At 44.0% G+C, this 263,220-nt stretch overlaps 5 protein-coding genes, 2 long non-coding RNA genes and 9 other non-coding genes across 27 annotated transcripts; 12 read left to right on the forward strand and 4 right to left on the reverse strand.

Annotated features, from left to right (window-relative positions):
• Window positions 1-17,261: 17,261 nt before the first annotated feature.
• Window positions 17,262-23,883, forward strand: svip (small VCP interacting protein). 7 transcript variants are annotated; one of them, XR_006761458.1, is made up of 5 exons: window positions 17,262-17,298; window positions 17,675-17,738; window positions 18,328-18,378; window positions 20,083-22,116; window positions 22,460-23,883. XR_006761458.1 is itself a non-coding variant. In XM_045705868.1 (5 exons), the coding sequence occupies exons 2-5, from the start codon at window positions 17,676-17,678 to the stop codon at window positions 22,472-22,474; spliced, it is 246 nt and encodes an 81-aa protein (XP_045561824.1). In that variant the 5' UTR covers window positions 17,280-17,298; window position 17,675; the 3' UTR covers window positions 22,475-23,883.
• A 1,698-nt stretch (window positions 23,884-25,581) lies between these two features.
• LOC106597812 (uncharacterized) lies at window positions 25,582-29,046 on the forward strand. 3 transcript variants are annotated; one of them, XR_006761577.1, is made up of 5 exons: window positions 25,582-25,970; window positions 26,531-26,609; window positions 26,999-27,079; window positions 27,436-27,511; window positions 27,755-29,046. It is a non-coding gene; the product is annotated as an uncharacterized lncRNA (long non-coding RNA). The 3 variants fall into 3 exon arrangements; XR_001327004.2 differs by having other exon boundaries at window positions 25,584-25,970; window positions 26,510-26,609; XR_006761576.1 differs by lacking the exon at window positions 25,582-25,970 and having other exon boundaries at window positions 25,995-26,609.
• Window positions 26,291-26,360, forward strand: LOC123729968 (small nucleolar RNA SNORD38). Its single transcript, XR_006761662.1, has one exon. It is a non-coding gene; the product is annotated as a small nucleolar RNA SNORD38 (small nucleolar RNA).
• Window positions 26,676-26,764, forward strand: LOC123729972 (small nucleolar RNA SNORD60). Its single transcript, XR_006761666.1, has one exon. It is a non-coding gene; the product is annotated as a small nucleolar RNA SNORD60 (small nucleolar RNA).
• Window positions 27,168-27,237, forward strand: LOC123729969 (small nucleolar RNA SNORD38). Its single transcript, XR_006761663.1, has one exon. It is a non-coding gene; the product is annotated as a small nucleolar RNA SNORD38 (small nucleolar RNA).
• LOC123729975 (small nucleolar RNA SNORD60) lies at window positions 27,574-27,662 on the forward strand. The gene has a single exon (XR_006761669.1). It is a non-coding gene; the product is annotated as a small nucleolar RNA SNORD60 (small nucleolar RNA).
• Window positions 29,047-36,788: 7,742 nt separating the features above from the next.
• On the forward strand, window positions 36,789-39,963 carry LOC106584772 (uncharacterized). Its single transcript, XR_001323820.2, has 5 exons — window positions 36,789-36,931; window positions 37,482-37,581; window positions 37,971-38,051; window positions 38,411-38,486; window positions 38,734-39,963. It is a non-coding gene; the product is annotated as an uncharacterized lncRNA (long non-coding RNA).
• LOC123729971 (small nucleolar RNA SNORD38) lies at window positions 37,263-37,332 on the forward strand. The gene has a single exon (XR_006761665.1). It is a non-coding gene; the product is annotated as a small nucleolar RNA SNORD38 (small nucleolar RNA).
• LOC123729973 (small nucleolar RNA SNORD60) lies at window positions 37,648-37,736 on the forward strand. The gene has a single exon (XR_006761667.1). It is a non-coding gene; the product is annotated as a small nucleolar RNA SNORD60 (small nucleolar RNA).
• LOC123729970 (small nucleolar RNA SNORD38) lies at window positions 38,143-38,212 on the forward strand. Its single transcript, XR_006761664.1, has one exon. It is a non-coding gene; the product is annotated as a small nucleolar RNA SNORD38 (small nucleolar RNA).
• On the forward strand, window positions 38,551-38,639 carry LOC123729974 (small nucleolar RNA SNORD60). The gene has a single exon (XR_006761668.1). It is a non-coding gene; the product is annotated as a small nucleolar RNA SNORD60 (small nucleolar RNA).
• Window positions 39,964-41,698: 1,735 nt separating the features above from the next.
• LOC106584757 (growth arrest-specific protein 2) lies at window positions 41,699-108,609 on the reverse strand. The gene is given in 9 exon segments (XM_045706300.1): window positions 41,699-44,236; window positions 53,675-53,782; window positions 55,688-55,826; window positions 55,828-55,923; window positions 58,582-58,645; window positions 62,272-62,413; window positions 79,484-79,626; window positions 102,537-102,705; window positions 107,955-108,609. Coding segments are annotated over 8 exon segments (1,014 nt in total). The 5' UTR covers window positions 102,682-102,705; window positions 107,955-108,609; the 3' UTR covers window positions 41,699-44,059.
• On the reverse strand, window positions 59,283-59,359 carry trnat-ugu (transfer RNA threonine (anticodon UGU)). Its single transcript has one exon. It is a non-coding gene; the product is annotated as a tRNA-Thr (tRNA).
• Window positions 108,609-110,982, forward strand: fancf (FA complementation group F). 3 transcript variants are annotated; one of them, XM_014170325.2, is made up of 2 exons: window positions 108,609-109,807; window positions 109,890-110,982. In XM_014170325.2, exons 1-2 carry the CDS (start codon window positions 108,787-108,789, stop codon window positions 109,934-109,936), a joined length of 1,068 nt encoding a protein of 355 aa, XP_014025800.1. In that variant the 5' UTR covers window positions 108,609-108,786; the 3' UTR covers window positions 109,937-110,982. The 3 variants fall into 3 exon arrangements, with proteins under 3 accessions (XP_014025800.1, XP_014025799.1, XP_014025798.1); XM_014170324.2 differs by having other exon boundaries at window positions 109,849-110,981; XM_014170323.2 differs by having other exon boundaries at window positions 108,609-110,979.
• Window positions 110,983-130,219: 19,237 nt separating this feature from the next.
• On the reverse strand, window positions 130,220-152,113 carry slc17a6a (solute carrier family 17 member 6a). The gene is made up of 11 exons (XM_014170322.2): window positions 151,337-152,113; window positions 149,251-149,506; window positions 148,553-148,671; window positions 147,205-147,319; window positions 139,112-139,286; window positions 138,610-138,752; window positions 138,367-138,516; window positions 137,099-137,231; window positions 134,042-134,152; window positions 132,965-133,092; window positions 130,220-132,697 (listed from the first exon to the last, which is right to left on the reverse strand). The coding sequence occupies exons 1-11, from the start codon at window positions 151,432-151,434 to the stop codon at window positions 132,371-132,373; spliced, it is 1,755 nt and encodes a 584-aa protein (XP_014025797.1). The 5' UTR covers window positions 151,435-152,113; the 3' UTR covers window positions 130,220-132,370.
• A 4,628-nt stretch (window positions 152,114-156,741) lies between these two features.
• ano5a (anoctamin 5a) lies at window positions 156,742-243,174 on the reverse strand. Of its 2 annotated transcripts, none has more exons than XM_045706231.1 (22): window positions 242,868-243,174; window positions 224,554-224,612; window positions 204,004-204,111; window positions 201,395-201,463; window positions 200,110-200,232; window positions 199,210-199,371; window positions 196,149-196,268; window positions 194,565-194,680; window positions 192,357-192,491; window positions 188,988-189,093; window positions 187,950-188,010; window positions 187,294-187,445; window positions 181,023-181,097; window positions 179,426-179,654; window positions 178,793-178,968; window positions 178,431-178,528; window positions 178,026-178,156; window positions 173,749-173,954; window positions 170,709-170,911; window positions 162,834-162,939; window positions 160,977-161,096; window positions 156,742-160,499 (listed from the first exon to the last, which is right to left on the reverse strand). In XM_045706231.1, the coding sequence occupies exons 1-22, from the start codon at window positions 242,944-242,946 to the stop codon at window positions 160,392-160,394; spliced, it is 2,742 nt and encodes a 913-aa protein (XP_045562187.1). In that variant the 5' UTR covers window positions 242,947-243,174; the 3' UTR covers window positions 156,742-160,391. The 2 variants fall into 2 exon arrangements, with proteins under 2 accessions (XP_045562187.1, XP_045562186.1); XM_045706230.1 differs by lacking the exon at window positions 181,023-181,097 and adding an exon at window positions 181,676-181,756.
• Window positions 243,175-263,220: the final 20,046 nt, after the last annotated feature.

Below are 263,220 nucleotides of genomic sequence, written 5' to 3' on the forward strand. Positions count from 1 at the left end.
ACACAAGCAGCACCTGAGCCAGTCGAGCCATTGCCAGTGCTGCAGACAGCCCAGTGCTACCCAGTGCTGCAGCCAGTCCAGCAAGTGCCAGAGCTGCTCCACCCTGCTCAACCTCAACCTGCAGACTGTAAGCCAGACCAGCAGCCACTGGTGCCTGAACCAGCAACCCAACCAACACTCCAGTTAGTGTCCCTCCTGCTAGCTTACCACTGTTGCCTATGCTAGTTGGCCCTGTATATAGTATGCTATACTGCTAGCCCCTGTACATAGTGTGACTATTGTGTGCCATGTTCTGCCTATTAGCCCAGTGCTATTAGCCACTATGTGCTACTGCTTAGCCATCACTGCTGTTATTCCGATGCTGCTTATATCGAATTTGTTTTATGGATAGCCTATAGCGCTGCTATTTTGCTACTGCTACTACTGATAGCCTGTATTGCTATACTTCTATTAAGCTCCCATTACACTGTGTACTACTGCTTTGTACTACTGCTAGCATAGCATTGTTAGAATTGTTATTGTTCATTAGCATGCTATTACTGCTGTGTACTACTGCTAGCATAGCATTGTTAGAATTATTATCGTTCATTAGCCTGCTATTACTGCTGTGTAATACATGATCTTAATTTCTCCCTGTTAACTACAGACAACCACTAACACGACTACTAGTCTCCCCTTCTTTGGTTGCTGTGTGTGTGTGTGTGTGTGTGTGTGCCTGTCTGTTTGTGTGTGTCTGTCTGTTTGCTGTGTGTGTGTGTGTGTGTGTGTGTGTGTGTGTGTGTGTGTGTGTGTGTGTGTGTGTGTGTGTGTGTGTGTGTGTGTGTGTGTGTGTGTGTGCCTGTCTGTTCGGTATGTGTGTGCCTATCTGTTTGCTGTGTGTGTGTGTGTCTGTCTGTCTGTTTGCTGTGTGTGTGTGTGTGTCTGTGTGTTTGCTGTGGTAATAAAGTGTATGCTGTATCCCTGTCTCCTGCGGGCCATTATCAGCCCTCTAACTGGGACTCTGGGACAGCTGCACCTAGAATCCAAACCCGGCACCTCTACCATTATCAGCCCTCTAACTGGGACTCTGGGACAGCTGCACCTAGAATCCAAACCCGGCACCTCTACCATTATCAGCCCTCTAACTGGGACTCTGGGACAGCTGCACCTAGAATCCAAACCCGGCACCTCTATCAGAGTCCACCACATGGTGGCGCTCTTTATCACCCTCAAAGTAGAAAATCATGAACACAGCATCACTCGTGACGAACACACATAGTATGATGAGGAGTTTTAAATACATTACTATCGACGCCCTACCTCTTCAGAAAGCACTCAGCAGCAGATAGAAACAGCAGCTATTTGCTGATATGGTAATTTTACCAGCAGCTTGGAGAAATAATTGAACAGGGCAGAAGCTTTCTCACTAAATGTCCTTGTAGACAGCTAGACCAAAACAGGAAGCTATTGAGGCAAGTCATCTCTGTCAGAGATTTGATTTGCTGCTGTCCAGATAGCTACCTCTGATGTGCTGATGATGGTGATGATGGGGGTGTTGTACACACACACACACACACACACACACACAAAAGGATAGTCTCACTGTCATCCACATCACAAAGTCATCATCATTAGGCTATCAGACAATATTATGTTTTGATGGTTGACCTGTATTCATTAACCTATAACAGTATTCATGTCTTGTGTTAACCTATGACCAGTATTCATGTCCTATATTAACCTATGACCAGTATTCATGTCCTATATTAACCTATGACCAGTATTCATGTCCTGTGTTAACCAATGACCAGGGGAGTGTTTCTTTGCATTTCAAATGAACAAAATGCAAATTAACTTCATTTTTTACATATTCTCAACGTTAACCCATACCTGACAATGCTTTGACAATGCTTAAACCTGGACTATATCTTTTTTATCTTTTTTTTTTATCTGGACTATACCTGGACTATACCTGGACTATGTCTGGACTATGTTTGGACTATACCTGGACTATATCTGGACTATACCTGGACTATATCTGTATTATGCTTTGGCTACAGAGGAAAACTTGTAGAACACTAATGATAAGAGACAAGTCCCACTGTGACAGTCAGATATCTATGAGAAACTCACCAGTCTTAGTCTCTGTACAATGATAACCAACATTTCCTGGACCAGCACAGAGAGAGGTTTATGCAAGAGATATGTTGTCAGAGGTTTAACGTGCAGCATGAGCGACTCACTCACCAGAGTCGTGATCTGTCTCAGCGTCTCCAGTGTGAAGGCTGCTAGCCAGGGAGGAACTCCAGGATGAGGAGTGGCTCAGACAGGGCCGTGGCTGGGGAAGGACACGTTGCCTGCCTCCCCTGGTCCTTATGGATTCTGGGCCTTCTTCCTGCAGCAGGGGCTGCCTGCCACTCCTGGTCCTTATGGAGCCTGGGCCTGAGTCTTCCTTCTCCTCCAGCAGAGGCTGCTGCCACTCCTGAAGACATGACCCTGGAAGGGAGGTATCACAGCATAAATAAACCAATCAACTTTTGAGCATTTAACAAAGGCAGATGGTTTGTTCTCTATTGTTTATACACACACACTCACACTGTTGTGCTTCCAAGAGCTCCAGTCCTTCAGGGTACTTAGGAATTGCTCTTTCTTTATTTAACCAGGCAAGTAAGTTAAGAACAAATTCTTATTTACAATGACGGCCTAGGAACAGTGGGTTAACTGTCTTTTTCAGGGGCAGAACGACAGATGTTTACCATGTCAGCTCGGGGATTCAATCTTACAATCTTTCGGTTACTGGCCCAACGCTCTAACCACTAGGCTACCTGTCGCCCCTGCCGCCTCTTGTTAGTTTAAACATTCCCAAACCTAACAAGGACATACTCTCCTTTAAATCTTATACATCTTAAAGAGAAGGGAGAGGGGGGGCACTTATCTTTGAGCCCTTTGTGGTTTGAAGTTTAAGTCTAATATTTTTGGAAAATCAAACCTTTAGTAGATCAGAATAATGCTACTCCGGTCTTTTCTCTCCCTCTCATGTTGCTGGCTTGCTGGGCTGGACCTCATGCATTTTTAACATCTATTAAAATCCCTCTGCACGCTGATAACAAGCTGATGATACTTGACACTAATGGTGGACAATGGGGACCTAGTTTTATCAGGGCACATATTCACAAAGTGTCTCAGAAGGTGGGAGAGCTGATCTAGGATCAGTTATGTCTTTTAGCTCATCATTATACGGACAGGGAGGGGGGGGACCTGATCCTAGATCAGCATTCCTACTGTGAAATGCTTTGTGAATACGAGTCCTGGTTTTTTAATCAGGCATTCAAAAGCAACTCTTTGTGGCATACATGAATAAATAAGTACTGCAATTTTTCCCACTGATCAAATATTTAGTAGGTTTACAATTAAATACATTAGCCACGATCACTTCTAATGACTACTTCCTTGACTGCCTGACTCAGCTAATCAAAGTAAGCGTTGTTGTTTGTCACAGGCGTTGTAAGGATTGGACCAAGGCGCAGCGGGTAAAGTGCTCATCTTCTTAATTTATTAGAAATAACACTAAACAAAAGACAAAACAGTCCCATAAGGTGCACAAACTTAAGGTGCCCAGACTATACAGGAAATAACCACCCACAAAACACAAGTGAAACAAACCTCAACTAAATATGGCCTCCAATTAGAGACAACGACAAGCAGCTGCCTCTAATTGGAGGTCCTACCAAAAACCCAACATAGAAATAGAAAACATAGAACCTAAACCAAAACAAACACCCCCTGCCACGCCCTGACCAAACTACAATGACAAATAACCCCTTTTACTGGTCAGGACGTGACATTGTTGCTGTTTTAAGGCATGCGATTGCAGACTAGCAAGTACAATTTCGAGACAAGATTTACAGTACACAAATAGATTTAGAAGTTTTACAGTACACTAATAGATTTAGACGCCTCATCATTATTAGGGGTTGGCCGGGGTTAGGCCGTCATTGTAAATAAGAATTTGTTCTTAACTGATTTGCCTAGTTAAATAAAGGTTAAATAAATAACATGATAGCTGGATGACAAACCAGGCCACCTCATAGACCATCCCTGGCAACATACCGTCTGTCTCCCAGCTCCAGCCACAGACCTAATGTCAAGTCTGATTTGACAGTATCTGAATGTATGGGATGGAATTGTTGCTTCCATCCCTCTCCTTGCCTCAACCTGGGCTCGAACCAGTGACCCTCTGAACACATCGAAAACTGTCACCCACGAAGCATTGTTTCCTGTCACTGCACAAAAGCTTTGCCAACAACACCAGGAAACCAGACAAGTGAACACAGAGCAGATTAAACACCCAGTCCTCTGTGAAAGGCCTGGTGGTGAGTGCAATATGATCTAAATGTGTAAAATACTACTATCCATGGTAGGGATGGAATAATGGAACACACAATACTATCCATGGTAGAGATTGTAATAAAAAACAGGAAAACAATAAAATACAACAATTGATTAAGAAATAACCCACAAATACACTCTACCATTCAAGAAAGGGAATGTTGTAAAATAATTAGTATTCGACTTTCTATTGATAGTGTTTATAAATAGATAAGAGACACAATTAAAAGAACGGATCATTATATAAATAATACATCTTTAAAATAGAAGGAACTGGAACACTAAAGTAAAACCCAAATTGGTCTACACGGACAAGTTCTGGCCTGGTTTAGATCTTATCTGCCGGAAAGATATCAGTTTGTCTCTGTGGATGGTTTGTCCTCTAACAAATCAACTGTAAATTTCGGTGTTCCTCAAGGTTCCGTTTTAGGACCACTATTGTTTTCACTATATATTTTACCTCTTGGGGATGTCATTCGAAAACATAATGTTACATTTCTATGTTATGCGGATGACACACAGCTGTACATTTCGAGGAAACATGGTGAAGCCCCAAAATTGCCCTCGCTGGAAGCCTGTGTTTCAGACATAAGGAAGTTGATGGCTGCAAATGTTTTACTTTTAAACTCGGACAAAACAGAGATGCTTGTTCTAGGCCCCAAGAAACAAAGAGATCTTCTGTTAAATCTGACAATTAATCTTGATGGTTGTACAGTCATCTCAAATAAAACTGTGAAGGACCTCGGCCTTACTCTGGACCATGATCTCTCTATTGATGAACATATCAAGACTGTTTAAAGGACAGCTTTTTTCCATCTACGTAACATTGCAAAAATCAGAAACTTTCTGTCCAAAAATGATGCAGAAAAATGAATCCATGTTTTTGTCACTTCTAGGTTCACTACCGCAATGCCCTACTTTCCAGCTAACCAGATAAAGCACTAAATAAACTTCAGTTAGTGCTAAACACGGCTGCTATAATCTTGACTAGAATCAAAAAATGTGATCATATTTCTCCAGTGCTAGCCTCTCTACACTGGCTTCCTGTTAAGGCACGGACTGATTTCAAGGTTTTACTGCTAACCTACAAAGCATTACATGGGCTTGCACCTACCTATCTTTCAGATTTGGTCCTGCCGTACATACCTACACGTACGCTACGGTCACAAGATGCAGGCCTCCTAATTGTCCCTAGAATTTCAAAGCAAACAGCTGGAGGCAGCGCTTTCTCCTATAGAGCTCCATTTTTATGGAATGGTCTGCCTACCCATGTGAGAGACGCAGACTCTGTGTCAACTTTTAAGTCTTTATTGAAGACTCATCTCTTCAGTAGGTCCTATGATTGAGTGTAGTCTGGCCCAGGAGTGTGAAGGTGAACGGAAAGGCACTGGAGCAATGAACCGCCCTTGCTGTCTCTGCCTGGCCGGTTCCCCTCTCTCCACTGCGATTCTCTGCCTCTAACCCTATTACAGGGGCTGAGTCACTGGCTTACTGGTGCTCTTCCATGCCGTCCCTTGGAGGGGTGCGTCACTTGAGTGGGTTGAGTCACTGACGTGATCTTCCTGTCTAGGTTGGAGCCTCCCCTTGGGTTGTGCCGTGGCGAAGATCTTTGTGGGCTATACTTGGCCTTGTCTCAGGATGGTAAGTTGGTGGTTGGAGATATCCCTCTAGTGGTGTGGGGGCTGTGCTTTGGCAAAGTGGGTGGGGTTATATCCTGCCAGTTTGGCCCTGTCCGGGGTATCGTTGGACGCGGGCACAGTGTCTCCCAACCCCTCCTTTCTCAGCCTCCAGTATTTATGCTGCAGTAGTTTATGTGTCGGGGGCTAGGGCCAGTCTGTTATATCTGGAGTATTTCTCCTGTCTTATCCGGTGTCCTGTGTGAATTTAGGTATGCTCTCTCTAATTCTCTCTCTCTTTCTCTCTTTCTTTCACTCTTTCTTTCTTTCTTTCTTTCTTTCTTTCTTTCTTTCTTTCTTTCTTTCTTTCTTTCTTTCTTTCTTTCTTTCTTTCTTTCTTTCTTTCTATCCTTCTCTCTCTCTGAGGACCTGAGCCCTAGGACAATGCCTCAGGACTGCCTGGCCTGATGACTCCTTGCTGTCCCCAGTCCACCTGGCCATGCTGCTGCTACAGTTTCAACTGTTCTGCCTGCGGCTATGGAACCCTGGCCTGTTCACCGGACGTGCTACCTGTCCCAGACCTGCTGTTTTCAACTCTCTAGAGACAGCAGGAACGGTAGAGATACTCTGAATGATCGGCTGTGAAAAGCCAACTGACATTTACTCCAGAGCTGCTGATCTGTTGCACCCTCGACAACCACTGTGATTATTATTATTTGACCCTGCTGGTCATCTATGAACATTTGAACATCTTGGCCATGTTCTGTTATAATCTCCACCCGGCACAGCCAGAAGAGGACTGGCCACCCCTCATAGTGTGGTTCCTCTCTAGGTTTCTTCCTAGGTTCTGGCCTTTCTAGGGAGTTTTTCCTAGCCACCGTGCTTCTACACCTGCATTGCTTGCTGTTTGGGGTTTTAGGCTGGGTTTCTGTACAGCACCTTGAGATATCAGCTGATGTAAGAAGGGCTTTATAAATAAATTTGATTTGATTTAAAGTACTCAAAAGCCTGAAATTAGGCAGGAATCAACATGGTAGAGATAAAAACACAGCAAACAGAGGACATAGAAGGCACAGTATGTGGGTATGTGAGGGTATATACAGTATGTGGGCATGTGAGGGTGTATACAGTATGTGGGTATGTGAGGGTGTACACAGTATGTGGGTATGTGAGGTGTATACAGTATGTGGGTATGTGAGGGTGTTCACAGTATGTGGGTATGTGAGGGTGTATACAGTATGTGGGTATGTGAGGGTGTATACAGTATGTGTGTATGTGAGGTGTATACAGTATGTGGGTATGTGAGGGTGTACACAGTATGTGGGTATGTGAGGGTGTATACAGTATGTGGGTATGTGTGGGTGTATACAGTATGTGGGTATGTGAGGGTGTACCCAGTATGTGGGTATGTGAGGGTGTATACAGTATGTGGGTATGTGAGGGTGTACACAGTATGTGGGTATGTGAGGGTGTATACAGTATGTGGGTATGTGAGGGTGTACACAGTATGTGGGTATGTGAGGGTGTATACAGTATGTGGGTATGTGAGGGTGTATACAGTATGTGGGTATGTGAGGGTGTATATGGGGGGGGGGGGGTTGTGCTGGAAGATGGGGTGTGTGTTTTGTGATTGTAGAAGTGTGGTGAGTTAAGTGAGTGAAAAAGAAAAATGGTTTGAGCCTGCCTGACAGGGTAGGTCCAACTTAGCCAAAGCCCCCGGGTGGGTGAGCATAATATACAAGGAATTTCTCAAAGCTGCTAATGAGAATCTTGACGACTTTGTACCTAGCCGGTGGGGATTCCAGTGGAGACCCCCTCCCAGGCAGTGGCAGTGCTGGCAACACTAGCTACAGTAACCCATGGAGAGGGGGGTCACACTCAGACAATCAGATAGGGGGCGAATTATTGTGGCCCTGGCGGCACAAAATAATCAAAAGGTGTGACTGCTCAGAGATGCTTGGGAAAATGGTCACAACGTGTTTCAGGGGAAAGGGGTGTATCTGAGCTCCATCAGCTAGGACATGATGTTGGTTAATCAAATCTCCCCATTCTTGCTCATGTTTCCATGCCTTCTCAAACAGCTACAACTGTATATTATCCTGGAAAATTGCAAGATTGTTATTATACTTTTATTGCATCAAATGGTTGTTTTATGCAACAAGAATAGAGTATTATGCAACAAGAATAGAGTATTAACTACTGTGTGTGTTCTACTGAGGATGGGCCTCTGAGAGATTTAACACTGACAGGTGATTTACGATGTCTTTTGGGTGATAAAACTTATAGAGCATTCCAGAGCATGAGTTAATGTTTCTGTTCTACACCGTACCAGGGAGACATGGTTCCAGTATGGAGTTGGGGGGCCAGACACTGGTCTCTATACAATGAAAACTGTTGACACAGCAGATACTGTCTGCTATGTATTATAGGTATCTTTCATACAAATCTTAACCTTGTGACCCATTCTATACATCTGTTGTTCGTCATGTAGGTTGAAAGAGGTGTATCATGGCTATAAAATACCTTTGTACTTTTGTCTCGGGGCTCTCAACAAATCATCTGGGCGTGAATCACCGACCAGCCATCATTATCTTAGAGCACTCAATCGATTCACTTTATATGTGTGCGTTGTATTGACCTGCTCCATTATTAACACGTGATTAAAGATTTAGTTTAAGCATAACTCTGACTTGTGTGATAAGTTTGTCTCTCCTCATTTGTTAGTAAAGAAATTAACCACCACAATATGCATTCACACATCATGTCTTCACTTCATCTGAGCTTGCAGTTGTTTGTGGGGGAAGGGTAGGGACAGTGTTTATTTATTCCTGTTGCTATGGGGTAATGATGTTAGGGACAGTATAAGATAGTTCACAATAATTGTTTCCCTAAATAATAATTGTAATGCCCGTCCTGGTTATAGGTAGCTAACAGAGATAATTTTGTCATTTTTGTGGCTTCTTCAATGTAAATGTCTGCATCATTTCCAATCCCCCATATTGGGTAAACGGGTAAATATATATATATATATATATATATATATATATATATATATATATATATATATATATATATATATATATATATATATATATATATATATATATATATATATATATGCAGATGTAGATGTAGAAGCACGGTGGCTAGGAAAAACTCCCTAGAAAAGGCAGGAACCTAGGAAGAAACCTAGAGAGGAACCAGGCTCTGAGGGGTGGCCAGTCCTCTTCTGGCTGTGCCGGGTGGAGATTATAAGAGTACATGGCCATTTAAGGCCAGATTGTTCTTCAACATGTTTCATAGTTTCGATGGAATTTTTATTTATTTTTGTAATCTTTATTTAACTAGGCAAGTCAGTTAATAATAACAAAAAGCTGGTTGAGAGAATGCCAAGAGTGTGCAAAGCTGTCATCAAGGCAAAGGGTGGCTACTTTGAAGAATCTCAAATATTAAATATATTTTGAATTGTTTAACACTTTTTTGGTTACTACATGATTCCATGTGTGTTATTTCATAGTTCTGATGTCTTCACTATTATTTTACGATGTAGAAAATAGTCAAAATAAAGAAAAACCCTTGAATGAGTAGGTGTATCCAAACTTTTTACTGGAACTATATATATATTTATTTATTTTGTCAGGGGAAATCCATTCAGACCAGGGTCTAATTTTTAAAGGGGCCCTGAGCACACAGTAATACAACAATACAACAGTACAAAATTATCACTCTAACAAAGATAACGAAATACATTTTTTTAAATTACAACTTTAAACATTACAACCACAATAATCTCTTCATTCAATCAAAACAACTGCAACTCTAATTCAACACATTTAATACTGGAGTGTTAAACTGTCCTGGCAGCACCAGGGGATCAAGATGAAAGCAGTTCTGCAGGTTTTTCCAACAATTGGGGCATTAAACCTGAAAGCGGATCTACTTAGATCGGTACGGACTAGTGGAACCTTGAGAGGGAATAGTGTGCCATTTAGGATGCAGGCCCAGAGCCAGAGTGTTGCGTAACACCTAGTTACAATATGAAGGAGAAGCGGAATTAATTGCAACATTCAGCAGTCTGTCAGCCTTCTGTCAGCGTTCTGTCAGCGTTCTGTCAGCGTTCTGTCAGTCTTCTGTCAGCGTTCTGTCAGCGTTCTGTCAGCGTTCTGTCAGCGTTCTGTCAGCGTTCTGTCAGCCTTCTGTCAGCGTTCTGTCAGCGTTCTGTCAGCGTTCTGTCAGCCTTCTGTCAGCCTTCTGTCAGCGTTCTGTCAGCGTTCTGTCAGCCTTCTGTCAGCCTTCTGTCAGCGTTCTGTCAGCGTTCTGTCAGCGTTCTGTCAGCGTTCTGTCAGCCTTCTGTCAGCGTTCTGTCAGCCTTCTGTCAGCCTTCTGTCAGCGTTCTGTCAGCGTTCTGTCAGCGTTCTGTCAGCCTTCTGTCAGCGTTCTGTCAGCCTTCTGTCAGCGTTCTGTCAGCGTTCTGTCAGCGTTCTGTCAGCCTTCTGTCAGCGTTCTGTCAGCGTTCTGTCAGCCTTCTGTCAGCCTTCTGTCAGCGTTCTGTCAGCGTTCTGTCAGCGTTCTGTCAGCGTTCTGTCAGCCTTCTGTCAGCGTTCTGTCAGCCTTCTGTCAGCGTTCTGTCAGCCTTCTGTCAGCATTCTGTCAGCCTTCTGTCAGCCTTCTGTCAGCGTTCTGTCAGCGTTCTGTCAGCGTTCTGTCAGCCTTCTGTCAGCGTTCTGTCAGCGTTCTGTCAGCGTTCTGTCAGCCTTCTGTCAGCGTTCTGTCAGCCTTCTGTCAGCGTTCTGTCAGCGTTCTGTCAGCGTTCTGTCAGCCTTCTTTCAGCCTTCTGTCAGCCTTCTGTCAGCCTTCTGTCAGCGTTCTGTCAGCGTTCTGTCAGCCTTCTGTCAGCCTTCTGTCAGCCTTCTGTCAGCGTTCTGTCAGCCTTCTGTCAGCGTTCTGTCAGCGTTCTGTCAGCGTTCTGTCAGCATTCTGTCAGCCTTCTGTCAGCATTCTGTCAGCGTTCTGTCAGCGTTCTGTCAGCGTTCTGTCAGCGTTCTGTCAGCCTTCTGTCAGCGTTCTGTCAGCCTTCTGTCAGCGTTCTGTCAGCGTTCTGTCAGCATTCTGTCAGCGTTCTGTCAGCCTTCTGTCAGCGTTCTGTCAGCCTTCTGTCAGCGTTCTGTCAGCGTTCTGTCAGTCTTCTGTCAGCGTTCTGTCAGCATTCTGTCAGCGTTCTGTCAGCCTTCTGTCAGCGTTCTGTCAGCGTTCTGTCAGCGTTCTGTCAGCGTTCTGTCAGCGTTCTGTCAGCGCTCTGTCAGCAGTCTGTCAGCATTCTGTCAGCATTCTGTCAGCGTTCTGTCAGCAGTCTGTCAGCGTTCTGTCAGCGTTCTGTCAGCCTTCTGTCAGCGTTCTGTCAGCGTTCTGTCAGCCTTCTGTCAGCGTTCTGTCAGCGTTCTGTCAGCGTTCTGTCAGCAGTCTGTCAGCGTTCTGTCAGCGTTCTGTCAGCAGTCTGTCAGCGTTCTGTCAGCATTCTGTCAGCCTTCTGTCAGCGTTCTGTCAGCGGTCTGTCAGTGTTCTGTAAGTGTTCTGTCAGCAGTCTGTCAGCGTTCTGTCAGCGTTCTGTCAGCAGTCTGTCAGCGTTCTGTCAGCAGTCTGTCAGCATTCTGTCAGCAGTCTGTCAGCGTTCTGTCAGCGTTCTGTCAGCGTTCTGTCAGCATTCTGTCAGCCTTCTGTCAGCGTTCTGTCAGCGTTCTGTCAGAGTTCTGTCAGTGTTCTGTCAGACTGTCAGTGTTCTGTCTGTGTTCAATCAGTGTTCTGTCTAACTGTCAGTGTTCTGTCTGACTGCCAGTATTCTGTCTGACTGCCAGTGTTATGTCTGACTGTCAGTGTTCTGTCTAACTGTCAGTATTCTGTCTGACTGTCAGTGTTATGTCTGACTGTCAGTGTTCTGTCTAACTGTCAGTATTCTGTCTGACTGCCAGTGTTCTGTCTAACTGTCAGTATTCTGTCTGACTGTCAGTGTTCTGTCTGACTTCCAGTTCTGTCAGTGTTCTGTCAGTGTTCTGTCTAACTGTCAGTATTCTGTCTGACTGTCAGTGTTCTGTCTGACTGTCAGTGTTCTGTCAGTGTTCTGTCTAACTGTCAGTGTTCTGTCTGACTGTCAGTGTTCTGTCTAACTGTCAGTGTTCTGTCTAACTGTCAGTATTCTGTCTGACTGTCAGTGTTTTGTCTGACTGCCAGTTCTGTCAGTGTTCTGTCTAACTGTCAGTATTCTGTCTGACTGTCAGTGTTCTGTCTGACTGTCAGTGTTCTGTCAGTGTTCTGTCTGACTGCCAGTGTTCTGTCAGTGTTCTGTCTGACTGCCAGTGTTCTGCCTGACTATCAGTGTTCTGTCTAACTGTCTGTGTTCTGTCTAACTGTCAGTGTTCTGTCTGACTGACAGTATTCTGTCTAACTGTCAGTGTTCTGTCTGACTGCCAGTGTTCTGTCTAACTGTCAGTATTCTGTCTGACTGTCAGTGTTCTGTCTGACTGTCAGTGTTCTGTCAGTGTTCTGTCTGACTGTCAGTGTTCTGTCTAACTGTCAGTGTTCTGTCTGACTGTCAGTATTCTGTCTGACTGCCAGTGTTCTGTCTAACTGTCAGTGTTCTGTCTGACTGTCAGTATTCTGTCTAACTGTCAGTGTTCTGTCTGACTGCCAGTGTTCTGTCTGACTGCCAGTATTCTGTCTAACTGTCAGTATTCTGTCTGACTGTCAGTATTCTGTCTAACTGTCAGTGTTCTGTCTGACTGCCAGTGTTCTGTCTAACTGTCAGTATTCTGTCTGACTGTCAGTGTTCTGTCTGACTGTCAGTGTTCTGTCCAACTGTCTGTGTTCTGTCTAACTGTCAGTGTTCTGTCTGACTGTCAGTATTCTGTCTGACTGTCAGTGTTCTGTCTGACTGCCAGTGTTCTGTCTGACTGTCAGTGTTCTGTCTGACTGTCAGTGTTCTGTCTGACTGTCAGTGTTCTGTCAGTGTTCTGTCTGACTGTCAGTGTTCTGTCTAACTGTCAGTGTTCTGTCTGACTGTCAGTATTCTGTCTAACTGTCAGTGTTCTGTCTGACTGTCAGTATTCTGTCTAACTGTCAGTGTTCTGTCTAACTGTCAGTATTCTGTCTGACTGTCAGTATTCTGTCTGACTGTCAGTGTTCTGTCTGACTGTCAGTGTTCTGTCCAACTGTCTGTGTTCTGTCTAACTGTCAGTGTTCTGTCTGACTGTCAGTATTCTGTCTGACTGTCAGTGTTCTGTCTGACTGCCAGTGTTCTGTCTGACTGTCAGTGTTCTGTCTGACTGTCAGTGTTCTGTCTGACTGTCAGTGTTCTGTCAGTGTTCTGTCTGACTGTCAGTGTTCTGTCTAACTGTCAGTGTTCTGTCTGACTGTCAGTATTCTGTCTAACTGTCAGTGTTCTGTCTGACTGTCAGTATTCTGTCTAACTGTCAGTGTTCTGTCTAACTGTCAGTATTCTGTCTGACTGTCAGTATTCTGTCTAACTGTCAGTGTTCTGTCTGACTGCCAGTGTTCTGTCTGACTGTCAGTATTCTGTCTGACTGTCAGTGTTCTGTCTGACTGTCAGTGCTCTGTCAGTGTTCTGTCTGTCTGTGATTCTAATGGGGATTTCTGTTACCTCAGTGTTCCTCTACCGAATATCAGTCAACAAAATGATGCCTTCAGGTGATAACAAGCTCCTGAGAGGAGTTAGATTATATAAAGACTTAGCCGTCAAAGTGAAGTAAGGTCATTGATGTGCCTTGTTATTGTGTTTATTGTTAATGTATCCAGGTAAAATGGGCTTCTAATCATCATGGCAATTAGGGCAGTCCAGATCCTTATCACAATATGGGCCCAATGGTAAATGTTGCAAATGGATGCATCAGAGAGACATTGAGCAGGTAGAGACAGTACATTAAACTGATTGATTGGTGAGCAGGTAGAGACAGTACATTAAGCTGCTTGATTGATGAGCAGGTAGAGACACTACACTAGGCTGATTGATTGATGAGCAGGTAGAGACAGTACATTAGGCTGATTGGCTGGTGAGCAGGTAGAGACAGTACTTTAGCCCAAAAACTATCAATATGTAGATAGACAGACGATACATTAATCTGATCGATTGGTGAGCACTACAGGTACTTCTCTCTGACTTCCTGGAACATTGATTATATATTAAAACAAAACAACAGACCTCTTGACTTTAAGAGACTTAATGGCTGCACTTAAACCATTCTGATCTTCTGCCCAATTATTGGTGATGTGACCAAGCACATCTGATGTTTTGCCAATAATTCGGTACAATATCATAATTAGGTTGTGTGTGTTTGTGACAACTGCTGATTTAAAAGGTGGTTTATTAATTAATTTGATTGATTTACATTTTTGTTTTCAAAACAACCACACCAGACTGAGAGGAAACAAACTTTATAGCTTCAAACTGAGTTAAGTTTGGAGCGTGTAAAAGTTTTAAGAAAGGCCTAATAAACAGACAAAACCAAATCAAACCAAGCATCATACGTTTCTACCCAGTTTATAATAAAGAATGACATTCTAAAGATCAGTGCCACACAGTAAAAATATCCCCTATAGTTACATACTATAGACGAAATAAGGAGGGGGATATAGTTGAGACGGTTTCATGTCTACGTTTCAGCACAGAGGCCTTTCTCAAGACCCGAATGAAGAAAGCACTGTAGCAAACAAATGAACACCTGAATTAACAAAAGCACTGTAGCAAACACAAGAAGGCACAATGACGGGTAACAAAAGTCCCTGGTGGAGACCAACTGATGAATGACGATGACACAATTCCACTGTTTTCAATATGGGACACAACCACTACCAACTCTGTAAGAAAAACATTAGGCTAACCATACAAGAAAAGTAGGCTAGTTATGATGACTTTAGTGTCCATGATGCAACAGATGCACGTTTTGGTCAAATTAACATCACCAGCAAGTGGTTCTGGAAGTAACCTATTCTTGACTATTATGTTGATTAAACATGATTATTGAGTATTAGTGTTATTATTGATTATTAGTGTTACTATTATTATTAGTCCGTCCGTCCCCTGCCTTCTTGCCCTCAGAACAGCCTCAATTCGTCGGGGCATGGACTCTATAAGGTGTCAAAAGCGTTCCGCAGGGATGCTGGCCCATGTTGACTCCAATACTTCCCACAGTTGTGTCAAGTTGGCCGAATGTCCTTTAGGTGGTGGACCATTCTTGATACACACGGGAAACTGTTGAAAGTGAAAAACCCAGCAGAGTTGCAGTTCTTGACATGCTCAAACCGGTGCACCTGGCACCTACTACCATACCCCTTTCAAAGGCACTGAAATATTTTGTCTTTCCCATTCACCCTCTGAATGGCACACATCCACAATCCATGTCTCAATTGTCTCAAGGCTTAAAAATCCTTCTTTAACCTGTCTCTTCCCTTCATCTACACTGATTGAAGTGGATTTAACAAGTGACATCAATAAGGGATCATAGCTTTCACCTGGTCAGTCTATGTGATGGAAAGCGCAGGTGTCCCTAATGTTTTGTACCCTCTTTGTGTAGGCTACTGGAAGTTATGTCAATAAAGTTATTCATATGAATATCATTTTAGTAACCTGTGTTACATTGTTTGATAGGCTATGCAATTCAATGCATTTAATGAATATCTCTGAGGGGGAGAAATATGATGAAAATATGTAGACAATTTCGTAATTACTGTTTTTATGGTCCCCCCCTAAAAAATGATGTGCAAATCTTTTTTTTCAATATTGGAAATATATTTTGACATTCATATTAGCCTAGTGCGTAAAATCCCAAATCTATTCCTATAGAGTTGCGCGCAGTTTCGCCTCAGGAATAACTGAAGTGCATCGACATTAAAGCGACTGTAAAGTTAACCTTTCATTCATGATTATGATTGAGATAGAAACGTGTTGATTCTATTGAGAGTCGCTTCGCTTTTGGGAGTTTTTTTTAATTTTTTTTATAAAAACGTAGGCCTAGACCATGTCAGAAAAGCAATTAGGCTATATCTAAAATATAATCCCAATGCCAATATAAACAAAAGATAAACCCTTAGGAAATGAATCCGCACAGAAACTATTTAAAGTGGAGTTGGTGTTAGCCCTACCATTCCCCGCTGAGGAAAGTTCGAGTCCGGGATCCACGGAATTAAACTGAACTTGAACTTCCATTGCGCGATTCCCGTTATCCTCCGTGCCTCGGATGCAACAATACTATTAAACTAACTGATAAACATGAAATTAAATATGCCTCCTTGAAGCGGAGTCGGACCATTGTCTTCTCTTCCAACAGACACACTGACTAACGCACTGGCTTTTGACACGTTAAGTTTAGCTGTATTCATGGGTGGGGTTTGAAATGCGATTGGTTATGGTTCTCACAGTATTGCTATAATAAAACGGCTATTGATTATATTGATTGGGAGAATGGCGAACTCTGTGTAGAAAATGCTATTCAAGCAGGGATAGACTGATCCAAGATGACCAAAAGGTGAGCCTATATTGCAAATAGTATAATTTTATGGACTATTTGGATACATTATACAAGAGTCGGAAACATATATCTAGATTGTATCTATATGTAAATGAATTACACACATTAAGACGGATAGCTGTGAATTTGATGATATCATATTTTCCAGGATATACTCTTGTAAAGAACATGTACAATAGTTCAGCAAAGTGTGTTTATTTTTATTTTTCTCAATTTTTATTGATTTGAAGGAAACACTTTACATGAATGGCACTCGGTGAGATCATATTCTAATTCCTAATTATATGGTGCATCCTCTCTAGCTCCCAAATAATGTAGCAAGGGAATGACATTCCATGAGCAACATTAGATCACATTATGGAAAACATGGTTATGGTTTGAAACTAGGACTACATAATTTCATTTGTTTACATATTAAATAAAGTCTCCTATGATAAAAACATAGAAAATTGGGTAGTTTGTTGGCTATGATAATGAAACCACTACTTATTCCATTAGTTTGAATTGATTTGCTGGACACCCGCCCCAATGGAAATGGTTGCGTTCCAGGCATATTTTAATTTTTGTTTTGCAGTATAACTGCGTAGATTAACAGATCTCACAACCGCTGCAAAGGTGCGACCTGTAACATAAAGGGGTAACGTCCACTCCTCACCACACGATGGCAGTCGTGTACACCACAGCTTCTATCACGCCTGGCGGACTAAAGGGGTTGTTTCAGATCGCAACGTCAGATAACGGTTTCTATGGGTGCAACCCAACGCAAACGCAAAGTTGAGGTCGGTCCCAGTTCTTGTATGTCCATGAACATAGCCCATATTCTGTGTTTACATTGGTTTACTAGGTCATCTTTTTTTTTCTCCGCTGTCTTTCAAGTGAATGTTTTACAAATGACGCGTCGTTTCAACAAAAGGTTAGCGTGGATAAATATTTAGCTAGCTAGCAATACAACTGCTTAGTTAGTAGCTAGTAGTTGGCTCGTAGATTTAGCACAAGCGGAATGGCTAGTTAGCGAGCTTCGTCGATGTGCATATAAGAGAAGCTAGGCAATTTTGCTAGCTGTATGTGAGATTTTTTAGTTGTTGTTATTCTAGTCAACTAGCGAGCAAACAAACATTCAAAACGGACACTAACAAATTGATTGCCTTGCTCAAGTATGGGGATGTGCTTGCCGTGCCTTGGTGGAGCTGGAGACGACGTGGTACCGACACCAGACCCAGTAAGTTAGCTAGCAAACTACAAACTATCCTTGTTAATTATAACATGTTCATTAGCTAGCTTAGTTGCTAGCTTAGTTGCTAGCTACTCTGGGTGTGCCGTTTTCTGTCCTTCGATCAACGTTGACCTAACTAGTTCTAGTGAAACGTTGTTTTGAACAAAATGCTATCTAGGTGTGCCGGAGTATTGGTTATTGACAGTAAACATAGCTAGCGAGCTAACTACACATTTTTTATTGTTCCATGTTTACCTTACCAAACTAGTTTCAGACCCGCCCCTATCTGGGTATAGCCTGGGTACCAGTCTGTTTGTGCCAGTATGCCCCTCCTTGTCATTCCTGTTACCAAACATAACCTGGTCCCAGATTTGTTTGTTCATGTCAACTTGGTTACATTATTCTTCTGAGATACATTATTTTGAAAACGTCTCTCCCCGTGTTATGGAAGTTATATGAATGATAATTGTAATGCTCATACCCTCTTCCAATAGATTGAAACCACAGAGATCCTATAAATAAATAGATAATAAATCCTTTATCTATGTAATTCTATGATTGAAACACTCAGCATCATGTTCTGCTTCCTTCACAGGAGACGAGAAGACGTCAGCTAGCAGAGGCAGCTGAGAAGAGACAGAAAGAGGTATGACTGGTTTGACAAGTGTTCACGACAACCATATAGCCTAGGCCTACACTGTTACACTAAGGGCTGGTTTCCTGGACACAGATTGAGCATAGCCCTGGACTGAAAAGCACTTTCAATGGATATTTTCCAGGACTAGGCTTAATTTGTGTTTGGGAAACCAGCCCTATATAGCCTACACATGGTGGTCCTTTGTGGCTCGATTGGATTAGAGTGTGGTGGGTTGTGGGTTCATTCCCCACAGGGATCCTGTACACATACCTTTGTATGCACTCACTGTACCATAAAACGTCACTTAGGATGAAAGTGTCTGCTAAGTATCATACTGGATACTGCCACTGGCCAGTCAGTCTCAGCAGCCAGCCACTCTCCCTGCCTTCTTATTAATGGAGTTTACTGAGACAGAGTGAAGCCTACTGGGAGAATCAAATCAAAGTTGATTTGTCACATACACAGGATACAGCAGGTATAAACGGTAGAGTGAAATGCCTACTTGCAAGCTCTCCTCAACAGTGCAGTACAGATATCAATAATAATCAAACGTCAAATCAAAAATAGAACAAGCAATGAAAAAGGAGTATCATAGAAATAAGAATAATAACTTGTTGTGGTAGAATGTGTAGACAATATGATATATTATGTACATTAGGACTGGGCTCCCGAGTGGTGCAGTGGTCTAAGGCACTGCATCTCAGTGCTTGAGGTGTCACTACAGACCCTGGTTCGATCCTGGGCTGTATCACAACCGGCCGTGATCAGGAATCCCATAGGGCGGCACACAATTGGCCCAGTGTTGTCCGGGTTTGGCCGGGGGGGTTTGGCCGGCGGGGTTAGGCCGTCATTGTAAAATAAGAATTTGTTCTTAACTGACTTGCCTAGTTAAATAAAGGTTAAATAAACAAAAAATGCATGTCAAGTATGACTTATTTACAAGTAATAAAGTGAATTGTGAGAAGGCAGAGAGAAGGTAAACCGGTGGACCTATCCTTTAAATCGTTTTCACACTATTGTTCTGACCCAAACCCTACTGTGCTGACTCCAATCTTTTTCAGCACAGTTCCAGCAGCTACGATAGATGTGCTGTGTGAGCGGGTCAGCACACTGCAGCTCGGCTCGATTCGGCTATATCGTGTGAAAAGGGTAGCCTATATAACTAGAGACTTTAACCAAGAAATCCAATCTTTGTTGTTTGTACCCTTGTTGCAAGGCTACTAAAGTCTCATCAATCAATGTCTAGACTGGTGGGCATTTTTTACTGTGACAGAAATTCTTCAGTCAAGCCAAATAAATAAAACACGTCAGCCTATTAAAGCACCCAGGTGAGTATGAGGAGAATGTATGAGCTCATCTCTTGGATTCTCTGGCATCTTCCACCCCCCCCCCCCCACCCCCACCCCCACAAACACCATCACCCACCACCACCCCCCTTCTCCCACACACCATCACCCACCACCACCCCCCTTCTCCCACACACCATCACCCACCACCCCCCCCCCTTCTCCCCCCACACACATCATCACCCACCCCCCTTCTCCTCCCCGACACACACCACCACCCCACTTCTCCCACACGCCACCATCCTCCCCACCACCACCCCCCTTCTCCCCCCACCACCAGCTCAGCATTATTTTTGCAACCCTTCCATTTGAGACACAACCAATGTCTTTACCCAGCTGCCATTCTGACTTCCCCATCTCCTCTTAGACAACCTACAGGGGCGTCAAAAACCCAGAAGCAGTTGAGAGAAAGAAAAAGAAACAGGAGGAGATGAACAAACAAGAGATGACCACGTCTCCGTCTGGAGGAGGAGGAGGGCTGAAGGTGGGTCCTTTCATCTAGAACACAGATTAGGTGATGTCTGGAGGAGGAGGAGGGCTGAAGGTGGGTCCTTTCATCTAGAACACAGATTAGGTGATGTCTGGAGGAGGAGGAGGGCTGAAGGTGGGTCCTTTCATCTAGAACACAGATTAGGTGATGTCTGGAGGAGGAGGAGGGCTGAAGGTGGGTCCTTTCATCTAGAACACAGATTAGGTGATGTCTGGAGGAGGAGGAGGGCTGAAGGTGGGTCCTTTCATCTAGAACACAGATTAGGTGATGTCTGGAGGAGGAGGAGGGCTGAAGGTGGGTCCTTTCATCTAGAACACAGATTAGGTGATGTCTGGAGGAGGAGGAGGAGGGCTGAAGGTGGGTCCTTTCATCTAGAACACAGATTAGGTGATGTCTGGAGGAGGAGGAGGGCTAAAGGTGGGTCCTTTCATCTAGAACACAGATTAGGTGATGTCTGGAGGAGGAGGAGGGCTAAAGGTGGGTCCTTTCATCTAGAACACAGATTAGGTGATGTCTGGAGGAGGAGGAGGGCTAAAGGTGGGTCCTTTCATCTAGAATACAGATTAGGTGATGTCTGGAGGAGGGCTGAAGGTGGGTCCTTTCATCTAGAACACAGATTAGGTGATGTCTGGAGGAGGAGGAGGGCTAAAGGTGGGTCCTTTCATCTAGAACACAGATTAGGTGATGTCTGGAGGAGGAGGAGGGCTAAAGGTGGGTCCTTTCATCTAGAACACAGATTAGGTGATGTCTGGAGGAGGAGGAGGGCTGAAGGTGGGTCCTTTCATCTAGAACACAGATTAGGTGATGTCTGGAGGAGGAGGAGGGCTAAAGGTGGGTCCTTTCATCTAGAACACAGATTAGGTGATGTCTGGAGGAGGAGGAGGGCTGAAGGTGGATCCTTTCATCTAGAACACAGATTAGGTGATGTCTGGAGGAGGAGGAGGGCTGAAGGTGGGTCCTTTCATCTAGAACACAGATTAGGTGATGTCTGGAGGAGGAGGAGGGCTGAAGGTGGGTCCTTTCATCTAGAACACAGATTAGGTGATGTCTGGAGGAGGAGGAGGGCTGAAGGTGGGTCCTTTCATCTAGAACACAGATTAGGTGATGTCTGGAGGAGGAGGAGGGCTAAAGGTGGGTCCTTTCATCTAGAACACAGATTAGGTGATGTCTGGAGGAGGAGGAGGGCTGAAGGTGGGTCCTTTCATCTAGAACACAGATTAGGTGATGTCTGGAGGAGGAGGAGGGCTAAAGGTGAGTCCTTTCATCTAGAACACAGATTAGGTGATGTCTGGAGGAGGAGGAGGGCTAAAGGTGGGTCCTTTCATCTAGAACACAGATTAGGTGATGTCTGGAGGAGGAGGAGGGCTGAAGGTGGATCCTTTCATCTAGAACACAGATTAGGTGATGTCTGGAGGAGGAGGAGGGCTGAAGGTGGATCCTTTCATCTAGAACACAGATTAGGTGATGTCTGGAGGAGGAGGAGGGCTGAAGGTGGGTCCTTTCATCTAGAACACAGATTAGGTGATGTCTGGAGGAGGAGGAGGGCTGAAGGTGGGTCCTTTCATCTAGAACACAGATTAGGTGATGTCTGGAGGAGGAGGAGGGCTGAAGGTGGGTCCTTTCATCTAGAACACAGATTAGGTGATGTCTGGAGGAGGAGGAGGGCTGAAGGTGGGTCCTTTCATCTAGAACACAGATTAGGTGATGTCTGGAGGAGGAGGAGGGCTGAAGGTGGGTCCTTTCATCTAGAACACAGATTAGGTGATGTCTGGAGGAGGAGGAGGGCTGAAGGTGGGTCCTTTCATCTAGAACACAGATTAGGTGATGTCTGGAGGGGGAGGAGGGCTGAAGGTTGGTCCTTTCATCTAGAACACAGATTAGGTGATGTCTGGAGGAGGAGGAGGGCTGAAGGTGGGTCCTTTCATCTAGAACACAGATTAGGTGATGTCTGGAGGAGGGCTGAAGGTGGGTTCTTTCATCTACAACACAGATTAGGTGATGTCTGGAGGAGGAGGAGGGCTGAAGGTGGGTCCTTTCATCTAGAATACAGATTAGGTGATGTCTGGAGGAGGGGTTACAGATGCATTGTAACTGCTGATGTATGCTCAGTTGGAGCCGTAGAAATGTTGTTGTCACAATATTTTACATATTTATGTCTACAAAATAGGAACTTCATACAGGCAATATACTGTTAATTGCTGTGGTCATTCCTATTCAATAGAAGAATTCACATTTTTTCCCCTTCTGTCTGTAGTGGCAGGTGGGCTAAAGATCGACGGACATGGAGAGATTATGAAAGTCTCAATCTACACTGAGGTTCAGCCAACAACATGAAGAGTATTGGTACCAGTTGACTTGAAAATGCCTTTTTGGGCTGTCTGTCCTTCTAAAAATGTTTTATTTTAAATACAAGCTTTTTCAGATGCAGTAGGATAGTTTGCCATGCTTCGCCTTGGTAGAAAGAAAGATTCTGCTGCTCGATGTTGGCCGTGTGCAGCGCAGTACATGCCTCTCCTAATGCCAAGATGTACACGAGATATGGATCTTTGGAACGGACAGGGTGACTATGACACAGCTATGAGTAGCATACAGTATACACACTCACAGTACATCTATAAACTGTACCAGGCGTCTTGCCAATCACTTTCTCTACTCTCTCCCCCCTTCTCTCTCTCTCCATCTACTAGTCCTCTGCTCTACTCTCTCCCCCCTTCTCTCTCTCTCCATCTACTAGTCCTCTGCTCTCTCTCTCCCCCCTTCTCTCTCTCTCCATCTACTAGTCCTCTGCTCTCTCTCTCCCCCGTTCTCTCTCTCTCTCGCTCTCTCCACCTTTTCTCTCTCTCTCTTTTTCTCTGCCATTTCAACTTTGCAGATTTTATACAATTTTGCTTACTGCTTTTGTAATTTTTTTCTGACATTTAAAACTTTTTACGGAATGTTCTCATTCTTGTGACAGTTTATATGATAGATTTCTCCTAAAAAAGGATATACGCTACAAAGTCCTTAATGTTCAACATAGGCCTAGATGATTCATAAAACATTTTCTATTGTATATCAGTGTGAAAATTAACTAAATTTTTATATAACTACTTATGAACCACATTTGAATGCTGTTTTAGAGTTCACGCACCAACACTATCTATCTATTCAGTTGACATTTTACTTTAGGTTTTGGTTTTCCTATTGTCTGTGCAATAGGAGTTATTTGCTCCACTTTAGTATTGGTTTGTAATGTACGAAGGATGTTTATCTTGATCTCTGCTTTATTTAATATAATAAAATTGTTGACGGATTGACGTGTTGTATGGGTAGTTGGCTGTATCTCGTAGATTTTGAGTATTCCCATTTCAACCTGTGCATGTACTGGAATATTGTCGACATGACACAATGTTTATGCATTCTGTCGGTACGATGGTAACATATAGGACTGAGTCGATTTTTGTCGACTGGCCTTACCTGTCGACCACAATGAGAACTTAACTGAAATGGAAGGAAAGAAGCATGCCTGAACTAGCAGGGCGCTAGTGTGTACTTGATGAAGTATTGATTTTTACCTGCCTTGCTTTGTACTCGAGTGCTTTTCCTCCCTATTCCCTTACTGCTTCAGGTGCTCTTGCCATTTTCAGGGGCATGAAGTCACGCCAATGTAATTTTGTAGAAATAAAAGACTCTTGTTGATGTTTTCTCTGTGGGTTTTTGGTAAAAAGGGATCAGTTACATTGCATCCATCTTGGAATGTGATAATCACTTATCAGGTTACAGTGCATTGTAACCTGATCACCACATTCTTATCAGCAGACTCAACAGCCTTGGTTTCTCAAATGACTGCCTCGCCTGGTTCACCAACTACTTCTCTGAGTTTAGTGTGTCAAATCAGAGGGCCTGTTGTCCGGACCTCTGGCAGTCTCTATGGGGGTGCCACATGGTTCAATTCTCAGGCCGACTCTTCTCTGTATACATCAATGATGTCGCTCTTGCTGCGGGTGATTCCCTGATCCACCTCTACGCAGACGACACCATTCTGTATACTTTTGGCACTTCTTTGGACACTGTGTTAACTAACCTCCAGACGAGCTTCAATGCCATACAACTCTCCTTCCGTGGCCTCCAACTGCTCTTAAATGCAAGTAAAACTTACTGCATGCTCTTCAACCGATCGCTGCCCGCACCTACCCATCCACTTAGAATATGTGGACAACTACAAATACCTAGGTGTCTGGTTAGACTGTAAACTCTCCTTCCAGACTCACATTAAGCATCTCCAATCCAAAATTAAATCCAGAATCGGCTTCCTATTTCGCAACAAAGCATCCTTCACTCATGCTGCCAAACATACCCTCGTAAAACTGACCAATCTACCGATCCTTGACTTCAGCGATGTCATTTACAAAATAGCCTCCAACACTCTACTCAACAAATTGGATGCAGTCTATCACAGTGCCATCCATTTTGTCACCAAAGCCCCATATACTGCCCGCCACTGCGACCTGTATGCTCTCGTTGGCTGGCCCTCGCTTCATACTTGTCGCCAAACCCACTGGCTCCAGGTCATCTACAAGTCTTTGCTAGGTAAAGCCCCGCCTTATCTCAGCTCACTGGTCACCATGGCAGCACCCACCCGTAGCACGCGCTCCAGCAGGTATATTTCATTGGTCACCCCCAAAGCCAATTCCTCCTTTGGCTGCCTTTCCTTCCAGTTCTCTGCTGTCAATGACCGGAACGAACTGCAAAAATCACTGAAGCTGGAGACTCATATCTCCCTAACTAACTTTAAGCACCAGCTGTCAGAGCAGCTCACAGATCACTGCACCTGTACATAGCCCATCTGTAAATAGCCCATCCAACTACCTCATCCCCATACTGTTATTTATTTATTTTGCTCCTTTGCACCCCAGTATCTTTACTTGCACATTAATCTTCTGCACAGTAATCTTCTGCACATCTATCACTCCAGTGTTTAATTGCAATTACTTTGCCACTACGGCCTATTTTTTGCCTACCTCCCTTGCCTCATTTGCACACACTGCATATAGACTTTTTCTTTTTCTATTGTATTATTGACTGTATTTTTGTTTATTCCACGTGTAACTCTGTGTTGTTGTTTGTGTCGCACTGCTTTGCTTTATCTTGGCCAGGTCGCAGTTGTAAATGAGAATTTGTTCTCAACTGGCCTACCTGGTTAAATAAAGGTGAAATAAATAAAATAAAATAAATTGTTTTTAGCAGTACTGCTAATAAGCTCTAGGGGTCAGTAATGGATCCCAATGTGTTTATGATGGACATCGTTAGGTAGGACTTTAGTAAGAATTCAGCATTATCATTAAAAACATATTTAATTCTTGACGTCCATTCGAATGGAATGTATCTCTTTGGTTTAAAAAAATAAAGCATAAGAAATGGTCAGGGACAAACCCTTCACTGTAAATACCGTCTGAACTAGACATGATGATGACAGTTTTTGAAGTTGCTCGCCAAAAAAATAAAGGGATTTGTAGTCCTTGAAGTACAGATCATTCTGTCTGACCTGCGGGATCCTCTGTAGCTCAGAACTACAGACGAATAATTGGCTGATGAGGCGGCGTACACGCCAGACCAGTAAAAAGCCCTATAAATAGTCTGCTCTTCCCTTATTCGCTCTTTCGCTGAGTCAAGACATTTAGAGAAGGGTGCCGGCAGTATTATGGCTATCATTATAAAACGAGGTTATATTTGGTATCCGGACAGAAAAGATTATACATCCGTCATAAAATGATAAACTACAATTGGTGAGTAATGATTTGCAGACTTATTGAGTTAGCATAGTTTGTAATTTATTTTCTCTGCACGTAGTTTGCTTCAAGATGGCTAACGTTAGCTATTTTGGTTTACGACTCTTCCAATTAATAATTTAGTGGAATAATACTTATGTTAACTAGCTAATGTTTAAAGTAAATTACATGCCAACCGGTGTAAACTAAACTTCGAAGCTAACTAAAGGTTTAACGCTAATTAACATTAACCTAGCTTGTGCCACGTGGGTCCATAGTGCGCTGATGTTAACTTTTTTTTTGTACACTGCACAACGTTTTAATTATAATATTGGGTCTTTCTGTGAAGATATCTTTGTCCAGTTCTGCTACTGAATGATAGTGATCGATATTAGTGACTCTGAGAAAGACCTGGGTTTTTACAAAGCATATTATTTCAAACTTGTTAGTTAGCTAGTCGCCCGGCCTTAATAGAACCGCGCCAAAGCCTTAATTACCGGTGATAAACAATTTATCATGTAGTTTAATTAAACGACCATTTGTCTCGTCGGTAACAGGGGTTCTGATTGCACCAGCAGGCTAAACTGGCTGATCTGTTCTGGTCTACAGAGGCGGGCATTAGGAAGTCCATGATAGAGGCTGCCATCACGTCGTCAGGTGAGTCTCATTAACCGATGTTAATCAATCTGTTTCCTGATAACACCTGGTCAGGTTGAGCAGCAGAGCCAGTGATGACACAACTCAAATAACTTTTCTGACACCTCGTATGAGAGCTGGTAACAGCCTCTGATTCTAACTCTACTCTGAGGCTCTGCTACTAACTATATATAGGTGTTACTGTAGTAGTCTGTCACTAGAGATCCTGGTTTGATTCTAGGTTTTATCACAACGGGAGTCCCATAGGGCTGTGCACAATTGTCCTGATAGGGTTTGATGGGGTTAGGCAGTGAATGTAAATAAGAACAAATGTAATTTACTTACCTTGTTAAATGTGACGGTTGCAGTGACTGAGGTATTCAGATTTTTTTAATCCTTAATCCCACCAGGAGTCAAGTGCCCAGTTCTGCAGTCTGGTGTCAGTCTGACCATGTGACCTGCAGTGAACGGTCCTCCACCCTGTTCCTCAGGTAAACCAGGCTCTCCACTTGCACACTAGGACTCTTGAGGCAGTGATGAAACTAACTTTTCTGGAGTCTTTGACTGTTGGTGCTGGTCTTTCTATGAAGATAACTTTGTCCAGTTCTGCTACTGAATGATAATGATCGATATTAGTGACTCTGAGAAAGACCCGTTTTTTTTTAAATGCTCCAATTAGTTGGCTGGATAACATAACTACCGACCTTTGATAGAAGCACTCTAAATATCTCACTATGTTGGTCTAGCTAAAAAGAATATATAAATATATTTCATGTTTCTGTGCTAATTGTCTTTTTGGACCCTTACCAGTTAGCATCCCTGATATGATTGGTCTTTCTCCCACCAGGCTCTCAAAGCTGCATTCTGGTTGGTCAATCTGAGACCATGTTATGTGCAGTGATCCACCATCCCTCTGTCCTCTGGTAAACAACCCTTCGTACTGCCTAGACACTGTCTTCTAGTGGTTGGTGTATAGTAGCAGCAGAGCCAGTGATGACAAAACTAAATTAACTTTTCTGACACCTCGTATGAGAGCTGGTAACAGCCTCTGATTCTAACTCCACTCTGAGGTTCTGCTATTAACTATATATGTTACTGTAGTACTGTCAAACTGTTGCCTAGGTGAGGTTTTGGATCTATGCTGACCTCGTGTTCCTCTGTTTCAGGTTCCATAGACGGGATGGGCAGCCCCTCCCGTGGTTTCTCTGGAGCGTTGTCTTTCAGAATCAGAAGGGTGCTGACCTACTTCCAACATGTTGAAGGGGTGGTTACTGCCCACAGCTGGTGTTATCCAATATATGCGCTCTGTATCAAACTAAGCATTGTATGTGGGCCAAATCATTAGCTAAATCTTGTAATGAATGTAGAGATTGGCCAAGTTCAAGATACTAGACTATTTTGTGTAACCCTGGATTGTACACTGAAATGGTACATTTAAAGATTCAACGGTAGCTGGGGGGGGGTGAGGTCTGATAACGCTGCTCTGGTTGCTTGATAATCAATTCGTACAGGCCCTAGTTTTAGCAGACCTGGGCTGCAGTCCAAACTACCCCTTCAGTCCTTATTAAGCATTGCATATGGGACAATTCAATTAACTTAACATGTTATCAATTTAGCAAGTTGTGAAAACATATTGCTGTAACGGTAGCTAAAATGGGGATGTCTGTGATAAAGCACTGCTTGTCGAGCCACAAAACAAATACTGTTTTCACACTACTGCCCAGTTATATGTTAAAGTGCCACAAAGGACAGGCAAATTAGTTGGCCCAGAACAGGGAAGTACTGCTGGCCCTTAAAGGAATACTTCAGTTTTTATTTTTATGCGGCCTTTTATTTACTTCCCCAGAGTCCAATGTCCTCATGGATATCCATTTGGTCTGCATCCAGTTTCAAAGGAAGTAGCCAGCTATTGCTAAATAGCATTAGCAAAATTAAGATGTTTTGTGGTATCTGCTAATGCTGACTTACAATTGCACCAGTTGGCTACTTCCTTCAAACTAGATGCAGAGACATAAATGGTATTGAGGTCATCTGACTCGGGAAGTAGACAAAAGAGCCTCGTTGTCAAAAGCCTAAAGTATCCCTTAAAATGTACTCGTCACCCCTCCCTCTGCTTGCCCTACCTATAAACTACTGAGTGACGCAGCGGTCTAAGGCGCTGCATCTCAGTACTGGAGACCTCACTAGACACCCTGGTTTGATTCTGGGCTGTATCACAACTGGCCGTGATTGGAAATCCCTTAGGGCATTGCGCAATTGGCCCAGCGTCGTCCGGGTTTGGCCTGTGTAGGCCGTCAATGTAAATAAGAATTGGTTCTTAACGGACTTGCCTACTACATTAACAAAATATGTATTTCAATGTACCCTACAGCTGGTGTCAGCAACAGTATGGTTGATCTCCAGTGTGAGGACTGGTGTTTTAGTTTGAATATTTTTGTCAATAAAGTTTTATACCGTGTTCTGGTATTTTGTGTGAATTAAATTGATACTGGGTTGGTTTATAGTTCTAATGCAACTCTGCCTGTATGACCCATCACTGCTATCCATGCAGTATCTGTAATAGTGGCCATTGGCAGTACTGATTTATCAGTAGGGATAAGTGAAGTACACTGCTCAAAAAAATAAAGGGAACACTTAAACAACACAATGTAACTCCAAGTCAATCACACATCTGTGAAATCAAACTGTCCACTTAGAAAGCAACACTGACAATAAATTTCACATGCTGTTGTGCAAATGGAATAGACAACAGGTGGAAATTATAGGCAATTAGCAAGACACCCCAATAAAGGAGTGGTTCTGCAGGTGGACACCACAGACCACTTCTCAGTTCCTATGCTTCCTGGCTGATGTTTTGGTCACTTTTGAATGCTGGCGGTGCTTTCACTCTAGTGGTAGCATGAGACGGAGTCTACAACCCACACAAGTGGCTCAGGTAGTGCAGCTCATCCAGGATGGCACATCAATGCGAGCTGTGGCAAGAAGGTTTGCTGTGTCTGTCAGCGTAGTGTCCAGAGCATGGAGGCGCTACCAGGAGACAGGCCAGTACATCAGGAGACGTGGAGGAGGGCAACAACCCAGCAGCAGGACCGCTACCTCCGCCTTTGTGCAAGGAGGAGCAGGAGAAGCACTGCCAGAGCCCTGCAAAATGACATCCAGCAGGCCACAAATGTGCATGTGTCTGCTCAAACGGTCAGAAACAGACTCCATGAGGGTGGTATGAGGGCCCGACGTCCACAGGTGGGGGTTGTGCTTACAGCCCAACACCGTGCAGGACGTTTGGCATTTGCCAGAGAACACCAAGATTGGCAAATTCGACACTGGCGCCCTGTGCTCTTCACAGATGAAAGCAGGTTCACACTGAGCACGTGACAGACGTGACAGAGTCTGGAGACGCCATGGAGAACGTTCTGCTGCCTGCAACATCCTCCAGCATGACCGGTTTGGCGGTGGGTCAGTCATGGTGTGGGGTGGCATTTATTTGGGGGGCCGCACAGCCCTCCATGTGCTCGCCAGAGGTAGCCTGACTGCCATTAGGTACCGAGATGAGATCCTCAGACCCCTTGTGAGACCATATGCTGGTGCGGTTGGCCCTGGGTTCCTCCTAATGCAAGACAATGCTAGACCTCATGTGGCTGGAGTGTGTCAGCAGTTCCTGCAAGAGGAAGGCATTGATGCTATGGACTGGCCCGCCCGTTCCCCAGACCTGAATCCAATTGAGCACATCTGGGACATCATGTCTCGCTCCATCCACCAACGCCACGTTGCACCACAGACTGTCCAGGAGTTGGCGGATGCTTTAGTCCAGGTCTGGGAGGAGATCCCTCAGGAGACCATCCGCCACCTCATCAGGAGCATGCCCAGGCATTGTAGGGAGGTCATACAGGCACTTGGAGGCCACACACACTACTGAGCCTCATTTGGACTTGTTTTAAGGACATTACATCAAAGTTGGATCAGCCTGTAGTGTGGTTTTCCACTTTAATTTTGAGTGTGACTCCAAATCCAGACCTCCATGGGTTGATAAATTGGATTTCCATTGATTATTTTTGTGTGATTTTGTTGTCAACACATTCAACTATGTAAAGAAAAAAGTATTTAATAAGATTATTTCTTTCATTCAGATCTAGGATGTGTTGTTTAAGTGTTCCCTTTATTTTTTGGAGCAGTATATCAACATCGTATGTCCAGCAGCCTGCTCCAGCAATTTGCCTGGGAATGTTAAATGGACACTTGTCAGTGGTTAAAATAAAGACTGACACAATGTTCTCAGAAGCAATCACAATGACATTCCCATCAAAGACAATGTTCTAAATTAGTCTAGTCCTTTAGTCTTCAAACAAGAATTGAGCTGAACTAATGGCTGGAAAGAACTGGTGCATTGTAGAAATTAATTTATTACGGAGGAATGTATAAACGCCATTATGTATAGCTGTTCATAACATTAAAACTTGTAATATGACAATGTAGCATTTAACTTAGTTGATTACCATTATGGTGTAGCTCTGGTCAAAGCAAAAGGATTTGTGGTTTTACCTAATTTGCTGTACTGGTCAACGATTATAACGGTGCTTCTGATCTAATCAATTCATACATTGTGGCCCTGGCCTGAGCGTATGGAAAGTCCAACTTGTAGCTAGATCTGGTATTCTATTGTACACTAGCTGGCCTGGTGTAAGTACTTTAGCCAAGTAGCCTAGGACAAGAAGTTGAAAACATGTACTGTTTGACAGAGTGATTGACCATTTAGGCAAAGGCAACATGAAAGAGCACAGCATTGGCATTTCACAGCAAGTAGGGTGAGTCAACAACGATGTTCTTTCTACTTGAACTAACACACAAACCTAACAGGTTAAAAAAAATCCCAATTCGTGGAATATATTACATGAAACAATACTCCAAGCCGCAGCTCAATACTACTTGTCAGACATAGAGAACGGATACTATATCCACGTTGGGATGGGATCAGTAGCAGTGCGTGGGTCAAACCACCGGGGAAGTCACTCCAGGAAAAAAAAAGACCATATTACGGCCTATTTGTTCTACCCTATATTAGCATTTTCACACTTTATAAGCAAATTGTAAACTAACTAAAAATGTGTGTAAATCCATGATGTTGCTTAGATTATTTGGATATGAGGTGTGAAAATGCTAATATACACTACCGGTCAAAAGTTTGGACACCGACTCATACAAGGGTTTTTATTTTTACTATGTTCTAGATTGTAGAATAATAGTGGACACATCAAAACTATGAAATAACACATGGAATCAGGTACTAACCAAAAAAGTGTTAAACAATTTGAAATATATTTTTATATTTTTTAGTCCATTACTTTGACACATGAAGGTCAGTCAATACGGAACATTTCAAGAACTTTTAAGGTTTCTTCAAGTGCAGTTGCAAAAACCATCAAGCGCTATGATGAAACTGGCTCTCATGAGGACCACCACAGGATAGGAAGGCCCAGAGTTACCACTGCTGCAGAGGACAAGTTCATTAGAGTTACCAGCCTCAGAAATTGCAGCCCAAATAAATGCTTCCCTGAGTTCAAGTAACAGACACATCTCAACATCAACTGTTCAGAGGAGACTGCGTGAATCAGGCATTCATGGTCGAATTGCTTCAAAGAAACCACTACTAAAGGACACCAATAAGAAGAAGAGACTTGCTTGGGCCAAGAAACACGAGCAATGGACATTAGACCGGTGGAAATCTGTCCTTTGGTCTGTAGTCCAAATTTGAGATTTTTTGTTCCAACAGCCATGTCTTTGTGAGATGCGGTGTTAGTAAACAGATCTCCCAATGTGTATTTCCCACCGTAAGGCATGGAGGAGGTGTTATGGTGTGGGGGTGCTTTGCTGGTGACACAGTCTGTGATTTATTTAGAATTCAATGCACACTTAACCAGCATGGCTACAACAGCATTCTGCAGCGATACACCATCCCATCTGGTTTGGGCTTAGTGGGACAATCATTTGTTTTTCAACAGGACAATGATCCAACACACCTCCAGGCTGTGTAAGGGCTGTTTGACCAAAAAGGAGAGTGATGGAGTGCTGCATCAGATGATCTGGCCTCTACAATCACTCCACCTCAACCCAATTAAGATATTTTGGGATGAGTTGGACCGCAGAGTGAAGGAAAAGCAGCTAGCAAGTGCTCAGCATATGATGGAACTCATTCAAGACTGTTGGAAAAGCATTCCAGGTGAAGCTGGTTGAGAGAATGCCAAGGCGTGTGCAAAGCTGTCATCAAGGCAAACGGTGGCTATTTGAAGAATCTCAAACAAAAAATACCTATTTGGTTCCTACATGATTCCATATGTGTGATTTCATAGTTTTGATGTCTTCACTATTATTCTATAATGTAGAACACTTTTAACTGGTAATGTAGGTATCATTGACTTGCATTGGATTTGTGCCACATATCCTAAAAAGTTAGCATTTGAATCAGTGGCCTACAAAACCAAAGCATGGGTTGCTGTCATACCTTGTCCATAGACAGCTTACAGGGTAAAGAAACAAATATGTAATTTGTTTTATTTGGGTGAGCTAACCCTTAAACTTTGAGGTGGGGGGGGGGTGGCTTCTTGAAAATAAAATCACCTAATAGCAGGAACAGCACCATCTGGTGGTCAGAACCTGGTAATATCAGGATGTAGGATGGACATGCTTAACTTCTCTGATTTCTGTTCTCTACCGAATATCAGTCAAACAAAATGATGCCTTCAGGTGATAACAAGCTCCTGAGAGGAGTTAGATTATATAAAGACTTAGCCGTCAAAGTGAAGTAAGGTCATTGATGTGCCTTGTTATTAATGTGTTTATTGTTAATGTATCCAGGTAAAAGGGGCTTCTAACCATCATGGCAATTAGGGCAGTCCAGATCCTTATCACAATATGGGCCCAATGGTAAATGTTGCAAATGGATGCATCAGAGAGACATTGAGCAGGTAGAGACACTACACTAGGCTGATTGATTGGTGAGCAGGTAGAGATGGTACATTAAAGTGATTGATTGGTGAGCAGGTAGAGACAGTACATTAAACTGAATGATTCGTGAGACAGTACATTAAATTGATTGATTGGTGAGCAATGTGGAAAATCATCAACGCACAGTATAATCAGGAGTTTTAAATGCATTACTATTGATCCTCTATCTCCTTCAGAGTGCAGCAGATGGCAACAGCAGCAATTTGCTTATATGGTAATTTTACCAGCAGCTTGGAGAAATAATGGAACAGGGCAGTTCCTTTCTCACTAAATGTCCTTGTAGACAGCTAGACCAAAACAGGAAGCTGTTGAAGCAACTCATCTCTGTCTCTCTAAAGGCTTCATCTCTCACAGAGATTTTATTTGCTGCTGTCCAGATACATTTTCGATTACCTTTTGTTACGTTTAACTGGTTAATTATCAGGTAGAACAGAAAATCTCAAAGCCAGTTCCATTATTATTTTTATTATTCCCCTCTAATCAAGGTCTGATTTAGACCTGGGACACCAAGTGAGTTCTATTAATTATCAGGTAGAACAGAAAATCAGCAGTACTGTAGACCTCCAGGATCTGATGGTGCGTGTGGGAGGAGGCTGGGAGACCTTTGAGAGCTACCTTCTGAAACATGACCCATGTCGGATGCTCCAGATCTCCAGACTGGAGGGGATCCTCCAACACCAAGGACCTCACCTCAGACAGCTACCTGGTGGTGGCCGCACACTACCGCCTGCAAGAGGTAAAGATGGCAGCACCCCACCGCAGCAAGAAGTAAAGATGGCTGCATCCCACCGCAACAAGAGGTAAAGATGGCAGCACCCCACCGCAGCAAGAAATAAAGATGGCCACACACCACCGCAGCAAGAAGTAAAGATGGCTGCACCCCACCGCAGCAAGAAGTAAAGATGGCTGCACACCACTGCAGCAAGAAGTAAAGATGGCAGCACCCCACCGCAGCAAGAAGTAAAGATGGCTGCACCCCACCGCAGCAAGAAATAAAGATGGCAGCACCCCACCGCAGCAAGAAGTAAAGATGGCAGCACCCCACCGCAGCAAGAAGTAAAGATGGCTGCACCCCACCGCAGCAAGAAGTAAAGATGGCTGCACACCACCGCAGCAAGAAGTAAAGATGGCTGCACACCACCACAGCAAGAAATAAAGATGGCAGCACCCCACCGCAGCAAGAAGTAAAGATGGCTGCATCCCACCGCAACAAGAAGTAAAGATGGCTGCATCCCACCGCATCAAGAAGTAAAGATGACTGCACACCACCGCAGCCAGAAGTAAAGATGGCCGCACTCCACTTCAGAAAGAAGTAAAGAGTGCAGCACACCACCGCAACAAGAAGTAAAGATGGCTGCACCCCACAGCAGCAAGAAGTAAAGATGGCTGCACCCCACAGCAGCAAGAAGTAAAGATGGCTGCACCCCACCGCAGCAAGAAGTAAAGATGGCTGCACCCCACAGCAGCAAGAAGTAAAGATGGCTGCACCCCACCGCAGCAAGAAGTAAAGATGGCTTTCTACCAGCGCGAAGCATGGCAAACCATCCTACTGCCTCTGTAAAAGCTTGCATTTAAAAATATATGTGACACACTTTTTTGGTTAGTACATGATTCCATATGTGTTATTTCATAGTTTTGATGTCTTCACTATTAGTCTACAATGTAGAAAATAGTAAAAATAAAGAAAAACCCATGTATGAGTTGGTGTCCAAACTTTTGACCAGCAGTGAAACCACAGATATCCTATAAATCCCTTATCTATGTAATTCTATGATTGAAACACTCAACATCATCTTCTGCTCCATTCGCAGGAGACGAGGAGACGCATGTTAGCAGAGGCAGCTGAGAAGAGACAGAAAGAGGTATGACTGGTTTTGACAAGTGTTCACGACAACCATATAGCCTAGGCCAACACTGTTACACTAAGGGCTGGTTTCCCGGACCCAGATTAAGCCTAGTCCTGGAGAATCTCCATTGAAAGTGCTTTTTAGTCCAGGACTAGGCTTAATTTGTGTTTGGGAAACCAGCCCTATATAGCCTACACATGGTGGTCCTTTGTGGCTCGATTGGATTAGATTGTGGTGGGGTTGTGGGTTCATTCCCCACAGGGATCCTGTACACATACCTTTGTATGCACTCACTGTACCATAAAACGTCACTTAGGATGAAAGTGTCTGCTAAGTATCATACTGGATACTGCCACTGGCCAGTCAGTCTCAGCAGCCAGCCACTCTCCCTGCCTTCTTATTAATGGAGTTTACTGAGACAGAGTGAAGCCTACTGGGAGAATCAAATCAAAGTTGATTTGTCACATACACAGGATACAGCAGGTATAAACGGTAGAGTGAAATGCCTACTTGCAAGCTCTCCTCAACAGTGCAGTACAGATATCAATAATAATCAAACGTCAAATCAAAAATAGAACAAGCAATGAAAAAGGAGTATCATAGAAATAAGAATAATAACTTGTTGTGGTAGAATGTGTAGACAATATGATATATTATATACATTAGGACTGGGCTATGTCAAGTATACATGAACAAAAATATAAATGCAACATGCAATGTGTTGGTCCCATGTTTCATGAGCTGAAATAAAACATCCCACAAATGTTGGACACAAATTCTCTCAAATGTCACTTTTTTTTTACCTGCCTTGGTTTGTACTTGAGTTATTTCCCTCTCTATACTCTTACTTGATTCACTCAGTTCTTTAAGTGCTCTTGCCATTTTGAGGGACAGACATTTTCTCTGTGGGTTTTTGGTAAAAAATGGATCAGTTACATTGCATCCATCTTGGAACATAATGTACTTCCTGTGATGATCACTTATCAGGTTACAGTGCTTTGTTTTCAGCAGTGCTGTGGTCAGTAATGGATCCCAATGTGTTTATAATGGAAATCGTTAGGTAAGACTTTAGTAGGAATTCATCATTATTTCGTCAATAAAACATAAGAAATGGTCAGGGACAAACCTTTCACTGTAAATACCGTCTGAACTAGACATGATGGTAACATAACAGTACTTGAAGTTGCTCACCATTAAAAAAATGTTCGTGGGATTTGTAGTTATTGAAGTACAGATAATGCTGTGTAACCTACGGGAGCCTGTGTAGCTCAGAACTACAGACGAATAATTGGCTGATTAGCCGGTGGGTCTACCCCCAGACAGGAAAAAGCCTTATAAATACCCTGCTCTTCGCTCATTCAGTCTTTCACTACCAAAGACACGGTTTGGCATCTTGAAATCTGTCGGGGAGAGTTATGGCTGTCGTTATAAAACTAAGTTGTATTTGGCAGCCGCACAACAAGTACAATGCATCCGTCATAAAATGACTATATACTTTCGGTGAGTAATCATTTGCAGACTTGTTGAGAGCTAGTTAGGTCTTAACGGACTTTATGCTGCACCTCGTTTGCTTTAGCTGTTCTGGGTTACGAAGTACTTGGCTAGCAATTTCTCGTTTATTTCAATGATTAATTTAGTGGAATAAGTATAGTTAGGTAGGTGGCTACCATAACTAGCTAATGTTTAAAGTAACTTAAACAGGTTGGCATGTAATTTAACGTTACTTCGAAGCTAGCTAAACGTTTAATCTTAACAGTAGCTAAATCACGTGGGTCGATAATGCGCCATTTTTCTTTTATGCCGCTTAACGTTTGAATTATAATATTGGGTCTTTCTGTGAAGATATCTTTGTCCAGTTCTGCTACTGAATGATGGTGATCGATATTAGTGACTCTGAGAAAGACCTGGGTTTTTACAAAGCATATTATTTCAAACTTGTTAGTTAGCTAGTCGCCCGGCCTTAATAGAACCGCGCCAAAGCCTTAATTACCGGTGATAAACAATTTATCATGTAGTTTAATTAAACGACCATTTGTCTCGTCGGTAACAGGGGTTCTGATTGCACCAGCAGGCTAAACTGGCTGATCTGTTCTGGTCTACAGAGGCGGGCATTAGGAAGTCCATGATAGAGGCTGCCATCACGTCGTCAGGTGAGTCTCATTAACCGATGTTAATCAATCTGTTTCCTGATAACACCTGGTCAGGTTGAGCAGCAGAGCCAGTGATGACACAACTCAAATAACTTTTCTGACACCTCGTATGAGAGCTGGTAACAGCCTCTGATTCTAACTCTACTCTGAGGCTCCGCTACTAACTATATATAGGTGTTACTGTAGTAGTCTGTCACTACAGATCCTGGTTTGATTCTAGGTTTTATCACAACGGGAGTCCCATAGGGCTGTGCACAATTGTCCTGATAGGGTTTGATGGGGTTAGGCAGTGAATGTAAATAAGAACAAATGTAATTTACTTACCTTGTTAAATGTGACGGTTGCAGTGACTGAGGTATTCAGATTTTTTTAATCCTTAATCCCACCAGGAGTCAAGTGCCCAGTTCTGCAGTCTGGTGTCAGTCTGACCATGTGACCTGCAGTGAACGGTCCTCCACCCTGTTCCTCAGGTAAACCAGGCTCTCCACTTGCACACTAGGACTCTTGAGGCAGTGATGAAACTAACTTTTCTGGGGTCTTTTATGACTGTTGGTGCTGGTCTTTCTATGAAGATAACTTTGTCCAGTTCTGCTACTGAATGATAATGATCGATATTAGTGACTCTGAGAAAGACCCGTTTTTTTTTAAATGCTCCAATTAGTTGGCTGGATAACATAACTACCGACCTTTGATAGAAGCACTCTAAATATCTCACTATGTTGGTCTAGCTAAAAAGAATATATAAATATATTTCATGTTTCTGTGCTAATTGTCTTTTTGGACCCTTACCAGTTAGCATCCCTGATATGATTGGTCTTTCTCCCACCAGGCTCTCAAAGCTGCATTCTGGTTGGTCAATCTGAGACCATGTTATGTGCAGTGATCCACCATCCCTCTGTCCTCTGGTAAACAACCCTTCGTTCTGCCTAGACACTTTGTCTTCTAGTGGTTGGTGTATAGTAGCAGCAGAGCCAGTGATGACACAACTCAAATAACTTTTCTGACACCTCGTATGAGAGCTGGTAACAGCCTCTGATTCTAACTCCACTCTGAGGTTCTGCTATTAACTATATAGGTGTTACTGTAGTACTGTCAAACTGTTGCCTAGGTGAGGTTTTGGATCTATGCTGACCTCGTGTTCCTCTGTTTCAGGTTCCATAGACGGGATGGGCAGCCCCTCCCGTGGTTTCTCTGGAGCGTTGTCTTTCAGAATCAGAAGGGTGCTGACCTACTTCCAACATGTTGAAGGGGTGGTTACTGCCCACAGCTGGTGTTATTTAATATATGCTCTGTATCAAACTAAGCATTGTATCTGGGCCAAATCATTAACTAAATCTTGTAATGAATGTGGAGATTGGCCAAGTTCAAGATACTTGACTGTTTGGTATAACCCTGGATTGTACACAGAAGTGGTACACTTAATGATTCAACGGTAGCTAGGGGCGTATGAGGTCTCTGTGATAACGCTGCTCTGGTTGCTTGATAATCAATTCGTACAGGCCCTAGTTTTAGCAGACCTGGGCTGCAGTCCAAACACTTAAGACGCACCCTACCCCTTCAGCCCTCATTAAGTGGACACTTCTTATAACCTGTAATGCTGCGTGATGAGTATACACTTGCAGGGCAAGGAAGGAATGATTATCAAATGGCCTTGCCTGGAAATTCATCACTCGTTCATCCTGCGATTTGTCTTGTTAGCCACCGGTAGCTTGTGTTTTTTTTTAATGGGCTCGTCAATTATGATTGCATGTCTAATTAAATTAAATGTATAATTACTAATTTACACCTACTGTATGTTAGCTAGCTAATTAGTTAACTACAGTTAGCCTGTCTAGCTGGAACTTCTGAAGAAATGTATTATAATTTCTGAAAGGTAACCAAATGACTACGAGTTGTGTGCATTAGTAGTATAATTTAGAACATATTTACATTCGTTTTTACTTATGCTTGTAAATTGACTACTAAAACCAGGGCTGAGGGTGTTATGTTGCAAGCTTCGCTTGTTTGGCTAATAATTTGCACCACCTGCCAAGAGGTGACAGTAAACCTCTAAAGGCATAAGGTGAGGGTTTTTCGCAGAGTCTTTTGTTTGAACTGCAGCCCTGTACTACTGTCCAGTTAAGTGCCACAAAGGACACGGGCAAATTAGTTGGCCCAGAACAGGGCAGCGCGACTGGCATTTAATGGGGACTTCAGGATTTTGGCACACAATAGTGTTTATTTATGTAGGCTGTAGTTTTATTACTTTAATTACTATTTTGTTTACATTTTCTTTTCTCACCCTGCCTGTAAATGGTCCCTACAGTCAGCAGCATGGTCTCGTGTGATGACCTCGGTCTTGTGTTCTGTTAAGGTATTCAATAAAGTATTATTTTAAAGTCTTCTCTTTGTTTGTGTGAATGTGATTGGATGCTAGTTTCTGTTTGGGTCATAGTTCTGTAACTGACAGATCACTACAAACTGTCTCTGTAATAGTGGCCATTGGCAGTACTGACTTACCAGTAGGGGTCACTAAAGTATCACAATGGAAATGTCCACCAGCTGGCTCTAGCAATTTTCCTGGGGATGAGGTGTAATAGATACCATGAAGTTGTCGGGTTAAACTACCAAAAGGAGGCAGTAAGTTTGACCATGTCACTTGGGTACTGAACAGCAAGATGACCTGCCCTCCATACTGCTATGCTCAAACACTACACCCAACCTGAGCATTCTGTTCTACCATCTCTTGGCACTCCCAGCCCTACAGGAGGGCAGCTCCCCAGTCCAAGCTCTTCTGTCCCAGCACCCCGATGTGGAACCAGCTTCCCCCTGAAACTAGAACAGCTGAGTCCCTGCCCATCTTCTGAAAACATCAAACCGTACCTCTTCAAACAGCATTTTAAGTAAACCCCCCCCCCCCCTATATCTGAGGAAAAATGGTCTTTCTATGCCTGTGAGATTTTTGTCCCACCTAGCTATTTTAAGATGAGTCTGCTAAATGACAAATGTAGAACAAATTCATAACTGTTCATATTTAGGACATAACATGGTAATGTAGCATTTGAAACAGGTGACTTCCATTATGATATAATTGTGGGCAAAAATAACCCAGTTTAAATCCCTGGATGTGGTAAGCCTGTACTTGTGAAGGAAAGTATTACATTTAAAATGTGTTCTAGCCATGACTTCTGTAGTGTAGCTGCATATTCAAACATATTCAACTATCACTCACTAGTTCAGAATATACCCATTATTACAGCCGTGTTACAGGTTTTTCCCTCCATTTTTTAATGTATTTTTAGGTTGGACATTTAGCACATAAGGTGGTAATCTGTGCACCCTGTCAGTTGTTACAACTGTGCTGGTTGCCATCTCAGTGGGAAGGTGTTTCACCTGTTGGCCCAGGTGCTACTTAGGACTGGCTGGCCAAGTGCTCCAGTTGAACTTGAGCACTACATCAGCTGAGGTGTGAGTTCAACTTAAATTTGAAAGAAGGCTGAGCTTTGGTTTGCCCTGCTTGTTTTGCTCCATAGTCTTACTACCTATTCTAAATTGCTGTGGGTTTTCCTTTTAGTTCGTTTTTTCAGAGGCAAACCTAGGTGTGCATCCGCGATGGCTGTCTGTTAGAACCCCTTACTAGTGGCTTTGCCAACTTTCAGTTTGCATCCATGCTGTGTGCATCCATGCTGTGTCAACCCCTTACTAGTGGCTTTGCTAACTTTCAGTTTGCATCCATGCTGTGTCAACCCCTTACTAGTGGCTTTGCTAACTTTCAGTTTGCATCCATGCTGTGTCAACCCCTTACTAGTGGCTTTGCCAACTTTCAGTTTGCATCCATGCTGTGTCAACCCCTTACTAGTGGCTTTGCTAACTTTCAGTTTGCATCCATGCTGTGTCAACCCCTTACTAGTGTCTTTGCTAACTTTCAGTGTACATCCATGCTGTGTCAACCCCTTACTAGTGGCTTTGCTAACTTTCAGTTTGCATCCATGCTGTGTCAACCCCTTACTAGTGGCTTTGAACCCCTTTAAACTTTGTTTTAGCATTCATTCAATTGTTACGTTCCCACAAGACAAACTCAATGTCGCTCACAAAGGGAACTAACAAAGAAAATCACTGACAACCGAACTACCCAAGGTAACAAACATGCTTTTAGTAGCACATTCCAGCCTCAATCCCAGGCAAAAAAAGTCAATCATTGCATAGATTGTTCTAACAGAACAATAAATCACATTTCTGTCAAATTTAAAATGGTTAAAATATTTTATGGGTCATTCCACCTCAAAGCACAAGAATGTTCTGAAATAATTTTTTAGAAACATAAGATTAGCATTCCTGCATCATTTTTGTTGAATTTGATGTCAGAAATTAAGTTAATTTATTGCACCCAAACAACTGTCGTGAAACAAAACAGGGCCCTAGTCGTTTGTGACAGCAAGGTCAGGTGATGGATAACTCAAGCCTGCTGCCCACCGTCTGTTTTGTACTTTACATAATCTAGAAGAGATGCAATCACTGCATGAGTTGAGGTGGTGCTCATCTTTAAACTACTCCAGCACCTCAAACTGCCGCCGGCATCTAAAATGAGTACCAGCATTTAGTTTTTTATTCCGCTTCAAGCACTGCTGTGGCCGACATCATCTAGGAGAGATGCAAGACCAGATACAGGAAGTCACAGCCTCATCATGAACGTCTTAATTTCTCGCTCCGGTAGTAGGTAACCATCACCAGTTAGCTATCGTCAAAGGAACGATCTATAAATTCATACATCCCAAATAACTAAATCCTTATGGAGGGAATTCCTATCTGACCGCGCGTAAATGGCAAGTAATTGCCTTTAAAAAAAAAAAATACCGATTCTTATGCGTTTTCTGACCTTGAAGTTAAGCATGAGAATAGCATGCTATTCACCCGATATTCCTTTGGGGAGGAGATCAAAGAAATGAAGGTGTGGCAGAGGTGAGTCTACAGATTCTAACCTTGATTTAACTCCACCACCTCTTTACGCGTTATGAAACAATAAGGTCGAGCAACCAGTCTGTTCTTAAGTGAAACATCTTTCTTTTCCCCGATAGAACTAACACTATTCTCACACAGTAATTGCATAGGATCTCCACGGTAATACCCAAATAAACTGTCACTTTACTGTTAGCTTCATTACATTTTGCATCACTCCATTACATCGTTAGTTCTCCCCTCCCGTCACGTTGGTGTGGTTGTTCCTGATAATCATAGATCATATTAGCCTAACGTGTTAGCCAGTTGTGCAGTAATTTAGGACATGTAGCCTGATTGAATCATTATGGAACTCAAGACCACACCGTAGCAGGTTAGCCTGGCGTACGGTTCACGACCGTTGTCATCACAGTTCCATGATGAGTGGGGATTATGGTTTATTTATAGACTACTATATAGACTACCGTTCAACCTCTCTTGTACACATTTCTCACTTTCCAATATTTCATGGTTTCAACAATTGAATATGTCAACTTTCAGGATGAATCTAATCACTATTTTTGATTCACCAATATATGTTGTGCCTAAAAGTTATCCAAAACAGTTTTTTTATTATTCAAAATAAACTGAACAAAAATATAAATGCAACATGTAAAGGTGTTGGTCTCATGTTTCACGAGCTGAAATAAAAGATCCCAGAAATGTTCCATACGCATAAGAAGCTTATTTCTCGCAAATGTTGTGCACAAATTTGTTTACATCCCTGTTAGTGAGCATTTCTCCTTTGCCAAGATAATCCATCCACCTGACAGGTGTGGCATATCAAGAAGCTGATTAAATTGCAATTGGCATGCTGGCTGCAGGAATGTCCACCAGAGCTGTGTGGAGGAGTATTTCTGTCTGTAATAAATCCCTTTTGTGGGGAAAAATTCATTCTGATTGGCTGGGCCTGGCTCCCAAGTGGGTCGACCTGGCTCCCAAGTGGGTGGGCCTATGCCCTTCCCAACCATGGCTGAGCCCCTGCCCAGGCATGTGAAATCCATAGATTAGGGCCCAATGCATTTATTTCAATTGACTGATTTCCTTATATAAAACTGTAACTCATCAAAATCTTTGAAATTGTTGCATGTTGCATTTTATATTTTTGTTCAGAATACTTTCCTAACCCTAAATAATATACAAGATCAGAGTATTTTTAAATCCACCAATTGGTGCTGTAACGGAGACTTCTTGCTGCGGTGGTGTGTGGCCATCTTTACTTCTTGCTGCGGTGGTGTGTGGCCATCTTTACTTCTTGCTGCGGTGGTGTGTGGCCATCTTTACTTCTTGCTGCGGTGGTGTGTGGCCATCTTTACTTCTTTCTGCGGTGGTGTGTGGCCATCTTTACTTCTTGCTGCGGTGGGGTGCTGCCATCTTTACTTCTTGCTGCGGTGGTGTGTGGCCATCTTTACTTCTTGCTGCGGTGGTGTGTGGCCATCTTTAGTTCTTGCTGCGGTGGTGTGTGGCCATCTTTACTTATTGTTGCGGTGGGGTGCTGCCATCTTTACTTCTTGCTGCGGTAGTGTACGGCCACGTCTGAGGACATGGAGTACATGGGAGAGGTCTTCCCCTCCACTCTGGAGATCTGGAGCATCCGACATGGGTCGTGTTTCAGAAGGTAGCTCTCAAAGGTCTCCCAGCCTCCTCCCACACGCACCATCACATGCTTGTTGTGTAGCATCTAGGAGAAGAAGATTATTGTCCATTCAGTGTTCACAAATTAACATGTGTGTTCTGCTTTATCCCAGGCAAGACGAATAACAAACATATGTAAAAACTGGGATAATCTTTAGCTGACAATATAATTTCATGGTGTAGTACAGGGGTATTCAAATCAGATCCTAGAGGTCTAGAGTACTGCTGATTTTCTGTTCTACCTGATTATTAATAGAACTCACTTGGTGTCCCAGGTCTAAATCAGACCTTGATTAGAGGGGAAGAATAAAAATCACAATGGAACTGGCTTTGAGGTCCAGATTTGAAATGGCCTTTTGTATTAGTTGGTAATCTCTAGAATCCACAGCTAGTACTACTACACTGAACAAAATATGAATACAACATGTATTGATTCCATGTTTCACAGCTAGTACTACTACACTGAACAAAATATGAATACAACATGTATTGATTCCATGTTTCACAGCTAGTACTACTACACTGAACAAAACAACATGTATTGATTCCATGTTTCACAGCTAGTACTACTACACTGAACAAAATATGAATACAACATGTAAAGTGTTGGTTTCATGAGCTGAAATAAAAGATCCTAGAAATGTTCCATACGCACAGAAATCTTATTTCTCTCAAATGTTTGGTGCACAAATTAGTTTACATCCCTGTTAGTGAGCATTTCTACCATGCCAAGATAATCCATCCACCTGACAGATCTGGCATATTAAGAAGCTGATTAAAATAACATGATCATTACACAGGTGCACTTTGTGCCGGGGGACAATAAAAGGCCACTAAAACGTGCAGTTTTGTCACACAACACAATGCCACAGATGTCTCAAGTTTTGAGGGAGTGTGCAAATTGGTATGCTGACTGCAGGAATGTCCACCAGAGCTGTTGCCAGAGAATTGAATGTTAAGTTCTCTACCATAAACCTCCTATTATATATCCTTTTAGAGAATTTGGCAGTACGTCCAACCGGCCTCACAACCGCAGACCACGTGTAACCACGCCAACCCAGGGTCTCCACATCCAGCCCCTCCCCCTGAGGGGTCGTCTGAGACCAGCCACCCTTGACAGCTGATGAAACTGAGGGTGTATTTCTGTCTGAAATAAAGCCCTTTTGTTGGGAAAAACTCATTCTGATTGGCTGGACCTTGCTCCAATGTGGGTGGGCCAGTCTCCCAAGTGGGTGTGGCTATGCCCTCCCAGGCCCACCCATGACTGCGCCCCTGCCCAATAATGTGAAATCCATAGATTAGGGCCTAATTTATTTATTTAAATTGATTGATTTCCTTATATGAAATGTAACTCAGTAAAATCTTTAATTGTTGCATGTTCCTTTTCATATTTTTGTTTAGTACAATATTCGCACATCATTAACAATGGCATTGTTGGATTCCTTTTCACTAATAAATGACTCAACTAGAAATCAACATGCTGTGGTTAACCAATACATTGTAACGTGGGCTGCATTTTATACAGCAACATTCTGTTTAATTTAAATTACAACTGTTTAATACCTCATGCTGCCTGCTACATATTGCACATTTTCTGGGTGGGTTGGGTACCATGGCAACCTCTTACGCCACACCAATAAATAGCAGGAGAGGGAAGTAAAAAGACGCTGCCATTGTCATCAGACACAAACATTTGTTTTACTATCGTTGTTGGAACCAAACAATTGATTCTCATCCAAAACCAAAGCCTAAAATAGCCTTTTTCCTTGTGTGGACCGGGAAAAATGTCCCCACTTGTCTGGATTTCATTGTTTTACTACAGTAAAACCAAACACACAAAAGAATAAATGTCCATAACCTCATACGTTGTGTTTTTAACTGGATGGGAACCCCAGGTCATATGCATTCTACTAATGGTGTGATAAACAACAAGATAACAAATCAGAAGCTAAACATTTAGAGTGTCACTGACAGGAAGTACCAGTTTGACCCAGTGCAGGCACACTGCTGATTGTTGCTGACTGTTAGCCTTGATGGCCAAACACATTTTTACATTTACATTTTAGTCATTTAGCAGACGCTCTTATCCAGAGCGACTTACAGTAGTGAATGCATACATTTCATACATTTGTTTTTTTTCTGTTCTGGCCCCCCATGGGAATCGAACCCACAACCCTGGTGTTGCAAACACCATGCTCTACCAACTGAGCTACAGGGAAGGCCAAACACAACAATGTACACTTAATCAGGTCTGACAGGAAGAAGGTAAGAGAGTGTTCCCCACACCCATATGCACTATATAGACAAAAGTATGTGGACATGCCGTCATACAATGCCACCTTTCTAACAAGTCAGTTCGTCACATTTCTGCCCTGCTACATCTGCCCCGATCAACTGTAAAGGCTGTTATTGTGAAGTGGAAACGTCTAGGAGCAACAACAGCTCAGCTGCGAAATGGTAGGCCACACAATCTCACAGAATGGGACCGCATAATGCTGAAACGCATAGGGTGTAAAAATAGTCTGTCGGTTAAAACACTCACTGCCGAGTTCCAAACTGCATCTGGAAGCAACGTAAGCACTAACTGTTCGTCGGGAGCTTCATGAAATGGGTTTCCATGGTTGAGCAGCTGCATACAAGCCTAAGATCACCATGCGCAATGCCAAGCGTTGGCTAGAGTGGTGTAAAGCTCGCCGCCATTGGACTCTGGAGCAGTGGAAATGCAATCTCTGTATTTTTTTTTTTTTTTCACCTTTATTTAACCAGGTAGGCCAGTTGAGAACAAGTTCTCATTTACAACTGCGACCTGGCCAAGATAAAGCAAAGCAGTGTGACACAAACAACAGAGTTACACGTGGAATAAACAAACGTACAGTCAATAAATAACACAATAGGAAAAAATCTATATACAGTGTGTGCAAATGAGGTAAGATTAGGGAGGTAAGGCAATAAATAGGCCGTAGTGGCGAAGTAATTACAATTTAGCAACTAAACACTGGAGTGATAGATGTGCAGAAGATGAATGTGCAAGTAGAGATACTGGGGTGCAAAGGAGCAAAATAAATAAATAACAGTATGGGGATGAGGTAGTTGGATGGGCTAAATCAAATTAAATCTTATTTGTCACATACACATGGTTAGCAGATGTTAATGCGAGTGTAGCGAAATGCTTGTGCTTCTAGTTCCGACCGTGCAGTAATATCGAACAAGTAATCTAACCTAACAATTTCACAACAACTACCTTATACACACAAGTGTAAAGGAATGAATAAGAATATGTACATATAAATATATGGATGAGCGATGGCCGAACGGCATAGGCAAGATGCAGTAGATGGTATAGAGTACAGTATATACATATGAGATGAGTAATGTAGGGTATGTAAACATTATATAAAGTGGCATTGTTTAAAGTGGCTAGTGATACATTTATTACATCAATTCTTTCATTATTAAAGTGGCTAGAGTTGAGTCAGTATGTTGGCAGCAGCCACTCAACGTTAGTGACGGCTGTTTAACAGTCTGATGGCCTTGAGATAGAAGCTGTTTTTCAGTCTCTCTGTCCCAGCTTTGATGCACCTGTACTGACCTCGCCTTCTGGATGATAGCGGGGTGAACAGGCAATGGCTCGGGTGGTTGTTGTCCTTGATGATCTTTTTGGCCTTCCTGTGACATCGGGTGGTGTAGGTGTCCTGGAGGGCAGGTAGTTTGCCCCCGGTGATGCGTTGTGCAGACCTCACTACCCTCTGGAGAGCCTTACGGTTGTGGGCTGAGCAGTTGCCGTACCAGGCGGTGATACAGCCCGACAGGATGCTCTCGATTGTGCATCTGTAAAGGTTTGTGAGTGTTTTTTGGTGACAAGCCGAATTTCTTCAGCCTCCTGAGGTTGAAGAGGCGCTGCTGCGCCTTCTTCACCACGCTGTCTGTGTGGGTGGACCATTTCAGTTTGTCCGTGATGTGTACGCCCGTGGAACTTAAAACTTTCCACCCTCTCCACTACTGTCCCGTCGATGTGGACGGGGGGCCGCTCCCCCTGCTGTTTCCTGAAGTCCACGATCATCTCCTTTGTTTTGTTGACATTGAGTGTGAGGTTATTTTCAGGCTATTTACAGATATGATGAATCACGCTTCACCATCTGGCAGTCCGACAGATGAATCTGAGTTTGGCGAATGCCAAGAGAATGCTACCTGCCCGAATGCATATTGCCAACTGTAAAGTTTGGTGGAGGAGGAATAATGGTCTGGGCTGTTTTTCATGGTTCTGGCTAGGCCCTTTAGTTCCAGTGGAGGGAAATCTTAAAGCTACACCATACAATTACATTCTAGACGATTCTGTGCTTTCAACTTTGTGGCAACAGTTTGGGGAAAGCTCTTTCCTGTTTCAGCACAAAAGCGAGGTCCATACAGAAATAGTTTGTTGAGATCGGTGTGGATGAACTTGACTGGCCTGCACAGAGCCCTGACCTCAACCCCATCGAATGTCTTTGGCATGAATTGGAATGCCGACTAAGAGTCAGGCCTAATCACCCAACATCAGTGCCCGACCTCACTAATGCTCATGGCTGAATGGAAGCAAGTCCCCACACCAATGTTCCAACATCTAGTGGAAAGCCTTCCCAGAAGAGTGAATGCTGTTATAGCAGCAAAGGGGGGACCAACTCCATATTAATGCCCATGATTTTGGAATGAGATGTTTTATGTGCAGGTGTCCACATACTTTTGGTCATGTAGATGTGGAGAGAGAGAAAGGGAGAGCGAGAGAGAGAGGAGGGGGGGAGAGGAGAGAGAGAAAAGGAGAGCGAGAGGGGGGGAGAGCGAGACAGAGGGAGTTACTACTCTGCAGGAATTTTAATTAAACCCTCTTGCTGTTTGGGGTTTTCGGCTGGGTTTCTGTATAGCACTTTGTGACATTGGTTGATGTAACAAGGGCTTTATAAATACATTTGATTGATAGTGCATGTAGCTTGCTCTCCGTCAAGCCTCCAGCAGCATAATGTAATAACATCAAACATTTAACAGAATCAATCAACAGTCCATTGGCAGGGCAGTGGTTCCAATCATGACAGTATTGTCCCCAAGGCTCTGTGACTAGGGAATATAATGGGCTTTTGGTACAGAGGCCTTTTCAATCATTAATCTATGGTGCTGGGAGACAGGGGGACCCCAGCTAGATTTGTACCCAGCAGAGAGAGGGGAGCCTGGGGGTGGCCTTCTGTGATCTCAACATTTCAGATTGGTCAGTCCCCTCAGTAAAGGTACAACACATTCATTTACCGAGAAGGGCTGAGAAGGTCAGTCTCCACAGACTGACTGCTTGTGGAAGGCCAAGGGACAGGGTATTCATTCTTCTATATACTGTACACTACACCCAGCCTACACCCTTGGCTTTTTAGCTGGAGGATAGGGGCCAGCTTTGTATAAGCCCACACCCTTGGCTTTTTAGCTGGAGGATAGGGGCCAGCTTTGTATAAGCCAACACCCTTGGCTTTTTAGCTGGAGGATAAGGGGCCAGCTTTGTATAAGCCCACACCCTTGGCTTTTTAGCTGGAGGATAAGGGGCCAGCTTTGTATAAGCCCACACCCTTGGCTTTTTAGCTGGAGGATAAGGGGCCAGCTTTGTATAAGCCAACATCCTTGACTTTTTAGCTGGAGGATAAGGGGCCAGCTTTGTATAAGCCCACATCCTTGGCTTTTTAGCTGGAGGATAAGGGGCCAGCTTTGTATAAGCCAACATCCTTGGCTTTTCTCCTGAAGGACATGATTCCATTGCACCACAACACTTTTTATTTTGTCTTCAGATGACTGTGGGCTGAAAACTAATTTCTCTCCTAGCAAAGGATGATATTTCTGACCTGTCAGCAATGCATTTTATTAGAGAAGAGGCAGAGTGGAGAGAGAGAGGGGGAGGGTGAGAGAGAGGGGGAGGGTGAGAGAGAGAGGGAGGGAGAGAGAGGGAGGGAGAGAGAGAGGGGGGAGGGGGAGGGAGAGAGAGAGGGGGAGAGAGAGAGGGAGAGAGAGAGGGGGGAGGGGGAGGGAGAGAGAGGGGGAGGGAGAGAGAGAGGGGGAGAGAGAGAGGGAGGGAGAGAGAGAGGGGGGGAGGGAGAGAGAGAGGGGGAGAGAGAGAGCGAGAAAGGGAGAGGGCATTAACACTGCAGGAATTTTAATTAAACCTTCCCTCTCAGTGAAGGCAGAGCGCTGTGGTGAGAACCTAGAGTGAGAGGTTGAGGGTCACACCTATGAGCTGCTGGAATTGTTTAGCAGGAAGCTCACATATAAAAACACACAGTAACAGACGTTCCATTCCATCCAACGCTCTAGAATCTAAGAGGTGCATTCTTGGGTTCTAATATGAACAGTCATGGACAAAGAAGAATCAAGACTCTCGCCTTCGGTTGTGACTTGTCCTTGGTTGCTCAGCAACTCTCATGTATGGTTGAAAGAAACACTGTCTATAGTACAAAAGGCAGTCAGCGAATGCTGGGTATTCACATTTTGCACAGTAGAACATATTTTCTAAGAGGAAAGCATGCTTCCAGATAGATAGACACTGGATGGTATTTTGGTGGATATTTTTCTCCTCGTATATCCTTTTTTTATTTTGCGATGTTCATGTTATGATCAGTGGACTGACGTTCACTGTATATTTCAGCTATCTGTCAGTAGAGGGCACTAAATCGGACCAAAAGGTTTATTTCAGACGCTGAACACTGGTCCATGTCCGGTGAAAACCGGGCTAACATTAGGAACCTGTCCTATTCTCCAGTTGTGATCCTTACAGAGTTGTCCATCCAGAAGCTGGGCTACCAGTAGAGGGTCTTTCTAGAGTGGATTGTCAGCACATCTCGAACTACAGTCCAGATCCTCCTTCCACAGCATCCTCGTTCTCAGACGTGTGAATCCTGGCTGGAGGTTGCCAAGTAACCACAGATCCCAAGGGCACCAATGCTCCCTCAACCAATCTGTACTTGTCAATAGACTTCATTCGTGCACGGTGCTTTTTGTAAGGTTTGTTTGAGGTACAGTATTTATTTAGCTACATAAGAAAATACTATTTTATGTAAATGGGGAGGATTATTAATAAGTGCTGTTAGCACCATGGCAACAATAATAGCATTATCCTCAAGCATCTTTTCTAACCCTATGGACTATTTATCAAGCCTGTTGGATTGAACCTGAGGGCTCTCTTCTCCCAGTACAGTGGGGGAACCAGAACCACATCAACCCTGGCTGACTAGATGGATAGAACCTGTTTTAGCAGGGACAATACAAGGAGGAGTCCTTTTTATATATCTCTCCATGGGTTGGCCTCTTGGCCTAGAGACAGACATAGTTGGAATACCATCCCCAGTAAATGAAGCCTCTCAGCAGCAGAGGAGCTGCTACCAGCAGAGACAATGGACGTCTGTTATCCCACAGTCAGGCAGTCCAAATATCAACACACTGCAATGTGCACCGTGACTGTAACGGTATGAACGTGGCAGTGTTCCAAATGGCACCCTTTTAGTTAGTGCACTGTTTTTGACCAGGGAATCTGGTCTAAAGTAGTGCACTATAGAGAGAATAGGGTGCCATTTGGGACACGACCTGTGACCTTACATTGAGATAAAGAACCTTATTGTTGGTGAACTGAAACCCCATATAATCCAGCCTGGATAAAACCCGGACAAAAAGTGACAGTTCAAAAAACAACGAAGTCTGTGGGCAAAAATTGGGTCAACTAAAATCCAGACTCATTAAATTCAGACTCATCAAATCTCAGAACAATGAGAAAAGAGTGGGTTTGCAATGGGGACAGAATAGGATGAGTCATTCAACAGCCATCTGTAGTCATAGATGGTCTATGGTCCCTGAGGACACTAAGGAGCAATGGGCCTAAGTAAGTAAGAGATTCTGTAGACGGCGTACAATCCATATTCATACCTGGCATGTCAACTCATATAAACAAATATTATATTATACTATAGGTCTACTATATTTATATGCTGGGGCTCCCGAGTGGTGCAGTGGTCTAAGGCACTGCATCTCAGTTCTAGAGGTGTCACTACAGACACCCTGGTTCAAATCCAGGCTGTATCACAACCGGCCGTGATTGGGAGTCCCATAGGGTACCGCACAATTGGCCCAGCGTCGTCCGGGTTTGGCCAGTGTAGGCTGTCATTGTAAATAAGAATTTGTTCTTAACTGACTTGCCTAGTTAAATAAAGGTTAAATATGTTTTTTATTTTATTTTATTTGATTGTATTCACTGAATGAAGTCCACAAAGACACTACAGTGAATACTGTAGCATTTAATATATCATACTGTAGTATTTACAGTTAATACTAGTATAAATAATGTAGTGAAAAAAAATACTATACAATATACTATGGTAATTAATGTAGTGTTTTTGTGGATTGGAGTATACTGTAATATTTACAGTAGTGTTTTTGCATACTGTAATATATTCTAGTAATTACTGTAGGATTTTTGGGGACATTACTGTAGTATTTTGGTTTTAATATCTTTGACATAGAAGTGGGGGGCTTTCTCCTTGAGGAAAGCAACTGGAGAAAAACAAATAGCAAAATGTTCCATAAACTGTAGGTAGGTCTGGGTTCTGCCAGGAGAGTTCAGAGCTTCTGCTCTTTTCTATATCTATAGGGAACACAATATATGGTCTAGACTTGGCATGTAGGTTTCTCCCTTACGAGTGGTACAAGTAAGGATACGGAGGGGAAAAGTGTAGTGTTTTTGCGGACATTACTGTAGATTTTACTACTGTTTTTTTTGTGTGGATAATACTGTAGTATTTATTGTAGTATTTTACAGCATACTACAATTAGGTGATAATGCCCGAGAAGCTGGTGTTTGGAGGATATATTGATATGGTGTTGTTAAGCCCGAGATTAAGTCTATACTGTAGAATACGTACATTTTATAGTAAGTACTACACATGATCGAGGGATACTACAGTATGTAGTATAGTATTCTACAGTATACTACAGTTTACAATATAATTATATAGTAAATACTATAGTATACTACAGTTTACAATAGAATTCTATAGTAAGTACTATAGTATTCCATAGTAAACTGTAGTATTTTTCATATGGGAATATCCACAGCAATATGTAACAACACAACCCCAGTGTAAATCACTTACAGTAAATCATTTACATCAGATTTCAATGCTTCAGATTTGATCCCACTGTCCACACAATTTAAAGTCCAGCTGCCTGCGAGCTAAGTGGCTGAACCGTGCGGAACTAGAAAATCATGTTAGAAAAACAAGGTTCTTGTTCCAGAGGTTGGTCCAGTGGTTAACCCTCCATTTCACACCGTCTCTACAAAGAACAACAAAAATACCAAAGGGAAGTGGAGTTCCCCTTTAAACAAGCAAAAACAAGGTTCTTGTGTAACAAGCTATAAAATGAGGTGTCACCCACACTGGTGAATAGCATATTCTATCCTACACGGGGTGTGTGTGTGATGTGTTGCACCCACCCTGATGAATAGCATCTTCTCTCCAAAGCGGTAGCGGCCCTGGGCCTGTCTCTCCACACAGAACTTATTGGAACACTTGCAGGGAGGGTCCTCCGAGATATGCTTCACCTGACACACACACACACACTTTAAAATACTTGATTTGAAGACACAAATTCGCATTTCAGGACAGATATCTGGACCCCTAGGGAAACAGACAGCACCTTCTGAACCCCTGGGGAAACAGACAGCACCTTCTGAACCCCTGGGGAAACAGACAGCACCTTCTGGACCCCTGGGGAAACAGACAGCACCTTCTGGACCCCTGGGGAAACAGACAGCACCTTCTGGAACCCCTGGGGTAACAGACAGCACCTTCTGGACCCCTGGGGAAACAGACAGCACCTTCTGAACCCCTGGGGAAACAGACAGCACCTTCTGGAACCCCTGGGGAAACAGACAGCACCTTCTGGACCCCTGGGGAAACAGACAGCACCTTCTGGAACCCCTGGGGTAACAGACAGCACCTTCTGGACCCCTGGGGAAACAGACAGCACCTTCTGAACCCCTGGGGAAACAGACAGCACCTTCTGGACCCCTGGGGAAACAGACAGCACCTTCTGGACCCCTGGGGAAACAGACAGCACCTTCTGAACCCCTGGGGAAACAGACAGCACCTTCTGGACCCCTGGGGAAACAGACAGCACCTTCTGAACCCCTGGGGAAACAGACAGCACCTTCTGGACCCCTGGGGAAACAGACAGCACCTTCTGGAACCCTGGGGAAACAGACAGCACCTTCTGAACCCCTGGGGAAACAGACAGCACCTTCTGAAACCCTGGGGAAACAGACAGCACCTTCTGGAACCCTGGGGAAACAGACAGCACCTTCTGGACCCCTGGGGAAACAGATAGCACCATCTGAACCCCTGGGGAAACAGACAGCACCTTCTCCTCCACACAGCAAGGCTGCCATGACTGCTGATACAGAGCAGTACCTCTCTATCCTCATCTTATGTAGGCCTGTTATCTGAAGGCCAGGTACAGTCAGCGTGTAAACATGACCCAGACTGCTATCTGAAGGCCAGGTACAGTCAGCGTGTAAACATGGCCCAGACTGCTATCTGAAGGCCAGGTACAGTCAGCGTGTAAACATGACCCAGACTGCTATCTGAAGGCCAGGTACAGTCAGCGTGTAAACATGACCCAGACTGCTATCTGAAGGCCAGGTACAGTCAGCGTGTAAACATGACCCAGACTGCTATCTGAAGGCCAGGTACAGTCTGCGTGTAAACATGACCCAGACTGCTATCTGAAGGCCAGGTACAGTCAGCGTGTAAACATGACCCAGACTGCTATCTGAAGGCCAGGTACAGTCAGCGTGTAAACATGGCCCAGACTGCTATCTGAAGGCCAGGTACAGTCAGCCTGTTTAACGTGACCCAGACTTCCCAATATCGCCACAGCAAGCCTACACTGATATCCAAGGCTGTTCAGGTGTGATGAGGGGCTGGTATTGAAGCATCTCCTCAGAAAAGGTCTGTTAAGGTGTGATGAGGGGCTGGTATATAAGCATCTTGTCAGAAAATATCTGCTCCATGTAACAGTCATGTGAACAGCCTACCTCCAGAATCAGCACCTCTCTCTGGAACAGCCTACCTCCTGAATCAGCACCTCTCTCTGGAACAGCCTACTTCCTGAATCAGCACCTCTCTCTGGAACAGCCTACCTCCTGAATCAGCACCTCTCTCTGGCCTCCAACAACATTAACCATCATTCTAAACATAACCCTTAACCCTCTAGAAATAGCATTTCACCTTGTGGGGACTAACACAATATCCCCAGTTGGTCAAGTGTCTTGTTTGTTTACTATTCTTGTGGAGATTTCTGTTATAGTTAAACACCAGATTAGTAGGGAGGTCAATAAGGGTCTAAAACCACCACAAATTACTGGTAATCCTCAGAAATTCCCAGAAATATCCATGGAAAAGTTCAGTATTTCTTGAAATTCAGGGAATTTTACAACCCAACTCACTGCATCATCCAACAGCTTCCCTGTGCTCTTCTGGCTAGACGACGAGCACTTGGTAGGAGAGGGGGATGGGGGGTTTGGAGAGGGGAATGGGGGGTTTGGAGAGGGGGATGGAGAGGGGGTTGGAGAGGGGGGATGAGGGGGATGGAGAGAGGGAGACAGGTGAAGGTAGAGGTGCTAACTCCTCCTGTTCTATCTCCTTCTCCAGCTTGATAAGCCCTGGAGGCTCCACGTTGTACCTAAAGAAAGAGACAATGGGAAAATCAGTTTACATTAAGGTATACATTACTTAAGGGATAATCAACGAGGGGCTACGCATTCTATGGAAAATCATTAACAACGTGGAAGGAGTGTTCCTCAGCAGAGAATAATAAACAACATGGAAGGTGTGTTCCTCAGCAGAGAATAATAAACAACATGGAAGGAGTGTTCCTCAGCAGAGAATAATTAACAACATGGAAGGTGTGTTTGACAACGCCTCAGCAGAGAATAATTAACAACATGGAAGGTGTGTTCCTCAGCAGAGAATAATAAACAACATGGAAGGTGTGTTCCTCAGCAGAGAATAATAAACAACATGGAAGGTGTGTTCCTCAGCAGAGAATAATAAACAACATGGAAGGTGTGTTCCTCAGCAGAGAATAATTAACAACATGGAAGGTGTGTTCCTCAGCAGAGAATAATAAACAACATGGAAGGTGTGTTCCTCAGCAGAGAATAATAAACAACATGGAAGGTGTGTTCCTCAGCAGAGAATAATAAACAACATGGAAGGTGTGTTCCTCAGCAGAGAATAATAAACAACATGGAAGGTGTGTTCCTCAGCAGAGAATAATTAACAACATGGAAGGTGTGTTCCTCAGCAGAGAATAATAAACAACATGGAAGGTGTGTTCCTCAGCAGAGAATAATAAACAACATGGAAGGTGTGTTCCTCAGCAGAGAATAATAAACAACATGGAAGGTGTGTTCCTAAGCAGAGAATAATAAACAACATGGAAGGTGTGTTCCTAAGCAGAGAATAATAAACAACATGGAAGGTGTGTTCCTCAGCAGAGAATAATAAACAACATGGAAGGTGTGTTCCTCAGCAGAGAATAATAAACAACATGGAAGGTGTGTTCCTCAGCAGAGAATAATAAACAACATGGAAGGTGTGTTCCTCAGCAGAGAATAATAAACAACATGGAAGGTGTGTTCCTCAGCAGAGAATAATAAACAACATGGAAGGTGTGTTCCACAACGCACCAGCTGAGTGGAAATGACCTTTCACAGAGTTGCATTATTTTCCATCTCTTTTATACCATGGCTATAATTTAACACATTTTCCGCTAGAAATGTGTACAACAGCCACTGAAGTAGCTAACAAGTTAAGCTACAGTAGTTGCCGTGGTAACCAAACCGACTTGCTAGTGTGGCTAACCAAACCATCAGTCATAGCTTGCTATTACGAAAATCGAATACAACAATGCCAATAATATTTTCAATTTGACTTTTGCTTTTCAAAAGCAGCTCAAACATAGAACATTTAAGAACCATAGCCTTTTTAATTCTACCGTGAAAATATACTGTGTGTTATAGGAAAATTACGCTCTAGAATGCCCTTCGAGCCAATCAAAAACAAGTATTCAACAATGCAATGGTTTAAAGTGGCCTAGGGTGGTCTGGCAGTCAAAGCCATTGTCTTTTAGATCTATATACCACTGCAGCATGGGGTTGAATCTGGCCCACTGCCATTTCAGCACACAGATTATATATACCACTGCAGCATGGGGTTGAATCTGGCCCACAGCCATTTCAGCACACAGATTATATATACCACTGCAGCATGGGGTTGAATCTGGCCCACTGCCATTTCAGCACACAGATTATATATACCACTGCAGCATGGGGTTGAATCTGGCCCACTGCCATTTCAGCACACAGATTATATATACCACTGCAGCATGGGGTTGAATCTGGCCCACAGCCATTTCAGCACACAGATTATATATACCACTGCAGCATGGGGTTGAATCTGGCCCACTGCCATTTCAGCACACAGATTATATATACCACTGCAGCATGGGGTTGAATCTGGCCCACTGCCATTTCAGCACACAGATTATATATACCACTGCAGCATGGGGTTGAATCTGGCCCACTCCCATTTCAGCACACAGATTATATATACCACTGCCATTTCAGCACACAGATTATATATACCACTGCAGCATGGGGTTGAATCTGGCCCACAGCCATTTCAGCACACAGATTATATATACCACTGCCATTTCATCACTCTCTCAATCCAATTTAAAAAATATATATTTTAGGAGTGGGACTGCCTCACTCCTTTAGATTTGATATTTTTACAGACTGAGGGATAATCATTTCTGAGAGGATGTAATCAAAAGGATAATCAAACTTTATTTAAATACACATGTATATAATATATAAACATACTGTAACGCCCTGGCCATAGAGAGGGGTTTTTGTTCTTTATTTTGGTTAGGCCAGGGTGTTACATTGGGTGGGCGTTCTATGTTAATTTTTCTATGTTTTTGTATTTCTTTGTTTTGGGCCGTGTGTGGATCCCAATCAGGCACAGCTGTAGTTCGTTGTTGCTGATTGGGAGTCACACATAAGTAGCCTGGTTTTCCTTTGGGTTTTTGTGGGTGATTGTTTTCTGTGTAGAGTTAATCCTGACAGGACTGTTTTGCTGTCGTCTTTTGTTTATTTTTGTAGCGTTCTCTTTTTCAATTAAAATTCTAATGATGAACACATCCTCCGCTGCACCTTGGTCTAATTCTGACGACGGCCGTTACACATACATACAAATTCAATTGATATTGAAGGCATTTTAATTGAATCATTTTTAATAAAAAAGGGAAAATCCCTCATCAATTCTTTCTTACCGAGATGCTATCCTTCCCAGCTGGAGGAGACACAGACACACTTCCCGTGGCTGTTTGTGAAGAACTAATAGGAGAAATCAATATAAATGAATTAATTAAGTGAATGATCTTCCTTGCAACACATCTCAATTGACCAGGTGGTAATATTATCTCATTGAAACTGTGTTAAAGTGGTTTAAAACTCCTATACGCACATGCCAATGGGTATGAGAGGAAATGAGAAGTGTTGTTTGTTAAAGATTGCCTTTTTAATATTGGTGTGGTAGCTTAAGGTGAACATGAGTGTGGGGCTTAAAACAGCTACAGGAAATATTTTTGTTTGGGGGGGGGGAAGATCGACAAAACAGGAATTTCTAGACTAAAACTAGATTTCCACGAACACAGTGACAGACAGTGGGAGGATCGATGGGAATAATGACGTGTGACACAGCACACCATGCATCATGGCAGCAATAGCTCTCCAAACCTGTTGTCGTACAGCTACACCGTGATGATACACTATTCAATCCATCACAGGGAAAAGAAGGCCAGAAGGAGAAAGAACAGGACAGTTAGCTACCCTGTTGTAACGCACTGTGGTTGTGACCACAGTGGACAACATTTACGTCATTTAGCAGACGCTCTTATCCAGAGCGACTTACAGTAGTGAATGCATACATTTCATTTCTAAACATCTTTTTTATTTGATTTTTTTCTGTGCTGGCCCCCCGTGGGAATCGAACCCACAACCCTGGCGTTACAAACACCATGCTCTACCAACTGAGCTACAGGGAAGGACAATGAAGTTCTATTCCATTCTAGTCCTAAATGATCCAGATTTTTTTTCTTCACTGAATAATAAAATGTCTAGGAGCGTAGCTGGCTGGGGTTGAAAACAGAGAGGAATAAACCAATCGTCAGCCAGAAAACCGACCAGGAGAGAGAGAAAAAACATGAGAATCGTCTGCACCTCTACCGCTGACGTGGCCTACATCAATCAGGTTTATTCTCATGCATATTTCAAGACATGATCTGAGATCATCTTCACATTAAATTCAGACTTGTGTTCCAAATGGAACACTATTCCCTATATAGGGCACTACTTTTGACCATGCCATAGGGCTCTGATTCAAAGCAGTGCACTATATAGGGAATAGGGTGCCATTTGGGACATAGACACATAATGCAGAACCTAGGAACTGACGTAGACTTTAACAGCATAGAAGAGAGCAACACGAAACTCCCCTCTGTACAACTGAGTGAAACTCATACTGAGTGAAATATTTACATAATATTCTCTCTCCAGCCAGCCAGCTAACTCCCCACTGTCTGTCTTCTCTTACTCTGTGTTTCCTGGGACGTTCTGTACAGTGAACGACTGTTTAAAATACACATTACAGTTCATATAAGTCATTTGGTAAGCCAAGGCAGTCACAGGAGTCTCAGGACAGTCTGCTGTCCAAATGGGTATTGTGTGAAGTCAGGCTATTGTGGATGGAGTCTGTGGACAACAGAAGAGGAGCTTGTGTAGAGAGGGAGAGGAATGGAGAGGAATGGAGAGGAGGGGATAGCTGGTCTTAATCAATGAACCTTTCATGCGTAGTTTGGTCACAACAGTGCTAACAGCCGATTCGATATTCTCGGCTATTTCATCTGCAGCCATCCAAGAGAGGAGGACAGGACTGGGGAGAGAGGGGGACAGGACTGGGGAGAGAGTGGGACAGGACTGGGGAGAGAGTGGGACAGGACTGGGGAGAGAGTGGGACAGGGCTGGGGAGAGAGTGGGACAGGACTGGGGAGAGAGTGGGACAGGGGTGGGGAGAGAGTGGGACAGGGCTGGGGAGAGAGTGGGACAGGGGTGGGGAGAGAGTGGGACAGGGGTGGGGAGAGAGTGGGACAGGACTGGGGAGAGAGTGGGACAGGATGGGGAGAGAGGGGGACAGGACTGGGGAGAGAGGGGGACAGGACTGGGGAGAGAGGGGGACAGGGGTAGGGAGAGAGGGGGACAGGGGTGGGGAGAGAGGGGGACAGGACTGGGGAGAGAGGGGGACAGGGGTGGGGAGAGAGGGGGACAGGACTGGGGAGAGAGGGGGGACAGGACTGGGGAGAGAGGGGGACAGGACTGGGGAGAGAGGGGGACAGGGGTGGGGAGAGAGGGGAACAGGACTGGGGAGAGAGGGGGACAGGACTGGGGAGAGAGGGGGACAGGACTGGGGAGAGAGGGGGACAGGACTGGGGAGAGAGGGGGACAGGACTGGGGAGAGAGTGGGACAGGGGTGGGGAGAGAGTGGGACAGGGAGGGGGAGAGAGGGGGACAGGACTGGGGAGAGAGGGGGACAGGACTGGGGAGAGAGGGGGACAGGACTGGGGAGAGAGTGGGACAGGGGTGGGGAGAGAGTGGGACAGGACTGGGGAGAGAGGAGGATGGGTGGGGAGAGAGTGGGACAGGACTGGGGAGAGAGGGGGACAGGACTGGGGAGAGAGGGGGGACAGGACTGGGGAGAGAGGGGGACAGGACTGGGGAGAGAGTGGGACAGGGGTGGGGAGAGAGGGGGACAGGACTGGGGAGAGAGGGGGACAGGACTGGGGAGAGAGTGGGACAGGACTGGGGAGAGAGGGGGACAGGACTGGGGAGAGAGGGGGACAGGACTGGGGAGAGAGTGGGACAGGGGTGGGGAGAGAGGGGGACAGGGGTGGGGAGAGAGGGGGACAGGGGTGGGGAGAGAGTGGGACAGGACTGGGGAGAGAGGAGGATGGGTGGGGAGAGAGTGGGACAGGGGTGGGGAGAGAGGGGGACAGGACTGGGGAGAGAGTGGGACAGGACTGGGGAGAGAGGGGGACAGGACTGGGGAGAGAGTGGGACAGGGGTAGGGAGAGAGGGGGACAGGACTGGGGAGAGAGTGGGACAGGACTGGGGAGAGAGGGGGACAGGACTGGGGAGAGAGGGGGACAGGACTGGGGAGAGAGGGGGACAGGACTGGGGAGAGAGGGGGACAGGACTGGGGAGAGAGTGGGACAGGGGTGGGGAGAGAGTGGGACAGGACTGGGGAGAGAGTGGGACAGGGGTAGGGAGAGAGTGGGACAGGGGTGGGGAGAGAGGGGGACAGGGGTGGGGAGAGAGTGGGACAGGGGTGGGGAGAGAGGGGGACAGGACTGGGGAGAGAGTGGGACAGGACTGGGGAGAGAGGGGGACAGGGTGGGGAGAGAGTGGGACAGGACTGGGGAGAGAGGGGGACAGGACTGGGGAGAGAGGGGGACAGGACTGGGGAGAGAGGGGGACAGGACTGGGGAGAGAGTGGGACAGGACTGGGGAGAGAGTGGGACAGGACTGGGGAGAGAGTGGGACAGGACTGGGGAAAGAGTGGGACAGGGGTGGGGAGAGAGTGGGACAGGGGTAGGGAGAGAGTGGGACAGGGGTGGGGAGAGAGGGGGACAGGGGTAGGGAGAGAGTGGGACAGGGGTGGAGAGAGGGAGTGGGACACGGGTGGAGAGAGAGGGGGAAACCTGACCGACTGTGATCAGAGGAAATGTACTCTTCTCGCCAGGTTTGAGGTTAATTTCATTTCACTTCAGTGAATTCAGGAAACGTTCAGATGCATTGTTCTAGAACCTAATGAGAGGCAACTGAGATCTGCGATTTGGTCAGTTGCCTTGTAGCTTGAAATAATCAATACAGAGCATTAAGGCAAATGGACATGCATCTGTACTCACCCAGTCCCTCAGACTCAAACAGGCAGGTCTCTCCCACCCCCACCTGACGACACCAGGTCAGGAAGTTAGCTGTGTTGTCCCTAGCAAAGAAGGAACCGGAGGGAGCACTGGCACGACACGGGATCCTCCAACACGGGATGGCCTGAGAGAGAGAGAGGTTAGGATTAGATGGAGAGAGGTTAGGATTAGAGGGAGAGAGGTTAGGATTAGAGGGAGAGAGGTTAGGATTAGAGGGCGAGAGGTTAGGATTAGATGGAGAGAGGTTAGGATTAGAGGGAGAGAGGTTAGGATTAGATGGAGAGAGGTTGGGATTAGAGGGAGAGAGGTTAGGATTAGAGGGCGAGAGGTTAGGATTAGAGGGAGAGAGGTTAGGATTAGAGGGTGAGAGGTTAGGGAGAGAGGTTAGGATTAGAGGGAGAGAGGTTAGGATTAGAGGGTGAGAGGTTAGGGAGAGAGGTTAGGATTAGAGGGAGAGAGGTTAGGATTAGAGGGAGAGAGGTTAGGATTAGAGGGAGAGAGGTTAGGATTAGATGGCGAGAGGTTAGGATTAGATGGAGAGAGGTTAGGATTAGATGGAGAGAGGTTAGGGAGAGAGGTTAGGGACAGAGATTAGGATTAGATGGAGAGAGGTTAGGGAGAGAGGTTAGGATTAGATGGCGAGAGGTTAGGATTAGATGGAGAGAGGTTAGGATTAGAGGGAGAGAGGTTAAGGTTAGAGGGAGAGAGGTTAGGGAGAGAGGTTAAGGTTACAAAACAAAAGTTTGTCAGGTCATCCACCAGATCTTCATCCAGTGGTGCTGACTCTGTGTTTCTCAATGTGTGTCTTATGTTGGGAGAAAGACAGAAGATTCATTTCTGTTCCAACCAAGTACAGTTGAAGTCGGAAGTTTGCATATACTTAGGTTGGAGTCATTAAAACTCGTTTTTCAACCACTCCACAAATGTATTCTTAACAAACTATAGTTTTGGAAAGCCGGTTAGGACATCTACTTTGTGCATGACGCAAGTAATTTTTCCAACAATTGTTTACAGACAGATTATTTCACTTATAATTCACCGTATCACAATTCCAGTAGGTCAGAAGTTTACATTCACTAAGTTGACTGTGCCTTAAAACGGCATGGAAAATTCCAGAAAATTAGGTCATGGCTTTAGAATCTTCTGATAGGCTAATTGACATAATTTGAGTCAATTGGAGGTGTACCTGTGGATGTATTTCAAGGCCTACCTTCAAACTCAGTGCCTCTTTGCTTGACATCATGGGAAAATCAAAAGAAATCAGCCAAGACCTCAGAAAAACAATTGTAGACCTCTACAAGTCTGGTTCATCCTTGGGAGCAATTTCCAAATGCCTGAAGGTACCACGTTCATCTGTACAAACAATAGTACGCAAGTATAAACACCATGGGACCACGCAGCCGTCATACCGCTCAGGAAGGAGACGCGTTCTGTCTCCTAAAGATGAAAGTACTTTGGTGCGAAAAGTGCAAATCAATCCCAGAACAACAGCAAAGGACCTTGTGAAGATGCTGGAGGAAACAGGAACAAAAGTATCTATATCCACAGTAAAATGAGTCCTATATCGACATAACCTGAAAGGCCTCTCAGCAAGGAAGAAGCCATTGCTCCAAAACCGCCATAAAAAAGCCAGACTACGGTTTGCAACTGCACATGGGAACAAAGATTGTACTTTTTGGAGAAATGTCCTCTGGTCTGATGAAACAAAAATACAACTGTTTGGCCATAATGACAATCGTTATGTTTGGAGGAAAAAGGGGATGGCTTGCAAGCCGAAGAACACCATCCCAACCGTGAAGCACGGGGGTGGCAGCATCATGTTGTGTGGGGGTGCTTTGCTGCAGGAGGGACTGGTGCACTTCACAAAATAGATGGCATCATGAGGTAGGAAAATTATGTAGATATATTGAAGCAACATCTCAAGACATCAGTCAGGAAGTTAAAGCTTGGTCGCAAATGGGTCTTCCAAATGGACAATGACCCCAAGCATACTTCCAAAGTTGTGGCAAAATGGCTTAAGGACAACAAAGTCAAGGTATTGGAGTGGTCATCACAAAGCCCTGACCTCAATCCCATATAAAATTTGTGGGCATAACTGAAAAAGCGTATGCGAGCAAGGAGGCCTACAAACCTGACTCAGTTACACCAGCTCTGTCTGGAGGAATGGGCCAAAATTCACCCAATTTATTGTGGGAAGCTTGTGGATGCTACCGGAAACGTTTGACCCAAGTTAAACAATTTAAAGGCAATGCTACCAAATACTAATTGAGTGTATGTAAACTTCTGACCCACTGGGAATGTGATGAAAGAAAGAAAAGCTGAACTAAATCATTCTCTACTATTATTCTGACATTTCACATTCTTAAAATAAAGTGGTGATCCTAACTGACCTAAAACAGGGAATTTTTACTAGGATTAAATGTCAGGAATTGTGAAATACTGAGTTTAAATGTATTTGGCTAAGGTGTATGTAAACTTCAGCTGTATCTATTCTATCCTTAACAGAACGGCAAGGGTGTGTCATCCGTTATGACGTCATAGTGTAATGATCCTTCCCCAAAGAATTATCTAAGAGATATCTTTATCTCTCTCTCTCTCTGCATCCCACCAGTCAAACAGACTGATCTTAGAGATATCTGTATCTCTCGCTTTGCATCCCACCAGTCAGTCCACCACGCATAGACAATAACCTGGACAAGCGTTAAAATTTTCAGACAGTGACCACATAGCTAGACTTTCAGACAGTGACCACATAGCTAGTTTTCCAGACAGTGACCACATAGCTAGACTTTCAGACAGTGACCACATAGCTAGATTTTCAGACAGTGACCACATAGCTAGTCTTTCAGACAGTGACCACATAGCTAGACTTTCAGACAGTGACCACATAGCTAGTTTTTCAGACAGTGACCACATAGCTAGTTTTTCAGACAGTGACCACATAGCTAGACTTTCAGACAGTGACCACATAGCTAGATTTTCAGACAGTGACCACATAGCTAGTCTTTCAGACAGTGACCACATAGCTAAATGACATACTGCAGTCCCTCAGGCTCATCAGAATCTGATCGAGCTTCATTGCTCCTTTCAGAGAAAAGCCATTCCTTCTTAACTCAGTTTCAGTCCGAATATACCCCCTAGTATATCTGCCGTCTGCACCGATTTCAGATCTCTTCTCCATCTCTGGTTTCAGCTCTTGTTGTAGATGGTGGCTGGGAGGGAAACCGAGCAAGGGAGAGACGGATGGAGAGGCGGAGGGGAAGAGGGCAAGGCCACAACTCCACCAGGTCTGGTCTGGTAGAGAGGGATGGAGGGGAGGATGGCTAGCCTACTACTATACCAGGTCTGGTCTGGTAGAGAGGGGAGGAGGGCTAGCCTACTACTATACCAGGTCTGGTCTGGTAGAGAGGGGAGGATGGCTAGCCTACTACTATACCAGGTCTGGTCTGGTAGAGCGGGATGGAGGGGAGGATGGCTAGCCTACTACTATACCAGGTCTGGTCTGGTAGAGAGGGATGGAGGGGAGGATGGCTAGCCTACTACTCCACCAGGTCTGGTCTGGTAGAGCGGGATGGAGGGGAGGAGGGCTAGCCTACTACTCCACCAGGTCTGGTCTGGTAGAGAGGGATGGAGGGGAGGATGGCTAGCCTACTACTCCACCAGGTCTGGTCTGGTAGAGCGGGATGGAGGGGAGGAGGGCTAGCCTACTACTCCACCAGGTCTGGTCTGGTAGAGAGGGATGGAGGGGAGGATGGCTAGCCTACTACTCCACCAGGTCTGGTCTGGTAGAGAGGGATGGAGGGGAGGATGGCTAGCCTACTACTCCACTAGGTCTGGTCTGGTAGAGAGGGGAGGAGGGCTAGCCTACTACTACACCAGGTCTGGTCTGGTCTGGTAGAGAGGGGTGGAGGGGAGGATGGCTAGCCTACTACTACACCAGGTCTGGTCTGGTCTGGTAGAGAGGGGTGGAGGGGAGGATGGCTAGCCTACTACTATACCAGGTCTGGTCTGGTAGAGAGGGGTGGAGGGGAGGATGGCTAGCCTACTACTATACCAGGTCTGGTCTGGTAGAGCGGGATGGAGGGGAGGATGGCTAGCCTACTACTCCACCAGGTCTGGTCTGGTAGAGCGGGATGGAGGGGAGGATGGCTAGCCTACTACTCCACCAGGTCTGGTCTGGTAGAGAGGGATGGAGGGGAGGATGGCTAGCCTACTACTCCACCAGGTCTGGTCTGGTAGAGAGGGGAGGATGGCTAGCCTACTACTATACCAGGTCTGGTCTGGTCTGGTAGAGAGGGGTGGAGGGGAGGATGGCTAGCCTACTACTACACCAGGTCTGGTCTGGTAGAGAGGGGTGGAGGGGAGGATGGCTAGCCTACTACTATACCAGGTCTGGTCTGGTAGAGAGGGGAGGATGGCTAGCCTACTACTATACCAGGTCTGGTCTGGTAGAGAGGGATGGAGGGGAGGATGGCTAGCCTACTACTATACCAGGTCTGGTCTGGTAGAGAGGGGAGGATGGCTAGCCTACTACTATACCAGGTCTGGTCTGGTAGAGCGGGATGGAGGGGAGGATGGCTAGCCTACTACTATACCAGGTCTGGTCTGGTAGAGCGGGATGGAGGGGAGGATGGCTAGCCTACTACTCCACCAGGTCTGGTCTGGTAGAGAGGGGTGGAGGGGAGGATGGCTAGCCTACTACTACACCAGGTCTGGTCTGGTAGAGAGGGGAGGATTGCTAGCCTACTACTACACCAGGTCTGGTCTGGTCTGGTAGAGAGGGGAGGATGGCTAGCCTACTACTACACCAGGTCTGGTCTGGTCTGGTAGAGAGGGGAGGATGGCTAGCCTACTACTATACCAGGTCTGGTCTGGTCTGGTAGAGAGGGGTGGAGGGGAGGATGGCTAGCCTACTACTATACCAGGTCTGGTCTGGTCTGGTAGAGAGGGGAGGATGGCTAGCCTACTACTACACCAGGTCTGGTCTGGTAGAGAGGGGAGGAGGGCTAGCCTACTACTATACCAGGTCTGGTCTGGTAGAGAGGGGAGGAGGGCTAGCCTACTACTATACCAGGTCTGGTCTGGTAGAGAGGGGTGGAGGGGAGGATGGCTAGCCTACTACTCCACCAGGTCTGGTCTGGTAGAGAGGGGTGGAGGGGAGGATGGCTAGCCTACTACTATACCAGGTCTGGTCTGGTAGAGAGGGGAGGATGGCTAGCCTACTACTATACCAGGTCTGGTCTGGTAGAGAGGGGAGGAGGGCTAGCCTACTACTCCACCAGGTCTGGTCTGGTAGAGAGGGGAGGATGGCTAGCCTACTACTATACCAGGTCTGGTCTGGTAGAGAGGGGAGGATGGCTAGCCTACTACTCCACCAGGTCTGGTCTGGTAGAGAGGGGAGGATGGCTAGCCTACTACTATACCAGGTCTGGTCTGGTAGAGAGGGGAGGAGGGCTAGCCTACTACTCCACCAGGTCTGGTCTGGTAGAGAGGGATGGAGGGGAGGATGGCTAGCCTACTACTCCACCAGGTCTGGTCTGGTAGAGAGGGGAGGATGGCTAGCCTACTACTCCACCAGGTCTGGTCTGGTAGAGAGGGGAGGAGGGCTAGCCTACTACTATACCAGGTCTGGTCTGGTCTGGTAGAGAGGGATGGAGGGGAGGATGGCTAGCCTACTACTCCACCAGGTCTGGTCTGGTAGAGAGGGGAGGATGGCTAGCCTACTACTCCACCAGGTCTGGTCTGGTAGAGAGGGGAGGAGGGCTAGCCTACTACTACACCAGGTCTGGTCTGGTCTGGTAGAGAGGGGTGGAGGGGAGGATGGCTAGCCTACTACTACACCAGGTCTGGTCTGGTAGAGAGGGGAGGATGGCTAGCCTACTACTCCACCAGGTCTGGTCTGGTAGAGAGGGGAGGAGGGCTAGCCTACTACTACACCAGGTCTGGTCTGGTCTGGTAGAGAGGGGTGGAGGGGAGGATGGCTAGCCTACTACTATACCAGGTCTGGTCTGGTAGAGAGGGGAGGATGGCTAGCCTACTACTACACCAGGTCTGGTCTGGTAGAGAGGGGTGGAGGGGAGGATGGCTAGCCTACTACTCCACCAGGTCTGGTCTGGTAGAGAGGGGAGGAGGGCTAGCCTACTACTACACCAGGTCTGGTCTGGTCTGGTAGAGAGGGGAGGATGGCTAGCCTACTACTACACCAGGTCTGGTCTGGTAGAGAGGGGTGGAGGGCTAGCCTACTACTACACCAGGTCTGGTCTGGTCTGGTAGAGAGGGGAGGATGGCTAGCCTACTACTACACCAGGTCTGGTCTGGTAGAGAGGGGTGGAGGGGAGGATGGCTAGCCTACTACTATACCAGGTCTGGTCTGGTAGAGAGGGGAGGATGGCTAGCCTACTACTATACCAGGTCTGGTCTGGTCTGGTAGAGAGGGGAGGATGGCTAGCCTACTACTACACCAGGTCTGGTCTGGTAGAGAGGGGTGGAGGGGAGGAGGGCTAGCCTACTACTACACCAGGTCTGGTCTGGTAGAGCGGGATGGAGGGGAGGATGGCTAGCCTACTACTACACCAGGTCTGGTCTGGTCGAGAGGGGTGGAGGGGAGGATGGCTAGCCTACTACTCCACCAGGTCTGGTCTGGTAGAGAGGGGAGGAGGGCTAGCCTACTACTACACCAGGTCTGGTCTGGTAGAGAGGGGTGGAGGGGAGGATGGCTAGCCTACTACTCCACCAGGTCTGGTCTGGTAGAGAGGGATGGAGGGGAGGAGGGCTAGCCTACTACTCCACCAGGTCTGGTCTGGTAGAGAGGGGAGGATGGCTAGCCTACTACTATACCAGGTCTGGTCTGGTCTGGTAGAGAGGGATGGAGGGGAGGAGGGCTAGCCTACTACTCCACCAGGTCTGGTCTGGTCTGGTAGAGAGGGGTGGAGGGGAGGATGGCTAGCCTACTACTACACCAGGTCTGGTCTGGTCTGGTAGAGAGGGGAGGATGGCTAGCCTACTACTATACCAGGTCTGGTCTGGTAGAGAGGGGTGGAGGGGAGGAGGGCTAGCCTACTACTACACCAGGTCTGGTCTGGTAGAGAGGGGTGGAGGGGAGGATGGCTAGCCTACTACTCCACCAGGTCTGGTATGGTCTGATTTGAATATCAAATGACACTGCAGGCTACATGCAGGCAGCAGCCCCCCACCAAACCTGGGTTCAAATACTATTTGAACATATCTTCAAGTAGTATATTTGTGCTTGATTGAATTTGTCTGGCTTAATGGAATCAATGAAATAGTCCCAAAAGTGCAGACCTCGTCCATCAAGGACTCCAGGAAGGCTAAAGCAAATGCTTAATGCTTATTTGAACAAAAACAAATAGTATTTGAACCCATGTTTCAGGTCTCATCTCCTGTAACTACCTGCAGAACCGTCCTCTCCTGTAACCACCTGCAGAACCCTCCTCTCCTCCTCTCATGTAACTACCTGCAGAACCCTCCTCTCCTCCTCTCCTGTAACTACCTGCAGAACCCTCCTCTCCTCCTCTCCTGTAACTACCTGCAGAACCCTCCTCTCCTCCTCTCCTGTAACTACCTGCAGAACCCTCCTCTCCTCCTCTCCTGTAACCACCTGCAGAACCCTCCTCTCCTCCTCTCCTGTAACTACCTGCAGAACCCTCCTCTCCTGTAACCACCTGCAGAACCCTCCTCTCCTGTAACCACCTGCAGAACCCTCCTCACCTGTAACCACCTGCAGAACCCTCCTCTCCTGTAACCACCTGCAGAACCCTCCTCTCCTGTAACCACCTGCAGAACCCTCCTCTCCTGTAACCACCTGCAGAACCCTCCTCTCCTGTAACCACCTGCAGAACCCTCCTCTCCTGTAACCACCTGCAGAACCCTCCTCTCCTGTAACCACCTGCAGAACCCTCCTCTCCTGTAACTACCTGCAGAACCCTCCTCTCCTGTAACCACCTGCAGAACCCTCCTCTCCTGTAACCACCTGCAGAACCCTCCTCTCCTGTAACCACCTGCAGAACCCTCCTCGCCTGTCTGGTTGTAACCTGTATAGTTAGCGTCATGGGTGAAGGGAGATGGGAACCAATAATTCCAAGTCTAGAAAGCAAACATCTTGAAGTATTCTGCTAGGAAACAATAAAATAGTGACCACGAAGTCTATCGATCACTTCATGAATCGTTTATGAACTGCTTAAGTTGGTAAAACCATGGGGTTGAACACAAGTGTGAGACAGCCAATCAAATCAAAGCTGGTCGCGTACACAGATGTCATTGCAAGAGCAGCGCAATCCTAATGTTTCTAGCTCCAAGTGCAATTAAATAACCCAAAAATATTTATAAAAAAATATTGTAGTGCTAGACTACTGTACCTAATAAACTGTCCTGTGAGTACACTATATATACACACAAAAGTATGTGGACACCCCTTCAAATTAGTGGATTCGGCTTTTACAGCCCTACCCATTGCTGACAGGTGTATAAAATTGAGCACCACACAGCCATGCAATCTCCATAGACAAACATTGGCAGTAGAATGGCCTTACTGAAGAGCTCTGTGACTTTCAACGTGGCACCGTCATAGGATGCCACATTTCTAACAAGTCAGTTCTTCAAATTTCTTCCCTGGTTAACTGTAAGTGCTGTTATTGTGAAGTGGAAACGTCTAGGAACAACAACGGCTGAGCCACGAAGTGGTAGGTCCCACACAAGCTCACAGAACGGAACCACCGATCATCTGTCCTCAGTTGCAACACTCACTACCAAGTTCCAAACTGCCTCTGGAAGCAACGTCAGCACAAGAACTGTTCATCGGGATCATCATTAAATGGGTTTCCATGGTTTCCATGGCCGAGCAGCCGCACATATGCATACGATCACCATGCGCAATGCCAAGCGTCGGCTGGAGTGGTGTAAAGCTCGCCGCCATTGGACTCTGGCGCAAAGGAAACGCATTCTCTGGAGTGATGAATCACGCTTCATCATCTGGCAGTCTGACGGATGAATCTGGGTTTGGCGTATGCCAGGAGAAAGCTACCTGCCCGAATGCATAGTGCAAGGTGTAAAGTTTGGTGGAGAAGGAATAATGGTCAGGGGCTGTTGTTCATGGTTCGGGCTAGGTTCCTTAGTTCCAGTGAAGGGAAATTTTAACGCTACAGCATACAATGACATTCTAGACGATTCTGGGCTTTCAACTTTGTGGCAACAGTTTGGGGAAGGCCCTTTCCTGTTTCAGAACAAAAGTGAGGTCCATACAGAAAGGGTTTGTCGAGATCAGTGTGGAAGATCTTGACTGGCCTGCACCGAGCCCTGACCTCAACTCCATCGAACACCTTTGGGATGAATTGGAACGCCAAATGCGAGCCAGGCCTAATTGCCCAACATCAGTGGCCGACCTCATTAACGCTCGTGGCTGAATGGAAGCAAGTCCCCGCAGCAATGTTCCAACATCTAGTGGAAAGCCTTCCCAGAAGAGTGGAGGCTGTTATAGCAGCAAAGGGGGGACCAACTCCATATTAATGCTTACGATTTTGGAATGAGATTTTCGACGAACGGCTGTCCACATACTTTTGTTAATGTATTGCTCATGGCACTTTATTTAGTACCGGCTCGGATCCCCCTTTGTCTCCAGAACGGAATTCTTTGGGCATAGATTGTACAAGGTACCTGAAATGTTTGCTGCTCAACTGGTATTACGGGACCTAACGTGTGCCAGGAAAAACATTCCCAACACCATTGTGTACCAGGTAGGATGGCTCCATGGACTAATGCTGTTTATGTCAAATCCTGACTCTGCCATCAGCATGACGTAAGAGGAACTGGTATTCGTCAGACCGGGTAATGTTTTTCCACTCCTCATTTGTCCAGTGTTGGTGATGACGTGTCCACTGGAGCCACTTCTTCTTGTTTTTAGCTGATAGGAGTGGAACCTGGTGTGGTCGTCTGCTGTAATAACCCATCCATGACAAAGATTGACAAGTTGTGCGTTCCGAGATGCCGTTCCGCACACCACTGTTGTACCACTGTTTGTGGCATTCAGGCCAAAGAGTTCAATCTTGGTTTCATCAGACCAGAGAATCTTGTTTATCATAGTCTGAGTCCTTTAGGGGCCTTTTGGCAAACTCCAAGCAGGCTTTCATGTGCCTTTTACTGAGGAGTGGCTTCCGTCTGGCCACTCTACCATAAATGCCTGATTGGTGGAGTGCTGCAGAGATGGTTGTCCTTCTGGAAGGTTCTCCCATCTCCACAGAGGAACTCTGGAGCTCTGTCAGAGTGACCATCGGGTTCTTGGTCACCTCACTGACCAAGGCCCTTCTCCCCCAATTGCTCAGTTTGGCCGGGTGGCCAGCTCTAGGAAGAGTCTTGGTGGTTCCAAACTTCTTCCATTTAAGAATGATGGAGGCCACTGTGTTCTTGGGGACCTTCAATGCTGCAGATATTTTTTGGTACCCTTCCCCAGATCTGTACCTCGACACAATCCTGTCTCGGCACTCTACGGACAATTCCTTCGACCTCATGGCTTGGGTTTTGCTCTGACACGCACTGTCAACTGTGTGACCTTATATAGAGAGGTGTGTGCCTTTCCCAAATCATGTCCAGTCAATTGAATTTACCACAGGTGGAGCTCCAATCAAGTTGTAGAAACATCTCAAGGATGATCAATGGAAACAGGATTCACCTGAGCTCAATTTTGAGTGTCATAGCAAATGGTTTGAATACTTATGTAAATAAGGTATCTGTTTTTTTTTTTGTTTTTTTTAAATACATTTGCAAAAATGTCTAAACTTGTTTTTCGCTTTGTTATTATGGGGTATTGTGTGTAGATTGATTTATTGTGTTTAGAACATTTAATTTAATCAATTTTAGTATAAGGCTGTAACGTTTTAAAATGTGGGAAAAACTCTAAAAGGGGTCTGAATACTTTCATGGAAAGTTTGTCTGTTTTTACAGAATCTGATCTGTTCGACTCGTTCAGTCAAAATAACTCATCTTTCGACTCATTCTGTTCATTTGAGTCAGTAATGCCAAGGGCACGCAGGACTCCCTACCCATGAACGATGAACCAAAAAAACTTGGAAGAAATCATGATTCTAAAAACCATCTAGTTCACCATTTGGGGGGCTTATCGGAGCTGTCAAGTGTGACTGAAACTTCTAAAACTGTGCTTCAAACAATGTACATTTGTGATTGCTAGGCATATATATAAGATTATATTTTGATACATTTTGAAAACGAGGTCTGGTTGCAGGCGCAACTGGAATAGATTGTGAACGACTCTTAGCGGAATGGGAGATTCCGGGAGATTTGCCCCAAATAGACCTATAATTCGCAAACTGCGAGAGCCATTCAAAATATTTGTTACCGAGTTTAAGCGTTGAGCAGGAGGCAGCCGGTGTATATTTAAATTCTACAAAGCTATGTCTATCGATAACATTCAATAATCAATTGATTGCATTCATTCTTGCACCATGCGATCAATGATCAGTTTGAAACAAATATTTTTCAATTTCTCTGCGAGTAGACAGTTGCTGGTCAGAACACGTCGCAGGAGCCACTGAAACGGAAGAGCGTGTATTAATCCGGCTGTAGGTTTCATTGCGGCTGGCAGGTCTGTTAATTGACTAAAGTATTGTGGAGAAATTGGCCCCAGGTATATTAAGCAGCGAGTGCCATGTTCAATCTCTCATGAAATAACCTGCTTAGTAAGACCTGAGAGTAGGAAGAAAAAAAAGACATGGGAAAGGTAATAAGTCCTGAGAAGTAATACTGTAACAGTCTGCCTAACTGACTGACCATCTTTCAAGCCCAGTCTCTACAAACATGACCTATTGAGCTCAGAGATAAATATGGGTTCACTTTCCCCTTATCTTCTTTTAGGGAGAGTGAACAGGTTTCCAGGTCAGACAAGCTGAAACACCATACCACTTTCTCCAGAGTCTCAGTAGCTCGTTCTCCTCTTCTCCACATCCTGCCTCTCTCCGCTCAATTCATAAGGGCTTTATTTAGTTTCAGTTAAATTCAAAGGGGCTTTATTGGCATGGGGAAACATGTTTATATTGCCAAAACAAGTGAAATAGATAAAACAAAAGTGAATTAAACTATCAAACAAAATTAACAGTAAGCTGCAGCTCTGTAACAGCCCCACACAAGCAGCTCTGTAACAGACCCACCATCCCCAGCTCTGTAACAGACCCACACCAGCAGCTCTGTAACAGACCCACACCAGCAGCTCTGTAACAGACCCACACAAGCAGCTCTGTAACAGACCCACCATCCCCAGCTCTGTAACAGACCCACACCAGCATCAGCTCTGTAACATACCAGCATCAGGAGACCCACCATCACCAGCTCTGTAACAGACCCACACCAGCATCAGGAGACCCACCATCCCCAGCTCTGTAACAGACCCACACCAGCAGCTCTGTAACAGACCCACACCAGCATCAGGAGACCCACCATCAACAGCTCTGTAACAGACCCACACCAGCATCAGGAGACCCACCATCAAAAGCTCTGTAACAGACCCACACCAGCATCAGGAGACCCACCATCCCCAGCTCTGTAACAGACCCACACCAGTATCAGGAGACCCACCAACCCCAGCTCTGTAACAGACCCACACCAGCATCAGGAGACCCACACCAGCAGCTCTGTAACAGACCCACACCAGCATCAGCTCTGTAACAGACCCACACCAGCATCAGGAGACCCACCATCCCCAGCTCTGTAACAGACCCACACCAGCAGCTCTGTAACAGACCCACACCAGCATCAGGAGACCCACACCAGCAGCTCTGTAACAGACCCACACCAGCATCAGGAGACCCACCATCCCCAGCTCTGTAACAGACCCACACCAGCATCAGGAGACCCACACCAGCAGCTCTGTAACAGACCCACACCAGCATCAGGAGACCCACCATCCCCAGCTCTGTAACAGACCCACACCAGCATCAGGAGACCCACCATCAACAGCTCTGTAACAGACCCACACCAGCAGCTCTGTAACAGACCCACACCAGCATCAGGAGACCCACCATCCCCAGCTCTGTAACAGACCCACACCAGCAGCTCTGTAACAGACCCACACCAGCATCAGGAGACCCACACCAGCAGCTCTGTAACAGACAATACTTTTAGCCTGCCAGAAGTGCCAGAGGGTCAAGGTTTACACTCTTCTATTCCATAGGGTTCCGTTGGTTCCATTGCGCCAGGCAAGCTCAATAAAGCCCAGCAAAATGATTTCAAATACTATTTGAACCCAGTTCTGATAGCAGCAACACTCTGATGTCTTCTAGCAAACCCAGAGAAACTCTCGCTCAAAGCAAAACAAAAGAGCCGATTGGCCCCTCTTGGTCATTCCCTCAGTAAAATTATTGCATTGCAATGCAACGCTCCAGCCCAATGGTATAATTAAACAGCAATAGCACTTAGGGCCTGAAAGCATTAAAATTATTACCATATATATATATATCAACTTTCTCAAAAACAGTTTCCCTTGTTTTTGACTTTGAAGCTAAATGCCCTCAAGAATCTATTCACATCCATAGTTTCTGTGGAACAACATTATAGTTAGTGATGCAGAATTGCTTTCAGAGATTTGACATTGACACTATGACCCGTTTTGTTGCCTTCTTCTCTCTCCAACCTATTTCTCGCTCTTTCTCTTCTCCATCCATCCATCTCTCTCTCTCTCTCTCTCTCTCCCAAACCTATTTCCCTCTCTCTCTCCCCAACCCATCTCTCTCTCTCTCCCCCAACCCATTTCTCCTCTCTCTCTCTCTCCCCAACCCATCCCTCTCTCTCTCTCCCCAACCCATCCCTCTCTCTCTCCCCAACCCATTTCTCCCTCTCTCTCTCCCCAACCCATTTCTCCCTCTCTCTCTCCCCAACCCATCCCTCTCTCTCTCCCCAACCCATTTCTCACTCTCTCTCTCCCCAACCCATCTCTCTCTCTCTCCCCCAACCCATTTCTCCCTATCTCCCTCTCTCCAACCTATTTCTCCCTCTTTCTCTCTTCCATCTATGTCTCTCTCTCTCTTCCTCTCTCTCCCCAACCCATTTCTCCCTCTCTCTCTCTCTCTCTCTCTCTCTCTTTCTCTCTCTCTCCAACCTATTTCTCCCTCTCTCTCCTCCATCCATCCCTCTCTCTCTCTCTCTCTCTCTCTCCAACCCATTTCTCCCTCTCTCTCTCTCCAACCCATTTCTCTCTCTCTCTCTCTCCCCAACCAATTTCTCTCTCTCTCTCTCTCTCTCTCTCTCCCCCACAATCCCTCTCTCTCTCTTCCCCCCACAATCCCCCCCCACACACACACACAATCCCTCTCTATTTCTGATTTCTTGGCCGCATTCTAAAAATCGATGAGGTCCCAATGACACAGCCAGTCAGCATCACTGCTGAGGAAAACCAGGCTGAACTGGGGCCAGGCTGCTAACAGGCTTTTGATGGACAGAAGTGGAGAGGTCTTATGTTGTAATAGACATGAAGTAAGTAAGTAGGTAGGTAGGTAGCTAGGTAGCGTAACTGCTGACAAACCCGATCAGCAAACTAGATTTCAGGCATGATGTGTGGTGCACCAAAAGTGGGCCGTGGCACAAGAGAATCAGAATATCATCTGTTAGCCCAGTGGTTAGAGTGTAGAGGCGGGAGGTAGCCTAGTGGTTAGAGTGTAGAGGAGGGAGGTAGCCTAGTGGTTAAAGTGTAGCCTAGTGGTTAGAGTGTAGAGGCGGGAGGTAGCCTAGTGGTTAGAGTGTAGAGGCGGGAGGTAGCCTAGTGGTTAGAGTGTAGAGGCGGGAGGTAGCCTAGTGGTTAGAGTGTAGAGGCGGGAGGTAGCCTAGTGGTTAGAGTGTAGAGGCGGGAGGTAGCCTAGTGGTTAGAGTGTAGAGGCGGGAGGTAGCCTAGTGGTTAGAGTGTGGAGGCGGGAGGTAGCCTAGTGGTTAGAGTGTAGAGGCGGGAGGTAGCCTAGTGGTTAGAGTGTAGAGGCGGGAGGTAGCCTAGTGGTTAGAGTGTGGAGGCGGGAGGTAGCCTAGTGGTTAGAGTGTAGAGGAGGGAGGTAGCCTAGTGGTTAAAATGTAGCCTAGTGGTTAGAGTGTAGAGGAGGGAGGTAGCCTAGTGGTTAAAGTGTAGCCTAGTGGTTAGAGTGTAGAGGCGGGAGGTAGCCTAGTGGTTAGAGTGTAGAGGCGGGAGGTAGCCTAGTGGTTAGAGTGTAGAGGCGGGAGGTAGCCTATTGGTTAGAGTGTTGGACTAGCAACCCAAAGGTTGCTGGATCAAATCCCTAAACTGACATGGTAAAAATCTGTCGTTCTGCCCCCCTGAACAAGGCAGTTAACCCACTGTTCCCAGGATGGAGACGGGTACAGTACTTTACAGTTGGGCTCACGGCCAAAACAAGCAAAAAATTATCTTTAATTTACAAGGTAAACTTAGTGCTTGGTGTATTTAACATCAAGGATTCTATCAAAGTGAACAACCCGTTTCTGTCATTAGACTGGTCGTATAAAACAGCACAGTCAGCGTTTAACAAGCTATACAGTACCTTCCCATACAGTGTAACAAGCTATACAGTACCTTCCCATACAGTGTAACAAGCTATACAGTACCTTCCTATACAGTGTAACAAGCTATACAGTACCTTCCCATACAGTGTAACAAGCTATACAGTACCTTCCCATACAGTGTAACAAGCTATACAGTACCTTCCCATACAGTGTAACAAGCTATACAGTACCTTCCCATACAGTGCTACTCAGTCCAACATCGTGCACATGGCCTCTACTCAAATATGGGGCCGCAAGAGGGGGAAAGCTTGTACCAACAGCTCACTACAGCCATGGCATGACATGCCAAAGACCTTGCAGAAACAGACTTTGCTAGAATATCTTAGGAAATCCATTTTAAGAACACAAAATGACTGGGAATCTGATGTCTTCAAGTCTCAATTTGGTGATTAGACTGTCTTAATATGAAAACATCAAAGCATTGTACCATCCAATCAACAGATGCCTTCTTAACAAGAAGGAAGTCAGCTATCATTGAAGTAGGAATACTGATAACTTCAGTTTCTTTCAAATGCGGCATGTATGTGAGACCATCTGTCTAGCCACAGACTAATATTATGCCTGTTTTCAGATTCCTGTGGAACCATAAATAGGCTAAATTATAACACAATCCTAGAGGGGTGTGGGGGTGATTTTCTTCACCTCTAAAGTCAAATCCTGTCTGTCAATCTGGGGGAATTCAGAGGTTGTTTTAACAGCCAGAATACAGGGTTGGGTTGCGTTACTTGGCATTCCTAATATTCTATGTAAAATAATTCTTAGTCCTTGAGATGCCTAATGCTAGGTATTCTGAGTCATAATTCCATGGTTGCAGTAAGACCATGAGATATTTACTTATTCAGTGGTAGCATTGAATTCAAAGACAACAAAAACAACGAGACAAAATAATTCACATTTCCCAGATATACCTGAGAGGGTATTTTGCTGACAAGTCTACGTCATTATTATGATTAGCACTGCATGGGGCAAAACCCGATCCTCAACAACAAAATCAGTCTGGTGATTACCTCCAGCCTAGCAGTTAGAGTGTTGGGCCAGTAACCGAAAGGTTGTTGGTTCGAATACCCGAACTGGCAAGGTGCCAAGATTTTTTTTTTTGAATCAGTCATTCTGCCCTTGATCAAGGCAGTTAACCCCCAACAACAACTGCTCCCCGGGCGCTGATGATATCGATTAAGACACATTTCGGTTTGAATGCATTCAGTTGTATTTTCTTTATTTAACCAGGTAGGCTAGTTAAGAACAAGTTCTCATTTGCAACTGCGACCTGGCCAAGATAAAGCAAAGCAGTTCGACACATACAACAACACAGAGTTACACATGGAAAAAACAAACATACAATCAATAATAATACAGTAGAATTTAACTGACTAGATATCCTCCTTTCCCACAATGATCCTTAGTCTGGTCTCAGATCTGTCTGTGCGGTCTTGTCATGCCAACCAACCAACCAACCACAGGAGTTGGTAATACAGCACAAACAGATCTGGGACCGTATTATAAAGGTTTCTCAGTAACAGTGCTGATCTAAGATCAGGTCCCCCTTGTTTTTGAACACGGGCCAACGGGAACCAGGCTATATGATCCCTGCCTTGGTTCTAGCTTGCTGCGGTGAAGGTTTCCCAGCCAGTACCTTTCTGTGGCCAGCGCCAGGCACCTCTCCATGGTTCTTGGTTTGGTTCTGCTTGAACTTCTCCTGTAGTGTCTCAGCCAGCTGGCACAGCAGGAAGCCGTTGTCCAAACGCTCCATGAAGTTCTCTGCTGTGATCTCCAGACCTGGGGAGGAGAGGAGAGGAGGGCAACGGAGGGAGGGGAAAGGACATGGGGGAGGACAGGGGAGAGGAGAGGAGAAGAGAAGAGGAGAATTTAACCTTTATTTAACGAGGCAAGAAGGGAGAGGACAGGGGAGAGGAGAAGATCAGGGGAAAGGACAGGGTGGGGAGAGGAGGAGAGGACAGGTGAAGAGGAGGACAGGGAGAGGACGGGAAAGGACAGGACAGGGAGGGGAGAGTACAGGGAGGGGAGACGACAGGGAGAGGAGAGGAGGAGAGGTCAGGGAGGGGAGAGGAGGAGAGGACAGGAGAAGAGAAGAGGAGGATAGGGGAGAGGACAGGGGAGAGGACAGGACAGGGAAGGGAGAGGAGAGGGAGGAGAAAGGACAGAGAGGGGAGAGGACAGGGAGGGGAGTCCCGTCCCTGTCGTCTCTCCTCCCTGTACTCTCCCCTCCCTGTCCTGTCCACCCCCCGTCCTCTCCCTGTCCTCCTCGTCACCTGTCCTCTCCTCCTCTCCCCTCCCTGTCCTTTCCCCTGATCTTCTCCTCTCCCCTGTCCTCTCCCTTCTTGCCTCGTGGTGATTCTATCATGTTGCATCATGACGCTAGTCTCATAACTTCTTGTTCTTCTGCTTAAAACTGTATGAAAGGATAGAAATTGACATAGAAAATAAAGTGAGTTAAGCCAACTGTGTAATATGTGTACTAAATTCTAAATATATGTACACAAAATTCTAAAGCCTGAGTTCAATAAAAAATACAGAGATAATTGAGAATCGCTGGTATGCCATGCAGTTAATATATTGGCCTATTAAATGAGGTCCTAATAGTTTATGGAGTTCTAATAGTAGCCTATAGTTCTATAGCTCTAATAGTAACTTATAGTTCTAATAGTAGCCTATAGTTCAAACAGTAGCCCATAATTCTAATAGTAGCCTGTAGTTCTAATAATTATAACTAGCCCAGAGTTCTAATAGTAACCCATAGATCTAACAGTAGCCCATAGTTCTAACAGTAGCCTATAGTTCTAATAGTAGCCCATAGTTCTAATAGTAGCCCATAGTTCTAATAGTAGCCCATAGTTCTAATAGTTAGAACTAGCCTTTTGTTCTAATAGTAGCCCATAGTTCTAATAGTAGCCCATAGTTCTAACAGTAGCCCATAGTTCTAATAGTAGCCCATAGTTCTAATAGTAGCCCATAGTTCTAATAGTAGCCCATAGTTCTTATAGTAGCCCATAGCTCTAATAGTAGCCCATGGTTCTAACAGTAGCCCATAGTTCTAACAGTAGCCCATAGTTCTAACAGTAGCCCATAGTTCTAACAGTAGCCTATAGTTCTAATAGTAGCCCATGGTTCTAATAGTAGCCCATAGTTCTAATAGTAGCCCATAGCTCTAATAGTAGCCCATGGTTCTAATAGTTGCCCATAGTTCTAACAGTAGCCCATAGTTCTAACAGTAGCCCAAAGTTCTAACAGTAGCCTATAGTTCTAATAGTAGCCCATGGTTCTAATAGTAGCCCATAGTTCTAACAGTAGCCCATAGTTCTAACAGTAGCCCATAGTTCTAACAGTAGCCTATAGTTCTAATAGTAGCCCATAGTTCTAATAGTAGCCCATAGTTCTAATAGTAGCCCATAGTTCTAATAGTAGGCTATAGTTCTAATAGTAGCCCACAGTTCTAATAGTAGCCAATAGTTCTAATAGTTAGAACTAGCCTTTTGTTCTAATAGTAGCCCATAGTTCTAATAGTAGTCCATAGTTCCAACAGTAGCCCATAGTTCTAATAGTAGCCCATAGTTCTAATAGTAGCCCATAGTTCTAATAGTAGCCCATAGTTCTAATAGTAGCCCACAGTTGTAATAGTTAGAACTAGCCTTTTGTTCTAATAGCAGTTCTAATAGTAGCCCATAGTTCTAACAGTAGCCTATAGTTCTAATAGTAGCCCATAGTTCTAATAGTAGCCCATAGTTCTAATAGTTAGAACTAGCCTTTTGTTCTAATAGTAGCCCATAGTTCTAATAGTAGCCCATAGTTCTAACAGTAGCCCATAGTTCTAATAGTAGCCCATAGTTCTAATAGTAGCCCATAGTTCTAATAGTAGCCCATAGTTCTAATAGTAGCCCATAGCTCTAATAGTAGCCCATGGTTCTAACAGTAGCCCATAGTTCTAACAGTAGCCCATAGTTCTAACAGAAGCCCATAGTTCTAACAGTAGCCTATAGTTCTAATAGTAGCCCATGGTTCTAATAGTAGCCCATAGTTCTAATAGTAGCCCATGGTTCTAATAGTAGCCCATGGTTCTAATAGTAGCCCATAGTTCTAACAGTAGCCCATAGTTCTAACAGTAGCCCAAAGTTCTAACAGTAGCCTATAGTTCTAATAGTAGCCCATGGTTCTAATAGTAGCCCATAGTTCTAACAGTAGCCCATAGTTCTAACAGTAGCCCATAGTTCTAACAGTAGCCTATAGTTCTAATAGTAGCCCATAGTTCTAATAGTAGCCCATAGTTCTAATAGTAGCCCATAGTTCTAATAGTAGGCTATAGTTCTAATAGTAGCCCACAGTTCTAATAGTAGCCCATAGTTCTAATAGTTAGAACTAGCCTTTTGTTCTAATAGTAGCCCATAGTTCTAATAGTAGTCCATAGTTCCAACAGTAGCCCATAGTTCTAATAGTAGCCCATAGTTCTAATAGTAGCCCATAGTTCTAATAGTAGCCCATAGTTCTAATAGTAGCCCACAGTTGTAATAGTTAGAACTAGCCTTTTGTTCTAATAGCAGTTCTAATAGTAGCCCATAGTTCTAATAGTAGCCCATAGTTCTAATAGTTAGAACTAGCCTTTTGTTCTAATAGTAGTTCTAATAGTAGCCCATAGTCCCAATAGTAGCCCATAGTTCTAACAGTAGCCCATAGTTCTAACAGTAGCCTATAGTTCTAATAGTAGCCCATAGTCCTAATAGTAGCCCATAGTTCTAATAGTAGCCCATAGTTCTAATAGTAGGCTATAGTTCTAATAGTAGCCCACAGTTCTAATAGTAGCCCATAGTTCTAATAGTTAGAACTAGCCTTTTGTTCTAATAGTAGCCCATAGTTCTAATAGTAGTCCATAGTTCCAACAGTAGCCCATAGTTCTAATAGTAGCCCATAGTTCTAATAGTAGCCCATAGTTCTAATAGTAGCCCATAGTTCTAATAGTAGCCCACAGTTGTAATAGTTAGAACTAGCCTTTTGTTCTAATAGCAGTTCTAATAGTAGCCCATAGTTCTAATAGTAGCCCATAGTTGTAATAGTTAGAACTAGCCTTTTGTTCTAATAGTAGTTCTAATAGTAGCCCATAGTCCCAATAGTAGCCCATAGTTCTAACAGTAGCCCATAGTTCTAACAGTAGCCCATAGTTCTAATAGTAGCCCATAGTTCTAATAGTAGCCCATAGCTCTAATAGTAGCCCATAGTTCTAATAGTAGCCCATAGTTCTAATAGTCAGAACTAGCCTTTTGTTCTAATAGTAGCCCATAGTTCTAATAGTAGCCCATAGTTCTAACAGTAGCCCATAGTTCTAACAGTAGCCCATAGTTCTAACAGTAGCCCATAGTTCTAATAGTAGCCCATAGTTCTAATATTAGCCCATAGTTCTAAAAGTAGCCCATAGTTCTAATAGTAGCCCATAGTTCTAATAGTAGCCCATAGTTCTAATAGTTAGAACTAGCCTGTTGTTCTAATAGTAGCCCGTAGTTCTAACAGTAGCCCATAGTTCTAACAGTAGCCCATAGTTCTAATAGTAGCCCAACGTTGTAATAGTTGCCCATAGTTCTAATAGTAGCCCATAGTTCTAATATTAGCCCATAGTTCTAATAGTTAGAACTAGCCTTTTGTTCTAATAGTAGTTCTAATAGTAGCCCATAGTCCCAATAGTAGCCCATAGTTCTAACAGTAGCCCATAGTTCTAATAGTAGCCAATAGTTATATAGTTCTAATAGTAGCCTATAATTATAATAGTTAGAACTAGCCCATAGTTCTAAGAGTAGCCCATAGTTCTAATAGTAGCCCATAGTTGTAATAGTAGCCTATAGTTCTAATAGTAGCCTATAGTCCTATAGTTGAAATAGTAGCCCATAGTTCTAATAGTAGCCTATAGTTATATAATTCTAATAGTAGCCAGTAGTTCTAATATGTCACGTCCTGGCCAGTATAAGGGTTAATTGTTATTGTAGTTTGGTCAGGACGTGGCAGTGGGTATTTGTTTTATGTGGTTCAGGGTGGTGTTTTTCTAGAAGGGCATTTGATTTAAGTATTCCGGGGGTTTTTGGGCACTGTTTGATTTTCATGTATTCTATGTTTAGTCTAGTGTGTCTGTTTCTATGTTTGGTTAATTGGGGTTGGGACTCTCAGTTGAAGGCAGGTGTTGTCTATTTGCCTTTGATTGAGAGTCCCATATATTAGGGTGTGTTTGTGTTTGTCATTTGTGGGAGATTGTTCCGTGTATAGCATCAAGCCTTACAGGACTGCTTATTGTCGGTGTGTTTCTTTTTGTATACATGTTTATTTTGGGTTTGCCTTCTTTCCTTATATTAAAGAAGATGAGTATACATTTCCCTGCTGCGTTTTGGTCTCATCACTACGACAAGTGTGACATAATACTAGACCATAGTTCTAATAGTAGCCCATTGTTCTAATAGTAGCCCATTGTTCTAATAGTAGCCCATAGTTCTAATAGAAGCCCATATTTCTAATAGATAGAACTAGCCTTTTGTTCTAATAGTTAGAACTAGCCTTCTGTTCTAATAGTAGCCCATAGCTCTAATAGTAGCCCATAGTTCTAATAGTAGCCAATAGTTATAATAGTAGCCTAATAGTTATAATAGTAGCCTATAGTTCTAATAGTAGTCTATAGTTCTATAGTTCTAATAGTAGCCCATAGTTCTAATAGTAGCCCATAGTTCTAATAGTAGCCTATAGTTATAATAGTTATAACTAGCCCAGTTCTAATAGTAGCCCATAGTTCTAATTGAAGCTTATAGTTCTAATAGTAGCCTATTGTTCTATAGTTCTAATAGTAGCCCATAGTTCTAATAGTAGCCTATAGTTCTATTATTCTAATAGTAGCCCATAGTCCTAATAGTAGGCCATAGTTCTAATAGTAGCCCATAGTTCTAATAGTAGCCTATAGTTCTATAGTTCTAATAGTAGCCCATAGTTCTAATAGTAATCCATAGTTCTAATAACAGCCTATAGTTCTAATAGTTAGAACTAGCCTTTTGTTCTAAAAGTAGCCCATAGCTCTAATAGTAGCGCATAGTTCTAACAGTACCCCACAGTTCTAACAGTTGCCCATAGTTCTAACAGTAGCCTATAGGTCTATAGTTCTAATAGTGGCCCACAGTTCTAATAGTGGCCCATAGTTCTAATAGTAGCCTACAGTTCTAAAAGTAGCCCATAGTTCTAATAGTAACCCATAGTTCTAATAGTAGCCCATAGTTCTAATAGTAGCCCATAGTTCTAATAGTAGCCTATAGTTCTAATAGTAGGCTATAGTTCTAAAAGTAGCCTATAGTTCTATAGTTCTAATAGTAGCCCATAGTTATAATAGTTAGAACTAGCCCATAGTTCTAATAGTAGCCCATAGTTCTAATAGTAGCCTATAGTTCTAATAGTAGCCTATAGTTGTATAGTTCTAATAGTAGCCCATAGTTCTAATAGTAGCCTATAGTTATATAATTCTAATAGTAGCCCATAGTTGAAATAGTAGCCCATAGTTCTAATAGCAGCCTAGAGTTCTAATAGTAGCCTATAGTTCTAATAGTAGCCCAAAGTTCTAATAGTAATCCATAGTTCTAATAACAGCCTATAGTTATAATAGTTAGAACTAGCCCATAGTTCTAATAGTAGCCCATAGTTCTAATAGTAGCCTATAGTTCTATAGTTCTAATAGTAGCCAATAGGTCTAATAGTAGCCTATAGTTCTATAGTTCTAATAGTAGCCCATAGTTCTAATAGTAGCCCATAGTTCTAATAGTAGCCCATAGTTCTAACAGTAGCCTATAGGTCTATAGTTCTAATAGTAGCCCATAGTTCTAATAGTAGCCCATAGTTCTAATAGTAGCCCATAGTCCTAATAGTAGCCCATAGTTCTAATAGTAACCCATAGGTCTAATAGTAGCCTATAGTTCTAATAGAAGCTTATAGTTCTATAGTTATATAATTCTAATAGTAGCCCATAGTTCTAATAGTAGCCCATAGTTCTATTAGTAGCCTATAGGTCTATAGTTCTAATAGTAGCCCATAGTTCAAATAGTAACCCATAGTTCTAATAGTAGCCTATAGTTCTAATAGTAGCCTATAGTTATATAATTCTAATAGTAGCCCATAATTCTAATAGTAGCCCATATTTATAATAGTAGCCCATAGTTCTAATACTAGCCTAGAGTTCTAATAGTAGCCCATAGTTCAAATAGTAGCCCATAGTTCTAATAGTAGCCCATAGTTCTAATAGTAGCCCATAGTTCTACTAATAGCCTAAAGTAGCCCATGGTTATAATAGTGCCCTATTGTTCTAATGGTAGCCTATAGTTCTATAGTTCTAATAGTAGCCTATAGTTCTAATAGTAGCCCATAGTTCTAATAGTAGCCCATAGTTCCAATAGTAGCCCATAGTTCTAACAGTAGCCCATAGTTCTAACAGTTGCCCATAGTTCTAACAGTAGCCTATAGGTCTATAGTTCTAATAGTGGCCCACAGTTCTAATAGTGGCCCATAGTTCTAATAGTAGCCTACAGTTCTAAAAGTAGCCCATAGTTCTAATAGTAACCCATAGCTCTAATAGTAGCCCATAGTTCTAATAGTAGCCTATAGTTCTAATAGTAGGCTATAGTTCTAAAAGTAGCCTATAGTTCTATAGTTCTAATAGTAGCCCATAGTTATAATAGTTAGAACTAGCCCATAGTTCTAATAGTAGCCCATAGTTCTAATAGTAGCCTATAGTTCTAATAGTAGCCTATAGTTCTATAGTTCTAATAGTAGCCCATAGTTCTAATAGTAGCCTATAGTTATATAATTCTAATAGTAGCCCATAGTTGAAATAGTAGCCCATAGTTCTAATAGCAGCCTAGAGTTCTAATAGTAGCCTATAGTACTATAGTTGTAATAGTAGCCCAAAGTTCTAATAGTAATCCATAGTTCTAATAACAGCCTATAGTTATAATAGTTAGAACTAGCCCATAGTTCTAATAGTAGCCCATAGTTCTAATAGTAGCCTATAGTTCTAATAGTAGCCCGTAGCTCTAATAGTAGCGCATAGTTCTAATAGTAGCCCATAGTTCTAATAGTAGCCTATAGTTCTATAGTTCTAATAGTAGCCCATAGGTCTAATAGTAGCCTATAGTTCTATAGGTCTAATAGTAGCCTATAGTTCTATAGTTCTAATAGTAGCCCATAGTTCTAATAGTAGCCCATAGTTCTAACAGTAGCCCACAGTTCTAACAGTAGCCTATAGGTCTATAGTTCTAATAGTAGCCCATAGTTCTAATAGTAGCCCATAGTTCTAATAGTAGCCTATAGTTCTAATAGTAGGCTATAGTTCTAAAAGTAGCCTATAGTTCTAATAGTAGCCCATAGTTATAATAGTTAGAACTAGCCCATAGTTCTAATAGTAGCCCATAGTTCTAATAGTAGCCTATAGTTCTAATAGTAGCCTATAGTTGTATAGTTCTAATAGTAGCCCATAGTTCTAATAGTAGCCTATAGTTATATAATTCTAATAGTAGCCCATAGTTGAAATAGTAGCCCATAGTTCTAATAGCAGCCTAGAGTTCTAATAGTAGCCTATAGTTCTAATAGTAGCCCAAAGTTCTAATAGTAATCCATAGTTCTAATAACAGCCTATAGTTATAATAGTTAAAACTAGCCCATAGTTCTAATAGTAGCCCATAGTTCTAATAGTAGCCTATAGTTCTATAGTTCTAATAGTAGCCCATAGGTCTAATAGTAGCCTATAGTTCTATAGTTCTAATAGTAGCCCATAGTTTTAATAGTAGCCCATAGTTCTAATAGTAGCCCATAGTTCTAACAGTAGCCTATAGGTCTATAGTTCTAATAGTAGCCCATAGTTCTAATAGTAGACCATAGTTCTAATAGTAGCCCATAGTCCTAATAGTAGCCCATAGTTCTAATAGTAAGCCATAGGTCTAATAGTAGCCTATAGTTCTAATAGAAGCTTATAGTTCTATAGTTATATAATTCTAATAGTAGCCCATAGTTCTAATAGTAGCCCATAGTTCTAATAGTAGCCTATAGTTATATAGTTCTAATAGTAGCCCATAGTTCTAATAGTAGCCTATAGTTATATAGTTCTAATAGTAGCCCATAGTTCTAATGGTAGCCTATAGTTCTATAGTTCTAATAGTAGCCTATAGTTCTAATAGTAGCCCATAGTTCTAATAGTAGCCCATAGTTCCAATAGTAGCCCATAGTTCTAACAGTAGCCCATAGTTCTAACAGTTGCCCATAGTTCTAACAGTAGCCTATAGGTCTATAGTTCTAATAGTGGCCAACAGTTCTAATAGTGGCCCATAGTTCTAATAGTAGCCTACAGTTCTAAAAGTAGCCCATAGTTCTAATAGTAACCCATAGCTCTAATAGTAGCCCATAGTTCTAATAGTAGCCCATAGTTCTAATAGTAGCCTATAGTTCTAATAGTAGGCTATAGTTCTAAAAGTAGCCTATAGTTCTATAGTTCTAATAGTAGCCCATAGTTATAATAGTTAGAACTAGCCCATAGTTCTAATAGTAGCCCATAGTTATAATAGTAGCCTATAGTTCTAATAGTAGCCTATAGTTCTATAGTTCTAATAGTAGCCCATAGTTCTAATAGTAGCCTATAGTTATATAATTCTAATAGTAGCCCATAGTTGAAATAGTAGCCCATAGTTCTAATAGCAGCCTAGAGTTCTAATAGTAGCCTATAGTACTATAGTTGTAATAGTAGCCCAAAGTTCTAATAGTAGCCCATAGTTCTAATAGTAGCCCATAGTTCTAATAGTAGCCCACAGTTGTAATAGTTAGAACTAGCCTTTTGTTCTAATAGCAGTTCTAATAGTAGCCCATAGTTCTAATAGTAGCCCATAGTTGTAATAGTTAGAACTAGCCTTTTGTTCTAATAGTAGTTCTAATAGTAGCCCATAGTTCTAACAGTAGCCCATAGTTCTAACAGTAGCCCATAGTTCTAATAGTAGCCCATAGTTCTAATAGTAGCCCATAGCTCTAATAGTAGCCCATAGTTCTAATAGTAGCCCATAGTTCTAATAGTCAGAACTAGCCTTTTGTTCTAATAGTAGCCCATAGTTCTAATAGTAGCCCATAGTTCTAACAGTAGCCCATAGTTCTAACAGTAGCCCATAGTTCTAACAGTAGCCCATAGTTCTAATAGTAGCCCATAGTTCTAATATTAGCCCATAGTTCTAAAAGTAGCCCATAGTTCTAATAGTAGCCCATAGTTCTAATAGTAGCCCATAGTTCTAATAGTTAGAACTAGCCTTTTGTTCTAATAGTAGCCCGTAGTTCTAACAGTAGCCCATAGTTCTAACAGTAGCCCATAGTTCTAATAGTAGCCCAACGTTGTAATAGTTGCCCATAGTTCTAATAGTAGCCCATAGTTCTAATATTAGCCCATAGTTCTAATAGTTAGAACTAGCCTTTTGTTCTAATAGTAGTTCTAATAGTAGCCCATAGTCCCAATAGTAGCCCATAGTTCTAACAGTAGCCCATAGTTCTAATAGTAGCCAATAGTTATATAGTTCTAATAGTAGCCTATAATTATAATAGTTAGAACTAGCCCATAGTTCTAAGAGTAGCCCATAGTTCTAATAGTAGCCCATAGTTGTAATAGTAGCCTATAGTTCTAATAGTAGCCTATAGTCCTATAGTTGAAATAGTAGCCCATAGTTCTAATAGTAGCCTATAGTTATATAATTCTAATAGTAGCCAGTAGTTCTAATATGTCACGTCCTGGCCAGTATAAGGGTTAATTGTTATTGTAGTTTGGTCAGGACGTGGCAGTGGGTATTTGTTTTATGTGGTTCAGGGTGGTGTTTTTCTAGAAGGGCATTTGATTTAAGTATTCCGGGGTTTTTGGGCACTGTTTGATTTTCATGTATTCTATGTTTAGTCTAGTGTGTCTGTTTCTATGTTTGGTTAATTGGGGTTGGGACTCTCAGTTGAAGGCAGGTGTTGTCTATTTGCCTTTGATTGAGAGTCCCATATATTAGGGTGTGTTTGTGTTTGTCATTTGTGGGAGATTGTTCCGTGTATAGCATCAAGCCTTACAGGACTGCTTATTGTCGGTGTGTTTCTTTTTGTATACATGTTTATTTTGGGTTTGCCTTCTTTCCTTATATTAAAGAAGATGAGTATACATTTCCCTGCTGCGTTTTGGTCTCATCACTACGACAAGTGTGACATAATACTAGACCATAGTTCTAATAGTAGCCCATTGTTCTAATAGTAGCCCATTGTTCTAATAGTAGCCCATAGTTCTAATAGAAGCCCATATTTCTAATAGATAGAACTAGCCTTTTGTTCTAATAGTTAGAACTAGCCTTCTGTTCTAATAGTAGCCCATAGCTCTAATAGTAGCCCATAGTTCTAATAGTAGCCAATAGTTATAATAGTAGCCTAATAGTTATAATAGTAGCCTATAGTTCTAATAGTAGTCTATAGTTCTATAGTTCTAATAGTAGCCCATAGTTCTAATAGTAGCCTATAGTTATAATAGTTATAACTAGCCCAGTTCTAATAGTAGCCCATAGTTCTAATTGAAGCTTATAGTTCTAATAGTAGCCTATTGTTCTATAGTTCTAATAGTAGCCCATAGTTCTAATAGTAGCCTATAGTTCTATTATTCTAATAGTAGCCCATAGTCCTAATAGTAGGCCATAGTTCTAATAGTAGCCCATAGTTCTAATAGTAGCCTATAGTTCTATAGTTCTAATAGTAGCCCATAGTTCTAATAGTAATCCATAGTTCTAATAACAGCCTATAGTTCTAATAGTTAGAACTAGCCTTTTGTTCTAAAAGTAGCCCATAGCTCTAATAGTAGCGCATAGTTCTAACAGTACCCCACAGTTCTAACAGTTGCCCATAGTTCTAACAGTAGCCTATAGGTCTATAGTTCTAATAGTGGCCCACAGTTCTAATAGTGGCCCATAGTTCTAATAGTAGCCTACAGTTCTAAAAAGTAGCCCATAGTTCTAATAGTAACCCATAGTTCTAATAGTAGCCCATAGTTCTAATAGTAGCCCATAGTTCTAATAGTAGCCTATAGTTCTAATAGTAGGCTATAGTTCTAAAAGTAGCCTATAGTTCTATAGTTCTAATAGTAGCCCATAGTTATAATAGTTAGAACTAGCCCATAGTTCTAATAGTAGCCCATAGTTCTAATAGTAGCCTATAGTTCTAATAGTAGCCTATAGTTGTATAGTTCTAATAGTAGCCCATAGTTCTAATAGTAGCCTATAGTTATATAATTCTAATAGTAGCCCATAGTTGAAATAGTAGCCCATAGTTCTAATAGCAGCCTAGAGTTCTAATAGTAGCCTATAGTTCTAATAGTAGCCCAAAGTTCTAATAGTAATCCATAGTTCTAATAACAGCATATAGTTATAATAGTTAGAACTAGCCCATAGTTCTAATAGTAGCCCATAGTTCTAATAGTAGCCTATAGTTCTATAGTTCTAATAGTAGCCAATAGGTCTAATAGTAGCCTATAGTTCTATAGTTCTAATAGTAGCCCATAGTTCTAATAGTAGCCCATAGTTCTAATAGTAGCCCATATTTCTAACAGTAGCCTATAGGTCTATAGTTCTAATAGTAGCCCATAGTTCTAATAGTAGCCCATAGTTCTAATAGTAGCCCATAGTCCTAATAGTAGCCCATAGTTCTAATAGTAACCCATAGGTCTAATAGTAGCCTATAGTTCTAATAGAAGCTTATAGTTCTATAGTTATATAATTCTAATAGTAGCCCATAGTTCTAATAGTAGCCCATAGTTCTATTAGTAGCCTATAGGTCTATAGTTCTAATAGTAGCCCATAGTTCAAATAGTAACCCATAGTTCTAATAGTAGCCTATAGTTCTAATAGTAGCCTATAGTTATATAATTCTAATAGTAGCCCATAATTCTAATAGTAGCCCATATTTATAATAGTAGCCCATAGTTCTAATACTAGCCTAGAGTTCTAATAGTAGCCCATAGTTCAAATAGTAGCCCATAGTTCTAATAGTAGCCCATAGTTCTAATAGTAGCCCATAGTTCTACTAATAGCCTAAAGTAGCCCATGGTTATAATAGTGCCCTATTGTTCTAATGGTAGCCCATAGTTCTATAGTTCTAATAGTAGCCTATAGTTCTAATAGTAGCCCATAGTTCTAATAGTAGCCCATAGTTCCAATAGTAGCCCATAGTTCTAACAGTAGCCCATAGTTCTAACAGTTGCCCATAGTTCTAACAGTAGCCTATAGGTCTATAGTTCTAATAGTGGCCCACAGTTCTAATAGTGGCCCATAGTTCTAATAGTAGCCTACAGTTCTAATAGTAACCCATAGCTCTAATAGTAGCCCATAGTTCTAATAGTAGCCCATAGTTCTAATAGTAGCCTATAGTTCTAATAGTAGGCTATAGTTCTAAAAGTAGCCTATAGTTCTATAGTTCTAATAGTAGCCCATAGTTATAATAGTTAGAACTAGCCCATAGTTCTAATAGTAGCCCATAGTTCTAATAGTAGCCTATAGTTCTAATAGTAGCCTATAGTTCTATAGTTCTAATAGTAGCCCATAGTTCTAATAGTAGCCTATAGTTATATAATTCTAATAGTAGCCCATAGTTGAAATAGTAGCCCATAGTTCTAATAGCAGCCTAGAGTTCTAATAGTAGCCTATAGTACTATAGTTGTAATAGTAGCCCAAAGTTCTAATAGTAATCCATAGTTCTAATAACAGCCTATAGTTATAATAGTTAGAACTAGCCCATAGTTCTAATAGTAGCCCATAGTTCTAATAGTAGCCTATAGTTCTAATAGTAGCCCGTAGCTCTAATAGTAGCGCATAGTTCTAATAGTAGCCCATAGTTCTAATAGTAGCCTATAGTTCTATAGTTCTAATAGTAGCCCATAGGTCTAATAGTAGCCTATAGTTCTATAGGTCTAATAGTAGCCTATAGTTCTATAGTTCTAATAGTAGCCCATAGTTCTAATAGTAGCCCATAGTTCTAACAGTAGCCCACAGTTCTAACAGTAGCCTATAGGTCTATAGTTCTAATAGTAGCCCATAGTTCTAATAGTAGCCCATAGTTCTAATAGTAGCCTATAGTTCTAATAGTAGGCTATAGTTCTAAAAGTAGCCTATAGTTCTAATAGTAGCCCATAGTTATAATAGTTAGAACTAGCCCATAGTTCTAATAGTAGCCTATAGTTCTAATAGTAGCCTATAGTTGTATAGTTCTAATAGTAGCCCATAGTTCTAATAGTAGCCTATAGTTATATAATTCTAATAGTAGCCCATAGTTGAAATAGTAGCCCATAGTTCTAATAGCAGCCTAGAGTTCTAATAGTAGCCTATAGTTCTAATAGTAGCCCAAAGTTCTAATAGTAATCCATAGTTCTAATAACAGCCTATAGTTATAATAGTTAGAACTAGCCCATAGTTCTAATAGTAGCCCATAGTTCTAATAGTAGCCTATAGTTCTATAGTTCTAATAGTAGCCCATAGGTCTAATAGTAGCCTATAGTTCTATAGTTCTAATAGTAGCCCATAGTTTTAATAGTAGCCCATAGTTCTAATAGTAGCCCATAGTTCTAACAGTAGCCTATAGGTCTATAGTTCTAATAGTAGCCCATAGTTCTAATAGTAGCCCATAGTTCTAATAGTAGCCCATAGTCCTAATAGTAGCCCATAGTTCTAATAGTAACCCATAGGTCTAATAGTAGCCTATAGTTCTAATAGAAGCTTATAGTTCTATAGTTATATAATTCTAATAGTAGCCCATAGTTCTAATAGTAGCCCATAGTTCTAATAGTAGCCTATAGTTATATAGTTCTAATAGTAGCCCATAGTTCTAATAGTAGCCTATAGTTATATAATTCTAATAGTAGCCCATAGTTGAAATAGTAGCCCATAGTTCTAATAGTAGCCCATATTTATAATAGTAGCCCATAGTTCTAATACTAGCCTAGAGTTCTAATAGTAGCCCATAGTTCAAATAGTAGCCCATAGTTCTAATAGTAGCCCATAGTTCTAATAGTAGCCCATAGTTCTACTAATAGCCTAAAGTAGCCCATGGTTATAATAGTGCCCTATTGTTCTAATGGTAGCCTATAGTTCTATAGTTCTAATAGTAGCCTATAGTTCTAATAGTAGCCCATAGTTCTAATAGTAGCCCATAGTTCCAATAGTAGCCCATAGTTCTAACAGTAGCCCATAGTTCTAACAGTTGCCCATAGTTCTAACAGTAGCCTATAGGTCTATAGTTCTAATAGTGGCCAACAGTTCTAATAGTGGCCCATAGTTCTAATAGTAGCCTACAGTTCTAAAAGTAGCCCATAGTTCTAATAGTAACCCATAGCTCTAATAGTAGCCCATAGTTCTAATAGTAGCCCATAGTTCTAATAGTAGCCTATAGTTCTAATAGTAGGCCATAGTTCTAAAAGTAGCCTATAGTTCTATAGTTCTAATAGTAGCCCATAGTTATAATAGTTAGAACTAGCCCATAGTTCTAATAGTAGCCCATAGTTATAATAGTAGCCTATAGTTCTAATAGTAGCCTATAGTTCTATAGTTCTAATAGTAGCCCATAGTTCTAATAGTAGCCTATAGTTATATAATTCTAATAGTAGCCCATAGTTGAAATAGTAGCCCATAGTTCTAATAGCAGCCTAGAGTTCTAATAGTAGCCTATAGTACTATAGTTGTAATAGTAGCCCAAAGTTCTAATAGTAATCCATAGTTCTAATAACAGCCTATAGTTATAATAGTTAGAACTAGCCCATAGTTCTAATAGTAGCCCACAGTTCTAATAGTAGCCTATAGTTCTAATAGTAGCCCATAGCTCTAATAGTAGCGCATAGTTCTAATAGTAGCCCATAGTTCTAATAGTAGCCTATAGTTCTATAGTTCTAATAGTAGCCTATAGGTCTAATAGTAGCCTATAGTTCTATAGTTCTAATAGTAGCCCATAGTTATAATAGTAGCCCATAGTTCTAACAGTAGCCCACAGTTCTAACAGTAGCCTATAGGTCTATAGTTCTAATAGTAGCCCATAGTTCTAATAGTAGCCCATAGTCCTAATAGTAGCCCATAGTTCTAATAGTAACCCATAGGTCTAATAGTAGCCTATAGTTCTAATCGAAGCTTATAGTTCTATAGTTCTAATAGTAGCCCATAGATCTAAAAGTAGCCTATAGTTATATAATTATAATAGTAGCCCATAGTTCTAATATTAGCCCATAGTTCTATTAGTAGCCTATAGGTCTATAGTTCTAATAGTAGCCCATAGTTCAAATAGTAACCCATAGTTCTAATAGTAGCCTATAGTTCTAATAGTAGCCTATAGTTATATAATTCTAATAGTAGCCCATAATTCTAATAGTAGCCCATATTTATAATAGTAGCCCATAGTTCTAATACTAGCCTAGAGTTCTAATAGTAGCCCATAGTTCAAATAGTAGCCCATAGTTCTAATAGTAGCCCATAGTTCTACTAATAGCCTAAAGTAGCCCATGGTTATAATAGTGCCCTATTGTTCTAATGGTAGCCTATAGTTCTATAGTTCTAATAGTAGCCTATAGTTCTAATAGTAGCCCATAGTTCCAATAGTAGCCCATAGTTCTAACAGTAGCCCATAGTTCTAACAGTAGCCCATAGTTCTAACAGTAGCCCATAGTTCTAACAGTAGCCCATAGTTCTAATAGTAGCCTATAGTTCTAATAGTAGCCAATAGTTCCAATAGTAGCCCATAGTTCTATAGTTCTAATAGTAGCCTATAGCTATATAATTCTAATAGTAGCCCATAGTTGAAATAGTAGCCCATAGTTCTAATAGCAGCCTAGAGTTCTAATAGTAGCCTATAGTACTATAGTTGTAATAGTAGCCCAAAGTTCTAATAGTAATCCATAGTTCTAATAACAGCCTATAGTTATAATAGTTAGAACTAGCCCATAGTTCTAATAGTAGCCCATAGTTCTAATAGTAGCCTATAGTTCTAATAGTAGCCCATAGCTCTAATAGTAGCGCATAGTTCTAATAGTAGCCCATAGTTCTAATAGTAGCCTATAGTTCTATAGTTCTAATAGTAGCCCATAGGTCTAATAGTAGCCTATAGTTCTATAGTTCTAATAGTAGCCCATAGTTATAATAGTAGCCCATAGTTCTAACAGTAGCCCACAGTTCTAACAGTAGCCTATAGGTCTATAGTTCTAATAGTAGCCCATAGTTCTAATAGTAGCCCATAGTCCTAATAGTAGCCCATAGTTCTAATAGTAACCCATAGGTCTAATAGTAGCCTATAGTTCTAATCGAAGCTTATAGTTCTATAGTTCTAATAGTAGCCCATAGATCTAAAAGTAGCCTATAGTTATATAATTCTAATAGTAGCCCATAGTTCTAATATTAGCCCATAGTTCTATTAGTAGCCTATAGGTCTATAGTTCTAATAGTAGCCCATAGTTCAAATAGTAACCCATAGTTCTAATAGTAGCCTATAGTTCTAATAGTAGCCTATAGTTATATAATTCTAATAGTAGCCCATAATTCTAATAGTAGCCCATATTTATAATAGTAGCCCATAGTTCTAATACTAGCCTAGAGTTCTAATAGTAGCCCATAGTTCTACTAATAGCCTAAAGTAGCCCATGGTTATAATAGTGCCCTATTGTTCTAATGGTAGCCTATAGTTCTATAGTTCTAATAGTAGCCTATAGTTCTAATAGTAGCCCATAGTTCCAATAGTAGCCCATAGTTCTAACAGTAGCCCATAGTTCTAACAGTAGCCCATAGTTCTAACAGTAGCCCATAGTTCTAACAGTAGCCCATAGTTCTAATAGTAGCCTATAGTTCTAATAGTAGCCAATAGTTCCAATAGTAGCCCATAGTTCTATAGTTCTAATAGTAGCCTATAGTTATATAATTCTAATAGTAGCCCATAGTTCTAATAGTAGCCCATATTTCTAATAGTAGCCCATATTTCTAATAGTAGCCCATAGTTATAATAGTAGCCCATAGTTCTAACAGTAGCCCATAGTTCTAATAGTAGCCTATAGTTCTAATACTAGCCCATAGTTCTAATAGTAGCCCATAGTTCTATAGTTCTAATAGTAGCCCACTGTTCGAATAGTAGCCCACTGATCTAATAGTAGCCCATAGTTCCTACAACATCTGAAAACATAAGAGCAGACAAAGACAAAGTTTGAACAAGCCAGAGCTGGCATGTTGCATAGTAACGCCTCGTTATCCTTCACAGAGAACACTCACACTTCCCACACAGAACACACACACACAGTGCAGCAGAGATAGAACAGTGATCAACATATGGTCTTTCTAGTTGACTGGCGTCCAGACGACCATTCCCTCTCAGTTAGATCATTCTGACCGCAATAGGAGGTGGCAGTGGGGTGTCTAACTGTGGAAAACTAACCAGGGGGATTTCTGTCTTCATCTCTTTGGGTAAAGGAAGGAGTTCCAGAGTTTTAATGAGTTCCAAATGTGGTAATTGAGCACAGAGAGAGACGCAGAGAGAGACAGAGACAGAGAGAGAGAGAGACACAAAGACACAGAGACAGAGAGAGAGGGTAATACCCTCTATAAACTCCTGCCTTATTCTCAGTCCCCTTCCCCTCTCTCATTGAGGATCTGACATGTACAGTTTTTAGAGACAAATTACTCTTTTTTTATGCACTGTGCCGTCTAGCCTGCAGATGAACATTCTGCATTGTAGTCAATCATGAAGGAAAATATCAACAGTAAAAGGCTATTTGCAAATGGCTAGCGCCACAAGGCTAGCGCCCCACAAGGCTAGCGCCCCACAAGCCTAGCGCCCCACAAGGCTAGCGCCCCACAAGGCTAGCGCCCCACAAGGCTAGCACGCCACAAGCAAAGCTAGATAAACAGTGTGATGTGTCTTTTTACTCTAGTCTCCTCTCACCCTCCACCCCCAGGCTAACCACCCCCAGGCTAACCACACCTCAGAGAAGCCACACCTCAGAGAAGCCACACCTCAGAGAAGCCACACCTCAGCTGGCTACCCTATGCCAACAGATAGGGCCTGACACACAAGTGCACGCACACACACAGCTAACAGATAGGGCCCGACGTACACACACACACACACAGCTAACAGATATGGCCTGACAGATAAGTAGATGGGTCTTCTATAGGGTCAGATTGGATGAAACATAATATACTGATTACATGCACTTCCTGGAATAAGGAGGCTGCTGATATACGGAACAATTATCATGCAAAACAACTCCCACAGTGATGGATTACACAGTAGTCTACAACTGAACTTCTTCCTATCGTACGTCGTACATTAGGCAACTAAAGATGCTAATAATAACAATTATTCAATTAGGAGGAGAAGGTTTCAAAGCGTGTGTGACCCCACTCTCCATTCCAGCCTCGTTAATGTTTGTTAACGGCCTCCAGATCAACAGGAAAAACAGGAAGACCCTGGAGAATCCATACAAATTAAAGGGAATAATGAATAATGGCTGAAGCTGAATAGGCTACAAAAGGTATTTGCGCGTTAAACTCAGACAGCAAACAGGCCTTTACTCCACAGTTCATCCCCAGTGTTTAAGACCAGGTACCACAGGGTTAGCAGACGCTCTGATTCAGAGCCACTTACAGTAGTGAGTCATTTAGCAGACGCTCTGATTCAGAGCCACTTACAGTAGTGAGTCATTTAGCAGACGCTCTGATTCAGAGCCACTTACAGTAGTGAGTCATTTAGCAGACGCTCTGATTCAGAGCCACTTATAGTAGTGAGTCATTTAGCAGACGCTCTTATCTAGAGCCACTTACAGTAAGTAGTGAGTCATTTAGCAGACTCTCTTATCCAGAGCCACTTACAGTACTGAGTCATTTAGCAGACTCTCTTATCCAGAGCCACTTACAGTAGTGAGTCATTTAGCAGACTCTCTTATCCAGAGCCACTTACAGTAGTGAGTCATTTAGCAGACTCTCTTATCCAGAGCCACTTACAGTAAGTAGTGAGTCATTTAGCAGACGCTCTTATTTTAATTGTATTTCTTTATTTCACTTTTGTTTAACTAGGCAAGTCAGTTAAGAACAAATCCTTATTTACAATTACGGCCTAGGAACAGTGGGTTAACAGCCTTGTTCAGGGGCAGAACGACAAATTGTACCTTGTCAGCTCGGGGATTCGATCTAGCAACCTTTCGGTTACTGGCCCAACGCTCTAACCACTAAGCTACCAGCCGCTCCAGAGCCACTTACAGTGAGTACATTTTCACACTATTTTTCTCCGTACTGGTCCCTGTGGGAATCGAACCCCACAACCTTCGCATTGCAAGCACCAAGCTCTACAAAAAATGTTTAATCCATTTCAAAATCTTCAGATTTTTATTGGTATTTTGGTCCATTAATATTAGTATTTTCAAAAAGTACAAATAAAAAGTTGATGAAAATCTGTGAAAGTCTATTTTCATTTCTTTATCATAGTACAATTCATTAATTGTAACCACTTTAACATGGACATACAGCTAATTTCATAGAGAATGTTACAAACTGCACAATATGTAGCTTGTAACTTACTTTGAAGAGATAGATGTTGATTGGGTCCAAATGGGTGTTTGGTCATCTAAATTCAGTTTACTTGTCTTTAACTGCCATTTCCCGAAAGTCACAATCTGCTATGTATAAGTCCAGTGTCTTAAAACAAAATGAAAACAAAATATTTAGGCTGACTTCATCCAGTGTCCGGAATGAGATATCAGCTAATTTGCATGTTTAAACAATATTTCAGATACGCCTTAAGGTGAAACTTAGTATACACTATGATGTAACACAGATGGTTTTCTGTTCAATGTGTCCATGTATTTGAACCAGTATGAATAGGATATGCTATGGACGGCTTTGCAAATCAGACAGCAACATCAAACTGCTTCCTGAACTATGCTCAGTCACAACCCCATGACTGAACCAGCCTGCAGTCTAACTAACTGGTCTGCCTGAAACAGCCTGCAGACTAACTAACTGGTCTGCCTGAAACAGCCTGCAGTCTAACTAACTGGTCTGCCTGAAACAGCCTGCAGACTAACTAACTGGTCTGCCTGAAATAGCCTGCAGGCTAACTAACTGGTCTGCCTGAAACAGCCTGCAGTCTAACTAACTGGTCTGCCTGAAACAGCCTGCAGTCTAACTAACTGGTCTGCCTGAAACAGCCTGCAGACTAACTAACTGGTCTGCCTGAAACAGCCTGCAGACTAACTAACTGGTCTGCCTGAAAAAGCCTGCAGACTAACTAACTGGTCTGCCTGAAACAGCCCGCAGACTAACTAACTGGTCTGCCTGAAACAGCCTGCAGTCTAACTAACTGGTCTGCCTGAAACAGCCTGCAGTCTAACTAACTGGTCTGCCTGAAACAGCCTGCAGACTAACTAACTGGTCTGCCTGAAATAGCCTGCAGGCTAACTAACTGGTCTGCCTGAAACAGCCTGCAGTCTAACTAACTGGTCTGCCTGAAACAGCCTGCAGTCTAACTAACTGGTCTGCCTGAAACAGCCTGCAGACTAACTAACTGGTCTGCCTGAAACAGCCTGCAGTCTAACTAACTGGTCTGCCTGAAACAGCCCGCAGACTAACTAACTGGTCTGCCTGAAACAGCCTGCAGACTAACTAACTGGTCTGCCTGAAAAAGCCTGCAGTCTGACTAACTGGTCTGCCTGAAACAGCCCGCAGACTAACTGGTCTGCCTGAAACAGCCTGCAGACTAACTAACTGGTCTGCCTGAAACAGCCTGCAGTCTAACTAACTGGTCTGCCTGAAACAGCCCGCAGACTAACTGGTCTGCCTGAAACAGCCTGCAGACTAACTAACTGGTCTGCCTGAAATAGCCTGCAGGCTAACTAACTGGTCTGCCTGAAACAGCCTGCAGTCTAACTAACTGGTCTGCCTGAAACAGCCTGCAGTCTAACTAACTGGTCTGCCTGAAACAGCCTGCAGACTAACTAACTGGTCTGCCTGAAACAGCCTGCAGACTAACTAACTGGTCTGCCTGAAACAGCCTGCAGACTAACTAACTGGTCTGCCTGAAAAAGCCTGCAGACTAACTAACTGGTCTGCCTGAAACAGCCAGCAGACTAACTGGTCTACCTGAAACAGCCTGCAGACTAATTAACTGGTCTGCCTGAAACAGCCAGCAGACTAACTGGTCTGCCTGAAACAGCCAGCAGACTAATTAACTGGTCTGCCTGAACCAGACTTTTTTTTCTTCACTTTCATCTATCTGACATGTTTACTTAACACAGATGCTTATTAATCAAATCAAATCAATTTTTATAGCCCTTCTTACATCAGCTGATATCTCAAAGTGCTGTACAGAAAGAAACCCAGCCTAAAACCCCAAACAGCGACACCGGTTGAGCATTCCTACAGCATTTCCCTCCAGAAGCCATGAGAAAGTTGTCCGGCTGCGGGGAACGTGTGAGGGGACCCTGTCTAGAGACCCTGCCTAGAGACCGTGTCCTGTCTAGAGACCCTGTCTAGAGACCCTGTCTAGAGACCCTGGTTAGAGACCCTGTCTAGAGACCCTGTCCTGTCTAGAGACCCTGCCTAGAGACCCTGTCCTGTCTAGAGACCCTGCCTAGAGACTGTGTCCTGTCTAGAGACCCTGTCTAGAGACCCTGTCCTGTCTAGAGACCCTGTCTAGAGAGACCCTGTCCTGTCTAGAGACCCTGTCTAGAGAGACCCTGTCCTGTCTAGAGACCCTGTCTAGAGACCCTGCCTAGAGACTGTGTCCTGTCTAGAGACCCTGCCTAGAGACTGTGTCCTGTCTAGAGACCCTGTCTAGAGACCCTGTCCTGTCTAGAGACCCTGTCTAGAGAGACCCTGTCCTGTCTAGAGACCCTGTCTAGAGACCCTGGTTAGAGACCCTGTCTAGAGACCCTGGTTAGAGACCCTGGTTAGAGACCCTGTCCTGTCTAGAGACCCTGTCTAGAGACCCTGGTTAGAGACCCTGGTTAGAGACCCTGTCCTGTCTAGAGACCCTGTCTAGAGACCCTGTCCTGTCTAGAGACCCTGATTAGAGACACTGATTAGAGACCCTGATAGAGACCCTGGTTAGAGACCCTGTCCTGTCTAGAGACCCTGTCCTGTCTAGAGACCCTGTCCTGTCTTGAAACCCTGGTTAGAGACCCTGGTTAGAGTCCCTATCCTGTCTAGAGACCCTGTCTAGAGACCCTGTCCTGTCTAGAGACCCTGTCCTGTCTAGAGACCCTGTCTAGAGACCCTGATTAGAGACCCTGATTAGAGACCCTGTCCTGTCTTGAAACCCTGGTTAGAGACCCTGGTTAGAGTCCCTATCCTGTCTTGAGACCCTGTCTAGAGACCCTGTCCTGTCTAGAGTCCCTATCCTGTCTAGAGTCCCTATCCTGTCTAGAGACCCTGTCCTGTCTAGAGACCCTGTCCTGTCTAGAGACCCTGTCCTGTCTAAAGACCCTGTCTAGAGACCCTGATTAGAGACCCTGTCCTGTCTAGAGTCCCTGTCAAGGGCTCTCCATAGCGGTCAATAATAATAATAATAATAATAATACATTCATTTAGCAGATGCTTTTATCCAAAGCAACTTACAACAGTGAGTGCATACATTTTCTTATGGGTGGCCCCAGCGGAAATCAAACCCACAATCCTTACCCAGTATGTTGGTGAGCCACAGGGCCAGGTCTTCTTTCAATGGCAGAAGGCTGGCTTCGTGGCGGCTGGTCAGCCATTGGTTGTACTGCTGCATGTCCGTCAGGCCTGGGCCAATTACCTGCTTGGGACTCAGAGAGCTGCACATCGTGGTTACCTCCACGTCACTGGCCTATAGAAGGAGAGGAGGAGAGGGGTCAAAGACTGAGACAAGACACAGACCTGCTCTCTCTAACTCTGTCTCCTGATTCTTATTCTTTCTATCCATCCTTCCGCTGCACATATATCCTTTCCATCCTGCTCTACCGTCCCTTCCCATCCTCCTCTACCGGTCCCTTTCCATCCTCCTCTACCGGTCCCTTCCCATCCTCCTCTACCGGTCCCTTTCCATCCTCCTCTACCGGTCCCTTCCCATCCTCCTCTACCGTCCCTTCCCATCCTCCTCTACCGGTCCCTTTCCATCCTCCTCTACCGGTCCCTTTCCATCCTCCTCTACCGGTCCCTTTCCATCCTCCTCTACCGGTCCCTTTCCATCCTCCTCTACCGGTCCCTTTCCATCCTCCTCTACCGGTCCCTTTCCATCCTCCTCTACCGGTCCCTTTCCATCCTCCTCTACCGGTCCCTTCCCATCCTCCTCTACCGGTCCCTTTCCATCCTCCTCTACCGGTCCCTTTCCATCCTCCTCTACCGGTCCCTTTCCATCCTCCTCTACCGGTCCCTTCCCATCCTCCTCTACCGGTCCCTTTCCCATCCTCCTCTACCGGTCCCTTTCCTTCCTCCTCTACCGGTCCCTTTCCATCCTCCTCTACCGGTCCCTTTCCATCCTCCTCTACCGGTCCCTTTCCATCCTCCTCTACCGGTCCCTTTCCATCCTCCTCTACCGGTCCCTTTCCATCCTCCTCTACCGGTCCCTTTCCATCCTCCTCTACCGGTCCCTTTCCATCCTCCTCTACCGGTCCCTTTCCATCCTCCTCTACCGGTCCCTTTCCATCCTCCTCTACCGGTCCCTTTCCATCCTCCTCTACCGGTCCCTTTCCATCCTCCTCTACCGGTCCCTTTCCCATCCTCCTCTACCGGTCCCTTTCCATCCTCCTCTACCGGTCCCTTTCCATCCTCCTCTACCGGTCCCTTTCCCATCCTCCTCTACCGGTCCCTTTCCCATCCTCCTCTACCGGTCCCTTCCCATCCTCCTGTACCGGTCCCTTCCCATCCTCCTCTACCGGTCCCTTTCCATCCTCCTCTACCGGTCCCTTCCCATCCTCCTCTACCGGTCCCTTCCCATCCTCCTCTACCGGTCCCTTTCCATCCTCCTCTACCGGTCCCTTCCCATCCTCCTCTACCGGTCCCTTTCCATCCTCCTCTACCAGTCCCTTTCCATCCTCCTCTACCGGTCCCTTTCCATCCTCCTCTACCGGTCCCTTCCCATCCTCCTCTACCGGTCCCTTCCCATCCTCCTCTACCGGTCCCTTCCCATCCTCCTCTACCGGTCCCTTTCCCATCCTCCTCTACCGGTCCCTTTCCTTCCTCCTCTACCGGTCCCTTTCCATCCTCCTCTACCGGTCCCTTTCCATCCTCCTCTACCGGTCCCTTTCCATCCTCCTCTACCGGTCCCTTTCCATCCTCCTCTACCGGTCCCTTTCCATCCTCCTCTACCGGTCCCTTTCCATCCTCCTCTACCGGTCCCTTTCCATCCTCCTCTACCGGTCCCTTTCCATCCTCCTCTACCGGTCCCTTTCCCATCCTCCTCTACCGGTCCCTTTCCATCCTCCTCTACCGGTCCCTTTCCATCCTCCTCTACCGGTCCCTTTCCCATCCTCCTCTACCGGTCCCTTCCCATCCTCCTCTACCGGTCCCTTCCCATCCTCCTCTACCGGTCCCTTCCCATCCTCCTCTACCGGTCCCTTCCCATCCTCCTCTACCGGTCCCTTCCCATCCTCCTCTACCGGTCCCTTTCCATCCTCCTCTACCGGTCCCTTCCCATCCTCCTCTACCGGTCCCTTTCCATCCTCCTCTACCGGTCCCTTTCCATCCTCCTCTACCGGTCCCTTTCCATCCTCCTCTACCGGTCCCTTTCCATCCTCCTCTACCGGTCCCTTTCCATCCTCCTCTACCGGTCCCTTTCCATCCTCCTCTACCGGTCCCTTTCTATCCTCCTCTACCGGTCCCTTTCCCATCCTCCTCTACCGGTCCCTTTCCATCCTCCTCTACCGGTCCCTTTCCCATCCTCCTCTACCGGTCCCTTTCCCATCCTCCTCTACCGGTCCCTTTCCATCCTCCTCTACCGGTCCCTTTCCCATCCTCCTCTACCGGTCCCTTTCCATCCTCCTCTACCGGTCCCTTTCCATCCTCCTCTACCGGTCCCTTTCCATCCTCCTCTACCGGTCCCTTTCCATCCTCCTCTACCGGTCCCTTTCCATCCTCCTCTACCGGTCCCTTTCCATCCTCCTCTACCGGTCCCTTTCCATCCTCCTCTACCGGTCCCTTTCCATCCTCCTCTACCGGTCCCTTTCTATCCTCCTCTACCGGTCCCTTCCCATCCTCCTCTACCGGTCCCTTCCCATCCTCCTCTACCGGTCCCTTCCCATCCTCCTCTACCGGTCCCTTTCCATCCTCCTCTACCGGTCCCTTTCCATCCTCCTCTACCGGTCCCTTCCCATCCTCCTCTACCGGTCCCTTCCCATCCTCCTCTACCGGTCCCTTCCCATCCTCCTCTACCGGTCCCTTTCTATCCTCCTCTACCGGTCCCTTTCCATCCTCCTCTACCGGTCCCTTTCCCATCCTTCCCATCCTCCTCTACCGGTCGTTCCCACAGAGGCCTGTAGATGACCCTGGATAGTGCAGCCATAACACAACCCCGTATGGGGAATTGTAGAATGCTGCTGAGTCACTCAATTAGGAAAACAACACATGCCAGTCTGTCTCGGTTGACCCCTCACTGCGCCCTGGCCCAAATTACAGGTCCACCAGGGTCATCGCCAAACAACTTTTTCACACAAAAACAGAGCTGGAATAAAGCTTGAATCTTTATTTGAAACAATAAAGCGTCACCCTGCTTCTGTTTCGGTAAAATGTTGAGGGATGGGCCTGGAGAAATGCAACCACTCTCAAATTAATTGACAGAGCTATGGATGCAAGGACTGACCATTTACAATGTTTACAAACATTGGAGTAAAACAAGCTTCTATTTTGGTTTCTGATGAGGTGATACCGATGAACTAAGCTTATGAGGCATTTATACTGGCATCTTCATTAAATAGTACCCGCAAAACACCAGTCTCAACGTCAACAGTGAAGAGGCGACTCCGAGATGCTGGCCTTCTAGGCAGAGTTGCAGAGGAAAAGCCATATCTCAGACTGGCCAATAAAAAGAAATGATTAAGACGGGCAAAAGAACACAGACACTGGACAGAGGAACTCTGCCTAGAAGGCCAGCATCCCAGAGTCGCCTCTTCACTGTTGACATTGAGACTGGTGTTTTGCGGGTACTATTTAATGAAGCTGCCAGTTGAGGACTTGTGAGGCGTCTGTTTCTCAAACTAGACACTCTAATGTACTTGTCCTCTTGCTCAGTTGTGCACCGGGGCCTCCCACTCCTCTTTCTATTCTGGTTAGAGCCAGTTTGCGCTGTTCTGTGAAGGGAGCAGTTACACAGCGTTGTACCAGATCTTCAGTTTCTTGACAATTTCTCGTATGGAAAAGCCTTAATTTCTCAGAACAAGAATAGACTGACAAGTTTCAGAAGAAAGGTCTTTGTTTCTGGCCATTTTGAGCTTGTAATTGAACCCACAAATGCTGATGCTCCAGATACTCAACTAGTCTAAAGAAGGCCAGTTTTATTGCTTCTTTAATCAGTACAACAGTTTTCAGCAGTGCTAACATAATTGCAAAAGGGTTTTCTAATGATCAATTAGCCTTTTAAAATGATAAACTTGGATTAGCTAACACAACGTGCCATTGGAACACAGGAGTGATGGTTGCTGATAATGGGCCTCTGTAGATATTCCATAAAAAAGATCAGCCGTTTCCAGCTACAATAGTCATTTACAACATTAACAATGTCTACACTGTATTTCTGATCAATTTGATGTTATTTTAAAGGATATTTGCTTTTCTTTAAAAAACAAGGACATTTCTATGTGACCCCAAACTTTTGAACGGTAGTGTACATCATTAACTCATAAGTCCAAAAAATTAATGTAGCAACTAAGGATTCGAGTTTTAATAATAGTAATTGTATGCAACTTGATAAAATATTTGGTTTCAATGTGTCCAAAAATGATAAATATATTAGCCATTTATAAATAAATCAATTACAAGTTCAAATATATTTTCCTTCTGTTAACAAGCCTACAGTGCCTTTTATTACTGAAGTATGCCCAGTTAGTTCACAGTAGCATAAAAGGTAGGTTTGTGATTGTGAGCTTATGTAAATGCATTTTAGGGGGTGTTTTTGTCTCTTTTATGTCAGTGCATGTGTTCATGTCATTACCCATTGGGTACACACTGGTTGAATCAATGTTGTTTCCACATTATTTCAAGTGAAATTACGTTGAACCAATGTGGAATAGATGTTGAATTGACCTCTGTGCCCAGTGGGTATGCATTTTCAGGTTTTATTCTTGTCACTCATAAAATGAACCCGACCACAACAGTTTATGAACCCGACCACAACAGTCTATGTTCAGCCAATTTAAAATGACATTAAAACACACACAAATAAGAAACGTCTGAAAACAGTTAGATGGGAATATGACCACCCACTATAAACCAATGAAATTAAACATAGCTATTCAGCATAATAAAATAAAACTTTTGAAGTTATTCATATGAACTTCATTAAAAAGGTTCGGCTGCAGATAAAGAATAGATTCTCCTCTAGATTCTCCACACAGGCAGCTTGGTAGATAAATGTTATTTGGTCTCATACGTCAACAATTAATCTACCTAAACATTTGACATTGAGCATATTTTGAGTTTTACTTTAAACTATACAGAAGAATATCTCTCATACCAACCTTGGAAATAAGACTACAGTTGTGTAGCCATCTACCCATGGCTTATGGGACTGGAGTGTTGCATTCTAAACAGAATTGGAGTGAGGTGTGTTAACTTCGGCTGGGGGAGAAGTGTGACCTCACCAATCAGGCCCCTGAGGACTGGAGTTGCCCATCCTTTCTATAATCAAGCTTTTTCCTAAAACTTTTTTTTTTAATCTACAGAAATAACAATAGAAGTATTGTTGAATAAGTGATTGAAATCTTATCATTTGATTCTGATTTATTCTAAATATGTAAGAACTTCACAACAAACGCAATAATATATTTGCGGATAAAGCATACAGTATAAATCGTACCAAAAAAAAAAAACTACTAGACCAATCAGAGGCATGCAATCAACAGTCCCGGTGCATCTTCCACTCACCCTCTGCAAAGCAACTCTTCTATCCGGACTGTCACCGTCCTCTCGTACAGTGTCTTTGCTCCTCCGTGCGTTCTGTATGCCTGCTTTTCACCATCTCTCATCTACCCACCGCTCTGTTGCCGAAAACATTTGCCCGGGGTAGATTCGGGCAATGCATAGCATATCTCTGTCTCTCACTCTGTCGATGATATTTTTGTTGTGGAGCCTAGTGCTGCACTGCCGATAGGAGGGGAGTTTTTGATCAGTCACACTGGAGTGACTGGGAGGGAATGTTATGCTGCGTTCTCTCCACCTCCACCTCTCCCTCTCTCTCTAATCTGACATTTGAGAAACTCGTTCGTGCGCAAGATTGTAATTAGATGGATGCTGAAGCAGAAGTGCATTAATTGGCCCAGCCAGTGTGCAATTTTATGTATTGCAATTGCTCGATTATAAATCACTATAACCCAATACAAGTGACAAGAGTCGATGGACTTGTTCTTCTTGCACAATCTACACATAATCGCCAATTCAGGAAAAAAAAAGATGGTGAAACTCAAATGGGATAAATATTTTCTCGAAGGACAATACATTTGTTCTATTCGCTAGGTTTTATGATTTACACAACTTTTATCTTGAGAACTTTTATTTTGAAGTGACTGTGACGCGCTCGCATACCCGGAAGTTCATTTCACAACATCAACTGGTGGGGGAGAGGAGAGGACATGGAGAAAATAAGTAGCTTAAAACACCAAAGTCACTTTTCCAAACAACCTTTGGAGTAATTTCAGGCGTCATTTTTAACATTTTCAAACTCACTAGCAAATGTTCTGAGAGCAGATCGCAGCGTCACATGGAGGCTGTTGTAAAGAACTTGGAGCGGACCACGGAGCTACTCGCCGTGTCGCAGACAGAGATAGTGCGGCGGTGGGACAAACAAACCCTGGACAGAGCCTTCCAGTGGGCTCAGTACTGCGAACACGTCTACACACGGTTCCATGCAAATCCAACCGTCAGGGACATATTGGAAAAACAACTACAGGTGACAAACGAAAGTTTACGAACAACTTTTCAGGGGTATACGGACATCACGTTTTCTGACCTGTCGCAGTGTCAACACTTGCTGCTCATGGGGTTACTAAGCAACGCCGCTGTTCCGAGCTCAGTCATCAAACTACTTTTCGACACTTCCTGTTCCAGAACGACTGGAGGTAAATATAAGGACGCCACCGGTCATTGCACTGAACTCATAGAAGTGAAATCAGCACGTAAAGTCTTAAGCGCCATTTATTTGAAACGCAGTACGTCCTTTCCTGGTCCTGATGCTGACGTGATAGGCATGACACTGATGGAGATATTGGATATCCTGCTCTCTCCAGCTACTGGCGGGTCCAAGGTGGGCCTAGCAGAGAAGTTATTGGACAACATCTTACAAACCTGTGGTGAAAATGAAAACTTCTCAGGAGTCGTTGCTGCTGCTCTCCTGTCAAGGAAAAACAACAAAACGGCAGCAACAACAAAAATGGCTTCAGAAGGAGTTTCATTCGACTTTATCCTGGATTGGCTGCAGCAACACCACAGTTTACTCCAGCATATGTGTTCCACGTTGCCTATTGGACTTTTGATGGACCTCTACCAGCAGTCTGTGAGGTTTAGAGTGACCTACCGTGACATATTGAAGCAATGGGGGTCACAGTTGGAGTATGACATAGGAGAAGGAGAGTGGGTTCAAATGTATACTACCGACGGGGTGTCGTTCAAGACCCTGTCTGACCATTATAGGTCGCTACTAGGGGCTTGTCCGTCAACAAAGGAGGACGTTGAGAGAGAGCTGACAGAGCTGAAGGTTGCCGATGGGGACTTTGATGTTGGAGGTCTGAGTGTTTGGGGTGACCTCCTCTCTGAGCTGAACAAGGTCTGAGTGTTTGGGGTGACCTCCTCTCTGAGCTGAACAAGGTCTGAGTGTTTGGGGTGACCTCCTCTCTGAGCTGAACAAGGTCTGAGTGTTTGGGGTGACCTCCTCTCTGAGCTGAACAAGGTCTGAGTGTTTGGGGTGATCTCCTCTCTGAGCTGAACAAGGTCTGAGTGTTTGGGGTGACCTCCTCTCTGAGCTGAACAAGGTCTGAGTGTTTGGGGTGACCTCCTCTCTGAGCTGAACAAGGTCTGAGTGTTTGGGGTGGTCTTTTTTTTTTACCTGAAACATTAATGATCTAATAATATGTAAAACATAATCCGTTGCCATCAGTTGAGACACAACGTGCTCTTGAATACAGTGACACAACATGCTCTTGAATACAGAGTGACACAACATGCTCTTGAATACAGAGTGACACAACATGCTCTTGAATACAGAGTGACACAACATGCTCTTGAATACAGAGTGACACAACATGCTCTTGAATACAGAGTGACACAACATGCTCTTGAATACAGAGTGACACAACAAATGGAAAAAAAAAAAAAAATCGGAGTTCACTTGTTTTTAGATAATTGACGTTAAAGGTAAAAAAAAAATATATATATATATAAATAAAAATAAACTGTAAAACAGTTTGACAACCCTGTTTGTAAGCTTTTAAATGAACCGTTTATCTTTTCCAGTAATGAAGACATGGATGTCTCATGGTACGGTGGGGTTTGCAGAATAGGTCAACTGTGATCACCTTTTGTCTACTGACTGTTTTGGCATTCAGGTCCAAAAAGTCACTTTCTGACCACTTCCTCCATAGGCAAACATGTATGGAAAGTTTAAATAAAAATGAAAGCTGTCAACAAGCGAATTGAAATGGATTTACCACTCTCTTGAGCAGAACAAAGCCATGTGTAGCCTCATCAGTATCCTGTCATTGGCAGTCAGTGTTCGTTGGACAAATGCGGAAGTTTGGCCTCGTTAGATACAATTGATTTAAATATATTTGTTAAAGGATATATGTTTTTGTGCCAATACATTCATATACGTTTGTATTAATAGCAGAATAAAGAGGACTTTCATTAAACAAATGTGTTTTTATTTCAAGTGTGCAATAATACTGTCACCTCCCTTTTGTTTTCTTTTGGACACACCGAGCTACTGAAACATTTGTATTTATTATGGCTCCCCATTAGTTCCTGCCAAGGCAGCAGCTACTCTTCCTGGTGTTTATTATGGATCCCCATTAGTTCCTGCCAAGGCAGCAGCTACTCTTCCTGGGGTTTATTATGGATCCCCATTAGTTCCTGCCAAGGCAGCAGCTACTCTTCCTGGGGTTTATTATGGATCCCCATTAGTTCCTGCCAAGGCAGCAGCTACTCTTCCTGGGGTTTATTATGGATCCCCATTAGTTCCTGCCAAGGCAGCAGCTACTCTTCCTGGGGTTTATTATGGATCCCCATTAGTTCCTGCCAAGGCAGCAGCTACTCTTCCTGGGGTTTATTATGGATCCCCATTAGTTCCTGCCAAGGCAGCAGCTACTCTTCCTGGGGTTTATTATGGATCCCCATTAGTTCCTGCCAAGGCAGCAGCTACACTTCCTGGGTTCCAAACACATCAAGACGCTTACATGACATATTAAACAAAATATAAAACAGTACATCATATAACATTATTACACAACTACATATCTACAATACAAAATGTACAATACCACCGAACAACAATATTACAATGTGCTTGTGTGCATATGTGTGTCTCTTCACAGTCCCTGCTCTTCCATAAGGTGTATTTTAATCTGATTCTACTGCTTGGCAGTATGTCCAACATCAGAATGAGCTTGTTAATGAAATCCAAATCTCAATGAGCAGGAGTGACAGATGGTAGCGTCACACGTTGCCCAGGCAACCACTGCTTGAACTCTGAAGGCCAGAGAGAGAGGATGTTGTGCGCCTTCCAAATGAGTCCCCAGGGACACAAGGACCCGTGCCTCTCATTCACTATCAGAGCAGTTTGGAGAGGAGGAGGAGGAGGAGGAGGAAGAGAGCTAAGATGAGGTTCTAAGGTCATCCTGTCTTTGATGATTCTAGAGGTTCTGATGTGTGAAAATATACTGAGCAAAAATATAAACGCAACATGCAAAGTGTTGGTCCCATGTTTCATCAGCTGAAATAAAAGATTCCAGAAATGTTCCATATGCTCAAAAGCTTATTTCTCTAAAATGTTGTGCAGAAATGTGTTTACATCCCTGTTAGTGAGCATTTCTCCTTTGCCAAGACAATCCATCCACCTGACAGGTGTGGTATATCAATAAACTGATTAAATAGCATGCATGATCATTACGCAGGTGCACCTTGTGCTGGGGACAATAAAAGGCCATGCTAAAATGTGCAGTTTTGTCACACAACACAATGCCACTGATGTCTCAAGTTTTGGGGGAGTGTGCAATTGGCATGCTGACTGGCAGGAATGTCCACCAGAGATGTTGCCAGCTAATTGAATGTTAATTTATCTACCATAAGCCGCAAACAACATTGTTTTAGAGAATTTGGCAGTATGTCCAACCGGCCTCACAACCGCAGACCATGTGTGGAGAAGCGATGAATCCCAGTTTCAACTCTACCGGGCATATGGCAGACAGTGTGCATGCCATCGTGTAGATGTGGTTTGTTGATGTCAGCGTTGTGCCCCATGGTGGTGGTGGGGTTATGGTATGGACAGGCATAAGCTATGGACAACGAACACAACTGCATTTTATCGATGGTAATTTGAATGCACAGAGATATCGTGACGAGATCCTGAGGCCCTTTGTCGTGCCATTCATTCGCCGCCATCACCTCATGTTTCAGCATGATAATGTACGGCCCCATGTCACAAGGATCTGTACACATTTCCTGGAAGCTGAAAATGTGCCAGTTCTTCGATGGCTTGATTACTCACCAGACATGTCACGACCCATTGAGCATGTTTGGGATGCTCTGGATCGGTGTGTACGACAGCGTGTTCCAGTTCCCGCCAATATCCAGCAACTTCGCACAGCCATCGAAGAGGAGTGGGACAACATTCCACAGGCCACAATCAACAGCCTGATCAACTCTATGCAAAGGAGATGTGTTGTGCTCAATGAGGCAAATGGTGGTCACACCAGATACTGACTGGTTTTCTGATCCACGCCCCATATCTGTGACCAACAGATGCATATCTGTATTCCCAGTCATGTGAAATCCATAGATTAGGTCCTCATTTATTTATTTCAATTGACTGATTTCCTTCTATAAACTGTAACTCAGTAAAATATTTTTAATTGTTGCATGTTGCATTTATATTTTTGTTCAGTGTACATCTGTTTTATTGTCTGAGCTCCCGACTAGTAAACTCCTTTTGAAAATCTAATTACAAACCCTTAACAGTCTCACATTTTGTGGGAATCTAAAATCTAAATGTATTGTGCAATATTTATATGGTATGTATGTATGTATGTATGTATGTATGTATGTATGTATGTATGTATGTATGTATGTATGTATGTATGTATGTATGTATGTATGTATGTATGTATGTATGTATGTATGTATGTATGTTTCTGTTGTTATAGCTGAATCAGTGCAAAAGCACAAATCAATGTTAAACGAAATGATAAAGGAAATTGTCAGTGAATTTAGGATTATGTATTTCCTTAACTCTCTGTGATAGTACGGGTAGCAAGACAGGTTGTCGACTCGAGTGACACTGAATAACAATTAGACTGTCTCACAGGCTGGCTCACATAGGCCCTCATAGCCACCGGTGGAGGCTCCTCAGAGGAGGCAGGCCAGGACCATCCTACTTAGTGAATTTCATAAAAATAAAAATTGTGAAACATAAATATGTATAGTATAAAACTTTACTAAATGTGTTCACGTCACCAAATAATTGATTAAAACACACTGTTTTGCAATGAAGGCCTCAGCAGCACTCTGTAGGGTAGCACCATGGTGTAGCCAGAGGACAGCTAGCTTCCGTCCTCCTCTGGGGACATTGACTTCAATACAAAACCTAGGAGGCTCATGGTTCTCACCCTCTTCCATAGACTTACACAGTAATTATGACAACCTATCAGAGCTCTTGCAGCATGAACTTACATGTTATCCACCCAATCAAAGGATCAGAGAATGAATCTAGTACTGAAAGCATAAGCTACAGCTTGCTAGAACTGCAGTACATAAAATGTGGTAAGTAGTTGACTCAAAGGGAAAGACAATAGTTAAAGTTTTGAACAAATTCATTCATTCAAAAATGAAGGAGAAGTTAGAGACAGAGAGAGCTAGTTATATTTCGTTGTATTTTTTTCCCACATTCACTTACTTAGCTAACGAATGCAACTAGCTAGTTTAGCCTACTCAAACACCCGGCTCAAACAGAGAGAGATGCTTTGTGGCTACGGCTATCCAAAACTGGAACTCTTAACAAGCTTTAGGTTTTATTAATTTATTGCCACAGCTGTAAGTGCTAAACTGCTTGCTGACTGTACACTGTACTGCATGATTGTATCAGGTTTACTAACGCGTTAGCTATGTTGACTATGACGTTAGCTAATATCGTGACAACGATGTAGGCTGTATGTAGCCGTTAGTGGTTATGGTATGAAGATTTGGCTTGGAAAGGTTTTTTCGCCTGATGTGTCCACAAGAGAACGGAAAAGGTGAGAGGAGGAGAGTGCATAGATACGAGAAGGAATTATACAACGATCAAAGTGATCATGCTGTTTGTATGTGGCCGCTATGAATGTGAAGTGTTTACGCGTGATCAGGAGTGTATTCATTCTGCCGATTCTGTTGAAAAATGTTTCTTGAACGGAAGCAAATGGAACGAAACGAGGATAAACAGACCTGAATTTATCCATACAAGTCAGTTAAGAAGAAATTCTTATTTATAATGACGGTCTACCCCGTCTAAACCTGGACGATGCTGGGCCAATTGTGTGCCGTCCTATGGGGCTCCCAATCACAGCCGGATGTGATACAGCCTGGATTCAAACCCGGGACTGTAGTGACGCCTCTAGCACTGAGATGCAGTGCCTTTAGACCGCTGCGCCACTTGGGAGCCAAACTGTTGTTTGCAACTGTTGGACTAATGATTCCACCCTAGATCAGCTAGATGCAGACCAGAGAAGTGTACAAGGCGGTATTGAATGTGTCAATGTCTGTCACCTTGATTACTCTAATTTCTCTCGACCTGTGCACCTACATTGTAAACTTTCATTCATAGGCTCGGTTGTAGCAACTTCATGATGAAGGGAAAATTAGAGTATCAACTAGTACCCTAAACCTATTTATGTTACATTGAACTGGGTGAATTGAATATGAATGACAGTCATCCAATATGCTGTAATAAAAATAAGGCCATGTTCATAAAAATAAAAATAAAATGTCCTCCCTCATCTTAAACCGACACTGATAGCCACCCTGGCCAGGTTTATAGCACCGAACAAGATCACATAGGCTTGTGATGTTAATAAGCAATCATGCCTTGTTTCATATTTATTTATGTAGTTTATTACACATTTTGTCTATAAGTTTAGTTTATATACCTGTCTGTCTTGTTTCCGGATCGTTTACTGTTTTGTCTCCATGGAAACCATGTACAGTATATCAGTCTTTCATTTCATGAGACACTGAGAAAGACAGAAACAGAAAGATCCAACATTCTTCTGATATGTACCTTTAATTATGTAGAAAATGTGAATTCCGCATATAAGCAAATTCTTTATGGAAAAGATTCTTCAAATAATCTCACTGTTTCTCTCCCCTTGCCTTCTCTCTCTCCCTCTTACACACACACACACCATGCCAGCAGTGTACCTTCTCTTCCTCACGAGTAGGCTAAACTGGGCCCCCACCCTCGATTCTACACAGCTGGTTGGCTGGCCCTCGTGACACACACACAAATCCCACCTCCCATGTGTGTGTCAGATCACCTCTGCTGCTCTGGGATCAATTAGTCAGATCAGGCCTCTTCAATCAAACCCAGAACAATGGCTGGTGTGTGACATAACAGCCAGCGGATTACTGACAGGCACGGCGGGGTGTGGAGGGAAACGGCAACATGGCCATGGCTCGTTGAACACGCCACTGAAAAAGCAAGAGACGAGACGGAAGAGACAAGGGTCAGTGAGTCTGGAGCAGCGGTTACACAAGCAATTTATTAACACCTTTATGAGGAACATATGTACGGAGCTGGTGACAGAAACCCAGTGTGTTTCCTATAGCGTTTTCACCTGCTCCTCACTTTACAAGTCATTTATGAACAATCAATTGGACAGGCTGATTTTTGCAATCTCGATGTTATGTTGGGGATATCCGTATATGTCGTCTTTGAGTTCACTGCTATATTTTGTTACGTTCCCCAGCAAGAAAACCAAAAATTGGCACTCAAACAGAAGGGGGAACTAGCAAAGAGTCACTGACAACAACCAAAATGAAACAGGTGGGTTTTTAGGAAAGGTTCTGAAAAGCCACTCATGGGGTGTCCACCCGAAAGTTCCATCGCAACAACAACTGGGACCTGAAAGACACCTACTATGAGCGCCCATTAAATTTGCCCACAAAGATGCAAACAAAAGAAAAACCCACACCAAACTTAAAAGAGAGGAAGCAAAGTAAAAGGTGACGCAAAATTAAATCCGATAAAGGATTGTTTGTCTCGAAATCAAAATAAGGAGAGAGAACTAAATGTGTTAACTAGCTGCATCACGACAACCGGAGCACTGGGCCAGCCACTCTCAAATAGCCCCTGGGCCAGCACAGGTGTAACACCTTCCCGCTAACGAGACGGCAACCAGCACAGGTGAAACACCTTCCCGCTAACGAGACGGCAACCAGCACAGGTGTAACACATACTGACTAATGAGGTGCCACCAACCCCTTAAGACAACAAATATATCCTATATTTTTGTTGGACAAGTTTGCTCACCACTAACAGAAAACAACTTCCATCTCACAACATAATTATCTTAAATGCATCGCTACTTAAATGCGTCGCTTTCTCCAATATAAACTGGCTGTCAATCATAAAACACAAGACAAAGACATCCACTTATTTTTTGGAAATATATATATCCCCTTTTTTTGTAAATATATATATCCCCTTTTTTTTGTAAATATATATATCCCCCTTTTTTTGTAAATATATATATATCCCCTTTTTTTTGTAAATATATATATCCCCCTTTTTTTTGTAAATATATATATCCCCTTTTTTTGTAAATATATATATCCGTTTTTTGTAAATATATATATCCCTTTTTTTGTAAATATATATCCTTTTTTTGTAAATATATATCCCTTTTCTTTTGTAAATATATATATTGCTTTTTTTTATATTATATATTTTTTATATAGCTGCTTAAAACTCAAACGTTTTGAAAAACAGGGGTAAAATAATGTACGTTTGTAAAACTCTCATCCCCCTGGAACGAGTGCAATCAAAACAATACTCATCTCCAACACGGAAAAATGTGCAGTCAAAATAAATTGAGCCAGGCTGGCTCAATTTATACACTGGCTGAAACTTATTGACTTCCAACCCTTGTTATACACATGGATGTTAATGGCTGTGTTTACATAGACAGACACATTTTGATATTGTGCCCAATAATTGGCAAAAGAGCTGAACTGATCGGTCAAAAGACCAATTAGTGGAGAAAGAAAAATCACAATTGGGCTGCCTGTATAAGTGCAGCCAATGTGTGGCAGTGAATCTGTGATGTTTGGCCTTGGCTTACACACTTTCATTGGTGTGTGTCCTGGTGTGAATCAGAGAGAGACAGCTCCTCTTCAACACACTAATCATCACCATGGCTGCTACCTTGTTCTGTCAGCTATGTGCTATACTGTGCAGAAGAGATGGAGAGAGGGAGAGAGAGAGATGAGAGAGCGAGGGAGTGAGAAAGAGAGAGATGGGGAGAGAGGGAGAGAGAGAGATGGGAAGAAAGAGAGAGAGGAGGAGAGAGAGATGGAGGGAGGGAGAGAGAGAGAGAGAGATGGAGAGGGAGAGGGGTGAGAAAGAGAGAGATGGGGAGAGAGGGAGAGAGAGAGATGGGAAGAAAGAGAGAGAGGAGGAGAGAGAGATGAGAGAGAGAGAGATGGAGAGGGAGAGAGAGGGAGTGAGAAAGAGAGAGATATGGAGAGGGAGAGGGGTGAGAACGAGAGAGATGGGGAGAGAGGGAGAGAGAGAGATGGGAAGAAAGAGAGAGAGGAGGAGAGAGAGATGAGAGAGAGTGAGATGGAGAGGGAGAGAGAGGGAGTGAGAAAGAGAGAGAGGAGGAGAGGGAGTGAGAAAGAGAGAGATGGGGAGAGGGAGAGAGAGAGATTGGAAGAAAGAGAGAGAGGATGAGAGAGAGATGGAGAGAGAAAGAGAGAGGGTGCGAGAGATGAATATTGTGAAGAAGAGAGGTGAGAAGGAGAACCTGCAAGCGTCAGCCGCTTACATAGCTGTGGTGATAATGAAGTGGTGGCCATATGGCGTTCTGAGGTAGAGCGAGTACTACTACACTATTAAGTAGGTCTACTTTAATAGAGGCTGACATTACTTCTTCTGGGAGTCACAATACTCTCACGTTAAACATAATCTGTTATCTCCATTCCTGGTGTGCAATTGTGATGCGTTAGGCTAGCCCTCCTTTCTCCCTCAATTCCAATGTAACTGGAGTTTCAACACAAAGGTATTATTGTACATTTACATTTTAGTCATTTAGCAGACGCTCTTATCCAGAGCGACTTACAGTAGTGAATGCATACATTCCATACATTTTTTCTCAGTACTGGTCCCCCATGGGAAACGAACCCACAACCCTGGCATTGCAAACACCATGCTCTACCAACTGAGCCACACGGGACCATTGTGAGTAATATGTGCTATTAAGCTGTGAACACAATCACTGTGTTTACCATGATGCCGACTGTCAAGTACTTTCAATAGACAGGAGATGTTTGACGATGATGTCATCGTTATCTCACACCAATCCGATTTAAGGGTTTTATTCTTCCTCACAGAGAGATGGGATCACGTCTGGTGGAGATGTTGTTCTAACCTTGATATCTGCGGTGTATAAAATACACAGAGGTTAGGGATTTGGATCTTTTGTCCCATATATATATATATATACAGATGCATTCTGGGGAGGCAGTGTAGACTTAGTGTATCTATTTTATATATCAGCCCTTAGAGGTCTATCATGTTTTCATATATTCTATTGTTATGTATTATCAATGAAGGCAATGTTTCTCTCGGTCAGATTTCAATTTGGGAAACAAATTGCTGCGAGAGATGCTTTGGGGCGTCTGTGAGGAGGGGTGGGGGTTGAGGGGTGTGAGAGGGGTGTACGTTGGGGGTTGAAGGATAGTATTCATTAAAACTAAACCCCAGTCCCCATCTGGTGGTTTGAATAGAGAGCCCACCGTGGGGGGGGTGCGGGGTGTAGGGACGTCCCTGGGCCCCTTGACAGGCACGTGCCTAAGCTGCTCCAGACGGTCCTCTCTTTGTGTGTGTGTGTGTGTGTGTGTGTGTGTGTGTGTGTGTGTGTGTGTGCTCAGTGTCAGACTGGATGGGCAGAGAGGGTCCACAACACACCTGTGTCCCTCCATAGTCTCAACCAATCTGTAGACTGAACTTAAGACCTGGTCTAGCATGAATACAGAGGTGTATCATCCTAAATGGCACCCTATTCTCTATTTAGTGGACTACTTTTGACCAGGGCCCATAGGGTGCCATGTAGTACGTAGCCATATAAATGAGGAGGTATTAGTCTATCTAATGATGTATAGTATCCACTGCAGCGTTATGTTCTACACCAGAGTCAGACTTGGTGAGCTGCTGCTGTCGTTGCAGAAATACTACTTTGGGAAATCGTGAAGATGAGGGGGAGGGACTGAGGACTTTGAATCCTTGGATAAAATGATTATCTCGGAAGTGTGTGAATAATTTATGCTGGTCTGTGGATTGGTTTCTGGGGTAACTGAAAATCAAACAGATCGTCAGCTCTCCCCTTTCTGTCGACTGAAAAACAAGCCTATTGTGATGTCATAAGGCCTTACTGCATCGGTAATGTTCACAGAGCCTGAACGCATCATAACATGACGTCATAAATATATGACTTGTACTCCATCACTGGTTTCTATGGAGACCTAATGAATAATATTGGTTGCATCCTTATATTCGGCAAACGCTTTCAATGCTTTGCTCACATTGCTTTCAGAGAGTGTCGAATGAGTTTTTGTCTATAGCTTTTTCCTTGTACAAAAACTCAAGACAGAGAGAAATCTGCTCAGATGGGTCAAGCTCAGAGCCCAACTGCCCCTAAAGGACAACCTGAGCATATAAAAAAAGAAGAAGATGAAGAAGAAGATGATGAAGAAGAGGAAGAAGATGCATCCAATAGTGGCTGCCTTCCGATTCGCTCTAACGTTGTCAGCTGCTCTCATGTTGTCAGCTGCTCTCATGTTGTCAGCTGCTCTCATGTTGTCAGCTGCTCTCATGTTGTCAGCTGCTCTCATGCTGTCGTGCTGTGGGGTCGGCTGCTCAGTGGGGTCGGCTGCTCAGTGGGGTCGGCTACTCAGGCAGGAAGGCAACACCATCAGGACCAAACCCCTCTTAACATGCCAATCGCAACAACAACAACAGTAGACCGACCTCGTCTGTTTCAACCGGTTGGCCTAGATCTGCATCAGACAGACGAAACAGAAAAACCCACCAGACCACCAAATGTTGCCTGCTCAGAACATAATTACATTGGTTCAGTTTAGGACACAGTATGCCTTGCGGAGTATGGAGTGCTTCTGTGTGCAAGCGGTTGGGAGCCTAGATCCAAGATGGAGATCAATTATTGGAGGTTGGTAGCCTAGATCCAAGATGGAGATGGATTACTGGAGAGCTTAGATCCAAGATGGAGATGGATTACTGGAGAGTTTAGATCCAAGATGGAGATGGATTACTGGAGAGCTTAGATCCAAGATGGAGATATGTTACAGTGCATGGCAATGATAGATTATTGGAGGTTGGGAGCCTAGATCCAAGATGGAGATCGATCACTGGAGAGCTTGGATCCAAGAAGGAGATGGATTACTGGAGAGCTTAGATCCAAGATGGAGATGGATTACTGGAGAGCTTAGATCCAAGATGGAGATATGTTACAGTGCATGGCAATGGGGTTCATTTGCATATCACATCTTTTTATTTATTTTTATTTCACCTTTATTTAACCAGGTTGGCCAGTTGAGAACAAGTTCTCATTTACATCAGTGAAGTCATGATAAGTATCTCAAGCAAAAATACTCAAGATTACAACACAGTGTTGGATTTCATACCATTTCTTTGTAACTTAAACCAATAAGGCAAAGGGAAATGGTTATTAAGCGTTTGGTTCAAATCTCAGCCCATCTGAAAAACACATACCAGTGATTGTTAACAAATCTAATACAACAACAACAACAAATGAATTGATTTCAAATTATAAAATTATTTGACTTCAATTTGAGGCGCTCTCAACTATAGTAAAGGGGTGGATGAGATATGTGACAGACAGACTGATGTTGCAAATATCACGTTAACAAGACAATGACAGTTGGAGGGGTGGAGGAGAGGGGTAGAGGGTAGGGGAGAAGGGTAGGGGGGAGGGGTAGGGGAGAGGGGTAGGGGGGTAGGGAGAGGGGTAGGGGAGAGGGGTAGGGGGGGTAGGGGAGAAGGGTAGGGGGAGAGAGGGGTAGGGGGGAGAGGGGTAGGGGGAGAGAGGGGTAGGGGGAGAGGGGTAGGGGAGAGGGGGGGGGAGAGGGGTAGGGGGGAAGGGTAGGGGGAAGGGGTAGGGGAGAGGGGTAGGGGAGAGGGGTAGGGGAGACGAGTAGGGGAGAGGGGTAGGGGGTAGGGGAGAGGGGGTAGGGGGCATTGTGTAACTCTAATAGTCCTGAGGTGGTGTAATGTAGTGCTTTGGGGTGTAATAACATAATAATTACAGCGTTAGTGCCTCTGAAGGCCTGGGTCGTCATTAAAAACCACTGGCTGGATCTTTACAAATGGATTTTACTTTACGGGAGGCATGAAACCATGACAAACAAAATATGCAGTAAAATTAATTACAAGTATTTCGTTATATGATGTGACAGATAAACATACCACCTAAATAAGCAACCGATTCATTCAATTGACTGTATTGATATTTTCCAAAAATAAAGTATGGTTTCATTATGGTTTAGACCTGTTCTGCAGTGCTTCCACTCCTAGCTTATGATCTGAAGACATCAATGTGTTAACAACAAATATTATGATTTATTTTTTCATATGTTGGGAGAGGTATATGGTTATGGGACCAAAAACCATTCTACAGTTTTGCCAGTCCAAACCTATGTTATGTATGAGTTCTGATCTGGAGAGTTTTGTGTGCGTGTGCGTGTGTGTGGGTGTGTGTGTGTGTGTGCGTCTGCGTCTGCGTGTGCGTGTGTGTGTGTGCGTGCGTATGTGTGTGTGTGTGTGTGTGTGTGTGTGTGTGTGTGTGTGCGTGCGTGTGTGTGCATCAGGAGGATAATTAGAGTCAGGCAGGGTCCCAGGGGTGTAGTGGAGACCCCTTGGCATCAAATAGTCACTCTAGACCTTCTTCCTTTGGCGTCCCAGAGGACCCCAACTAGCACCTGCTGTCCCCATAGATGTATACAGGCTGTTGTCTGTCCAAACAGACACTCACTGGCTATACTCAGCTCATTTCTAGTGATACACACACACACACACCCCACCATACACACAATAGTACATGTATGAGTTAATGAATAAGCACAACGTTTACACACATACTCTGACTATATTTAAAGTATTCAAACCCATAGCCACACACACAATACTGAACATCTAATCAAATGGCTTCCCAGACTATATGCATTGCCCCCCCCAAGCCTCCCCCCTTTTACGCTGCTGCTACTATCTGTTTATAATCTATGCATAGTCACTTTAATAACTCTACCTGCATGTACATATTACCTCAATAACCTCGACGAACCGGTGCCCCCTGTAACGCCCTGGCCATAGAGAGGGGTTTTTGGTTCTCTATTTTGGTTAGGCCAGGGTGTTACATGGGTGGGCGTTCTATGTTTATTTTTCTATGTTGGTTTGTTTCTTTGGTTTGGCCGTGTGTGGCTCTCAATCAGGAACAGCTGTAGATTGTTGTTGCTGATTGGGACTCATACATAGGCAGCCTGTTTTTCCTTTGGGGTTTGTGGGTAGATATTTTCTGTTTAGTGTTTTGCACCTGACAGAACTGTTTGGCTGTCGGTTTCTTGCTTTTTGTGTTTAAAGTGTTCGATCTTTTAATAAATTCATGATGAGCACTAACCACGCTGTGCCTTGGTCCACTCTCTCCAAAGACAGCCGTTACACCCCCGCACATTGACTCTGTACCGTAACACCCTGTATATAGCCTCCACATTGACTCTGTACCGTAACACCCTGTATATAGCCTCCACATTGACTCTGTACCGTAACACCCTGTATATAGCCTCCACATTGACTCTGTACCGGTATCCCCTGTATATAGCCTCCACATTGACTCTGTACCGTAACACCCTGTATATAGCCTCCACATTGACTCTGTACCGGAACACCCTGTATATAGCCTCCACATTGACTCTGTACCGTAACACCCTGTATATAGCCTCCACATTGACTCTGTACCAGTACCCCCCTGTATATAGCCTCCACATTGACTCTGTACCGGTACCCCCTGTATATAGCCTCCACATTGACTCTGTACCGGTACCCCCTGTATATAGCCTCCACATTGACTCTGTACCGTAACACCCTGTATATAGCCTCCACATTGACTCTGTACCGGTACACCCTGTATATAGCCTCCACATTGACTCTGTACCGGTACCCCCTGTATATAGCCTCCACATTGACTCTGTACCGTAATACCCTGTATATAGCCTCCACATTGACTCTGTACCGGTACCCCCTGTATATAGCCTCCACATTGACTCTGTACCGGTACCCCCCCCGTATATAGCCTCCACACTGACTCTGTACCGGTACCCCCCCGTATATAGCCTCTACATTGACTCTGTACCGGTACCCCCTGTATATAGCCTCCACATTGACTCTGGACCGGTACCCCCCCCTGTATATAGCCTCCACATTGACTCTGTACCGGTACCCCCTGTATATAGCCTCCACATTGACTCTGTACCGGTACCCCCCCGTATATAGCCTCCACATTGACTCTGTACCGGTACCCCCTGTATATAGCAGGTTTCACAGCGTCAGATAGACAGGTTTCACAGTGTCAGGTAGACAGGTTTCACAGCGTCAGGTAGATAGGTTTCACAGTGTCAGGTAGACAGGTTTCACAGCGTCAGGTAGACAGGATTCACAGCGTCAGGTAGACAGGTTTCACAGCGTCAGGTAGACAGGTTTCACAGTGTCAGGTAGATAGGTTTCACAGTGTCAGGTAGACAGGTTTCACAGCGTCAGGTAGACAGGATTCACAGCGTCAGGTAGACAGGTTTCACAGCGTCAGGTAGACAGGTTTCACAGCGTCAGGTAGACAGGTTTCACAGCGTCAGGTAGACAGGTTTCACAGTGTCAGGTAGACAGGTTTCACAGCGTCAGGTAGACAGGTTTCACAGCGTCAGGTAGACAGGTTTCACAGCGTCAGGTAGACAGGTTTCACAGCGTCAGGTAGACAGGTTTCACAGTGTCAGGTAGACAGGTTTCACAGTGTCAGGTAGACAGGTTTCACAGTGTCAGGTAGACAGGTTTCACAGTGTCAGGTAGACAGGTTTCACAGTGTCAGGTAGACAGGTTTCACAGCGTCAGGTAGATAGGTTTCACAGTGTCAGGTAGACAGGTTTCACAGCGTCTCGTGGATAGGTTTCACAGTGTCAGGTAGACAGGTTTCACAGCGTCAGGTAGACGGGTTTCACAGCGTCTCGTGGATAGGTTTCACAGTGTCAGGTAGACAGGTTTCACAGCGTCAGGTAGACAGGTTTCACAGTGTCAGGTAGACAGGTTTCACAGCGTCAGGTAGACAGGTTTCACAGCGTCAGGTAGACAGGTTTCACAGTGTCAGGTAGACAGGTTTCACAGTGTCAGGTAGACAGGTTTCACAGCGTCAGGTAGACAGGTTTCACAGCGTCAGGTAGACAGGTTTCACAGCGTCAGGTAGACAGGTTTCACAGCGTCAGGTAGACAGGTTTCACAGTGTCAGGTAGACAGGTTTCACAGTGTCAGGTAGACAGGTTTCACAGTGTCAGGTAGACAGGTTTCACAGTGTCAGGTAGACAGGTTTCACAGCGTCAGGTAGATAGGTTTCACAGTGTCAGGTAGACAGGTTTCACAGCGTCTCGTGGATAGGTTTCACAGTGTCAGGTAGACGGGTTTCACAGCGTCAGGTAGACGGGTTTCACAGCGTCTCGTGGATAGGTTTCACAGTGTCAGGTAGACAGGTTTCACAGCGTCAGGTAGACAGGTTTCACAGTGTCAGGTAGACAGGTTTCACAGCGTCAGGTAGACAGGTTTCACAGCGTCACGTGGATAGGTTTCACAGCGCGTATTGTGGTGGAGGTTTATCTCTGCTCCTTACTGGAGAAAGCTCAGTGTCTTCTCCCATAGTCCTAAGCCAAATCATTCTGTACAGAGATATGGTCCATGAGACAGGGTCCATTGCCATTGAAACATTTCGATGATATCTAAAGCAATATACAAATTGAGAACCCCAGAGTTATCTTAGTGCATATCATGCAATCTATGCCTTACAATCTCACAGAGCTGGGCAACCATGTATACATTCTTGTTGAGTAGCAAAAAAATCTGACCTTATGTTGTTACTGGTGGATAGAGGAGAAAACCTCAACGTTTGAAAAATGATCTACTGATCTGTAATTCATTTAGGTTTGATTAGCACGAGGTCCTTTGTTCAGGTCAAACGGTTCAGTCTGTTACAGAGGTGTTACATGATAGATTTATCGACCTCTGGCCAGTCTCAGAAATGCTGTTTGAGGTCGGAGACATAAGGTATTATTTTATTCATTGTTTTCATACAGTAGACTTAAGGTACATGACAGGTTATGTAATCTCCAGATAACTTTCAGATTGCTGTCCAGTGTCCACCACTCCCTGAGTCAATAGTCTCCCCTGTCCACTCTACACTCTGAAGAATTCTCCATTGGTGCCAGCTCCAGCAGTCAATAGTCTCCCCTGTCCACTCTACACTCTGGAAAATCCTCCATTGATCCACTAACAAGCAACGAGAGGAACTGAAGACGGAGGAGACTGATTGATTAAATAAAATACAATACAATTGTATTCGTCACATGCTTTCTACAGGTGTAGACTAACAGTGAAATGCTTAATCGCGGGCCTTTCCCAACAATGCAGAGAGAAAGAAAATAGAGAAATAATAGAAAAGTAAAACAAGTAATAATAAAAGTAATAATTGATACACAATGAGTAAAGATAACTTGGCTATATACAACGGGATCCAGTACTGAGTCGATTTGCAGGGGTACGAGGTCATTGAGGTAGATATGTACATATTAGGAATAAAGTGAAAGATAAAGAAGAGCAGCAGTGTATGTGATAAGTCAAAGAAAATGCAAAAAGGGTCAATGCAGATATTCCAGGTAGCTATTTGGTTAACTATTTAGCTAATTATTTAGCAGTCTTATGGCTTGGGGTAGAAGCTGTTCAGTGCCCTGTTGGTTCCAGACTGCATCGGTAATGCTTGCGGTGCATTACCAGAGAGATCAGTCTATGACTTGGGAGTCTGGAGTCTTTGACAGGGACTTCCTCTGACACCGCCTGGTATAGAGAGGTCCTGGATGACAGGGAGCTCGGCCCCAGTGGCGTACTGGGCTGTACACACTACCCTCTGTAGCGCCTTGTGGTCGGAAGCCAAGCATGTGTCATACCAAGTGGTGATGCAGCCAGTCAAGATGCTCTCAATGGTGCAGCTGTAGAACTTTTTGAAGATCTGAGGGCCAATGCCAAATCTTTTAGGCCTTCTGAGGGGGTAAGAGGCACTATCGTCCCCTCCTTACGACTGTGTTGGTGTGTTTGGACCATGATAAGTCCTTAGTGATGTGGACACAGAGGAACTTGAAGCTCTCGATCCGCTCCACTAAAGCCCTGTCGATGTCAACGGGGGCGTGCTTGGTCCTCACGTTTCCTGTAGTCCACAATCAGCTCATTTGTCTTTCTGAAGTTGAAGGAGAGGTTGTTGTTCTGGCACCATACTGCCAGGTCTCTGGCCTCCTCCCTATAGGCTGTCTCATTGTCGTTGGTGATCAGGTCTACCACTGTTGTGTTGTCGGAAAACTTAATGATGGTGTTACAGTGGTGCACGGCTACGCAGTGGTGGGTGAACAGGGAGTACAGGAGGGGAGAGGTGGGGAGATTAAGCACGCACCCCTAAGGTGCCCTGGTGTTGAGGTTACCTAGGCGTTCTTGGGCACAGGGACTATGGTGGTCTGCTTGGAACATGTAGGTATTACAGACTGAGTCAGTGAGAGGTTGAAAATATCAGCAAAGACACTTGCCAGCTGGTCAGCGCATGCTCTGAGTATGTGTCCTGGTAATCCGTCTGGCTCTTCAGCATTGTGAATGTTAACCTGTTTAAAGGTCTTACTCACATCGGCTGTGAAAAGCGTGATCCCATAGTTGTCCGGAACAGCTGGTGCTCTCATGCATGGTTCAGTGTTGCTTGACTCGAAGCGAGCGCAGAAGGCATTTAGCTTGTCTGTCAGGCTCACGTCACTGGGAAGCTCCTGGTTGGGTTTCCCTATGTAATCTATGATATTTTACAAGCCCTGCCACATCCGACGAGCGTCAGAGCCGGTGTAGTAGGATTCAATCTTAGTCCTATATTCACTGTTTAATGGTTCATCGGAGGGCGTAGTGGGAGTTCTTATAAGCGCCAGGATTAGTGTCCCACTCCTTGAAAGCAGGAGCTCTAGCCTTTAGCTCGGGGCGGATGTTGCCTGTAATCTATGGCTTCTGGTTGGGATACGTACGTACGGTCACTGTGGGGATGACGTCATCGATGCACTTACTAATGAAACCGGTGACTGATGTGGTAAACTCCTCAATGCCATTGGATGAATCCCGGAACATATTCCAGTCTGCTCTAGCAAAACAGTCCCATAGCTTAGCATCCGCTTCATCTGACCTATTCCGTATTGAGCGTATTGTCACTGGTACTTCCTGTTTGAGTTTTTGCTTGTAAGGAGGAATCAGGATGATAAAGTTATGATCAGATTTTCCAAATGGAGGGCGACAGAGAGCTTTCTACGCCTTCCCTGTAGCTCAGTAGGTAGAGCATGGTGTTTGCAACCCCAGGGTTGTGGGTTCGCTTCCCACGGGGGGCCAGCACAGAAAAAACAAAAATCTATGAAATGTATGCATTCACTACTGTAAGTCGCTCTGGATAAGAGCGTCTGCTAACTGACTAAAATGTTAAATGTAAAATGTATCTCTGTGAGTTAAGGTGATCTAAAGGTTTTTCACCTGTCGTTGCATACTGGTGGAAATGTGATAAGACGGATTTCAGTTTTCCTGCATTAAAATCACTGGTCACTAGGAACGCCACCTCGAGATGAGCGTTTCTTGTTTGCTTAAACAACTTGTTGAGTGTGGTCTTAGTGCCAGACTAATATGTCTTCCCTCAGACTAATATGTCTTCCCTCAGACTAATATGTCTTGCCTCAGACTAATGTCTTTCCTCAGACTAATGTGTCTTCCCTCAGACTAATGTGTCTTCCCTCAGACTGTCTTTCCTCAGACTAATGTGTCTTCCCTCAGACTGTCTTCCCTCAGACTAATATGTCTTGCCTCAGACTAATGTCTTTCCTCAGACTAATGTGTCTTCCCTCAGACTAATGTGTCTTCCCTCAGACTGTCTTTCCTCAGACTAATGTGTCTTCCCTCAGACTAATGTGTCTTCCCTCAGACTAATGTCTTCCCTCAGACTAATATGTCTTCCCTCAGACTAATGTCTTCCCTCAGACTAATGTGTCTTCCCTCAGACTAATGTCTTTCCTCAGACTAATATGTCTTCCCTCAGACTAATGTGTCTTCCCTCAGACTAATGTGTCTTCCCTTAGACTAATGTGTCTTCCCTCAGACTAATGTGTCTTCCCTCAGACTAATGTGTCTTTCCTCAGACTAATGTGTCTTCCCTTAGACTAATGTGTCTTCCCTCAGACTAATGTGTCTTCCCTCAGACTAATGTCTTCCCTCAGACTAATATGTCTTCCCTCAGACTAATGTCTTCCCTCAGACTAATATGTCTTCCCTCAGACTAATATGTCTTCCCTCAGACTAATATGTCTTCCCTCAGACTAATATGTCTTCCCTCAGACTAATGTGTCTTCCCTCAGACTAATGTGTCTTCCCTCAGACTAATGTCTTCCCTCAGACTAATATGTCTTCCCTCAGACTAATGTGTCTTCCCTCAGACTAATGTGTCTTCCCTCAGACTAATGTCTTCCCTCAGACTAATGTCTTTCCTCAGACTAATGTGTCTTCCCTCAGACTAATGTGTCTTCCCTCAGACTAATGTCTTCCCTCAGACTAATGTCTTCCCTCAGACTAATATGTCTTCCCTCAGACTAATATGTCTTCCCTCAGACTAATGTGTCTTCCCTCAGACTAATGTGTCTTCCCTCAGACTAATGTGTCTTCCCTCAGACTAATGTGTCTTCCCTCAGACTAATGTCTTCCCTCAGACTAATATGTCTTCCCTCAGACTAATGTCTTCCCTCAGACTAATATGTCTTCCCTCAGACTAATGTCTTCCCTCAGACTAATGTGTCTTCCCTCAGACTAATGTGTCTTCCCTCAGACTAAGGTGTCTTCCCTCAGACTAATGTGTCTTCCCTCAGACTAATGTCTTCCCTCAGACTAATATGTCTTCCCTCAGACTAATGTGTCTTCCCTCAGACTAATGTGTCTTCCCTCAGACTAATGTGTCTTCCCTCAGACTAATGTGTCTTCCCTCAGACTAATGTGTCTTCCCTCAGACTAATGTGTCTTCCCTCAGACTAATGTGTCTTCCCTCAGACTAAGGTGTCTTCCCTCAGACTAATGTGTCTTCCCTCAGACTAATGTGTCTTCCCTCAGACTAATGTGTCTTAGACAGTCAGCGGCTCTGTGGGATGAGCTATTGAGAAGGTTCTGAAGCTTCATTCAGTGCTTTAACCCAGCGGGCAAAGCTGGTTGAAGTGATGTCATTACAGCCAGTTTACAACAATTTCAACCAATTAATATTCATCTGATTATAATGATGTCATTTCAAACATTATTGCCCGCTGAGAAAAACACAGGAAGTAATGGACGGAAAGAAAAAGAAAGGATAAAGCCATTGTTTAGGTAGTTATTTCTTTATAAAATGATTTCAGCATTTATATATATAACACTTTTTTGACATCAGCAAACCTCTCCAATAAACACGATATTATTAGAAGCCATACAAACACATTTATAATTTATACATAAACGTCGGACTCAAAGCCCAAATATAGCAACATTCGTCAGTACTTTTTCAGTATTTGTATATATTTTTAAACACCCTTGCAGAGAATTTATTATTATTACTTTTTAGCAAACAATAAGGAAAAGAAAGGACATCCCATTGACGAAGATTCATTCAAGCCAATGAATATTCATGATAATTCAGTGGGTTATTACACAAATACCATATACTTTCAAAAAGGACCACTTACTGTAGGTTGGCAACGAAAGAAATGAAGACACATCTAGATCAACACAAACATTCAATTGTTTTCGATTTTCAGATTTTCTTGTCTGGCAAAAATGTTATAATTGTTCTCTGTATTATAAAGCAATGTTGTAATTGGTCTTTTTTTTTTTACCTAGAACAGCAGCGATTTATTTCATATAAACGTACACTTTATATTCTCCTTTATCTTTATGACAACTCCCCAAAAAATACCTAGTTTGATACAGCAAGCCAGTGTTACAGTAGTTTACGGAACAGAAACTGGATGGATAGTAGCAACCGTTGCATGGGGGAATTATTGCAATGCACATCAAACACAGTTGCTCAATCAATGATGCCCTTGAGAGAAAAGTTCTCCTTCACACGTAGAAATACAATAGCAGCCCAAGATGGCCGCCCTGTAGTCATGATGCCAGGGTGCCAATGTTCATTCTAGTGTAATTCTGTGCTTATAGTGCAATCATTATATATATATTTTTAAATCTCTCATGGATACCATAATATGAACATAAAAGTCCATGTTATCACTGGTATGGTACTAGACATATTATTTCAAAATAAAGCAGTGAAAGGGATGAGGACTATCAGTGGCTATGAAAAAGCTGTATCAGAAACATCTATTTGAGCAAATTCATGCAACAACGCACATATAAATATTACACTGAGTTTTACACTTCACACACACACGCACGCACGCACGCACGCACACACACACACACACACACACACACACACACACACACACACACACACACACACACACACACACACACACACACACACTTTAGTTTAAGTCTTTTCCTTAGTTGTTTAGGCCTTGCTCAAGAACAAGACTTTGTTTTGTAAGCGGATCATACAACTCCCTGAAAAGATTATGTCCGTGAAAAATATGGCCTTTTTACATCAATTTGTCACACAGATCGACGACCCAAATCCACAATAGTCTCACAGAAACAGTATATATAAAGTACATAAAACGCCATTGATAAGAAATATAATAATATCTATTTTTTATTTTTTTTATTTTTATTTTTTAATACTTACAGTATCAGTGCAATCAGAAAGTGATATTTCAGACAAGGGTTTTATAGACCTATGACGTTCACAATATCTGGCTCGTTTGTTGTTTCAAGTACATTTTTATGAGGTTAGGGAGCCTTGAAGGTATAATAACTAGACCTACCGTTGCCCTTAAACTGCTAGGATCGAAGGCTCTAGATGGGCGACATGGGGATTATAATCACACTCTATTACAGATTGCACTGCGTTGCGATGAACTGAAAATATATTTTACACTGATATTTTAACCTGCTTGTGTGGAACCAACGCGTGATTTTATTATTATTATTATTTATTTTTTCGCAATATACGTAAATATTTTACATACAGTATCTAATTTTTTTATGCTAATTTGTGCAAACCACAATGGCATTTCTCTCTCTCTCTCTCTCTCTCTCTCTCTCTTTTAGTGGGTGAACTACCCTAGCCTGGTCCCAAATCTGTTTGTGCCGTGGTCATTGTAGGAGTGGTCTATGGTCATTGTAGGCGTTGGCAAGACAGCACAAACAGATTAGAAACCAGGCTAGAACACCCCAACCGCTGCCATAACATGATTATATCTGGGGCCGTATGTATCAAGCGTCTCAGAGTAGGATAGCTGATCTAGGATCAGCCACCTAATATTATTCATTATGATATAAAAGGCAAAACATGATCCAAAATCTGCACTTCTGCTCTGATACACTTGATACATACGGCCCTGTTCTATGAGTAGTCTCAATCTGCCCAGGTCTGTCCAGCTGGTTCCTCCTCTACATTCTCCCAGCTGTCTGGTGCCACCCAGCCCCCGTTGAGCCCAGTTGTAGTGGCCCCGTAACTCTTCCCTGCGCCTACTGCCGCCATGCCACCACTATAGCCCTGTGTGATGTCACCCGTCTCCTCTGCCAGCTCGTCCTCGTCGATGAAGCCACACTTCTCGTCGCTGGTCAGCTCCGGGTCGGCCCATGGCTGCTTCTCGCCCGACGCAAAGATCCCGTAGAAGATGACCCCTCCGTAGTGAACCAGGGCAGCGATGAGGAACACCCACTGCCACTCCTCTCGAGTCTAGAGACAGGAAGTGATGCCAGAACACAGGAAATGGGAGCTCTGGTGAGTAAGATTTCAAATGTGTTTATAACAAGACAAATAAACTTGAACATAAAGTTTTGTTGGCGTGAAGGAACATACTTTGTCTCTATATGGTAAACCATAACAATTATAGTGGTATATTGTAGTTAACCAGTTGGAACTTGTAGAACATTTAAGTCACCAGCTGTTAACCACATACCCACCTCCAAAAAACGAACTAGCTTCCTGAAACAGAATGTGTACCTTGTTTTTGGTCATGGCCCCCACGATGAGTGGGCACACCATCCCTGACAGGGTTCCCACACCGTTAGATATACCCATCAGGATACTGGCATAGCGAGGGGCGATATCCAGGTGGTTCACATTGAAACCTACAAAATACATCGTTTTATGAAAACGGTCAAGAAGATAAACAGTCAGTATATGTGATTTAAAATCAGAATTTTAGGTTGAGTGAACACACAATTCAACCAGATAATTTATTCGACCTTATTAATTGCATATTTTACAGTGTGCCTTTCGAGCAAATGATAGTTACTACACATTGAATGTGTTTGTTAAGTGACAGAGACATGGTTGTTGTATTCAGTGCCTTTCAGCCCTGTAGCGTTCACCAAGCGAGTGTCCAAGTGAATATGTAGCGTTGTTATCTTTATATTTAAAAGGTTTATGACACAACATTATATACTGTACAGTATATCAGAATACCTTTATTTGAGGGTTCAGTTACACCCTAACACAATGGTCTGAAACTCCTATTTTAGAGGCCATATCATACCGGCAAGAAACATTATGCTGGCTTGCAAAGTCGTGTATAATTCCAACAATTTTAAGTTTTAATCATCCGCAACCTGCATTGAGAATGACTGCCGGAGTAGGGAAGATTGACTATTGAGACTACCTAAATCATATAAACTGGGAAAGCCATTTACTGAAACAAGCAATTATGAAAATGAACCTGCAATAGACTATGCTGGGAAATAGGATAATGAAGTGAGTGGTTTGGAGCAAAGATGAATTTGTAATTTTACTCAACAAGCTTGTTCAAGTTTAGCTCACCTCGAGCAGAGGTTGTTGAGTAAACAAACTAACCACATTAGCACAAATTCTTGTCCACTCAACTCACAGAATAACACTGATTAGGCAATTGTTTAAGTTGGCTTTTATTTATTTATTTATTACAGTGAACGCCGAAATATTACCTTTAAAAGGTGCATAGCCGACAAAGCTCGGAACATGATTAAATCCCGGGCCTAAAAGAGAGTGTTCAACTTGAACATTTAATTGTTTACAAAATCTTTCAAATGTTCTACCCCTCACCTGATATAGCGAAGCCACTGAAGCCCACAGCCATGACCAGGAAGGAGATGGCCACACCCTTGGTGTGAGAGAAACCGACCACAAGAAGCAAGGTGGCCTCCATTCCAAACCCTACACACAGGCAACAACAATACATTCTCACACACACACACATACACACAGGCATACACACATACACACAGGCAACAACAATACATTCTCACACACACACACATACACACAGGCATACACACATACACACAGGCAACAACAATACATTCTCACACACACACACATACACACAGGCATACACACATACACACAGGCAACAACAATACATTCTCACACACACACACATACACACAGGCATACACACATACACACAGGCAACAACAATACATTTTAGTCACTTAGCAGATACACTTTATCCAAAGTGACTTTCAATCAGTGCATTCAACTACAGTAGGTATAGTAAAACAACCTCATATCACAACCTTTGCAAGTGAAAAACCCTCTTAAAACAAGTCACTATCTGCCAACTCAGTGCAAGCAAGAGGAAAGGAAAACCCTATTACAGTTAGTATGCTTCTTTGTGACCTACAGCCTAGTTATTATCCTTGGTGACCTACAACCTAGTTATTATCCTTGGTGACCTACAACCTAGTTATTATCCTTGGTGACCTACAGTCTAGTTATTATCCTTGGTGACCTACAGTCTAGTTATTATCCTTGGTGACCTACAGCCCAGTTATTATCCTTGGTGACCTACAGCCTAGTTATTATCCTTGGTGACCTACAGTCTAGTTATTATCCTTGGTGACCTACAGTCTAGTTATTATCCTTGGTGACCTACAGCCTAGTTATTATCCTTGGTGACCTACAGCCTAGTTATTATCCTTGGTGACCTACAACCTAGTTATTATCCTTGGTGACCTACAGTCTAGTTATTATCCTTGGTGACCTACAGTCTAGTTATTATCCTTGGTGACCTACAGCCTAGTTATTATCCTTGGTGACCTACAGCCTAGTTATTATCCTTGGTGACCTACAGTCTAGTTATTATCCTTGGTGACCTACAGTCTAGTTATTATCCTTGGTGACCTACAGCCTAGTTATTATCCTTGGTGACCTACAGCCTAGTTATTATCCTTGGTGACCTACAGTCTAGTTATTATCCTTGGTGACCTACAGTCTAGTTATTATCCTTGGTGACCTACAGCCTAGTTATTATCCTTGGTGACCTACAGCCTAGTTATTATCCTTGGTGACCTACAGTCTAGTTATTATCCTTGGTGACCTACAGTCTAGTTATTATCCTTGGTGACCTACAGTCTAGTTATTATCCTTGGTGACCTACAGTCTAGTTATTATCCTTGTTGACCTACAGTCTACAATGTGATATGAACAGGTTAGGAATGTGTTATGTATAGGTTATGCATGTGTTATGAAGTCCTTATGAAGTCCTGACTAGAACCAAAAAATTGGATCATATTACTCCAGTGTTAGCCTCCCTACACTGGCTTCCTGTTAAGGCAAGGGCTGATTTCAAGGTTTTACTGCTAACCTACAAAGCATTACATGGGCTTGCTCCTACCTATCTTTCCGATTTGGTCCTGCCGTACATACCTACACGTACGCTACGGTCACAAGACGCAGGCCTCCTAATTGTCCCTAGAATTTCTAAGCAAACGGCTGGAGGTAGGGCTTTCTCCTATAGAGCTCCATTTTTATGGAATGGTCTGCCTACCAATGTGAGAGACGCAGACTCAGTCTCAACCTTTAAGTCTTTACTGAAGACTTATCTCTTCAGTAGGTCCTATGATTAAGTATAGTCTGGCCCAGGAGTGTGAAGGTGAACGGAAAGGCTGGAGCAACCAACCACCCTTGCTGTCTCTGCCTTGCCGGTTCCCCTCTTTCCACTGGGATTCTCTGCCTCTAACCCTTTTACAGAGGCTGAGTCACTGGCCTACTGGTGTTCTTCCATGCCGTCCATGGGAGGGGTGCGTCACTTGAGTGGGTTGAGTCACTGACGTGGTCTTCCTGTCTGGGTTGGCGCCCCCCCTTGGGTTGTGCCATGGCGGAGATCGTTGTGGGCTATACTCGGCCTTGTCTTAGGACGGTAAGTTGGTGGTTGGAGACATCCCTCTAGTGGTGTGGGGGCTGTGCTTTGGCAAAGTGGGTGGGGTTATATCCTGCCTGTTTGGCCCTGTCCGGGGTATCATCGGATGGGGCCACAGTGTCTTCTGATCCCTCCTGTCTCAGCCTCCAGTATTTATGCTGCAGTAGTTTATGTGTCGGGGGGCTAGGGTCAGTCTGTTACATCTGGAGTATTTCTCTTGTCTTATCCGGTGTCCTGTGTGTATTTAAATATGCTCTCTCTAATTCTCTCTTTCTCTCTTTCTGTCTTTCTCTCGGAGGACCTGAGCCCTAGGACCATGCCTCAGGACTACCTGGTATGATGACTCCTTGCTGTCCCCAGTCCACCTGGCCGTGCTGCTGCTCCAGTTTCAACTGTTCTGCCTGCGGCTATGGAACCCTGACCTGTTCACCGGACGTGCTTGTTGCACCCTCGACAACTACTATGATTATTATTATTTGACCATGCTGGTCATTTATGAACATTTTAACATTTTAACATTTTGACCATGTTCTGTTATAATATCCACCCTGCACAGCCAGAAGAGGACTGGCCACCCCTCATAGCCTGGTTCCTCTCTAGGTTTCTTCCTAGGTTTTTGGCCTTTCTAGGGAGTTTTTCCTAGGGAGTTTTTCCTAGCCACCGTGCTTCTTTCACATGCTTTGCTTGCTGTTTGGGGTTTTAGGCTGGGTTTCTGTACAGCACTTTGAGAATATCAGCTGATGTACGAAGGGCTATATAAAAATAAATTTGATTTGATTTGAAATTTGATGTAGCTCATCCTTATCTCCACAGTTCATGATCTTCCAGACCATGACGGTGGAAGTTGACAGGATGATCTGTATAGATTATGAATGTGTTACAAAGTTTTCTATGTAGCCCTTTTGAAATCCCTATGTAGCCCTTATGAAGTCCTTATGAAGTCCTTATGTAGCCCTCACCTCCACAGTTCATGATCTTCCTGACGGTGGTAGTAGACAGGATGTTTCTGGTGCGAAGCCAGTCAGCCAGCTGTCCTCCGATGGGCACGATGATGGTCATCACCAAGTGAGGCAGGGCCGACACCATGCCCACCTGACAACATCAACATCAACAATAACATAAATACAAACATTAACAATAACATTAAGGGGCTTGATGATGGTCCTCAGTAAGTGTGGAGGTGCTGACAGCATGCACACCTGACAACACATACAGTAAACCATTAACATTTCAACATTCAAGTTGACCGTAATTAACATCGACATGGCAGTCAATGCCAAAACTGACAACCTATGAAATGGCCCATCTAGATACATATTTATTATGTGTCAAATTTCATTTCAGAAGTCTGTTTCCAACATGTGCGCAATTTCTCCTTGTTATGTTGTTCTGTGTTGAGATCTTTCAAACGCAGATTAGTTTGTCATTCATGGCCTTGACGTGTTCCCATGTATCATGATGTCATGATGTATCATAATGTCATGATGTATCATAATGTCATGATGTCATGATGTCATGATGTATTATGATGTCATGACGTATCATGATGTCATGACGTATCATGATAACAGTAATGGTGCAGGGTGCGGAGGGAGGAGAAAAGAGAGATATCATCTTTCAAGCTACACCTCTTAAATCCATCCTCCCAAATATGACAGCTCAAAAAATGTATATCCTAAAAAAAACAGTGATTGTCCCAGAACACATCTTCCTACGTGCTTTAACCACCCCTGACTCCAAATATCACACCAAGGCTATAATTCACACCCTGATCCACAAGAGGGCCAGCGATCCACCCAGCATCTGAATTATTACACCTGTCAGACCAGCCTGAGTTATATCGGCACTACTCTCCCTGGGAACAACGATCTAATTCAAACGCCAGGTCTGCATCCCAAAATGAAACGCTATTTACTACGTAGTGCACTACTTTTGATAGCCGGGCCAATAGGATGCCATTTAGGACGCAGACCAGCATGTGTCTGTGTTTGGTGTCTAGAGGACATTTTACCCTCAATGTTACGAAATGGAAATGAAATCCAACACTGGTACTCAGTAAAGCAATTGATACGCCCCGTACAAGTGATGTACAATGCATTTGACACAATGGATATTTTTTTTTATTAGAATGTCTGATGAGTTTTGTTTGTCCCGGTTACGTCTTACACAAATCAAGCCAACTATTCACACCTGGCTGGCATTGTGAGTGAACGGCTCATCATTTTACCTTGCTGATCTCGAAGCCGAACACCTCCTCGAAGTAGGCCGGCTGGCTGATGAGGAGGAGGTAAAAGGTCCAGCTCCTGCAGAAGTTGGCCACGATGATAGCATAGACGGGCATTGAGGTGAAGAACTTCCTCCATGGAGTCTTGTATTTCTGCAGAGCCATAGTTGTGTATAGCAGAGCACATGTCAGTTAGTTGGATAGGTGGAGAAGAGGAGGAGAAGGAGGAGAAGGAAGAGAACTCACGCTAGCAGGACCGAATAGTTCTTGACCCTCTCCGATGCTCTCCTCGATGTAACGTCTCTCCTCGGCGGTGATGGTGGGGTGAACCTCTGGGCTCTCATAGGACACCAGGATCCAGAACATGTACCAGAACATCCCAAAGCAGCCTAGAGCGAGAGACAGAGACAGAGAGAGAGAGAGAGGCAGAGAGAGAGAGAGAGAGAGAGAGACAGAGAGAGAGAGAGAGACAGACAGAGAGAGAGAGAGGAAAGAGAGAGTGAGAAAGAGAGAGAGTTATATTACTGTAAATCTGATTCATAAAATATGAGGTATATGTATATTTATGGGTTATTCCAGATTTAGTTTTTTAGTCAACAGACACAAATAAAGTCAAATAGACAATCTTGTCTCAAAAAGGATCCCCCTAGGACAGATATAGCTACTCTAAGAATAACTATGGACGGTGATTTAGCCAGGATAGTCCACTCAGTAACAAGTGCCACTGTTTTCCAGGTGATGAACCTACCGTACAGATAGAAGACGGAGGACCAGCCAGAGTACTGGACCAAGATCCCAGCCAGAGGCATGGCTATCACGGCACCAGCATATGATCCACAGAATGAGGTGGTGGCCAGACGGCTCCTCTCCAGTGGTGGGGCCCACTTACTCCAGATGCCATGACAGGCTGGGTAGGTCACTCCCTATGGAGGAACACATAGTATATGATATATTATATTATACATACACTACTGTTCAAAGGTTTGGGGTCACTTAGAAATGTCCTTGTTTTGAAAGAAAATTTTAAAAATTGTCCATTGAAATAACATCAAATTGATCAGAAATACAGTGTAGACATTGTTAATGTTGTTAATGACTATTGTAGCTGGAAATGGCAGATTTTTTATGGAATATCTACATAGGCGTACAGAGACCCATTATCAGCAACCATCACTCCTGTGTTCCAATGGCATGTTGTGTTAGCTAATCCAAATGTATCATTTAAAAGGCTAATTTATCATTAGAAAACCCTTTTGTAATTATGTTAGTACAGCTGAAAACTGTAGTTCTGATTAAAGAAGCAATAAAACTGGCCTTCTTTAGACTAGTTGAGTATCTGGAGCGTCAGCATTTGTGGGTTCGATTACAGGCTCAAAATGGCCAGAAACAATTAACTTTCTTCTGAAACTCGTCAGTCTATTCTTGTTCTGAGAAAGGAAGGCTATCCCATGTGAGAAATTGTCAAGAAACTGAAGATCTGGTACAACGCTGTGTACTACTCCCTTCACAGAACAGCGCAACCTGACTAACCAGAATAGAAAGAGGAGTGGGAGGCCCCGGTGCACAACTGAGCAAGAGGACAAGTACATTAGAGTGTCTAGTTTGAGAAACAGACGCCTCACAAGTCCTCAACTGGCAGCTTCATTAAATAGTACACACAAAACACCAGTCTCAATGTCAACAGTGAAGAGGCGACTCCAGGATGCTGGCCTTCTAGGCAGAGTTCCTCTGTCCAGTGTATGTGTTCTTTTGCCCATCTTAATCTTTTCATTTTATTGGTCAGTCTGAGATATGGCTTTTCCTTTGCAACTCTGCCTAGAAGGCCAGCATCCTGGAGCCGCCTCTTCACTGTTGACATTGAGACTGCTGTTTTGCGGGTACTATTTAATGAAGCTGCCAGTTGAGGACTTGTGTGGCGTCTGTTTCTTAAACTAGACACTCTAATGTACTTGTCCTCTTGCTCAGTTGTGCACCGGGGCCTCCCACTCCTCTTTCTATTCTGGTTAGAGCCAGTTTGCGCTGTTCTGTGAAGGGAGTAGTACACAGCGTTGTACCTGTCTGTTGAACAGACAGACTGACAGAGAAACGTACAAACCGACCGACTGACAGAGTGGGTCATGTAATTCAGTCCTGCATTCATTTCCCTCTTATATCCTGACCTTAAAATGACGCAGACAATTTCCAAATGACTTAACCAAATAGGATTTAATATCATCAAACAAATATTCAGTAATAAATCAGATTGGGATGAGTCAGTGTTTGTAAAGGGCACTGACAACTGAGCAGCCAGTTCTTCTCATTAGTCAAATACAAGCAAGATTATCATGTCTTATCAAAAACAAACTGACACGACACATCTGAGCTGAACTTTCCTACTCTGGATAAATGGGTTGAGGTGGGACTGCGGCTGTGTCAAATGGCAGCCTATTCGACCCTGGTCAAAAGTAGTGCACTGCTTAGGGAATAATATATATATGGAATCAGGTGTCATTTGAGACTATATATATGGAATAGGGTGCCATTTGAGACTATATATGAAATAGAGTACCATTACAGACTATATATGAAATAGAATGCCATTTGAGACTATATATGGAATAGAGTACCATTTGAGACTATATACGGAATAGGGTGCCATTTGAGACTATATATGGAATAGGGTGCCATTTGAGACTATATATGGAATAGGGTGCCATTTGAGACTATCATTGGAATAGAGGGCCATTTGAGACTATATATGGAATAGAGTACCATTTGAGACTATATATGAAATAGAGTACCATTTGAGACTATATATGGAATAGAGTACCATTTGAGACTATATATGGAATAGGGTGCCATTTGAGACTATATATGGAATAGAGGGCCATTTGAGACTATATATGGAATAGAGTACCATTTCAGACTATATATGGAATAGGGCGCCATTTGAGACACGACCTGAGACTGAGTCAGCCAGGGCAGATTCAAGCTAACGATCCTACTACGCCACAAAAAGAGAATTGCTCCCATAAATTTTCAATTACTCACTAAGTGGCACACAATCAACTATTGATAGACACAAATTGCTTGGGCTTGCTGTGGGAGTCACCCTGAAATGCTAATGTTTAATTTGCAGTAAGAAGTCGATGCACAAGGGAGGACGGAGCTCAGACACAGATTGCTTCTGTTTCTCCATTGAGGGATGGAGGGATGGAGGGATGGAAGGATGGATAGATAGAGGGATGGAGGGATGGAGAGATGGAGGGATAGAGAGCTGGAGGGATGGAGAGATGGAGGGATGGAGAGCTGGAGGGATGGAGGGATGGAGAGATGGAGAAATGGATGGATAGAGAGCTGGAGGGATGGAGAGATAGAGGGATGAGGGATAGAGAGCTGGAGGGATAGAGGGATGGAGGGATGGAGAGCTGGAGGGATGGAGAGATGGAAGGATGGAGAGATGGAGGGATAGAGAGATGGAGGGATGGAGAGATGGAGAGATGGAAGGATGGAGAGATGGAGGGATAGAGAGCTGGAGGGATGGAGAGATGGAAGGATGGAGAGATGGAGGGATAGAGAGATGGAGGGATGGATAGATGGAGGGATGGATAGATGGAGGGATGGAGAGATAGAAGGATGGAGGGTAGGAGGCTTCTATTCATAGGACAGGAGGATTAAAAAATGAACAAAAATAATAAAGGAAAGATGACCTTCAGTCTGATAGTGGTATTTCAGTCTGATAGTGGTATTTCAGTCTGATAGTGGTCCTTCAGTCTGATAGTGGTATTTCAGTCTGATAGTGGTATTTCAGTCTGATAGTGGTATTTCAGTCTGATAGTGGTATTTCAGTCTGATAGTGGTATTTCAGTCTGATAGTGGTCCTTCAGTCTGATAGTGGTATTTCAGTCTGATAGTGGTATTTCAGTCTGATAGTGGTATTTCAGTCTGATAGTGGTCCTTCAGTCTGATAGTGGTCCTTCAGTCTGATAGTGGTATTTCAGTCTGATAGTGGTATTTCAGTCTGATAGTGGTATTTCAGTCTGATAGTGGTATTTCAGTCTGATAGCGGTATTTCAGTCTGATAGCGGTATTTCAGTCTGATAGTGGTTCTTCAGTCTGATAGTGGTATTTCAGTCTGATAGTGGTATTTCAGTCTGATAGTGGTCCTTCAGTCTGATAGTGGTCCTTCAGTCTGATAGTGGTTCTTCAGTCTGATAGTGGTATTTCAGTCTGATAGTGGTCCTTCAGTCTGATAGTGGTATTTCAGTCTGATAGTGGTCCTTCAGTCTGATAGTGGTATTTCAGTCTGATAGTGGTATTTCAGTCTGATAGTGGTATTTCAGTCTGATAGTGGTCCTTCAGTCTGATAGTGGTCCTTCAGTCTGATAGTGGTATTTCAGTCTGATAGTGGTATTTCAGTCTGATAGCGGTATTTCAGTCTGATAGCGGTATTTCAGTCTGATAGTGGTATTTCAGTCTGATAGTGGTATTTCAGTCTGATAGTGGTCCTTCAGTCTGATAGTGGTCCTTCAGTCTGATAGTGGGCCTTCAGTCTGATAGTGGTTCTTCAGTCTGATAGTGGTATTTCAGTCTGATAGTGGTCCTTCAGACTGATATCGGTATTTCAGTCTGATAGTGGTATTTCAGTCTGATAGCGGTATTTCAGTCTGATAGTGGTATTTCAGTCTGATAGTGGTATTTCAGTCTGATAGTGGTATTTCAGTCTGATAGTGGTATTTCAGTCTGATAGTGGTATTTCAGTCTGATAGCGGTATTTCAGTCTGATAGCGGTATTTCAGTCTGATAGTGGTATTTCAGTCTGATAGTGGTATTTCAGTCTGATAGTGGTCCTTCAGTCTGATAGTGGTCCTTCAGTCTGATAGTGGGCCTTCAGTCTGATAGTGGTTCTTCAGTCTGATAGTGGTATTTCAGTCTGATAGTGGTCCTTCAGACTGATATCGGTATTTCAGTCTGATAGTGGTATTTCAGTCTGATAGCGGTATTTCAGTCTGATAGTGGTATTTCAGTCTGATAGTGGTCCTTCAGACTGATATCGGTATTTCAGTCTGATAGCGGTCCTTCAGTCTGATAGCGGTATTTCAGTCTGATAGTGGTATTTCAGTCTGATAGCGGTCCTTCAGTCTGATAGCGGTCCTTCAGTCTGATAGCGGTATTTCAGTCTGATAGTGGTATTTCAGTCTGATAGTGGTATTTCAGTCTGATAGCGGTCCTTCAGTCTGATAGTGGTCCTTCAGTCTGATAGCGGTATTTCAGTCTGATAGCGGTATTTCAGTCTGATAGTGGTATTTCAGTCTGATAGTGGTATTTCAGTCTGATAGTGGTATTTCAGTCTGATAGTGGTATTTCAGTCTGATAGCGGTCCTTCAGTCTGATAGTGGTATTTCAGTCTGATAGCGGTATTTCAGTCTGATAGTGGTATTTCAGTCTGATAGCGGTATTTCAGTCTGATAGTGGTCCTTCAGTCTGATAGTGGTATTTCAGTCTGATAGTGGTATTTCAGTCTGATAGTGGTATTTCAGTCTGATAGCGGTATTTCAGTCTGATAGTGGTATTTCAGTCTGATAGTGGTCCTTCAGTCTGATAGCGGTCCTTCAGTCTGATAGCAGTATTTCAGTCTGATAGCGGTATTTCAGTCTGATAGTGGTATTTCAGTCTGATAGTGGTATTTCAGTCTGATAGCGGTATTTCAGTCTGATAGCGGTCCTTCAGTCTGATAGCGGTCCTTCAGTCTGATAGCGGTATTTCAGTCTGATAGTGGTATTTCAGTCTGATAGTGGTCCTTCAGTCTGATAGCGGTGCTTCAGTCTGATAGTGGTCCTTCAGTCTGATACTGGTCCTTCAGTCTGATAGTGGTCTTTCAGTCTGATAGTGGTATTTCAGTCTGATAGCGGTATTTCAGTCTGATAGCGGTATTTCAGTCTGATAGTGGTCCTTCAGTCTGATAGTGGTATTTCAGTCTGATAGTGGTATTTCAGTCTGATAGTGGTATTTCAGTCTGATAGTGGTCCTTCAGTCTGATAGTGGTATTTCAGTCTGATAGTGGTTCTTCAGTCTGATAGCGGTCCTTCAGTCTGATAGCGGTATTTCAGTCTGATAGTGGTATTTCAGTCTGATACCGGTATTTCAGTCTGATAGCGGTATTTCAGTCTGATAGCGGTATTTCAGTCTGATAGCGGTATTTCAGTCTGATAGTGGTATTTCAGTCTGATAGTGGTATTTCAGTCTGATAGCGGTATTTCAGTCTGATAGCGGTATTTCAGTCTGATAGCGGTATTTCAGTCTGATAGTGGTATTTCAGTCTGATAGCGGTATTTCAGTCTGATAGCGGTATTTCAGTCTGATAGCGGTATTTCAGTCTGATAGTGGTGTTTCAGTCTGATAACGGTATTTCAGTCTGATAGTGGTATTTCAGTCTGATAGTGGTATTTCAGTCTGATAGCGGTATTTCAGTCTGATAGTGGTATTTCAGTCTGATAGCGGTCCTTCAGTCTGATAGTGGTATTTCAGTCTGATAGCGGTATTTCAGTCTGATAGCGGTATTTCAGTCTGATAGCGGTATTTCAGTCTGATAGTGGTCCTTCAGTCTGATAGTGGTATTTCAGTCTGATAGTGGTATTTCAGTCTGATAGTGGTATTTCAGTCTGATAGTGGTATTTCTGTCTGATAGTGGTATTTCAGTCTGATAGTGGTATTTCAGTCTGATAGTGGTATTTCAGTCTGATAGCGGTATTTCAGTCTGATAGTGGTCCTTCAGTCTGATAGTGGTATTTCAGTCTGATAGTGGTATTTCAGTCTGATAGCGGTATTTCAGTCTGATAGCGGTATTTCAGTCTGATAGTGGTATTTCAGTCTGATAGTGGTATTTCAGTCTGATAGTGGTATTTCAGTCTGATAGTGGTATTTCAGTCTGATAGCGGTTCTTCAGTCTGATAGCGGTATTTCAGTCTGATAGTGGTATTTCAGTCTGATAGTGGTATTTCAGTCTGATAGTCGTATTTCAGTCTGATAGTGGTCCTTCAGTCTGATAGCGGTATTTCAGTCTGATAGTGGTATTTCAGTCTGATAACGGTATTTCAGTCTGATAGCGGTATTTCAGTTTGATAGTGGTATTTCTGTCTGATAGTGGTATTTCAGTCTGATAGTGGTATTTCAGTCTGATAGTGGTATTTCAGTCTGATAGCGGTCCTTCAGTCTGATAGCGGTATTTCAATCTGATAGTGGTATTTCAGTCTGATAGCGGTATTTCAGTCTGATAGCGGTATTTCAGTCTGATAGTGGTCCTTCAGTCTGATAGTGGTATTTCAGTCTGATAGTGGTATTTCAGTCTGATAGTGGTATTTCAGTCTGATAGTGGTATTTCAGTCTGATAGTGGTCCTTCAGTCTGATAGCGGTATTTCAGTCTGATAGTGGTATTTCAGTCTGAGAGTGGTATTTCAGTCTGATAGTGGTCCTTCAGTCTGATAGTGGTCCTTCAGTCTGATAGCGGTATTTCAGTCTGATAGTGGTATTTCAGTCTGATAGTGGTATTTCAGTCTGATAGTGGTATTTCAGTCTGATAGTGGTCCTTCAGTATGATAGCGGTATTTCAGTCTGATAGTGGTCCTTCAGTCTGATAGTGGTATTTCAGTCTGATAGTGGTATTTCAGTCTGATAGTGGTATTTCAGTCTGATAGTGGTCCTTCAGTCTGATAGTGGTATTTCAGTCTGATAGTGGTATTTCAGTCTGATAGTGGTATTTCAGTCTGATAGTGGTATTTCAGTCTGATAGTCGTATTTCAGTCTGATAGTGGTCCTTCAGTCTGATAGCGGTATTTCAGTCTGATAGTGGTATTTCAGTCTGATAACGGTATTTCAGTCTGATAGTGGTATTTCAGTCTGATAGTGGTATTTCAGTCTGATAGTGGTATTTCAGTCTGATAGTGGTATTTCAGTCTGATAGTGGTATTTCAGTCTGATAGTGGTCCTTCAGTCTGATAGTGGTATTTCAGTCTGATAGTGGTATTTCAGTCTGATAGTGGTATTTCAGTCTGATAGTGGTATTTCAGTCTGATAGTGGTATTTCAGTCTGATAGTGGTATTTCAGTCTGATAGTGGTATTTCAGTCTGATAGTGGTCCTTCAGTCTGATAGTGGTATTTCAGTCTGATAGTGGTATTTCAGTCTGATAGTGGTATTTCAGTATGATAGTGGTATTTCACCGCTGCTACATCCTCCTTTTCCTTCTCTATTTGGTGTGATTTGATTTGATGATGGCGTCACGTGGGTTTCCTTTCTTTAGTTTATTTGTCTTTAAAGGTGAGCAACCCTACACCTCTCCCCCCACATTTCCCAGGTATGTTTCTTGTTTTCTCTAAAGCTCAGGGTCAGGCATGACAGAGTCTAAGAGCTTCCTCACAAAAACAGCATACAGTACATTGAATGCAGGTACACAGATAGAATGACGCTGCAGTTTTAAAGTGTACATATTTTCAAATGCATTTTCTGTGTAACTGTGTACACAGATATAATGCTTCCACTTACACTAGTGCTTTAGTGATATGGTATTCCAATCCTATGATCTCTGTGATGATCTTGAATGAACACCAAAAGTCTAGAAATAAACACTGCCATAATACTGATGCACAACGAGAAGCAGAAAAGGCAGATTTGTTAGCAGTAGATGTGTCTTGTGGACCTTTCTCATGTTATTAAGGTCTCACACCTATTGGTTTATTTTAATGCTGATATGCATAATTAATGACAAGGTCTCCCTCGGGAAAGAAGTGTTCTGACCTCAATGGAAGGTTAAACAACGTGTGTGATATAGGAGCAAACCAACCAATCAGCAGCCCACAGTCTTACCTCCACCAGACCTTGTAGTATCCGAACACAGATGACGCAGCGATAGTCCACCCGGGCAGCGGAGGGGATGAGCATGTTGAGGGTGGACGTGAGGAAGATGGCTAGCCCAAACACTCTGCGAACAAAGAGAAACAACGGAAATACTATTTGTAATCCATCCAATCACAATCCCATACATTAGCTGGCCCTAGCATATCAATTGAATGAATACTGTGCTGTAAACCAAAGTGGACATAAAATACTGTACATGGACCGACATGGAATTATGTTCAACAAAATGCTTTCATTATTTTCATATTTCATGTACAGCTAAAATAATCATATTTTCTCTCTATGTGTTCTAACTATCATGCTGGACATTTAAAACATAAAAAGAATCAAGATATGAGAAAAGAAAGAACAAAATAAAACGTGTTCATTTCAGCGGAAGCTTCGTTTAGGGGTGAAATGACAAGGTGAGGACAGTCTGTTACGGCAGAAGGCGCTCAGCTGGGACAGACTAGAGACGGTCCCTGCTGAATTACACTAAACCATCTCTTATCATCTCAATCCTGTCTCAACGTGGATAGGAATATAATAAAATACATGGATATTTTAGTCATTTAGCAGACGCTCTTATCCAGGGCGATTTACAGAATAGAATAGAATATCGCCTATTTCCACAGGAATGATTTTGTATGGTTGTGTATATAGCCTATAATGTTGTCTAATGAAACGCGAACATTTTTATTTTAAAGCAACAATTGGGAAATAAAAATGATAGGCCTATTTGTTCATTTTTATCTCGTCCTATCTGTGAACACTTGAGCGCAAATAACATGTCTGGCATTACTAGTGCCCGTTGCCATGCCTCCCACCGAGTTAAAAATAAAAAATAAAAAAAGATCCGAAACGGTAGTCCCGTGGGAGCTCATTATCACGAGGAGGCACGAGGAGGCACGCCTCGAGCCGGTAATAGAATCCCCAATATCTGGCGGGAGGTCAGAGTCCTCCTCCGTGATACCAGCTAAATCCACCCGTCTGACACACATCTGGATTTAACAAGTGTCTGCTTTAAACTGAAACGGTGTTACTCTGGTTATACATCTGGATTTAACAAGTGTCTGCTTTAAACTGAAACGGTGTGACTCTGGTTATACATCTCACAGGTAGATGTCAACCAAAAAAGTAACAGAACTGAACTGTGGTGAAGTTTCAGCGCAGCTAGAATAGAACAGAAAGGAATATAATATAATATATTAACTGTGTTACGCCTACTTTATTTTTTTCCCAAAGAAAACTTCAGTATAGATACATGTTATACTATTTAATATGGTTAAAATACCCCAAAAAATGGGATGATATTTACCTGTTTGCTGCCAGTCGTGAGCATATCCACCCTCCGGGTATTTGAGTGACTATGTAGCCCCAGAAGAAGGAACCGTGGATCATCCCCACCGTCTCTGGATCCCAGTTGAACTTCGCTTTCTTCCCATAACCAAACAATAACACATAGAAACACCAGATGAGTTATTAATGAACCATATGCATAACAATGTCCTGATTGTCCTCTTTTTTTTCTGAAAATAAACATTATCAAGTAAAATTGTGTGAAAGGTATTAATACAGGCTTTGGATTCTTATAAGGCCATTTCAACAAGAAAATGTTGCTTGGGCCAACAGAAAGGGATGGGGAAAAAGGATCAAAGTTGGAATTCCAACTCTATTCATTTGCTAATTTAAGTTTGCAGACTTTATGTCTAATGATAAAAAGTCGTGATGACTGCAGGGCTTATGTGGGCTATGGTGTCTGTTTGTTGGATGACTCATTCAACTGAAATCGTGCCTTTGCTATCTCAGATGCAGAAGAAGAGCGGGCGGGGGACTGGGTCATATCGTTCCCATTCCTATTGGCAACCAATTCACCGCTTATATAGTGCACTGCTTTTGACCAGGTCCCATAGGAAGTAGTGTTCCATTTGAGGGCCCCTAGGGTTCTGGTAAAAACCAGTTCACTATGTATGGAATAGGGTGTCATTTGGGACGCAGCTAAAATACGGCAGGCACCTCTGTGATGATGATCTTGCCGTCCTTGTGTATGGTACTGTTATTGACCATGCCCACGATAGCCACGCCCAGGTTACACCGGATACCGAAGGAGATGCAGAAACCGAGGCCGCTCATGATGGCGATGATGTAACGGCGAGGGAGGCCGAAGCACGTGCAGTCACATAAAGGCGGTTTCTTCTCCTGCTGCTCCGAAGGCCGTCCGTCCTCCGTTAACTCGATCACCTCACCTGTCTTCTGACGTTTCTCCACCACCCTTTTAGACCAAACAGGCACCCGTAGGACTATTAATAACATCCTGTATTTCCTTAAAAAATAAATATTTGTCTATTCTTGTAATTATCAGGCTTATTTAAAAGTTACATGGCAAACAGTTTGGCTTTTAAATTGAATAGGCCTATAGGCTAAGCTAATTAACACCAGATAGATGATGGCTACGGCGAGAAAGTGGGGACATTTCGTTGTATTATAAGGTAAAGAATAAGGATATATGCACTTATTTTGAATGTTTTGAAGGAAATTCTGGAAGATCATTCGGATTGGTGTGAAAAAAGTGTTTATTCTCTAAATTAAACTGAATCACCTTCTGTTTGTCTCTTTTATTCATATTTTTCTTTAAAAATATATATATATATTTTTACTCGTTCTTCAAATATTGAAACATAATTTAAAATAGCATGGAAATTTGTAGTAATTGTATTCTGAAGTGCAAATCAAGAGTTAGAATGCTGATGTTATTTGTGAAACTATAACATTTTTACCGTTCAATGTTCCGTTCAGTGTTTAAATTCCACCTGTTCTAAGAACGACAGCTTGGCTAAATGAATACAATAAAAGGACCTTCGTACCGCATTGCAGCAGTACACAGACAGCACTGAACTTACATGTATGCTACATATAGACTGTCTGTGTCGGTATACTGAGAGCTCAGTAAGATAACCAATTAAATGTATTAAGATCGAGTTTTGCATTTTATTAGATTAAAATGTAAGACGTATCATAACAAATTATAGGCTACTAAATTCGACAGATGTGATAAAATAAGATTGCATAGGAAAACCAAGAGTCTTCTGCCAACATTGTATTGTGTGATGTATCACGGCATTACTATTCAGTGGAATGGTTAACACCTCCAACCACAGGGAATAGAAACACTATAATGAATAAACCATGACAGAAAAAAAATAGATGTTTCAAAAAATAGATTGCTAATAAAATGCAATGTAAAACATTTTTATTAGCTCTTACAATTGTATATGTGTTTTACAAATTTGTTTCAATCAATCATCAATCTTTATAGTGAAAAGCACATTATTTTCAGTCACGAAAAACGAAATTAATTAGCCTAAATAATGCTTTTGGAAAGTCACGTGTTTCAAACCCTGACAATTTAGAATGATCATGTTTTTCTATCATTTTAAAATTATTCGATCAAAACCTGAATTTAGAAACAAGTAATGTGATCACCATGGTAGCCTATATATATATCGAGTATTTTCCGTCATCGGAGTAGCCTACAATTTTCCTATCAAAATCCATTCCCTGATTCCAATGCAGTGTCGCATTTTACACGACCACAAAGAATGACAGTTGCTATCTAACAGATCGATCTTGGTTAATACTGATGAATATATAACGTAACAGATATCGCCGACCCCTTATGTCACGACGCGTTCTGATGCATTAATTATTTAAAACACAACCCTCACTCTCCCGGGAACTATCTGATCCTTAAATATTCGACCACTCTGATATTATTGTGCATTTCCACTTCCTGTCCTGTTGATAATTAATCTAAAAATATGTGGGTTTTTTTTTCTCTTTTGAATTTAGTCCAGAATCACAGCAACCAATTTGCAAGTGAGATTTTATTTCTCATGGGGTTTGGGTGTTAGTGAGATTTTTTTTCTCTCATTGCCTGGATGAGACAGGAAGCAATTCACACCTGCATTACATATGGATATAGATTTTAACATTTAAATTCCCTATTTACGCTTTTTATTTTTTATTTTGTATTTGTTTTAGCGTAATCCGAGGTGAAAAGCAGACAGAGAGAAGGGGGAAGGGTTCCAGCTACTTATTTTACCTGTACAGATGGCCGAAGGTCTTTCCTGCCAAATTCTTCAGCACTTCTTTACTGGGCGGGAAAGCCCGATGCTTAACGGGTTCGGGATCGGATTCCATGATTCCAAATTCTTCTTGATTTCTGCTCGATTTCTTTTATATTACGATAAATAATTCAAATATGAAATATTGCTAAACATATTCGGTAAAATGTGAATCCGAATGATGTGCCTCTTTCTCGGTAGAAAATCGAGGTTTAGACATCCAATGCCAGGTGTGTTGAATGAGCTGAGAAAAAAAAAACGATTATATTGCAGAATTAGGCGACCAATCTGATATGGTATGGTTTCACAGTCACAAAACAGTCTGATAAATCTTCCTTTGCCTTATGCAATGTACATCCATTCAGTGCCATCTTGTAGGCTACAGATCCCAGTCAATTGCTAAAATAAAAAAATAAAAAAATAAAATCACCCTCTTGATAACGTTTGAAATGTGTCCATAATATGATAAGATCATGAGAGAAACAACGTCGATGATTATGCGGAAAAGGTCAAAATTGTATGGCTATTTTCCAGCGGAAGAAGCTCCACTCTCCCTTATCTTTCGTGACGATCTACAGTGAGGCAGGTAGCGGTTAGGAGAACATTCAGCACCACGGAGAGCGAACGGCTGCGCGCGCCCAGTCAGCTGTGTCATGTACCTGTCGACAGCTCCGCTCCGTGGCGCGCGATACACAACACATGCGCACACTCGTCTCTCTTTACCAGGGGTGTGTTCATATTGGCAAGGTTGATGTACATACAGTGTACACACTTCGTGACTAAAACGTGATTAATGTTTAAGCTGCATCCTGACGGGTTGCGTCACTGCCTGGCATTGGCAACTGCTCGGCATCCGACCGTAAGGCACTACAGAGGGTAGTGCGTACGACCCAGAACATCACTGGGGCCAAGCTTCCTGCCATCCAGGACCTCTATACCAGGTGGTATCAGAGGAAGGCCCTAAAAATTGTCAAAGACTCCAGCCACCCTAGTCATAGACTGTTCTCTCTGCTACCGCACGGCAAGCGGTACCAGAGCACCAAGTCTAGGTCCAAGAGGCTTCTAAACAGCTTCTACCCCCAAGCCATAAGACTCCTGAACAGCTAATCAAATTGCTACCCAGACTATTTGTATTGCCCCCCTCCCTCCCCTTCATATACGCTGCTGCTACTCTCTGTTATTATCTATCCATAGTCACTTTAATAACTCTACCTACATGTACATATTACCTCAATTACCTCGACACCGGTGCCTCCGCACATTGACTCCGTACCGGTGACCCCTGCATATAGCCCCGTCATTGTTATTTTTGCTGCTCTTTAATTATTTGTTATTGTTATCTCTTAATTATTTAAAAATAATGATCTCTTATTTTCTTAAAACTACATTGTTGGTTAACGGCTTGTCAGTAAGCATTTCACTGTAAGATCTACACCTGTTGTATTCTGCGCATGTGACAAATACAATTTGATTTGATTTGAAATCCAAAACGTTGGTCCTCAGTTTAGAGCCTCTGTAAGCCCTAGTCATGTTTTTTTATGCCTTTCTTTCTCTCCATCTCTCCATCTCTGGCAGTTAACAGTTATATTTCAATGGGCCATTCCAGGGCTCTAGGGGGGTACTATGGTAACCAGATTACGATATGAATCAAGTCCTATAGGGTAAGGATCATCAACTAGATTCAGCCGCTGGACGATTTTGCCTTGAGCGGATGGTCAGGGGGCCGGAACAATTTACAAATAATAATGCAAATTGACCACAAGAAGCTCAAATAGATATCATATTTGACTAAAACACAAACATTTCAAACCCTGTTTACATTTGCATACGATCGCATAAACTCAGCAAAAAAAGAAACATCCTCTCACTGTCAACTGTGTTTATTTTCAGCAAACTTAACATGTGTAAATATTTGTATGAACATAACAAGATTCAACAACTGAGACATAAACTGAACAAGTTCCACAGACATGTGACTAACAGAAATTGAATAATGTGTCCCTGAAACACCGGTCTAATGTCCATTGCTCGTGTTTCTTGCCCCAAGCAAGTCTCTTCCTATTGGTGTCCTTTAGTAGTGGTTTCTTTGCAGCAATTTGACCATGAAGGCCTGATTCACACAGTCTCCTCTGAACAGTTGATGTTGAGATGTGTCTGTTACTTGAACTCTGTGAAGCATTTATTTAGGTTGCAATTTCTGAGGCTGGTAACTCCAATGAACTTATCCTCTGCAGCAGAGGTAACTCTGGGTCTTCCTTTCCTGTGGCGGTTCTCATGAGAGCCAGTTTCATCATAGCGCTTGATGGTTTTTGCGACTGCACTTGAAGAAACTTTCAAAGTTCTTGAAATGTTCCACATTGACTGACCTTCATGTCTTAAAGTAATGATCGACTGTTGTTTCTCTTTGCTTATTTGAGCTGTTCTTCCCATTATATGGACTTGGTCTTTTACCAAATAGGGCTGTCTTCTGTATACCACCCCTACCTTGTCACAACACAACTAATTGGCTCAAACACATTAAGGAAATAAATTCCACAAATTAACTTTTAACAAGGTACACCTATTAATTGAAATACATTCCAGGTGAATACCCCATGAAGCTGGTTGAGAGAATGCCAAGAGTGTGCAAAGCTGTCATCAAGGCAAAAGGTGGCTACTTTGAAGAATCTCAAATATAAAATATATTTTGATTTGTTTAACACTTTTTTTTGGTTACTACATGATTCCATATGTGTTATTTCAGAGTTCTGATGTCTTCACTACTATTATTCTAGAATGAGTAGGTGTGTCCAAACTTTTGACTGGTACAGTGCATATTTTACAAATATATAGAGGGAGCTTATGCCCAGTCCTATGAGCTGAGGAGAAAGACAACTAAAGCACAGACATGGTCTCGCTCCAGGTCGTCTTTATTGCAGTCACGCTGTTCATCTCTAGAAAGACTTCTCCAGGCATTGTGACAGAGATCTTATAGTCTGTGCAGTCCTGCTGCTGTAATAAAGACAACCTAGAACACACCCACCTGCCAAGTATTTTCCAATCAAGGGAGGCCATTTGGAGAGGATGGATTTTCTAAACAGTTGGATGGTAATTTACCATGTTCTCTTCCGTCAACATTCACTGTGGAGTGACAGCAGTCAAGCTCTGGCCACGCCCAATGGTCCTCTGGTTCCTTTCCCTCTCAAACATCCCTGTTACTGACGTCACACGACTCACACCTGAGTGCTGCCTGGAACTCTTTTCTAAACTGTTGTCCAAAAAAGCAGCTAAACAGGCGGGTTGACGCAGGTGTTCAGGCTACATAGACAGATCTCCAGGGAGAATGCCAGGTCTACGGGCTGCTAGGACGCGGACGGCCTGGGTACACCATTCGCATCATGATGGCTGCGTTCCTGGTCATGTGGTATGACAGGTAGAAGAGGGCGAAGATTATGAGCATGACTGTTAAGACAAGGGTCAGACGGAGACGTCGCCCCCTGCTGTGGTGGAGGTGTTTCTGCGGGCGGCGTCTGCGGAGGTGGAGCTCTCTGACACTGCGGCGGCAGCATGAGTTGTCGCACATACAGTACCAACATTTTGGAGAGGTATTGTTTGACGGAATAGTAAACTTCTGTAAAAAATAAATACATTTAGTCAGTCGCACACTCTATTCTTCCAATAATTTAAAAGGGGAAGTTCAGGATTTTACAACTTGATTGTACAACTTCAGGATTCTTCGCCCTGAAAGTAGTCTCATGGGTCAGGAGAAACTGTAATCCATGGTTCGGGTTAAACAGTCACCACAAACTCCTGCTAACTTTAGCCACCACTAGCTAACAATCATTAAAAGTGATAGGATTAGAAAAACCGAATCATGGATTACAGACGGTCCTCTGGAGCTCAGTTGGTTGAGCGTAGCGTTTAGCAACGCCAGGAAAATGGTTTCAATACCACCTGTACGCATTGACTTAGTGACATATACAGTTTCTCCTGAACCCCATAAAACTACTTTCCCGGGTGAGGAACCACCTAACATCAAGTTGTACAATCCCTTTTTAATGAATAACCACTTGCGGACACAGCAGTAACAGATGGAGGTTTGAGGGAAGACGAAGCCCGCGTAGGAGGAGTAACAGAGAAGAGAAGGCTCTCCTCAGGATTCTCTAACAACACATACAGACCACATAAAACAAATACTACAGTTTACTATAGAATACTACAGTACTTACTATAGAATTATACTGCTCACTGTAGTATCCCTCGATCTATACTACAGTATTATCCACACAAAAAACACAGTAGAAATGTCCGCAAAAAACACCAGATAAAAAAACTAGAATTAATACTACAGTATTTAATTTGTATATACCCTGCTCATTCCCTTCTCTCATATCCCAATTTGTGCCACACATAATTGAGAAACCTACATGCCAAGTACAGACCATATATTGTGTTCCCTATGGGCATAGACAAGATCAAAAGCTCTGAACTCTCCTGTCAGAACCCAGACCTACCTACAAACCTACAGGTTATGGAACATTTGGTCATTTAGTATTTCTCCAGTATGTTTCCAGAAGGAGAAAGCCTCCACTTCTATCTCAAAGATAATAAATCAAAAACACTAAATACTACAGTAATATCCCCCAAAACACTACAATAATTACAAGAGTATATTACAGTATGCAAAAACACTACAGTAACTGCTACAGTATACTACAGTACGCAAAAACACTACAGTAAATGCTACAGTATACTAGGCTAACGCGATTAGCATGAGGTTGTAAGTAACAAGAAAATTTCCCAGGACATAGACATATCTGATATTGGCAGAAAAATTAAATTCTTGTTAATCTAACGGCACTGTCCAATTTACAGTAGCTATTACAGTGAAATAATGCCATGCTATTGTTTGAGGAGAGTGCACAATTTTGAACATGAAAAGTTATTAATAAACAAATTAGGCCCATTTGGGCAGTCTTCACACAACATTTTGAACAGAAATACAATGGTTCATTGGATCAGTCTAAAACTTTGCACGTACACTGCTGACATCTAGTGGCCAAAATCTAAATTGCACTCAGGCTGGAATAATACATTATGTTCTTTCTCTTGCATTTCAATTATGATGGTAGAAAAAAATACAAAAGAACGGTTTGTTTTTTCTTTGTATTATCTTTTACCAGATCTATTGTGTTGTATTCTCCTACATTCCTTTCACATTTCCACAAACTTCAATGTGTTTCCTTTCAAATGGTACCAAGAATATGCATATCCTTGCTTCAGGTCCTGAGCTACAGGCAGTTAGATTTGGGTAAGTCATTTTAGGCAAAACATTTTTTTGAAAGGGGCGGATCCTTAAGAGGTTTTAAGGCCTTTTCTGCACAATGATTCTAAGACTCAAATCTATTGGTAATTGTTTGGCAATTTATTCACTTTACAATTGAGGCATAATACAGTCCAACAGTGAAAACTATCGAGCATACATTGGCAGTGTATCACAATAAAATTATAGAAAAAGCCAAACAAATTAAAAACACCCAATTTTTCTAAATCAAGATCCAACATCAATATTCTTTTTTTTAAATACAGATTTATGCAATAAAATACATTAGCAATAAAACATACAGAAAAGGATGAAAACAGATATTCAAGAGGGAAAAACATAAGAAATGAACAAAGAGATACTTTTAGGATACAAAAAAGATTCTATAGAGTGGTGATATTTTGAGGCACGAACAAGCATTAGTTTCATAGAGCCCACAGCATTGGAAAGCACATTCGATCAGTCAAATGTAGGCTACTGGTGTTTACATGTCACTTGATATTGTAAACACATTTGGGGTTTCTTTTCATACCAAACATTCTATGTTAGGATGTTCAGCCTGAGATTGAGGTATAGCCAGCTATCATAAAGAAAACAATGACTTCTAAAGTTGATATTCTTACATAGGTAGTACATTTATACCTTTGGAAACATATCCTTCATTCAATAAACAAAAAAATACTAAAAGAACGCTTAAAAATGTCACAATTTACTCACTGTACATGCTTCAACCGGTTCTCTTATTCTCCTTCTTTTTAGACTCTAGATTCAAGTCCAAACATATGTAATTATGTGTGATTAAAAAGGTGGGATCCATTTGAAATATATTTCATTGAATTATAACTCTTCAACATCTACAGTACAATAGGTTGTTCCTTGTGGATAAACATTAAAGGGCTCGATTCAATCTGTAGCACTGAAGATCTGTGGTATATAGTGCAATTGAAATGTGAAAGTAATTTGAGCCGACATACAGTATGCAGCGTTCACCGTGAATAATCTGTTTGTACTGTCTCGTCAACTCCATTCGTGTCACACAGCAGAAACAGATCAGCAATCAGCTAGTGTCATTTATAAGTGCTTTGTGCAACAAAAAAAAAAATATATATATATAATGTTTATCTTTCTTTTTTCATCACGAACATAGAACCAGAAAATCTAACCAGTCGTGATGAAAGGCTAAATGCTGTGCTTTGGATGGATGGATAGAGTGAGAGAGACAGAGAGAGACACACAGAGAGAGAGAGAGAGAGCGATGTGTTTTGGATGGAAGTAGAGACAGACAGAGAGAGAGAGAGAGAGAGAGAGAGAGAGCAATGTGTTTTGGATGGAAGGAGAGAGAGAGAGAAGTATGGCGGTATGAGGGACATGACTAGCCCCAGTAGGTGAGGACAAGCTAAGATTTCATTAGTGCTAATGAGTGGGTAAACAGAGGCACATTAAAAAGAGATTGATCTCCTCTCTTTCATCTATCTATCTCTCCCTCACTCTACTATCTCTCTCTCTCTCTCTTTCTCTTTCACTCATCTTTAAAGAACAGAACACACACAGTCAACAGTAAACACCAGCTGCTCCTGCCCACTCTCCTCTCCTGCCCAAATCCTGACTTCTGAAATAAGGAAATGATTGCCATGTGAATAAAGTCATACTTTTCACATATCGCCTGATACTTGGCCTTGGACAGAAGCTAAGTTGGCTAGTTGCAGAAGATTAGTAAATACATTGAAACGTTCAAGTGATATTACTTCAACATTTAACAAACTGTAGCCTCTTTACTCATTTAACAATGAATTTAAAAAAAATATTAAGGCATTTTGTCTTTGGTTGCTTATAGTATCAAAATGAACACAGTGATTGCATTGGTGTGATTGGCTGAGAGCTAGCTAAAGTTGCCTGGAGTTAACACAGTGTTTGTACAGCATTGTGATCGTGAATGACCAGAAAAGTCTCATCACTTCTTCAGAACCTATCTCCTCTCCTTCAGAACTTATCTCCTCTCCTTCAGAACTTATCTCCTCTCCTTCAGAACTTATCTCCTCTCCCTTAAACTTATAAGGGAGAGGAGATATGAATATGAAATGGACATAACGATTTACAGGGAATGTTACTTTTAAAAGAAATGAGTTACGTTATAACGTTACTTGCATTAAAAGAACGGAAAGTAACTTTTGCGTTTCCAAAAACAACCCTCTGAAGAGAACGAGTCATTCCTTCTTATGCCCAGTAGAGGGCGAAAACTACCTTTCAATGGCTTGCATATCCGTAGCCTAACTCAAGTCATATTGACAAGACGCAATATTTCATTTACAATACTTAAAATAAATGATTTTCTTGAATTATTTCCACATAAGTAAATATCTATATAAAACCAACTGGGCTCAGTAAAAGGTCAGCTCAAATTCAACGACACCAGGCTACCAATCTGTTATTAAAAACAGATACGAACTGGAATTTATTAAACTATACGATCCCATTGTGGAATTGTAGTGCCATTTCCTGTATAATTAATGGTGAAGACGAAGCAGGATAAATATCCATTCTTATCAACTGAGCCTAACTTGATCACCTCGCTACGCGGTTTGTTTTATTACAAGACAATAAATGAGTAAATCCCGGAGGCGTGTTGAATCCTGCAAGGGCCTTCAGTCAATATTCGAGGGGTAACATCTGTCATTTTCTTCTACCAGTTCAAACTAATGCAAATACTTCCACAATAAAGGCTGTTGTCTTTGCCATCTCGCTAGCTAACTAACAGCTAACAAAGAAAAGGAGAAATAATATTGTAAAATTACTTATTTGAAAAAGTAACTAAGTAACTGACTACTTACATTTAAAAACTAACGCGTTAGTTTACTCGTTACCACAAAAAAAAAGTATTCTGAGTACTCCAACGCATTATTTTGTAATGCTTTACCACCCCAACACCTGTGATTTAAAACGAAGAGTATTACAGGTACAGCCATGCAAGCAGCCATGTTTCCTCCCTGCTTCCCCCATGTTGTCAGTCAGAAGGACTCTATTGCTGTAGTCTGCATCTAGTAGGCTGCATTTACACAGGCAACACAATTCTGATCTTTTTTTTTCTTCACTAATTGGTCTTTTGACCAATTAGATCAGCTCTGAAAAAAATCTTATGTGAAAAGATCTGATGTGATTGGTCAAAACACCAATTAGTGTAAAAAATTTAAAAAAGATCAGAATTGAGCTGCCTGTGTAAATGCAGCCTTAGTATGTTAGTGTGGATGGAAGTGAATGGTGGTTGATTGAAGATGAGATCTGAAATCCATAGACCACACATGGACAGATCTGGTACTGCTTTAAACATGTCACTAAATGTAGTATCGTCTTGTATTTAATGATGATGATGATAATGAATGTGATTTATATAGCGCCTTTCTACCAACTGAGGTACTCAAAGCGCTATTTCTGTGAGGATTTCCCTCTACACTCCACAAGCAGACAGAGCCCTTACAGATCTCCCACCGTCCAGGATAGTTTATAGAGAATCTCCTTAAGACCAGCCCAGGCCCCAGCCCAATCTGAACAGGGTCTTGTTCATTAGGCACCAAACGGAACAAAACAAAACTGGGAATTGTCCTATCTCGGACTTGTCCAATAACAAAACACTAATTTAAATTTCCTGTTGAAAAACGTTTTAAAAAGTTTTCTGTCGTGTGCCCTAATGAACATGAGCCAAAATCAAACGAGTGGGCGGAGGGCGAGGACGGGTGCTAGAGACACTCGGACAACACTTCGCGCCGGGATATGTCGGGGTAGTCCACGGGGTTGGAGGAGCAGTCATCGTTCCTGTGGCTTAGCTGGATCTTCAGATTCTCCACCTGAGGTTAAAGAAACAAAGACCCAGATAAACACTGGATGAATGAATCTGTTTTAAATGTGTTTTGAATTATGTGTTTTGAATGATGTGTTTTAAATGATGTGTTTTGAATGATGTGCTTTAAATGATATGTTTTGAATGATGTGTTTTAAATGATATGTTTTGAATGATGTGTTTTGAATGATGTGTTTTGAATGATGTGTTTTGAATTATGTGTTTTGAATGATGTGTTTGGAATGATGTGTTTGGAATGATGTGTTTGGAATGATGTATTTTGAATGATGTGTTTGGAATGATGTATTTTGAATGATGTGTTTGGAATGATGTGTTTGGAATGATGTGTTTTAAATGATGTGTTTTAAATGATGTGTTTTGAATGATGTGTTTTGAAGGTGTGTGTTTGTATTATATCGGTTACCTGGTTAAATATATTAAAATAAATAAATACATGTGTTGAATGTTTCATGAGGATAAATACCTCGTAGTTATGGAGGTACTCCTGGATGAGGTAGCGTTCCCGTTTGACCCTGGCCTTCACCTCTGCGGGAACGTCAGGAATCATCCATGCCACAAAGAACTTCACCATGAACACCACATGCTGAGAGACGAGAGAAGACCAATCAACCAATCAAATAACTAGGAAGTGAAGAGATGGAACCCAAACGTAACCTCTGACTCGCACTGGAAATACAGTAGCAACCCAAATGTAACCTCTGGCTCACACTGGAAATACAGTAGCAACCCAAATGTAACCTCTGGCTCACACTGGAAATACAGTAACAACCCAAACGTAACCTCTGACTCACACTGGAAATACAGTAACAACCCAAACGTAACCTCTTGCTCACACTGGAAATACAGTAGCAACCCAAATGTAACCTCTGGCTCACACTGGAAATACAGTAACAACCCAAACGTAACCTCTGACCTCACACTGGAAATACAGTAGCAACCCAAATGTAACCTCTGGCTCACACTGGAAATACAGTAACAACCCAAACGTAACCTCTGACTCACACTGGAAATACAGTAACAACCCAAACGTAACCTCTTGCTCACACTGGAAATACAGTAACAACCCAAACGTAACCTCTGACCTCACACTGGAAATACAGTAACATCACAAACGTAACCTCTGACTCACACTGGAAATACAGTAGCAACCCAAACGTAACCTCTGACTCACACTGGAAATACAGTAACAACCCAAACGTAAATCAAACGAGTGGGCGGATTGGGGACAAATACTGTAGACAGCTGGTCATGATTGGGGACAAATACTGCAGACAGCTGGTCATGATTGGGGACAGATACTGTAGACAGCTGGTCATGATTGGGGACAGATACTGCAGACAGCTGGTCATGATTGGGGACAGATACTGTAGACAGCTGGTCATGATTGGGGACAGATACTGTAGACAGCTGGTCATGATTGGGGACAGATACTGTAGACAGCTGGTCATGATTGGGGACAGATACTGCAGACAGCTGGTCATGATTGGGGACAGATACTGTAGACAGCTGGTCATGATTGGGGACAGATACTGTAGACAGCTGGTCATGATTGGGGACAGATACTGCAGACAGCTGGTCATGATTGGGGACAGATACTGTAGACAGCTGGTCATGATTGGGGACAGATACTGCAGACAGCTGGTCATGATTGGGGACAGATACTGTAGACAGCTGGTCATGATTGGGGACAGATACTGCAGACCACAGAAGGAATCTAAGCATTCCTATTTAGTGACTGACTACTAAGGGAAAAGTATGAGCAGAGTCGGTTAAAATGACCGGTGGTTCTCGTGAGTGACGCAGTGGTCTAAGCCACTGCATCGCAGTGTTGCGGCTTCACTACAGCCTGGGATTCGATCCTGTGTCACAACCGGCCGTGACCGGAAGTCCCATAGGGAGGGAGAGCACACAATTGGCCCAGCGTCATCCGGATTAGGAGAGGGTTGGGCCGGGGGGGACTTTACTTGGCTCATCGCGCTCTAGCGCCGCCTTGTGGGGGCCGGGCGCCTGTAGGTTGACTTCAATCGTCAGTTGAACGATGTTTCCTCCGACATATTGGTGCAGCTGGCTTCCGGGTTAAGCACTCCGGGTCATGTCTCTCCCGAGCTCGTTGGGGAGTTGCAGCGATGAGACAAGATCGTAATCACGAAAATAAAATAATATATATATATATAATCTATTATAGATTGGGCCTCCCCATTCAAGTACGGTACTCATTAGTTTAACAGTCAAATTGCCCTGGTTAGAGGTTCCAAGCCAGTTTTATAGGTTCTGTTTCTATGGCTGGTACCAGTAGGGTAGCTAGAGGGGTCTGTCCTACCTCCATGATAATGATGAAGGCCAGCTTGGCAGCCAGGATGTGCCAGAACTGCATGGTGTGAGTGTACTGCTTCTCATGGCCTGGAGGGTAGCGGTAGTCACGGTACCTAGAGGACAGGGAACAGGAGTTGTTATAAACACACACATACCGCTTCTCATGGGCTGGTGGTTAGCGGTCGTCACGGTACATACAAAGAAAATACATACACATTAAAGATAGTCTCCCCGCTCCCCCAATCCACTACTATTACTACTATTACTACCACCACCACCACCACTATTACTACTATTACTCCCACCACCACTACTACTACTACTACTACTACTACTACTACTACTACTACTACTACTACTACCACCACCACCACCACAACCACCACCACAATTACCACCACCACCACCACTACTACTACTACTATTACCACCACCACCACCACCACCACTACTATTACCACCACCACCACCCCTACTACTACTATTACCACCACCCCTACTACTACTATTACCACCACCACTACCACTATTACCACCACCACCACTACTATTACCACCACCACCACTACTATTACCACCACCACCACCACCACCACTACTACTATTACTCACACCACCACTACTACTATTACCACCACCACCACTACTACTACCACCACCACCACCACTACTACTACCACCACCACCACTACTATTACCACCACCACCACTATTACCACCACCATCACCACTACTACTACTATTACCACCACCACCACCACTACTACTACTATTACCACCACCACCACCACCACCACCACTACTACTACTACTATTACCACCACCACTATTACCACCACCATCACCAATACCACTACTATTACCACCACCACCACCACCACCACTACTACTATTACCACCACCACCACTACTACTACTATTACCACCACCACTACCACAATTACCACCATCACCACTACTACTACAATTACCACCACCATTACCACTATTACCACCATCACCACTACTACTACACCACCACCACCACCACCACCACTACTACTATTACCACCACCACCACTACTATTACCACCACCACCACCACCACCACCACTACTACTATTACTCACACCACCACTACTACTATTACCACCACCACCACTACTACTACCACCACCACCACTACTACTACCACCACCACCACTACTATTACCACCACCACCACTATTACCACCACCACCATCACCACTACTACTACTATTACCACCACCACCACCACTACTACTACAATTACCACCACCACCACTACTACCACCATCACCACTACTACTACACCACCACCACCACCACCACCACTACTACTATTACCACCACCACTACTACTACTACTACCACAAGTACTACTACTAATACTACTATTACCACCACCACTACTACTATTACCACCACCACCACCACCACTACTACTACAACTACTACTACTACTATTACCACCACCACCACTAGTACTACTACTACTACTACTACTATTACCACCACCACTACCACCACCACCACTACTACTACTATTACCACCACCACCACTACTATTACCACCACCACCACCACCACCACTACTACTATTACCACCACCACCACTACTACTACTACTACTACTACCACCACCACCACCTCTACCACTATTACCACCACCACCACCTCTACCACTATTACCACCACCACCACCTCTACCACTATTACCACCACCACTACTACCACTATTTCCACCACCACTACTACTATTACCACCACCACCACTACCACTATTACCACCACCACCACTACCACTATTACCACCACCACTACTATTACCACCACCACTACCACTATTACCACCACCACTACTATTACCACCACCACCACTACTACTACTACAACTAGTATTACTATCACCACTACATCAACTCTACTACTACTACCATTACCACCACCTCTATTACTACTACCATTACCACCACCACCACTAATACTACTACTATTACCACCACCACTACTACTACCATTACCACCACCACCACCTCTACCACTATTACCATCACCACTACTACTACTATTACCACCACCACCACTACTACTACTACTATTACCACCACCACTACTACTACTATTACCACCACCACTACTACTACTACCACCACCACCACCACCACTATTACCACCACCACTATTACCACCACCACTATTACCACCACCACTACTACTACTATTACCAACACCACCACCACTACCACTATTACTACCACCACTATTACCACCACCACTACCATTACCACCACCACTACTACTACTATTACCACCACCACCACTATTACCACCACCACTACTATTACCACCACCACTACCACTATTACCACCACCACTACTACTACTATTACCACCACCACCACTACTACAACTAGTATTACTATCACCACTACTACTATTACCACCAACTCTACTACTACTACCATTACCACCACCTCTACTACTACTACCATTACCACCACAACTACTACTACTACCATTACCACCACCACCACTACTACTACTACTACTACTACTACCACCACCACCACTACTACTACTATTACCACCACCCCCACTACTATTACCACCACCACCAACACTACTACTATTACCACCACCACTACTACTACCATTACCACCACCACCACCTCTACCACTATTACCATCACCACTACTACTACTATTACCACCACCACCACTACTACTACTACTATTACCACCACCACTACTACTACTATTACCACCACCACTACTACTACTACCACCACCACCTCTACCACTATTACTACCACCACTATTACCACCACCACTATTACCACCACCACTACTACTACTATTACCAACACCACCACCACTACCACTATTACTACCACCACTATTACCACCACCACTACCATTACCACCACCACTACTACTACTATTACCACCACCACCACTATTACCACCACCACTACTATTACCACCACCACCACCACTACCACTATTACCACCACCACTACTACTACTATTACCACCACCACCACTACTACAACTAGTATTACTATCACCACTACTACTATTACCACCAACTCTACTACTACTACCATTACCACCACCTCTACTACTACTACCATTACCACCACAACTACTACTACTACCATTACCACCACCACCACTACTACTACTACTACTACTACTACCACCACCACCACTACTACTACTATTACCACCACCCCCACTACTATTACCACCACCACCAACACTACTACTATTACCACCACCACTACTACTACTACTACTACTACTACTACTACTACTATTACCACCACCACTACCACTACTATTACCACCACCCCCTCTACTACTATTACCACCACCACCACTACTACTACTATTACCACCACCACTACTACTACCACTATTACCACCACCACCACCAAGACTACTACTACCACCACCACCACCACTACTACTACTATTACCACCACCACCACCACCACCACTACTACTATTACCACCACCACCACCACCACCACTACTACTATTACCACCACCACCACTACTACTACTACTATTATTACCACCACCAGCACCACCACTACCACTATTACCACCACCACTACTACTACGATTACCACCACCACCACCACCACCACCACTACTATTACCACCACCGCCACCACCACTACTATTACCACCACCACCACCACTACTACTACTACTACTACCACCACTAGTACTACTACTACTATTACCACCACCACCACTACTATTACCACCACTACTACTACTACTACTACTACTACTACTACTACTACTACTACTACTACTACTACTACCACCACCACCACCACCACCACCACCACTATTACCACCACCCCCTGTACTACTATTACCACCACCACCACTACTACTACTATTATGACCACCACCAACACTACTACTACTACTACTACTACTACTACTACCACCACCACCACTAGTACTACTACTACTATTACCACCACCACCACTAGTACTACTACTACTACTACTACTACTATTACCACCACCACCACCACCACCAGTACTACTACTACTATTACCACCACCACCACTACTACTACCATTACCACCACCACCACCACCACTACTACCATTACCACCACCACCACCACCTCTACCACTATTACCAACACCACTACTACTACTATTACCACCACCACCACTACTACTACTATTACCACCACCACCACCACTATTACCACCACCACCACTACTACCACCACCACCACCACCACCACCACCACCACTATTACCACCACCCCCTCTACTACTATTACCACCATAACCACTACTACTACTATTACCACCACCACTACCACTATTACCACCATCACCACTACTACTACACCACCACTACTACTATTACCACCACCACCACCACCACCACTACTACTATTACCACCACCACCACTACACCACCACCACCACCACCACCACTACTACTACTATTACCACCACCACCACCTCTACCACTATTACCATCACCACTACTACTACTATTACCACCACCACCACTACTACTACTATTACCACCACCACTACTACTACTATTACCACCACCACCACTACTACTACTACCACCACCACCACCACCTCTACCACTATCACCACCACCACCTCTACCACTATTACCACCACCACTACTACCACTATTTCCACCACCACTACTACTATTACCACCACCACCACTACCACTATTACCACCACCACCACTACCACTATTACCACCACCACTACTATTACCACCACCACTACCACTATTACCACCACCACTACTATTACCACCACCACCACTACTACTACTACAACTAGTATTACTATCACCACTACATCAACTCTACTACTACTACCATTACCACCACCTCTATTACTACTACCATTACCACCACCACCACTAATACTACTACTATTACCACCACCACTACTACTACCATTACCACCACCACCACCTCTACCACTATTACCATCACCACTACTACTACTATTACCACCACCACCACTACTACTACTATTACCACCACCACTACTACTACTATTACCACCACCACCACTACTACTACTACCACCACCACCTCTACCACTATTACCACCACCACTATTACCACCACCACTACTACCACTATTACCACCACCACCACCACTACCACTATTACCACCACCACTACTACTACTATTACCAACACCACCACCACTACCACTACCACCACTATTACCACCACCACTACCATTACCACCACCACCACTACTACTATTACCACCACCACCACTATTACCACCACCACTACTATTACCACCACCACCACCACTATTACCACCACCACTACTACTACTATTACCACCACTACTACAACTAGTATTACTATCACCACTACTACTATTACCACCAACTCTACTACTACTACCATTACCACCACCTCTACTACTACTACCATTACCACCACCACTACTACTACTACCATTACCACCACCACTACTACTACTACTACTATTACCACCACCACCACCATTACTACTACTACTATTACCACCACCCCCACTACTATTACCATCACCACCAACACTACTACTATTACCACCACCACCACTACTACTACTACTACTATTACCACCACCACTACCACTACTACCAACACTACTACTATTACCACCACCACTACTACTACTACTACTACTACTACTACCACCACCACCACCACCACTATTACCACCACCCCCTCTACTACTATTACCACCACCACCACTACTACTACTATTACCACCACCACTACTACTACCACTATTACCACCACCACCACCACTACTACCACCACCACCACCACTACTACTACTATTACCACCACCACTACTACTACTATTACCACCACCACCACCACTACTACTATTACCACCACCACCACCACCACCACTACTACTATTACCACCACCACCACCACTACTACTACTACTATTATTACCACCACCAGCACCACCACTACCACTATTACCACCACCACTACTACTACGATTACCACCACCACCACCACCACCACTACTATTACCACCACCGCCACTACTATTACCACCACCACTACTACTACTACTACTACTACCACCACTAGTACTACTACTACTATTACCACCACCACCACTACTATTACCACCACCACCACCACCACTACTACTACTACTACTATTACCACCACCACTACCACCACCACCACCACTATTACCACCACCCCCTGTACTACTATTACCACCACCACCACTATTACTACTATTATGACCACCACCAACACTACTACTACTACTATTACCACCACCACCACTACTACTACTACTATTATTACCACCACCAGCACCACCACTACCACTATTACCACCACCACTACTACTACGATTACCACCACCACCACCACCACCACTACTATTACCACCACCGCCACTACTATTACCACCACCACCACTACTACTACTACTACTACCACCACTAGTACTACTACTACTATTACCACCACCACCACTACTATTACCACCACCACTACTACTACTACTACTATTACCACCACCACTACCACCACCACCACCACTATTACCACCACCCCCTGTACTACTATTACCACCACCACCACTATTACTACTATTATGACCACCACCAACACTACTACTACTACTACTACTACTACTACTACTACTACCACCACCACCACCACCACTAGTACTACTACTACTACTACTATTACCACCACCACCACTAGTACTACTACTACTACTATTACCACCACCACCACCACCACCAGTACTACTACTACCATTACCACCACCACCACCACCACTACTACCATTACCACCACCACCACCACCTCTACCACTATTACCAACACCACTACTACTACTATTACCACCACCACCACCACTACTACTACTATTACCACCACTACCACCACTATTACCACCACCACCACCACCACCACTACTACAACTACTATTACTATCACCACTACTACTATTACTACCACCACTACTACTACTATTACCACCACCACCACCACTATTACCAACACCACTACTACTACTATTACCACCACCACCACCACTATTATTACCACCACCACCACCACTATTACCACCACCACTTATACCACTACCACCACCACTACTACTATTACCACCACCACCACTACTACTATTACCACCACCACTACTACTATTACCACCACCACCACCACCACTACTATTACCACCACCACCACCACCACCACCACTACTACTATTACTACCACCACCACCACTACTATTACTACCACCACCACCACCACTACTACTATTACTACCACCACCACCACTTCCCTGTGGCTCAGTTGGTAGAGCATGGTGTGTGCAACACCAGGGTTGTGAGTTCGATTCCCACAGGGTGCCAGTACAAGAAAAAAAATGCATGAAATGAAATGTATTCATTCACTATTTTTATCCAGTCGCTCTGGATAAAAATGTACTACTATTACCACCACCACCACCACCACCACTACTACTATTACAACCACCACCACCACTATTACTGCCACCACTACTACTACTACTACTACTATTAGCACCACTACTACTACTATTACTACTACTACTACTGTTTCTTCCACTACTACTACTGCTTCTACTACTACTACATCTACTACTACTACTACTATTATTACCACCACTACAACTACTACTACTACTACTACTACTGCTACTACTACTACTACTACTACCACCACTAGAACTACTACTACTACTACTACTACCATTACTACCACTGCTACTACTACTGCTGCTGCTACTACTACCACACACACACGCACACACACACACCTACACCTACCTGCAGGTGGTGATGACAGAGCTGTTGAACCATTCAGGGCTCTCTCCGTCATCAGGCCGGTTTTCATCAGAGAACCCAGAGATGTTGAACACTGACAGACTATTGTTGATGTAGCCCTTCATAGAGAGATCGTTGCCAGGGCTGTAGGCATACATGTACACCAGCCGGGGAATCATGTCTGATGTGAAGGCTACAATGAAAGCCTGAGGGGTAGAAAAAGCGGGTTTAGATATTAAAATAACGTTACAAAAAAATATATAACTTTATAGATGGATTATAAGCACTGAATATAAGGAGAGTCCCATAGGTCAATGGGGCGGCAGGTAGCCTAGTGGTTAGGTAGGCTACTGGTTAGGTAGGCTAGTGGTTAGGTAGGCTACTGGTTAGGTAGGCTAGTGGTTAGGTAGGCTACTGGTTAGGTAGGCTACTGGTTAGGTAGGCTAGTGGTTAGGTAGGCTACTGGTTAGGTAGGCTAGTGGTTAGGTAGGCTACTGGTTAGGTAGGCTAGTGGTTAGGTAGGCTACTGGTTAGGTAGGCTAGTGGTTAGGTAGGCTAGTGGTTAGGTAGGCTACTGGTTAGGTAGGCTAGTGGTTAGGTAGGCTAGTGGTTAGGTAGGCTACTGGTTAGGTAGGCTACTGGTTAGGTAGGCTAGTGGTTAGGTAGGCTACTGGTTAGGTAGGCTACTGGTTAGGTAGGCTAGTGGTTAGGTAGGCTAGTGGTTAGGTAGGCTAGTGGTTAGGTAGGCTACTGGTTAGGTAGGCTAGTGGTTAGGTAGGCTACTGGTTAGGTAGGCTACTGGTTAGGTAGGCTACTGGTTAGGTAGGCTAGTGGTTAGGTAGGCTACTGGTTAGGTAGGCTAGTGGTCAGGTAGGCTAGTGGTTAGGTAGGCTAGTGGTTAGGTAGGCTAGTGGTTAGACTAGTAACAGGAAGGTTGCAATCGTTGGACTAGTAACCGGAAGGTTGCTAGATCAAATCCCCGAGCTGACAAGGTAAAAATCTGTCGTTCTGCCCCTGAACAAGGGAGTTAACCCACTGTTCCTAGGCCGTCATTGAAAATAAGAATTTGTTCTTAACTGACTTGCCTAGTCAAATAAAAAACACAAAAATCAAACAAGACTACAAGAACACGGCTTCTACTTGATTTTACTCTAATCTACAGAAGCAGGACTGCTATACTAACGTTAGTAACCACCGAGAGGACGAACACTTCGTTTGAGGTTCTCTTGACAGGCCCCTATGTTCAGGGCCTGTTTTAATCTACTCTACACTCCGCTGTACTCCACTGTACTCTACTCTCTACTCTACTCCACTGTACTCTACTCTCTACTCTACTCCACTGTACTGTACTCTCTACTCTACTGTACTCTCTACTCTACTGTACTCTCTACTGTACTCTACTCTACTGTACTCTCTACTGTACTCTACTCTACACTACACTATTCTACTGTACTCTACTCTACTGTACTTTACTCTCTATAATGTACTCTACTGTACTCTACACTATTCTACTGTACTCTACTCTACTCTAATGCACTCTCTACTCTACATTCTACTCTACTCTCTATAATGTACTCTACTGTACTCTACACTATTCTACTGTACTCTACACTATTCTACTGTACTCTACTCTACTCTAATGTACTCTACTCTACTCTACTCTACTGTACTCTCTACTCTACTGTACTCTACTCTACGCTACTGTACTCTACTCTCAACTCTAATGCACTCTCTACTCTACTGTACTCTCTACTCTACTGTACTCTCTACTCTACTGTACTCTACCTACTGTATTCTACTCTCTATTCTACCTACTGTACTCTACTCTCTACTCTACCTATGCTACTGTACTCTACCTACTCTACTGTACTGTACTCTACCTACTCTACTGTACTGTACTCTACTGTACTCTACTCTACTGTACTCTCCTCTACTGTACTCTACGCTACTGTACTCTACGCTACTGTACTCTACGCTACTGTACTCTACTCTACCTACACTACTCTACTGTACTCTACCTACTCTACTGTACTCTACTCTACTATCTACTCTACTGTACTCTACTGTACTCTCTACTCTACTGTACTCTACTGTACTCTACGCTACTGTACTCTACTCTCAACTCTAATGCACTCTCTACTCTACTGTACTCTCTACTCTACTGTACTCTCTACTCTACTGTACTCTACCTACTGTATTCTACTCTCTATTCTACCTACTGTACTCTACTCTCTACTCTACCTATGCTACTGTACTCTACCTACTCTACTGTACTGTACTGTACTCTACTGTACTCTACTGTACTCTCCTCTACTGTACTCTACGCTACTGTACTCTCCTCTACTGTACTCTACGCTACTGTACTCTACGCTACTGTACTCTACTCTACCTACACTACTCTACTGTACTCTACCTACTCTACTGTACTCTACTCTACTATCTACTGTACGCTACTCTACTGTACTCTACCTACTCTACTGTACTCTACTCTCTACTACCTACACTACTCTACTGTACTGTACTCTACCTACTCTACTCTACTCTCTACTCTACTACCTACACTACTCTACTGTACTCTACCTACTCTACTGTACTCTACTCTACTCTACTGTACTCTACCTACACTACTCTACTGTACCCTACTCTCTACTCTACCTACTGTACTGTACCTACTCTCTATTCTACTGTACTCTACTCTCTACTCTACCTACTGTACTGTACCTACTCTCTACCTACTGTACCCTACTCTCTACTCTACCTACTGTACTGTACCTACTCTCTACTCTACTGTACTCTACTCTACTCTACCTATTGTACTGTACCTACTCTCTACTCTACTGTACTCTACTCTACTCTACCTACTGTACTGTACCTACTCTACTCTCTACTGTACTCTACCTACTCTACTGTACTCTACTCTCTACTGTACTCTACCTACTCTACTGTACTCTATACTGTACTCTCTACTGTACTGTACTCTACCTACTCTACTCCACTCTACTTTACTCCACACTCTACTGTACTTTAGGACAGCCATACTCACGTTGGTGACGACTGAGAAGACGGCAACTCCGTTCAGTATTTCCTGCCAGGCTCCGATGCTGTGGGCTTTGGCCGCCACGGGCCGGCGGAACTGGGTGGTGAACTTCCAGGCGTCCACTCTAACTTCTATAATGTTGTTCAACAGCGCCAGCAGGGGGGCCAGAGGGAAGGAGGCCACGAACAGAGTGATGAAACCAAACTGGATCACTGTGTAGGAGAGGGGAGGAGACTATGATGGTGCGATACAGGGACACGGTGTCCTCTGAAGGAGAGCAGGATATCTTGCAATGAGTATTACATTTCTTTTAGAGGGTATGGCTGTTTCTCAATTCATGTTTCTACATTTCTTTAGATGGTATGGCTGTTTCTCAATTCATGTTTCTACATTTCTTTAGATGGTATGGCTGTTTCTCAATTCATGTTTCTACATTTCTTTAGAGGGTATGGGTGTTTCTCAATTAATGTTTCTACATTTTATGAAAGGGTAAGGCTGTTTCTCAATTCATGTTTCTACATTTCTTTAGATGGTATGGCTGTTTCTCAATTAATGTTTCTACATTTCTTTAGAGGGTGTGGCTGTTTCTCAATTAATCTTTCCTCGATTTCTTGCACCCCCTACACTTTTCAAAACGCAAAAGCAGAAGATACAACGTCCCTCCCTCGGATCTCATCCTCCAAAACATTTTAATAAGAAGGTGAAGAGAGAAGATACGAGGAATCAAGGAAAGACTAATTGAGAAAGCGCCTACAGTGCATTCGGAAAGTTTTCAGACCCCTTGACTTTTTCCACATTTTGTTATGTTACAGCCTTATTCTAAAATGGATTCAATTGTTTTTTTCCCCTCCTCATTGTCTTGGATGTGTGCTTAAGGTCGGTGTCCTGTTGGAAGGTTAACCTTCACCCAAGTCCTGAGCAAGTTTTCATCAATTGATGTACTTTGCTCCATTCATCTTTCCTTCGATCCTGACTAGTCTCCCAGTCCCTGCAGATGAAAAACATCCCCACAGCATGATGCTGCCACCACCATGCTTCACAGTAGGGATGATGCCAGCTTTCCTCAAGACGTGACGCTTGGACTGGAGATGGGGCCGGAGGGGAGGGCTGCCGTCCTATCGGCTCTTAACCAACTGTGCTATTTTGTTTGTTTTTCATAACTCGTAACTCGTTTTGTACATAATGTTGCTGCTACCGTCTCTTATGACTAAAACCGCACTCAATGAGCTGTATGCCGCCATAAGCAAACAGGAAAATGCTCTCCATGACTGAGTCTGTAATACCAACATGTTTCAAGCGGACCACCATAGTCCCTGTGCCCAAGAACACTAAGGTAACCTGCCTAAATGACTACCGACCCGTAACACTCACGTCTGTAGCCATGAAATGCTTTGAAAGGCTGGTAATGGCTCACATCAACAGCATTATCACAGAAACCCTAGACCCACTCCAATTTGCATACCGCACCAACAGATCCACAGATGATGCAATCTCTATTGCACTCCACACTGTCCTTTCCCACCTGGACAAAAGGAACACCTACACCACCGTTCAAAAGTTTGATATCACTTAGAAGATTCCTTGTTTTTGAAAGAAAAGCAGCTTTTTGGTCCATTAAAATAACATAAAATTCATCAGAAATACAGTGTAGACATTGTTAATGTTGTAAATGACTATTGTAGCTGGTAATGGCGGATTTTTAATGGAATATCTACATAGGCGTACAGAGGCCCATTATCAGCAACCATCACTCCTGTGTTCCAATGGCACGTTGTATTAGCTAATCCAAGTTTATCATTTTAAAAGGCTAATTGATCATTAGAAAACCCTTTTGTAATTATGTTAGCACAGCTGACAACTGTTGTTCTGATTAAAGAAGCAATAAAACTGGCCTTCTTTAGACTAGTTGAGTATCTGGAGCGTCAGTATTTGTGGGTTCGATTACAGGCTCAAAATGGCCTGAAACAAAGAACTTTCTTTTGAAACTCGTCAGTCTATTCTTGTTCAATATGATGTTATTTTAATAGACAAAAAAGTTGCTTTTCTTTCAAAAACAAGGACATTTATAAGTGACCCCAAACTTTTGAACGGTAATGTATGTGAGAATGATATTCATTGACTATAGCTCAGTGTTCAACACTATAGTACCCTCAAACCTCATCACTAAGCAAAGGACCCTGGGACTAAACACCTCCCTCTGCAACTGGATCCTGGACTTCCTGTCGGGCCGCCCCCAGGTAGTAAGGGTAAGTTACAACACATCCGCCACGCTGATCCTCAACACGGGGGCCCATCAGGGGTGTGTGATCAGTCCCCTCCTGTACTCCCTGTTCACTCATGACTGCACGGCAAGGCACGACTTCAACACCGTCATTAAGTTTGCTGATGACACAACAGTGGTAGGCCTGATCACCGAAAACACCGAGACAACCTATAGGGAGGAGGTCAGAGACCTGGCCGTGTGGTGCCAGGACAACAACCTCTCCCTCAACGTAATCAAGACAAAGGAGATGATTGTGGACTACAGGAAAAGGAGAACCGAGCATGCCCCCATTCTCATCGACGGGGCTGTAGTGGAGCAGGTTGAGAGCTTCAAGTTCCTTGGTATCCACATCAACAACAAACTAACATGGTCCAAGCACACCAAGACAGTCGTGAAGAGGGCACGACAAAACCGATTCCCCCTCAGGAGACTGAAATGATGTGGCATGGGTCCTCAGATCCTCAAAAGGTTTTACAGCTGCACCATCGAGAGCTTCCTGACGGGTTGCATCACTGCCTGGTATGGCAACTGCTCGGCCTCCGACAGCAAAGGCACTACAGAGGGTAGTGCATACGGCCCAGTACATCACCGGGGCCAAGCTTCCTGCCATCCAGGATCTCTACACCAGGCGGTGTCAGAGGAAGGCCCTAAAAATTGTCAAAGACTCCAGCCACCCTAGTCATAGACTGTTCTCTCTGCTACCGCACAGCAAGCGGTACCAGACCACCAAGTCTAGGTCCAAGAGGCTTCTAAACAGCTTCTACCCCCAAGCCATAAGACTCCTGAACACCTAATCAAATGGCTACCCAGACTATTTGCATTGCTCCCCCTCTTATATGCAGCTGTTCCTCACTGTTATTATCTATGCATAGCCACGTTAATAACCCTACCTGCATGTACATAATTACCTCAACACCGGTGCCCCCGCACATTGCCACATTGACTCTGTACCGGTACCCCCTGTATATAGCCCCACTATTGTTATTTACTGCTGCTCTTTAATTATTTGTTATTCTTATTTCTTACTTTTTTTGTTGGTATTTTCTTAAAACTGCATTGTTGGTAAAGGGCTTGTCAGTAAGCATTTCACTGTAAGGCATAACATTTGATTTGGCATTCAGGCCAAAAAGTTCAAGCTTGGTTTCATCAGACCAGATAATCTTGTTTCTCATGGTCTGAGTCCTTTAGGTGCCTTTTGGCAAACTCCAAGCGGGCTGTCATGTGCTTTTACTGAGGAGTGCCTTCCGTCTGGCCACTCTACCATAAAGGTCTGATTGGTGGAGCGCTGCAGAGATGGTTGTCCTTCTGGAAGGTTCTCCCATCTCCACAGAGGAACTCTGGAGCTCTGTCAGAGTGACCATTGGGTTCTTTGTCACCTCCCTGACCAAGGCCCTTCTCCCCCAGTTGCTCAGTTTGGCCGAGTCTTGGTGGTTCCAAACGTCTTCCATTTATGATGGAGGCCACTGTGTTCTTGGGGACCTTCAATGCCGCAGAATTTTTTTTGGTACCCTTCCCCAGATCTGTGCCTCGACACAATCCTGGCTCTGAGGTCTACAGACGATTCCTTCGACCCTATGCCTTGGTTTTTGCTCTGACATGCACTGTCAACTGTGGGACCTTATATAGACAGGTGTGCCTTTCCAAATCATGTCCAATCAATTGAATTTATCACAGGTGGACTCCAATTAAGCAGTAGAATCATCTCAAGGATGATCAATGGAAACAGGATGCACCTGAGCTCAATTTCGAGTCTCATAGCAAAGGGTCTGAATACTTATGTAAATAAGATATTTCTGTTTTTTATGTTTTATAAATGTGCAAACATTTATAAAAAAAAACTGGTTTTTGCTTTGTCATTATGGGGTAATGTGAGTAGATTTTGGCAAAGATTTTTTATTTATTTATCAATTTTAGAATAAGGCTGTAAAGTAACAAAATGTGGAAAAATTCAAGGTGTCTGAATACCTTCCGAATGCTCTGTATGTGTATTGGTCTGTGTGTCCCTGTCTGCAGTACTCACCCATCTCCAGGTACTCATAGAAAAGACCCAGATGGCTAAAGTTCTGCAGGTCGTGGTCCTGCTCCCAGCGGCTGTACAGGCTCTCAGGGTGGCTACGGGCTTTACGGCTCCCCCACCAGTTCAGTAGCCACCTGGAAGTATCAACACAGTGGTCAGAGGTACTGCTCTTTACATTTGTGAGGGACTAGAATGTATAGAAAACTAAAAAAGGGCAGAATCCTAAATTGACATCTGCATGCGAGACTCAAGTTTTAGCGCAAATCTTTCATTATTAACATCAATACATGATTTAAACTAAAGTCCAAAGTTAAGTCAGAGTAAAACACTTTTTAAGTTAGGTATTGGCCCCAAGATGACATGTTTACAGACCTTAGGTATGGTGACACTGTCAGAATGAATACTTACGGGACCAGAGCTTCCTGGATGTTACCCCACACCTGTTTGCCTGCCATCACTATGACCAGCTGAGTGGTCAGCTCAATGAGACAGCCACCAGGGTCACACTGAGGAAGGACAGAGGTCAGGTCCAGGTGTTCATCTTCCTCACAGCGGGCAATACTGGTTGCATGGTCAAGTTGTACTGGTTGTAATAAGGACATTTTGCTAACGTTGTTTTAGCAATCAGAAAAATATGTCTATCTGGTTGTAACCAGGATATCTGACTCGATAACAACCAAAATACGACGTTTTGACCATGTTATGAATTGGACGTCTTAAGCTGGTTGTAACAGAGACCAGTTGGTTATAATCTCGTTAGTAGACACTACCTCCTCGTTCCTCAGCTTGCTCCAGCCGAACATGTAGATGTAGTCTCCGGGACGGCCGACGAACTTCCCCTTGAAGAAGGCCACGTAGAAACAGGAAGAATAGTAGTTGACGAACTGGAAGAGGAACATCTTCACTGTCAGCTTGTTCTCGTACTCCAGGTGAGTCTTGGGGATCTCTGAGGAACAAAATCAACATTCACACCGAGGAGAGGCTACAATAAGGAATTGATCCGTCTATCGTAAATCAACATTCACACCGAGGAGAGGCTACAATAAGGAATTGATCCGTCTATCGTAAATCAACATTCACACCGAGGAGAGGCTACAATAAGGAATTAATCCGTCTATCGTAAATCAACATTCACACCGAGGAGAGGCTACAATAAGGAATTGATCCGTCTATCGTAAATTAACATTCGACTCACTAAAGCAGTGCTGCGATTGTCTTTTTAACGACGTCGTTCATATTTTCATGGTCAGGATGCAAACACAATTTTGGTATTGTCTTTTTAGCAACCAGAAATAAGTATTTATCTGTTTGTAAGCTGACTTAAAACAACAATTTTTCTCTCTGCTCTCTGTTAGCCATGCCTACATCTTACCAGTGATCCAGACGGCTACTCTCTATCTTACCCATGTCAGTGATCCAGATGGCTACTCTCTCATACATCACATTGAGGATCATGATGATGACGAAGTTGATACAGGAAGCGGTGACAGAGGTGGCGAGCTGAGGGGTGATGAGGGAGCCCACCATTTGGATGTTATTGGTGGGGCTGTCCTTCATGATGCTAGCAAACGCTGCGTACACCGCCAGACGGTACGCTATCACCCCGATGATACACGCTATGATCAGGGAGATCTGAGGCAGAGAAGGGGATTTGTGAAGAGAGGGCATAGGCGTGAGGGTGTACATAAGGGACAGATACAATTCAGGAAGTTGTGTGAAATTGAAATGAAACCAAATTGACTGAATTTGAAAAGGAAATGAGGCCAAAACCAGACATTTTACACGTACTAGTAGAATAGAAAAGGTTTCACACACAGACAAATCACCACCACATCAACACAGAATTAAATAGTAAAGAGTAAAAACAATACCATCTAAAAAAAAAAACTAAAGTATGATGCACATGCTTATAAAAAAATCATGCACATTCAGCACACAGTTTCTGATCCATAAATATTGTAAAAGTATCTCTCAATACTATTTCCAAACATTTTCTTTAATGTTCTGAGAAATATGGAAGATTTTTTGGTGAGGATAAGGAGTGATGATGATCATATGAAGAAGATACTGATGAAGAGGAAGGTGAGGAGAGGAAGAGGAGACAGGAGGAGGGAGAGGGGAAGAGGAGAAAGAGAAGAGTGTAGAGGAGACAGGAGGAGGGAGAGGAGGAGAGGGAGGAAGAGGAGAAAGAGGAGAGGAAGAGAGAGAAGGGAGATGAGAACAAGGAAGAGAGATGAGGAAGGAGGGAGCTTGAGAACAACGGAGGAGGAAGATGAGGAAGAGGGAGATGAGAACAAGGGAGATGAGAACAACGGAGGAGGAAGATGAGGGAGGAGGAAGATGAGAACAAGGGAGATGAGAACAACGGAGGAGGAAGATGAGGGAGGAGGAAGATGAGGAAGGAGGGAGCTTGAGAACAACGGAGGAGGAAGATGAGGAAGTAGGGAGCTTGAGAACAACGGAGGAGGGAGATGAGAACAAGGGAGATGAGAACAACGGAGGAGGAAGATGAGGGAGGAATAAGATGAGGAAGGAGGGAGCTTGAGAACAACGGAGGAGGAAGCTGAGGGAGCTTGAGAACAACGGAGGAGGGAGATGAGAACAACGGAGGAGGGAGATGAGGGAGGAATAAGATGAGGGAGGAGGGAGCTGAGAACAAGGGAGGAGGAAGATGAGGAAGAAGGGTGATGAGAACAAGGGAGGAGTAAGATGAGGGAGGAAGGGGGGAGATTAGAACAAGGGAGGAGGAAGATGAGGGAGGAGGGAGCTGAGAACAAGGGAGGAGGAAGATGAGGGAAGAGGGAGCTGAGAACAAGGGAGATGAGAACAATGGAGGAGGAAGATGAGGGAGGAGGGAGATTAGAACAAGGGAGGGGGAAGATGAGGGAGGAACGGGGCTGAGAACAAGGGAGGAGGGAAGATGAGGGAGCTGAGAACAAGGGAGGAGGAAGATGAGGGAGGAGGGAGATACAGAGTAGAGTATCATGAATAAATGCTCACCCAGAATATGACGGTGGCTCCAGACAGGAATGTACGAGCACACTGGGATTTTACAGGAAAGTATGGTTCCATCTCCTACAACACCGTAACCAAGCAAAGCAGGGACAACATGCACAGTCAGTCACCATGGTTACCATTCGGCTACTGGTGAAGACATGTCATACCAGAGTTGGGTTCAATTCCATTTCATTCAGTAAACTGAAATTCAGATTCCAGTTTTTCCTCATATAGGGTTAATTAATTTAAATGGAATGGACCCCCAACCCTGTGTCATACTTCGGACCTGTCCCCAGACCAGTTCACTGACCCACTGTAGCCCTTTCCTGGTGAATCCATGCTTTAATTAGCCAGGTCCCAGAGATAATCAACGTCTATGGTTCTGGTCATTGTCGTGACCGTGGATCACGGCATATGGCTCTACAGCAGAACCAGATCTGGACCACCAGGCTATGAAACACAACCACAACTCTGTTTTAGCTTTGGAACAGCAAGGTTTCCATGGTTCACCAGGTAAAACGCTGCAGTCAGCTTCAGACAACTTCCATCCAGGCGTGAGTAAGCAACACAAGCCAGGCCCGCCAAACAACTCCTGCCAAACCATCTCTCCACATCATAACAAACCGGCATTCCTCTTCCCTCTGTGCCAGTCTTACCCACAACACCACGGTGGCCCAACACAGGAGCACTTTGCCCACTAGATCAGCTGCCGTCCTGTCAAGGACCCACTCCTCCTCCTACAGTACAGTTACAGACAGGGGGGTGAGGAGGTGGAGGATGAAGATGTGGAGGTTGAGGAGGTGGAGGATGAGGATGTGGAGGATGAAGATGTGGAGGGTGAGGATGGTGAAGATGTGGAGGGTGAAAATGTGGAGGGTGAGGATGTGGAGTGTAAAGATGTGGAGGGTGAGGAGGTGGAGGGTGAAGATGTGGAGGGTGAAGATGTGGAGGATGAAGATGTGGAGGATGAAGATGTGGAGGGTGAGGAGGTGGAGGGTGAGGATGTGGAGGGTGAAGATGTGGAGGATGAAGATGTGGAGGGTGAGGATGTGGAGGGTGAGGATGTGGATGTGGATGATGAAGATGGTGAAGATGTGGAGGGTGAAGATGTGGAGGGTGAGGAGGAGAAGGGTAAAGCTGTGGAGGGTGAGGATGTGGAGGGTGAGGAGGTGAAGAGTGAAGATGTGGATGGTGAAAATGAGGAAGGTGAAGATGTGGAGGATGAAAATGTGGAGGATGAGGAGGATGAAGATGTGGAGGGTGAAGATGTGGAGGAAGATGTGGAGGGTGAGGGGGTGAAGAGTGAAGATGTGGATGGTGAAAATGAGGAGGGTGAGGATGTGGAGGGTGAGGATGTGGAGGGTGAGGATGTGAAGATGTGGAGGGTGAAAATGTGGAGGGTGAAAATGTGGAAGGTGAGGGTGTGGAGGGAGAGGGTGTGGAGGGTTGATGATGTGGAGGGTGAGGAGGTGAAGCTTGAAGATGTGGATGATGAACATGGTGAGGATGTGGAGGATAACATGTGAGGATGTGGAGGGTGAAGATGTGGAGGGTGAAAATGTGGATGGTGAAGATGTGGAGGGAGAAGGGTAAAGGTGTGGAGGGTGAGGATGTGGAGATGTGGATGGTGAAAATGAGGAGGGTGAAAATGTGGAGGGTGAGGAGGATGAAGATGTGGAGGGTGAAAATGTGGAGGGTGAGGATGTGGAGGGTGAGGATGTGGAGGGTAAAGATGTGGAGGGTGAGGATGTGAAGATGTGGAGGGAGAAAATGTGGAGGGTGAAGATGTGGAGGGTGAAGATGAGGAGGGTAGAGATGTGAGGATGTGGAGGGTGAAGATGTGGAGGGAGAAGATGTGGAGGGAGAAGATGTGGAGGGAGAAGATGTGGAGGGTGAGGAGATGAAGCTTGAAGATGTGGATGATGAACATGGTGAGGATGTGGAGGATGAAAATGTGGAGGGAGAAAATGTGGAGGTAGAAAATGTGGAGGGAGAAGATGTGGAGGGAGAAAATGTGGAGGGAGAAAATGTGGAGAATGAAGATGTGGAGGGAGAGAATGTGGAGGGAGAAAATGTGGAGGATGAAGATGTGGAGGGTGAGGATGTGGAGGGTGAGGATGTGGAGGGAGAAGATGTGGAGGGAGAAGATGTGGAGGGAGAAGATGTGGAGGGAGAATATGTGAGGATGTGGAGGGAGAAGATGTGAAGGGTGAGGATGTGGAGGGTGAGGGTGTGGAGGGAGAGGATGTGGAGGGAGAGGATGTGGAGGGAGAAGATGTGGAGGGAGAAGATGTGAGGATGTGGAGGGAGAGGATGTGGAGGGAGAAGATGTGGAGGGAGAAGATGTGGAGGGAGAGAATGTGGAGGGAGAGGATGTGGAGGGAGAAAATGTGGAGGGTGAGGATGAGGAGGGTGAGGATGTGGAAGGTGTAGATGTGAGGATGTGAAGGGTGAGGATGTGGAGGGAGAAGATGTGAAGGGTGAGGATGTGGAGGGTGAAGATGTGAGGATGTGGAGGGTGAGGATGTGGAGGGTGAAGATGTGAGGATGTGGAGGGTGAGGATGTGGAGGGAGAAGATGTGAGGATGTGGCGGGTGAAGATGTGGCGGGTGAAGATGTGGCGGGTGAAGATGTGAGGATGTGGAGGTTGAAGATGTGGAGGGTGAAGATGTGGAGGGTGAAGGTGTGGTGGGAGAAGATGTGGAGGGTGAGGAGGTGAAGCTTGAAGATGTGGATGATGAACATGGTGAGGATGTGGAGGAGGAAGATGTGGAGGGTGAGGATGTGGAGGATGAAGATGTGGAGTGTAAAGATGTGGAGGGTGAGGAGGTGAAGATGTGGAGGGTGAAAATGTGGAGGGAGTAGATGTGGAGGGGGAGGATGTGGAGGGACAGGATGTGGAGGGAGAAGATGTGAGGATGTGAAGGGTGAAGATGTGGAGGGAGAAGATGTGGAGGGAGAGGATGTGGAGGGAGAGGATGTGGAGGGAGAAAATGTGGAGGGAGAAAATGTGGAGGATGAAGATGTGGAGGGAGAAGATGTGGAGGGAGAGGATGGGGAGGGAGAGGTGGAGGGAGAAAATGTGGAGGGAGAAGATGTGGAGAGAAATGTGGAGGGAGAGAATGTGGAGGGAGAAGATGTGGAGGGAGAAGATGTGGAGGAGAGGATGTGGAGGGAGAATATGTGGAGGGAGAGAATGTGGAGGAGAGGATGTGGAGGAGAGGATGTGGTGGGAGGAGATGTGGAGGGAGAGGATGTGAAGGGTGAAGATGTGGAGGGAGAAGATTGAAGGGAGAAGATGTGGGGGGAGAGGGTGTGGAGGGAGAGAATGTGGAGGGAGAAGATGTGGAGGGAGAAAATGTGGAGGGAGAAAATGTGGAGGGTGAGGATGTGGATGAGGGTGTGGAGGGAGAGGATGTGGAGGGAGAAGATGTGGAGGGAGAAGATGTGAGGATGTGGAGGGAGAGGATGTGGAGGGAGAAGATGTGGAGGGAGAAAATGTGGAGGGAGAGGATGTGGAGGGAGAAAATGTGGAGGGTGAGGATGTGGAGGGTGAGGATGTGGAAGGTAGAGATGTGAGGATGTGAAGGGTGAGGATGTGGAGGGAGAAGATGTGAAGGGTGAGGATGTGGAGGGTGAAGATGTGAGGATGTGGAGGGTGAGGATGTGGAGGGTGAAGATGTGAGGATGTGGCGGGTGAAGATGTGGCGGGTGAAGATGTGGAGGGTGAAGATGTGAGGATGTGGAGTGTGAAGATGTGGAGGTTGAAGATGTGGAGGGTGAAGGTGTGGAGGGAGAAGGTGTGGAGGGAGAAGATGTGGAGGGTGAAGATGTGAGGATGTGGAGGGTGAAGATGTGGAGGGTGAGGATGTGGAGGGTGAAGATGTGAGGATGTGGAGGGTGAAGATGGGGCGGGAGGATGTTTTGGAGGGAGAGGATGTGAAGGGTGAGGATGTGGAGGGAGAAGATGTGAGGATGTGGAGGGTGAGGATGTGGAGGGTGAAGATGTGGAGGGTGAAGATGTGGAGGGTGAAGATGTGGATGGAGGGTGAAGATGAGGCGGGTGAAGATGTGGATGGAGGGAGAAGATGTGGAGGGTGAAGATGTGGATGGTGAGGATGTGGAGGGTGAAGATGTGAGGATGTGGAGGGTGAGGATGTGGAGGGTGAAGATGTGGAGGGTGAAGATGTGGAGGGTGAAGATGTGGATGGAGGGTGAAGATGTGAGGATGTGGAGGGTGAGGATGTGGAGGGTGAAGATGTGGAGGGTGAAGATGTGGAAGGTGTAGATGTGAGGATGTGGAGGGAGAAGATGTGAAGGGTGAGGATATGGAGGGTGAAGATGTGAGGATGTGGAGGGTGAGGATGTGGAGGGTGAAGATGTGAGGATGTGGAGGGTGAGGATGTGGAGGGAGAAGATGTGAGGATGTGGCGGGTGAAGATAAGGGGGGGTGAAGATGTGGAGGGTGAGGATGTGGAGGGTGAAGATGTGAGGATGTGGAGGGTGATGATGTGGAGGGTGAAGATGTGAGGATGTGGAGGGTGAAGATGTGGAGGGTGAGGATGTGGAGGGTGAAGATGTGAGGATTTGGAGGGTGAAGATGTGGAGGGTGAGGATGTGGAGGGTGAAGATGTGAGGATGTGGAGGGTGAAAATGTGGCGGGAGGAGATGTGGAGGGAGAGGATGTGAAGGGTGAGGATGTGGAGGGAGAAGATGTGAGGATGTGGAGGGTGAAAATGTGGAGGGTGAAGATGTGGATGGAGGGTGAAGGTGTGGCGGGTGAAGATGTGGATGGAGGGAGAAGATGTGGAGGGTGAAGATGTGGATGGTGAGGATGTGGAGGGTGAAAATGTGAGGATGTGGAGGGTGAGGATGTGGAGGGTGAAGATGTGGAGGGTGAAGATGTGGATGGAGGGTGAAGGTGTGATGATGTGGAGGGTGAGGATGTGGAGGGTGAAGATGTGGAGGGTGAAGATGTGGATGGAGGGTGAAGATGTGAGGATGTGGTGGGTGAAGATGTAGAGGGTGAGGATGTGGCGGGTGAAAATGTGGAGGGTGAAGATGTGGAGGGTGAGGATGTGGATGGAGGGTGAAGATGTGGAGGGTGAGGATGTGGATGGAGAGTGAGGATGTGGCGGGTGAAAATGTGGATGGAGGATGAAGATGTGGAGGGTGAGGATGTGGATGGAGGGTGAGGATGTGGCGGGTGAAAATGTGGATGGAGGATGAAGTTGTGGAGGGTGAAGATGTGGATGGAGGGTGAAAATGTGGAGGGTGAAGATGTGAGGATGTGGCGGGTGAAGATGTGGAGGGTGAAAATGTGGCGGGTGAAGTTGTGGATGGAGGGTGAAGGTGTGGAGGGTGAAAATGTGGAGGGTGAAGTTGTGGAGGGTGAAAATGTGGATGGAGGGTGAGGATGTGGAGGGTGAAGATGTGGATGGAGGGTGAAGATGTGGATGGAGGGTGAGGATGTGGAGGGTGAAGATGTGGATGGAGGGTGAAGATGTGGATGGAGGGTGAGGATGTGGAGGGTGAAGATGTGGATGGAGGGTGAGGATGTGGAGGGTGAAGATGTGGATGGAGGGTGAAAATGTGGAGGGTGAAAATGTGAGGATGTGGAGGGTGAGGATGTGGATGGAGGGTGAGGATGTGGAGGGTGAGGATGTGGAGGGTGAAGATGTGGAGGGTGAAGATGTGGATGGAGGGTGAAGATGTGGAGGGAGGGTGAAGATGTGGAGGGAGGGTGAAGATGTGGAGGGAGGGTGAAGATGTGGAGGGAGAGTGAAGGTGTGGATGGAGGGTGAAGATGTCGAGGGAGGGTGAAGATGTGGATGGAGGGTGAAGTAACAGCCCTCTTTATCCATGTCCTACTTGTCTTTTAACAGTTTGTCTAAGCCTCTAAATTACTCAAGCTTCATCGGCAATGTTGTTTGTAGCCAAATCCAGACATAAACATATGTATCTAGAATATAAACTGTAGTGCAATAGAAAATCACACTGTATTATTTGTATAGCGTTCAACAATGTAATGCACAGAAACAATATGGTAACACAAGCCCCTGTGTATGGTAACACGAGCCCCTAACCCTAACCCAGTGTTATGATGCAGGTAAGTGATGGTAACACAAGCACCTGTGTGACAGGGTTGAGTCTACGGCTGGTACACTTGATCTCGTACTCTGGTCGTAACCCTAACACCACGCTAAACCCTAACCCCTAAACCTAACCCCTAACCCAGTGTTATGATGCAGGTAAGTGATGGTAACACAAGCACCTGTGTGACGGGGTTGAGTCTACGGCTGGTACACTTGATCTCGTACTCTGGTCGTAGTTGAAGCTGCTGCTGCTCTTCCTCAAAGTCCACCAGGTCCCACTCATACTCCAGCCGGGCCTGCCGACGCTTCCAGAACTCCAGGAACAGAGTCACTGCAAAAGGACAGGATGAGGAGACAAGAGTTAGGCCAAAAGGAGACTCTGTGGAAAGGCTTGGTAGAACTGAATTTTTTTACTAGCAATAGTTTAGCATTGTGTTAGATATCACTCATCCCTTCAGTGTCCGCTATATTCAGTAGGAATTCACCCACATGACAGAGCATTCATACAGATGAGGCTGTAGGCTGGGTACACTCTCCGCGTCATACGTTTGGCGAAAGGTCGCTGGTTCAAATCCCTGAGCCGACTAGGTGGAAAAATATGCCGATGTGCCCTTGAGCAAGGCACTTAACCCTAATCGCTGCTGTAAGTGACTAAAATGTAAAACATGTAACTGTAAACAGGTCCTGACTTCAGGCTAGAGAGGCTCCGCTGTTATAAAGTACAATAGTACTCCAAGAGAATGTCTGTTTTCCAGTTGTAGCTATGGGCAGCTGCCACTAGGGGCTACTCAGGTCTAGTCATGCACAGTTACAGTACTCAGTGCCTGTCACTTACCCCAAATCCCCATGAATATGGCAAAGAAAACTGTCCCCACATTGTCAAACATATGCGATTGCTGAAAGAAGAAAAAACAGTAAGTTCATAGATAAAATAACATGTCTTAAAAAGAGAAAAACCAGAGTAAGTTCATAGATAAAATAACATGTCTTAAAAAGAGAAAAACCAGAGTAAGTTCATAGATAAAATAACATGTCTTAAAAACAGAAAAACCAGAGTAAGTTCATAGATAAAATAACATGTCTTAAAAACAGAAAAACCAGAGTAAGTTCATAGATAAAATAACATGTCTTAAAAACAGAAAAACCAGAGTAAGTTCATAGATAAAATAACATGTCTTAAAAACAGAAAAACCAGAGTAAGTTCATAGATAAAATAACATGTCTTAAAAACAGAAAAACCAGAGTAAGTTCATAGATAAAATAACATGTCTTAAAAACAGAAAAACCAGAGTAAGTTCATAGATAAAATAACATGTCTTAAAAGAAGAATTTGTAAGTCGCTCTGGATAAGAGCGTCTGCTAAATGACTTAAATGTAAATGTAAGAAAACATAAGGATCGAAAACTATGTGTATACAAAATGAACAAATTTAAATTTTTAAATTTTTACTATGATTATTATTTGTTAGATTTAATCTTTATTTAACTAGGCAAGTCAGTTAAGAACAAATTCTTATTTACAATGATGGCCTACCCCGGTCAAACCCAGACGACACTGGGCCAATTGTGCGCCGCCTTAAGGAACTCCAAATCACGGCCGGTTGTGATATCAATCAATCAATAAATCAATCAATCAATCAATCAATCAATCAAATGCATTTATAAACCAATTTTTACATCAACGGATGTAGTGCTATACAGAAGTGCTATACAGAAACCCAGCCTAAAACCCCAAACAGCAAGCAATGCAGATGTAGAAGCAGCCTGGATGCGAACCAGAGATGCAGTGCCTTAAACCGCTGCGCCACTCGGGAGCCCTAAAACAATGATCATCTTTATATCTTTATAGCGCAAAGCCTTGGTGTACGTCTTACCCAGGACGAGTTACACGTTGAGTTGAGCTTCCAGTAGCCACACGTCTTATCACACAGCGGACACATGATAATGTTGCCTCCAATCTCCTCACTGCAGATTTCTTTACTGAAACAACGAAGAATGATGGAGAATGACATAAAGAGATTTCAAAGCAATCTAAATGATAGCGTCACGATGTCATGATTTACACTACCGGTCAAAGGTTTTACAACAACTACTCAATCAAAACATTTTTTAATTTTTTATTATTTTCTACATTGTAGAATAATAGTGAAGACATCAGAACTCTGAAATAACACATATGGAATCATGTAGGAACCAAAAAGTGTTAAATCAAAATATTTATTTATTTATTTGAGATTCTTCTAATAGCCACTCTTTGCCTTGATGACAGCTTTGCACACTCTTGGAATTCTCACAACCAGCTTCATGAAGTAGTCACCTGGAATGTATTTCAATTAACAGGTGTACCTTCTTAAAAGTTAATTTGTGGAATTTCTTTCCTGGTGATCAGTTGTGTTGTGACAAGGTGGGTTGGTGGGGGGGGTACAGAAGATAACCCTATTTGGTAAAAGACCAAGTCCATATAATGGGAAGAACATCTCAAATAAGCAAAGAGAAACGACAGTCCATCATTACTTTAAGACATGAAGGTCAGTAAATACGGAACATTTCAATAACTTTGAACGTTTCTGCAAGCGCAGTCGCAAAAACCATCAAGTGCTATGATGAAACTGGCTCTCATGAGGACCACCACAGGATAGGAAGGCCCAGAGTTACCACTGCTGCAGAGGACAAGTTCATTAGAGTTACCAGCCTCAGAAATTGCAGGACAAATAAATGCTTCACAGAGTTCAAGTAATAGACACATCTCAACATCAACTGTTCAGAGGAGACTGTGTGAATCAGGCCTTCATGGTCGAATTGCTGCAAAGAAACCACTACTAAAGGACACCAATAAAAAGAAGAGACTTGCTTGGGCCAAGAAACACGAGCAATGAACATTAGACTGGTGGAAATTTGTACTTTGGTCTGGAGTCCAAATTTGAAAGTTTTGGTTCCAACCGCCGTGTCTTTGAGACGTGGTGTGGGTGAGCGGATGATCTCCGCATGTGTATTTCCCACCATAAACCATGGAAGTGGTGGTGTTATGGTGTGGGGGTGCTTTGCTGGTGACACTGTCTGTGATTTATTTACAATTCAAGGCACACTTAACCAGCATGGCTACCACAGTATTCTGCAGCGATACGCCATCCTATCTGGTTTGGGCTTAGTGGGACTATCATTTGCTTTTCAGCAGGACAATGATCCAACACTCCTCCAGGCTGTGTAAGGGCTATTTTTACCAAGAAGAAGAGTGATGGAGTGCTATATAAGATGACCTGGCCTCCACAATCACCCGACCTCAACCCAGTTCAGATGGTTTGGGATAAGTTGAACCGCAAAGTGAAGGAAAAGCAGCCAACAAGTGCTCAGCATATGTGGGAACTCCTTCAAGACGGTTGGAAAAGCATTCCAGGTGAAGCTGGCAGAGGTGTGGACTCAAGTCACATGACTTGAACTCGAGTCAGACTCGAGTAACAAATATGATGACTTGCAAACCTCTGACTTTAACGTCAATGACTCGTGACTTGACTTGGACTTGAGCCTTATGACTCGACCTGACTTGATACCCTCCCCAAGCCCAAATATTAAAAATGATGCTATTAAAAAAAGTGTGCAGCGCATCAACTCTTCATTTAACGGATTACAGTTTGAATCGGACAGCAGCCAATCAAATTGTGCGTGGCAGTGCAGAGGAACGTCAGCGGGTGAATTCAGATTGAGCCCTTGGAATGATGATACCCCAAATTATTATTTTCGGATATAAAGACGACCCTGTATCAACAAAAAACGTATTGCAACTTGCAAAACATGCGGGAAGAAAATTACAGACGGAGGCGAAACAATTTCCAACTTTGTTCAACATTTGAAGCTGCACAAAGAACGGTAAGTCGTGGCTAATATAGCCTACAGCGATCCATCACACGAGGTTGTGTGTTTATGAGTGTGTGTAACTTGTTTCATGGGTTTCTTTTTGCTGGCTTGTGATGTCTGGAGCCTGTATTGTTATGTGCGCTCCTCACTGCTTGCCTAGATTAGACTTGCAGATTGACTCGCCACCACGTTTGGAGCTGGAAAAGATCAAATGGTTGTGTACTCTCTGCTGATTACGGCGAGTGCTTGAACCTCTGATTGTGTTTATGCTTCACACAAATCCCACCATCCCCCTCTCTGCTGTCCTCCCCAGTTTTGAGCTTTCTCCATTGATAATGAATGAAGAACGGCGGCTTATTTCATCTGAGGCACCGCATTCAGATACAGTTTTCCAGATAGAAATGCAATATATAGATCTGCACTCGATTCTCTATTCTACACGGCAAAGGCTGTTGTAGGTGATGTATTTCTATGCAACCACCCCACACGACCCGACCCAGCCTACCACGCCTCTCCCGCTGTCACAGAGAGAGAGAGGGAGGGGGGGTCTTTCTCATGGCTACCCATGTATTTCCATGGAAATAGAAAGTTTATTTGGAAAGTAATAAATATATAGATATTTTTAAAAGCATTCATGATTTGCGTAAATGTAATATACTAACTATTACTCTTGTTAAAAATATGAAATGGTATTACATTTGGTGAAGAGCACATGACTTGTTTAGAACTCGAAACTCAAAGTTTAGGACTTGAGACTTGACTTGATACTTGACGGTCTTTGTCTTGAGACTTGACCCGGACTTGAGTGCTAAGACTTGAGACTTACTTGTGACTTGTAAAACAATGACTTGGTCCCACCTCTGGAAGCTGGTTTGAGAGAATGCCAAAAGTGTGCAAAGCTGTCATCAAGGCAAAGGATGGCTATTTGAAGAATCTCAAATATAAAATATATTTTGATTTAACACTTTTTTTGGTTACTACATGATTCCATATGTGTTATTTCATACAGTTTTTGATGTCTTCACTATTATTCTACAAATGTAGAAAATATTTTAAAAAATAAAGAAAAACCCTTGAATGAGTAGGTGTTATAAAACTTTTGACCGGTAGTGTAGGTCTAACTGTATCAAAACATATGAGCTACATTCTTAGCCACCTTAGCTAGAATTATTAGTCAGTCCCAATCATTGAACGTATCAATCTGACAACGTACAAATGTATAGTAATTACACTAGATACAGCTTACACCAACAATCCTCTCAGATCAACAGGATTGGGGATAGGAGAATAGGCGCTAAGGGCTACACAAGGGGGATAGGAGCTAGGGGCTACACAACACAAATGTAAGGGGCTAGTGGCTAGGGGTTGAATTGGGATTCAGGGGCCCTCACCTCCAGATGTTATCATCGAAGGTGAACAATCCATAGAGAAAACAGATCAGGCCTACTACCGCAGCGAAGAACAGCATCTCAGTGTAGAAACCCAACCAGGCAAAGTAGATCCCAATCTTCTCCCCGTAATACTTCCTGTTATGGGAAATACAACACAACCAATCAAACATCTTCTCCACGTAATAGTTCCTGTTTTGGGAAATACAACACAATCAATCAAACAACAACAAGCAGGTTGTGAACTCCAGGTCAGGTCTATCTAGTGTCTAAAAATAATGGCCAGACGCAGTTACAGTTAATGACCTGGGCACTGCAGTTCACTTTTAAAGGTGAATTCAGCTTGCAGAGCTTACAGCAATCAAGCTCTCTGGAAATATACTGTAAGGTCTGTCACTGTACGTAGGGGGTTCGTGTATGTTGGATTATTTAACGGGTGGGTCTAATCCTGTGGCTCAGTTGGTAGAGCATGGTGTGTGCAACACCAGGGTTGTGGGTTTGATTCCCACGGGGGGCCAGTACAAAAACAAACAAAAAAATGCATGAATGAAATGTATGAAATGAAATGTATGCATTCACTACTGTAAGTCGCTCTGGGTAAGAGCGTCTGCTAAATGACTAAAATGTAAATGTAAAAATGAATGCTGATTGGTTAAAGCCTCATTCCAGCCGGTGTCTATTCCACAAGTTACCACCTGCTAAATCTATGAAGTTAAAATGCCTATTTACTCTGTTCCATCTGACTGCGCAATCCACTGTCTCATCAGCCCAACCAGGCAATTTATAAACTTGATCTCCACTATAAAAAGCATCTAGACATTATCTCACATTTCTTTTAGACTAATATTTAGTTTTCAACAGCAGAGATTTATATCAACCTTGCTGTCTGTCTCTCCGACATTTGCAACAATGTTTCAATACTCAAATTCGATCTCCCGCTGTCCCATAGTAATGAACGTGTCGGGAGTCGGGATGAGAAAAAAAATCGAATCAAATGTTATTTGTCACATGCGCAGAATACAACAGGTGTAGAACCTTACAGTAAAATGCTTACTTACAAGCCCTTAACCAACAATGCAGTTTTAAGAAAATAATAAGTGATAAGAAAGTATTTACTAAATAAACTGACATAAACAATAAATAAATAAAATGAATAATGAAATAAAGAAGAAAATAGAAAAATAACAAATAATTAAGGAGCAACAATAAATTAACAGTAGTGAGGCTATAGACAGGGGGTACTGGTACAGAGTCAATGTGCGGGGGCACTGGTTAGTCGAGGTAATTGAGGTAATATGTACATGTACATATTACACGGTTGAAATGCTTGGAACTTAGAACCTCAACACGAGGTGAAGAAAATAACTCACCTCCCAGACTAGACCAGAACATCGCCAGGCTGCAGCTGCGTGTGTAAAGTGGGTCAAACCGTGACTATCAACACGAGGTGGAGAGAGGAGAAAACCCCCCTCTCGGACATTCACTGGTACGACTGATTAGCTGTAATATGTTGTGTTAGTCCGCTAGGGACCCTTTTCTCATGTGTTAAGTGTGTATGTTTATTCTGCAGATCCAAGAAGGTTACGACTGTTCAGAATGATGATATGATAAGAGGTAATGATTAATACGTTGACTGTTTTATGGATGGGATATGTAAAGACCTTTAGAGTTTAATTTGGGAGATGGTAACTATTTAAACAACTGCTCTCGTGGTGCCCCAAATTCGTTATGAGTTAATTGTTACCTGATTAGTTTAATCAGGTAACAATTAAACATAGTTAGTTGATTCAATAAGTAACAGTCATCAGATTAATGAAAGTAAAGTCACGACAAAAGCGGCAGCTCTACCATTTAGCTCAGGGCGGATGTTGCCTGTAATCCATGGCTTCTGGTCACTGTGGGGACTAGGTCATCGATGCACTTATTGATGAAGCCAGTGACTGATGTGGTGTACTCCTCAATGCCATCGGAAGAATCCCAGAACATATTCCAGTCTGTGCTAGCAAAACAAGTCTTGTAGTTTAGCATCTGCTTCGTCTGACCACTTTTTTATAGACCGAGTCACTGGTGCTTCCTGCTTTAATTTAAGCAGGAATCAGGAGGATAGAGTTATGGTCAGATTTGCCAAATGGAGGGCGAGGGAGAGCTTTGTACACTTCTCTGCATGTGGAGTGTTGTATTGTGTCATGTTGTGTTATGTTGTGTTCTCACCGTATCAAGTTGAGAGGCTGCTCTTTGAAGAAACTGAAGAACCGGGCCCAGTGTTTGTAGAGGCTGAATCTCTCACTCTCACTGTTGGGGTCTCTGGATGCCTTCCAGTACCGAGACTGTATACATACAGAGACATAGATGTCATTTATAGAGCCATGGTCCTACTGGATAGATGTCATTAGTGTCATGGTCCTACTGGATAGATGTCATTAGAGTCATGGTCCTACTGGATACATACAGAGAGATAGATGTCATTTATAGAGTCATGGTCCTACTGGATAGATGTCATTAGAGTCATGGTCCTACTGGATACATACAGAGAGGATAGATGTCATTTATAGTGTCATGGTCCTACTGGATAGATGTCATTAGAGTCATGGTCCTACTGGATAGATGTCATTAGAGTCATGGTCCTACTGGATACATACAGAGAGATAGATGTCATTTATACTGTCATGGTCCTACTGGATACATGTCATTTATAGTGTCATGGACCTACTGGATACATGTCATTAGAGTCATGGTCCTACTGGATAGATGTCATTAGTGTCATGGTCCTACTGGATACATGTCATTAGTGTCATGGTCCTACTGGATACATGTCATTTATAGTGTCATGGTCCTACTGGATACATGTCATTTATAGTGTCATGGTCCTACTGGATAGATGTCATTAGTGTCATGGTCCTACTGGATGCATGTCATTAGAGTCATGGTCCTACTGGATACATGTCATTTATAGAGTCATGGTCCTACTGGATACATGTCATTAGAGTCATGGTCCTACTGGATACATACAGAGAGATAGATGTCATTAGAGTCATGGTCCTACTGGATACATACAGAGAGATAGATGTCATTAGAGTCATGGTCCTACTGGATAGATGTCATTTATAGTGTCATGGTCCTACTGGATACATGTCATTTATAGTGTCATGGTCCTACTGGATAGATGTCATTAGAGTCATGGTCCTACTGGATAGATGTCATTAGAGTCATGGTCCTACTGGATAGATGTCATTAGTGTCATGGTCCTACTGGATAGATGTCATTAGTGTCATGGTCCTACTGGATAGATGTCATTAGTGTCATGGTCCTACTGTTCATCCATATCATGCGTGTCTCACATCCAAAGGTGATGATAATAGGGTTAGTTTTGTTACAGAGAAAATGGTTGGATCAGTTCAATTACAAATGAGCTTCAGTCGCAGTAGCCACATATCCAACTGTCTTCTAAACAGGGAATTATTGTATGAAACACAAAGAGAGCACATTGTGCACAAAAAAAAAATCTATTTATTTTATTTTCCTTTCCCCCACAACATTAAAGCGATGACGCGAGATTCTGGCAATCAAGCCATTTTTCTACTCCCCCCAGAGTCAGATGAACTCATCTTTATGTCGCTGCGCATTGGCTCGCCGAAAACTACCTTTAAAGTCCTTTATACTGCACGCACTATGCCTTTAACGACTTCACAGATACTCAATGGCATATGTGCATACCATTAGGCCCAACAAGAGCCCAGAGGGCAAAGCTGTTTTAGCCACCAGGAAAAGGGTCACTATTATACAGTAGCTTCTTACATCATGTAGTGGGAAGGCAGCCCCGTAGGTCCCGTTGTTGAGCAGGCGCTTGATGCCCTTCTTGTTCTTGTCATCACTGTCCTCCTTGTGGTACGCACAGCGGGCCAGGATATAATACACCTGGAGGAGGAGAGGTGAAAGGTAATTTAGTACACCTAGAGGAGGAGAGGTGAAAGGTAATTTAGTACACCTGGAGGAGGAGAGGTGAAAGGTAATTTAGTACACCTAGAGGAGGAGAGGTGAAAGGTCATTTAGTACACCTGGAGGAGGAGAGGTGAAAGGTCATTTAGTACACCTGGAGGAGGAGAGGTGAAAGGTCATTTAGTACACCTGGAGGAGGAGAGGTGAAAGGTAATTTAGTACACCTGGAGGAGGAGAGGTGAAAGGTCATTTAGTACACCTAGAGGAGGAGAGGTGAAAGGTCATTTAGTACACCTAGAGGAGGAGAGGTGAAAGGTCATTTAGTACACCTGGAGGAGGAGAGGTGAAAGGTCATTTAGTACACCTGTAGGAGGAGAGGTGAAAGGTCATTAGTACACCTGTAGGAGGAGAAGTGAAAGGTAATTTAGTACACCTGGAGGAGGAGAGGTGAAAGGTCATTTAGTACACCTGGAGGAGGAGAGGTGAAAGGTCATTTAGTACACCTGGAGGAAGAGAGGTGAAAGGTAATTTAGTACACCTAGAGGAGGACAGGTGAAAGGTCATTTAGTACACCTGGAGGAGGAGAGGTGAAAGGTCATTTAGTACACCTGGAGGAGGAGAGGTGAAAGGTCATTTAGTACACCTAGAGGAGGAGAGGTGAAAGGTAATTTAGTACACCTGGAGGAGGAGAGGTGAAAGGTCATTTAGTACACCTAGAGGAGGAGAGGTGAAAGGTCATTTAGTACACCTGGAGGAGGAGAGGTGAAAGGTCATTTAGTACACCTGGAGGAGGAGAGGTGAAAGGTCATTTAGTACACCTAGAGGAGGAGAGGTGAAAGGTCATTTAGTACACCTGGAGGAGGAGAGGTGAAAGGTCATTTAGTACACCTGTAGGAGGAGAGGTGAAAGGTCATTAGTACACCTGTAGGAGGAGAAGTGAAAGGTAATTTAGTACACCTGGAGGAGGAGAGGTGAAAGGTCATTTAGTACACCTGGAGGAGGAGAGGTGAAAGGTCATTTAGTACACCTGGAGGAAGAGAGGTGAAAGGTAATTTAGTACACCTGGAGGAGGAGAATTGAAAGGTCATTAGTACACCTGTAGGAGGAAAGGTGAAAGGTAATTTAGTACACCTGTAGGAGGAAAAATGAAAGGTCATTAGTATACCTGTAGGAGGAGAGGTGAAAGGTCATTTAGTACACCTGAAGGAGGAGAGGTGAAAGGTCATTAGTACACCTGTAGGAGGAAAGGTCATTTAGTACACCTGTAGAAGGAGAGGTGAAAGTTTAATATTCTATTAATTCATTCTAGAAGCCACTATATTTACAGGAATACCTTGAATGGCTACATTTAAATCTATGATAAGAAATAAGTGTTATGACGGTCCACTTGATTCTCCTATAACAAACCCTAATGACAGTTCACTTGATTCTCCTATAACAAACCCTAATGACGGTCCACTTGATTCTCCTATAACAAACCCTAATGACGGTCCACTTGATTCTCCTATAACAAACCCTAATGACAGTCCACTTGATTCTCCTATAACAAACCCTAATGACAGTCCACTTGATTCTCCTATAACAAACCCTAATGACGGTCCACTTGATTCTCCTATAACAAACCCTAATGACAGTCCACTTGATTCTCCTATAACAAACCCTAATGACGTGCTTGTTGCACCCTCGACAACTACTATGATTAATATTATTTGACCATGCTGGTCATTTATGAACATTTTAACATTTTGACCATGTTCTGTTATAATATCCACCCTGCACAGCCAGAAGAGGACTGGCCACCCCTCATAGCCTGGTTCCTCTCTAGGTTTCTTCCTAGGTTTTTGGCCTTTCTAGGGAGTTTTTCCTAGGGAGTTTTTCCTAGCCACCGTGCTTCTTTCACATGCTTTGCTTGCTGTTTGGGGTTTTAGGCTGGGTTTCTGTACAGCACTTTGAGATATCAGCTGATGTACGAAGGGCTATATAAAAATACATTTGATTGATTGATTGATTGACTTGATTCTCCTATAACAAACCCTAATGACAGTCCACTTGATTCTCCTATAACAAACCCTAATGACAGTCCACTTGATTCTCCTATAACAAACCCTAATGACAGTCCACTTGATGCTCCTATAACAAACCCTAATGACGGTCCACTTGATTCTCCTATAACAAACCCTAATGACAGTCCACTTGATTCTCCTATAACAAACCCTAATGACAGTCCACTTGATTCTCCTATAACAAACCCTAATGACAGTCCACTTGATTCTCCTATAACAAACCCTAATGACGGTCCACTTGATTCTCCTATAACAAACCCTAATGACAGTCCACTTGATTCTCCTATAACAAACCCTAATGACAGTCCACTTGATTCTCCTATAACAAACCCTAATGACAGTCCACTTGATGCTCCTATAATAAACCCTAATGACGGTCCACTTGATTCTCCTATAACAAACCCTAATGACAGTCCACTTGATTCTCCTATAACAAACCCTAATGACAGTCCACTTGATTCTCCTATAACAAACCCTAATGACAGTCCACTTGATTCTCCTATAATAAACCCTAATGACGGTCCACTTGATTCTCCTATAACAAACCCTAATGACAGTCCACTTGATTCTCCTATAACAAACCCTAATGACAGTCCACTTGATTCTCCTATAACAAATCCTAATGACAGTCCACTTGATGCTCCTATAATAAACCCTAATGACGGTCCACTTGATTCTCCTATAACAAACCCTAATGACAGTCCACTTGATTCTCCTATAACAAACCCTAATGACAGTCCACTTGATTCTCCTATAACAAACCCTAATGACAGTCCACTTGATGCTCCTATAACAAACCCTAATGACAGTCCACTTGATGCTCCTATAATAAACCCTAATGACGGTGCAGTACTTACTATCCTGTTGCGGACAGAGGGAGGGAAGAAGGTCTCCTTGTCATCGATAAGGAAGAAGTCAATCTTTTCCTTGTTGAAGGGTGAGGTGAAGTAGTCTGGTTCAGGATTCATAATGTGGTTCGGTAGACGGAAGGGAGTGAACAGCCAGTTCATGGGGATGTCCTGGTGGAAGAGGAGACTTTAAGAATATTTATCATTTTACATTCCTAACCTGAGTGCTAGTTTTACATTCCGATCCTGAGTACTAGTTTTACAATCCTATCCTGAGGGCTAGTTTTACATTCCTAACCTGAGGGCTAGTTTTACATTCCTATCCTGAGGGCTAGTTTTACATTCCTAACCTGAGGGCTAGTTTTACATTCCTAACCTGAGGGCTAGTTTTACATTCATAACCTGAGTACTAGTTTACCATTCCTAACCTGAGGGCTAGTTTTACATTTCTATCCTGAGTGCTAGTTTTACATTCCTAGCCTGAGTGCTAGTTTTACATTCCTAGCCTGAGTGCTAGTTTTACATTCCTAGCCTGAGTACTAGTTTTACATTCCTATCCTGAGGGCTAGTTTTACATTCCTATCCTGAGTACTAGTTTTACATTCCTATCCTGAGTACTAGTTTTACATTCCTATCCTGAGTACTAGTTTTACATTCCTATCCTGAGTACTAGTTTTACATTCCTAACCTGAGTGCTAGTTTTACATTTACATGTAGCCTGATGGCCAATTGTGTTTGGCTTGACAATGAAAGCAATGGAGTTAGCAAGAGCACAAACAGATCTTCCCTACAGTCTACGGAAATGTGTCCTGACCAGATGTTTCCTTTCGGTTTTGTGATTGGAACCGGGAACCCTCTGGTTGCTGGCTCGCCTCTCTAACCACTAGGATACCCGGCTGCATACTGTACCTTGTGGGCGGGGATGTCGTTGGCCTTGAAGGGAACCTTGATCTTGAGGACATCGGCATAGGTGGCTAGCACATCCCATGGAGTGTGGATCTTCACATAGTATGTCTTACCGTCATCTGACTCCTGATTGGAGGAGAGAAATGGAGAGATGCGGAGATGGTGAAATGGACAGATGGAGAGATGGGGAGATGGAGAGATTTGGAGAGATGGTAGGATGGAGAGATGGAGAGACGGTGACATGGTGGGATGGCGAGATGTGGAGATGGTGAAATGGAGAGATGGAGAGATGGGGAGATGGTGAAATGGACAGATGGAGAGATTTGGAGAGATGGTAGGATGGAGAGATGGAGAGACGGTGACATGGTGGGATGGCGAGATGTGGAGATGGAGAGATGTGGAGATGGAGAGATGTGGAGATGGAGAGATTGACCGACAGAGAAACAGACAGAGAAACAGGCAGATAATTAGACCAGAGAAACAGGCAGAGAAACAGGCAGATAATTAGACCAGAGAAACAGGCAGAGAAACAGGCAGATAATTAGACCAGAGAAACAGGCAGAGAAACAGATCAGAGAAACAAGTAGAGAAATAGACCAGAGAAACAGGCAGAGAAACAGGCAGAGAAACAAACAGACAGACAAAGATAGACAGACAGTCATATCAGTTTCATTCTAGGGTTTCTCAAGGACAATCCATTTCTGTCCCAATAGCAGAATTGAGCTACTGTGGTTCCCTTGCACCACCACAAACAAGCCATTTTTCCTGAACTGTGCTGTGATGTTTTCTATTGATCTACCTCCCCCAGGTGGTGAGAAAGAGTAATGGTATCCCCCAGTACAGTCTGTCCCTGTATGGTCCAATGGTGTAATTCACTAACCTGGTCCCAGATCAGTTTATGCTTCGCTACTAACTTCTATGGTCCAATGGTGTAATTCACTAACCTGGTCCCAGATCAGTTTATGCTTCGCTACTAACTTCTATGGTCCAATGGTGTTATTCACTAACCTGGTCCCAGATCAGTTTATGCTGCATTACTAACCTCTATGGTCCAATGGTGTTATTCACTAACCTGGTTCCAGATCAGTTTATGCTTCGCTACTAACTTCTATGGTCCAATGGTGTTATTCACTAACCTGGTCCCAGATCAGTCATTGCTTCGTTACTAACTTCTATGGTCCAATGGTGTTAGCAACACAGCACAAACAAATCTAAGACCAGGGTATTTATTTATTCACCATAACTTGGTTATATCTAACCGAATGAACCTTCAGGGCAGGAATCTTACCGATTGATCCTCTGTCTCCAGCTCCAGACCTGCCTTCTGTAAATTAGCTTCATACTCCTTCCGCCTCTCCTGTTGACAAACAACAATAAAGGAGAGGAACATAACAACTAGCAATGGTCATCGAAATTGTTCAAAGGTTTTGAAAACAATTCTGATAAATGTAACAGTTAGACGACACCTATCTAAAAAATAATTTATATTGTTTGTGAGATCAGACATAATATCACTATAATCCCAGTCTTCATTTTCAGAAGTTTGCTTTAATTTCAACTGTTTTAAATTAAATATATATATTTTTTCTTTCTTCAATCCCACAAAAAATGTACACTCATCAAAATAAAAGTTATCTTTCTACTCTTTCTTGTGATGTAAGTGTGGAGACGGTGCGTTAAATCCCTGACTAAGCTTTAGCGTTCATACAGATTGAACTGAAAGACAATGTATCTTATTGAACCCATGTCAGCCATTACCAGGGTGTGTTTGACAGGTCATTGCGAACTTTTCCACGGTGGTAATGCTAATGGGGGAAAAACATCAGGCACAAGCAAGAGTACGAAAGAGTCACAGGAGTAAAATGAAAGCAATCAATCCAGTGAGATTTAAAGTGATAAGTGGATTTTGCATCCCTCAAACACAGGAAATACTGCTGAAAAAGACAGACCCTCAGGTGGGCGGGGCATGCGCGTTGCTATAGAAACACACAGTAATGGGAAGTTTATCATCTGTCTTGGCACTAGAAATACAACTTCCTCCATCAATTTCACTGCTTTGTCATCTGCATTTATCATACAGGAAGAGGGCCTCAACTTTCCTGCTACCACACATCCAACTATAACATTCCAGAAATAGTGACTGTATCTGTGTGACAGTTCCTGCCCAGGCCTAGGGTCAGTATGGTGGGCAGTGAGTGTGGTGACTGTGTCTGTGTGACAGTTCCTGCCCAGGCCTAGGGCCAGTATGGTGGGCAGTGAGTGTGGTGACTGTGTCTGTGTGACAGTTCCTGCCCAGGCCTAGGGTCAGTATGGTGGGCAGTGAGTGTGGTGACTGTATCTGTGTGACAGTTCCTGCCCAGGCCTAGGGTCAGTATGGTGGGCAGTGAGTGTGGTGACTGTGTCTGTGTGACAGTTCCTGCCCAGGCCTAGGGTCAGTATGGTGGGCAGTGAGTGTGGTGACTGTGTCTGTGTGACAGTTCCTGCCCAGGCCTAGGGTCAGTATGGTGGGCAGTGAGTGTGGTGACTGTGTCTGTGTGACAGTTCCTGCCCAGGCCTAGGGTCAGTATGGTGGGCAGTGAGTGTGGTGACTGTGTGTGAGGTTCAGGACAGACAGACACAGCAGAGCTGACAGCAGAGCTGGACAGGCCTCCCAGCCATGAAGTGACAGTAACAACAAGGTGTTAGGGCTAACACCCCAGTACCAGACACACTGGACCATTCACTCTGTAGCTACTAGTCCCTGGGCTAGCTGCATCCTAACATACTGTCTGAAGCTACTGACCTGGCCAGTCCAGTAGCCAAACATACTGTCTGAAGCTACTGACCAGGCCAGCCCAGTAGCCAAACATACAGTATGAAGCTACTGACCAGGCCAGCACAGTAGCCTAACATACAGCCTGAAGCTACTGACCAGGCCAGCACAGTAGCCTAACATACAGCCTGAAGCTACTGACCAGGCCAGTCCAGTAGCCAAACATACAGCTTGAAGCTACTGACCAGGCCAGTCCAGTAGCCAAACATACAGCGTGAAGCTACTGACCAGGCCAGTCCAGTAGCCTAACATACAGCTTGAAGCTACTGACCAGGCCAGTCCAGTAGCCTAACATACAGTATGAAGCTACTGACCAGGCCAGTCCAGTAGCCTAACATATGGGGACATGGGAGCGCCGTACTCAGTACTCAAAATACACTAAAATAACTAATTAACCAAGGAAACTAAGTGTCAATTCAAGGCTAACGCAAAAGCAAGGCTGATGATAAGGACATTCCATTCCATGAGGCTGGCTAGAATCAGCAATCATAGCTACTGTAGCTTATCTCTAAAATATTAAAGGGAAAAATCCACTCCAAAACTATATTTTGGTATTTTTTTTCATTAGCCCCCAAAATGTTTTGCATGTTGGCAGTCAAGTTTTCAAGATATTGGACTTTGAAGAAGCAGTGTCACCGGCCATTTCCCCTTTAACACTATCAACATAGTGAGTGATTTTATGAACAGCTTGGCAAGAGAAAACTAGCTGCTACTGACAACTATGTCGTACAGTATGCTTCTATACTGACTCACACTGTATAACTGTAGTACTGCCAAATACTAGTCATGTAGCCTGGTTAAACCAAACTGAAGGCTAAACTCACAATGGAGCAGAACATTCAGTCTGGTTTACTCCCAGGCTAAGTGTCCTGTGCTCAGAAACCAGCACCTAGTCTCACTTTGAATTACAGTACATTACAGATTACAGTACAATTACAGTACATTACAGATTACAGTACAATTACAGTACATGGAATAACTTGTGATAACTAGTAAATTGCGTTTAACAACTATTTGACGTTATAGAAAAGGTAATAGCTACAGTAATAGTGAGCGCAGGTGTGTTTCTGAATGTTGCATCTCACCTGTTTCCTCTCTCCGTCTCGGTCATCTACATAGGACAGGATGAAGTCAATCCTCCTCTTTCCATCACGGAAGAACACAGAGTCCTTACTCTGTTGATGCTTGTCAACCTGAGAGGAGAGCGACAACACACACACACACACACACACACACACACACACACACACACACACACACACACACACACACACACACACACACACACACACACACACACACACACACACACACACACACACACACACACACACACACACGCGGTCAGCTGAAATACACAGACAAAGCCCCGTTTTCCCAGACACACATTAAGTCCTTGACTGAAAAGCTTTATATCAATAGAGATTATGTGTCTGTCTGGGAAGCTGGCCCATAAGGTACTTCATAACAAAGGACAGCCTTAGATGCATTCAGTAAGGTAGACAGACTCCAACTCTTAAACGTTTCAAACAGGAGTTTCGAGGCAGAATTAAACAGTAGATGAGTACATTATTGAATACAGCCAAGGCTGAGCCACTCTTCCAAAGCACAGCAACGCCACTGCAAATCAATCCATATAATGTTACTGTAACTAGATACATCCATACCAAGATGAAGAATCACACACAGCAACACAGTATTACCTCTCTTCTGCAGAGGTCGGACGACATGCCACGAGCAAGAGCAACGCAATTCAATTTCAACCATGGCTTTAGAGTGGAACTGACAGCGTTTTAACTACTTTGCAGATATGAAGCAAACAGACAATCCTAATATCAGTCATTTAAAAAAAAATCAAATTCCCAGTTTACGCTACAAAACTAACTTTATAAAGAGGTTGGAAAAATAGGTTCAATTTCACTTAACATTCCATGAAGTACGCTAAGGTATTGTTGGCAGAATAGATGGATGGAGTTCAATGCATGATTAATATAATTCACCAATACATTTCTTGGTAGTCCCAAAACATATTGCTATCAGAATCCCCGAGCTGACAAGGTAAAAATCTGTCGTTCTGCCCCTGAACAAGGCAGTTAGTCCAGTGTTCCCCGGTAGGACGTCATTGTAAATAAGAATTTGTTCTTAACTGACATGCCTAGTTAAATAAAGGTCATAAATAAATAAATAAATAATTTCAATCCCAGCTGGCCTGGAACATTGTTTGCTGCCTGAATTCGGGATGTACTGTTTCAGTTTCAGTGACTCAATATTTTGGACAAAAACGGACAAATGTAACTTAGGCTGCGAATACCAAAACAAACAAACTAGCAAGGGTAATGATCAAAAATCAGTCATAACGTCGCTAATAGGCTAGCGTATCTATTTATGCAGCAAGCTAAAAACATGGAGCCTAACGTTAGCTAGATAGCTAGGAGGATCTCGTGTGTGTGTGTGTGTGTGTGTGTGTGTGTGTGTGTGTGTGTGTGTGTGTGTGTGTGTGTGTGTGTGTGTGTGTGTGTGTGTGTGTGTGAGTGATTGACTTTCTCCCTTCATATCGTTTTTCGGTGGCCATACACAGTTAGAGATGCAGGTGTCATTTGGTTAGTATTTTGGTTTAGCATATCTCTTGCGTTCGTAAATTCACTCTGGCTATCTACTCCGATTTCAGAGCGCTCTCGTCTGAGTGTGCCAGAGAGCAGAATAACTGATGAATTTACGACTGTGCAACACCCGCTGAATATGACCGGTGTCAGTAAACGTAGACAAAAAGTACTAGTTAGTCACCAACACTCTAGGTAACATGTAAACATTGCTATAGGTAACTGTAGTATCCTTAGAGGCTTCTTAGATTGATGACACGTAAGTACGGTTTAGTATTTTAATTGTAACTTAGAATAATATTCTCTAATGCACCTGGCTTAAGCTACCTGAAGCTTCTTAAATCAAGGTTATATATGCAGCCATAGGACATGGCTACAGATAGCGGAAAGCAAACCCCCGTCTTGAGTCAATACTGCCTAACATGTATACATTGCTCTAGGTAACATTACTTGCTACGGCGAGTAAAATGGTCGGAGTGAGGAGTTCTCTCATTTGTGTCTGGAAGTCGCTAATTAGCAAGCTAGACAACTTTAGCCAGTTAGCTTGGGTGCTTGGTTGGGACAAGCATGCATCATTGCAGACAAGCTGCACAGAAGGAAGAGTAGGCTACAATTCCCCATCGTTTATCAGTGCAATTTTGACGGACAACTCGCTGAAAAAGTTTGAGAGAGTTTATCTAATGTTCCTATGTTATATTTCAGCTCATCTTGCTCTGGCTAGCATTAGTTGATCTTGTTGTTGATGTGCATAACTGAGGGAGAGAGCCTACCTTTTCATGGTTGTTTGATCAATAGGACTGTAAAGTTTACACATGTAAGGGGACTACAGTGGTATTTACATATTTACAGAAATCCATTCAGGTGTTTTTTGTGGCTTTCGATGAATGTGTACTAATGATCTAAAGTCACGCTGTTGCTACTTCCTGTAAACACACACAGTCCAGTTCAAAGTGAATGATGGCAGGGCCTACTTCCTGTAAACACACACAGTCCAGTTCAAAGTGAATGATGGCAGGGCCTACTTCCTGTAAACACACAGTCCAGTTCAAAGTGAATGATGGCAGGGCCTACTTCCTGTTAACACACAGTCCAGTTCAAAGTGAATGATGGCTGGGCCTACTTCCTGTAAACACACACAGTCCAGTTCAAAGTGAATGATGGCTGGGCCTACTGCCTGTAAACACACACAGTCCAGTTCAAAGTGAATTATGGCAGGTCCTACCGCCTGTAAACACACAGTCCAGTTCAAAGTGAATGATGGCAGGGCCTACTTCCTGTAAACACACACAGTCCAGTTCAAAGTGAATGATGGCAGGGCCTACTTCCTGTAAACACACACAGTCCAGTTCAAAGTGAATGATGGCTGGGCCTACTGCCTGTAAACACACAGTCCAGTTCATAGTGAATTATGACAGGTCCTACCGCCTGTAAACACACAGTCCAGTTCAAAGTGAATGATGGCAGGGCCTACTTCCTGTTAACACACAGTCCAGTTCAAAGTGAATGATGGCTGGGCCTACTTCCTGTAAACACACACAGTCCAGTTCAAAATGACTGATGGCTGGGCCTACTGCCTGTAAACACACACAGTCCAGTTCAAAGTGAATGATGGCAGGGCCTACTTCCTGTAAACACACACAGTCCAGTTCAAAGTGAATGATGGAAGGTCTGTGTGGCAAATGGCTTGTTTATATACTGGGGAAGAATTTAAACGCAACAGTACATATAAGGAAATCAGTCGATTAAAAACAATTCATTAGGCCCTAAGCTATGGATTTCACAAGACTGGGTAGGGTTTCAGCCATGGGTGGGCCTTGGAGGGCATAGGCCCACTGACTTGGCAGCCACGCCCACCCACTGGGGAAGCAAGCCCAGCCAATCAGAATGAGTTTGGTTTCCCCCTCGGTCTTGGACAAGACAGATATTTTGATTAGGTTTTATTTACTGCAGTGTCTATTAATTGTCCAAACGCACTGCCGCTTTCACACTCTATATTGCTATAGAATTTTCACATTGCCTTAGTATACCCTTCCAGCCATTACAATGAGCATGTCCTCCTATACCTCCTCCCACCAGCCTCCTCTGATATCCCGGTGCATCCAGCCTGGCCCGAGCCTGATCCCAGATCTGTTTGTGCTGTCTTGCCAGACAAACTGCAATATATCTAGGTTCAGGCAAACATGGACTCGACCTTTGAACTCTAAACGTACTTCCAATTTATTTTCTTATTTAGAGCACCTTTTTGAAACTCTGCCTTTCTGGGTAACTGAATGACCACTCCCACCCTCCCCCCAGAGGAGATGCCAGCCATGTTGCCCAAGCACTGCAGCCTCGGGAATGGGCCAAGTGGTAGGCTACAGCCCGCAGAGAAAGAAATAGCCTGCTCTGACTCACACACAGGAAGGAGTGCCCTATTGAGAAAGAGGAGACCTGTTCCCTGTCATTGCTGGTACAGCTGTTCACATGACCTATAAATAACTAAGCAACTGAACCACATATGCTAGAGCTGGCCGTACTAACACAGCTACAGTCTGGATCACATGCTAATAGAATTGGCACAACAAACACACTGGACATAGACGACCAGCCAACACACTGGACATAGACTCCCAGCCAACACATTGGACATAGACGACCAGCCAACACACTGGACAGAGACTCCCAGCCAACACACTGGACATTGACAACCAGCTAACACACTGGACATAGACTCCCAGCCTACACACTGGACATAGACTCCCAGCCAACACACTGGACATAGACTCCCAGCCAACACACTGGACATAGACTCTCAGCCAACACACTGAACATAGACTCCCAGCCTACACACTGGACATAGACTCCCAGCCAACACACTGGACATAGACTCTCAGCCAACACACTGAACATAGACTCCCAGCCTACACACTGGACATAGACTCCCAGCCTACACACTGGACATAGACTCCCAGCCAACACACTGGATATAGACGTCCAGCCAACACACTGGACGTAGACTCCCAGCCAACACACTGGATATAGACGTCCAGCCAACACACTGGACATAGACTCCCAGCCAACACACTGGATATAGACTCCCAGCCAACACACTGGACGTAGACTCCCAGCCAACACACTGGACAGAGACGACCAGCCAACACACTGGACATAGACTCCCAGCCAACACACTGGACATAGACTCCCAGCCAACACACTAGGCCTAGACATCCTCTTTAGTCTATCCTCACAAACACAGTGATGCTGCCCTGTCCCAATAGATATGAATAGCATCCTCCTCATAGAGACATAGACCTACTAGTCCCAGTTAACACATAGTGAAAACATCCTCTAGTACCCCTCACTCACACAAGAGTCCTCCTTGTCTGCTCCTTACAGTAGCTAGCCCTCTGGACGGGACAATCCTCGCTGCTCATAGATTTACAGTAGCACAACAACCACTGGGCCAGGTAGTCCCCAGACCTCCAGTACCCTGTTCCCCAGTCCCCCAGTACCCCGTTCCCCAGTCCCCCAGTACCCCAGTCCCCTATTCTCCAGTCTCCCAGTCCCCCAGTACCCCAGTACCCCAGTCCCCTATTCTCCAGTCTCCCAGTCCCCCAGTACCCAGTTCCCCAGTACCCCAGTCCCCTATTCTCCAGTCTCCCAGTCCCCCAGTACCCCAGTCCCCTAGTCTCCAGTCTCCCGTTCACCAGTACCCCAGTCCCCTAGTCTCCAGTCTCCCGTTCACCAGTACCCCAGTCCCCTAGTCTCCAGTCTCCCGTTCACCAGTACCCCAGTCCCCTAGTCTCCAGTCTCCCGTTCCCCAGTACCCCAGTCCCCTAGTCTCCAGTCTCCCGTTCACCAGTACCCCAGTCCCCTAGTCTCCAGTCTCCAGTCTCCCAGTCCCCCGTTCCCCAGTACCCCAGTCCCCTAGTCTCCCAGTCCCCCAGTACCCCAGTCCCCTAGTCTCCAGTCCCCCAGTACCCCGTTCCCCAGTACCCCAGTCCCCTAGTCTCCAGTCTCCCAGTCCCCCGTTCCCCAGTACCCCAGTCCCCTAGTCTCCCAGTCCCCCAGTACCCCAGTCCCCTAGTCTCCAGTCTCCCGTTCACCAGTACCCCAGTCCCCTAGTCTCCAGTCTCCAGTCTCCCAGTCCCCCGTTCCCCAGTACCCCAGTCCCCTAGTCTCCCAGTCCCCCAGTACCCCAGTCCCCTAGTCTCCAGTCCCCCAGTACCCCGTTCCCCAGTACCCCAGTCCCCTAGTCTCCAGTCTCCCAGTCCCCCAGTACCCCGTTCCCCAATACCCCAGTCCCCTAGTCTCCAGTCTCCCAGTCCCCCAGTACCCAGTACCCCGTTCCCCAGTACCCCAGTCCCCTAGTCTCCAGTCCCCCAGTACCCCGTTCCCCAGTACCCCAGTCCCCTAGTCTCCAGTACCCCAGTCCCATAGTCTCCAGTCTCCCGTCCCCCAGTACCCCGTCCCCCTGTACCCCGTTCCCCAGTCCCCTAGTCTCCAGTCTCCCGTCCCCCAGTACCCCGTTCCCCAGTACCCCAGTCCCCTAGTCTCCCGTCCCCCGATACCCAGTCTCCCAGTTCCCCAGTCTTGCAGTCTCCCAGTTCCCTCAGCATTCCAGTTCCCCCAGTCCCCCAGTCTTCCAGTCCCCAGTACCTCATCTCCCCGTCCCCCAGTCTCCACACCCTCTACCTCTCACAAACACATTGATTGATTGTTACCGTAGGTAGCTACAGTAAGAGGGGGAGGACAGGAGAAGAAGAAGAGCACTTTACCTCCTAGGCCCGGGTTTGTTTTAGAATTCTTTGTGGATCTGTGTAATCTGAGGGAAATATGTGTTTATCAAAATATGGCCATACATTTGGCAGGAGGTTAGGAAATGCAGCTCAGTTTCCACTTCATTTTGTGGGCAGTGTGCACATAGCCTGTCTTCTCTTGAGAGCCATCAGCTGTGACTTCCACTATGTCTGCATCAGCTGTGACTTCCACTATGTCTGCATCAGCTGTGACTTCCACTATGTCTGCATCAGCTGTGACTTCCACTATGTCTGCATCAGCTGTGACTTCCACTATGTCCGCATCAGCTGTGACTTCCACTATGTCCGCATCAGCTGTGACTTCCACTATGTCCGCATCAGCTGTGACTTCCACTATGTCCGCATCAGCTGTGACTTCCACTATGTCCGCATCAGCTGTGACTTCCACTATGTCCGCATCAGCTGTGACTTCCACTATGTCCGCATCAGCTGTGACTTCCACTATGTCCGCATCAGCTGTGACTTCCACTATGTGTGCATCAGCTGTGACTTCCACTATGTCTGCATCAGTTGTGACTTCCACTATGTCTGCATCAGCTGTGACTTCCACTATGTCTGCATCAGCTGTGACTTCCACTATGTCCGCATCAGCTGTGACTTCCACTATGTCCGCATCAGCTGTGACTTCCACTATGTCCGCATCAGCTGTGACTTCCACTATGTCTGCATCAGCTGTGACTTCCACTATGTCCGCATCAGCTGTGACTTCCACTATGTCCGCATCAGCTGTGACTTCCACTATGTCCGCATCAGCTGTGACTTCCACTATGTCCGCATCAGCTGTGACTTCCACTATGTCTGCATCAGCTGTGACTTCCACTATGTCTGCATCAGCTGTGACTTCCACTATGTCTGCATCAGCTGTGACTTCCACTATGTCTGCATCAGCTGTGACTTCCACTATGTCTGCATCAGCTGAAAGGCAGCTGGGTCTTTTACACAGCCAGAGTGCTTTCTTCTGGGTGCAACACGGACGACGAGCCCCAAACAGACTCACTTACTCTCTCCCCCTCTCCTTTACTACCTCACATGCTCATACTTCACCAGTCCAGTCACATCCTGGGACAAGCCCACATTCACTCAGACATTCAGAGGGGGAGAGAGAGGAGAGAGAGGAGGGATGGAAGTGAGTGAGCAGCAGAGAGAGGTGAGAGAGAGAGAGAGAGAGAGAGAGAGAGAGAGAGAGAGAGAGAGAGAGAGAGACAAGAAACCATCAGCATGTGAAAAAAAACAATTTACTCCTTATATTAACTTGTCCCTTGGCCTTTAACCTTGACTTACCCCTTCAGCTTATATCCATCCATCCATCCATCCATCCATCCATCCATCCATCCATCCATCCATCCATCCAATCTCTAAGGTGGGAATCAATATGGTAGAAGCTCCACCCAGACACTTCAGATCTGGGGACATGGAAGGGTTAGGGCCGAGGGGAAGGGTTAGGGCCGAGGGGAAGGGGTAGGGCCGAGGGGAAGGGGTAGGGCCGAGGGGAAGGGGTAGGGCCGAGGGGAAGGGGTAGGGCCGAGGGGAAGGGGGTAGGGCCGAGGGAAGGGGTAGGGCCGAGGGGAAGGGGGTTAGGGCCGAGGGAAGGGGTAGGGCCGAGGGGAAGGGGTAGGGCCGAGGGGAAGGGGTAGGGCCGAGGGGAAGGGGTAGGGCCGAGGGGAAGGGGTAGGGCCGAGGGGAAGGGGTAGGGCCGAGGGGAAGGGGTAGGGCCGAGGGGAAGGGGTAGGGCCGAGGGAAGGGGAGGGCCGAGGGGAAGGGGTAGGGGCCGAGGGGAAGGGTTAGGGCCGAGGGAAGGGGTAGGGCCGAGGGGAAGGGGTAGGGCCGAGGGGAAGGGGTAGGGCCGAGGGGAAGGGGTAGGGCCGAGGGGAAGGGGGTAGGGCCGAGGGGAAGGGGTTAGGGCCGAGGGGAAGGGGTAGGGCCGAGGGGAAGGGGTAGGGCCGAGGGGAAGGGGTAGGGCCGAGGGGAAGGGGTAGGGCCGAGGGGAAGGGGTAGGGCCGAGGGGAAGGGGTAGGGGCCGAGGGGAAAGGGGTGGGGCCGAGGGGAAGGGGTAGGGCCGAGGGGAAGGGGTTAGGGCCGAGGGGAAGGGGTAGGGCCGAGGGGAAGGGTTAGGGCCGAGGGAAGGGGGCGAGGGAAAGGGGTAGGGCCGAGGGGAAGGGGTAGGGCCGAGGGGAAGGGGTAGGGCCGAGGGGAAGGGGTAGGGCCGAGGGAAGGGGTAGGGCCGAGGGGAAGGGTTAGGGCCGAGGGGAAGGGGTAGGGCCGAGGGGAAGGGGTAGGGCCGAGGGGAAGGGGTAGGGCCGAGGGGAAGGGTTAGGGCCGAGGGGAAGGGTTAGGGCCGAGGGTAAGGGGTGGGGCCGAGGGAAAGGGGTAGGGCCGAGGGGGAAGGGTTAGGGCCGAGGGGAAGGGTTAGGGCCGAGGGGAAGGGTTAGGGCCGAGGGTAAGGGGTGGGGCCGAGGGAAAGGGGTAGGGCCGAGGGGAAGGGGTAGGGCCGAGGGGAAGGGGTAGGGCCGAGGGGAAGGGCCGAGGGAAAGGGGTAGGGCCGAGGGGAAGGGTTAGGGCCGAGGGAAAGGGGTGGGGCCGAGGGGAAGGGCCGAGGGAAAGGGGTAGGGCCGAGGGAAAGGGTTAGGGCCCTTCCCCTAAGTTTCATGGAATGTATGCCACATTGAACACCACACATTGGCTGCTACTGTAGGCTGAATGATAGAACAGCTATTTCCATGTTAAAATGTTATGGGATGCATTTTCTCCATTGTTTTTGATGGTAGACCACTCTGGTAGGCCTACATTATGATCAAATAGCCACAGTAGCCTACTTGGCCACTGTTAAAACTGTAACTTAAAGCAGGTACAGCCTCAGTGTTGACAGTAAAACTGTAACTTAAAGCAGGTACAGCCTCAGTGTTGACAGTAAAACTGTAACTTAAAGCGGCTACAGCCTCAGTGTTAACAGTAAAACTGTAACTTAAAGCGGCTACAGCCTCAGTGTTGACAGTAAAACTGTAACTTAAAGCAGGTACAGCCTCAGTGTTAACAGTAAACCCGCTCTGGAAGTTGCACAGAATTTTCACAACGTTCAAGTTTGCGCTCAGCAGACCTGAAATTTGTCAGTGACGAAAACATGAGAGGGAACATTACCAGGCACCACCCATCACATACTACTATCTACCATAGGGTAATATATCTACCGCAGACACACTGACATCAGGCACCACCCATCACATACTACTATCTACCATAGGGTAATATATCTACCGCAGACACACTGACATCAGGCACCACCCATCACATACTACTATCTACCATAGGGTAATATATCTACCGCAGACACACTGACATCAGGCACCACCCATCACATACTACTATCTACCATAGGGTAATATATCTACCGCAGACACACTGACATCAGGCACCACCCATCACATACTACTATCTACCATAGGGTAATATATCTACCGCAGACACACTGACATCAGGCACCACCCATCACATACTACTATCTACCATAGGGTAATATATCTACCGCAGACACACTGACATCAGGCACCACCCATCACATACTACTATCTACCATAGGGTAATATATCTACCGCAGACACACTGACATCAGGCACCACCCATCACATACTACTATCTACCATAGGGTAATATATCTACCGCAGACACACTGACATCAGGCACCACCCATCACATACTACTATCTACCATAGGGTAATATATCTACCGCAGACACACTGACATCAGGCACCACCCATCACATACTACTATCTACCATAGGGTAATATATCTACCGCAGACACACTGACATCAGGCACCACCCATCACATACTACTATCTACCATAGGGTAATATATCTACCGCAGACACACTGACATCAGGCACCACCCATCACATACTACTATCTACCATAGGGTAATATATCTACCGCAGACACACTGACATCAGGCACCACCCATCACATACTACTATCTACCATAGGGTAATATATCTACCGCAGACACACTGACATCAGGCACCACCCATCACATACTACTATCTACCATAGGGTAATATATCTACCGCAGTGTTAGCAGACACACTGACATCAGGCACCACCCATCACATACTACTATCTACCATAGGGTAATATATCTACCGCAGACACACTGACATCAGCCACCACCCATCACATACTACTATCTACCATAGGGTAATATATCTACCGCAGACACACTGACATCAGCCACCACCCATCACATACTACTATCTACCATAGGGTAATATATCTACCGCAGACACACTGACATCAGGCACAGATTCGCGCGACTCTTGGCAGTAGTAAGAAAGTCATCATAAATCTGCGTGCAATTCAACAGCCTAGATTTACGTTATTACTTCTAAACAAAATCACTTTTTTGGGGGTTTCTCATACTCTTACAATGATGTTTTGACTCTTGCTTGAAACAGTCGCTAAGATTATATTTGGTTGTGATCTTTGCAAAATGAATATTTTGGATGCAGCAGTTGTTAGCTAGAATGCTATCGCTCATTGATATCGGCTGTAGCAAAAGCTAGCCAAAGAGCCATTTTACTGGTTGAAGTCGAAGTGTTTTTTTAAAAAAGTATAATGCAGTTGATTTGCAATGATGATGACACAAACATTATATTAAACAGGACATGCATACGAGGCTTACAATCCTGGTCCTGGGGACCGAAAGGGGTGCACATTTTAGTGTTTTCCCTAGCGCGCGCACACACGTCATTTAAATAATCATCTCATCATCATTAGTGGAATCAGATGTGTTAATACTAGGGAAAAACTACAATGTCCACCCTCTTGGGGTTACCAGGACCAGGATGAAGAAACACTGCCGTACGTTATAGTGTCACACCAAGTCTGTGGTTTACCATACGGTATATAACATAGCATCGCACCAAGCCTGTGGTTTACCATACGGTATATAACATAGCATCACACCAAGCCCGTGGTTTACCATACGGTATATAACATAGCATCACACCAAGCCTGTGGTTTACCATACGGTATATAACATAGCATCACACCAAGCCCGTAGTTTACCATGCCATACCCTGGAGCGATGCTTCAGGAACAGAGCCCTTTTTCTCCACATCTGTGGAGGAAGGAACCAACCGGGCATTGAGGAGGGAGCATTGAGAGATGGAGCATTGAGAGAGGGAGCATTGAGAGGGGGAGCATTGAGAGGGGGAGCATTGAGAGGGGGAGCATTGAGAGAGGGAGCATTGAGAGAGGGAGAGAGGGAGCATTGAGAGGGGGAGCATTGAGAGGGGGAGAATTGAGAGAGGGAGAATTGAGAGAGGGAGAGATGGAGCATTGAGAGAGGGAGCATTGAGAGAGGGAGCATTGAGAGAGGGAGAGAGGGACCAACTACATATCAGGTAAAGGTGGATGATCTTAATGTGATCCAGTTTTCTAAAACAGGAAAACTATCCTGCAGCAACAGGGCAAATCAAGTCAGTGGAAATTACAAACTTTAGAAGCCTTAGTAAAACTAAAAAATACACTACAAGTTTGCATTAATTAAGGAAGTTAATTAAGATCCTACATCTGTACAGTATCTGAGGGACTAACAACATACAGACCAGGGTCGTGTTCATTAGGACAAACCGTAGCAAAATGTTTTGCAACTAAAAACCAAAATGAGCATTTCAAGTAGTATCTATGTGTTTCATTTGGTGCCTACTGAACACAACCCTGTACCAGATGAGTACTGGGACTGACATGTCTCTATAACACACCCCCTGGCAACACCGTACATACTGCCAACAACTCAGACACCATGGCAACACCGTACATACTGCCAACAACTCAGACACCATGGCAACACCGTACATACTGCCAACAACTCAGACACCATGGCAACAACGCACATACTGCCAACAACTCAGACACCATGGCAACACCGTACATACTGCCAACAACTCAGACACCATGGCAACAACGTACATACTGCCAACAACTCAGACACCATGGCAACAACGCACATACTGCCAACAACTCAGACACCATGACAACACCGTACATACTGCCAACAACTCAGATACCATGGCAACAACGCACATACTGCCAACATCTCAGACACCATGGCAACACCATACATACTGCCAACAACTCAGACACCATGGCAACACCATACATACTGCCAACAACTCAGACACCATGACAACACCATACATACTGCCAACAACTCAGACACCATGGCAACACCGTACATACTGCCAACAACTCAGACACCATGGCAACACCATACATACTGCCAACAACTCAGACACCATAGCAACACCATACATACTGCCAACAACTCAGACACCATGACAACACCATACATACTGCCAACAACTCAGACACCATAGCAACACCTGAACCAGAATCTGTGTTTATAGGAGACGTTAAATATAGTGATTATCAATTAAGCCCAGGAAGAAGCTATTCAAATTGCTATTAACCAGCTTTTCAAGCTTAAAGCTGCAAAATGTTACCTTTGGGTGACCTGACCAAGTACACATAGAAATATGAGTTATAGATCTGTCATTCTCATCAAGTTTAAGAAGTGGTAGATCTGTTTTATATGCGCTATTTCTATACTCCCCCATTAAATTAAATTTTTGCATCTTTTACTTTTCTGTTTTGTACAGCAGCTTCAAACGGCTGAAAATACAATATTTTTTAGTTATTGAAAAGATATTTCACAGCTGTTTAGATTGTACAATGATTCGCCTCTTCTGCACCTCCAATAAAATCTCTCATTACTGACATGCACAGGTCTGCTGATCCCGCGGCATGAAAGTCATATCAGTCTGTTTCACAGTGCTACATGGAATGCAAAAATATTTTGTTAGTAGATTAAGTAGACAATATAGGGTACGTTTTTATTGAGTGTATATTTCTAGGATAGGCTTTATTTAGTGTACACTACTGGTCAAAGGTTTTAGAACACCTATTCTCTCAAGAGTTTTTCTTTATTTTTACTATTTTCTACATTGTAGAATAATAGTGAAGACATTAAAACTATGAAATAACACATATGGAATCATGTAATAACCAAAAAAGTGTTAAACAAATCAAAATAGATGTTATATTTGAGATTCTTCAAATAGCCATGCTTTGCCTTGATGACAGCTTTGCACACTCTTGGCATTCTCTTAACCAGCTTCACCCGGAATGCTTTTCCAACAGTCTTGAAGGAGTTCCCACATATGCTGAGCAATTGTTAGCTGCTTTTCCTTCACTCTGCAGTCCGACAAATCCCAAACCATGTCAAATTAGTTTAGGTCGGGGGATTGTGGAGGCCAGGTCATCTGATGCAGCACACCATCCCTCTCCTTCTTGGTAAAATAGCCCTTGCACAGCCTGGAGGTGCATTGGATCATTGTCCTGTTGAAAAACAAATCATAGTCCCACTAAGCCCAAACCAGATAGGATGGCATATCGCTGCAGAATGCTGTGGTAGCCATGCTGGTTAAGTGTGCCTTGAATTGTAAATAAATCACAGACAGTGTCACCAGCAAAGCATCCCCACTCCATAACACTTCCTCCTCCATGCATCACGGTGGGAACCACGCATGCAGAGATCATCCGTTCACCCACTTCGCGTCTCACAAAGACACAGCGGTTGGAACCAAAAATCTGAAATTTGGACTCCAGACCAAAGGACAAATTTCCACCGGTCCATTGCTCATTATTCTTGGCCCAAGCAAGTCTTTTCTTATTATTGGTGTACTTTAGTAGTGGTTTCTTTGTAGCAATTTGACCATGAAGGCCTGATTTACACAGTCTCCTCTGAACAGTTGATGTTGAGATGTGTCTGTTACTTGAACTCTGTGAAGTATTTATTTTGGCTGCCAGTTCTGAGGCTGGTAACTGTAATGAACTTATCCTCTGCAGCAGAGGTAACTCTGGGTCTTCTATTCCTGTGGCGGTTGTAACGCCCTGGCCATAGAGAGGGGTTTTTTGTTCTTTATTTTGGTTAGGCCAGGGTGTTACATGGGTGGGCGTTCTATGTTCCTTTTTCTATGTTTTTGTATTTCTTTGTAGGGTTCCTAATCAGAGGCAGCTGTCTATCGTTGTCTCTGATTAGGAATCATACTTAGGCAGCCTTTTCCCACCTGTGCTTTGTGGGATCTTGTGTTTGTGTAGCTGCCTGTGAGCAGCCCAGAACGTCACGCTTCGTCTTCATCTGTATTGTTTTGGTGAGTTTTCATATTTATTAAACATGTGGAACTCTAAGCATGCTGCGTGCGCCTTGGTCTATTCCTTTAGACAATCGTGGCAGAAGATCCCACCAAAGAAGGACCAAGCAGCGTGCCCAGGAGGAGCAAGGATCCTGGGCCAGGGAGAGAAAGGACTGGACATGGGAGGACATCCTGGACGGCAAGGGATCCTACACTTGGGAAGAGATCCTGGTCGGAAGGGATCGCCTCCCATGGGAACAGGTAGAGGCACTCAGAAGAGCGGAGGCAGCAGGAAAGAAGGACCAACGGCGACGGTATGAGGGAACTCGGCTGGCAAGGAAGCCCGAGAGGCAGCCCCAAAATATTATTTTTTTTGGGGGGGCACACGGGGAGTGTGGCAGAGTCAGGTTGGAGACCTGAGCCAACTCCCCGTGCTTACCGGAAGCGGCGTGGTACTGGTCAGGCGCTGTGTTATGCGGTGGAGCGCACGGTGTCTCCAGTGCGCGCTCATAGCCCGGTGCGCTACATCCCAGCCCCCCGCAAGTGCCATACTAGAGTGGGCATCGAGCCAGGACGGGTTGTGCAGGCCATGCGCTCTAGACCTCCAGTGCATCTTCAGGACCCGGTCTGTCCTGTGCCTACGCCCAGAGCCAGGCCTCCTGCATGTCTCCCCAGCCAGGGAAATCCTGTGCCTGCGCCCAGAACCAGGCCTCCTGCATGTCTCCCCAGCCTGGTGAGTCCTGTGCCTGCGCCCAGAGCCAGGACTCCTGCATGTCTCCCCAGCCGGGGGAATCCTGTGCCTGCGCCCAGAACCAGGCCTCCTGCATGTCTTCCTAGCCTGGTGAGTCCTGTGCCTGCGCCCAGAGCCAGGCCTCCTGCATGTCTCCCCAGCCGGGGGAATCCTGTGCCTGTGCCCAGAACCAGGCCTCCTGCATGTCTCCCCAGCCTGGTGAATCCTGGGCCAGAGCCGCCCGCCAGTCCGGAGCCGCCAGAGCCGCCCGCCAGAGCCGCCCGCCAGTCCGGAGCCGCACGCCTGTCCGGAGCCGCCAGAGCCGCCCGCCTGTCCGGAGCCGCCCGCCTGTCCGGAGCCGCCAGAGCCGCCTGCCAGCCTGGTGAGTCCTGTGCCTGCGCCCAGGGCCAGGCCTCCTTCATGTCTCCCCAGCCTGGTGAGTCCTGTGCCTGTGCCCAGGGCCAGGCCTCCTTCATGTCTCCCCAGCCTGGTGAATCCTGGGCCAGAGCCGCCAGAGCCGCCCGCAAGCCCGGAGCCGCCAGAGCTGCCCGCCAGCCTGGTGAGTCCTGTGCCTGCGCCCAGGGCCAGGCCTCCTTCATGTCTCCCCAGCCTGGTGAGTCCTGTGCCTGCAACCAGGGCCTCCTTCATGTCTCCCCAGCCTGGTGAGTCCTGTGCCTGCGCCCAGGGCCAGGCCTCCTTCATATCTCCCCAGCCTGGTGAATCCTGGGCCAGAGCCACCCGCCAGCCGGGCGCAGCCAGGGACGCCCGCCAGCCGGGCGCAGCCAGGGACGCCCGCCAGCCGGGCGCAGCCAGGGTTGCCCACCAGTCCTCCGGCACAGCTAGGGGCGCCACCTAAGTGGCCGAAGCCAAGGGTGGAGCGGGGTCCACGTCCCGCACCCAAGCCGCCGCCGTAGGAAGGCCCACCCGGACCCTCCCCTTCAGAGTCAGGTTTTGCGGCCAGAGTCCGCACCTTGGGGGGGGGGGTACTGTAACGCCCTGGCCATAGAGAGGGGTTTTTTGTTCTTTATTTTGGTTAGGCCAGGGTGTTACATGGGTGGGCGTTCTATGTTCCTTTTTCTATTTCTTTGTTTTGGGCCGAGTAGGGTTCCTAATCAGAGGCAGCTGTCTATCGTTGTCTCTGATTAGGAATCATACTTAGGCAGCCTTTTCCCACCTGTGCTTTGTGGGATCTTGTGTTTGTGTAGCTGCCTGTGAGCAGCCCAGAACGTCACGCTTCGTCTTCATCTGTATTGTTTTGGTGAGTTTTCATATTTATTAAACATGTGGAACTCTAAGCATTCTGCGCCTTGGTCTACTCCTTTAGACGATCGTGACAGCGGTCCTCATGAGAGACAGTTTCATCATAGCGCTTGATGGTTTTTGCGACTGCACTTACAGAAACTTTCAAAGTTCTTGAAATTGTCCGTATTGACTGAACTTCATGTTTTAAAGTAATGGTGGACTGTTGTTTCTCTTTGCTTATTTGAGCTGTTCTTGTCAGAATATGGACTTGGTGTTTTACCAAATAGGGGTATACCTTGTCACAACACAACTGATTGGCTCAAACAAAATAAGAAGGAAAGAAATTCCACAAATTAACTTTTAAAGAAGGCACACCTGTTAATTGAAATACATTCCAGGTGACTACCTCATGAAGGTGGTTGAGAGAATGCCAAGAGTGTGCAAAGCTGTCATCAAGGCAAAGTGTGGCTATTTGAAGAATCTCAAATCTAAAATCTATTTTGATTTGTTTAACACTTTTTTTTTGGTTACTACATGATTCCATATGTGTTATTTCATAGTTTTAATGTCTTCACTATTATTCTACAATGTAGAAAATAGTAAAAATAAAGAAAAACCCTTGAATGATTAGGTGTTCTAAAACTTTTGACCAGTAGTGTATTTTAAATCCATTAGGGCGGCAGGTAGCCTAGCGGTTAAGAATGTAGGGCCAGTAACGGAAAGGTTGCTGGTTTGAATCCCCGAGCCGACTAGGTGAAACATCTGTCGATGTGCCCTTGAGCAAGGCACTTAACGTTAATTGCGCCCGTCGCTCTGGGTAAGAGCGTCTGCTAAATGACATAAACGTAATATTGCAGAAGATACAGAGGAGGTGGATTTGGCGCATGCGTACTTGGTCCAAATAAATACTTAAGATGATTTAATTTTTTTTCCAGACAAGGTATTTTTATTTTTCGACCTTTTTTAGAAGTACATATCGGCCGCGACGGCAGTAATGACGATAGTTGCTCAGCGAAACGTCATTCTTTGTTAAGTACCGTTAAGTACATTATTAAGCTTGAAAAGCTGGTGAATTGGCAAGGTGAATGGCTGCTTCCTGGGCTTAAAGGAGAATCAGCATATTCAAACGTCTCTTGTAAACACAGATTCTGGTTTAGGCAACACCATAATCCCTAGTCCGGAAACTAAACATAGATAGGTAAGAAGCAGCAACACAAGCCATGAGAGGATAAAAGGACCGATCAAGGTAAGACAAGCACTTAGCATTAGGGCTCCCGAGTGGCGCAGTGGTCTAAGACACTGCATCTCAGTACAGACCCTGGTTTGATTCCAGGCTGTATCACAACCGGCCGTGATTTTGGAGTCCCATACGGCGGCGCACAATTGGCCCAGCGTCGTCCAGGTTAGGGTTTGGCCGGGGTAAGCCGTCATTATAAATAAGAGTTTGTTCTTAACTGACTTGCCTAGTTAAATAAAGGTTAAATAAATAACTAAATACAAATTAAATTATTCAGAGTTGCTTAATGCTTAGTGCTTGACTCCTGACAGACAGTCGGACAGACAAGTCCCATAGTAGTAGTGCAGTGGTAGAATACTTTATTATCCCAAAAAGGGATCCCGAACACGTTAAAGTACGGCCCACATCCTGTTCATTGACGAGTGGTTAGGTTATTACATTTAGCCACATGTTATTGCACACTCCCAATATATGGCTAGCACACAATAACCCCTAGACACTCCAAAAACACACGGACAACAGTTACAGCATGCAGGGAGTGTCAATACACACTCATAACACAGAGAGGATTAGGTAGTTAACCAACAGCTGCAGGTTTGACTAAAGACTGTAAAATGACACTAAACAAACAACACAAACTTTATAAACGGAAAAACAAACACACACACACACACACACACACACACACACACACACACGCTCACAGGAGCATGCAACGAGCAATGTCTCTCTGCCTCCTCTTACCCCAGTCAGCCCCGTCACAGTGGACATGCGTTTAAGGATCTGTACGCGTTCAGGGCTGCTGTCACTGTGGTCAGAGCCTGAGTGGTGAGAGTGGATGGAGGGCAAACTGGAGCGGAGGGAATCACAGGAGCCATGACCCTGGACCCCAAGACCCAGAGAATCACAGGAACCATGACCCTGGACCCCAGGACCCAGAGACTCACAGGAGCCATGGCCCTGGACCCCAAGACCCAGAGAATCACAGGAGCCATGATCAGGAGGGTTGATGTACAGAGTGGGAGACTTAGGAGAGGAGGAGAGGAGGAGAGGGAAAGGGCAAGTGAGAGGAATTTTGGATTCCAAATGAACCCCTATCCCCTATACTCACTAGCCATCTCTGTAGACCTGAGAGGATTTGGATTGGTGGAAGTAATGATTATGGCGACATTTCAAGCCAATCAGAAGGAAAGATAATGTTGCCATAATGCTTATTCCAATTTTCTGAGATCTACAGCAGTGCCAAGGGTGTAGGCGCTACGGGTTGGACAGCAGCGATAGAGTTAGGGTAGTTTGTGAAAACCTCCAATCTGAAGAATACTCAGACCCCCAGCCTTACAGACCGATCTGAAGACTACTCAGACCCCCAGCCGTACAGACCAATCTGAAGAATACTCAGACCGCCAGCCTTACAGACCGATCTGAAGACTACTCAGACCCCCAGCCTCACAGACCAATCTGAAGACTACTCAGACCCCCAGCCTTACAGACCAATCTGAAGAATACTCAGACCCCCAGCCTTACAGACCAATCTGAAGAATACTCAGACCCCCAGCCTTACAGACCAATCTGAAGACTACTCAGACCCCCAGCCTTACTGTCCAATCTGAAGAATACTCAGACCCCCAGCCTTACAGACCAATCTGAAGAATACTCAGACCCCCAGCCTTACAGACTAATCTGAAGACTACTCAGACCCCCAGCCTTACAGACCAATCTGAAGAATACTCAGACTCCCAGCCTTACAGACCAATCTGAAGACTACTCAGACCCCCAGCCGTACAGACCAATCTGAAGAATACTCAGACCCCCAGCCTTACAGACCAATCTGAAGAATACTCAGACCCCCAGCCGTACAGACCAATCTGAAGAATACTCAGACCCCCAGCCTTACAGACAAATCTGAAGACTACTCAGACCCCCAGCCTTACAGACCAATCTGAAGAATACTCAGACCCCCAGCCTTACAGACCAATCTGAAGACTACTCAGACCCCCAGCCTTACAGACCAATCTGAAGAATACTCAGACCCCCAGCCTTACAGACCAATCTGAAGAATACTCAGACCCCCAGCCGTACAGACCAATCTGAAGAATACTCAGACCCCCAGCCTTACAGACCAATCTGAAGACTACTCAGAGCCCCAGCCTTACAGACCAATCTGAAGACTACTCAGACCCCCAGCCTCACAGACCAATCTGAAGAATACTCAGACCCCCAGCCTCACAGACCAATCTGAAGACTACTCAGAGCCCCAGCCTTACAGACCAATCTGAAGACTACTCAGACCCCCAGCCTCACAGACCAATCTGAAGAATACTCAGACCCCCAGCCTCACAGACCAATCTGAAGAATACTCAGACCCCCAGCCTCACAGACCAATCTGAAGACTACTCAGACCCCCAGCCTCACAGACCAATCTGAAGAATACTCAGACCCCCAGCCTCACAGACCAATCTGAAGAATACTGGCAAATGTAAAGTGAAGTGGAAAGACCATTAAACTATGCAAATAAAACCACTGCACCTTATATATTCATTTGTGTGTGTGTGTGTGTGTGTGTGTGTGTGTGTGTGTGTGTGTGTGTGTGTGTGTGTGTGTGTGTGTGTGTGTGTGTGTGTGTGTGTGTGTGTGTGTGTGTGTGTGTGCACGTGTCATATTGAGAAGATTGTGTGTGTGTGTGTGTGGGGGCAACAAACACCTGGAAACTATGTATTTGATACCATTCCACTTATTCTGCTCCAGCCATTACCATGAGCCCGTCCTCCTCAATTAAGGTGCCACCAACCACCTGTGATGTCTGAGTGTGTGTGTGTGTGTGTGTGTGTGTGTGTGTTTACCTCGGAAGGGTCAGGCTGGGGATAGTCTTCAGTGTCGTGAGGGAAGCCGTTGTTGTCCTCTGAAACACAAAGAGTATAATCAATCAATTAACCAATCAATCAATATCCTTATTGTCCTAATTGGGGACGTTGTAGTGGAGATCCATTGACATAGCCTACTTGATCATACTTGGTCATTCAAGTAAAATACAGACGTTTTATTTTTTATTTTATTTAACCTTTATTTAACTAGGCATTTCAGTTAATAACACATTTTTATTTACAATGACAGCCTACCAAAAGGCCTTTTGCAAGTGATGTGTGTTTTGTCATGTATATATATATATATACGACAAAACACACATCACTTGCAATGGCAGATTGCTGTTATTTTGTCTTCTCTATTTGTAAATAATAACGTCATGGGAAATACAATCTCTTGGTTATACGGTCCATCGTAATAACATCAGCACTATTGTAAAGAAATTGAATGGGAACAGCTGTGTGGGTGTGGTGTGTGTGGTGTGTGTGTGTGTGTGTGTGTGTGTGTGTGTGTGTGTGTGTGTGTATGTGTGTCTATCTATCTGTGTGTGTCTGTCTGTCTGTCTGTCTGTCTGTCTGTCTGTCTGTCTGTGTGTGTGGTATTTGACATTTCTTGACTCAAGAACCTAAATAGAGATGAAATAATTTAAGGTTGTATTTAGTCTGCTACACACACACACACACACAGACAGACAGACAGACAGACAGACAGACAGACAGACAGACAGACACTTTAAGTTTTATCACCCAAAAGACATGTTAAATCTCCTGTCAGGGTTACGTAGTGGGCCATCCTCAGTAGAACACACACAGATGAGTGTTCTAACAACCCCGTATTCTGTTGCAATAAAACAACCATTTGATGCAATAACAGTATTATAACATAATCTTGTAATTTCCACCATAACACATACAGACACACACACACACACATACACACACTCACACAGACACGGGCACACACACAGGCCCACAGACACACACACACACACACACACACTTCTAGCATTGTTACAATGATGAAGTGAGGAATGTTTCTAAGGCAACAGTGGTGTAATGATACTATCCAGTCAGTCTTCCTAGTTCTTAGTTCATGCTGAGTGTAACCTGACAAATAACCACTTCCTCTTTCCAAAATGCCCCAAAAAACAGACTTGCTTGAAAACCTTTTACTGCAGTAGGCTAAATCAGGATCTCACAGAGTGTTTCTTGGTAGTCTTAAACACATCTACTTTAAAAACACAAGTATCCACCTCACACACCTGGTTATGGCCTTAAACAAATCTACTTTAAAAACACAAGTATCCACCTCACACACCTGGTTATGGGCTTAAACAAATCTACTTTAAAAACACAAGTATCCACCTCACACACCTGGTTATGGGCTTAAACAAATCTACTTTAAAAACACAAGTATCCACCTCACACACCTGGTTATGGGCTTAAACAAATCTACTTTAAAAACACAAGTATCCACCTCACACACCTGGTTATGGGCTTAAACAAATCTACTTTAAAAACACAAGTATCCACCTCACACACCTGGTTATGGGCTTAAACAAATCTACTTTAAAAACACAAGTATCCACCTCACACACCTGGTTATGGGCTTAAACAAATCTACTTTAAAAACACAAGTATCCACCTCACACACCTGGTTATGGGCTTAAACAAAGAAGACATATGTACCATGTCAGATATGTAAATGAATAGATGAAATGTATTACATGTTGAGTTTGCATCCCAATATTAGATGCTATATACATCACAGAAGACTGAAATATATAACAAAACCGTTTGACATTGAACCACCAGCTGTTAAAAAAAATATACAAAATTTATGTTGATTGATTAGGAAGTTATGAAAAATATGAATAACATTCCACCCATGAGGGCAGTAGGTCATTTGACTGCAGGAAAGGGCTACCAAGGGCTATATTGTGCCGGCGGTGGGGGCTTTGCCCTGCTGGCGTCTCGGGGAAGGTGGAGGCGAGGGCACCCACTGACCAGGGCACCCACTGACCAGAGCACCCACTGACCAGAGAACCCACTGACCAGAGAACCCACTGACCAGAAAACCCACTGACCAGAGAACCCACTTACCAGAGAACCCACTTACCAGAAAACCCACTGACCAGAAAACCTACTGACCAGAGAACCCACTGAACAGAGCACCTACTGACCAGAGCACCTACTGACCAGAGCACCTACTGACCAGAGAACCCACTGACCAGAGCACCTACTGACCAGAGCACCTACTGACCAGAGCACCTACTGACCAGAGCACCTACTGACCAGAGAACCCACTGACCAGAGAACCCACTGACCAGAGAACCCACTGAACAGAGAACCCACTGACCAGGGCACCCACTGACCAGAGGACCCACTGACCAGAGAACCCACTGACCAGAGAATCCACTGACCAGAGAACCCACTGACCAGAGGACCCACTGACCAGAGGACCCACTGACCAGAGAACCCACTGACTAGAGGACCCACTGACTAGAGAACCCACTGACTAGAGGACCCACTGACCAGAGGACCCACTGACCAGAGAACCCACTGACTAGAGGACCCACTGACTAGAGAACCCACTGACTAGAGGACCCACTGACCAGAGGACCCACTGACCAGAGAACCCACTGACCAGAGCACCCACTGACCAGAGCACCCACTGACCAGAGAACCCACTGACCAGAGAACCCACTGACCAGAGGACCCACTGACCAGAGCACCCACTGACCAGAGGACCCACTGACCAGAGGACCCACTGACCAGAGGACCCACTGACCAGAGGACCCACTGACCAGAGAACCCACTGACCAGAGAACCCACTGACCAGAGGACCCACTGACCAGAGGACCCACTGACCAGAGAACCCACTGACCAGAGAACCCACTGACCAGAGAACCCACTGAACAGAGAACCCACTGACCAGAGAACCCACTGACCAGAGGACCCACTGACCAGAGAACCCACTGACCAGAGGACCCACTGACTAGAGGACCCACTGACCAGAGAACCCACTGACTAGAGGACCCACTGACCAGAGAACCCACTGACCAGAGAACCCACTGACCAGAGAACCCACTGACCAGAGGACCCACTGACCAGAGGACCCACTGACCAGAGAACCCACTGACCAGAGAACCCACTGACCAGAGGATCCACTGACCAGAGAACCCACTGACCAGAGAACCCACTGACCAGAGAACCCACTGACCAGAGGACCCACTGACCAGAGAACCCACTGACCAGAGAACCCACTGACCAGAGCACCCACTGATGGGAGCACCCACTGACCAGAGGACCCACTGACCAGAGAACCCACTGACCAGAGGACCCACTGACCAGAGAACCCACTGACCAGAGAATCCACTGACCAGAGAACCCACTGATGGGAGGACCCACTGACCAGAGCACCCACTGATGGGAGGACCCACTGACCAGAGAACCCACTGATGGGAGAACCCACTGATGGGAGGACCCACTGATGGGAGGACCCACTGATGGGAGGACCCACTGACCAGAGAACCCACTGATGGGAGGACCCACTGATGGGAGCACCCACTGATGGGAGGACCCACTGACCAGAGAACCCACTGATGGGAGAACCCACTGACCAGAGGACCCACTGATGGGAGGACCCACTGACCAGAGAACCCACTGATGGGAGGACCCACTGATGGGAGCACCCACTGATGGGAGGGCCCACTGACCAGAGGACCCACTGATGGGAGAACCCACTGACCAGAGGACCCACTGATGGGAGGACCCACTGACCAGAGAACCCACTGATGGGAGAACCCACTGATGGGAGAACCCACTGACCAGAGAATCCACTGACCAGAGGACCCACTGACCAGAGAACCCACTGACTAGAGGACCCACTGACTAGAGAACCCACTGACTAGAGGACCCACTGACCAGAGGACCCACTGACCAGAGAACCCACTGACTAGAGGACCCACTGACTAGAGGACCCACTGACTAGAGGACCCACTGACCAGAGGACCCACTGACCAGAGAACCCACTGACCAGAGAACCCACTGACCAGAGCACCCACTGACCAGAGCACCCACTGACCAGAGAACCCACTGACCAGAGAACCCACTGACCAGAGGACCCACTGACCAGAGCACCCACTGACCAGAGGACCCACTGACCAGAGGACCCACTGACCAGAGAACCCACTGACCAGAGGACCCACTGACCAGAGGACCCACTGACCAGAGAACCCACTGACCAGAGAATCCACTGACCAGAGAATCCACTGACCAGAGAATCCACTGACCAGAGAACCCACTGACCAGAGAACCCACTGAACAGAGAACCCACTGACCAGAGAACCCACTGACCAGAGAACCCACTGACCAGAGGACCCACTGACCAGAGAACCCACTGACCAGAGGACCCACTGACTAGAGGACCCACTGACCAGAGAACCCACTGACTAGAGGACCCACTGACCAGAGAACCCACTGACCAGAGGACCCACTGACCAGAGAACCCACTGACCAGAGGACCCACTGACCAGAGGACCCACTGACCAGGGCACCCACTGATGAGAGAACCCACTGACCAGAGAACCCACTGACCAGAGAACCCACTGACCAGAGGACCCACTGACCAGAGAACCCACTGACCAGAGGACCCACTGACCAGAGAACCCACTGACCAGAGAACCCACTGACCAGAGAACCCACTGACCAGAGAACCCACTGACCAGAGAACCCACTGACCAGAGGACCCACTGACCAGAGCACCCACTGACGGGAGCACCCACTGACCAGAGGACCCACTGACCAGAGAACCCACTGACCAGAGGACCCACTGACCAGAGAACCCACTGACCAGAGAATCCACTGACCGGAGAACCCACTGACGGGAGGACCCACTGACCGGAGCACCCACTGACGGGAGGACCCACTGACCAGAGAACCCACTGATGGGAGAACCCACTGATGGGAGGACCCACTGACGGGAGGACCCACTGACCGGAGCACCCACTGACCGGAGGACCCACTGACCGGGAGGACCCACTGACCGGAGCACCCACTGACCGGAGCACCCACTGACGGGAGGACCCACTGACCGGAGGACCCACTGACGGGAGGACCCACTGACGGGAGGACCCACTGATGGGAGAACCCACCATTCATATCGTCTTTGTGTTGTTTTATTAAAGTTAAAAAACAACAACAACAAAAAACAAACTAAACTATAATAAATTCCTAGTAGTGTTTTAGTTAAGCTACAGAATACCGACTTAGCCTAAACTCATGTTACTCTCATCTCTCTAATCCTGATTTATTCAATCACAGTGGGAACTGAGAGAAGAGAGAAGACTTCTGAAAAGTACAGTTTAGTCACCCAGTAAAATAACTGTAGCTGGGCAGTCTGATTTAATACACTTGTTTCCCAGTACAGAAAAGAGAAGGAGATGTCCCTACAGAAGTCTGACTGTGACCAGCTTTGTGAATTTTTATGAGCGACTCTACAGCTGCTGAAAACATGTGGAACAGTGGATTACAGAGGAACAGTGGATTACAGAGGAACAGTGCACTACAGTGGAACAGTGGAGGACAGTGGAACAGTGCACGACTGTGGGACAGTGGAAAAGTGCAGAACAGTGGATTACAGTGGAACAGTGGAGTACAGTGGAACAGTGGATTACAGTGGAACAGTGGATAACAGTGGAACAGTGGATTACAGTGGAACAGTAGAACAATACACTACAATGGAACAGTGGATTACAGTGGAACAGGGCAGTACAGTGGAACAGCGCACTACAGTGGAACAGTGGATTACAGTGGAACAGTGGATTACAGTAGAACAGTGGAGTACAGTGGAACAGTGGATTACAGTAGAACAGTGGAGTACAGTGGAACAGTGGATTACAGTAGAACAGTGGAGTACAGTGGAACAGTGGATTACAGTAGAACAGTGGAGTACAGTGGAACAGTGCACTACAGTGGAACAGTGGATAACAGTGGAACAGTGGATTACAGTAGAACAGTGGAGTACAGTGGAACAGTGGATTACAGTAGAACAGTGGAGTACAGTGGAACAGTGGATTACAGTGGAACAGTGGAACAGTGGATTACAGTAGAACAGTGGAGTACAGTGGAACAGTGGATTACAGTGGAACAGTGGAACAGTGGATTATAGTAGAACAGTGGAGTACAGTGGAACAGTGGATTACAGTGGAACAGTGGAACAGTGGATAACAGTGGAACAGCGCACTACAGTGGAACATTGGATTACAGTGGAACAGTGGATTACAGTGGAATAGTGGATTACAATGGAACAGTGGAACAGTACACTACAGTGGAACAGTGGATTACAGTGGAACAGTGCACGACTGTGGAACATTGGATTACAGTGGAACAGTGGATTACAGTGGAATAGTGGATTACAATGGAACAGTGGAACAGTACACTACAGTGGAACAGTGGATTACAGTGGAACAGTGGATTACAGTGGAATAGTGGATTACAATGGAACAGTGGAACAGTACACTACAGTGGAACAGTGGATTACAGTGGAACAGTGGATTATAGTGGAACAGTGCACTACAGTGGAACATTGGATTACAGTGGAACAGTGGATTACAGTGGAATAGTGGATTACAATGGAACAGTGGAACAGTACACTACAGTGGAACAGTGGATTACAGTGGAACAGTGCACGACTGTGGAACAGTGGATTACAGTGGAACAGTGGATTACAGTGGATTACAATGGAACAGTGCACTACAGTGGAACAGTGGAACAGTGGATTACAATGGAACAGTGGAACAGTGCATTACAGTGGAACAGTGGAACACGGGATTACAGTGGAACAGTAGATAACAGTGGAACAGTGGATAACAGTGGATTACAGTGGAACAGTGGATTACAGTGGAATAGTGCAGTACAGTGGAACAGTGGAACACGGGATTACAGTGGAACAGTAGATAACAGTGGAACAGTGGATAACAGTGGATTACAGTGGAACAGTGGATTACAGTGGAATAGTGCAGTACAGTGGAACAGTAGAACAATACACTACAATGGAACAGTGGATTACAGTGGAACAGTGCAGTACAGTGGAACAGTACACTACAGTGGAACAGTGGATTACAGTGGAACAGTGGAGTACAGTGGAACAGTGGACTACAGTGGAACAGTGGATTACAGTAGAACAGTGCAGTACAGTGGAACAGTGGATTACAGTGCATTACAGTGGAACAGTGGATTACAGTGGAACAGTGGATAACAGTGGAACAGTGGATTACAGTAGAACAGTGGAGTACAGTGGAACAGTGGATTACAGTGGAACAGGGCACTACAGTGGAACAGTGGATTATAGTGGAACAGTGGATAACAGTGGAACAGTGGATTACAGTGGAACAGGGCAGTACAATGGAACAGTGGAACAGTACACTACAGTGGAACAGTGGATTATAATGGAACAGTGGATTACAGTGGAACAGTGGATTACAATGGAACAGTGGATTACAATGGAACAGCGGAACAGCGCACTACAGTGGAACAGTGGATTACAGTGGAACAGTGGATTACAGTGGAACAGTGGATTACAGTGGAACAGTGGATTACAGTGGAATAGTGGATTACAATGGAACAGTGGAACAGTACACTACAGTGGAACAGTGGATTACAGTGGAACAGTGGATAACAGTGGAACAGTGGATTACAGTGGAACAGTGCACGACTGTGGAACAGTGGATTACAGTGGAACAGTGGATTACAGTGGATTACAATGGAACAGTGCACTACAGTGGAACAGTGGAACAGTGGATTACAGTGGAACAGCGGATTACAATGGAACAGTGGAACAGTGCATTACAGTGGAACAGTGGAACACGGGATTACAGTGGAACAGTGGATTACAGTGGAACAGTGGAACACGGGATTACAGTGGAACAGTGCATTACAGTGGAACAGTGGAACACGGGATTACAGTGGAACAGTGCATTACAGTGGAACAGTGGAACACGGGATTACAGTGGAATAGTGCAGTACAGTGGAACAGTAGAACAATACACTACAATGGAACAGTGGATTACAGTGGAACAGTGCAGTACAGTGGAACAGTACACTACAGTGGAACAGTGGATTACAGTGGAACAGTGCAGTACAGTGGAACAGTGGAACAGTACACTACAGTGGAACAGTGGATTACAGTGGAACAGTGCACTACAGTGGAACAGTGGATTACAGTGCATTACAGTGGAACAGTGGATTACAGTGGAACAGTGCACAACAGTGGAACAGTGGATTACAGTGGAGCAGTGCAGTACATTGGAACACTGCAGTAAAGTGGAACAGTGAAACAGTGCAGTATAGTGGAACGGTGGAACAGTGCAGTACATTGGAACAGTGCAGTACAGTGAAACAGTGGAACAGTGCAGTACAGTGGAACAGTGGAACAGTGCAGTACATTGCAACAGTGGAACAGTGCACTACAGGTGAACAGTGGAACAGTGCAGTACAGTGGAACAGTGAAACAGTGGAACAGTGCAGTACAGTGGTACAGTGCAGTACACTGGAACAGTGGAACAGTGCAGTACAGTGGAACAGTGGAACAGTGCAGTACAGTGGAACAGTGGAACAGCGCAGTACAGTGCAGCACAGTGGAACACTGCAGTACAGTGGAACAGTGCACTACAGTGGAACAGTGCAGTACAGTGGAACAGTGGAACAGTGCTGTACAGTGGAACAGTGGAACAGTGGAACAGTGCTGTACAATGGAACAGTGCAGTACAGTGGAACAGTGGAACAGTGCAGTACAGTGGAACAGTGTAAGAGTGCAGTACAGTGGAACAGTGCACTACAATGGAACAGTGCAGAACAGTGGAACAGTGCAGTACATTGGAACAGTGGAACAGTGCAGTACAGTGGAACAGTGGAACAGTGCAGTACAGTGGAACAGTGGAACACTGCAGTACAGTGGAACAGTGCAGTACAGTGGAACAGTGTAAGAGTGCAGTACAGTGGAACAGTGCACTACAATGGAACAGTGCAGTACAGTGGAACAGTGGAACAGTGCAGTACATTGGAACAGTGGAACAGTGCAGTACAGTGGAACAGTGGAACAGTGCAGTACAGTGGAACAGTGGAACACTGCAGTACAGTGGAACACTGCAGTACAGTGGAACAGTGCAGTACAGTGGAACAGTGGAACAGTGCAGTACATTGGAACAGTGGAACAGTGCAGTACAGTGGAACAGTGCTGTACAGTGGAACAGTGGAACACTGCAGTACAGTGGAACAGTGCAGTACAGTGGAACAGTGCACTACAATGGAACAGTGCAGTACAGTGGAACAGTGGAACAGTACAGTACAGTGGAACAGTGGAACACTGCAGTACAGTGGAACAGTGCAGTACATTGGAACAGTGTAACAGTGCAGTACAGTGGAACAGTGCAGTACAGTGGAACAGTGCAGTACAGTGAAACAGTGGAACAGTGCAGTACATTGGAACAGTGGAACAGTGCAGTACATTGGAACAGTGGAACAGTGCAATACGGTGGAACAGTGCAGTGCATTTGAACAGTGGAACAGTGCAGTACAGTGGAACAGTGCAGTACATTGGAACAGTGCAGTACAGTGCAGTACAGTGGAACAGTGGAACACTGCAGTACAGTGGAACAGTGCAGTACAGTGGAACAGTGTAAGAGTGCAGTACAGTGGAACAGTGCACTACAATGGAACAGTGCAGTACAGTGGAACAGTGGAACAGTGGAACAGTGCAGTACAGTGAAACAGTGGAACAGTGGAACAGTGCAGTACATTGGAACAGTGGAACAGTGCAGTACATTGGAACAGTGGAACAGTGCAGTACGGTGGAACAGTGCAGTGCATTTGAACAGTGGAACAGTGCAGTACAGTGGAACAGTGCAGTACAGTGGAACAGTGCAGTACAGTGGAACAGTGCAGAACAGTGGAACAGTGGAACAGTGCAGAACAGTGGAACAGTGGAACAGTGCAGTACATTGGAACAGTGGAACAGTGCAGTACAGTGGAACAGTGCAGTACAGTGGAACAGTGCAGTGCAGTACAGTGGAACAGTGGAACCCGACCCTTAAATCTGATTACTTTTCCAGAAATCCTGGTAGCAAGATTCTCGGATTCAACAGGACATAAGCAGGAAATCCAACCCTTGATTAATCCATGCAAGAAAGTGGCCCCAAGTGCACACTTCGGGAGAAAGGTGGAGAAATGGGACAGAGCCTTCAACATTTCAGACTAGAACAATTCAACTGCTGCTGGCATATTGTGCTCAGTGAACTACTGTGGAAAACAGCGATGCAAAACTTGAGCACCACTAACTCTGCTACACCAAGACGTAGCTTCTTATGCCCAAAGTCTTCAGTCAGCCTCCAGTCAGCCTCACACAGAACACTCGTTGTTCCCCAGAGGACAGCTGATTACCAGGGGAAATACCACAAGGACACAGGCCTCTCGGGACTCTCTGATCAACATCAAGGATAGGAGAGGGGAATGTATAGGGACCGGCGTGACTCTGTCAACAGACATAACGCTCTGTTCAGAAAATACCACACAGCTAAGGAGGAGATGAGAGGTGTGGGTTATAGACTCAGATAGAGTTGTGGGCTATAGGCTCAGATAGAGTTGTGGGCTATAGGCTCAGATAGAGTTGTGGGCTATAGGCTCAGATAGAGTTGTGGGCTATAGGCTCAGACAGAGTTGTGGGCTATAGACTCAGACAGAGTTGTGGGCTATAGGCTCAGATAGAGTTGTGGGCTATAGGCTCAGATAGAGTTGTGGGCTATAGACTCAGATAGAGTTGTGGGCTATAGGCTCAGATAGAGTTGTGGGCTATAGGCTCAGACAGAGTTGTGGGCTATAGGCTCAGATAGAGTTGTGGGCTATAGGCTCAGATAGAGTTGTGGGCTATAGGCTCAGATAGAGTTGTGGGCTATAGGCTCAGATAGAGTTGTGGGCTATAGGCTCAGATAGAGTTGTGGGCTATAGACTCAGATAGAGTTGTGGGCTATAGACTCAGATAGTGAAGGAGATGAGAGATGTGGGCTATAGACTCAGATAGAGTTGTGGGCTATAGGCTCAGATAGTGAAGGAGATGAGAGATGTGGGCTATAGACTCAGATAGAGTTGTGGGCTATAGGCTCAGATAGTGAAGGAGATGAGAGATGTGGGCTACAGACTCAGATAGAGTTGTGGGCTATAGGCTCAGATAGTGAAGGAGATGAGAGATGTGGGCTATAGACTCAGATAGTGAAGGAGATGAGAGATGTGGGCTATAGACTCAGATAGAGTTGTGGGCTATAGGCTCAGATAGAGTTGTGGGCTATAGACTCAGATAGTGAAGGAGATGAGAGTTGTGGGCTATAGGCTCAGATAGTGAAGGAGAAGAGAGATGTGGGCTATAGGCTCAGATAGTGAAGGAGAGGAGAGATGTGGGCTATAGGCTCAGATAGTGAAGGAGATAAAGTTGTGGGCTATAGGCTCAGATAGAGTTGTGGGCTATAGACTCAGATAGTGAAGGAGAGGAGAGATGTGGGCTATAGACTCAGATAGTGAAGGAGAGGAGAGATGTGGGCTATAGGCTCAGATAGTGAAGGAGAGGAGAGATGTGGACTATAGGCTCAGATAGTGAAGGAGATAAAGTTGTGGGCTATAGGCTCAGATAGTGAAGAAGATGAGAGTTGTGGGCTATAGACTCAGATAGTGAAGGAGAGGAGAGATGTGGGCTATAGACTCAGAGTTGTGGGCTATAGGCTCAGATAGAGTTGTGGGCTATAGACTCAGATAGTGAAGGAGAGGAGAGTTGTGGGCTATAGACTCAGATAAAGTTGTGGGCTATAGGCTCAGATAGTGAAGGAGAGGAGAGATGTGGACTATAGGCTCAGATAGTGAAGGAGATAAAGTTGTGGGCTATAGACTCAGATAGAGTTGTGGGCTATAGGCTCAGATAGAGTTGTGGGCTATAGACTCAGATAGAGTTGTGGGCTATAGGCTCAGATAGAGTTGTGGGCTATAGGCGCAGATAGAGTTGTGGGCTATAGGCTCAGATAGAGTTGTGGGCTATAGACTCAGATAGAGTTGTGGGCTATAGGCTCAGATAGTGAAGGAGAGGAGAGTTGTGGGCTATAGAGTCAGATAGTGAAGGAGAGGAGAGATGTGGGCTATAGACTCAGATAGTGAAGAAGAGGAGAGATGTGGGCTATAGGCTCAGATAGTGAAGGAGATGAGAGATGTGGGCTATAGGCTCAGATAGTGAAGGAGATGAGAGATGTGGGCTATAGGCTCAGATAGAGTTGTGGGCTATAGACTCAGATAGAGTTGTGGGCTATAGGCTCAGATAGTGAAGGAGCGGAGAGTTGTGGGCTATAGGCTCAGATAGTGAAGGAGATGAGAGATGTGGGCTATAGACTCAGATAGTGAAGGAGATGAGAGATGTGGGCTATAGGCTCAGATAGTGAAGGAGATAAAGTTGTGGGCTATAGACTCAGATAGAGTTGTGGGCTATAGGCTCAGATAGTGAAGGAGAGGAGAGTTGTGGGCTATAGGCTCAGATAGTGAAGGAGATGAGAGATGTGGGCTATAGACTCAGATAGTGAAGGAGAGGAGAGATGTGGGCTATAGACTCAGATAGTGAAGGAGAGGAGGGATGTGGGCTATAGGCTCAGATAGTGAAGGAGATGAGAGATGTGGGCTATAGACTCAGATAGTGAAGGAGATGAGAGATGTGGGCTATAGGCTCAGATAGAGTTGTGGGCTATAGGCTCAGATAGTGAAGGAGAGGAGAGTTGTGGGCTATAGGCTCAGATAGATAGTGAAGGAGATGAGAGATGTGGGCTATAGGCTCAGATAGAGTTGTGGGCTATAGGCTCAGATAGTGAAGGAGAGGAGAGTTGTGGGCTATAGGCTCAGATAGTGAAGGAAAGGAGAGATGTGGGCTATAGACTCAGATAGAGTTGTGGGCTATAGGCTCAGATAGAGTTGTGGGCTATAGGCTCAGATAGAGTTGTGGGCTATAGGCTCAGATAGTGAAGGAGAGGAGAGATGTGGGCTATAGACTCAGATAGTGAAGGAGAGGAGGGATGTGGGCTATAGGCTCAGATAGTGAAGGAGATGAGAGATGTGGGCTATAGGCTCAGATAGTGAAGGAGAGGAGGGATGTGGGCTATAGGCTCAGATAGTGAAGGAGATGAGAGATGTGGGCTATAGACTCAGATAGTGAAGGAGATGAGAGATGTGGGCTATAGGCTAACAATGGAAAATATCATTTCTTTAATACATGCAGAATTATCTACAAGGTAGTGATCCAATAACTCAAAGGTTTTGATAGTAAGTCCAATTCCCCTTTAGGTTAGCTAATACACAGGGCTTAAAGGCTTAAATGTGGTGTATGTATCCTCGTGGCTATCTCCAGGTTATCTCTAAAGTACCAAGTTCACAATCAGTTACAGACACAATTTCAACTATAATGAGATATAAAATGATAAATGTATTTTGAAGTGCCCAAGATGCCATGTCATTGACCCCTTATTTCTAGGTTGTTAAGGGAGTCTACAGGAAACAGTATCCTACTATTCTATGACTTAGCTCAACCTAATGGCCCTCTATTACCTGTATAGTCCATGACCTTTGACCAAAGTAGTTCACTTGTTTGAGACAAGTCACAGTCTTGTCAAATAACTTTGTTCTATAAGACGTAGTCTTGTTTGCTTTGCTTTCCTGTGACAGGAAACTTCACCCTGACCTATTCTACCAACTAGAGCAGCTAACAAGCTGTGCTCACACTACAGATGCAACTTCCTGCTGCCTGCAGGAGGGGCTGGTACTTAGCATACACCAGACCCGACGCACGCACGCTAATGATGCGCAGGTCAACTGTTTGTTCACCTGCACCCACCCGCAATTGCTAATAACCCATCCACAAACGCACGATTATAAGTGATAAAGTGACAATGTGAGGCCTGCACACGACTCAAACCCACAAATATAGAACTATCCTTTATTTATTTGTATTATTATTTTTGTACTTTTTATCCCCTTTTCTTCCCAATTGGTAGTTACAGTCTTGTCCCATCGTTGCTACTCCTGTACGGACTCGAAGGCGAAGGTCGAGAGCCGTGCGTCCTCCGAAACACGACCCTGCCAAGCCACACTGCTTCTTGACACACTGCTCGCTTAACCCGGTAAGCCAGCCGCACCAATGAAATACCGTACAACTGGCGACCAAAGTCAGCGTGCATGCGCCCGGCCCGCCACAAGGAGTGTATCTCTCCAGGAACAGGGTTGGAGTTAAAACCTACAGGAGGGTATCTCTCCAGGAACAGGGTTGGAGTGAAAACCTACAGAAGGGTATCTCTCCAGGAACAGGGTTGGAGTTAAAACCTACAGGACGGTATCTCTTCAGGAACAGAGTTGGAGTGAAAACCTACAGGACGGTATCTCTCCAGGAACAGAGTTGGACAGCCCTGTCATAAATGATAGCATGAATGATTCAATCTTAGTCGACATCTGTAAAGTTCTCTTTCATCTCTGCTTCTCTTGCATCGAGTTTAGGGACCGGGGAGAAAATGCAATATTTCTCCACTCTTGTTCCCAAGTAAGAATTTACATTTAGGGTAGCATTTTACTGCAAGAAATGCTTAATTCTGCAGGAGTTAATATTATATTAGACTATGTGAGAGGCTATAGACCTACAGTCAGTGTCCAGAGTTCAGTCAGAGGCTATGTCAGAGGTTATAGACCTACAGTCAGTGTTCAGAGTTCAGTCAGAGGCTATGTCAGAGGTTATAGACCTACAGTCAGTGTCCAGAGTTCAGTTAGAGGCTATGTCAGAGGTTATAGACCTACAGTCAGTGTCCAGAGTTCAGTTAGAGGCTATGTCAGAGGTTATAGACCTAACATTAGACTACTGTTCTCGATCTCCCTTCTACAACATTAGACTACTGTTCTGGTCCTCTCTTCTTCTATACCATTAGACTACTGTTCTGGTCCTCTCTTCTATAACATTAGACTACTGTTCTGGTCCTCTCTTCTTCTATACCATTAGACTACTGTTCTGGTCCTCTCTTCTTCTATACCATTAGACTACTGTTCTGGTCCTCTCTTCTTCTATACCATTAGACTACTGTTCTGGTCCTCTCTTCTATACCATTAGACTACTGTTCTGGTCCTCTCTTCTATAACATTAGACTACTGTTCTGGTCCTCTCTTCTTCTATAACATTAGACTACTGTTCTGGTCCTCTCTTCTTCTATAACATTAGACTACTGTTCTGGTCCTTCTATAATATTAGACTACTGTTCTGGTCCTCTCTTCTATAACAGACTACTGTTCTGGTCCTTCTATAATATTAGACTACTGTTCTGGATGTCCCTTCTATATACTTTCAACTCTCCATTTCACAGATTTCCTCTTATTGAATTAAACTCTGACATTGTCCTTTTCTGCCTCAGTGGATCCATGTTAACTTTTTCTGCCCAAGTTCCCAAAAGTATTTTGGCATGTGGTGTGTATTTGGCAAGCTTACAGCTAGGCCCTAAAGCTTAGGTTTACAGTAGGTTAGGCACTAATGCCAGATAAAACCTCCATGTAACCTATACTGTAGATACAGTGAGTCAACACAAACATCACTAACACACACACACACACACACACACACACACACACACACACACACACACACACACACACACACACACACACACACACACACACACACACACAGAGAGAGAGAGAGATAGACCTACTAAACTTTGGACCAAATGTGATCTATGTCTGAGATAAATCAGTTTATGTTTTAAGGCCAGGCACCACACCCTCATAGAGTAATTTTTTCCCCTTTAAATTACATCACAATCAACTTTTACCAGTTGAATGTAGACACAAACATCATACTTTATTGTATTACAATTTTCCTGAAATATCTTATAATAATATGCAAATGATGCAATATCTAATTAAATATGCACATATTTGCATATTGCGCAAATACATTTTTGTGGACACTGGATGAAGTAGCAGGCAGAGTATTTCTTCCAGCTCAGAGAAAGAGGAGGGGTACTGACTAACAGCATGACCATGTTAAGCCTTTAAAGGAATTCTCGACAAGTCCGGGTCTGACCATGAGGCAGCCTGGGCAGTGTGTTAAAGGGGAGGTCTGAAAACCAACAGTTTACTCTCCAGACAAAAAACGGAGTTAAAATTCATTAGAATGTTAATGATGGTAGTATGATAAACTCAAGTATTTTACATTTTTATGTTTACTTATTGAAAATACCAATATTTAATGGACCAAAAGAGCAACAAAATATCAAAATTGTTAGGTAGATGTAAATATTTATTATTATCAGCCTGTGGTGCCTGGCCTTAAAACTGGCCTTGTTGTGTTGTTGGAAAACAAAGACACCGTGTCAGTGTTATCTGTCCATTTGCAATTTTATGATGCTCTTCTTCTTTAATCTCTTCTTCCCTATCCTAATCTCCATCACCATGGTGATATACCACATAGACTGTAAAAAGAGAAACATGAACCTTGTCCAACACCATCAACAACGCACTCTTCATTGAGTCATTGGCTCATAGGGAAGTAGTCAAAAGTAATGCACTATATAGGGAATAGGGTGCCGTGGCCCCTGGACAAAAGTAGTGCACTACATAGGGAAAAGGGTGCCATAGTGGTTAGAGTGTTGGACTAGCAACCGAAAGGTTGTAAGATCGAATCCCCGAGCTGACGAGGTAAAAATCTGTCGTTCTGCCCCTGAACAAGGCAGTTAACCCACTGGTCCTAGGCTGTCATTAAAAACAAGAATGTGTTCTTAACTAACTTGCCTAGTTAAATAAAGGTAAAATCAAAAATGTAAAAATAGGCTCTGGTCTAAAGTAGTGCACTATATAGGGAATAGGGTGCTGTTTAGGGTCTAACCTGAGCTATTCTCACTCACATCTCAGGTTTAAGTACCATAGACGTCTCTCTCTGTTATAACTTCTACATTATAAACTGGGTGGTTTGAGCGCCTGAATGCTGATTGGCTGACAGCCGTGGTATATCAGACCGTATACTACTGTTATGGCAAAACATTTATTTGTACTCTTTGTACTAATTATGTTGGTAATCCATTTATAATAGCAATAACGCACTTCAGAGGTTTGTGGTATACGGCCAATATACCCCGGCTAAGGGCTGTATACAGGCACTCCGCATTGCGGCGTGCGTTAGAACAACCCTTAGCTGGGGTATACTGGCCGTATACCACAAACCTCTGAGATGCCTTATTGCTTAAGTAACTACTGTTCTAGGGTTCAGGTTAGGTTTAAGTATCAAAGACTTCTCTCTGTTATTACTTCTACAGTAAGTATTGAACTAAAGAACATGGTGACAGAATGCTGTGGATTGGGGTACATTCAAAGTAATCCATCTCATCTGATATACAGTATTACCATAGATGCTTGCTTTGCTGACAAAGTTATGCTCAGCAGCTGTAGGGAACGTTTACTTGTAGCCTGTGTATATGAAACTCTATTCTGTATTCTGAAGCAAGTGAGAATATTTCTTCCAGATCAGAGAGAGAGGGGGGTTCCCCACTAACAACATGACCAAGTTAAGCCTAAAAAGGAATGCTCGACAAATCCGGGTCGACCATGAGGCAGGCTCGGTAGTGTGTTAAAGGGGAGGTCAGAAAACCAACACTTTACTCTCCGGACAAAAACTGATTTAACAATGACTATGCTGATAATACACAGTAAAACGGTGACCAGTGGTAAAACATCAAGTCCTGGATAGATTGAATAACACCATTATTATGATACTTTATCGATGTCCATGTTCCTGTATGGTAATGTTATTACTGTATTTTAAGAAATCTTTAAGAGGTTGCTGATATTTTAAACCGTATCAATTTGAGTAGTCTACTGATCTGCTGTAAATCAACTTCTAAAATAATGGCTTTATTCAATAAAACGGTAGATTGTTGGGGTCTGGGACATGTTAATTTTGTACATGACAAAGTGTGTATTAGGCCTAGCTCATGTTTACGGTCCCTTCGGTTGAGTTGGTCTGCATAGAATACAATTAAATGCGTAACTGTTAGGCCTATAAGCAACAATATGATTGTATAAACTACAAATCAATCTACATCTCATACCTAACGACAAATAACCTACTAAATTAATTTGATTATCATAAAGCTGTAAACAAGCAAGCAAGCGAGAGCATGGAATATCAACCAGTTCAATGCGGCGCTGTCTACCTAACTAGTCTGACACAAGTAAACCGAACAATTTACCATCACATAGGGAGTTCCGGCTCATCTCAATCAAAGTTTCATCTCTAGTCTTTCCCGTTAGTCGACTCCTGCCACTCATCTTGCCGAGCCCTTTGCGGAACGACCGTCGGCCCGGTAAAAACAAGGAGGATCGAGTATCTTTTGAATCAGGACTCCAAGCCCACGCCTTAGGCTCCGGACTCACTTTGAGCGGTAAATGTACTACTGCTTGCTACCTTCTCAAGCGGAATCTTGAAACAGCGCTCAAGAGACACCACCAAGCCCCAAAGTCCCCTGACAAAAAATATTGTCATTAAAGGGGAGGGGCTTGAATCCAAAACTCTGTCCGCACTGAGCTGGTTACGTTCAACCGTTACAGAGAGTGTAACAAATGATTGGCCTACTTTATAAAATCATCCTACAAAGTGATTCAAAGGACAAGATCATCAAATATTTCTTACTTCTTTAATGTGGCAAAAAAGTGACTTTATAGGACAGCTTTGTCATTTAATTTTAGTGGAACTGAATTTGCATTTAGTTATTCTATTCTAATCTCGTTGCGCGGTATATTCTGCAACAGAGTAAATAGCGGAACAAGGATGACGACAAAAAGGGCAAACGGCCTTTAAGTGCCGAACGGTTTATTCAGAAGTGCCGGAGGGCAGGATGTCCAGTATGTAGGTTTAAGTGGATACAAGGCAAAAACACAACAAATACATGGGAAAAATACAACAAATACATGGGAAAAACACAACAAATACATGGGAAAAACACAACAAATACATGGGAAAAACACAACAAATACACGGGAAAAACACAACAAATACATGCACACGAACCGAAAAGGATCAGTGGTGTAAAGTACTTAAGTAAAAATACTTTAAAGTAGTACTTAAGTCGTTTTTTGGGGTATCTGTACTTAACTTAACTATTTATATATTTTTTACAACTTTTACTTTTACTTCCCTACATTCCTAAAAAAAAGAATTACCTTTTTACTCCATACATTTTCCATGACACCCAAAAGTACTGAGTACAAAATGTCTCGTTACATTTTGAATACTCAGCAGAAAAGGAACATGGTCCAATTCACGCACGTATCAAGAGAACATCCCTGGTCATCCCTACTGCCTCTGATCTGGCAGACTCACTAAACACACATGCTTTGTTACTTAATGATGTCTGAGTGTTGGAGTGTGCCCCTGGTAAACTCCAACAAGAAAATGGTGCAGTCTGGTTTGCTGAATTTAATATAAGGTATTTGAAATTATTTACACTTTTACTTTTACTTTTGAAACTTAAGCATATTTTACAAATTACATATACTTTTGATGCTTCAGTATATTTAAACCCAAATACTTTTAGACTTTTACTCAAGTAGTATTTTATTGGGTGACTTTCACATTTACTTGAGTAATTTTCTATTAAAGTATCTTTAATTTTACTCAATTATGACAATTGAGTACTTTTTCCACCACTTAAAAGGCTTGACATATATATATATATATATATATATATATATATATATATACAGTTGAAGTCGGAATGTTACATACACTTAGGCTGGAGTCATTGAAACTCGTTTTTCAACCACTCCACAAATTTCTTGTTAACAAACTATAGTTTTGGTAAGTCGGTTAGGACATCTACTTTGTGCATGACACAGGTAATTTTTCCAACAATTGTTTACAGACAGATAATTTCACTTATAATTCACTGTATCACAATTCCAGTGGGTCAGAAGTTTACGTACACTAAGTTGACTGTGCCTTTAAACAGCTTGGAAAATTCCAGAAAATTATGTCATGGCTTTAGAAGCTTCTGATAGGCTAATTGACATCATTTGAGTCATTTGGAGGTGTACCTGTTGATGTATTTCAAGGCCTACCTTCAAACTCACTGCCTCTTTGCTTGACATCATGGGAAAATCAAAAGAAATCAGCCAAGACCTAAGAACAAAAATTGTTGACCTCCACAGGTCTGGTTCATCCTTGGGAGCAATTTCCAAACGCCTGAAGGTACCACGTTCATCTATACAAACAATAGTACGCAAGTATAAACACCATGGGACCACGCAGCCATCATACGTAGAACATCCAAGATGGCGTAGCAGTCAGACGTCTTTGTCTTTGTCCTGTCGTGTCCCTTGTATATATCTTTTTATATATTTTTCTTCGCATTCTTTTTAATATTTTATCTAAACCTCAACTTCTAAATACTCTCCTGCAACCCGCCTCACCCAATGTGGCGTGGATCTGTTTTTTTATCTAAAGTATTTCTATTTACTTCGGATCTGGAATCCCTCAACTGAAGCTAGCCAGCTAACTACCTACCAGCTATTAGTCAGCAAACCACTGCTAGCGGTCATCGGCTAACCTTTAGCTCGGAAAGCTCTCGCCAGTTCGTACAACGTGACTCAAACCAGAGCATAACGGACCTATTTTTTTTCTCTCCATGTCCCCGGATTCCTACCGCAAACTCTGAACATTTTCATCTGGATCTTCGCAACTAGCTAACCGCAATCCCGGGTGACTACTCCTGGCTAGCATTTCCATCCCGGAGCAAGCACCAATTAGCCTGAAGCTAGCCCTGCTAGGGCTCCTGGGCTACCACCGAAGCTCACTTCTGGGCTACAATATCTGGACCCCTTCTACTGCCGGTACGGGGCACGGAACCCCGTCAATCCTCTATGACTGGAATACCGACATAATCTGCCCGAGGATTCCAAAAGTGACCTCAGGCGTGACGTCCGCTGAAGGCCCATTCTGCTAACCGCGGCCTGCTAGCTACCTAGAGCTACTAATCCACGACTGGTCTATCGACGTCACCGCACGAGGAGGCAAAAACAGACTTACCTCCATCGTGATGTCCCCCAAGGCCCTTCTGCTAACTTGCTAGCCCCGGTCTACTAACTGCTAGCTTGCTAGCCCCGGTCTGCTAACTGCTAGCTTGCTTGCCCTGATCTGCTAACTGCTAGCTAGCTTGCCCCGGTCTACTAACTGCTAGCTTGCTAACCCGGTCTGCTAACTGCTAGCTTGTTCGCCCCGGTCTGCTAACTGCTAGCTTGTTAGCCCCGGCCTGCTAACTGCTAGCTTGTTAGCCCCAGCCTGCTAACTGCTAGCTTGTTAGCACCGGCCTGCTAACTGTCTGAATCACCGTGTCCCCAGCCAGCCCAACCATTCACTGGACCCATATGTTCACTTGGCTACGCATGGCTCTCTCTAATATCAATATGCCTCGTCCATTACTGTCCTGGTTAGTGATTACTGTCTTATTTCACAGTGGAGCCTCTAGCCCAGCTCAATATGCCTTAACCAACCATGTTGTTCCACCTCCTACATATGCGATGACATCACCTGGTTTAAATGTCTCTAGAGACTATATCTCTCTCATCATTACTCAATGCCTAGGTTTACCTCCAATGTACTCACATCCTACCTTACCTTTGTCTGTACACTACGCCTTGAATCTATGCTATCGCTCCCAGAAACCTGCTCCTTTTACTATCTGTTCCGAACGTGCTAGACGGCCAGTTCGTATAGCCTTTAGCCGTACCCTTATCCTACTTCTCCTCTGTTCCTCTGGTGATGTAGAGGTTAATCCAGGTCCTGCAATGCCTAGCTCCACTCCCACTCCCCAGGTGCTCGCATTTGTTGACTTCTGTAACCGTAAAAGCCTTGGTTTCATGCATGTTAACATTAGAAGCCTACTCCCTAAGTTTGTTTTAATCACTGCTTTAGCACACTCTGCCAACCCGGATGTCTTAGCCGTGTTTGAATCCTGGTTTATGAAAACCACCAAAAACCCTGAAATAACATTTTCCGCCAAGATAGAACTGCCAAAAGGGGCGGTGTTGCAATCTACTGCAAAGATCGCCTGCAGAGTTCTGTCTTACTATCCAGGTCTGTACCCAAACAATTCAAGCTTCTACTTCTAAAAATTCACCTTTCCAGAAAAAAGTCTCTCACTGTTGCCGCTTGCTATAGACCACCCTCTGCCCCCAGCTGTGTCCTCGACACCACATGTGAATTGATTGCCCCCCATCTTTCTTCTGAGCTCGTGCTACTAGGTGACCTAAACCGGGACATGCTTAACACCCAGGCCATCCTACAATCTAAGCTTGATGCCCTCAATCTCACACAAATTATCAATGAACCTACCAGATACAACCCCAAATCCGTAAACACGGGCACCCTCATAGATATCATCCTAATTAACTCGCCCTCCAAATACACCTCTGCTGTTTTCAACCAAGATCTCAGCGATCACTGCTTCATTGCCTGCATCCGTAATGGGCCTGCAATCAAACAACCACCCCTCATCACTGTCAAACGCTCCCTAAAACACTTCTGCGAGCAGGTCTTTCTAATCGACCTGGCCGGGGTATCCTGGCATGACATTGACCTCATCCCGTCAGTAGAGGATGGCTGGTTATTCTTTAAAAGTGCCTTCCTCACGATCTTAAATAAGCATGCCCCATTCAAAAAACGTAGAACTAGGAATAGATATAGTCCTTGGTTCACTCCAGACCTGTCTGCCCTTGAACAGCACAAAAACATCCTGTGGCGTTCTGCATTAGCATCAAATAGCCCCCGTGATATGCAACTTTTCAGTGAAGTTGGGAACAAATATACACAGGCAGTTAGAAAAGCTAAGGCTAGCTTTTTCAAACAGAAATTTGCATCCTGTAGTACAAACTCAAAAAAGTTCTGGGACACTGTAAAGTCCATGGAGAATAAGAGCACCTCCTCCCAGCTGCCCACTGCTCTGAGGCTAGGAAACACTGTTACCAGTGATAAATTCACTATAATTGAGAATTTCAATAAGCATTTTTTTTTACAGCTGGCCATGCTTTCCACCTGGCTACCCCTACCCCGGTCAACTGCCCAGCCCCCACCACAGCAACCCGCCAAAGCCCCCACCATTTCTCTTTCACCCAAATCCAGATAGCTGATGTTCTGAAAGAGCTGCAAAATCTGGACCCCTACAAATCAGCCGGGCTAGACAATCTGGACCATCTCTTTCTAAAATTATCTGCCGAAATTGTTGCAACCCCTATTACTAGCCTGTTCAACCTCTCTTTTGTATTGTATGAGATTCCCAAAGATTGGAAAGCTGCCGCGGTCATCCCCCCTCTTCAAAGGGGGTGACACTCTAGACCCAAACTGCTACAGACCTATATCTATCCTACCCTGTCTTTCTAAGGTCTTCGAAAGCCAAGTTAACAAACAGATTACCGACCATTTTGAATCCCACCGTACCTTCTCCATTATGCAATCTGGTTTCAGAGCTGATCATGGGTGCACCTCAGCCACGCTCAAGGTCCTAAACGACATCATAAACGCCATCGATAAGACACATTACTGTGCAGCCATATTCATCGACCTGGCCAAGGCTTTCGACTCTGTCAATCACCACATTCTTATTGGCAGACTCGACAGCCTTGGTTTCTCAAATGATTGCCTCGCCTGGTTCACCAACTACTTCTCTGACAGAGTTCAGTGTGTCAAATCGGAGGGCCTGTTGTCCGGACCTCTGGCAGTCTCTATGGGGGTGCCACAGGGTTCAACTCTCGGGCCGACTCTTTTCTCTGTATACATCAATGATGTCGCTCTTGCTGCTGGTGAGTCTCTGATCCACCTCTACACAGACGACACCATTCTGTATACTTCTGGCCCCTCTTTGGAAACTGTGTTAACTAACCTCCAGACGAGCTTCAATGCCATACAACTCTCCTTCCGTGATCTCCAACTGCTCTTAAATGCAAGTAAAACTAAATGCATGCTATTCAATCGATCACTGCCCGCACCTGCTCGCCCGTCCAGCATCACTACTCTGGACGGCTCTGACTTAGAATACGTGGACAACTACAAATACCTAGGTGTCTGGTTAGACTGTAAACTCTCCTTCCAGACTCACATCAAGCATCTCCAATCCAAAATTAAATCTAGAATTGGCTTCCTATATCACAACAAAGCAACCTTCACTCATGCTGCCAAACATACCCTTGTAAAACTGACCATCCTACCGATCCTCGACTTCGGCGATGTCATCTATAAAATAGCCTCCAACACTCTACTCAACAAATTGTATGCAGTCTATCACAGTGCCATCCGTTTTATCACCAAAGCCCCATACACTACCCACCACTGCGACCTGTACGCTCTCGTTGATTGGCCCTCGCTTCATACTCGTTGCCAAACACACTGGCTCCAGGTCATCTACAAGTCTCTGTTAGGTAAAGCCCCGCCTTATCTCAGCTCACTGGTCACCATAGCAGCACCCACTCGTAGCACGCGCTCCAGCAGGTATATCTCACTGGTCACCCCCAAAGCCAATTCCTCATTTGGCCGCCTTTCCTTCCAGTTATCTGCTGCCAATGACTGGAACGAACTGCAAAAATCACTGAAGCTGGAGAGTCATATCTCCCTCACTAGCTTTAAGCACCAGCTGTCAGAGCAGCTCACAGATCACTGCACCTGTACATAGCCCATCTGTAAACAGCCCATCTATCTACACTATACTTCATCCCCATACTGTATTTATTTATTTATTTATCTTGCTCCTTTGCACCCCAGTATCTCTACTTGCACATTCATCTTCTGCACATCATTCCAGTGTTTAATTGCTATATTGTAATTACTTCGTCACCATGGCCTATTTATTGCCTTAACTCCCTTATCTTACCTCATTTGCACTCACTGTATATAGACCTTTTTGTTTTATTTTTTTCTACTGTATTATTGACTGTATGTTTTGTTTATTCCATGTGTAACTCTGTGTTGTTGTATGTGTTGAATTGCTATGCTTTATCTTGGCCAGGTCGCAGTTGCAAATGAGAACTTGTTTACGATCACTGCCCATCTGTAAACAGCCCATCTATCTACTTCATACTATATTTATTTATTTATCTTGCTCCTTTGCACCCCAGTATCTCTACTTGCACATTCTCCCTTATCTTACCTCATTTGCACTCACTGTATATAGACTTTGTTTTATTTTTTCTACTGTATTATTGACTGTATTTTTTGTTTATTCCATGTGTAACTCTGTGTTGTTGTTTGTGTCGAATTGCTACGCTTTATCTTGGCCAGGTCGCAGTTGCAAATGAGAACTTATTCTCAACTAGCCTACCTGGTTAAATAAAATTAAAAAATAAATAAATACTGTTCAGGACTGAGACGTGTTCTGTCTCCTAGAGTTGAATGTACTTTGGTGCGAAAAGTGGAAATCAATCCCAGAACAACAGCAAAGGACCTTGTGCAGATGCTGGAGGAAACAGGTACAAAAGTATCTATATCCACAGTAAAACGAGTCCTATATCGGCATAACCTGAAAGGCCGCTCAGCAAGGAACAAGCCACTGCTCCAAAACCGCCATAAAAAAGCCAGACTACAGTTTGCAACTGCACATGGGGACAAAGATTGTACTTTTTGGAGAAATGTCCTCTGGTCTGATGAAACAAAAATGTAACTGTTTGGCCATAATGATGCATTGGGAGAAGCTTGTGGAAGGCTACCGGAAACGTTTGACCCAAGTTAAACATTTTAAAGGCAATGCTATCAAATACTAATTGAGTGTATGTAAACTTCTGACCCACTGGGAATGTGATGAAAGAAATAAAAGCTGAAATAAATCATTCTCTCTACTATTATTCTGACCTTTCACATTCTTAAAATAAAGTGGTGATGCTAACTGACCTAAAACCGGGATATTTTACTAGAATTAAATGTCAGGAATTGTGAAACTGAATTTAAATGCATTTGGCTAAGGTGTATGTAAACTTCTGACTTAAACTGTGTGTGTATATATATATATATATATATATATATATATATATATATATATATATATATATATATATATATATATATATATATATATATATAAAATGTAACCTTTATTTAGCAAGGCAAGTCAGTTAAGAACAAATTCTTATTTATAATGACAACCTACCCCAGCCAAACCTGGACAGCACCCTATGGTACTCCCAATCACAGCCAGGTGTGATACAGCCTGGGACTGTAGTGATACCTCTTGCACTGAGATGAAGTGCCTTAGACCGCTGCGCCACTCGGGAGCCCAACAAGTTTTAGCTGGATAAACTTTTACAAGTAAATACAAATGCCTAAATGCCTAGGGAACAGCTCACAACAATGTGTGCACAGAGCTCACCAGCTTGTAGTCCTAAAACCTGAAAATGAGTTACCTCTGGTTCGTTCAGCCATGGGTGACAAATGAATGGGGAAAGAATAGGGTTTTGGGATAAACACCCAAAAATAAGGTCTGAGATTAACACAGGTTTAGGAGATCTTATATGTTTGGGGCGGCAGGTAGCCTGGTGGTTAATGCGTTGGACTAGTAACTGAAAGTTTGCAAGATTGAATCTCTGAACTGACAAGGTAAAACAAATCTGTTGTTCTGTCCCTGAACAAGGCTGTTAACCCACTGTTCCTAGACCGTCATTGAAAATAAGAATTTGTTCTTAACTGACTTGCCTAGTTAAATAAAGGTAAAATCATAATAATAAATTCTGTGAGATAATATCAGTCAGTTAACATGACCTTTATGGATTATCAAACCTTTATGTGCTATTTTTATAACATTTGTTTTTTTTTAATCACTAAAAGTGACGTTAGCTGATGAAGATTATCTCCTAGATTAAAACGTATTATATCTCCTTAACCTGTGTTGACCATAGACCTTATTTTCAGGCGTTTATCAAAAAAAACTTCAAAAACGCCATTCATTTCCCCATAGGCTTTGTCCAACAAAACCATGGCGCAGTTAGTGCCTACAACAAGACACCATTACTATTTATATTTAATAGGTCTGTTCTCTGTTACAGAACAAGTATGGGCACAGATAGAACAATGAGACAGATATTTCACCGGATGTATAAATGTGAAGCATCTGCTTGGCGTTTCCGCTCACTACCAAATATGGTAATGAGAGGAAGCCCAGAGACCGGCAGTGGGAGAAGATGGAAGGAGATGGATTTTGGCTCACCATTCTGCAAATTTTCTCATTGATGAAACATTTGAGCTCAATACAGTTTTCTGTTCACAAAATTACAATCTGTTAGAACAGAGTGGACTAAGTTTTGCAGACTTTCACCTTTGACATTTAAAAAAAAAAAGCGTTGTTTAGAAGGAGCGCAAAGTCGAATTGAGTTATTGTACACGTGTCTAGAACACGCCAATAGGATTTCGCTAGCTTGTGCTTGTTCCGCCCACTATGATTCATTTGCGCCCATTGGAAAGACAGGCTGTGGTCTATCTTGGGTTAGTTATACAAATCTTCGGTATGTGTAGCTGCAGCCCATTATGAAGACCAGAGTATGGGCGAGTGGTTGTTGTCGAAAGAAGTGGGTGTATGGAAAGCGAATCAGCTTATTGGGCAGATTTGTTGTCACTCAATACCGTTTTGCGTGGCTGATTGGGCTGCACTACGAGTCTATACTACGCCACCAGTGCTCTGGTGAAGCGCTTCCTAAAGGGTATCATGATTGTGTCGCCGGCGGTAGCTACGTGGTCATTTTTTAAATGTAGGTAGATGCATCCATCGCTGGAGTGACTCTGTTAATCGGCGTGTCGAGACAAGTGGGAGGATAATGGGAAGATCAGGCGTTGGATGGTTGCTCTGTGATTCGTTACGGATTTGAATGAGCGGTGTTGCCGACCGTGTGTCAATTCCGGCCAGCCTGGGGACGAGTGTTACCGTGTGAAACAAGACTGGGAAAGTCTAATCTTGATAGAATCATACTGTGTCAGTTGAATGTTAACGAAACACATATTACCAATACACATTAGGTCTAAAACTCATTATCACGTCTGTTTGGCTATCATATGATTACAATAAGTGTTTTTTGTTAAAAAGGCTTTTTATAATTACTGTTCAGACTATACAGGGTTTTCATAAAATCTATATTTCCTTATTATCATCATAGGATGACAATAAAATAGTTTTGGGCGCAATAATCTACTCTTGTAGAATCTGGCAGCAAACCAGTTTAGAACGGGAACTGCTGGGCAACTTCTCTGTATTGTATTGTCATTCTATTCAATGACAAGGTCAACTATAAAATCCATCAATACTACTCCTACCAGAAATCCATTGTAAATCCGCTGTAGGCTACATAACATAATATGAAAAAACTAACCTAATGACTTCTGCGTAAAGTGTGACTGAAACTGTGTTAACATGCTCAAAATCAAACTCCCAGAGTTTGACCATCTGGAAGAATAATTGGCCTTAATTGGCCACGTGTACTCTTAAATCGCAACCTGGCACAGACAGAAGAGGAATGGCCACTCCTCTCTAGGTTTTCCCCCCTGGGGCCTAGGCTCCTGCCTTTTTAGGCAATTTTTCCTAGCCACTATGCTTTGCTTGTTCTTTGGGAGGTTTAAAGCTGGGTATCTGTATGTACTTAATGCCATCTCCTGATAAAATCTGTCAGAAAACCAATTTAGAACGGGAACTGCTGGACTATCTCTCTATTGTATTGTCATTCTATTCAATGACAAGTTCAACAATACAAATCCATCAATGTTACTCCTACCAGGTCCTTATATACACTAAACAAAAATATAAATGCAACAATTTCAAAGATTTTAATAAGTTACAGTTAATATAAGGAAATCATTCAATTTAAATACATTTATTACGCCCTAATCTATGGATTTCACATGACAGGGAATACATACCTGCATCTGTTGGTCACAGATACTGTACCTTAAACAAAAGGTAGAGGCGTGTATCAGAAAACCAGTCAGTATCTGGTGTGACCACCATTTGCCTGATGCAACGCGACACATCTCCTTCACATAAAGTTAATCAGGCTGCTGATTTGCAGCCTGTGGAACGTTGTCCCACTCCTCTTCAATGGCTGTGAGAAGTTGCTGGATATTGGCGGGAACTGGAACACATTGTCATACACGTCTATCCAGAGCATCCCAAACATGCTCAATGAGTGACATGTCTGGTGAGTATGCAGGCCATGGAAGAACTGGGACATTTTCAGCTTCCAGGAATTGTGTACAGATCCTTGCGACAAGGGGCCATGCATTATCATGCTGAAACATGAGGTGATGGCGGCAGATGAATGGCACGACAATGGGCCTCGGGATCTTTTCACGGTATCTCTGTGCCAATAACATGTTTTTTTTTAAATGTAAATCCATGGGTCACTACTCACCTGAGGTGTGGTTCTACAGTACATAATGTGGACTTTACTCAGGGTTCAGGGTCAAACCCAAGGTCATGCTCCTATTCTACCAGACTGTTATAGACAACATTATATTATATGTCATTTTAGCATGGTTTGTGAAATTGTCAGTTACTTTAAAATGACTGTCCAGACATCAATACATATGATGGGTGAGAACAAACAATCATTTGGGGGGGGGGGAATATCTGTCATTCTGCCCCAGATCAAGGCAGTTAACCCCTTGTTCCCCGGGAAGGCTGTCATTGTAAATAAGACTTTGTTCTTACATTATTAAATGTAATGTGGTGTACAGTATAACCAGGAGTCTCAAATCAGTCGAAAATAGTCCGGTTTTATTCCCTATTCTTTATAATTCTAAACTTTGGTGAAGGGTGAAGTGGAACAATAATCAAAAACAAAACACAATTTGACTTTTGGTCAATCTGTGGCTAAGACTTAGCTGCTAACGTTGCTAGCCAGCTTCTTTAACAGACTAACGTTAGGTTAGCTAGCTTGGTTTTCCAGTTAACACATTTATGTTACACATCATTACAAAACCTAGTAGATAGCTACATCTATGAAGAACATAGATACTGGTAGCTAGCTAACGTTACACCAAATACAGAGCTCTAACTGAGTAGCAAAATGTTACGTTAGCTGAAATATCTACCGCCATCACTACCGAACACGCACTGAAAGTTTGAAACACAATGGCCAAAGCAGCCCCCAAAACGGTCTTCTTCTTCTATGAGGTTTAATTGGCATCCAATTTGTTGCATTACCACCACCTACTAGACTGGATTACAACTCCCTTATACTTTGCTTGAAAAATTTACTAAATAAATGCCCTACCATCTAACACTACACTCACTAATTTCAAAATGATATACAATAAAATGAACACCACCCTACTCCACTAATTAAATATATTTATTCCTACCTCATGCCGTCATCCTGAAAGGATGGGACATCACCACTTAACACATCCTGTAATTTGTCTGATGTCAAGTCTCGCACACCCGAATACCTCTCTGCAGCTGCCACCACAACCTCAATTTTCTGCGACTTCCATTCCATCCCTGCAGTACAGTTGATAACCATTGTTATAAATGCTAAAAATCCAATCTCTTTTTGTCCTATCCCTCTGTGGTGGTATATCTCTACTACTCTCACCCCTCCTCCACCTTAACCCATCTTCCTCTACTTTCTTCACTGCCTCAGCATATGACAACTTCTGCACTACTCTAACCCTGGAAACCTCAACCTGCCTCTCTCGCACGGCACATGTCTGATCCCCAGCTCCATGGGCACCCTTACAATTAACACATTCCACTACTTTCCCCAATACTACACATTCCTTTGTCTCATGCCCTTCTGCACATTTCTCACACCTTGGCCCATCCCTCCTACACACTGCTGCCACATGCCCATTAGCTTGACACCTGTAACATCGTAATGTATTCGGCACATACGCTCGTACAGGATAACTTATATATCCTAACTTCACTTTGTCGGGCAAAGACTCAACTTCAAAACTCAAAAGAACAGACAATGACTCTTCTGTTTCCCCACTCTCGCCACCCTGTCTGCGTCGCATCAAACGACGAGCATCCATACACCGGGACTCTTTCCCCTCAGCTGGTCAACTTTTATATCTACTGCTACCCCAGTTATCATTCCTTTCATTGGTGCCCTTTCCCGGAGAACGAAACAATTCACTTTTCTTGCCGGCATTCGTTTTACTTCGAGCGCATTCTCCCTCTGACCAACAGAAACGCAAACAATTATCACTAGACCACTTCTGGTTACCCTCACCGATTCCACATGACCCAACTCTTTTTTTCACCCACCGTGAAACCACAAATGGTTCAGCCAAAAGGCAAGAGTCCACTTTTTCCATAAACTTCACTAATACTGTCACACGACTCATCTTTTTTCTAATCCTCGGTGCATACCTCAGTCTCTGATAACTTTACCGCACCTACCACCTCCAATACTTCACCCTCACTCACTTCCATTTCTCCTCCTGTCTTCAGCTCCCTCTGCTTACACTTTCTACCATTCTTCTTTAACAAACCATCTCCCTTTTCCCAACCATTTTTATCCGACTCAAGCTCACCCTCTTCTTCCCTCTCTCTCTTAGACCTCCTCCTCCTCTCCTTTTCCCTCTATTCCTCCTCCCCAAAACGGTCTTGAGTGACAACAAATCAGCCCAATTGGCACTGCTCTCCTACTTTCCTCGACAAGCCCATTATAAGAGTCACTCCAGGGATGCAGCTACCTACGACTACCCCCTTCTCTAAAAAGCCAACTTATGCTTGAACCGAAATTGTGGTCGGAGGCGTCGTATGGATGGTGTGACGCAATTGCAGAGCCCCCGGAGCAATGCAAAGGTCAAATTGAGCTCCGTACCACATCGCTGTGCGCCTCTCAAATAATTTTGTAACAATGCGGAGGGCTCGGTATAGCTCCGCATTGACATGATTGTTTGACGGTAGTTGAGGGCAGGAAGTCCTGTATAAACACAAACTCACTTCCTTGACAACTTCCTTTACGACAGCTCTAAGCTGCTCTGTGTCGCGCCAGAAGCATGAAAGCTCTGACTTTTGCTGAGGCCGTATCACCGTAAATGCTGCACGGCCAATGCAGACATCAGATTGACCATGCAGTGCCTTTTACAGAACCTAAATCAGACTGTGTTATCCTTGGTACCTACCAATTATGCACCTGTGACGTCAACCCCATTTAAGATAAAAATGTTAAGCTGCAAAATGTTTAAAACAAATTGGGGGGGGGGCAACCTTAACCAAATTCACATAGAAATACGAGTTAGTTTTATAATTTAAAATATATAATTATTTGTGTAAAACAAACAGTGAAATATGACTCAGACCCTTTAGCAGAGGGATAGACTACGACTGATTAGCACCTAGGTTAAAAGTATATTTTCTATTTGGAAACTGTTGTTGATGTTGACACACGCTAAAACATAAACGGACCATGGATTATCTATGCATAGGACTTGTTGTAGCCTAAGCCTAAATACTGATGTTACACAGTATCAAGAACACAGACAGAATATAGCTGCAAGCAGCAATGCCGGGGTTCAGCTATGGGCCCATTGTGCCACTATCAGGAACAATTGGAAACATTGCCCTGTGATGAGTTACTTCGCTAGTGTTTCCCATGCTTGCCATATATCAGAACACAAAATCAAACTGATCATGCAATATATTATGCTTTTGATGAATTTTGGACCATTTTCAATGATGTTAACTGCTTTAAAACATATTTTTCTGCAGAACCGCTGGACCGATCGGCACCAAATTTGGTACATCTATAGATACACATCTTTTATTTTCCAAGACTCTTGCTCAAACAATATGGATGCTATGAGCCAGTGAGCTTGCATTCATGTTTTTTCCCATCCAACAGCTCCACCATGTGGCCAAACTGAAGCATACTTTATAGCTTTGCTAGACTCATATCCATGAGCATGTGTGTCAAATTCCATCATTCTGAGTCAAACAGATCAAGAGATATGAACATGTGCCCGTTATAGCGCCACCTTGTGGTCGATCCTCAAATCATATTTTTCTGCAGAACCGCTGGACCGATCGGCACCAAATTTGGTACATAGCATCTATAGATTCACATCTTTTATTTTCCAAGACTCTTGCTCAAACAATGTGGATGCTATGAGCCAATGAGCTTGCATTCATGTTTTTTCCCGACCAACAGCTTCACAATGTTCAATGTTAAATATGTTTAATGGTAAAGGTTGGAAACATTGGAGAATGTTAAAGGGTGACTTAAGTAATATAGTAAAATGGTGAAGGATGAGATGTTTGTTTGGACTATGTCTATCAGGCATGGAGGATAAGGCTTTAGGGCCTGTAGGAGGTTGATAGTGAAATGTTATAATGTTGAAATAATACGATGATGATGGGATGTTGAAGGTGTAACTGTTGAAGGTGTAACTGTTGAAGATGTAATTGTTGAAGGTGTAACTGTTGAAGGTGTTACTGTTGAAAGCTGTAATTGTTGAAGGTGTAACTGTTGAAGGTGTAACTGTTGAAGGTGTTACTGTTGAAAGCTGTAATTGTTGAAGGTGTAACTGTTGAAGGTGTAACTGTTGAAGGTGTAACTGTTGAAGGTGTAACTGCTGAAGGTGTTACCGTTGAAGGTGTAACCGTTGAAGGTGTAACTGTTGAAGGTGTAACTGTTGAAGGTGTAACTGTTGAAGGTGTAACTGTTGAAGGTGTTACTGTTGAAGGTGTAACTGTTGAAGGTGTTACTGTTGAAGATGTTACGGTTGAAGATGTTACTATTTAAGGTGTAACTGTTGAAGGTGTTATTGTTGAAGGTGTTATTGTTGAAGGTGCTACTGTTGAAGGTGTTACTGTTGAAAATGTTACTGTTGAAAGTATAACTGTTGAAGGTGTAACTGTTGAAAATGTAACTTCCCATAGGGTGGCACACAGTTGTCCCAGCGTCGTCCGTGTTTGGCCGGGGTAGGCCGTCATTGTAAATAAGAATTTATTCTTAACTGACTTGCCTAGTTAAATAAAGGTTCAATAAATCAAAATTAAAAAAACCTTTAGTGATGATGATGTTTAGCTGGAGGTATATTAAGGGTGTTATCTTGACCTAGAATAACCAGGTGGTAGGACCACAGATAGGTCATATGGGCAGTAGGTGTTATTAGGACAAGGATTAGGATATAAAAGAGGTAGGACCACAGATAGGTCATATGGGCAGCAGGTGTTATTAGGACAAGGATTAGGATATAAAAGAGGTAGGACCACAGATAGGTCATATGGGCAGCAGGTGTTATTAGGACAAGGATTAGGATATAAAAGAGGTAGGACCACAGATAGGTCATATGGGCAGCAGGTGTTATTAGGACAAGGATTAGGATATAAAAGAGGTAGGACCACAGATAGGTCATATGGGCAGCAGGTGTTATTAGGACAAGGATTAGGATATAAAAGAGGTAGGACCACAGATAGGTCATATGGGCAGCAGGTGTTATTAGGACAAGGATTAGGATATAAAAGAGGTAGGACCACAGATAGGTCATATGGGCAGCAGGTGTTATTAGGACAAGGATTAGGATATAAAAGAGGTAGGACCACAGATAGGTCATATGGGCAGCAGGTGTTATTAGGACAAGGATTAGGATATAAAAGAGGTAGGACCACAGATAGGTCATATGGGCAGCAGGTGTTATTAGGACAAGGATTAGGATATAAAAGAGGTAGGACCACAGATAGGTCATATGGGCAGCAGGTGTTATTAGGACAAGGATTAGGATATAAAAGAGGTAGGACCACAGATAGGTCATATGGGCAGCAGGTGTTATTAGGACAAGGATTAGGATATAAAAGAGGTAGGACCACAGATAGGTCATATGGGCAGCAGGTGTTATTAGGACAAGGATTAGGATATAAAAGAGGTAGGACCACAGATAGGTCATATGGGCAGCAGGTGTTATTAGGACAAGGATTAGGATATAAAAGAGGTAGGACCACAGATAGGTCATATGGGCAGCAGGTGTTATTAGGACAAGGATTAGGCTATACAAGAGGCAGGAATTTGTTTGTGAAGAAGAGTGTCTTTGGATTTGCTAGAAGAGCCTGTTGTCTGTCTGTTGAAGAAAAATTTGCTGTAGCTATTAAGCTCATATATATTGATTTGTATTATACTTGGTTTTATTCTTAAAGTGTTAAAGTAAAGTTCTAGAAGGGATCCTTAAGGTTACCTTATTGATATACATTTTAAGTAGCTGTTAGTTTTGAAACACCAACTGAGGGACTGATCATGCTGAGGGGGGCGACAAAAGACTGTTTATAGTTGTAGAAGGTAAGATACCGTTTGTCTTGTTTTTAAAACTGTGCTTCTCATAGAATTGTAATAGATACCAAAAAATATTGCATTGGCAGCCTAATAGGGTTTTTAGATAAGGGTGCTGAAGGTATCTAATCCATGGTTAATTGCTTGTGTGATTATTGATTTGGGATATTGATTGATTTATTGATTGATTTATTGATTGAGCCGGGACTTTTTATGCCTGTTTCATGAATTTTGAATAAACTTGTTTTATTGTTCTGAAACCCTGGGTCATCAAAGAGTCATACAAGTCCATGTCGTTTTACTGTTTCTGAAATAGATTGATTGAGGATTTTTTAGCATCTGGTTAATTAATGTATTGGAAACCTGAGTTGCTGGCATAAAATAACCTGAGACCGAACTATAGGTACTGAGTGCATTGGTCTGAGTCGTTAGAAGGGTGATTCAGAGCTAAACCAACCCAGGAAGTAGAGGCCCCTCATAGTGGGCTATCGTGGAAGCTCTGGCCTGGATGATCCTGAGAAGACACCAGTTGGAACGAGAGTGAGACAGCATAGACACTAGGCTCTGAGGATAGCCCACTTTACTGTAAAGGCCCTTTACTGTCGAGTTTGAGAAACAGTCCCTAGCTGTAAACTAGCTCAGTGGTAAAGCAAGGCGGCATTGATCAGATCTGGCGGATTAATGACAAGGAATAACTGATTGCTATTGGGTAGGAAGGTTCAAGTTGAGTTGTTAATCTTGCAGAGGAGGTATTTTAATTTTGACAATACTGAACAAAAATACTGAACAAAAACAACAAATACTGAACAAAAACAATACTATACAAAAATATAAACGCAACATGTTGGTCCCGTGTTTCATGAGCTGAAATAAAAGATCCCAAAAAATATACAAAAAGCTTTTTTTCTGAAAAATAAAAAATACATCTCTGTTAGTGAGCATTTCTCCTTTGTCAAGATAATCCATCCACCAGGCAGGTGTAGCATGTCAAGAAGCTGATTAAACAGCATGATCATTACACAGGTGCACCTTGTGCTGGGGACAATAAAAGGCCACTCTAAAATGTGCATTTTTGTCACACAGCACAATGCCACAGATGTCTCAAGTTTTGAGGGCGCTTGCAATTGGCATGCTGACTGCAGGAATGTCCACCAGAGCTTTTGCCAGATAATTTAATATTAATTTCTCTACCATAAGGCAAACACAATAAGGTTCCATTAAAACTTTGTTTTAGAGAATTTGGCAGTATGTCCAACCGGCCTCACAACAGCAGATCACATGTAACCATGCCAGCCCAGGACCTCCACATCTGGATTCTTTACCTGCGGGATCATCTGAGGGATCATCTGAGTGCAGCCAGATGGCTGCGCCACTGTCCAGTCATATGAAATCCATAGATTAGGGCCTAATGAATATATTTCAATTCACTGACTTCCTTATATGAACTGTAACTCAGTAAAATTGTAGAAATTGTTGTATGTTGCGTTTTTATATTTTTGTTCAGCATAGGTCCAAGTCTGGAAAATATTATTTTGAGAGATCTTGGTTGATAGATGCCACATATCAAGTTTCGTGCAGATCGGTCAAAATTCAAAATGGTGGAAAATCCATCAGGGAACCTTATGGTTCCCTGAACTAAATGTTTTCCTTGTGAGGACAGGGACCTACAGTATGTACTAAATTTCATGGCTATAGGTCACATGGGGTGAGGGGCATGACCTTTTAAAGTTAGTATTTTCAATTGCCACCATATTGGCATGGCTTGGCATGAGAGGGTGTGGCCCACATGGCCCTTAACCATCATAAACTTTACATCCTCCTAAACCTTATTATTTTGCGGGAATTTGCATTTTTTTCTCTCCAAATTCGCAGAATTGGTATAGTAATAATAATGACTGAGAAGAAATACAATTTTCCCTGAACGCCAGCAAATACAATATGGTTTCACTAGCTTCGCTGTTGAACGCCATATTGAATAAGAAACAGACCGGTTAAATTGAAGCAGGGATGCTTTGGTCCCGTAAGGGGTTGGAATAAATGGAGGACAATGAGCCTATTTGGAAGCTAGATGTGTTGTCCTTGGCAACAGGGATATGGCCTAGGCTATGCACTTATTGTATGGTACTATGTTGCTTAGCAACATGAAAGTGAGGACAAATTATACAGGTCATCTCAACAAGCCTAAAATAGCCTGCAGTTGTTTGCATAGGAAGTTACAGCAGTGTCTATACTTTATCGCTATCAGATTACAGAACATCATTATGGCTCAGGACAACTAAAACCAGTCTTCTCTGCTGATCTAGTGAGGAGTTGAATATCTCCATTATAAACCAGTCTTCTCTGCTGATCTAGTGAGGAGTTGAATATCCCCCTTATAAACCAGTCTTCTCTGCTGATCTAGTGAGGAGTTGAATATCCCCATTATAAACCAGTCTTCTCCGCTGATCTAGTGAGGAGTTGAATATTTTTTTGTTAAATTTTTTTTTAATTTCACCTTTATTTAACAAGGTAGGCTATTTGAGAACAAGTTGTCATTTTCAATTGCGACCTGGCCAAGATAAAGCAAAGCAGTTCGACACATACAACAACACAGAGTTACACATGGACTAAAACAAACATACAGTCAATAATACAGTAGAAAAATAAGTCTATATACAATGTGAGCAAATGAGGTGAGATAACGGCGGTAAAGGCAAAAAAGGCCATGGTGGCAAAGTAAATACAATATTGCAAGTAAAACACTGGAATGGTAGATTTGCAGTGGAAGAAAGTGCAAAGTAGAAATAGAAATAATGGGGTGCAAAGGAGCAAAATAAATAAATACAGTAGGGGAAGGGGTAGTTGTATGGGCTAAATTATAGATGGGCTATGTACAGGTGCAGTGATCTGTGAGCTGCTCTGACAGCTGGTGCTTAAAGCTAGTGAGGGAGATAAGTGTTTCCAGTTTCAGAGATTCTTGTAGTTCGTTCCAGTCATTGACAGCAGAGAACTGGAAGGAGAGGCGGCCAAAGGAGGAATTGGCTTTGGGGGTGACCAGGGAGATATACCTGCTGGAGCGCGTGCTACATGTGGGTGCTGCTATGGTGACCAGTGAGCAGAGATAAGGGGGGACTTTACCTAGCAGGGTCTTGTAGATGACCTGGAGCCAGTGGGTTTGGCGACGAGTATGAAGCGAGGGCCAGCCAACGAGAGCGTACAGGTCGCAGTGGTGGGTAGTATATGGGGCTTTGGTGACAAAACGGATGGCACTGTGATAGACTGCATCCAGTTTATTGAGTAGGGTATTGGAGGCTATTTTGTAAATGACAT

This window comes from Salmo salar, chromosome ssa23 (genome assembly GCF_905237065.1).
Source record: "Salmo salar chromosome ssa23, Ssal_v3.1, whole genome shotgun sequence".
Lineage (NCBI taxonomy): Eukaryota > Metazoa > Chordata > Actinopteri > Salmoniformes > Salmonidae > Salmo > Salmo salar.

What these genes read in the sequence shown, in the direction of transcription:
- svip (XM_045705866.1), top strand. Translation starts at nt 17,317, where the DNA reads ATGTCCATGAACATAGCCCATATTCTGTGTTTACATTGGTTTACTAGG. An exon ending in ACGCGTCGTTTCAACAAAAG is followed by an intron (nt 17,433 to 17,674) that starts GTTAGCGTGGAT and finishes GCCTTGCTCAAG; the next exon opens with TATGGGGATGTGCTTGCCGT. An exon ending in CTGAGAAGAGACAGAAAGAG is followed by an intron (nt 18,379 to 20,082) that starts GTATGACTGGTT and finishes ATCTCCTCTTAG; the next exon opens with ACAACCTACAGGGGCGTCAA.
- ano5a (XM_045706230.1), bottom strand. Translation starts at nt 242,946, where the DNA reads ATGAGTGGCAGGAGTCGACTAACGGGAAAGACTAGAGATGAAACTTTG. An exon ending in TGGAGACAGAGGATCAATCG is followed by an intron (nt 200,233 to 201,394) that starts GTAAGATTCCTG and finishes TCCTCCAATCAG; the next exon opens with GAGTCAGATGACGGTAAGAC. An exon ending in TCTGTCATCACCACCTGCAG is followed by an intron (nt 162,940 to 170,708) that starts GTAGGTGTAGGT and finishes CCTGTCCTCTAG; the next exon opens with GTACCGTGACTACCGCTACC.
- slc17a6a (XM_014170322.2), bottom strand. Translation starts at nt 151,434, where the DNA reads ATGGAATCCGATCCCGAACCCGTTAAGCATCGGGCTTTCCCGCCCAGT. An exon ending in AACTATTCGGTCCTGCTAGC is followed by an intron (nt 138,517 to 138,609) that starts GTGAGTTCTCTT and finishes ATGGCTCTGCAG; the next exon opens with AAATACAAGACTCCATGGAG. An exon ending in CAGTGGCTTCGCTATATCAG is followed by an intron (nt 133,093 to 134,041) that starts GTGAGGGGTAGA and finishes TGTATTTTGTAG; the next exon opens with GTTTCAATGTGAACCACCTG.
- fancf (XM_014170325.2), top strand. Translation starts at nt 108,787, where the DNA reads ATGGAGGCTGTTGTAAAGAACTTGGAGCGGACCACGGAGCTACTCGCC. An exon ending in TGGGGACTTTGATGTTGGAG is followed by an intron (nt 109,808 to 109,889) that starts GTCTGAGTGTTT and finishes GAGCTGAACAAG; the next exon opens with GTCTGAGTGTTTGGGGTGAC.